The 288,358-nt window shown below is 38.3% G+C and overlaps 1 protein-coding gene and 1 pseudogene across 18 annotated transcripts; one reads left to right on the top strand and one right to left on the bottom strand.

The window, feature by feature from the left end:
* Window positions 1-52,745: 52,745 nt before the first annotated feature.
* On the bottom strand, window positions 52,746-171,236 carry C6H1orf87 (chromosome 6 C1orf87 homolog). 18 transcript variants are annotated; one of them, XM_084964892.1, is made up of 12 exons: window positions 171,057-171,236; window positions 134,181-134,371; window positions 115,669-115,888; window positions 103,904-104,044; window positions 103,082-103,345; window positions 101,279-101,394; window positions 97,161-97,326; window positions 89,990-90,087; window positions 76,837-76,901; window positions 68,228-68,307; window positions 64,263-64,470; window positions 52,746-54,656 (listed from the first exon to the last, which is right to left on the bottom strand). In XM_084964892.1, the coding sequence occupies exons 2-12, from the start codon at window positions 134,285-134,287 to the stop codon at window positions 54,496-54,498; spliced, it is 1,626 nt and encodes a 541-aa protein (XP_084821018.1). In that variant the 5' UTR covers window positions 134,288-134,371; window positions 171,057-171,236; the 3' UTR covers window positions 52,746-54,495. The 18 variants fall into 18 exon arrangements, with proteins under 18 accessions (XP_084821018.1, XP_084821011.1, XP_084821012.1 ...); XM_084964885.1 differs by having other exon boundaries at window positions 134,181-134,310; XM_084964886.1 differs by lacking the exon at window positions 171,057-171,236 and adding an exon at window positions 135,329-135,417 and having other exon boundaries at window positions 97,161-97,350; window positions 134,181-134,310.
* A 34,148-nt stretch (window positions 171,237-205,384) lies between these two features.
* On the top strand, window positions 205,385-207,664 carry LOC110261405 (bridging integrator 3 pseudogene; annotated as a pseudogene).
* The last annotated feature ends 80,694 nt before the right edge of the window (window positions 207,665-288,358 follow it).

The following is a 288,358-nucleotide window of genomic DNA, read 5'->3' as shown; positions in this document are numbered from 1 at the left end:
TCTCTTACAGCTGAGAAAAGAATTTCAATCCTCTTATTTCCCATGTGCGATTATATTACTGGAACATTTTATATTTATTATTTCATGTAATCCTTCTAACAGATTTGAGATGTAGGAGCTATTGTCCCAATTTGTCAGATGAGGACACTGAAGTTTATGTATATAAATTACTTGGTTCAAGTTCAAAATGCCAATGAGTATAGCAAAGCAAAGATTCAAAGCCACCTCTGCTCAAGAGCAAAATTAATGCTTTTTTCTGGAGCCATAAACCAGGAGTGCTTTTCTTTTCTCCATGTCATCTATAAACACCCCTGCTTAGTTTCTAAAGCCTCAAAAATTCATACTAGCCTCCTTTGTCCTCAGCCTAATTTATCTGATTGAATTTCCTATTATTTTTAAAGATACATTTGGATTCTAACCAGGCCTGACACACACATTTTTCTATGTATATGCCATGTTTATTTCACCTTTGGACTTGTTTTCCCTAGACCACCTGCTAGAGTGCCCTGTCTGGTCCTTCTAATTAACACAGTCATCTTCTAAGGCCCAATTTGAGTCCTACCTCCTCCACAACTTTCTGTGTATATATTTTTGTTGGTTGCACCTGCAGCATGTGGAAGTTTCCAGGCCAGGGACTGAACCACAGCAGTGACCTGAGCTGCTGCAGTGACAATGCTGGATCCTTAACCTGCTGTATCACAAGGAAACTCCTTATTTGTTTGTTTGTTTGTTTTTGCCTGTGTCCGCGACATGCAGAAATTCCTGGGCCAGAGGTCAAATCTGAGCTATAGCAGTGACCCAACCCAAGGCAGTGACAACTGCCAGATCCTTAACCTACTGAGCCACCAAGGAACTCCAACTTTCTGTATTATTGTACCATGCTCTGTCCTACTGTTTACTATTCCCCCAACCCCAATATCTGTGTCTGGAATATATACTGAAATTCTGCCCCAACATCAAATGTCAGGTTAAAGACCAACTATTCCAGGACATGGGATCAAATCTTTCCTGGTGGCATGATCTCTAGAACCAATTCTTAAAGGCATCGTCAGCTGACCAGTTAGGTATCAAGCAGATCAAATACAAGCTTTGGGAACAAATGTTCAGTTATCGATCACATGATGAAGTAAAAAAATTACCACAATTGATTTCTACTCAAAGTGACTTAGATCACTTACTGATTTTTGAAAAGCAACATGAAGTACCAATTACTAATTTGGGCACTGAATATGCTTCTTTAGCAATGACTTCAAAGATATGTGACTCAAACAGGATTTAAATTTCCTTTGTCTGATAGAACGTTCCAGAGTTGTGCAATTGGGCCAGAACTGATAGGTAGCTCTACTTCCAAGAGCAATACCAAGAGAAGTTTCCAGGTTCCTTCTATCTCATTATTCACCATCTCCTATGATATAGCCTTTATCTCAAAAGTCACACCAGGTTCAACAGAACTACAGAAACATTCTAGTCTGGGAATATGGTATAAAAGGTTTTTAAACTGTTTTTTGAAGTATGTTATACACATATAAAGGAGGAGGTTATTGAAAGGAGGTTAAGAGGGCAAGTGACTATTTTTGTTTTTTAAAAAGTTATGTGGTGGAAATTATTCTTGTCACTTCCTCTTATATCCCATTAGCAGGATCCTAGTATCATGGCCCCAACTAATTTGCAAGAGAAGCTGGTAAATGGAGTCTCTAGTTGGCAGCCATGTGTCCATCTAAAAATGAATATTGTAGGAGAACAGTTAGCATTAGTGACAGGTTAGGTGCCAAGTTCATTGGGAACCACTGTAAAACATATCTATGCTACAGATCAGAGTTGGAATTAAGTAGCTGGCCTTCAGTCAAAGCTGCATGATTACGTCTGCTCCACATTGCTTAGTCCCAGGAATCAGTGGTAGCAAAAGGTATTTGTCTTGCCCCATATCTTCCACCTGTTGCACCTGAATCATAAAGACTGACTGCAATGCCTTGTGTCTGAAGGTGTCACCCTTTGATATGCACCTGTTTCTGCTCCCAGAGCTTTCATCTCTCTGCCAGTCTCATAGCAACATTCCTTCCCCTTGACTCTACTTGTGCTCCTTTTTTTTCCCAGAAAACTCTGTTTGCTTTATTTAACAAGTGTTACCCTCATGTACCTGTTTGGGATTAAAAGCCGTGGTCCTTTTAATTTCTTAATCTGATACTCCAAGAAACACAAAATGTACTAGTATGGGGTGGGGTGTAGCCTATTTTCAGGAGGGTAAATGGTGAGAGGATTACTTTGGCAGTAACTGCCCTCTATTATTTTGTTTCTCCTCTGCATTTTTATCCTTCTGGGCAAGGGCTTGAAAAGGTAACTCATGGGTCCTTAACACTGCTCACTGAATCATCCTTGGGCTCTAAATCTAAGGACCCTATCCCCTCATGCTTTAAAAGCCAGTGAGTACTGTGTCTAACTGAATCTACTCAGGAAGTCATAAAGGGAACAGCAAAGCTTTGTAGTTTTCTTGCACTGAGGCACAGGAGTGATGTAGAGAAGTATCTGAAGTTCATCCTAGCTGGCTGTTACAGTGGAGGGTCCTTCAACAGATTTTGTATCCCTCCCATGTGGCAGGCATATGTTAGCAAAGGAGATACAATGGTAAGCAAAACTGTATCAGTCTATCATCTTATGGAGCTCACAGTCTAGATGTTGTGCCCAAAGGAATTTGAGTTCCCAGATCTGTGATTAGTCTTTATATATTTCGGATATTTCCTCCTTATATACTGCAGTGTATATGTCACTGTTAACTCACACCCTGAGATAGTCCCTGCTGTCTGGCAGCTTCTCATTGTTGGAAGTCCAGTCTGGATTGGCCATTTTGCTCACCAGTCACAATGTTGCTGTAATGTTGCTCTTTCTAGTGTCCTTCCTTTCTGGCAGGATTTTATTTTCAAGATGCTATAGAAATATATCTGTGTATCACCAAAATATTCCACTTTGTTTTAAAGCTAGTTAGGGTGAGGTGATCAGCCATGAACTGAAAAACACCCTTAAAACTCTTTCCTTTGCTTATCTTCAGTCTTTTTTTTTTTTTTTTTTTTTTTTCTTTTTGCCATTTCTAGGGCTGCTTCTGCGGCATACGGAGATTCCCAGGCTAGGGGTCAAATCGGAACCGCAGCCACCGGCCTACGCCAGAGCCACAGCAACGCAGGATCCGAGCCGCGTCTACAACCCACACCACAGCTCACGGCAACGCTGGATCGTTAACCCACTGAGCAAGGGCAGGGACCGAACCCGCAACCTCATGGTTCCTAGTTGGATTCGTTAACCGCTGCACCACGACGGGAACTCCTATCTTCAGACTTTAAAAAATAACTTTATGAAGTATAATTGATATACAGTAAATGACACATGTGTAGTATAGAATTTGATAAATTTGCAAGCAGAATTAAAAATACTTTCAATAAAATATAAGTGAAAATATATCAACCTGTATGTGATGCAGGAAAACAGTGCTTAATGGGAAATTTATAGCATTGAATTTATATTAGAAAAGAAATAAGATCTAAAAGATCTAAGTTTCTACCTTAGGAAACTAGAAAAAATAAGGGCAATAAAAATTTATGACAGGGGTTCCCCTTATGGCTCATTGGGAAAGAATCTGACTAGTATTCATGAGGATGCAGGTTTGATCCCTGGCCTCACTCAGTGGGCTAAGGATCCAGCATTGCTGTGAGCTGTGGTGTAGGTCAAAGACGTGGCTCGGATCTGGCATTGCTGTGGCTGTGGTGTATGCTGGCAGCTGTAGCTCTGATTTGACCCTTGCCTAGGAACCGCCATATGATACAGGTAAAAAGCAAAACAAACAAACAAAAATCCACAAAAAATCCCACAAAAACTTAAGACAAATAGAAGATAATAAAATAGAATGAAAGCAATAATCAATGAAATTGAAAATAGAAAAAAAAATAAAGAAAATCAACAAAATGGAAAGCTGATTATTTGAAAAGATTGTTAAATTAATAGACCTTTTGCCAGGCTAATAAAAAATGTATAATACACAAATAACTAATATAATAAACAAACAATGAGGCATCACTACTGATTTCATGAACATTAAGAGGATAATAAAAGTATTTTATGAACAACTCTATGCCCACAAATTAGACAACTTAGATGAGATGGACCACATCTGCCAAAACTCACAAAAGAAAAAATAGGTAATACAAGTATACTTATATCTATTAAAGACATTGAATCCATAATTAATAACAGAAAGTGCCAGGCCCATATGGTTTCACTGGTGAATTCTATCAAGTATTTAAAGAAAATATCATACCAAGTCTCTATAATCCTTTCCACTAAATAGAAGCTGAGGGAAGCCTCTCTACTTAGTCTATGAGGCCAGCATTACCCTAATGCCAAAACCAGATGGAGACATTGCAATCAAGGGAAACCACAACAATATCTCCCATGGATTGTGGTGCAGAAATCTTCAACCAAGTAATTAGCAAATCAAATGAAACAATGTATAAAAACTGCCAAATCCAGGATCAAGTGGATTTTATCCCAGCTATGCAAGACTGGTACATGACCAGTTAATGTAATCTCTTACATTAACAGGTTAAAGAAGAAAAATCATACGATTATATAAAATAGATGCAGAAAAAGTATTACTTGACAAATTCTAACTGTATTAGTTGGAGTTCTCCTGAGAGACAGAATCAGTACAATGCACATATGCATTATAAAGAATTGACTTACATACTCATGATGAGTATGGAGGCTGACAAGTCCTGAGAATTGCAGTCAGTAGCATGGAGATCCAGGAAAGCCAATGGTGTAGTTCTGGTCTGAGGGTCAGAAAGACATGATGCTTTAGTTCCAGTCCAAAGATAGAAAAAACTGATACACCAAATCAAGGCAGTCAGGCAGGGGGAAAGCCCTCCTATTTGGAGGCAGATCAGCTTTTCTTGTCCTCAAGCCATAAACTGATTGGACGAGGCCCACCTGTGTTAGGGAGGGCACTCTGCTTTACTCAGCCTATCAGTTTAAATATTAAACTCATACAGAAATAATCTCAGAGAGACACCCAGGATAGTGTTTGACCAAATATCTGGATATCTCATAACCCAGGAATTGACATATAAAATTAACAATCACACCAGCACTTATTCATGACAAAACCTATCACTAAATGGGGAATAGAAGGGAATTGTCTTAATTTGGTAAAGGACATCTACAAAAAACCCTATAGCTAACATTACACTTAGTAATGAGACAATAGATGTTTTTCTAATAAGATCAGAAATAAGGCAAGAATGTTTTCTCTCACCAGTGCTATTCAACCTTATTTTAGAAGTCCCTGCTAATGCAGTTAAGATGAAAAGCAGATTGGAAAACAATATTATCAAGATGTCAGTTCTATCAAGTTATACTAGCCCAATGAAAAGTTCCAGAAAGTTATTTTCTAGGTATTAGCAAACTAATTCCAAAGTTTATATGAAAAGCAAAAGACCAAGGATAGCAAATACAAATCTTAAGAAGAACAAAGTCAGAGGATTGATATTACCTGACTTCATCACTTTAAAGCTACAGTAATCAAGAGAGTGGTTGGAGTTTCAGTTGTGGCTCAGTGGACCCCATGTCATCTCTGTGGGGATGCGATTTTGATTCCTGGCCTCAGTGGGTCAAGGATCCTGTGTTGCAGCATAGGTTGCAGATGTGGTTCAGATCCCATATTGATATGGCTGTGGCATAGGCCCCCAGTTGCAGCTCTGATTTGACTCCTGTTCTGTTAACTCTCATATGCCATAGGTGCGGCTATAAAAAGAGAAAAAACAAACAAACAAAAAAACAGACAGTGGTGTGTTGCCTAAAGAATAGACAAGTGGATCAATGGAGTGGACAGGGAGATCAGAAAATAGACTCACACAAATAGAATGAACTAATCTGGCAAGGGAGCAAAGGAAATTCAATGGAGAAAGGGTAGTCTTTTAACAAATGGTGCTGAAAAAACTGAATTTCCATATGCAAAAAATGAATCTAGGAGCTGACCTTATACCTTTTAGAAAAGTTACCTCAACACCATAGATCTAAAAGTAAAATAAAAAACTATGGGACTTTCAGAGTTCCCGTTGTGGCGCAGTGGTTAACGAATCCGACAAGGAACCATGAGGTTTCGGGTTCGATCCCTGCCCTTGCTCAGTGGGTTGATGATCCGGTGTTGCCGTGAGCTGTGGTGTAGGTTGCAGATGTGGCTCGGATCCCACGTTGCTGTGGCTCTGGTGTAGGCCAGAGGCTACAGCTCCGATTTGACCCCTAGCCTGGGAAACTCCATATGCCGCAGGAACGGCCCAAGAAATAGCAGAAAGACAAAACAAAACAAAACAAAAAAACTATAGGACTTTCAGAAAATAAGATGGGAGAAAATCTAGGTGACTTTGGATTTGGCAATGAGGTTTTAGATATAGCAGCAAAAGCATACTCCATGAAAGAATAAATTAAGATGCATTTCATTAAAAATTTTTACCATATGCAAAACAGATAAACAACTAGAGTTTATGGTATCAAATGGGAAAATATATTCAGTATTTTTTTTGTCTTTTTAGGGTCGCACTTGCAGCATATGGAGGTTCCCAGGCTAAGGGTAGAATCAGATCTGTAGCCATTGGCCTATGTCACAACCACAGCAATGTCAGATCCCAGCCATGTCTGTGACCTACACCACAGCTCGCAGTAACGCCGGATCCTTAACCTACTGAGTGAGGCTAGGGATTGAACCCGTGTCCTCGGGGATGCTAGTGAGATTTGTTTCCACTGAGCCATGATGGGAACTCCTCAATATTTTATAATAAACCATAATGGAAAAGAATGGTGAAAGTAATAGTTGTGGTTTTATATATATATAACCAAATCATTTTGCTATACATCTGAAACTAACATAATGTAAATCAACTATACCTCAATTAAAAAAAATTAAAGCTGCTCTATGATAACATTTTTAAGAGAATGGAAAAACAAGCTACAGACTTGGAGAAAATATTTGCAAAAAAAATTAATAAAATGCTTGATTCCAAAATACACAAGAATTCATAAAACTCAACAATACAACCCAGAGTTCCTGCCATGGTGCAGTGGAAAAGAATCCGACTAGGACCCAAGAGGTTGTGGGTTCAATACCTGGCCTCACTCAGTCAGTTAAGAATCTGGTGGCTGACATGAGCTTTGGTGTAGGTAGCAGGCGCAGCTGGGATCCTGTATTGCTGTGGCTGTGGCATAGGCTGGCAGCTGTAGCTCTGATTTGACCCCTGGCCTGGGAATCTCCATATGCCACAGGTGCAGCCCTAAGAAAGAAAAAAAAATACAACCCAATTACAAAATGGACAAACAAATCTGAACAGAAACCTCACCAAATAAAGATACTCAGATGGCAAATAAGCATATAGAAAGATCTTGAACATTATATGTCATTAGGGAATTGCATGTTTAAACAACAAGTTACCACTACAAAACTTTCTCAAAGGCTAAAAGTGAAATAAGCCAGACAGATAAGGACAAATATTGTATGTTCTCAATTCCATGTGGAATTTGAAAAATAAAATAAGTGAATGTAACAAAAACAGAAACAGATTCACAAATACGGAAAGAAAAGAAGTGGTTAGTAGCAGGGAGTGAGACGAGGCAAGGGATAAAATAGGGGTAGAAGATTAAGAAGCACAAATTAGTACATGTAGAATAAATAAGCTACAAGTATATATTGCACAGCACAGGGAATAGAGCCAATATTTTATAATAACTTTAAATGGTGTTTATAAAAGTTTGAATCACTATGTTGTGCCCCTGAAACTAATATATTATAAATCAACTGTATTAAAAAAACAAAATTCTAAATGCATGGAAAGTCAAATACTATATTTCAGCTAATTCCAAAAAGTGTCCTGAGCCCTTCATTTTATGAGATGCTTCATTTTAAAAAATTCCATGTCAGGAGTTCCCTTGTGGTGCAGCAGGTTAAGGATTCAGCATTTTCAATGCAGCAGCTTGGGTCCCTGCTTTGGCACAGGTTTGATCCCTGGCCATGGAATTTCCACATGCTGCAGGTGTGGACAGAAAAAAATTTAAAAAAAAATTCCTGTCAATTGGCTTTGATACTCATTACATATATATTTCACTCTTGGAGATTCACAATAAGCATTAGCATATTGAAGTCTCTGTGAAGTTCTGCTATTATTTTTAAAGGACTTTATTTAAGCCTGCATTTCCCATAAAATCATTTTGGTAGTGGAATATCTAGAATATTTCAGGAAGTACAACTTCACCCCATATGTATTCTCCATTACAACGTTTGAGTACAGGAACTTGAGGTAAAAGGAAATTTAGTAGTTTATTGTTTTACCAGGGGCTAAGAGGGGAGAGTTATGATAACAAATTGAGACTTGGTCAAGAAAATAGCATAAATGTGATTGAAGACAATAAAGATGATGCTTGCTTAAAAAAAAAAAAAGCTACTCCCTCTTTCCCCCCAAAAATCCCCAAACCTAACCATACAAACTGCTGGCAAGGATGTGAAGCAACTCTCATTCACTGCTGGTGGGAAAGAAAAAATGATACAGCTCTTTTGGAAGACAGTCTAGCAGTTTCTTACAAAGATAGAGTGCATAAGTTCCCACTGTGGCTCAACAATCCAACTAATATCCATGAGGACTGGAGTTCCATCCCTGGACTTGCTGAGTGAGTTAAGAATCTGCGTTGTCGTGAGCTGTGGTGTAGATTACAGATGCGGCTTTGATCTGGTGTGTCTGTGGCTGTGGCATAGGCCCCTAGCCTGGGAACTTCCATATGCTGCACCTGTGGCCCTAAAAATCAAAAAACAAACAAACAAAGAAAAAAAAACACCAAGCTGCAATCCAGCAATAACACTCCTAGGTATTTATCCAAATGAGTTAGAAACTTATATAGACACAAAAGTCTCTGTTCATAATTGCCCAAACTGATGGCAACCAAAATGTCCTTCAAAAGGTGAATGGATAAACAAATTGTGATCCATGGACACAATGGGATATTATTCGGTTATTAAAAAAAGAAAATCCACTGTCATGCCACAAAGAGACACAGAGGAAACTTAATGCTTAGTGAAAGAAGCCTACATACTGCATGATTCCAACTAAATGATATTATGGAAAAGGCAAAACTATAGAGAGAGTTGAAAACGCAATCATTACCAGGATTTGGGGGCAGACTGATGAAAGAGTGGAATGAGCAGATGAATCACAGGGGAGTTTCAGGACAAATTAGTCTGTATAATATTGTAACGGTGGATACATAACATTATGTGTTTGTCAAAACCTATAGAAGTGGACAGTATGGAGTAAACCCTAGTGTAAACTTTGGACTTCTGTTCATAGAATGTTTTGATATTGGTTCATCAATTATAACCAATGTACCACACATATACCACACTAAGGCAAGATGTTAAGATGTTAATAGTAAGAGAAAATGAATGAGGCAGGGAGGGGATATATGGGAATACTCTGTGGTATCTGTTTAATTTTCTGTAAGCTTAAAGAAAGAAAATAAAGTCTATAAAATTTCAATTTATGATACTTCATGTTGTATCACTGCAAAATTTCCTAAATGTGATAATTTATTAAGATTGTGTAGAAACAGCCTCCTTTTTAGGATATGCGTGCCAGAATGTTTAGGAGTTAGATATTATGAGGCTTGTAATTAACTCTCAAAGTTTCAGGTAAACAAAAGTCAAAGCTAGGTAGTTGGTGGGGATGTGCCTTGTGAGGGTGTGGGTGGGGAGAGAAAAATGGAGCAAGTGTGTTAAAATGTGACTATAACTAGTGAATCTAGGGGACGATTCTAAACAGTTACTGTGAATAATTCTGTAAGATTTGAAATGTGAGGCAAAAAAAGAAAAAAAAAGGAAACAATGTAAACAGAGGAGAATTAGGTGATAGGTTAACAATTTACATTCTATCCTGGGTTTTGCTTTTAATAGCTAGAGGACTTTCTGGAAATCATTTAGCCTTTCTGAACTTCACTTCTTTTAGCATTAAAATGGAGACCAACAATTTATCTTCCTTAAAATTGTAGGGCAATTCCAGGGAGATAATGAGTGTCAAACTGATTTGTGAAGTGTTTTTATTGTTATTATCTTATCACTATTATTATTATTTTTTGTTGTTTTTCTCTTGTTTTTTATGACTGCTTTATTTGGGTTTTAGTCTCTGTTCAGGGAACTGAGCTATGAGAGTCTCTAGATACACCATTTTTGTGTTTCCATAACTTACACAACAAGTAGGCTGATGAGGGCTAGGGAGGTGTTAGGATTAAGAATGTAGTGTTAGGTGGGATATGAATAGGACAATGTATTTGACAGTTTAAATAAGGTCACTATATACTGTTACATATCTTTGTCAAAGATCAATTGACCATAAGATGTTATCACTATTATATTTAAATGGCCTCACCCGTGGCATGTGGAAGTTCCCAGCCAGGGATCTAATCTGAACCACAGGTGTAACCTATGCCACAGAGGCAGCAACGCCGGACCCTTAACCTGCTGCACCACAGAGAGAGGTCCCTGTTGTTTCATTCTCTAAGAAGTTTCTCTCTCTTTGTCATTTACTCCCTGTGTCACTTAACTGACATTCTCTACACACTAAAATTACTTTATTTGAAGCAATTTTAACTTAATAACTTTCATAAATTGAAATGACGCTATGATCCAGAACAACTTTATTAACTCCTTCCGAAAGACATACACATGCACATACGTTACACATACACACGCAATGGTATTATTGATTTGATATACCTGTAAGCTCTTACCTATCTTTGGGTTTTTTTTTTTTTGAAGTTCTTTTGCTTTGTACATATCAAATAAATATACAAAAAAAGTAGTGAGTGTGGTAGGAATGCTAGTAAGTTAAAGGTATTATTTCAGTGGCTATTATAGAGAATAAAAATTGAAAGTGATAAGAAAGTTTTATGTATTACACATAAATAGAATGGAATATTTGATTTTTAAGAATAAAGATAACATTGTGGAAGCAGAAAAAAAAGCAACTCTATGTAACTGAAAAAGACATGTGATGCAGGATTAACTGGAGACTAAGGACGCTTAGAAACAGGACAGGATTCAGGACTGGATTAAAGACATCCTCAGGTCTACTGGCTGCAGAAACCATTCCACTGTCTTATCTGGTACTGCCACTGAAAAGAAGGAACTCTACCTCCTTTCCTACTGACCTTTCAGTGCTCCCAAGTTTGAGGAGAGAGAGTTCCTGCTGGCCTGGCTTAGGTCACGGGCTTGCTCCTCTGCTGGGAAATTCAGCTGCATCGATTGACCATCTCATCAGGATGTCACACAGAGGGGAAGATGTAATTTCCCAAAAGAAAATCAGAATGCCATTAACATGTAAGTGACAAAGGATGCTAAATGGTGAAAAAGTACACACACACACACAGACATATATGATCATATATACATATACATACATTACCATATATGTAGTATATGGAAAATGTATATATATGCAGAATTATACACATATATCTATACAATATTACTATACACACATTCATACAACCTATGACAAATGTTTACAGGTGACACAAATCAACAAGAGATGGGGAAGAGGGGTTAATAGACAAACAAGGAATCAGGTGGATATGGTTAGAGCATCAGCATCAATGTTTAATACCAGTTTTACCCTGATGTTCATCCAGAAAAGGTTAGAGCATTGAAAGTTTGTCAAAAGAAAATGTAAAATGAAGGCAAAATTTGAAAATTTCATGAGCAGATATCACTGAAGTCACGTAAACACTAAATCTAACTTATTTCATAAATATAAGTGACATTTAATTTAGACTGCTTTTTGTAAATGCCTCTGATAAGTATAAAAGAAATTTGTCATCTTCCTAAAATGCTATAAGATAGTCATCTTTATCAATCCCTTGCCATCTGGAAACTTCCATTATATTAACCAAACATTGGAAAGGTTGAACAGCTTCTTAATTTTCACCTTGTATGCCATCCTGCAGAGTCATGCCTCTAAGCTTCCTAACAGTTTTGGGTTCGAAAGTTCCCAGTCTGTGAATTGTTTTTGTGTGTATAATTAACTCTTACTAAATTTGACTTTACTGACCTGGTTTCGGTTTTTCTCTTTTGGAACTTTTTAAAAATTTGTATTTATTAGCTGTGCCCACAGCATATGGAAGTTTCTCAGGCCAGAGACTGAATCTGAGCCACAGCTGCAATCTGTCCTGCAGCTATGTCAATGTCAAATCCTTTTACCCTCTGCACCAGGCAGGGGCCAAACCTGCACCTCTACAGCGGCCAAAGCTGCTGCGGTCAAATTCTTGACCCCGTGCCAAGGCGGGAACTCCTTTTCCTGGATTCTTGACAAGGTTAAGTCTGAAGAAATGGCTCCTGATGAAACTTGTTACAAACTGCAGGCATTGACCAGGTACTAAATCGCTTTTGACTCTCCCCTGATATGGAAGTGTTGAGGTAAGAAGTGTGTGCCCTGCATCAGATGGGATTTTATTCATTAATTGTTCAATGGCTATTTATTGAGTACTTACTGTGGGCCAGGCACCATTCTAGGGACTGGAAATATGTGGGGAAGAAGACAGAGAAGGTCTCAGCTCGTGTGGAATTTATGTTCTGGTTGGCGGCAGCTGATACTAAACCAATACAAATAATAATAATCAGGTGGTCCTAAGTACTGCTCAGGAAAATAAAATGGAATGATGTGAAGGAAAGTGATGTGTTTCCTAAGGTCTGGCAGTCTGGGAAGGTCTCCCTGAGCAGAGAAGAGTTAACTTATATCTAAATGCTAAGAAGAAGCAAAAATATGTTAGTACAGATGAGGGGAGAGGGCGGAATCATGCAGAAGGATAAACGGTTACCCTATGTGGGAAGAATCTTGGTATATTCATGTGGGCAGCCCAGGGGGATGGGAATGTTCCAAAGGAAGGAAGTCAGAGATCATGTTGGGCAAGGAGCTTGCCAGCCAGGGTAAGGAGTTTGGATTCTCTTTTAATTTTGATTAGAAGCCACTATAGTTTTTTAGTTAAGGAGTGAAATGATCTGGGTTTTTTTTTTTTTCTTTTTTTCTGTTAATGACCCTGCTTTTCTTGAAGATGATGATTTTCCTCTGTTAGAGCAGAAGAAGGGAGACCAGTTAGGGAATCACTGTAATAAACAGGCTGGTGGATAATGGCTGAGAACAGCAATAGCAGAGATGGAGAGAAGCACGTGGGATTCAGGATGTGTTTTGAAAGTAGAGCTGATTAAGTGAGCTTGTTACCGGAATCCGGGTTCTTGTTCACAGAGCTGAAGAATGAACTTTGTGAACACACACAGGCAGCAAGCAAGGAAAAAGTCTTTATTACAGGAAAGCAAATAGCTCCCAGCACAGGCACTCGGAGGGGGAGGAAGAGTTCGCCTTTCTATTCTTCAATGGACGTTTTTATCTCTTAAAGACAGGGGTTCCAACGTGGAGCCCAGACATCAGTTCGTCTTTCCATTGGCCTTGCCCAGTTTACCTTTATCAGGCCTTGTCCAATAGGGACTTTAGAGTTAGGGTAGGCTCCATAAGCTTTGTGCGCCTTCCTTTTATTCTTCTTTTCCCTAGACTTAGAGTCACCACTCCTACATTGTTTTGGTAACAGTCAAATGTATATAGGTCAGGGGTTAATTCCCACCTTGATGTAAAGCAAATGTGCTTTCAGTGGTTAATCTTCCAACAAGCAAGGCTTATTTGTCTTGGTTAGTTTTTACAAATCTTAAACCATGGACATTAATCAGGGAATAGATTGAAGCCCATGTTCCTATTCTAACTGAGTTATTCTTCTGCCTCAAGCTTGTTGGTGGAAAGAAAGGAATCAAAAATAATGACAGCAATAGCCTTTGAAATTTTACTTAGCCTACATGGCCACACACTGAAATCTGGACTGTTGTGAACCTCATTTTACAAACGAAGAGATGGAGGCATGGAAAAGTAAAGTATGTAATTTTTTCTTTTTTTGCTTTTTAGGGCCACACCTGTGACATATGGATGTTCCCAGGCTAGGGGTCAAATCAAAGCTATAGCTACAGGCCTACACCACAGCCACAGCAATGCCAGGTCCGAGCCATGTCTGTGACCTACACCATAGCTCATAGCCAAGCTGGATTCTTAATCAACTGAGTGAGGCCAGGGATCGAACCCACAATCTCATGGTTCCTAGTCAGAATCGTTTCCACTGAGCCACAACAGAAACTCCTAAAGTATCTAACTTTTAACAATTAAGCAAAACTAGGTTAATGTTTTGATTGTAGGAAGAGTTGCTATTTGTGTGAAATGGATAATGCTTATGACTTGAATCTAGTCAGAACCCAGATTGGGACTTGAACCCACGGTTTTTAAATTAGGATCACTCACCTGGTGTCTGGACTTACTGATGTTCAAGTTCTTTGTGTCTCAGCACAGAAGGAATTCAGCAAGAGACAAAGTGATAAAGCAAGAAATAGCTTTCTTAAGATAAGACCCTTGTGAGAGATGCAAGTGGGCAAGCAAGGAGACTCTGCCCTGAGGATTAGGTGGGCTACATTTTTATAATCCAAGGGAAGTGGGGAGTAGGAAAAGATGTCAGGCTTGCATCATTAGCTCCTCCTTTGTATCTGGTAAGAGAGTATTTGACCCAATGAGAGCAAACGAAAACTGTCATGGTGCTTATTCAAATCAGCAGAAGGGCAGTAACATATACTTAAAATACCTTGAATCATCTCAGGTTTCTGTATAATGAGGTTCTCCTACTTTGGAATGTCATCTTTCCCTTACACTCCTGCCCTTGGTCCTAAGGGTCATCGTCTTGCTGAACTTGAATGCAGGCCTCATTTTATCTTCCACTTAATGACTTGAGGCATATCTTGTTCTTTTATTTGTGGTTTTATAGTTAAGCAAGCCTGCTTCTTTCAATGGCTTTCTTGAGTGATTGATTATAAGCTTACTGTGATCTTCCAAATTTCCCTAGGTTTCTCTCTCTATTGGGACTTCTGCAACTACCAGTGTAACTATCCTACTCCATCCCTATCAGTTGAGATGAACAGGTTCAGGTAAGAAAATAAAGAATCTCTTTTGGCCGTGTTGAATTTGATGTTTTTATTAGATATTCAAGTGGACAGTTGAATGTTTAGGTCTGGGGTTCTGGGACATATTTTTAAATCGTGGGATTGGATGAGATCATCTAGGAAAAATATGTCCCCAGGAATAAAGAGGGATGCCAACAGTTAGAAATCGAATGAAAAAGGAGCCATCAAGAGTCCAGAAATAAATGAAGACCAGCCAAAAAAGAAACACAGAGAGAGCCTTTCCTAATTGCTAGCATGAAGGAGAGTCTGAAAGTGCACATGGTGGTTAGCACATGTTTTACAGGCAGAGACTGGTCATGAGGAAACAGGGATGGGAGAGGAGGAATGTAGGGCAATGTAGAAGTTAGCAAATCGTTCTCAGATGACCCATGGATAGACACGCCTGGGGAAGTACATTCAGAAGTTGACATTTACCAAAGAAACACAACATTAGCACATTTTGCAAAGGTGTAGTGGAATGATCTCAAGCCGTGCAAAATATAGGAGGGGAAGCAGGGGAACCTGGCATCATCAAGGACCTTCGAGAAAGATTTTTAAGGAGGAAATAATCAGTGTGTTGACTTTGTGGAGCTAAAGTAAGATAAGAACAGAGCAGTGACCCTGGGCGTTGTCCATGTGGAATCCCTGGTGATCTCAGAGTATCCCAGGTGAGTGGTGAGAGGAAGGTGGACGGTGCTTTGCTGGGGAACAGGGCTGAAGATACGGCACAGTGTTAAGAATGGAGCTGCTCTGTGCTGCTCATAGAGAGGTATCTGTATTCCTAGTCATCCCTTTAATGCACAAATGGTTGTTTGCTGTTGATGTGATCCTCAACATTGTCATCTTCACTTATAAAAGGTCTCAACCATCATTTAATGTATGTATCTACTGATGCAGTTTAAAAAAAATGACTGTGTATAATACCTGTGCAATGAACAGTGTTGTTGTTTCTAGCCACTTAATACCATGAACAATGCTTCAGGGAAGGTGTTTGTAGTTGTGCTTTTAAAATTCTTGGGTGAGAAGTTCCCATCATGGCTCAGCAGGAACGAATTTGACTAGCATCCATGAGGACATAGGTTTGATCCTTGGCCTGGCAGAGTGGGTTAAGGATTCGGCATTGCCCTGAGCTGTGGTATAGGTAGGTCGCAGACAAGGCTGGGATCTGGCATTGCTGTGGCTGTGGTGTAAGCCAGAGGCTGCAGCTTCCATTCGACTCCTAGCCTGGGAACCTCCATGTGCCTTGGGTGCGGCCCTAAAAAGATAAAAAAAAAAATTTCTTGGGTGAGTTTAGGATACATTCATAAAAGTAGAACAATTGGGTCAAAGGTGTGTTTGTTTAAATACTGATAAACATGATAGATTTTCTGTGGTCTTCTATGTACCAGGGTGTCTGTTTCCTCACATCCTTGCCAACTTAAAGCTAATAGTTATTCGACCATTGACTACATGAAAAACAATTGCTTCGATTTACATTTTATTACTTGTTATTTTTAAGCTCAAAAGTGATGTTGAGCTTAAAAATTTCTGCACATTTCTGTAAAAGCCATTTGTACTTATTTAAAAATTTTTTTATTCAATTAATTTACCACATCTGTAGTTGTATAATGATCATCACAGTCCAATTTCACAGGATTTCCATCCCACAACCCTGCACTTATTTTTATCTGAACATGACTTTTACCTAGCTTCTTTTCTATTAGTCAATCCTTTTCTTACCAATTTGTATTTACTCTACCATATTAAGAGAACTAGACTTATCTGTGATTTATGTTGTTGATGGAGTCTTCATATTTTTCCTGGTCTTATGTCTTTAATTAGAGTATCTCTACCAAATAGAAATAATTATATTTTAATGTAGTCAGAATCAGCAATCTCTTTTTAAATTGAGCTTCACAGCTTTGTGTCATGCTTAGAAGTCATCCCAATTGAAATAACATAATTTACCCACATCTTGGGAATTCTTTTATGGTTTAATATTGACTTTAACATTTTTGATCCATCTGACAAATTTTGCTGTGAGAAGGAAGATCTAACTTCATTTATTGCCCCCATGGCTAATTTGCTAATTAATTCTTTGTCTTCCTACTGCTTTGAAATGCTATCTTTTTTTTTTTTTTTTTTTTTTTTAGTAAGTAAAAATCCTCTTTCTTCTCCCACCCCCATACTATCTATACTGGGACCCTCCAATTGGGTCTATTGATCTTTCTATATATTCATGCTTTGTTTTGTTTTGTTTTGTTTTGTTTTGTTTTCTTGCCACAGGTGTGGCATATGGAAGTTCCCAGGCTAGGGGCTGAATCAGAGCTGCAGCCGACAGCCTATGCCACAGCCACAGCAATGTCAGATCAGAGCACTGTCTGTGACCTATGCCACAGCTCGAGGCAATGCCAGATCCACAGATAGTAGTCAGGTTCCTTATTGCTGAACCATGACGGGAACTCGTATTCATGTGTTTTCTTCAATCAGTGTTTTTTTTTTGTTTGTTTGTTTGTTTTGTTTTGTTTTGTTTTGCTTTTTTTAAGGCCACACCCCTGGCATATGGAGGTTCCCACGTTAGGAGTCTAATCAGAGCTACAGCTGCCAGCCTGCACCCGAGTCATAGCAACGTGGGATCTGAGCTGCATTTTCAATCTACACCACAGCTCTGGGCAACACCAGATCCTTAACCCACTGAGCAAGGCCAGGGATGAAAACTGCAACCTCATGGTTCCTTGTCGGATTTGTTTTTGCTGCAATCAGTTTTTAGTCTTAGTCATCCTACGCCACAACTTTGCTTTGTTCCCTATTTTTCCGGCCATCCTTTTCGTTTTGACTTTCATGATAAACTTGGAAATCAGCTGGTCTAGCCAATTCCAAGGGAAATGCTCTTGGTGAGGATTGTTAGCAACCCCACACCTCGCACAGTCTTCCGGATCTCAGAAGTAAGAAGGCCGTCCTTCCAGGTTCTCAAGCAAAGAACTTTTGAATCCTACTCCTTTCCTCTGTTTCTTACACTTCAAATGTAAATCCACAAGTTCAGGTGTCCATTTTCAAAATACACCTGACATTCAACTCTCTCTCACTTTCTCCACTGCTGACATCCTTTCACAAATATCTTCACCTCGCATCTGGATTATTGCAAAAGCCTAATCTTCCTGCTTCTGTGATTGCTTTTTGAACATTCATGCACATTTAAGCATCCACATTCATGTCAGGGAATTTCCTTGAAAAACAAGTCTGATCCAGTCATTCAACTACTCAAAAAGCTGTCCAATAGCTTAGGTCCTCGTGAAGCCCCAGCATGCCCTGCCCTCTGGCTTTTGTTATCTCTCTGACCTTATCTGTTATTCTCCAGACCTGACTTTCTGGCCCACATGTTGCCAACCTGCCAGGAACATTCCTGACTCAGAGCCTCCCTGCTCTCTTCTCTGCTGGCAAAGCTCTTCCCCAAGATGTCTACATGGCTCCCTCCCTCGCCTCTTTCTGACCTTTGCTCAGAAATTGTAATCTCGAGAATTTTTCTGACCCCTATGTAAAACTGCAACTCCTCCCCCTGTTTTATTTTTCTTCATAGCACAAATACCCACTTAGCATACTTTGTGATTTTTGTTTATTCTTTCTCCCTCTGCTCCTCACTGGAATGTAAGCTCCATGAGCAGAGTTTATAAAAATCTGTTTTGTTCACAGTGACATCACCAATGACTAGCACACAAATAGATGCTCAATAAATATTTATTGGCTATGTAAACAGATTAAAAAAAAAAAGGAAAGAAGAAGAAAATTTACATACTAAGAAGTACAAGAAAAATAAACCATTAAAAGAGACATTGAAAGAGACCTTAAGGTTAAATGGGTCAAATATTCAAAAAGATAATAAAGATATTAGAGGTTATAAGGATAAAAATGCGTTATTTTACACATAACAAAGTAACTTACATTAGCATCAACAGAATATATAGTTACACACACACACACATTTTAATGGCTGCACCAGTGCCATTTGGAAGTTCCCAGGCCAGGGGTCAAATCTGAGTTGCAGCTGAGCCCTATGCCACGCCACAGTAACATCTGATCTGAGCTGCATCTGCAAACTATGCCACAGCTTGTGGCAACACCGGATCCTTAACCCACTGAGTGAGACCAGGGCTTAAACCTGCATCCTCATGGAGACAGTCTTGGGTCCTTCACCTGCTGAGCCACAGTGGGAACTCCAGAATTTTTATATGTGAAAGTTTAATCCTTGAAATTGTAGTGATAACTCTTAATGCATGCCGTACTTGTTAAGTACTGGTAACATTTAATATCTTTTTAAGGACTAATTTAATCTGAGGAAGGTGAGATGGGAAAATCGAGGCACAGAGAAAGAGGATCTTGCCTGACATTATTCATCTGTTAAATGATGTGACGAACACAGGACTCAGGCCCAGGTGATCTGTGCTCCTAACCACTATTGTTTTTCTTTTTAAAAAAACTTTTCTAGATACTTTAATTTCCCAGTGGTATTTTTTTCCCTGGTTATGACCCTCTTCTGGACTTATTTTTCTTATCTGCAAAATGGAGGGTATGAGGTTAGGTCACATGGTGTGCCGAATTTTATAAAGTAGAGTGTTTGGTAAATTTGTCAAGGGCCGCCTTGCCAGGAACGCCACCCAAGCAGTTTGAAAATTAAAAGGAACAGATTAGAATTTGACCTGGGAAATTCCAAGGACTATTTAGAGGCAACCTAAAAACATTTATTTCCGATAAGTGCATTCTCCCAAAGGCAACACAGACTGTGCTTATCTGGAAAGCTCAGGTGAAATCTGAAGTTCTGAGCTGCTCCACGGATGTGATGGGTTGAGACCGCCCCCATGTGGTCATAAAGTGAAGTTGTAGAAGCAAACCCCCTCTCTTCCTTTCTGGGAGAACTCTCCTATATCCTTGTTTCTTTAACTATTTTGTCACTTGATGTAAGACCACCGATGAGACTCTAGACGTACCAGTATTTTTCATAGTTTGAAATGATCACAGGATAAAATTCCTTTGGGAACATGGTATTCCTAGCCCTTTGTAATCTGGGGCCAGTTAACCTCTTCATCCTTGGTTCCATCTAAGGATGTCTCTCTAGTTCCTGCACATGACAGGCATTCTTCTACCTCTGGGTTTCTGCATACACAATCCTATGGCCTGACATGCTTTTTGCCTCCATTTCTACCATAAGAAACCCCGATAACTTTTGAAAACCCAACTAAAAAATTCTGTGTGACTCTTGTATCCTCGCCACCAAAAGCCTAATCTATTTTGGGAGGAGTGAGGTGCTTCTTCTGACTTTGCATCCCCCAGACCCTAGGACCGTGCAACACACTAACAACATGGTACCCCTTGCTTTCAAATATTCTTAATTGCATTTTCTCTCAGGAGTTTTAAACGCTAAAAAAACAACTAGTTCAGGCACCATATTTCTCACCTTGACTGTTGAAACAGCCTCTTAAATAGTTTCCCTGCCTGCTTCCATTCTTCTTCTCTTAGAGTCATTCTCCAAACAGCTGCCAGAAGAAATGTCCAAAAATAGACAATAATAGACCAGTGTTTTACATAAAACCCTCTGATGGTTTTCCTTTACTTGCTGGAATGGCCTTTAAATATCTTGATTATGCATATTTATTAGTAAACTACATCCCAGAATACATCCACAATATAGATTTATTTAGGTGTTCATAAATCCCATATATGTACTACTATAGTCATAAATCATGTATGTTATAGGACAAAAATAAAAATTTAAGGATTAAAAACATCAGTGATATTTATTTTTGTCAGTATAAAAATCTTATTGTACTAATATCACGTTTTATGGTGAAAGCTGTATCACTGGTTGTACTTGTACCTTTTTTGTACCTTTTTTTTTTCTTTTTTGGCTACCCTGCAGCATATGGAGTACCTAGGCATCCGAGCCACAGTTGTGACCTACACAGGTGGAGGTGCAGTGATGCTGGATCCTTAACCCAGTGTGCCAGGGAGCAAACCTGTGTCCTAGCACTCCAGAGATGCCACTAATCCTGTTTACAGCACAGCAGGAACTCCACGTAGTTGATTGTTTTTGAAGTTCTTCCTTTAACACTGTGTTACTAAATTTCAGTTTACTTGGTGCTTTATTTAATTGGTTGTTGTAGCAATAATAATAGAAGTTCAGACTTTTTTTCAGCATCTCAATGGAGAGTCTTGTGCAGCTTTTGGTGCAAATGCAAATCTATTTGGAAAATACTGACTTAACAGGATCTGGACTTCAAACTGGCATTTGGGAATCTTTTAAAACCTGGCCCAAGCTATACTTCCAGCCTGGCTCTAAGCATTGTCTCCTGTACCCTGACATACCTGATTTCAGACAAATTGGACTACTTTTGAGTCCAAGCCTGCACCATACACTTTCACTTTTCTGTGCTTTTGCATATGCATAAAATGTACTTAACTTCCTTCGTCTGATGGGAATTTCTAATCATCTTCGAAAAGTATGCACATAAAAGCCATTTGACTTTGAGATTTCCCAAATTCCAGCCATAACCCCTGGACTCAGTTTGCTTCCTCATTTGGTGCTTGGATAACATCTTTACATTCTTCTCAACTCTAATTCTTTTTAGCGTATTATAGGTTTTTGATTTATTGTCCCAGTTCTCTACAAGACTGAAGGGAAGACTCTCTTCATCTCTGACAACATTCCCAGATCATGGGAGGAGTTCAAAAAACGTTTGTGGAGAGGTAAGTGGATGCCAGTAACTACTAGTAAGTCTGCACATGTGTCCCCCAAAATTCGGTCATAAACTCTAGTCACCCCAAGTCACTAGATGGTAGGTTCTAATCTCTGTAAGGGGATACCTTGATCTCCTGTGGCTAGAAGCCTTTTTTATTACTTTTCCCTTGCAGGAGACTTCTTGCCAGGGACTTTTCATAATGGTTCTTTTCATTATTCCCCAGATTATCTAGGATTGCTTCTCTTGTGTATTCTACAGCTCAGTGGAGAAATAGGGGATTATCTCATGGACATTCTTGGATATGCAGGGGCTTTTTGTTTGTTTGTTTGTTTGTTTTTGCCCTTGTGCTCTATCATCTGATATGACCAGATTTTGAGGAATAGGAAGGAAATATGGTCCAATTCAAGAAACTGAACAAGAGAGTCAAGACTTTCTAACAATAAATGACTTGCTCCTTGGGCAGCATGTTCTGTTGTCAACTTGACATCACTAGCACTCCATCTAAGGATTGGTTGCCTTCCAATGGGGTTTCAAGTTGGAGCTGACCACTGAGCATCATTGGAAGGGAGGGAAGAGCAGGAGTCAGCTGTTGCCATAAGCAAAGACAAGTATGTATTCTCATAGGCTTTCCTACAAGCTCTTGAGAGCTTTTGCTTTGCTGCTATAGTCTGAGAGACACAGTTGGTGGGAACTTTTCAGAGATCTTCAACTTCCTGGCCAGCTCTTTGGAACCACCCATTTCAGTTCCTCAGGCTGCATCTTTAGTGTTGGCTCCCCTGACATTTGCTCCCCAAGCTTTTCCAATGACATCCTCAGCTCCTATTTCCAACTCCTCATCCCTGGAATTCATTCTGGTTTGCTGACCAGACTGCGAGAGGTGTATGGATGAGTTAGATAGCTGGGCTGTTGGTGAGCTGTAGCAGGTATCGAAATCACCCCTAAATGGAGGGGTTGAGAACAACAGCCATTTCATTGTTCCCAATCCTATGGGTCAGGATGTTGGACTTTCAGAGCTCAGCAAGGATGTACATTTTGGTTCTGTGTGGTGCTGCCTGCAGGGGCTTGACTGGGACTGGGAGATCCATGGTTGTTTCATGTCTGAGGCTTCATGCTGGCTGTCTGCTGAGGCATCTTGATTTTCCACCCCATGGCTCTCTCTCCCTGTGACTCCCTGCCACTACTCAAGTCTGGCTTGAGTAAGCATGGAGAGGTTAAATAACTTGCCCAAGGTCACTCGATAGCTAAGTGGAAGGACCAAGATTTGACTCTGATCAGTTTGACTGCCATGTTCATGTTTTTTACCACCACACGACACTGCCTTATGGCTTTCTTTAAATTTATCCCTAAAGCTCTTTCTTTCCTTCCTTCCTTCCAGCCTTCCTTTTCTTTTCTTTTTCTTTGTCTTTTTAGGGCCACACCTGCTGCTGCAGCATAGAAATTCCCAGACTAGCAGACTGTGGATTGAATTGGAGCTGTAGCTGCCAGCTTACGGCCTACGCCACAGCCACAGTAACATGGGATCCAAGCTGCATCTATGACCTACAGCACATCTCAGGGCAATGCTGGATCCTTGGCCCATTGAGCGATGCCAGGGGTCAAACCTGCATCCTCATGGATACTAGTAGGGTTTGTTACTGCTGAGCCACCACAGGAACTCCCCTTAAAGCTTTTTTTAATTCCATGTTTGTATATCTAATTTCCTCATGGCTTTCAAGGCCCAGAAAAAATGCTACCTTTCCTGTTTTTCTAAGCTTGAAATAAAGTCTTCCAACTTAACCTTCTATACCATTTTTCTAAAGGTCCTTCACATTAAAATGAGAAAGCAAAAACAACAACAACAACAAAAGCTGTCTCTATTTCAGATAAATAAATCAGAAGGTTCTCTGAGTGCCTTAATATTTCAGTTAGTGGATAGGATTTTTATCTCTCACAAAAGCCTGCTAGAATCCTATAACTGGGCTTGGGTCTTATCTATCTCCCTATGTCTTGGGTCATATGGCGTAAGGACTAGCGCATGAACGTATACCGAAGAAACGAACATGTGAATGAACCTCACACTCTTTCTTTTTTTAGGGCGCACTGGAGGCTTAAGGAGGTTCTCAGGTTAGGGGTCAAATCTGAGCTACAGCTGCTGGCCTATGCCACAGCCACAGCAATGCCAGATCTGAGTCGTGTCTGTGAGCTACACCACAGCTCAGGGCAATACTGGATCCTTAGCCCACTGAGTGGGGACAGGGACTGAAGCTGCGCCCTTGTGGATACCAGTCAGATTAGTTTCCACTGAGCCGTGATGTGTACTCCTTTTTTTCTTTTCCCCCTCACCCTCTTTCTTAAAAACCATTCTGACCTTTCTGTGTACCAGGAAATGTATGGCCATTAAAAGTAAGCTCTCAGTTTTCTGGTGGCCTAGTGGTTAAGGATCAGGTATTGTCACTGCCATGGCTTGGGCCACTGCTCTGGCCCTGGTTCAGTCCTTGGCCTGGGAACTTCCACATGCTGTTGGAAAAGCCAAAAAAAAAAAAAAAAAAAAAAAAAAAACCAAACAAAACAAAAAAACAAAACAAAAAAAACAACCTCCCCCCCCAAAAAAAAACAGGAGTTCCCATTGTGGCTCAGCAGAAATGAATCTGACCAGCATCCATGAGGACGAAGGTTTGATTCCTGGCCTCACTCAGTGGATCTGGCATTGCTATGAGCTGTGGTGTAGGTCGCAGACATGGTCCAGATTCTGTGTTGATGTGGCTGTGGTGTAGGCTGGTGGCTGCAGCTCCAATTCAACCCCTAGTCTGGGAACCTCCATGTGACCCTAAAAAGACAAAAGACAAACAAACAAACAAACAAAAAACCCCTAAGGGCCTCAGTTCTCCTGGCTTCTTCTCTGACTCTGGTTCTTCCCATTCCATGTCCAGCTAACTTTTGGCCCTTGGCTTAGTGTCATGGCTTTGGCTCTGCTTTTAAATGTTTTGACATTCTTAGTTTGTCCTTTATTGACCCCTAAGAACAACATTAGATTGGCTCTTTCCATCCTTGCCATCCAGACCATGGCTTTCACTACTGCATGAATGTTTTCTTTGACACTGACTGATCACTCACTGAATGCGAAGTTCAAAAATATTATATAGATTGACCAGGTGCTCTTAACCAGGCCCACCCTGGTCCCTAACGAGACAGTGATTCAGACAGAATGAATGGCAGATGTCTTATAATGAAGGGCTGTGGGGCTGCTTTTGCTTTAGGAAGGAGCATGAGGCCAAGCTGCCTCCAAAGGGCTCTCCATGTGCCAATAAACTGAGAAGTCTCGTGTTAGGTGTGCTTAACAAAGCCAGAGAACCTGGTGTCAGAGGGACCAACTGGTTGCCAATTCGCTATGCATATGTCAATCTTCTTTTGTTAAACTTCCCTGGAGCTCCTTTGCTTATTTAACTTTCCCTAATAACCAGCAGATGGGCAATCATCAGCTGGTGCTTAGCAATGGCAGATCCAGGAGGAGGCATGAGACTTGTTAGGGGTGGGGGAATCCAGATGCCAACATGCAGAATGCCAGGTGAAGTTATCAGGCATTTTCTAATTGGCATTGGAGACTGTGAGGATAGCAGAGGGGGCTATGAGGAAGAACCCTTCCTGGGAGGGGGAGACTGCTCCTCAGAGATCCAGGCAGAACCAGAGAAGATGATGTCAATGGAAGCCAGGAGCAACTCCAAAACAGAGGCTAGTTTTTCTCTAAGTACTCATTAGGCAGCACCATGTATTATGCATACAGGTATGTAATTGATGTGCAGGGACTATAAACTGGGACCCACCATTTATTCACATATTCATTTACCCAACAAATATGTGTTGAGGTTGCAACTGTGCCTTAGACCCCATCCAGTGCACCCAGGCACAAGAGTTAGAGTAATGAGTATGATATGGTCTCTCTTGTGTCTGTCTTTGGTCTGCATGAAAATGATTAAGTGCATTCAGGCAGTACAATAAGCAAACAAATGGTCACTTTGCTTTAAAGGAAGAGATTCAGGTAGAGAGTACAGTGGTATAGAAAAGATATTCAGCATCCAGAAGAGACTCAAAATTTGTGTAGTCACAGGAGTGAGAGAAAGAAGCAAGACCAGAGAATTGGAGAAAACCTAGGCAAGTCCGGGGAGAGCCCTCCACTGGTTGGTCCTAGTTGCTCTCTCTCTGAGACTACAAATGATGAATAGGTCATATGTGAACAAATCAAACTATTTACCACAGTGGGTGGCTGTCCTCTGGGTCAGGGTCCAGCCACCTTCTCCACTTGAGGCTCCCTAAGCCCCCAGATCTGTCTTCATGGAGCTAATGGGCTGGTGATGGACGTGGGAAGCATTGGGTCATGCATTCAGCAAATGTTTATTGAGCATCTTCTTCATGCCAGGCACTCTTTGGAGATGTATTAGAATTAGAGGTATTAATTTGGCCTCATGGTTTCTAATATGCATGTATACATATAAATACATTATATAATGTGTAAATCTATGTGTTTTATCTTTCTGGGATATATAATAGTACCTATGTAAAGTAGTGTATGTATACATAGTTCATATATATATATAGTGTTTATGTGTGGATGTGTATGATACACTCATTATATAGAGATGGGGAGAAGCAAGGGCTCTTGCTTCTCCCCAAGGGCTCTTGCTTACCATAGAAGGTTAAGTGCCAACTGGAAGATAGAATGGAGTGCCAGAGCTGGGAAATCATCATTTGGCAACATCATCATCAGAAAGAATGGTTTAGGTACAAATCATCCCTGGTGCTGAATGTAAGGGGACATTTTAATGAGGAGCAGGATATTTTCAAGACTTTAAAGTGTTCCCCTACTGATTTCTTTGTGTATGTACTGTACTTATTCTTACACCTTTTCCGTAGGTTTGAAATTATTTCCAAATAGAGAGCAAAATATAACAGAAAAAATAAGAACCCCCCCCAATTCCCACAGAGTCATAGTGTGGGTCAGCAGTGGACATGGTCATGTTCAATATTATATTGAATAGTCCATGATTTTCTTTTCTGTGGAAATGTTCATTTGTGCCATATATTAGTTTCCAGATATAAGTGAGAAAAAAGAATATATACATGTATGTGTAACTGGGTAACCATGCTGTACAGTAGAAAAAAAATTGTATTGGGAAAATAACAATAAAAATAATTAAAAAAAGAAAAAATATTGTATTGAATATCCCATGTGAATTTGAAATTATTGTGTGCTCCTGAGTGCAATAACACAGGCATGTTTTTTCATCCATGTTACCTCTGAATTTCACACACGCATTTAATATTTTAGATAAAGCAGGGGGCTGTTTTTCTGAATTATTTGTTCCTAATTTTTGGCTGTATTTTTGTCTTTTTATCCAAACTAGTTTTAAAAGGTGACATAATTTGCAAGGAACAACATGCATTTCCTTGGCACTCGTGTGACACGTTGCACAGGCTTTCTAAATGCTAATTAATTCCAACTTCTTTTTACCTGCTGTTCAAAGGCTGGCCACTTGTCACCATCTCTGAATGACAGCTGTTTCATTCATCTCTTCCTCTTGGAAAGAAGAAAGTAAAGACAATAATTTTAAAAGGAATGTAGCAGTTCACAAGGCAATTGCAAATTCTCTGATCTTTCTCCATTGAGGGTAAGTTTCTCTGTCCTCCTCTTGGATCTGGTAGCCAGTGGAACCATAGACGAAGCTGAAGTCCCACTTGGTGACTTCTGAAGTCTGGTCACAAGAGGCTATACAGACATTTACCCTTTAGCCCTGAGCCACCTTAGTAAGAAGTCCTGCCATATTCAGGCCACCGAAGTGACCCACGTGGAGAGACCAGAGGATGAGGCCTGAAGACTACATGGGAAGAGATGGCTGACCCACCCACAGCTGCTCCAGAGCCCCATCATCCCCAACACTGACTCAAACTGCATGAGCCACCCCAAGCCTGAAGCCCTCAACCTGCGTGCTTCTGGAATCCTTGGCCCACAGAAACAGTGGGGGAAAATAAGATGATTGCTTTGATGTTAATGGGAGAGAAGGCGGAGGTATTAGCAGAGAGAGGAGAGCTGAACACCAGGGAAATGACAGCAAATGCAACTCATGCTGCAGAATCTTGGAAAGATCTAGAACCAAAAGGACAAGGTACCAAGAAAGGAGGATGTTACACACGAGGGCAGGAAGAATGTTGTATTCTTTCTATTTCTATACTGTAATAAAGTCTTTCTTTTATCCTTTGAAGCCAAGCGTTAACCCCTTTTTAATCCTGGCAAGATGCAGGATGTTTGCTCTGGAGTGAAACTGAACTAGAAAGTTTCCAAACTTAGCAACACCATGCATAACAGACCATGAAGGAGAGACCAGACACTGAAACATGGAGGATTTAGAAAAAGTCTATGGAGAAATCCTGAGTTCCTTTCTACTCTTGCACACAGATTTGGCAATCAGTTTTTAAATTCATCCTTCTAAACAAAACAATTCCATTGTGACAGGGATTCCACACACACACACATACACACACACACACTTTCCCAGATTATAGAACATTAGTCTCCAGACAAAAAGGCTTACTGAGTTTCCAACACAAAGGATGGAAAAGACCCATATGACTGTATGTTATCTTAAAATTTCAGAGCACCAGTAAAGAGGTGACCTTTCATAGGATGGGAACTAGGTACCATTCAAAGAATCAAATAAAATAATGGCATTGGTCTTCCAGATACTAGAGCAATACCACGAATATAGTCTTAGCACCTTCTCAGGTGTATTAGAGCAATGGCAGGGATCACAGATCTCTGTGTTCTGTGATGAGACAATGATACCTCCCTACTCTGAATAGTTCTCTTTACTACTAAGCACAGCCTAAAATGACAGTTCTATGAAGGAGGGTAAAATGGGAATTGTTTACCCAGTTTCTCCTAACAGACCTTTAGGACCACGTCCACTCTGTCCTTCTACTTGAACCCATCACCAGAGCCAACATTCTCAGATCTTCCCACATTACCTGGACCTGTATCTTATACCCTGCTGTATTTTCACTGATTTGAACATCTTTCACTTCTACTCAATGTGCCAGCTCTTCCACTGTGTTCTCTAGGATCCACAATTTATTATTCACAAAACCCGTCATATCCTTAACCTCTTATGTGAACGTTCCCTTAATTTTCTTGCTCTAACGGAAACCAGGCTCTCCCCTGGCAATATTGCCTCCCTATAGTCATTTGGTTGCATCCTATCAGCTGTTTCTTTTCCTCTTATGCCCTCTGTGTCATTGGAACAGAAGCTGGACTATTGTTCTGTGGTTCTTCATTGCTACTTGTTCTTTTCTTTCTGGAACCTCCCAGTTCTTTGATTCCCTAGACCACTCTCTAACCCACAGTGTTGCAATTACCCATTATCATGCTTCAGGTGGCTCATGTTCATTGAGGAGCTTGCCATTTAACTTACTCTCTTTGTTCCTATAACTGCTCTTTCCATCATTTTTGATGATTTCTGTATCCACAAAGATGATCCATTCTCCAACACTTTGATCACTTAATTCCTTAATAATTTCATTTTCTATTCACTTTAGCCACACTTTTCCATGCTTATGCCCAAGCCCATGCCATTATCTGTACATGATCAATTTCCCCCAGGTCTGTTTCCTTATTCTCTTATTTTTCCAGTCCCCTGATCTTTCCTTCAAAAAAAACTTTCGTATAGTTCCTTTGTACCTAGCTTGGATTTCATGACCTGTCATTATAATGATATACGTTCATTTTGTTCAACTGGCCCTGCTCCAAAGATGATTCCTTCTGTTCATGCACAGATCCCTCTCCCCTTCTCAAGGATTTCGTTCCTCCAATTAGGCCCCTTCTCTGCATCCCACAGCATATGGAGGTTCTCAGGCTAGGGATCTAATCAGAGCTACAGCTGCCAGCCTACACCACAGCCACAGCAACGCCAGATCCGAGCCGTGTCTGCAATCTACACCACAGATCATGGCAATGCCAAATCCTTAACCCACTGAGTGAGGCCAGGGTTTGAAATTGCATCCTCATGGTTCCTAGTCTGATTCATTTCCACCGTGCCACGACTGGAACTCCAAGAATGTTTAATGTTTTTATATCTCCTTCTTCTCCATGAGAATGTAAATTTCTCAAAGTCAGGGATATGCTTTTTTTTTTTTTTTTTTTTTTTTTTTTTTTTTTTTTTTTGCACATTTGAAAAAAAGTGTAGTTGGCGTTCCCATCGTGGCTCAGGGGTTAACAAACCGGACTAGGAACCATGAGGTTGCGGGTTTGATCCCTGGCCTTGCTCAGTGGGTTAAGGATCCGGCATTGCCATCAGCTGTGGTGTAGGTTGCAGATGCGGCTCGGATCCCGCGTTGCTGTGGCTCTGGTGTGGGCCGGTGGCTACAGCTCTGATTCGACCCCTAGCCTGGGAACCTCCATATGCCACAGGAGCGGCCCAAGAAATAGCAAAAAGACAAAAAGTGAAAAAAAATAAAAAAATAAAGTATAGTTGATTTATAAATTTGTGCCAATTTCTGCTGTACAGCAAAGTGACCAGCTATCTATCTATGTAATTTTTTGGTTATTAAGTCAGAGATATCTTAATTGGGATTTTTATGAAGGCAAATCCTGAGATAAGATTTGAGTACAAACAGATTATTTAGAAAGTGTGGATAACAATGGTAAGGGAGTAGACAATTGAAAAGGAAAGGAAAAACAGCCAATAAGGGATGCATTATTAAGCCAGTTATCACCATGGGTCCCTGGAGCTAATCCTCATGGAGAAACTCTAGAAAATGATATAAAACAGATGCTTCAGGATGACCCTACTGAAGAGAGCGCTTGGGTAATTACATAAATCAACTTTCCTAGGTCGTCATTTGAGGGATGTTACCGGAAGGTGTTAATTTCTTGGCACTTTGCAGATGCAGTACCAGCAGCAAGAAGTACTCTGGGGCAATCTGAGTGATCCAAAGCTCTGACTGTGGCTGACACATAGGAACCTCATCAGTCTTTCAACCACCACATACCCAGAGGCTAGACCATGCCTGCAAATTAATAGGAGCTCGATGAATAACCAGCCAAACTACCAATCAAGAAAAAAAGGTAGATCTGACCAAGGTGCTGAGATAATTCAAAGGAGGTAAGAATAGTTCTTTTAACAAATGATGCAGGTACAACTGGATAGCTGTATGCAGAAGGAAGAACTTTGGACCACTACCTCACCCCATACACAAAACTTAACTCGAAGTGGGTCATGTTCAGTCCTGAAGATATATAACTCTTGGAAGAAAACATGGGAGTAAATCTTCATGATCTTGGTTAGGTAATGATTTCTTAGAGACAATACCTGGAGCACAAGTAAAAGAAAAAAAAACAGATAAATCCAACTTCACTCAAACTAAAACCTGTGTTTTGAATGACAGCATCAAGGAATTGACAAGAAAATCTCTAGAATAGGGGAAAATATTTCTCTGTATACCTGATAAAGGATTCTTATTCATAAAGAACGCTTACAGTTCAATAACCAACAGATAATCCAATTAAAAATGAGTAAAGGATTTAAATAACTATTCCTCCAAAGAAGATAGAGGAATGGCTGTAAACACACGAAAGGAGGCTCACCCTCATTAGTCACTAGGAAAATATAGATTGAAACCACAGTGAGATATTACTTTACACCTACTAGGATGGCTGTAATAAAACAGACACCCAAATGAGGTATTGTTGAGGAAGTGGACAAAACGAAGTCGTTATACATTGCTGGTGGGGATGAAGAATGGTGCACCAATTTTGGGAAACAGTCTGGAAGTTCCTCAAAATCTTAAACATAAAATTATCTTTACTTTTTTTTTTTTTTTGTCTTTTTGCTATTTCTTTGGGCCACTCCCGCGGCATATGGAGGTTCCCAGGCTAGGGGTCGAATCGGAGCTATAGCCGCCAGCCTACGCCAGAGCCACAGCAACTGCGGGATCCGAGCCGCGTCTGCAACCTACACCACAGCTCACGGCAACGCCTGATCGTTAACCCACTGAGCAAGGGCAGGGACGGAACCCGCAACCTCATGGTTCCTAGTCGGGTTCATTAACCACTGCGCCACGATGGGAACTCCTACATTAAAATTATCATACAACCCAAAAGTTTCACTCCTAGGCATCTATACACATCCACAAGAAATGGAAATATTGGTCTGCACAAAAACTTGTGCGTGAATGTTACAGAGACATTATTCATCATAATCAAAAAGTGAAAACGAAGTGCTGATACAGCCTACAAAATGGATAAACCTCAAAAACATTTTGCTTTCTGAAGGAAGGCAGTTGAAAGACCACATGCTGTGTGATTGCTTTTGTATGGAATGTCCAGACTAGGTGGCATCTCAGTGGAATGATGGCAGTGAGCTGTGGTGAGCTGGATGTCACTGTGCTACTGTGATCATTGCAAGGTATTAAGATTTTATGTTAGTTGGGTGAGCTGTAAGATCGTGGATGACCTCCCATGCCTTTGGGGAGTGGTGGGCTTATTTTGGAGGAGTCCAGAAGCAAGATGGTGGCAGGTGGAAGTAATATTGATTAAGCTTGACCCTCAGCCAGATAGTAATGTCAGCTCGTCCCAGTCTTCTGAGGATGGTGCCTCAACCTTTCAGGAGAGCACTCTTTTCCTTCCTCATCTTTACCTGCCTCCAGAGCCTCACAGAGCATTTTACCTGTAATTCTTCATGGAGACACTTATGAAAAGCCTGCTGCATCCAGAGTGGCTTAAAAATATTTATTGTTTCATTTAATTGCATCGTCACAGCAATCCTATGATGTGGATTTTTTTTTTAATTCCTGCCATTCCCAGTTTACAGATGAGGAAACTGAGGCTCAGGTAGATCATGTACCCGGTAAATGGCAGAACTGAGAATCAAGCACAGGATTGTTTGATTCCCAAGGCCATGTTCTTCCTGTTTTATCACATTAAAAATATAGCTGGTGCATGAAGCACAAACATAACAGAACTGCTATGGTTGCTGGTGAGGACTAAGCAGGTTTTCTTAGGGAAAAATGCAGGTGGGGCTGATTAAAAAAAAGGCAGCTGGATTTATTTAGTAGAACCATCTATACAAAAGGGTGAGTGGCGATGAAAGCAGAGGAAGGCTTCTTCTGTTGTGACCATCTTTACATAGCAACTAAGTTGTCTGAATTTACTTTGGAGGAAAGAGGTAAATAGAATACATTTTCATCCATATTGTCAAAGATAACACCTCCTACTGAGTGTTTTACTTTCTGGGTGGCTGTTCGTGCATCAGGAAGTCGTGGCATTTATGTCTCAGAAGGTGTTAGTGGTGGGTGGTAGGGAGGAACAAGGTATTTAGATCAAGGAAATCTAAGCTCTTTAGGCATTGCTAGTCCCTAAATCAATCATTTTGCATTTACAATGTATATCCAAGCTTCCTCTTTTTTTCTCTCCCATTGAAATGTGACCTTGGCCTCTGTCTCTGAATCAGCCAGCCTTTGAGCAGATGTAGTTTTATGGCTTAGGCTGAAAACTCCAGATACAAAAGCTTACACAAGTTTTAAGAATGAGCTGAGATAACTGCTAAGGAAAGCTCTTGCTGGAGAAGCCACAAAGCCAGGAACAAATCTCCAGGCCATGTAATCACAAGGGGTTTATGCAAACCTCTTAAAGGAGGTTTATACAAATATACATCCAATTTCCTCTTTAGAAAGGGCTGTTCCTTTCCAATGAGTCGGTGTTTAACAGAGCTTGGCAAAGCGTGAGCCTGTCGGCTGGAAGAAGATGAGGTTTTAAAACTCGGCCTATTCTTTAAAGGAGAAAATAACCCATAAGTTGCATTAACATGGTCTACCAAGAGCAGTGGGCCTGGGGATTCTGTTATCAAGGCCTCCTCTGGGCTGGCATTTCCTCTCCAGCCTGCAGCAGCTCTTGCCTGCCTGCACCTGCCTTGTTATCTGCCTCCTGCAGCTGAGACTTGCCTTTGTGTGTGTGCTGTCTCCGAGTGTGTATCTGTGAGCAAGGCTCAGCTTTCTGCGCTTTAATTTTGAATGAGATGGAAAACATATTCAGCACAGTCTCCGTCTCCTGCATCTAAGTCCTGGGGCAAAGTTCATTTCATCTTCCGATGGCATGAGAAGAAATGGGCTGAATTATTGGGTGCAGATATGGTGGGATTATGGTGTAACATTTTTTTTTTCGCCACACCCTCGGCATATGGATGTTTCTGGGGCTGGGGATCAAATCCAAGCCACAGGGATCAAACCTGCACCACTGCAGAGACAATGCTGGATTCTTCACCTGTTGCACCATAGTGAGAACTCCACGTAACAAGCTATTTTTAAAGACTGATTTACTGGCCTTTTGGGGTGGTATAATAACTATTTTCATAGTATTTTTATAAGTCTGAAGTCTGAAGTGAGATTTAGATCAAAGATCCAACTTTTCAATGTAGGGGGAAAGACCAGCTCCTGGGTAGTCTCCCAGCCTGCGTAGGTCTGTGGGGCTCACATTCCTAGTAAGCTCTCGGTTCATAAAGCTTCTATGGTGAGAATAATTCTTCTCTGCTCTCCTGCAGGAGTGAAATGTGAGCTGGGATCTCCATCTGTAGGTCTGTAGTAAACAAAGTTAAAGGAAACAGACAAATCAGAAATGGCTTATTTGAAACCAATATGATATCTGCCCCTCCTTCCCCCTGAAAATATTTGTTTAAAAAAGATCTCCAAAGTAACTAAACAGGAGCTGGGATTGTTTGAGTGGAGTTGGATGAAAATATTTGGAATTTATTTCATAACACAGTTTCTTTATTCTTTCTCTTCTCCCTTATTATTCCTCTCTCTTTTCTGTCTTGCCACCCACACTTCACTCCTTTCACCTCTTGGTTCCAGATGCCCCCCACAGATAAGTGCCTGGACTCTCCTAGCAGAGGCTAGCTGGTGGGGCTCTAGGAAAGACTGGAGTCCCAGGGAGGAGATGTGGGGGAAGGGACACAGCCAGAACAGGGTGGCTGTTTGCTGGCTCTCCCTCCAGAGGTCTTTTCTACAGTCAGTCCAGGAGAGCCAGAGGATGCCCCAGTTCTGTCCATCAACCCTGACTGCATGGCCAAGAACAGTGTGTGTAGTTCTGGGGACAGTGACAACGTCAGTCAGAGGATGAAGCTGTGGGCAGTGGGGAAACCAGAGCACACAGACGACTAGAACAGAAGTTCTGCACCATTTTTGTAGTGGACTTCTGCCTCTCCCACCTGCTGCATCCAAGGTCGTAACTCAATGGTTCACACTATGTCCATAGAGCTTTTAAACCACTGGAAATTTTAATCAGAAAAGGCTGATATTCTATAACCTTCTGTATGGGGAATAAGACAGGTGTAACTTCTGAGTGTGATTCCTACCCGTGAGCAATAAAAAACTTTCATGCTTTTGTTCATTCTCGGCTTAATGAAGACTGACCTGTTACCATGAAGGAAGAAAATCTTGGTGTCAGTATTGTATCTATTGAGTACGTTAGATGCTCAACAAATATTGATAATAGTTCATGTTCCATGGGAATGTGTTCTATACTATTTAGCTCATTCTAAAAGCCTAGCAGTCCCAGGGCCCAGTCCCTTAGGAGTCTGCTAGATGGCTGAAATTGACCTGAGGCTGCCTCTATTAGAGCTCCTTGAATATTACCATGGAAGGGACCTCTGACACCACCTTTCCCAGAGGATGAGAAGTGATTTGCCCAAGGACCCCCAGTGAATTTTTGGTAGAGAAAGGAATGTTTGATTTACCAGGCAAACCCTCCTAGATAATATTTGCATAAAGCTGGAGAGTCGGACCAGAGGCAGTAAGCATGTCAGCAGTCCCGAGAGCCTGCTCAAGGAGCTATCTGACCTCGGGTTGCTCTCAATTATTCCCCATTCCTACCTCCAGAATATCCTTCTTTGTTTCTGTATATCCTACTGCTGTCACCTCCCTGACCCTATGGGGCAGAGGTGGGAGGGTCTCTCCACTTCAGATGCTTGAATCCAGGTATGGCTACATGTCCTTCTTATGTCCTTAGCCATGCTGAAAGAATACGGGGGGTGGGGGGTTTAGATTTTACTAAAGGTGGGGTGTGGGAGACACACTTGCCTCTTTCCTGAGAGCCTGCCATCATCAGAGGAATCAGGCTCACCTGCAGGGTAATCCCCCATCGCACAACAACCTGGTGCAATGTTCAAGTTAGAGACATCAACTTACAGCAGCTGTGGGGATGGGCTGGGTGAACATTTAAAAAAACCCCAGAGACCATCAGCTTTCACCTCTTCATGTGGATCTTCATCCTGAGCCTGTTAATTTCCTGCAGATTTCTCTCCCTCTACACAAGAGGGCGCTGCAGCCCACGCTACCGCGTTCTTGGCTTGGAGAAGAGGATCCAGGAAAAGGCAGAAAAGCCATCTGGGTGTGTTCCAAATGATGGCACTAGCTCTGCGGGCTGGAGGTTCAGGTACTGTGTGCGTATCCCTAGGTGAGAGGGAGGACATAAAGCCCACGCAGGCATCCAGAAGCAAGGCATTCTGGGCAGGCTCTGAGGGAGGCATTGGCTTGCTTGGAGGGTATCCTGCAGAAAGTGACTGTTGCAAACCAGGCTCTGGCCTTTCAGTCAGAGAAAAGAAGACTGGGGGAGGGGGTGATGGGAGCCGGTTTTACGTTCCTAAAAACTTTTGTTTGGAGGAGAGACTAGACTAATTTTATGTGACTCTAGTAGCAGAAATGGGACCTATGAATAATCTTTATCAAAAAAGAGACTTCAGCTCAACATATGAAGAATTTTTTACGTGGGGAAGGCAGCAAGAGTGTGGGCTGTGGAGGAAGCCCGAGTTCACTTTCTGACCAGCCGTGACTGGCTCTATGACTCATCACCTAACTTCCCTTAGCTTCAGTTCTTTTGTCTGTAAAATGGGGATAATGTCTACTGTACAGGATGGGTGTGGAGAGTGGATTAATTTTAATAAGTGCACAGCATAATGCCTTGCATTTTTTTGTTTGTTTTTTGAGGGCTCAAAAAGATCGTAGTAGCTAAGCTTGAAGGGTTATTCTGTAAAAGTCATTGCGCCATCTCCCATTCTTGTCTCTAAGCCCCCAAACGACCCTGTGAGGTTAGTGTTCCTTGTAGTTCGCACAAGAGGCAGGTGGGTTCAGAGAGGGTAAGAGATCTGCCCAAGGTCTCAGGCCACCGCAGAGCTGCAACACTGAAATCCTCAGTCAGATCTGTCTGCAGGGCAGGCTGCTGCCAGGACGCAGTGCTGCCTGCCTGTGTCAATGTGGGGTCTTCACCCAGAGGGCCCCCGGGTCTGGGAGCTGTTGGCGGGTTTATCTATCACACACAATGATGCAGGGGCACATATGTTGTTCTGGCAAAGGCAAGGCGCATTTTCCAATGTCGGTTGAAGCTGCGGATGAATAATACAGGGAGAGGGATCAACAGAAGGGGCAAGAAGAGGCCAGAGCCACATCAATTCCCCTGCCTCCGACAGGGGCAGCAGAAGGTGCAGCTGGCGGGGCCCCGAGTGGAGCCGCCAGCCCAATCATCCCGCCGCTGGGTTTTGCACAGCTTTCCTTCTCCATTCTTTCTCGTTTTTGACACTTGTGATTATTACCAATCCTGGTGGCGCTGACGCACGGGAGTGCAATGGTTACCATGGCATGCTTAATAGCGAGAGCAGATGTTTGGCAGGCGAACTCCATGCATTCTAAATACACAAGGCGAAGTCGGTGGAGGGCGTAATTGATTTGCTGACTGCGATGGGAAGCCAGCCCATGCCTGCACTGCGCTGGGCGGGGGCACCTTCCCACACACTCTCTTACACCACAACGGGGCTTCATCACGAGCCGACCTCTCGTGGGCCCCTCTGGCCTCATGTGTTGTCAATTCCCACCTGCTTGATCATCTTCTGCTCAACACCTGTAGCCTCCCAAACAAGCTCTGGTCTGTCAGTGTCTGAGCCTCACACAAGCTGCTGTCTCTGTCCAGAATCCCATCCCCTCTTGTGGGTAATGCCACCTGTCCCTCTGTTCCCAGCTTGGCCACCGCTTTCTAGCATGCCCTCCTGAAGGCATGAGTTGGCGGGGTCATCCTGTGCCTACCCTTTCATAGAACTTAACTGCTGTTCAATAATTGTTCAATTATTTATCTTCCCAATTGAAGCCAAGCTTTTTGACTGTGGGAGTCATGATGTTTATAGGAATAATTTTGGCTATAATTTATATAAAAATTACATGAAATAAAACTTCCATCCTTTACCATGTATTGCCTTTCTTGTACAAACACCTCACAATTGGTCATGACAGCAAGTGCCCATGTCTTTCCAAACAGGACTATTATTATCTGTATGTGAAATACATTTTCCTACCTCTGAGCTATGTTTGTAGCATTGCCTCCCTCTAGAAATCTTGTCTTTCCCTCATTCCCCTCTTCCCCTTCAAATCCCTTTCATCAGTTAAGAGAGCTGTCAACTGCCATGTGGTCTTCCCTGATATACGCTTTCTCAAGCATATGTGATCCCTTCTCAATCAGGGGACCCTTCCATATCACCCCACTTCCATTGCATGCTTAACCCCACAAAATAGTGTTTGCATTTCTTTCAGTAGGCTTGGCTTTCCAAGATGCAGCCAAGTTCAGGGGAGAGTCCAGATTTTGACCTCAGGCCGAAGTTCATGTTCTGAGTCTGCCACTTATTTTTTGTTAGCTTTGGGCATATTTAATAACTGCTCAGCTTCATTTCCCCCTTTATAGAAATGGATATAATCATACCCATTCCACTGGGGAACCATGTGGATTTGATGAGATACTGAAGAGAAAATACTTAGCCCAGGGTATGGAAACAGTATGGGCTCATTAAATAGTTGCTGTTATTAAGTCATTGCTTATACACTTGCCCAATGCCCTCTGAAGAGATTGTGCCCTCCTTGAGGTCAGGTGCCATGACACCTCTATGTGCCCTGCAGCATGGTTCAAACCCCGGATCCTGTCACATACATCTGGGTGAGTGGAGGAAACTTGCCCACTCCACTGAGTTCCACTTTCTTTGTCTGTAAACTGTGGTTACAAGACAATCAGGAGCATTCAATATTTGAATTCCTTTTAAACTTGCAAGCTCAAAACCAACTTGAGTCAATTTGAAAGGGCCAGGATGAGAGGAAAGACATGAAGCAAAGGCACATCCAATTTCTGCTTCACTTTGAAGATGCTGATGTGGGGCTAGTTTGTAGTCAGTCATTTCCCTGGTGACACACATGGTCTGCGTTCACCTTGCCCATGAGTTCTGAACCAGGTAAAGGAAGACGCAGAGCAGGAAAGTGTGTGCGTGTGTGTGTGTGTGTGTTGGGGAGGGGAATGGGGGATAGAGAAAGGGTTTTCCAGAGACAGAACCACGGAGAATTTGCCCCTGAGAAGAGACGCTTTGGCTTTGATAGATTTTCCAGTCATCACAACTAAGAGTAAAGAAACTACTAGTTTGCTGATTGTGACCAAGATCTTAAATTAGTAAAGGAGAGTAGGGAAAGCTTTTACCAGACGGATGGATGTAGAGCATTGACAAAAGTGAACATTTGTGAAGGTTACTGAGCTGAGCCCTGGCTGGGTGGTAGGATTGAGAGGTCCCTGTCCTTTCAGTTACACCACAAGTGTTCCTAGTCTTTCCCTCTTCTTAATAAAAATTGCGTGATTTTTGAAAACTCCGTTTCAAAAGAACTATAGCTGTGGCTCATTTCTCAAGTTATGAAGTGGATTTTTTATATCAGGTTTTCAGCAGTTGCAATTTCCACCTCTTTTGGAAACTTACAGGAAAACATAATCCTTCCCACCAACCTAAGGCTCCCTTGAGTCTAAGCTCTTGCACTGAAGCACAGGCATTTCCTACCATGGTGTGTAGAAAGTTTTGTAGCACTGGAGTTTGTTTTTGCTCCCTTACTTCAGCTGGCTGTGTGAGGGCTGTGAAGGAAGTCTCCAGGTTATAGCCTCTATACTTCAAAGACTTCTCTAGGCCCCCCTGCACTGGGTGACAGCCCCACACAGCGCACAGAACTGGAGAGCTGGATGCTAAATCTGGATTTGTCAGTAATTTGCAACACTGTGAATGTATTTTTTCCATTCTGGGCTTGAAGCTTCTCATCTGGAGAACATCAGGGTTGGATTCCATCATTTTCTCTGTCAGTTCAGGTGATCATACAGCTTTTCTTCTTAGTCTGTTGATATGGTGAATTGCATGGATCGGTTTTTGATTGTTCAACCTCGCATTCCCAGGATAAACCTCACTTGGTACTTACTTTTCATATATTGTTGGATTTGATGCGCCAGTAGTTTGTGAAGGATTTTTTCATCTGTGCTCATGAGGGAGATTGATCTGCAGATTCCTTTGCCTGGAATGTCTTTGGTTTTGGCATCAGGATATCCCAGATGAATTGGGTGATGTTTCCTCCTCTTTTATATTCTGAAAGAGTTTGTGTAGAATTGATATTATTACTTCCTTAAATTTTTTTTTCTTTGCTTTTTCAGGGCCACACCTGAAAGTTCCTGGGCTAGGAGTTGAATTGGAGCTATAGCTGCTGGCCTACGCCACAGCAACAGCAATGCAATACAGGATCCAAGCTGTGCCTGTGACCTACATCACAGCTCATGGCAACACCAGATCCTTAACCCACTGAGTGAGGCCAGGGATCAAACCAGCTAGGGTTAGGGTGAAGCCAGGGATCAAACCAGCATCCTCATGGATGCTATTTGGGTTTGTAACCTGCTGAGCCACAATGGGAACTCCCCTTCCCCAGATGTTTGGTAGAATTTTCCAGTAGACTCATCATTTTTAAGGTTTTTCATACTCTAGGCAGCTCCAGGATAACTGAGGGTCCTTCCTGGAGTGCTTGGGAGGGACGTACCACCTCAGTCCCATCAGAGGAATGGGGAAACCCCTTTATCCAAACCACATATGGATGGCTCTTCTTCCTTGGTCCCTTTGGTGGTATATGGCCAACTTGCAGGCCAGTGTTCCCATAATGATTTGGAGTCTCTGAGAGGCAGCATAGACAGTGGGAAAAGCTCAAATCCTTGGCTTTATTGCTGATTGGTCATGTGACTTCACACCCACATTTCTGAACCTCTCAGAGCCTTGGTTCCTGCATCTATAACTGGGCATGGTAAATTTTAGCTCACACATTGAGGATTGAAGGAGGTAATACTTACAATTATCTGGTGTGGTAGGATTTCAATGGACGCTAACCTCCTTCCTAGGAAATAGAAACACCCTGTCCTATTTTACTCAGGCTATGGGGCCCATCTGGGTCTAAAGCCTGTTTGCTCACCTCTGAATCTTGGATAGAGTCTTTCTGAAGGGAGTCAGAAATGCAAAGACAGAGTGCAATTTTTTTTTCCATCTGTTCAACAAGATGAATGAGTTTACCTTGAAAACAGTCACATTACAAAGTGATTGCTGGATGGGAACAATTTGTTATAATGCTCCAATTCCGCTGCTTCTTTCTCAGTGGGGAGAATGCCCTCTTCAGTTACTAAGGCTCCACAGCGTTGCTTCCTAATGGGAGCTGGAGAACAGGCAGCTATTCAAATTCTAACCAGAGCCTAGAAGGATAGTTCTTTTTGATTGAAAAAAAAAGTCATGAGTCAGCTGCTTAGGAAAATGCTTCGCTGATGATATTAGTACATAGAAGCAATTTCATCAGTCTGGGAAGCGCGGTTTCAAGATTGGCAGGGCAGAAAGGACAGAATATTAATGAAGCTGTCAGAGATGATAATGCTGTTTCAGTTCTGGGCAGCAGAGGGAGCTGTTGTCTCCTAATCCTGAAACAGAGACCTGAATCACCATGGAGTTTGGTAGAAACCTGCCACTTCTTTGTGACTGTTGTGGAGTTTCATGATTTACTGAAGACACTTGCATGTGGCTGGATCTTAGACTTCACTAGGAAGAACCAGAAGGGCAAAGGATGGCTAGTTACAATATTAGCTAAGAGTCTGCATAAAACTTGCTATAAGCCAGGCAATCTTCTAAGTGTATTAACTCATTAATTCTCACAACAGCAGTATGAGGTAGGTAACATATTAATATGCTCACTTTGGAGATGAGGAAACTGAGGCAAGGTGAGATTAAATGACTTTTCTGAGGTCACAGAGCAGATAATTATCTGCCCTCTTAAGTGTTAATAACAACTTGGATTTACACTTTTGCTGTCATTCAATCTTACAAATAGTTCTATGCAGTAAGTACATTTTATTACTATTTTATTTGTGGAGAATCAGAGAGAAAAAAAATGAATGAGAGAGTATGAACTTTGTAAAGTCTGGGTCTGAGTGTTCAAAAAATACTTTCACTGTTAATAGCATAGGCTTCATATAACTGACCAATAACACAGATTAGTGTGGGAGAGCAGGACTCTGTCCCATTTGACCCCAAGCCCAATGCTTTGTACTCCTGTTTCCTGTACACCTCCCTCCTGCGTACCAGGCTTTATCAAGATGAAGAGTCAAGAGATGCAGAAGCCTAGTCTCTGAGCTGCAGGTGCCCTGAGCTATACTGACCTCTTCCCTACTTGAGCTTCTCAGTCACTGGACCTGGAAGTATAGGGTGCAGTTTTAGCTCTCTTACTCAGTAGTCCGACAACATTGACCTTGACCTTGGATCTCTCTAATCTACTCTGGGAAAGTATGCTTTCAAGAGGCAAGACTGAAGGACAGGAGAAACAGAAATATGATTTTCACTACTAGATGAGGAAGGAAGAAGGCAGGTCCTGTCCCCTCTAAGGTTTAATTTCAGTAAATCAGATAGTTGGACCACACAATGGTAATTTTTAGGGTCAAATTTCTCTTTTAAGGCTGACATGCCATGAAATCACAAATTGGGTAAAGCCTCAACTCTGTTATTAGATTTTCATTTGATGACAGGGGACTTCAACCCAAAGGAATGGCTCTAATGCAAGATTCTCAACTTTGGCAGTGCTGACATTGTAGGTTGGATGATTTCTTGTTGCGGGCAGCTGTCTGTGAATTGTAGGATGTTTAGCAGCATCCCTGGCCTCTGGTCACTAGATGTCAGTAGCACCACAAACTCCTTGAGTTGTGACAACCAAGACAAAACCCCTGACAGTGGGAATACTCATACTGTGGTAGACCAGAAGGATAGCTACTTTAGGTTGTTACTGCTGCTATTGCTGATAATGATAATAAGCATCTTTAAAAACAAAACAAAACTGTATATTGGGCCCTGTCTATAGAGTCAGGTGTATTCTCATCTAATTTTCACAACTACCCTATCAGTTTGCTGTTAACCCCATTTTATAGAAGAGGAAACTGAGGCACAGAGAGATTAAATAAGCTGATCAAGGTAAGGTTATAAGCAGAAAGATGAGCCTGTATATGTTAATACTTACACTATCTGCTTTCCTCAAGATAGTCTAGAAAGCAAGACTCAATGTGCAGGTCACAGATTGATGTTGACCCATAACTTCTTTCTTATAGTCTATAATGAAGTAAATCCACTGTACCACTAAGCACACCATTTTGTTAAGCTAATATATATAATATATATATATTATATATATATTTGTAGCTGACTTTCTCAATGAATGAAGCATTGGATAGATTTATTTGTTTATTTGTTGGGGTTTTGAATATTTTTTACTACTCACCCTGTGAATGTAAACCAAGCTGTTTTCAGTTCCTAAGGCACTTCATAGTCTTGCTTCTAAACAACAGTGTTTGTTGTTCCTTCATCCTGGTTTATCCTCCCTGCCATCATTCTTCTGCTGGATTAATCTACCCATTCTTTCAGAACTCATTCCCATAGTCAGAAGTATCAGTCCTGGGAAGCCTCTCATGACTGTATTAGAGTTCATATGCTCTGTAACAAACTACTGCACACTTAGTAGCTTAAATGCAGAAGTCAACATACATGCATTGCTTAGCATTGCATAGATTTATACACTGATACAAACTCCTTGTTGCAGTCAAGCATTTTGTTGCAAGCAGGCACAGAAACGAAAATGTCATCTAATATTGCACAGAATTTTACCACTGACAAGTTGTACTCCCTTCTGTATTCTTACGTCCTCCTTATAGACATACCTTCCAGACCTGGTAAGGTTTCCCAAAGAAGCAACATAAGATAGACTGTCACTCTCCAGTTGAGGAGAACAAAGCATAGGCAGCTAAGTGATTTGTCCTTAAGATAAGCAGTTGGAGATCCAAAATATGAGTCCGAGTTTCCTAACTCAGGGTCTACTGTTATTTCTAAACAGTTTTATATTCTGATCATATCAATAAGTGGCTCTCTTCTATCCAGTACCATGCCATTGTAAGAACTTATTTAAAAACAGATTACCTTTATTTTATGGGTTGCTCTTCTGTTATGACGTGGTTATTGATGAAACAAAAATCACAATTCTTTGGCCAATGTACTTTCTATTCAAAAAGCACAGTGCTCTGAATCTCTGGTGTTATGGAGAAAGCCTGAGTTTTGGAATTGGTCCTAGCTTCCATAATTACAAATTACATGATTGTAAGCAAGCTTTTCAGCCCCTTTGATCCTCAGTTCCCTAATCTGTCAGATGGACATAATTCCATCTATCTGTTGGGTTGTTGCAATGGTCAAATTATATGTGTATGGTGTGTTCAGTGCCTAGAAGAATGTTAAGTGCATGGCAGAGCTGAGTCAGTGTGAGTTTTTTCTCCTTCCTCCTACCTAACATGTACTTTTTGATCCACTTCCAGATCTCTAAAACTGTCTCCTAACATAGTAATTAATGAGTGAAAACTAATCTTTATCATGAATGCACAGTCCATCTGGGAGAAAGCCATACCTTCTTAAATCAGGACTAATCAATGGGGCCTCAAGACCCAGCTCCATCCTACCATGAGCTTGTAGGAACAGATGGAAAATGGGCTGGGCAGATGGGAAAACTCCATTTTCCAACAGGAATTATTTATTTGTGAAGTTGGAAACACTTGGAATGAATATTTTGAATTAGGAGGATGAAATATTGTAAGATTCAAAACAGGGCCATGAAATTAACTAATGCACTGCAACTACCAGCATCACTGTGAGGCAGGGAGTAGGAATAATAATGGAGCTTTTAAAAGATGGTCCAAACACATAAATTATTTACTTGTGTGCGCATCAGTGTCAATGACTGCCTGAAGCTGTTCTGCTGATGGCATTATCCTTCACGCCCTTCCTAAGAAAGGCTTTTCTCATTGCAAAGTCCTTTGTCTTTGCGATCAGGTTATAATAGAACATGACTGTTATAAAATACATAGCTGCTGTTTTATGAGACCTGTATAGTGTTAGACACTGTATGTGGTGTTTTCCAAACCTGATATCCATCCCTTAGGATGGTCCTGCAAAGTGGGTACTTTAAAGACTAATTTATAGATGAAGAACCTGAAATTCAATGAAGTTAAGTGATGTACCCAAGTCACACAATAGTGTGGAAGAGTTTTCCTGTTTCTCTTCTTGAGTGTCAAGAGCTTTCCCCCAAATGGCTCCCAACCAATCACAACATTCACCTGATCTCATCACAGCCCTTTGTCTTCATATTGATTCTTAGCTGGGCATCAAGAGCCTTCAAGATCTGATCTTACTTTTACCTGGAGCATCATGCTTCAGGTGTATGTAACCCTAGTTCCCAGGATAGAGGGGGTTCACATCTCAGAGGCTTTGCTCATTTTGCTTGGCCTGCTAGGAAAACTCAGCCCTGCCACCCACATACCCTACTCATGTCCCTGTTTTGGCAGTTGCTTCACCTCTGCCAGGACTCAGCTTAGTCTTAGATATTCTAGGAGAATTTCCCTGATAAACGCGACCCTCCGGTCACCAGGCTGAGCTGACTGCTCCTCTGCTGTGGCCAAGTACTCCAGGCTTTCACCTTACATGGTGCTGATAGTCTTCTCAGCAGCTCTGGCATCTGCCTTCACTGACAGGTGACGAGTCCTGCCTTACTCATCTCAGTCTTCCTGGTACCCAGCACAGCTCTAAGTATGGTGTAGGTGGGATATTTTTTGAACTGATGAGTTTAAAAAAAATGCGTGTACAGATGGATAAAAATGACAAATGCTCCCTGCTGAAGCACCCATGTAGTATGCCTGTTATTTGTAATGTCCTCAGATCAACACATGACTAAGTTTTCCATATAAGAGTAAATCACTAATGCCTCACCAAGATCCCAGAGAGGACTTAAGGAAATCATAGTGTCACCTTCTCTAAGAAGGAAGGATTGAGCTGGGAGACAGGTATATAGGCCTGGACATGCATTTTCTGACCTGCCAAATGCCTTGGAGAAAAGATATCAACAGACCAATTTCTGGCAATTGGAATTTAGGAAGTCCAAGTTAGTCAGTGGTATTTGGACATAGGCATTACCTGGTATGTCCAGAAATATCTTGGGAAATCCATTCATACTGTTTACTAAGGCCTTATCACAGTGGGTGCTCAGCAAATACTTGTTAAGTGAAAGGAGAGAACTCTGGTGTATGTCCACTCTTCTTTTTCCTCACCAGACACAAGCAATGCAGGGCAATTGGAAATCCTAGAAGGAAGCAACACCCAGGCAACTGGCCCCCATAGGCAACACAGAATGGGGATACACACAGGGCTTGGAGCTGGAAAAGTCTGTGTTTATATCGTGACACTATGACTCTCTTCATAAGCCTCAGAGACTCAGTTCTTTATATGCAAAGTGGAAATGATCCCCTTCTTTGAAGGCTGTCATGGGTATTAGGAGAGTTCCTAGTACCTGGCCTACAGCATATGTTCATTACTGAGTTTCCTTCTCCTTATCTTGGGTTCAGGAAACCCTGACATGAGGCAGCAGGAAACAAATCCCAAGCAGCACCAGGTGAGGATACTCAGGTCCATGTACCCTGCCAGGCTGGTTCTTGGAATGGGGTAGACTACCTGCTGGAAGGTGGATAATAAGCCAGGATAGAGGAGAGCTGGAAGGTGTGGTAAGAAATGGCCACTAAGAATTGTGCTTAGGCAAGGTGGGTCATCACCTCTGTCTTCAACTCCTCCTGAAATTTTAGTGAAGCCACAGAATTTCTTTGAGTCTCAGTATCCTCATCTGAAAAATTCTGACCATTCTTCTTGCATTCCACTGCACCCCTGGCCGGTCTTTGTGTTTTGTCCTGAGGATAGAGGGCACACAAGTACCCTAGACAATGCCTCGGTCATTACAGTGGACCTGATCAGAGCCATTCCTTCCAGGTGGTGGGGGAATAATGAACCTCAAATGCTCCTCCCAGAGACTGGTATAGATTGGATCTCTTAGGCTGTGGAAGCCGCCACTGCTCACAGGACTTTGTTCTAGGTTTGCCTGAGAAATAGCAAGGGTCCAATTAGACAAGGTCCTCTGGACCTCAAGTCACCTGAGGAAGATATTGATGTGATTAAGAATGTGATGATGGTTAGAAAGAAAAGAAACGAATCCAGTTTAGGGGTAGAGGTAACTTTGTTCTCTTATCGAAATATAGTTGATTTACATTACTGTGTTAGTTTCAGGTATACAGCAAAGTGATTCAGATATATATATATATCTGAATATGTATCTGAATGTACATATGAGTATATACATATATTTCAGATTATTTTCCAATATAGGTTAAGATAGTGAATATAGTTCTCTGTGCTATACAGTAAATCCTTGTTGCTTATCTATTTTTTGTATAGTAGTTTGTATCTGTTAATCTCATACTCCTAATTTATCCCTCTTTGTAACACTTTCCTCTTTGATAACCATAAGTTTGTTCTCTATGTCTGTGTCTGTTTCTGTTTTGTGCATAAATTCTTTTGTATTACTTTTTAGATTTCACATATAAGTGATATAATATTTGTCTTTGTCTGACTTCACTTAGTAAGATATTCTCCAGGTCCATCCAAGTTGCTACAATTGGCCATACTTCATCTTTTTTATGGCTTAGTAATATTCCATTGCATATATGTACCACATCTTCTTAAACACATAGTCTGTTGATGAGCACTGGGCTAGTTTCCATGTCTTGGCTCTTTTAAATAGTGCTACAATAACACTGGGGTGGATCTATCTCTTTAGAGTGTTCATTTTTTTGGGATATAATCCCAGGAGTAGTATTGCTGGGTCACACGGCAACTCTATTTTTTTGTTTTTAAAGGACATCCCATACTGTTTTCTATAGTGGCTGCACTAATTTAAGTTCCTACCAATAGTGTAGGAGGGTTCCCTTTTCTCCACACCCTTTCCTGAATTTGTTATTTGTAGACATTTTGATGATGGCCGTTCTGAGCAGTGTGAGGTGGTACCTCATTGTGGTTTTGATTAAGAAGTAGAATGGGAGCTCCTGTTGTGGCTTAGTGGATTAAGAACCTGACTAATATCCATGAGGATGTGGGTTCAATTCCTGGCCTCGCTCAGTGGGTTAAGGATTTGGCATTGTCACAAGCTGTGGTGTAGGTTGTGGTTGTGGCTTAGATCTGGTGTTGCTGTGGTTGTGGCTGTGGCCAGCATCTGCAGCTCTGATTGAACCCCTAGCCTGGGAACTTCCATATGCCACAGGTGCATACCTAAAAAGGAAAAAAATAAGTAGAATTTTTTTTTTTTTTGGCCACCCCAACAGCATGCACAAGTTCCCAGTCCAGGTAGTAAACCTACCGAAACTGCCCCACAGCAGTGACAAGGCCAGAACCTTAACCTGCTGAGCCACCAGAGAACTATAGGAAGCAGAATGGTTTTAATCATGAAGAACATAGTGGAAAGATAAAGAGATAGTGGAGAAGGCCCAGCTACTTAAAATATCTGACTGAGAAGGAACACATAAGACTTCACTTCACATTCCACTGGTGCAAACTAGTTTCAAAGTGGTGTCTCAGCATAAGGGGTGCTGGGAAATGAAACCTCTGTTGGGCAGCCACTTTTTTTAAGCTTCAACTCCCCATTATGGAAGAGAGAATAAAATTTTTGGTGGATGGCTAGCTAGCTCTGCCATAGCGTCTGAAAGTAAGACTCCACGACTGAGCTGGAGAGATAAAACTCAAAGCCTCTGAATATACAACTTTATACTGCAGAGTTCCAAGGGCTATTGGTGGAACTGTATCCCTTTTCCTCTTACTTTCAAAGGGGTATTGGTGAGCTTAACCAAGTTTTGCCATGATAACAATTCTAGATTCTTAGTAGTTTAATTTTTGTTCATGCTCCAAGGCTGACTTTTGTTTACGTGTATGTCCATAATACTGATGTCCACTCTGTCCCACCTTGCCTTTGCTCCCAGTCCCAGGCTGCTCTCAGAGAGCTTGCTATTTTGTTGTAGAAGAAAAACAGAACATACAAGAACCGTGCAATGTCTTTTAAAGCTACTGTTAGTGACATCTTTCTTCTACCCACCTGTTTCGATCAAAGTAAGTGATTGGGATCAACAGGATGGGTTGATAATTCTCCCCCCGGGAAGGGAGTCACAAGTCACAGGTCAAGCCTGACATCTAGCAGGGATTCCATTTCCCAGCACCTCTTGCACTGAGGCATGATTTTGTGGCAGGTTCTCACCAGTGGAATGAGTTGGGAAACTATCGTCCTCTAGGCAGAGGATACAAGTCTATAACAATAGATATTTTGAAAAATAATATACTAAAAAATTCCTCCAGGGGACCCAGACTCCCTACCCTTTGGAGATAGGGCACTTCAAGATCCTGTGGATTTGTCCAAAGGTTTCAGAGGAGAGTCACACCTTCAGATGTTGGCAGTCACTCAGTGTCAAATAAGGGATATAGATTTCTAGTCTTGTGAATGTAAGTGGTAAATTCTTGCTCACTTGGGCTGCTCTCAGTAACCCTGGAGTTCTGTGTTCAATTCCCTCTGGAAGACAGCACACATGATGAGGAAAGGATCTCAAATTCTGGCTTGTGGAGGTAAAGGAAGAATCTATACGACCTGGTGTGTGTGTGTGTCTGTGTATCTGTGTGTATTGGGGAAGAGAGGATGGTGAGATGGTGAATCCAGAAAAACTGTCAAGTGGGAAAGAGATTATATGTAGCTTGCGTATGCCCTTCCCTTTTCTGGAAAGATTATTTCCCTTCACTCACCTGGAAAAATCCCACTCAACATCCCAGGGCGAGCACAAGTGTCTTCTCTTCCAGGAAGTTCACTGATTTACTCAAGTGGAACATGCACTCCCCCTGTTGGCCCTCTTTAGTCCCAGGAGAAATCTAAGGAAGTGCTTGTCACACACATACAGTTATTTGCTTGTTATTTTAGGTTGAATTGTGTCCCCACATAAAAGACATGTTGGAGCCCTAACTCCCAGTACCTCAGAATATGACATTCTTTGGAACTAGAGATTTTATAGAGGAAATTAAGTTAAAATGAGGTCATTATGGTGGGATCTAATTTAATATGACACAACCTTGTAAAAAGGGGGAATCTGAACATGGAGACAAACCAGCTTACTAGGAGAACTAAGTGTGGCAATGAAGGCAGAGATCTGAGTGATGCATCTGTAAGCTGAGAGACACCAAAGATTGCCAACAAATCACGGCACTAGGGAAGAGGCATGACTTACTGTGCCCTCATAGTTCAAGGAACCAATCCTGCAGACACCTTCATTTTGGACTTCTGGCCTCTGGACCTGTGAGGTGATACATTACCGTTGCTGAAGCTACCCCATTGGTTGTACTTGGATACAGCTGTTCTAGCAAGGTAATACACTGGCTGACATCTATTCCCTAATTTCCTCATTTTTCCCTGAGCCCCTCTGCAACTTGAGTCAGTTCTGGAGGAAAGAAACAGAGAATTCTTTCTTCCTCTTTCACTTCCCCCTTCCCAACTCCTTCGATTCCTCCTCCCTCCTTATTTTCCTTCTTCCTCCTCTCTTCCTCCTTTTTTTCTTCCTTCTCTCCCTCTTAATCCTTAATGCCTAGAAGTCTAGACACAGCACTGGTGCAGTTGTTGCAATAATGATTGATCAAACTTTGCATCTTTTGGCCCTAAGGGAGGGTCAAAAAAAAAAAGCTTAAAAGATTAACCAATTTTAGAAGAACAAACTGGAACTTTCTAGAGAGGAAAAGATAAGAAGTAGTGAAATCCACATCCATGAAGATATTCAAACATAAGAAGGCTGAAGAAACTGCCTAGGGCTGGTTCTATGAGAATGTTGAGAACTAGCTTTGCTGTTTGGAATCTCCCAGGGATCGGCCTATTGATCAATATTTCGGAATGTTGGTGAGATAGAGCCTCATGGAACTGTCAACACTTGTGTGGGAGAGCAGGATATGTGTTTGGAGCAAAGGCTTGGTTCAAGGCGCCAATTGCTCTCCACCAGATAAGTCTTTGTCAGAGCTCAGCCTGCTTGTGAATTTGTCTGGAATTCATCCCCAGCAGCACCATCTGTCCATGCTTGTCCCACCATCTGACCATTTACCCTCCATCAGCCCCCCTCCCCAGGGCATCCCACCACCAGTAAGAGCCCACCCATTGTCCCACCTGGATAAACTGAGTCTGAGGAGAGACCAGGAGGTATAGAGAAGGACGAAGAGGGCAAACTTCCAAGGCGCTGGCATTCAGGGCCAAGATCTCGCCCACCACGCTTCATACAGAACCTGGGGAGAGAGCATGTGGCTGAGCCAGAGCCATATTGTGCCCCAGGCAGGCTGATGGCTCCACAAATAATATTGACGCCTTTTGTTTGGAAACTCTTTGTGGAGGCTTCCCATGTCCCAACAAGCCACGCTAAATGCTGGGCCTCCCCCAAGCCACTTTGCCTTTTGCACAGTGCCGTGGCCAACTGTGCAGGCAGATGAGGGGCCCTGAATGCTAATGAGGGAAACGGCTGGCATTCTGGAGGCACCACTCTGGGAACCCCGCCTTTGTTGCTAAGGAGCATTGGAACCAGACCCGAGAGGCTCTTACAGGAGGGAGGAGAGAGGAGAAGGGGAGCATTTGTTTTCAGAGCCACACAGCTCTACAGCCGGCTCCAAAGCTGGCCAATTTCTGATCCCAATTAGAATATCAAACCCCGTTATTGTTTCTCTTAATGATCTTGGGAAATTCCTCTGAAGAGTCAGGGAGCACTTAGCAAACTCTGTGGATGGTGTGATCTGCACAGTTGTGCTTCTGCTTGTGAGAGTCCTGAAAACACCCTTTATTCCTGGCCCCAGAAGCTGGTGATGAGTTGGGGGGGATTAGAAGAGGGCAAGATGCTGCTGGGTTTTCCAAATGCTCACATGGGGCTCTATTCTGCAGACATTTTCCAGGTGCCCATTCTGTCATGAATTTGGGCTCTGTGCTGGGGACAAAGACAAGAAACCCCTTGGCCCTGGCTTGGTGTGTCCACTAATTTGCCAGGGAGCCAGACCACACACACTAAAGGGACTTCCGTAAGTTATTTGTTCTAACTGTGACCTGCAAGGCACTACTGGACTGGAATTTGTACACTGAGTTCTGGTCCCAACTCAGGCCTTAGGCAAGTCCATTTACCATCAGGATCCTCAGTGTCTCATCTGTACAATGGGCATAGTAATACCAATCTGGTTTGGTTACAGTGAGAAGTAAGGGCAGGCGAGAGAATGAAGAAAAATGTGGAAGATGCTGTCTCTGCTTTTCAGGACCACACCATCAGTGGGCCAACTATTGACTTATAAAGTGTCTGTATCTGGAAAACCACTGCCTCCTTATGGAGCATGTCTGTGTGGCAGGTACAGTGTCAGGCGAACGGCACGCATTATCCCCTCCAATATGAATGACTCTACGGGGAGGTAGAGGATTGCTCAGGGTCACACATCTGGGAAAGAGTCTGCCCGGATGGTGAGACCCAGCCTCTGTTGTACCCAGTATTCTTTCCATCCTTAGAGGCCTAGATTTTCAGATAGTTGGGGCAGACACAGTTGACACCAAGTCCTTTCGAGGCGTCCTGGAGGTTAATCAGTCTGCTATACACAAACACCCATTAAAAAAGATTCTGCTAGAAAACCAGATTCCGTCTACCCAGTGTTTATTTGAGGTTCACAACAACGCAGTCAGAGGGAGCATATGAAATACCACTGACCTGGGAAAAAAGAAAGGTATCATATTTTCCATAAGTAAACCCTGGAGAAGTCCTATAGAGGCTATAAACATAGTCTGAAGCACAATGATCTCACGGCATTCTGCTGCTTGTGTCCAGTGGTTTGCCTCATTTAACCTCTGCTGTCACAGGGTCACCTAGATTTCTAAGCTGTTCTCTGTGATTAAAGTGGAGTTTTTATTTTTTTTAAATGCTTACTCAGAGTAAAGCTAATGAGTATTTATGTTAGCAAGTGCAAGTCATGCAAATACACCTCCTCATACAAACATACACCACACACATCCTGGGGTGAAGCTGTGGAGAACTCCAGACAGTAGATGATTCAAGAGCAATTGGCATTTGGCTCTAGAAGGCAGATATATCTCAAACTTTGTGCTGTAGTGGTAGACTTACCTCCCTAGGTCATTTCACACAGACCATTGTTCAAATTTCCTAAAGCTCTGTAGCTACTGCATACAAGCAACTGTCCAAATGGCATGGTTTCCAGTGTTTATAACACTCCCTTGAAAAGTACAATTACTCCTGTTTCACACATGAAGGAACTGAAGAAGCTCAGGGAGATCAAACATTTGCCAAAGCTGTCACCTACCAAGTGCCAGAGCTAGGATCTGGCTGGTTTTCTGCTGTGTTGAAGGATGGATGGTGGTGGTTAGTGGGGTGACTGTGGATCCAGATCTGGCCATGGTTACCCCACTTATAGAAGCATTCCCTCAGCCAGGGCTGCAGGAGTATAGGGTATGTGAAACCTACAGGGTCCCATGTATTTGAGGACAGCTTTCATGCCTCATTCTATGTCAATGGATTCACCTCCAGTTATGTATGTTGGTGGGTGGGTACTGAGGCTGTGTGCAGGAGCTCTATGAGATGTTGGACACAAAGGATGGGGCAAGGGAAAATCAGTGCCCTTCAGGGCCTTATGATTGAGTCCAGTAACTGACTTGATGTTCCTGCCAGAGGAAGCAAAGAAGATGTTACTTATTTCCAGAATCCTTTGTCCCAGGCATCTCTCTTGAAAACTTGTATCAAATATTCTGGGAAAATATCCCTGAAGACAGAATAACATTATCTAGTTTTGTATTGGAGAAAATATTGGACTTGTTCAGAAAATCTTAGTTAAAATTCTGCTTCTACTGATTAGTATTAAGATAATATATTTCTAATACTTTTCTTTTTCTTATAATATGGAAATCCTTCCTAGAATGGTGGCTAGAGGAAGGGCAGACTTACTTATCCAAAGAAGATATATTTAGATCTACTATGTGACAGGCATTTTTGGGAGTTGACAACATCTAGCTTCTTTTGAACAGTATGGAATTGCAGGGCTTGCAAAACCACGGTGTGATAAGAAATATAGAGAAAAATCATGGAATATTCATCATCAGCTTTAAAAGAATAGAAGGATGTTTTAAGAAACTGGGTTCTTGCCACCTCAGAACAGAAAAACCTGGTTTTCTCAGATCACTTTGAGCTGCTTATGAGCGAGCATCATAGCCAGAAACCAAGTCCAAGTTCAAAATGTCTACAATAGCTGCATCAGCCTCAGCTCTGACAGTGCCTCCACCACTGCACTCAGGCGGGGGTGGGGGGGTGGGGTGGGAAACACGTGTCTGGGTAAAAAGCGAGATAAAGGGAACATCTGTTCTCACAATATGGGCTTGTTATCATAGTTCCTTTAAGTACTGAAGCGCTGGCTCCAGAAGCATATTTTCTCCCGCACGGAATCTCCGCAAGGCTTGGTCGATTTTTCGAGGGCTCAGGGACAGGTTGTAAATGAGATTGTAGTTGTGAATAAGGCGTCTGGCCCGTTCCTTCTCCACGACTCCTGTCATTGAGTTGGGTGTGTGGGAGTTTTTAAAAGAGAGAAAACAAAAAATGAGGAAAATGCGTTAGCTAGAATGATTTCTGAGCAAAAACTAAAAGCTAGTATCTTGAAACATTAGACTTCTTAAAAACCAAGTGACACCCTAAAAAGATATTTACAGTCTTGGCTATGCATCACAGATGTCAGGAGAAATTTGAGGGTGATGTGGGAGAGAGGGGATTGGGGTCCAATAAAATCCATGGTAGATTGTAAAGTGATGTTAGCTTGTTCTTTGTAACTGTGAAATTTTAAAAGGCCAAATTTTGAAAATGGTGGGGTGCCTACTGAAAACAATTCCTAACTGCCCTGATTTATGTTTAGCTTTTTGAAGTATTCATATCTGTTCCTAAACATTCAGGATTGAAACAGCTCAATTTTTATACATTTCTGGAAAGGTATTTACTGTGATTACACAGCAAGCTGGAGGGCGTCAGTAAATACAGGTAACTTCTTGTGCCTTAGAGTCTAAATATGTGTAGTAGGGGTGGTGGTGCTTACCATCACAGGGTATATTTTCTGGTACCCATGTACCAATGCCAATGTGCTTTCTATCCTAAGGGTGAGTAAATTTTGATAGTTGCAGAGAGGAGTTTAAGTGTAAAACATGACATTGGCAAAAATCAATAACTTGTTCATAAGCCCCTAATTGTGAGTTTATAGATGTCAGATACTGTGCTTGGGAATATAGAGGATTTTGAGAAGTGGTCTGTGACCTAGGAAGATCCTCAAGATGATAAGAGATGCAGAAAATTAACTAGGGTTGAAGCAACAACAACAACATTAATTACTGATATTCATCTATAACATTTACCATGATTCAGGCAATCCTCCAAATATTTTACCAATATTAACTCATTTAATTCTCAAAACCACCCATTTTATGGAGGGAGAAGCTTAGGGAAAGATATGGGAAATCTTGGCCAAAGTTGTTCTCATCCATGCATTTAACCACCACACTGCATTTTAGAATGAGGGGGAAGAGATTGTTTTAAGTAGGGCTCAGATTGTTTCCTAAATATTTTCCTTTAATTGTGAAGATCTCTGCTACAGGTATCAACTCAAGCTTTTAAATATCTCTAATGGGGTGAAAGCTACATCTCTTTCATGCTGCTCTGTTACTCGCTTGTACTTGTGCAGCCGGCAATAATGATTGTGAAATTTTTTCTCAAAGAATCCAGACGGAGTGTTCCCCTGGTAACTTTGTAGAAAGCCAAGACCAGTCAGAGTTGGGCTCTAATGGATACCTGTCATCTCTGTTTAAGCTCTGTTTATGGGTAAATGGGCAAGGATGGCTGAGAGTGATGATCCCTTTTGAACTATTCTCTAATGAGCGTTCTAAACAGCAGACTACGGACAGCTGGAGTCCTAATGTGATTTATTCTATTCAGTTCTACTTGGTTCTGTGCTGTCCTGCCCCACCCCACCCTATCCAATCTACCGTTTTTTTTATTGCCCATTCTACTCAGATATGTTTATTGCCTATTCCTCCTTTTAGAATGTTGGTCCATTCCTCTGCAGAAATATCTTTCTTTGGGCTGGTCAGTCGTATCTTTGCAGTTTTCTGGATTGGCTGACTGCTCCTGACCTGGTCTAGGTTGGATCCCTCCAGACACTGCCTCATACTCTACCTCTAGAAATATAAGTCACAGACTCTGGAGTAAACATCCGTTTGAGGAAGGTGCTTAATCTTTTTGAGCCTCAGTTTCCTTGGCTCTAAAATGGGGATAATTGTATGAAAATTAATAAAATGGTAACTACTTAGCACAGTGCCCAGAACTACTGAGCACTCATTAATGAAGGTATTATTAAAGGATAGTGATGATAGGAGTTCCCGTCGTGGTGCAGTGGTTAACGAATCCAACTAGGAACCCTGAGGTTGCAGGTTCGATCCCTGGCCTTGCTCAGTGGGTTAAGGATCCGGCATTGCTGTGAGCTGTAGTGTAGGTTGCAGACGCGGCTCAGATCTGGTGTTGCTGTGGCTCTGGTGTAGGCCACCGGCAACAGCTCCAATTGGACCCTTAGCCTGGGAACCTACATATGCCATGGGCGTGGCCCTCAAAAACACAAAAGACAAAAAGAAAAGGATAGTGGTGATAGTTATATTATCAACACTATACATTATTTAATATATATAAGAATATATTTTAATTAGAAGAATTATTAAAAATACATATAATACAGATTATATTTTAGGCAAAAATTAGAAGTAATGTTAAAAAATACATCTAAGAATCACTGTTGGTAGATGTGGGGCCTTTTTCTATCTTCTAAGCTTATCACTAGTAGAAGATTCCCAGTGTCAGATGAAAATCCATTGACTGAAATTTGTTTCTGTATAATTTGCAGTCAATAGGAGATGTCCAGGACAGCTGCATAAAATAACCCTTACAATTCATCTTAGAGTTGGAAAGCCTGTCCTTATCCCACCAGAAACAAAATGAAAGAAATAAGAAGCACTTCTTTGCATCCGCTTCATTTTATAGTTTACAAAGAACTTTTAAATCTCATTGGATCCTTTCTCAAATCTGGGAAGTATGTTTTATTATTATCAGTCCTTTTTTTAGATGAGGAAACAGGTTTAAAGAATACAAGTGACTGACTTTCAGGGCCCAGCATTTGGTGAGGTCTGGACTTGAGTCTAAGTCATCTGGGTTGAAAACACATAAAGAAACAAACCAGCAAAGCAACACGCAAAATCTCATGCTCTTTCTGGTATGTCATGGGAGTTTGGTTTAGTGGGAAGCCCAATAGACCTGGGTTAGACTTATACCTCAACTTTCTACTGGCTGATATTTTATCGCTTTGAGTTTGGCTTGCTTCTCTGTAAATAAGGACATTAATCCCTTAGCCTGTGGTTGATGTGAGGAGTAAGTGATGCAGTGTATGTTAAGTCTGGTCCCATGCAGAAAATGTCCTTGAAGGTTTTCATTGCCTCCTTGAACTTGAAAGTATTTTCTATCTAGTCTTTGGTCCACTGGGAAAATTCCTAATCTACTAGTCACTCAAACATTGATCCCAACCACCCATCTTTCTTTGGAAAACATGACCAGTTATTCATAGTCATTCCTTACTCTTTCTCCTCAAGGATATTTTCTTGACAACCCCCATTAAATAATAAGAACAGAATAGGTTCCCAGAAACACTAATTTGATGATGGATGTTCTTCCTTCAGCCTGGATGAGGAACACCCTGGCCTACATATTTCTTTGCACATAATAAAGAGCACTGATTCATCAACAGGCAGAGTAGGGATCATCCGCTCAGTGTCTAGAGGGCTGTGGTGGTCTGCTAACAACTGTGGCTAATAAACCAACAAGATGACCTCAGTTAATCCTCTTTCCTCATTAAAGATAGTTACAGATGTTTCCAGATCTGACTGACATATTCCTTGGCTTTTGAGGAACTGATGAATTTCATAGAAACAGAGAAAACAGGCATAAACAGTGAAAAGACCATGAGAAAGGCATTTCAAATCTGCTGGAATCTGCCCCAAAGTCAACAAAACTCCATTTTCTTCCAGAACAGTTGAGAAGTCTGAGAAAAGTCCCAGTCTTAGGAAAGTCTCTTAGCAACTAAGTTTATGGTCCATCATTCATCATCAAAACTCAGCATTTGTTTCTTTAGAAACTTCTTTTCTATTTGAGTTTTCGTTTTGTTTTATTTGTAATCCCATCACCACTATAATAGTCTTGATATGTATACCTAGACCTATCTATTATTTCAGTAACCTTTTGATCTCTCTCCCCCACCCCAGTATCTTCCCTAAATTGTCCACTTCACCTTTCACTTCTCTGATTGAGACTTTGGTGAACACTGGATAAGAGACTTAAGCCTCATCCTAGCCCTCAGGATTCATGGCAGGGTCTCAACCTCACTATCTAATCCAACATGACCTCCAGTCCTGTCTTGCTCACTCTCTCCCCCATCATACTCGTTCCTACCATCTAGTCTTTGCAGAAGATGGTTTTGAACTCAGAATGCCCTACTCAGCTTGCAAAGTCTACCTCTCCTTCAGGTTCAGCTCAAGTTCTCTCTTCCAGGAAGCCCTCTCTGAGTACCCAGCCCACATTAGACAATGAGCTTCTTTTCATCATTTCTCTCTTTCCTTGGGATTCTTTAACTCAGTCGGTGTCTTTAATTATAATACTTTACTATATTCTGTCTTTAAATATTTTTTGTTTATTTTAGTAGGATTAAACTATTGGCAGTATCTGTGTCTTACCTAAAGGTTCCTTGAGGCCAGAGTCTGTGTCTCATCCTCTCTGGTTTCCCTCCTGGTGCAGCCTCCAGCACAGGGCTGGGCTCATTACAGATGTTTAATAAATAGTTTCTCATTCAGTTAGGTGAATTTTTCATCTACAATTTTAATTTTCCCCTCTTTGATACTGTTATTAGAAGTCCTCGGGTATCATGTAGTATTTATACTATACCTGGTCTAGAATTAATTGGCATTGGAAATTCAAAGCAAAATGAAACAAAAACACACAGAGAATAAAAAGGCATTGGTGGTGTTATATGATTACTTCTAGAAAGTACTAATATGTATACTAACTTTTTTGTACTGGAATGTAATTGATATGTAATATTGCATAAGTTTAAGCAATACAATGTGATGCTTCGATACATGTGTATGTTATGAAATGTTAACTACAATAAGGTTAGTTAACATATCCTTTTACTTCCCATAACTGCCCTTTTGTTGTTGTTGTTGTTTTTGTTATGGCGAGAACATAAAAGTTCTACTCTCATGGAAACTTTCAAATACACAATACAATATTGTTAATGAAAGTCACCACACTGTACATTAAATCCTTGGAACTTGCTAATCTTATAAATGAAAGTTTGTACCCTTTGAGCAACATTTACCCATTTCTCCTGGCAACCACCATTTCTATGTGTGCCATGTTTTTAGACTCCAAATATAATATTAATTTTTCATGAATTGTGGTATGTAACTACAACAATTTCTTTTTTTAAATTTTTTCAAATTTCCCCAATACATTATTTTTTTTTCTACTGTACAGCATGGTGACCCAGTTACACATACATTTATATATTCTTTTTTTCTTACATTATCATGCTCCATCATAAGTGATTAAACATAGTTCCCAGTGCTACACAGCAGGATCTCATTGCTAATCCACTCCAAAGGCAATAGTTTGTATCTATTAACCCCAAGATTCCAATTCACCCCACTCCCTCCCCCTCCCCCTTGGCAACCACAAGTCTGTTCTCCAAATCCATGATTTTCTTTTCTGTGGAAATGTTCATTTGTGCCATACATTAGATTCCAGATAAAAGTGATATCATATGGTATTTGTCTTTCTCTTTCTGACTACTTCATTCAGTATGAGAGTCTCTAGTTCTATCTATGTTGCTGCAAATGGCATGATTTTATTCTTTTTTATGGCTGAGTTGTATTCCATTATATATATATATATATATACCACTAAAATTAATCCAATCATTTGTCAATGGACATTTGGGTTGTTTCCATGTCTTGGCTATTGTAAATAGTGCTGCAAGGAACATGTGGGTGCCTGTGTCATTTTCAGTGTAAGTTTCAATGCCCAAGAGTGGGATTGCTGGGTCATATGGTAGTTCTACATTTAGTTTTTTAAGGTACCTCCATACTGTTCTCCATAGTGGTTGTACCAGCTTACATTCCCACCAACAGTGCAGGAGGGTTCCCTTTTCTCCACACCCTCTCCAGCATTTGTTATTTGTGGACTTATTAATGATGGTCATTCTGACTGGTGTGAGGTGGTATCTTGTGGTAGTTTTGATTTGCATTTCCCTGATAATCAGGGATGTTGAGCATTTTTTCATGTGCCTGTTGGCCATCTGTATATCTTCCTTGGAGAAATGTCTATTCAGGTCTTTTGCCATTTTTCCATTGGGTTGTTGGCTTTTTTGCTGTTGAGTTGTATAAGTTGTTTGTAAATTTTAGAGATTAAGCCCTTGTCAGTTGGATCATTTGAAACTATTTTCTCCCATTCTGTAAGTTGTCTTTTTGTTTTCTTTTTGGTTTCCTTTGCTGTGCAAAAGCTTGTCAGTTTGATTAGGTCCCACTGGTTTATTTTTGCTTTTTCTATTGCTTTTGGAGACTGACCTGAGAAAATATTTGTAAGGCTAATGTCAGAGAATGTTTTGCCTATGTTCTCTTCCAGGAGTTTGATGGTGTCTTGTCTTACATTTAAGTCTTTAAGCCATTTTGAGTTTATTTTCATGTATGATGTGAGGGTGTGTTCTAGTTTCATTGATTTGCATGCTGTTGTCCAGGTTTCCCAGCAATACTTCCTGAAAAGATTGTTTTTTTCCCACTTTATGTTTTTGCCTCCTTTGTCAAAGATTAATTAACCATAGGTGTCTGTGTTTATTTCTGGGTTCTCTCTTCTGTTCCATTGGTCTGTCTGTTTTAGTACCAATACCACACTGTTTTGATGACTGTGGCTTTGTAATAGTGCCTGAAGTCTGGGAGAGTTATGCCTCCTGCTTGGTTTTTGTTCCTCAGAATTGCTTTGGAAATTCTTGATCTTGTTCCACATAAATTTTTGGATTGTTTGTTCTAGTTCTGTGAAAAATGTCATGGGTAATTTGAGAGGGATTGCATTGAGTCTGTAGATTGATTTGGGCAGAATGGCCATTTTTATGATAATAATTTTTCCCACCCAGGAGCATGGAATATCTTTCTGTTTCTTTGAATCCTCTTTAATTTCCTTGATTAATGTTTCATAGTTTTCAGCATATAAGTCTTTTATCTCCTTGGTCAGGTGTATTCCGAGGTATTTGATTTTTTGGGGTGCAATTTTAAATGATATTATATTTTTGTATTCCTTTTCTAATATTTCATTGTTAGTATACAGAAATACAAATGATTTCTGAATGTTAATCTTATATCCTGCTACTTTGCTGAATTTGTTGATCAGTTTGAATAATTTTTGTGTTGAGTCCTTAGGGTTTTCTATGTATAGTATCAGGTAATCTGTATACAGTGACAGTTTTACCTCTTCTCTTCCTATTTGGATGTCTTTTATTTCTTTTGATTGTCTGATTGCTAGTGGGTAGGACTTCCAGTACTATGTTGAATAACAGTGGTGAGAGTGGACATCCTTGTCTTGACCAGATTTTACTGGGAATACTTTTAGCTTTTCTCCATTGAGTATTATATTTTCTGTGGGTTTGTCATAAATGGCTTTCATTATGTTAAGGTATGTTCCTTCTATTCCCACTTTGGTAAGAGTTTTTCTCATGAATGGATGATGGACTTTGTCAAATGCTTTTTCTGCATCCATTGAGATGATCATGTGGTTTTTGACTTTTTTTATGTTAATGTGGTGTATGATGTTGATTGATGTACCTATGTTGAACCATCCTTGTGAACCAAGAGCTGGTTCTTTGAAAAGGTAAACAAAATTGACAAACCTCTGGCTAGACTGACCAAGAAGAGGAGAGAAAAAACTCAAATAAACAAAGTAAGAAATGAAAACGGAGAAGTCACAATGGATACTACAGAAATACAAAGACCATGAGAGAATACCATGAACAATTGTGTGCTAACAAATTTGACAACCTAGAGGAAATGGACAATTTTCTAGAGACTTACATTCTGCCAAAACTGAATCAAGAAGAAATAGATCAACTGAACAGACTGATCACTTGAAATGAAATTGAATATGTCATAAAAACACTTCCTACAAATGAAAGTCCAGGACCAGATGGCTTCACAGGCGAATTCTACTAAACATACAAAGAGGAACTTATACCTATCCTCCTTAAACTTTTTCAAAAGGTTGAAGAAAAAGGAACACTCCTGAAGACATTCTATGATGCCACTATCACCCTAATTCCCAAACCAGACAAAGATACCACCAAAAAAGAAAACTATAGGCCAATATCTTTGATGAGTATAGATGCAAAAATTCTCAACAAAATTTTAGCCAACTGAACCCAACAACATATAAAAAAGATCATACACCACGACCAGGTGGGATTCATCCCAGGTGCACAAGGATGGTCCAATATACACAAATCAATCAACATCATAATACAGCAATTTCAATGCATGTGTTTTTGTATCTGCTCCCTCTATTCCATACCACAGGTATCTCACTGAGTTCTGGATTCCATTTTCTGTCATTTAGATATTGCAATATTAAGGATGTGGCATTGCAGTGAGCTGAGGCAAAGGTTGCAGACATGGCTCGGATCCCGTGTTGCTATGGCTATGGTGTAGGAGAGTGGCTACAGCTCCAATTAGACCCCTAGCCTGGGAACCTCCATATGCCCCGGGTGCAACCCTAGAAAAGACAAAAAAAAAAAAAAAAGATATTGCAATAGCACTCTTTATCCTTGCTCTGTTTTCAATTTCTCCTTCATTCTGCACATAGTCATCAAAGACCTTTCTGAACTACAACTTCACCAAACCACTCCCTGCTTAGAAATGTAAAGTGCTACTCACTATCTTTCAATAAATCCCAATTTATGGGTCTGTCCTTTAAGACCTTCCTAGATCTGATCCTATCCTATATTTTCACCTTATAATTTAATATTCTTCTTAATAGCGCTTATATTCTATTCAAGCCAAATTCCTTATGTTGAGCTTCATACATAATACTTGGTTAACTTGCAGCTTGGCCAGAAAAAGCCCTCTATTTCATTACTTTGTATACAAAGTGTACTTTATGTTTAATGACCAATTTCACACTAACATAACCTCCCTTGATCACCTCACTAGAAAGGTCTTCTTTTTTCTCTGAATGCCCACATAGCATCCCTTAATGGCATTTATCACCTTCTATTTTGGATTTAGTTATTTATGTACTTTCATTCATTTATTTGCTCTCTCAAAAAAAAAGGCTGAACAGAATCGTGCAAGGTGCCCAGGATAAAAAGGGAATATAGTCTGCTGGTAGAAAGTTATAAGTCTCAAATAGAAAAAATACATTATATCAAACATGATAATGGGCCTTAAAGAACTCTGAGAGGCCAGATAAAAGATTGGCCTAAATCTGTCTGGGGAAATTGTGGGTATGTCAGAGGAATGGACCTTTTGTTCCAACATAAGAGACGTTTAGGCATTAATTAGTGAGGTGGACAAAGCAGTAAGCTGGCGGGAGTAGGATAGGTAGAGGAGAGGCAGACAGTTTAGGTGGAGGGTATAGGGTTAGAAAAGGCACAGACACAGGAGAAAGCAAGGGATGTTTGAGGAAGGCAAGTTATTCCTTAGACAGAATAAGATATGCTGAGGGAATTACAGCTGAAGAGAGACTAGTCAGGTGGACAGGGACCAGCTTTTGCCTTGCTGAAGAGTTTAGAGTTCAGTCTGTTAGCAGGCATGCTAAAGATTTTGATCAGGGAAAAGACTGGACTGTGGGTTAGACTCAGAGAAACTGTAAGCAACTGATGAGGATTCATGTCTGATTCATCCTTGTGTTTCCTGATTGTTCTCAGCACAGCACCAGGAACACAGCTTATATACAAATTGTATTTGTTAAGGAGTAAGAGAAAGAGAGGTTTCAGACTAAAACACAAATGGGTGTATGAGCAATAAGTGGCACACTTCACCTGTATTACTCAGATCACACAGGTAGAGGGCATTTTCTAGCCTCCTGAACCTGTCGCTCCATATCTCACATTCTCCAGATGCATTTTTCATCACTGGACTCACAAAAGGCTGTGAGACTGGCCTGATCTTCACAGCGCTCAGGAGATCTTTGGGAGCTGATGTCTCAGCAGAAGGGTTTTCTGGCTGCAAATCCTCTTCTGGAGTTTTCTACCAAAACAACACAAACATCTCACTGGCAACACATCCACCACCCAGAGTTCCCCCAGGCTCTTGCCAATGATGAAGTTGCACAGCTAGCAAGATTTATTGCAGGTCTGGCTTCATAAAGCTGGAGGATGAGTTTAAAGTTCTCAGTGCCATAGGACCGTATCTGCTAGGTCTTACTGGATATAGACTATGTTATTATTTTTCTTTAGGAGAAGCGTGAAATCATGACTTTTATTCAGTTTGCATTTCTGATTTACACAAAACAAAGGTTTTTGTAAGTGCTTTAAACTTCTCATAATGTTGTACTCTGTTTTATACTAAAGGCATCTACAGGAAATGCTTATAATTTCTTGGTGGGAAAATCTAAATCATGAATGTGAGATTCTTGGCAAAAATGATTGAAACAAAAGTGATATTATCTTGGGCTTGTGGGCCCATTGTAGTGAATCATAAAGCACCTCTAACTAGAGCTCCGTCTGGGTTTTTTTTTTTTTTTTTTTTTTTTTTTTGTCTTTTTGGGACTACACCTGCAGCATATGGAGGTTCCCAGGCTAGGGGTCTAATCTGAGCTGTAGCTGCCAGCCTACGCCACAGCCACAGCAACGCGGGATCCAAGCCACGTCTGCGACCTACACCACAGCTCACGGCAACGATGGATCCTTAACCCACTGAGTGAGGCCAAGAATCAATCCTGCATCCTCATGGACGCCAGTCAGATTCATTTCCACTGAGCCACGACAGAAACGCCTGTTGTATTCATTTTAGCAAAGGAAGCTGAGAGCCGGAGTGTGGACGTGATTTACTAAGATCATGTAGTGAGTGGTAGACACAAACCAAAACAAGGATGTAGAGGTTAATGTCTAGCACATCTTTGTACCCTGACCCTATGTTAGGTACAAAATAGAGACCTTTTAGAATAAATAGACAAATGAATCTCAGCAGAGTCGTGTCAGACCTTCTGTCACCTGCTATGTAGAGATAGCAGGCATCCCAGTCCTCTTGTCTAGCAATTGCCTGTCCCGTTGATCCATATGACTGTAGAGAGAACCACCACATATCTAAGTACATAGGGTAGGACTGGGCATCTAGTGCAAACTGGCCAATAAACACATGGTTCAATGAATTTGGAACCATCTGTGAGAGTTAAAGACAGACATAGAAAAATGAAGATTACTTTGGGTGAGAGGTAAACAGAGGGAAAACAAGAACAAGAGAGAGAGAGAGAGCCAGAGTGAGAGAATAAAGCTGACACAGAGAGGAGAGAAGACATAAGAAACTAGGATGATGATGCTCCAGGAAATCTCTGATTTTAGTTTCTTGTTATATTTATATCCTTGGATAGAAAATAGGTTGAATATGTACCTCTGTCCTTGTAATAAATTGTAGAGTTGGTTATGTTCATTGTGATCCAAATATTCTTAACTAATTTGTCATAGAATTAGGCCTCCCATTTTGTATACCATCTGTGCTTTCCCCAACTTTCAAATACCTGGAATTTCTTCAGTTTTGTAACTTATCTCAACATTCTCAATATATAAGTTGTAGAAAGCCCATTGCTCTAAAGAAAAGTAACTTCGATAAGAGGCCAAGTTTTGAGTTTAACAAACATGGATTCAGCTGCTGCTGGGGAATGTGAAGAATTGTCTTGTTTGAAATAATAAAATGCAATATGAAACTGTACTCATATAGATGACCAATAATCAGTACATTTTAAGAGATTAATATATAAGTATTATACTTTGATAAAATCAATTTTGGAAAAGCTGAAGTTTTTTTTTTTTTGCCTTTTTCTAGGGCCACACCCATGGCATATGGAGATTCCCAGGCTAGGGGTCTAATTGGAGCTGTAGCCGCCAGCCTATGCCAGAACCACAGCAACGCGGGACCTGAGCCATGTCTGCGACCTATACCACAGCTCACGGCAACACCAGATCCTTAACCCACTGAGCAAGGGCAGGAATCAAACCCGCAACCTCATGGTTCCTAGTTGGATTCGTTAACCACTGAGCCACGATGGGAATTCCCCCTGAGGGTTTTTATAAAGTAAATAGAATAGTGATATTTATACTTTTTAGAACTTGGTAACACTGTAGAAATCCAATGAAAGATTTAGACAATCTACTCAGGTAAACGCATATTTGCATACAGTTTGGTGGATGATTTTAGAGAGTTCAAAGAGATCCTTGGAGCATAGAGAACTGTCTTTATATAGATATATTCCTTCAGGTAGTTCAACAGTCTCTTTGACCACTGAAGACAAGGAATGGGGGAATTTGTATGGGCCTGAATTAGGCTCAATCTAGTAAGTTAAGTAAGTAGTTAACTAGCTAACACACCCGATACTGTTTTTGTTCCACTGTGTCAGGATGAAGTCCAAATTCCTTGCTTAGCCATAAAACCATTAAAGTTTTTATTCTTGCATCTCTTCGTTCAATGTATACATAATTTTCTCCATTCACATAAAACCAGAAAACATTTCTTCTACGCCTTTATGCCTTATACATGAAGTTTCCTCTGTTATAAAAGCCTTTCTTGCCACCTATGCCTTGATGTGTTGGTCTTATAATAATCCTTCAAAACCCAACTCCTATTTCACTTCTTGTGGGAAGACTTTCCTGACAGTCCCAGGCTGGACAAGGTGCAATTATCTGTAAATCCTTTATCTATCACAGTGCTTGTTGCAGGATATTTTAATTGTCTGTTTGAGTATCTCTCCCCTTTCCCAGAGATCTGGAGATAGGGCCTGTGAGATAGTCATTTATGTATTTTTAATGTCTGGTCAGTGAATCTCACATAGTTGTTTTTCAAGATATGTTTACTGAATGAATAAGTGAATGAATGAATGATTTTCTCCGGGGCATGAGGAAAGTTGCTTTACCAAACATCTGCTTCAATTTCCCCTTCTAAAAAGTGGGTTGATGAATGCTGTTTATACAGGAACATGAGAAGACTCAATGATTGCAGAGATGCAGTAAAATCCTCAAATAAGAGGTAAAATAAAAGAGCAAAGTATTTTTTTTTAATAATCTTATTCACAACAGACTTAACACTCAAGGAGAAAAGCATTTGCTGTTGTTTCTTGCATGGCAAGAGGCTTGCCAAAATGGATACTATTTTCTAAAATATTTCAAAGTGTGAAGTGCATGAGGAGGCTTCCCGTCATTTTAAGATGAATTATGTTCTAATCCAGGCATTTAAAAAACAACAACAACAACAGGAAAACTCAGGCTGTTTTTCAATTCTATCTGCATCTTCTCCTGGCTGAGTGCTGGGAATATTAAAACGGATTTTAACTTTCTTGCAGATTTTCTTTTTTTAAATCAAAGAGCCCATTACATTTTAAAATGTGATGTCTGGGGAAAAGGTCACCCTCAGTTTCTGGAAGCTGGACTTAAGATGTTGAAATAGGCTACACAACCACTTTTTATTTTGATGGGAGTTGGTGGACTGGTCATAGGCTTGGGAAGGACACCCATACACATGCTACAAGTACAACTTTTGGGGGCCCATGGCAAGCCCATCCCTGAGAGGTGATGAGAGGTTTCTGCATGCGTACCAGCTAGGACAGGAACGAACAACACTCTTGTTCTTCTGGCTTTCCTCTCTACTAGAGGAAGGTCTTAAAGTCAAAGATAGTCTGATATCAAGACATTGGGTGGAAAGCAAAATTTCAAAAGAGAGGGCCTCCCACATCAGCGAGGAGAAGGCAAAGGAGTGGTGAAGCCCTGGCTTGAGCTCTCTATACCCAGCTGCTTACCATATGTTCAGTTTTTCCTTGAGATACCTCAGGAACTTCAGGTTGCGCTGGAGCAGGAGAGGTTTCCTTTCCTTTCTTTCCTGGACAAAAAAGAAACAAATTTTATTTGATGTCTTCATTTTAACATATACACCCAGGCAAAGAAAATATTGAGGCTCTACTATATGTATTAGGTGATGGGAATATATATGGTAGATAAGAAAAATACAGTTTCTCCCCTGATGAAGCTCACAAAGGGGAGGTAAATGCTAAATAATCACTCAAGATTATTATTGAATTATAAATGGCCATAAACACAACCAAGGAAAATGTGAAAATACTTAACCTTCCTTTGGTCTAGGAGTAGGAGTGGTGGAGGATCAGAGAAGCCTTCTTGGAGGAAGTGATACTTAAACTGGGGATCTGAAGGATGAATAGGAGTTTCCAGGTGAAGGTGATGGTGGGCATGTGAATGAAGCTGAGAGTTCTAGAAAAGCAGAGACATCAGCTTGTAGAACTGCCCTGAATTGGGAGGCTTTTATAGCTTGGGGAGTGGGAAGGGGCCTCTTCCTGGTCTCCTGCCTCTTTGAGAAGCAGGAATTTCTGCCCTATTTCCACTCAGATTTGACCTTGAAAGATTAGGTAAAACCTTTGTCTTCCCCCTTACTTACTCTTTTCAATGGTCAGAGGTACTGTATTGGAAGAGGTTTGAATGGCATCCCTAACCCATAGGATTCTGCTGCCCACCTACTACTTGCTCAGGCTGTTGCCTTCATGAGTACACGAAATTTCTTTAGGGTGCAGGGAAAACACCATGATGACCTCCAGCTTAAATCTTCTAAGGCTTAATGTGTGCAGCATTCATTTATCACTTAGCACCAGCCATCATACTTGGTGACGTATTCATTTACTATACAGATCTGTATGATGACTACAAAACACAGATTTCTGGTAGCTTCAGCTTCAATATTTAGTGCATAATTCAAATGTGCCATATATATATATATATATATATATATATATATATATGGCAAATATAATTGTTTCTGAGTTGGTTGTTACTATTTTCAATAAAATGATTCCATCAATGAATTTTAAACAATAGATAGAGGGCGACAGTGTAACACAGTAGAGACTCTGAAGCCAGATGCTTAGGGTTTGAGTCTTGGTTCCTTTCTCTATTAGCTGCATAACCTAGGGCAAGGAATTTGTCCCTTTTGTGTCTCAGTTCCCACTTCTATAAAATGGGGATATAGGTTATTGTGAGGATTAAATGGACTAGAAAATGTAAAGCAAATACTTGGAGAATAGCAAGTATTCGTGTTAACTAATAGTGTTATCTATGTAAGACTGTTTATATAAATAAGTACACATATTGGGTTAAAAGGCCTTTTGTTAGACTTTTAACTTTGCACCTACAACTCATTATAAATCTCCTACAGTAGCTTAATGAAGAAGGCAATGTGGTGTCATAATGTTCTCTGAAGCCCCAGCTCCCAGCATTAGAATAAGCTCTCCATGCATGTTTATTGACAGAATGGATGATCATGCACCCTAATGTGGAGTTTGGAAAATAAAATCATTTAATATATAGTTCTGTGTCTCCAGTTCCTTTTCAGGCTCTATGAAAGGAAGGATTTCTTTCTTTATCCTCGTATACTTAACCCAGATACTATACTGTGTAAAACTTAACGGATGCGCAATGAAGATCATGATGACAGCCAATTAAAGCAACTCCTTCAAGGCAGATCTGATTAATCCACTAAAAATTTGTCGTGGGAACCCATCATCACCTAGTGGCATTTCTCCTGCTTATTTCACCTGGTATTTGAAAGAAAAAGTGTTTTCTACAGCTGAAAAAAAGATTCAAATGACTGAATCATAAAGTTTGAGAGTTAAAGGAATTCTAGAAGCAGTATAAAGCTAAGTGCAGAAGAAGAACTTTGGTGTCAGATCTGAAAGCTACAGTCTGGATGTGTCCCTTTACCAGCTGCAGGTTTTCAGATCCTGATTTTTTTCAGTTGTGAAAGGAAGTGATACTAGCTTTTTGCAATAATATTGTGGAGGTTAAAAGAAATTACCTACATGAAGTGCTTAACACAGGGAAGATGCCCAATATGAGGTATTAGTATTTGTTATTGTGCTATTATTGTGTGATCTTAAGCAAATCTAGTTTTCTCCAGAAAAGAGGACTTAAATTAATTATGATGTGCTAGGCATTTGTGTGGGCACTGTTTACATGCATTATCCCTCTTAGTATGAAATCCAGAACCCAGAGTTTGTCCTGGTACAGTTTCTCTACTGTCTGCACTTCTAAAAGTTCCATTAAGAGAAAATGCATACTAGTCTCCCTGGTCTCTTTTAAGCTCCCCTTTCTCCCTCCTAAAGCTTATAAGCATATTAAAAAAGGTAATGGGGGAGTTCCCGTCGTGGCGCAGTGGTTAATGAATCTGACTAGGAACCATGAGGTTGGGGGTTCGATCCCTGCTCTTGCTCAGTGGGTTAAGGATCTGGCATTGCCATGAGCTGTGGTGTAGGTTGCAGACGCGACTCAGATGCTGTGTTGCTGTGGCTCTGGCATAGGCTGGCAGCTACAGCTCTGATTAGAACCCTAGCCTGGGAATCTCCATATGCCGTGGGAGCGGCCCAAGAAATGGCAAAAAGACAAAAAAATAAAAATAAAAAAAATAAAAAAGGTAATTGCTTGCACATGTGAAAACTGAGAAACCCAAGGCAGAGCTGATTTTTTTTTTTCTTTCTAGCACAGCAGGAAGAATAAATAATAACCATCTGTCTAGTCTGCCAGTTGAAGATTTGTACTGGAGGAAATAGGCCAACTGGCTTCTGGAGATTTCCAGGTGTTGGAAGGGCCAGGTTTTACAGGGCTTCCAGTGGGTTCTGAGAGTTACACAGCCAGTTCCACCACCTCTCCCTTACCCCAACTAATGACCTGAAATCAATGGTCTTCAGCAATGGCTGCCAAAGTGCTCCCACCTGGGGAGCTTTAAAAATTACCAATGCCTGGGTGTCACAGCAGACCAATTACATCAGAATCTCTAAGGGTGAGAACTCAGTATGGGACTTCTAAAAATTCCCAGGTAATCCTAAAGTAAAGCTATGGTAGATAACAACTGATTAAAAAAAGAATTAAATGATGTTATTCGCAACATGGATAAACTTGGGGATTATCATACAAAGCAAAGTAAATCGGAGAGAGACAAATACGTTATGATATCACTTACATGTGGAATCTAACAAAATGATACAAATAAACTTATTTACAAAACAAAAACAGACTCACAGACATAGAAAACAAATTATAGTTAACAAAGTGGAAAGCAGGGGATAAACTGGCAATTTAGGATTAACAAGCACATACCATATATATATATATATATATATATATATATATATATACACACACACACACATACTATATTATATATATATAAGCATATTATAAAAGGTAATGGTTTGTACCTTTATATATATATAAAGGCAAAGGCCCCAAGGGAGGGAAGGAGTGTTTGGTGCATTAAAACTATAGTTGAAAAAAATAAACAACTAGGACTTACTATATAGCACAGGGAACTATTTAATATCTTGTAATGATGTGTAATGGAAAAGAATCTGAAAAACAATGTATATATATGTATGTATATATATATGTATAACTGAACCACTTTGATGTACACCTGAAACAGTGAATCAACTATACCTTTAATGAAAGAAAGAAAAGGAAAGAAAGAGAATCTGGCCTCATTGGATTTACCAGATGATGCTTTTGTGAGAAGAAAACACGTATATGTCAAATATCTACATATTTCATATATTTCCCACAATGTTCTTACTTAATCTGAAGAATAAACCTGTGAGGTAGAAATCATCTCCTTTTGACAGGTGAGGAGACTGAAGAAATGCAAGTTTTAGTTACCTGCTTGAGACAACAAGGTAGGGTTAGTTTGGGATTCTAACCCATTCACTCACTCAACAAACATTTGTTAAGTGCCAACTATGATATGACAGTGAACAAGGCAAAAGTTTCTCATGGATATACATTCCAGTGGTGACGGCAAACAAATAGATATGTAAATAATGTCAAGTGGTGATGAGTGCTAGAAACACAGCTAAAGCCAATTATGGGGTAGAAAGCAATGGCAGTTGTGACTTTAGATAGAGAATTCACAAAAGGCCTCTCTGAAATGACATTTAAATAGATCCTTGAGTAGAGAGAAGCAAGGGAGAAAGCCAGGCAAATGTCTGGGGAAAGAGCATTCCAGGAATAACTATCACAAGGGCAAAGGCCCCAAGGGAGGGAGGGAGTGTTTGGTGCATTAAAACTGTCATTGAAAAGAGCCTCGCTGACACAAGATGAAAAGGGAAGAGAAGTGGGTTAAGTATTCTCAGAACTCAAGGGCCTGATGGGCCATCTATGTGATCCTTCATTATCCCCCTCTAGTGATAGCAACTATATTTTGCCCTGTGGGGGCCACCCCTTCTCCATCCCAGTGCTATGGTTTGGTGGGAATGATCCCCCGTTCTAAGTCTAAGCTTGGTTTGTGATTAGTTGAAGACTATTATGATGTCCCAATCACAGTTTTGGGTCGAAGATGGACATGAAAATTATTTTGAGTCTCTGAGATGAGAGGAGATAATTGCTAGTTTCTTAGCAAGTAAATTTCCCTCCTTGTGGGCAGGACCTCTCGAAAGGGAGGGCTTTAGCGAAGATATGATGAACATAGCTGCCAGAGCTATTTTGCTATTATAGAAGGAGTGCCCAGAGCAGTTAGGACACCAGTATTTAGAGCCAGAAGGTGATGCCAACACCAGGTAAAGCAAGCAGAGAGCCAGGTAAAGAGAGTAGATCCTTGATCTGACACTTGAATGGCTCTTGCTGCTGCCAGACTTTTCAGTTACATAAACTAAATCTCTTTATTGTCTAAATGAATTCAGTTGGCTTTTCTGTCCATTCAATATAAGTAGTTCTAACTAGTAATCACCATGGATCCCCCCCGCTCAATAAAAGGGAGGTTAAACTCTTAGCCATTTTTCTGTGCTATCTTGAGTGATGAGTGGTCAAAAATGTTTGAGGGTATCAATTAACTTCTGAGGCTACCATAATTCCCTCCTAATTTCCCCCCATCAGCAGTCATGCTATAGCCTTGTTCCTTGCATCTTGTTTTCCTCTTTCCTTTCCCTCACTCACAGGCTCCAATGTGAGGAGATTCAAAGTTGGGACCATATTTCTCTGCTTTTTATTTTTGGCCACCCCATGGTGTATTGAGTTCCTGGGCCAGGGATCAGATCAAGCTGCATTTGGGACATATGCTGCTGCTGCGGCAATGCTGGATTCTTTAATCCACTATGCTGGGTCCTGGTGCTGCATAAAAGCCTCTGATCCTGTTGTGCCATTGTGAGAACTCCCAGACTTTATTTTTTTTTTTAATATTACTTTAGACCTTAGAACATGCCATATTTGAAGGGGTCTAAGCTCTTTTATATTTGTCTTTGTCTTCATGGGAATTTATATCATTTCTTGGATCTGTGGCTTAAGATATTTTATCACTTTTGGAAAATTTTCAGGCATAATTTCTTCAAATAATCACTTCAGCTCTATTCTCTCTTTCCTATCCTTATATGACTTCATTACATGTATGTTGGATACTGTCGCAATTTCCCATGTCTCTTATACACTTTCTTGTATATTCCATTGTATTTTCTCATTCTTGCTTCAATCTAGATATTTTCTACTAAATAATATTTCAGTTTGCTAAACCTCTCTTTAGCTATGCTTGATATTCTATTAAACCTATCTATTTTTTAATTTAATTTTTGTATTTTTTAGTTCTAGATATCCCATTTGATTGTTTTTATAGATTCAAATTATTTGCTGAAAATTCTCCATCTTATCCATTTTCTCAAACATATTATAGTTATTGGAAAATTCATATCTGTTTTGTGTCATTACCGATCATTTTTAATTAAATGATAATAAATATAATTATATGGATAATTGCATGGATAATTCTAGAGATTTTATAACTTCTTCCACAAAGAGGTTTTTCCTTCCTTCTGTCTTGTTCAATTTGAATTCCAAATAATAGCCTCAAAACATATTATTTTGTATTTTATCTAGTCTTCTAGTTGATTTTTCCAAGCGGTCCATTCTAGTCCTTAGTCTAAGTTACAGATATTAAGTATTTGTGTGACAATCATATTTACATTAAAAACAAGTTCAGAAGTTCCCATCATGGCTCAGTGGTTAACGAATCCAACTAGAAACCATGAGGTTGTGGGTTCAATCCCTGGCCTTGCTCAGTGCGTTAAGGATCCGGCATTGTGGTGAGCTGTGGTGTAGGTTGCAGATGTGGCTTGGATCCCGCGTAGCTGTGGCTCTGGTGTAGGCCGGTGGCTACAGCTCCGATTCGACCCCTAGCCTGGAACCTCCATATACCGCGGGAGCAGCCCAAGAAATGGCAAAATACAAAAAAAAAAAAAAACCAAGTTCACAGGATTTTTGAGATTCCAAATGTGATGAAGTTTATAATATGAGCCAGTATATATAAAAATTAGTAATTTTAATCAGATTATCATAGAATCTTTGAATGAAAATGGGAATGAGAAAATTCACAGTTCTATGCATCCCAAATGAGTTTCTGTCTTTAGTTTCTTATAACATCCATTTTTCCCTTTTATGACACCGGTGGGGCTAGAGAACAAGTAAGTAAAACAGCCCATTTGGTGCCTTAGAGCATTTAGTAATCATAGGTCTAGCAATATAGAAATGGGAAGAGACCAAGACATTAAGTTTCTCAGTAAGCATCAGGCTATCACAATTTGGCAACAATAGCACCACACTCCTGTTACTCTGTAGAGTATAATGTTGCCTAAAATTTTTTGTTTGTCAGACTCATAATCGCCCCATGAGATCCTAGGTCCTGCTAATAGCATGCCTTTCTCTGTGTTCCTTTATCCCTAAGGACAATAGCTGCTTCCCACAGTTACTAATCTCTGGGTTAGCTCATGGTAATGGGTTGAATTGTGTCCATCAACACAGGTACCACTGAAAACTACTGATGTGATGCTGTTTGGAAACAATGTATTTTTATATTTAATCAAGTTAGGATGATGTTGTTCTGGACTTGGGTGGGCCCTGCATTGAATGAATAGTAGTGTCTTTGTACAGAAAAGGCAAAGGGGATTTAGACATAGAGATATGGTTGCAGTTATGCAACCATAAGTCAAGGAAAGTCTGAGGCCTCCAGAAGCTGTAAGAGTCAAGGAAAGAGTCTTTCCTAGAGCCTTAAGAAGGGAGCATGGCCCTCCCGACACCGTGATTTCAGAATTCTAGTTCCAGAAACATGAGAGAAAGAAATTTTTACTACTTTAAGCCACCCAGTTTGTGGCACTTTGATAAGGCAAATGTCCTAGGGAAATAAACACAATCAGCATTCTCTTTTTGATCTTTCAGTCTTCTGATTCTGATGTAACCAATCCCTTGATCCTCTGCTATAAATTCTCTGTTTGAAGTACGTGGTGAAGTTTCTGTGTCTCTGCTGAAATGAAAACTGATATACTACTCCTCCCCTCAGACTCTCAGTATCTTGTATTTTGATCCAAAGGGTAATGAGTAAGTGGTTGATGGACATAGTAAATAAAGAAATTGCAACAACAGATGAATATCAATGCATATTTTTTCACCTGTCATATTTAATACTTGCTAATTGCTAAATATTGCGTGGAATTCATCGTTATCATTTCACTTAATAATAATGTTTTGGAAATGTTTCTGTGTCAGACCAGCCATATTATTTTACATCAGCGTAGTTTTATCAACTGGATATCCTGTAATTTAATTAAATAATCCCAGAAGGATATTTTCATTGTTTCCATTTTTTAAAACATGTACAAAAATTGCTAAACATATATACAAATATAAATAAATATAAACACATGTATGAATATACATAAATATATATAAATCTTAGAGAGCTTTTGAATGTGATATTAGAAAGATAAGTCCCTGAAGTTCCCATTGTGGCTCTGTGGTAATGAACCTAGCTAGTATCCATGAGGACATGGGTTCAATCCCTGGCCCTGCTCAGTGGGTTAAGGATCTGGCATTGCTATGAGTTGTGGTGCATGTCACAGATGCCACCTGGATCTGGCATTCCTGTGACTATGGTATAGGCCAGCAGCTGCAGCTCTGATTCCACCCTTAGCCCTGCGAAATTCCATATGCTGTGGGTATACACCCCACCAAAAAAATAGAAAGAAATAAAGATAAGTACCCAGCTGCAGGATTCCTAGATTTAAGGGACTGTGCCACTAAAATTCTAATAAATGATATCAACTTTTATAAGTGTGCTGCTTTCATCTTAAAAGGCTTTCACTAGAGAATGCTTCACAGTATAAAACAGCTTGGAGAATTATGCCTTTTATGATCCAAATGACATGAAGAATAGCCATTAAGGCAACTTCACTCTATTTTTTCTTCATTGATGAGACATTTACATTTATGGGAGCAATGAGGTAAAACCCAACAAGCAAACCAGTGGGGTTAAGCAGAAGAGTTAACAATAGCTCTGGGAAATGACAGGTCTCTAGAAGAACAAAATAACCAAACTTACCTGTAGGTAAATCAGGTGACAACTCAGAGGAAGCTCTGCTCAACAACTTAACAAAATTCTGCCATCTGTACAAGAGAAGAAAAAATATTGGTGATCAATGTAAGAATTTTGGGAGAATGTGCAATGAAACTTAAAGTTTATATAGATAGTGATATTAAAGTTTTTTGATGCCTGCATTATTTAGGGTACAATGAAGGAAACAGAAACTACTTTAGGTATCTCTAATAGAGATGGCTTTAATGTGGGAAATTAGGTGCACTCAAAATTACTGCAGGGACTAGTAGAATGGAGATTGGTGTCTGCTGCTGGGCTAAGGGTTAACCTCAGTAGATGTAGTCCAGAGTCCAGGGAACTGAAGGAAATTCTGGCTGATGTCTCAGTTGCCCCTGACCATGAGTTTAGTGACTAGGTGGTATGAAGTACATTCTGGTCATTGGAAAAACTGCTGCCTGCCAAGGTCTGGAGTTGCTACTACTGCAGGAAAATTACAATAAATGCTTAAAATGTCCCTGCCCCTCTCTCCACTCTTCCCGCCTTTCAAGTCTCGTGCAATTACATCTCAATGATGGAACTTAAATCAATTCCAGAACCTCAGTGTCAAGGGAGGTTTGGAAATGTTTTAAGCTTTCCCAAGTATGGGAAGTATTACAACACAGGGAAGAACATAGAAGGGGATAGATATGGGTGCTGAGGGCAAATAAACAATCTTTAATGAAGTCCCCAAGCAGAAGCAGAAATTGCCTTGAACAATGTGTAGGCATGTGACAATCAGGGAGTCATTTAAAGCTTACAGGTACTTTTGGAATGCCTTTGGTAGTGAAAACCAGTTATATTTGACTGACTAGCATCCACACTCTATTTACACATAAACATATTTCTCTGGAGGGTATCAGGCTATAACCAATGTCCCATACCCTTCCCTAGCCAATGTTGTGACCCACCTTGTCTAATTAATCTTCTATCACTTTCCCCATCCACCTTTCCCTCCCTTCTTCACTTTCTCCCACTCTCTGTCTCTGTCTGTGTGTCTCTGATTAATTTTTGTTTCTGGTGCTTCCTGAAGTTTCATTTACCCCTAATTTTGTGTGTGACTACATATCTTTTCAAAACATTTTCTTTGCTGATATTATCAAAAGACAGTTTCTGTTGCTAGTAACCAAACTGCAACTGATAAGAATTTCCATCACCTATTTGCCCATCAGAAGTCAAGCAAATATAAAGAGCCAACTGTCAGAATGTCCTGGGTTTTCTAGGAGACTTTTAATGTCATGTGATTTTATTCTCTTCAAATGACTCATTAATATGTAACTAGTTTGTTTTGCTTATACCTCATAAAGCTTTTTTTTCTATAAATGGCATCAGAAATCAGAAAATTTCTTTGATTAGTATAGAAATATGACCTCCAGAGCTTCATGTCACTTTGGGTACAAGAATAGATAAGGGGACAAGAATAAGACAGGTATGCAGAACATCAGGCTACATAAGCTGATGACTCTATCAGCTGCTGAAGGGCTAGACAAGGAAAAGAAAGTTGGAGAAGTAGTACTTTCAAGGAATATTAGCAAACATACAAAGATCCAATCTAAGCAGAGATATGGAAATGAACTGCAGAAGTATCTTTTCTATACTTCCTGCAATTCCCTCCTCTTAGAAGGGCTAGGCTAATGGCTGCAGGATCTTCTGACCTGTTGAATAACACAACAGAAGCAAAACCTAGACTGATATTTCCAAATTGCATAACGTTTATTTTTCAGAGCTGTTAGGAGTTAGCAAATCTGTGGCAAGGGCTCTGGACAAAATGGTACAAGAAACTCTCCTGTCCCTTCTTGAATATTTACTGATAGTAGGGGAGAGGAATTGCAGGCAATTTTTCTAAGTATTGAACTTGGACACTGCCTGATTTAAATGGTGTAGAGGACTTATGTGACCGGTGAAATCCTTAAGATCATCTAATAAAATATATTCCATACTCTCCATTACTCTGGGAGCTTCTAAGAGACATTGTCAACTTCAACGTGATGATGGGTTCTTGTTGCCATGGCAAGCACTATAATGTTTGTTTTTAATCAGAGAAGCAAGTGCCAAACTTCTCATGTTAAGCCAGAGAGGTCAGGAAAGAAGGAATCTAAATTCTAGATTCAGACAGATATGAGTTTAAATTCTATCTTTGTCCAAATTTAAGTTAAAATGGGCTTTAGTGAGCCATTCTGAGTACTTAGTGTGCATTCTCTAATTTAATTGAGACAACCACCCTGTGAGACATGTAAGGACTTTCCCAAGGACAAGCTGATCAATGGGGCAGCCAGGATTTAAACCCTGTCTGTCTAACTTCAAATCTTGCGCTTTAACCACTGTACTCTATGGCTTTACACTTGAATGTAATATAACTTGGTTTCAGTTATATTTTTCCCCCTTTGGAATTCCATGAACATGACTCCAATGCATTCTGATATTTATTATTGATATTTATTATTATTTATAATTTTTTGTTGTTTATTTGCTTTGGTTTAGTTTTATTTCATTTTGACCTGCATACTTATCTAATTTTTGCTCTGTAGCACAGAAGCTTTGTCACGGTAGACATGGATACTTTTTTTTTATTCTTAATTTAGCTTAGATCATAGTGAATTCTTTTCAGTCTGTATACAGAAGCTTTTTCCTCTTTTCCTATCTCTACAAATTTCTTCAGTTGTGACTTTTGGTTTTACTTCTTGTCCAGTTCTTCTAGTTCCTTGTTCAATAATATCAAGGCCTCTTAGGTTCAATCTGTATTTTTCTATCTCTATTATCCTTTTTCATTTTTCTTTTTTGCTTTTTTCCTCTAGGTTTTGTAAAACCTCTCAAGTTTGACATTCTGCACTAGATTTCCTCTAGTGTTAATTTTGTTGTTTATTGATTTATGGCTATCTTTTTTTGGTAAATGATATTTTTTTAAAACACAACCAGAACAGTTTATTCTCTGTTATTTTTGGCTTCATGATACAATGACATAATTTAATAGTTGCAACAGGCTATAGATCCACAAAGCCCAATATATTTACTATCTGACCCTTCATAGGAAAGGTTTGGTGACCTAAATGTTTAATGCAAATGTCTTTAAATTTTTTTATTAAAGTATAGGTGATTTACAATGTTGTGCCAAGTTCTGCTGTATGGAAAAGTACCTCATATATATATATGTATAATTTTATATATATATATATATATATATACATATATATATACATATATATATATATACATATAATTTTTTTCCTTTTTTTATAATTTTTTTATTTTCCCACTGTACAGCAAGGGGGTCAGGTTATCCTTACATGTACACATTACAATTACATTTTTTCCCCAACCATTTGTTCTGTTGCAACATGAGTATCTAGACAAAGTTCTCAATGCTATTCAGCAGGATCTCCTTGTAGATCTATTCTAAGTTGTGTTTGATAAACCCAAGCTCCCGATCCCTCCCACTCCCTCCCCCTCCCATCAGGCAGCCACAAGTCTCTTCTCCAAGTCCATGATTTTCTTTTCTGAGGAGATGTTCATTTGTGCTGGATATTAGATTCCAGTTATAAGTGATATCATATGGTATTTGTCTTTTTCTGGCTTATTTCACTCAGTATGAGATTCTCTAGTTCCATCCATGTTGCTGCAAATGGCATTATGTCATTCTTTTTTATGGCTGAGTGGTATTCCATTGTGTATATATACCACATCTTCCGAATCCAATCATCTGTCGATGGACATTTGGATTGTTTCCATGTCCTGGCTATTGTGAATAGTGCTGCAATGAACATGCGGGTGCACGTGTCTCTTTTAAGTAGAGTTTTGTCTGGATAGATGCCCAAGAGTTGGATTGCAGGGTCATATGGAAGTTCTATGTATAGATTTCTAAGGTATCTCCATAGTGTTCTCCATAGTGGCTGTACCAGTTTACATTCCCACCAACAGTAGAGGAGGGTTCGCTTTTCTCCACAGCCCCTCCAGCAGTTGTTATTTGTGGATTTATTAATGATGGCCATTCTGACTGGTGTGAGGTGGTATCTCATGGTAGTTTTGATTTGCATTTCTCTTATAATCAGCGATGTTGAACATTTTTTCATGGGTTTGTTGGCCATCTGTATATCTTCTTTGGAGAAATGTCTGTTCAGGTCTTTTGCCCATTTTTCCATTGATTGATTGGCTTTTTTGCTGTTGGGTTGTATAAGTTGTTTATATATTCTAGAGATTAAGCCCTTGTCGGTTGCATCATTTGAAACTATTTTCTCCCATCTGTAAGTTGTCTTTTTGTTTTCTTTTTGGTTTCCTTTGCTGTGCAAAAGCTTTTCAGTTTGATTAGGTCCCATGGGTTTATATTTTTTATATTCTTTTCCATCATGGTCTATCCCAGGAGACTGGATATAGTTCCCTGTGCTGTATAGTAGGATTTTGTTGTTTATCCACTCTAAATCTCTAAATTTAATAGTTTGCATCTACTAACCCCAACTCTTAGGCCATCCCTCTCCCTTCCCCCACCCCCTTGGCAACCACAATTCTGTTCTCTATGTCCATGAATCTATTTCTGTTTTGTGGATAGGTTCATTGTACCATATTTTAATTCCACATGTAAGTGATATTGTAATATGTTAATACCATTAAATATCCAGCAATATTCAGATTGCCTTGTCTTATAATTTTTAATTGAGATACAATTGATATATAACATATTAGTTTCAGGTGTACAACATAATGATTCTATATATGTATATACTGCAAAATGACAGCAACAAGTCTAGTTAACATCCATCATCAAATGGTTACCTCTTCATTCTGCTGTAGAAGTTTCAGTTTCCTTGCAACTATCCATGTTTCACCAAGTTCCCTTTAATTTCATGTTCACTTTAGTGATGTTTACATTTCATTTTAATAGCCTTTTAATCTCATTACACTTGCTACTTTCCAATCCGTTTCAGCAATGATATACCTCTTTACATCCTATAGAGAACACCAATGGCTTTCTAAATGTTTTCTAGAGCAAATCATTTTCAAAAGTTTGTTTTTATTTAGAGTCCCTGGGATCATGATTACCTCTCTCTGTTCTGCAGTATTTTTAATTTTTTTATTTTTAAATTATTATTATTATTTTTTCTTTTTAGGGCCACACTCATGGCATACGGAAGTTTCCAGGCTATGGGTCAAATTAGAGCTATAGCTGCTGGCCTACGCCATAGCCACAGCAACACGGGATCTGAGCCATGTCTGCGACCTACACAACAGCTCATGGCAACATCAGATCCTTAACCTACTAATTGAGGTCAGGCATTGAACCTGCAACCTCATGGATCCTAGGTGGGTTTGTTAATGACTGAGTCACAAAAGTCATTCCTGTGTTCTGCAGTATTTTTTTAAAATTAGGCCTCATATGTTAGGGTTTTCTCTTTATTCCATGTCAAATGAGGAGCAATTCATATTCAGATGAGTTGCAAAGGTTTCCCTTGGCCCTACTTACTGCTCATTCAGCTCTCAGTTAAGGGGTGAGTGACAACTCTCAATGGTTGATGCTCCTCAGCCTTTTGCCTGGTGCTCCTCAGTTGGGTGCACCTCAGAGGTGGGATCTTTTCACCACACCTGTTGGATATTAGACACTAAATTGGTGTCATATGTCATAATGGGTGCACTCGTTGACCTGAAACAGACTGCAAGAAATTTCTCTAACAAAGATGCATTTATTCAAGATCAGTCGAGAATTATAATCTGAGGCCTGCAACCACAGTGAGCTGTGTTTATGTCCCCTTCACAGCAAGGGGAAAAGAACACTTTGTAGAAAGGAAAAGGGAATTGGGAGGGCTACAGAAAACACAGTGTCATTGGCTTCTCATTGCCTGAGTCCTTGCTGGGGTGGGGGGTTGTGGGAAAGGAGTCTTTCTTCTTCCTGTTGGGCTCTAATATTCATTGCGGGGCATGAGAGCTCCCCCTATGATATCCCATTTCTATTTAATTGAGGTTTCGGTAGATTCAATTTTTACATATTCCTCAACATGTACAACTACCAGAGATCTCCTCTTTCTGCCCCAACCTACATGACTTTACATTTGTAGGAATTATATTTCACCAGATGCAAACACCACAGCCAGTTTTAGCCATTAGGGCCCTCCTCACCCCAACTTACTTCTCTGTCACTCCTAGGAGTTGTGCTCTCTGCATAGGCACAGAAAAAATGCTAAGAAGAGAGGCGGGTAGAAAGAAGACTATGGAGGAGACTGTTGGCCTACAGGGGATATATAGTTTGCTCAGGCTGCTATAACAAAAGACACCACAAACTGGGTGACTTAAACAACAGAAATTTTATTTTCTCACATTTCTGGAGACTAGAAGTTCAAGATCAAGGTTTCAGTAGGTTTGGCTTCTTCTGAGGCTTCTCCTTGGTTTGCCTGTGGCTGTGTTCTCACATGGTTTTTCTCTGTGTGAGCCTCTCCTTGGTGTCTCTTGCTGTGTTCATATTTCCTCTTTTTATAAGAACACCAGTAAGACTGTATTAGGGCTCACTCTAATGGCCTCAGTTTAACCATTTATTTCAAGACCTTATCTTCAAACCATTTATTTCAAGGGCTGGGGGTTAGGGATTCAACATATTAATTTAGGGGAGGATATAATTAAGTCTGTAATAGGAACAAATATTTAAAGAATCCAAATTTTTGGGACAGTTTACTTAAGGACTCTGAACTTCATTTTACTCATCTATGAAGTGGGTGTAAAAAAAGGTTAACTCATTGGGCAACTGGGAGTATGAAATAAACTGTGCACAGCATTTAGCCCTATACCTGCTCTTATTAGGTGCACATGCATCAGTCCTTTTGACCTTGACTCAGGAAGTTATTTTGGTTGTTTTTTATCTCAGCTTCTGAAAAGCTCATCCAGCTGCACCATCTTTCTTTGCTTTCACCTACTTAACCAGGTAGCCTGTATTGTATTCTTCTCGCCTTTCAGGTAATGGTGAGAAGCACAGCCCTTCCATGATACATAGCTGATAAGCTCTCAAATCTAGACAAAAGGATTCTTTTTTTTACATTTTATAGGTGGAGAAATGAGTGATTTGTCCAAATTCTCAAAGCTAGTGCTTTTCAGTGTTGGGATTTTCATCCAGGCCTATGTGATCCAGGAGCTCATTCTGCGTTTCTTGCATGGATGGGGGCTAAAGGGGTATTGGAGGTACTAAACCTGCAAGCCCTGCAACTTAAAAGTCTCCTCACTTTTGTATGCATATCCTACACTTCTCCTGGGTCCTAGGGCAGAGAGATACTTAGCCCCTCAAATCCAGAACTGTGTTCAGCACCAAGCCCAAGGGTAGAGCTTGCTATGGAATACAGGTAGTTTGCCTAAAGCCCATGTGCCTAGCCACTATCCTATAAGCCTTTAAGTTTCACAAGGCTTGTAGGAGAGTTGGTATAGTATACTAAAAGCCAAGACCCCAAGCTAGAGAGCCTGCATGGGACTTAGCCTTATTGATGAATTCATTTATTGGTAATGTACTGGTTTTAACCTCTCTGTGCCTAAGCGTCCTCATTTGAAAAATAATGGTTCCGATCTCATGGGGTATGTGCAAGGATTAAAAGAGTTAATATTTATAAAGCACTTAACATTGCCTAGAATATAGTAAGCACTATATAAATGTTGGCTATTAGTAATTATAGTTACTTTATTAGGAATATTATTATAAGAATTCTTACCCTATATGAGTTACGAGCTCTCAAAGAGAAGATTGGAATTAACTCTTACAAGCCAGATCTGGTTTCTAAGACCCAACTAATGGGCAGATCCATACCCCATTTTTAATAGCTCACTGCTTAACATTGTTCCTATTCCCATTAAAAAGTAATTGCTGAATCAAACACCTCATGTTTCCTTTATCTCCTAAAATCCTCTGGTTGTTCCTGGGATTATCAAGCCAGTCTTTTTCAACCTAATTGCACTCCCAATAATGGGCCAGATGTGTATGATAAATTCTACTTGGGGCTGTGTCAAATGCACCGCTTTATTTACCAAGCTTCCATAGCAGCTTCATTATTTATCCCCTCCCCCGACACAGTTTGGCTTGTGTGCCTATGTTTTAAACTGGGTTTGAAGCATTTAATTTTGCCAATACAATTTTAGAGTATTAGTTTGCCTCCTGTTCTCTCTCTGCCCTCCTTAATTACCATTTATTGCAAAGTCACACAGAAACATTAAATGCTAATTCTGACTTACATGTTCCTGGCCAAGAACTAGGATAATAATTTCCATCCAACACAACCTGAACTCATTTTACATAAGGGTGATTCAGAGTAGAGATTTGAAATTGTAATCAAGTCTTTCTCAGAATCGCCTTACCCTGGCATTCATTCACTAATGTTTCTGTTAATTGGTAGGCGAATGGCAAAAAACAAAATCTTGATGTTAAAACAAATGTGTGTGTGCGTGCGCGTGCGCGCACGCACACACACACACACACACACACACAATTTTGCAGCAGCATTCTTGAAATTGCTCCTCTCATCAGCTCTTGCAACGTGACAGTTTAAGAAAAGAACACAACTCATTTTATTTGGTTATATGGGGCTAATCCCACGTCACCATAATCCCTCCTGATGTTTTATTGATTCTAAAGGACATTTAATCAGGAAGCAGCTTAGCACTAGAATCTTGCTAATTAGCAAGCAGCCACATTCCAAATGGGTTCCCAATTGAACAACAGATTAATGGACAATATGTACTAAAATAATGATTCGTGCATTCAGCTTCTAAAATGTGTCTAAATTGCATATTTAATCTCTTAAGAACATAGGTTTGCATACAAAGCCCTTAACAGAATGGATTTAATTCAACAGAAGAAGCTTTAGCCAATGACTATTTAAGGATGAAACAGGTTTATCACTTATAAATGCAATTCTTCATCAGTCTCAAGGTTTTGATGTCCTTGAACATTCAAAGGTCAAAAATAGGTGAATAAAAAAATCAGTATGCTTCTCTGATATACACATTAAAGAGTGGAAAATTGAGACTATGGATGTAATTGTAACTAGCCTAACCTCATTCGTTCCCCATACACTCTTATTCTCATATCTCTGACTCCTGGAATCTTGGTTCTGGACCCCAACTTGTAATCAAGTAAACTCAGTATAGTGTGAACTCTGATACTTGCACTTTCTCCTTTTACACTGGTGCCTTTTAGGACTCTCAATTTTAGCTTATTGATTTTCTACTCTGTTTTTAGCCCACTTTTTTGCTTTTTTTTTAACCACCTCCGTCATCTTCACCCAACCACCTCCAAGATTTTAGAGAAGGAAAACTCTCATGTCCAAAACTGGTCTAGTGGCAATTCATTGGCTAGGCTCAGTCTCTTATCATCATTTATTTATCACTTGATGTTCCCCATAATGTTTATACTTTGTTTTTCTGTGTTGCTTTTATCACTCTGTATTGCTTTTCTGTATTGCTTTTATTTCTGTATTGCTTTTATCACTGTTTTTCTGTATTGCTTTTATCACTTTATTTATAATTTCTCTTTAACATTAGAATACAAGCTTCATGAGGAAAGCTTGTATTCATATCCATATTCCCAAGGACTAGTGATTGGTATACAGTAGGCACTCAATAAATATTTGTTAAATTAATGAATGGATTAATCAGATATTTACTGTGTACCTACCATGTGCCAAGTATTGGCGTACAAGTTGTTGTAATATAATGTGTCATGATCCTTGCTAGCATGGAGATCATTATCTAGATGTTAAATTAACAAATTGCATAAATAAATACATAATTAGAAATAGTGATAAGTGGTAGGAAAGAAAATTACTGAATGCTAAGAGAGAATATAGCACAAAGAACATGCTTTTGATGAGATAGTTAGGGAAGGCCTTCTTCATTTTGACCATAAGCTAGGGATTAGGCATAATTCTCATATATTTGCATCCTTCAGAGGATTTTGAGACTTTATTCTTTTAGTTTAGATCAATTCCATAAATATTTATCAAATACCTACTATATGGCAAGCCCTTCTCTAGACACTTGGGATATATCAATAAATAAAACAAATATTCTGCCTGTACTATAGCAATATAGTCTATAGTTTATTAGAGATTGACCAATAACAACAATAAACATCATATATCATCAAATTGTCTAATACATTAAAAGCTTACAAGTGTATAGAAGAAAACAAAAGGAAAGCAGGTGAAGGGGAAGAAAAGGTGGGGGCACTACAATTTAAATAGTGTTTGGTGTAGGGCTCATAGGCAAGGTGATATTTGGACAAAAATTTAAAGAAGGTGAAGGAGTTAGCATGAAGATAAATGGGAAAAGAACATTCTAGGTTGAGGACTCCCCCAGGAGATAGGTGCTAAGATGGATGTCTGCGTGGTATGTCTGAGGAAGGCAGGAGAACAGTGTGACTGGAACAGAATGAACAAAGGAAGCTGTAGATGGAGCCAGAGAAGTGATGGAAGGCAGGTCAGATAGAAATATAGAACCTTTTTAAGGGCTTTGATTTTTTTTCCTTCAAGTGAAACAAGGTGTACCTGCAGTGTCATGAGCAGAACAATGACAACTTTTTTTAAGTTTTAATAGGTCATTGAAGCTGCTGTATTAAGAATCAACTAGGGACAAGGAGAAACAGAATTCAGTTATGAGGCCATTATAGTAATCCGGATAAAAGATAATGGTAGCTTGGGTGGGGTGTAGGTAAGTAAAGATAGAGGTAATGAAAGGGACCAAATTCTGGACATATTCTCAAAATAGAATTGATTTACTAATGGATTACCAATGGATTGGATATGAAATGTGAGGAAAAGAAAAAAGACAAAGATTACTGGTATGTTGTATTTGCATTTTAATTCAGTTCAAAATATTGTCCGATTCTCCATTGTGATTTCTTCTTTGACCATTCGTTATTTATAAGTGTATTGTTTAGTTTCATATTGTTTGGAGATTTCCAGGGTTTTACTTTGTTTTTGATTTATAATTTAATTCTTTTGTGGCCAGAAAATTATTTTATATGATTTATCATCGTAAACTTACTAATATTTATTTTGTAGCTCAGAATAGGGTTTATCTTTTAAATATTTAATGTACACTTAAAAGGAATCTGTATTGTGTGCCACTTACCTCAAGTTAACTGATAATATAGTCCAAGCATTCTATGTTCTTACTGATTTTCTATCTACTTTTAAACAATCAATTACTGACAGAAAGATGTTGAATTCTCCAACTATAATTGTGAATTTTTTTTTTTTTTTGTCTTTTGTCTATTTAGGGCTGCACCCGCCACATATGGAGGTTCCAAGGCTAGGGGTCTAATAGGAGCTGTAGCCTCCAGCGTACATCACAGCCACAGCAACACCAGATCCAAGCTGCGTCTTCGACCTACATGACAGCTCACCACAATGCCGGATCCTTAACCCACTGAGTAAGGCCAGGGATCGAACCTGCAACCTCATGGTTCCTAGTTGGATTCATCAGCCACTGAGCCTAATTGTGAATTTGTCTATTTCTCCTTCCAATTTTATGTTTTTACTTCATTTAACTTGAAGGTACATTATTAAGCACATGGACATTTAGGTTTGTATGTCTTCTTGATGATTAAATTTCTGGCAGTATCTCTTGATTTAGAATCTAATGTGTCTAACTTTAATGCAATCACCCCAGCTTTATTTTCATTAGAGTTAGTTATGGTATATCACTCTCCATCCTCTTACTTTTAGTGTGTCTGTTTTTATAATTTAAAGGGATTCATTCCAGACTGCATTTAGTTGGATCTTGTTTAATTGGTGCATTTGAATCATTGATACTTACTGTAATTATTGATATGATTGGGTTTAAATCTATCATTTTCATTCATATTTATTTTCTATCTCTTCTGTTTCTTTTCCTCTCCCCACCCCCCATCTATTCTTAGTATTTAAATGTGATTATTCCACTTACTCTTCTCTAATACTTTTCATTTCTTTGTATATATTCAAAATGATTACTTTTGTTCTCCCTGAGGACTTCTTTTAATATTTCTTGTAGTGCTGCTCTGATGGTTATGGATTCTCTCATCCTTTGTATATGTGGAAAAAAATCTTAATTCCCGTTAGGTTTTTTAAAGATAGTTTTGCTGGATATAGAATTCCAGATTGATAGTTTCTTCCTTCAGTACTTTAAGTATATTGTTGCACTGTTTTATTACTCACATTGTTTATAATGATAAATCTGTTGTATTTTTTATCTTCATAATTTGTCATTTTATCTTGCACATTTAAGGTTTTTAATTTACTGTTAGTTTAAGCAACCTGATTATAATGAGCCTTGGTATGGCTTACTTCAAATTGCTTTTATTTGAAGTTCATTAAGCTTCTTAGGTCCATGACTTTATAATAGTTTTTTTCAAATTTGGAAAAATTACAGCCAGTATTTTTTTCAACACTCTTTTCTTTCTATTTGTCTTTTCCCCTTATGAGTGAGACTCTAGTTTCCAATGCATTAGGCACCACTATAACACAATGCTCTTCTGAGGACTCTAATCAATGCCACATGTGTTCCTTTCAGATTGGTGGAAATATGAACTATTCCCAACTCTGTGTGAGATTTAAAATATTTTCCACATTTTTCTTCTGTTCCCCCCCCCCGACCCCAGACTTAATTTACTCAAGTGCATACATTAACAAGTCTTTACATAATACTCAAGGGTAACTCTTTGGAAGTCTCCAGGAAGAACTCTTTGGGGAAATCTCTCCTCTCTACTACTTTGTACAGTGCATTTTTCACCTTCCTGAACTTCATACTTATTAGCTCAAGGAGGATCCTGAGACTAGTTTGGAATCCCTTTTCTTGTTCGGTAAACTGAGCTTACCTCAATTCCTTCTCTGTGCTGCCTGATGTCCGAAGTCTGAAAAGTACTGCTTTATATATATTTTTTTGCTGTTTAAGGTGGAATGGTAAATCTGATTCTTGAGAGTCTGCAATAGCTGGAAGTGGAAATTTACTGCTTTTGTTTTTCTATGGCCAAAAGCATATTTTGGTCTTAGTATAAGCAAACATTCTTTATTATGTCTTTAGGTGAAAAAATTGATTGCTTCACACATAAAACTTCTAGCCTAAAGACAGATCTCTGTGTTTGGTATACTAATAAAGGACCATGTGAATAAAAAATAAATTAACTTACTTTATTTCACCTTGGTAACCCAGATCTTGATGGTTAAGCAATGTCTCCAGAAGGCTCAAAGTCAAATATAATCCATGTTTCCCACAAATAGCCCTGACCTGCAAATAAGAAAATATTTGAAATTTTAATATAATGAAATTAAGAATTGAATTTCCCCCCCATAATTAGAACTTATATGATTTTGGCAAAGAATTAATAACCGGGAATACATTACACCATTAGGATACCATTCAGGGCAAGAATTTCCAACTAAATGGTCATCAACAGCAAATTCTTATTTGCTTGGCACAGAGGTATAATTCATTACTCAGAAGCCACTGAACTTTGGAATGCAGATCTTTCATTTCTGTCAGCCGTAGAATGGAGAGTCAAGGCCTAGAAATTATCACACTTATTATATATGTAAATTGCAAAGTACTTTTGTACATCTACCTTGATTTACCAAAGAAACTTGTTGCATTATAAGGTTATAAGTTTAGTAAGGTTATTATTACTATCTACATTTTATATATGAGGAACTCTAGACTTAGAGAGACTAAATGACTTTTTCAATGTCAATGTCACATAGTTAATAAATGATGGAACTTAATCTAGAAACCAAATGCTCAATTAATATTTGTTGGATGGGTGAATGAAGTGTTGCTGCAGTTTCCTGAGTACTTACTGTTTTCTGGGTCTGACAAACCAATTCAGTTCTCAAATTGGTGGGTGATACTTAGATTCAAACATGTCAGGGTTGTAGGGTTGTGATAGTATGTACGTTTAGTGTAATGTTTAATCATAGAGCCTTAAGAGTAAAACTAGATATGCTTGAACACTAGATATGCTGCTTGTGATTTGTTTGACCTCAGAAAGTTACCAAATCTTTTTATGCCCAATTACATTGTCTACGACAGTCCAAGACTTGTATTTTCTACTTTTCAGGAGAAATAAGCAGTAAGAATAGTGCCTGGATTTTAGTAGACACTTGCTTAATATTTGTTGAAATGAAGAAAAGAAGGAGAGAAAAGGAAGAAGAAGGGAGATAGAGGAAAGAGAGAAGAGAGGAGCAGAAAGGAAAAGAGGGAAGGGGAAGCCAGTGAACAAGAGGAGAGAGAGGAAGAGACGGAACAGAAGGAATGAAGGAGGAGGGAAAGAAGAGAGGAAGGGGCAAAGAAAGAAGAAAAGAAATGTCTAATTTAGTGTTTGGACGAATCATAGCTACTATTATTATGTTGAGAGGATGTTCACATAGTGACAATATTAAGGACACCATTTTGCTCTGATGCTTTGACATCTGGGCCCTGCTGACCCTGGATTGACCCTCCCAGGGCTAGCCAATTCCTACGGACAGTGGAAGACTGGTGTGAATGTGTGTCTTTTTCTGCAAACCAACTACTTCCTTTATTGAGGCTTTCACACTTGGGCCACTATTTCCCTGTCCTAACTATTCCAGGGCCAAGTACTAGGCAACTAGGAATGGCCTCTGTGACCATTGAAATTATTCAAACTAGCAAATCCTAAGCCTGCTTACCCTGCCTCACCCACTCCAAAGTAAAGGCTCTGCCCACATTTCCCCCTATCATCTCTGCCACCTGACCCACCTGGTGCTTCTCTATGTGGCTTCTGTGGTATGCTGGGCCCCTCCTCTTGGGAACTGTGAGCAACAAACTGTCTTTTCAGTGGTAACAACCTCCTGATCTGATGGTCTGACCATACTTGAATAATCATATAATTTAGATTTTAATACAGTGACAAAAAGCTAGTCTTCATCTGTCTTTATGGAAAGAAACAAACAATCAACTTAGGTTCAAAATTTGCACGTTACTTACTAGGTATAGAGGAGTATCTCAGGGAAGGAAAAAGATCAATTTGAAACGTGAAATAATGAATAACAACTTGCCAGAAGAATAAGAGGTTAGGGAGAATTCCAGGCAGAAGAAAAACGTGTAAATAATGATGAGAAAGAGCGTGGTGCTTTTTAGAAACTTCATGTGTTTTGACATTATTCATTTTATTATATAATTTTATGTCCTGTTCCAGGCTGGGCAGTAAATATCTATTCATTAGAGCTTCTCTGAAAGACGGTTGTTTTCTGAGGGCTGGAATTGTATTTCTTTAGTTTTCCTATCACTATTGCTGAGCACAGTGCTGAAAAATAATTATTGAATAAATGAATACATGGATGAATGAGGGATGAATGAATGAATGAGTTGAAGATATTGAAGAGTGGAATATGTTTGAGCAGAAATTGCAAAAAACGGAGAGAGGAGGGGGAAATTTGTCACATTATGCTGTTTTACTCTACAAATAAGAATTGACTTATCCTCAGGATTAGAACATATTAATGTATTTTTAAGCATCAATATTAAAAGGTTATTCTGAAAACAGTTTATTTACTTCTGGCAACACTGAGTTTTGCTCCAGGCTAAATGAACAGCACATTAGAAATAGTACATCAGGGTTCCTGGAAGCAGATTGATTGATAGTTCAGAACTGACTGCTGACAGTTGTAGAAGAGCAATAGAAACATCTACCAAAAAATCCTGGCAATTTAGTGTTATCCAGTATTATTTTTAAAATCCTTTAAAGCAATAACTTTAAATTCTTTGACTACTTTTAAAGTATTCATTCTTATGACCCTTGTTCAATAAGAAAACATTTGATTATGTGTAGTTTCTTCTGTTTAATAAGGACATTTAGAAAATCAAATGTAAATAAAATGTCTGTGTTGTTTAGAAAATGACATGTGAAAAAAAATATTCATTTCCTCAAACTGCTCCTTGAAAGAATGATGCACATATGCTCTCTCAACTTCCTTTCCATTTATGGTTCCATCTGCATTTTACCCCATCATGCTACTTAAATTGTGTTTCCCAGGTCACTAGTAACCTCTGGAGTTTCAAATTTAATGAATATATTTCAGTCCTGATTATAGATGATCTTTTTGCAGCATGTGACATGGCTGATTGTGCCATCCTTCTATAAATCTCTTCTCTTGGTTTTCTTGACAACTCCAATGTTTCTTTTATTTTTAGTTTCCTTTCTTGGTTTGTCTTCATCTATCTACATCTTAACAATGAGTGCCCTCTTCAACCTTCCATTTTTTCAATTATGTCTTTGAGTAATCCTAATTACCCCCAAGGCTTCCACTGCATATTGAAGACTCTTAAATCATTATTTCGCTGTAATCTCTCAACCTACAGCAACATGTTCAGAACTGAACTCATCATCCTTTCCTTTACCTCCCCAATCTACTCCTTTTCTATGTCATATCTCAGAGAATGGGACCACTATCTACAAAGTTGATGAAGCCAGAAACAGGAGTCATTTTTGATTCCTCTTATTTCAGGACCTGCGTCTGGTTAAGTCTCTAAGACCTACTTTTCTACTTCTTAGTAGTGCCATTCCTCCTATTACTGACCTGGTTTAAATCCTCCTAATTTCTTGCTTGAATTACTGGAACAGCCTTTTAAAGATTCTCTTGGTCTCTAATTTTCCATTTTATATTAGAGTGCTCTTCTCAAATTTCAAATTTGATCATATCATTCACTTGCTGAATACCTGCCGATGATTCCATTGGGGCATAAGGATAAAATTCACTCACATTCTTCAGGAAGATCCTTCAGAAACTGCTTCTTACTTTCCATTCTAATATTAACCTGAGAGGCATCCCCCACCATCCCCAGCCAGCACACATTTACTGTGTCCTGCCTATACATATGACTTGCAGTCCCTCAATTATCTTTATCCTCTCTCATTTCAGTGACGTTTCTCATTGCACCTTTTACTTAGAACACCTTTCCTGTCCCTTTCTCTGCCTCTGCCCCAATTCTTTGCCAAAGTCATATGTTCTCTAAGATTCAGTATTTTCATCAACCCCTCTGGATTTTTGGGTGAGGTTCTCTGTGTTCTAAACTGCCATCACTGCATTTGTCATATAGAGGTGTAAGATGTTTAAACTATTACCTCTTCCCTGAACTCCTAGAGAACTCTGGAAATGAACTCATAGTGTATTATCCTCAGTGCATTATCACACTTCCCAGAACACTGAATGATCAATAGGTGGAATGCAAGAATAAATATGCCATATTGATCATTGGAAGAAGGGAATGGTTCGAAGCTAGTAGAAATCATCTATAGTTTTATGGTAGAATGTAATGATATAGAAGCAACTAAATACAGAAAAAAGAAGCCAGGAAAACTGTAAAAGAATGTCTTACAGTTCTGGTCACTTGGTAAACTAGTGTCATAGTTGTAGTGTTGCCACAGGAATGCACTTCAGTTTCACAAGTTCAGTTTCCTTGGTAACGGGACTCCCTCTTGATGATAATGAGGAAGTTGCATAAAAATCAAGCAAAGAGGTAGAGCAACCTGTGTTCTAGCCAGCTTCTCCTGGTAGAAGGATCTGGGAATTGTTTGGGAGGAGGTTGTTATGCAGAGTGGAAAGAAGATGAGTTCAAGAGGTAAAGAATATAGACTATGTTTAAGTGTTAAACTGAGCCTGCATGCTTAGAAACTTCTTAGGTTCTACAGACTATTCAACCTCTGGTGGACTAGAATAAGGACCAGGGAAGTTAACAAAGAAATGTATGTGGATCCATGTTGCCTCAGGAGTGCTTTCTGAACCGTCATTGCATCACAGGCATGATAGAGGAAAAGAATGAGTGAGTCCATAGAATGAGGATGACAGATATGAGACATGTTTTTATACTGTTCTTTGAGAATGGTGACAATGCCATTGATTTGAGTGACAAGACACATAGATCACCCTTAAAAACTGCATTTTTGTATTAGAATAGCCACGGATGAGCTCTAAGCCCTCTGAAATGTTGGCTGTGAGAATGTGCTTTCTTCCTTCTCTGGGCACAAGCTACATAGACTTCATGATAAACTTAAGGAAGTCTGTGATTCTCTCCCCTGTACCCTGAATAGATTTAGAATTACAGATCAAAAAGAGAAACCTTTCCAACTAAGGTGGCCATTCTCAGTCTACTCTGAAGTTCTGTGTCTAGGAACAAGGACACTGGGGTACAATTGCTGCTGCCTGCCATGTCCAATGTCTGTTGAGCCTCAATTTGTCTCAGGTTCTGGGGAAACAGAATTCTATTTTTCATGCTTCCCAGAACTGTAATATACTTTGAGTGAGTTCCAGATGTCTTTAAGAGACACCAGATGGCTCATGAGAGGCAGACCAACTTCAAGAAAAATGTGCCCCATTTCTTTGGATATGAACTACAAATTTAAGCTTTTAGGGCCAGCTATGGAGGGGAAGACATTCAGGGCCTGCTGTGATAGCCAGTGAGCGATGTAGCCATCATGGGACCCTGGAAAACGTACTCCTTCTTTAGGCTACTTTGCATAATTTCACCACTTTTTTTTTTTAATAAAGAAGGGAAACAGTTACTGAGTGCATCATATATCAGACAGTGTAATAAATGCCTTCAAATACTTACCTTGCTTAATCCTCACAATAGACCCAAGAGGAAGATATTTGGAACCCAGTTTTTCCAGATGGAAAATCTGAGACTCAAAGAGTTTAAGCAAATTTATTTTGATTTTCAAGTCATTTATGTTCCATTCTATGAGTGTCATCTGAGAACATTCCAGCTTCACTGATGCTGTTATGTATTTTCAAATTACTAACAAAAAAATTGTTCCTTAAGTCAATTTCTGCTGATCTTTTGAGTAACATAATAAAAGCCATTTATGATGTATGGATTCTCTTTTAGTGTTCTCTCTCTCCTAGTGAAACATGCTTGCATATGTAATGCTCATGGATGGAATACACAAGCACACACGTACACACTGTCACGTGCCTTGACTAGTTGGTTAGTTGACTGTATGAATGAAAGCCCAGAGATAGCTCCTTCTGTCCTGCAATAAGAATCCACTTCCAGCATACTGTGTTCTTGCTTCTTTAGTAAAGGTCGCTTGTTCTTTTGAATTCTCTCTCAATTCTTTTTTTTTTCCTTTTCCTTGAGCTGCTCCCGCAGCATATGGAGATTCCCAGGCTAGGGGTCTAATCGGAGCTGTAGCCACCGGCCTATGCCAGAGCCACAGCAACGCGGGGTCCGAGCCGCGTCTGTGACCTAAACCACAGCTCATGGCAACGCTGGATCCTTAACCCACTGAGCAGGGCAGGGAATGGACCCACAACCTCATGGTTCCTAGTTGTATTCGTTAACCACTGGGCCACAACAGGAACTCCTCTCTCAATTCTTAACCTTTTTTTTTTTTTTTTTGTCTTTTTAGGGCTGCACCCACAGCATACAGAAGTTCCCAGTCTAGGGGTTGAATTGGAGCTGTATCTGCTGGTCTACACCACAGCCATAGGAATACCAGATCTGAGCCTTGTCTGCAACCTACACCACAGTCATGGCAACTCCAGATCCTTAACCCCCTAAGCGGAGGCCAGGGATCGAACCTGTGTCCTCATGAATGCTAGTCATATTCATTTCTGCTGAGCCATGACTGGAACTCCTGAGACTCAGTTTTTTTAAAAATGTATTAAATGGGCATTATAACTCTACTTATATTTTGTACTTATTTGTAAATGTTAAATGAGTTAATGTAAGTAGAGCATTTAGTGCAGTATTTGGCACTTAGGAAGAACTCAGTACAGCTTGGTGGTGAAAGTTGTTAGTGAAATTGCAGTAGTAGTGGTCATTATTATTTTGCTTATATTCAAGGTAACCTCGTAACTGGGGTTTGTTTGGCTAAAGACAATATGGTTCTGGATCTTTTTTCATGAAACATATCTGCACAGTTAATTAATGTGCCAGCATGCTAATCTCTGTCAGCAATTAATCACATCAGTGCCTAAATGTGGTGTCCCTAAGGCACAGGGTATCACATGATAACCTCACGGGAAGCTGGCAGAGGGTGTGAGAAATGAATACTTGGCTTTGGAGAAATATTTATTTTCCATTGTGAAATATTATTTTAAGCATTGTAGTAGTGTCTGTTGTTAGCATAAAACATAGCCTAATGTAAGTAATTCCTGGACCAATTCTGCATATTTCAAAATTCCTTTTCTCTTTTGTTTTTCTCCTCTTGGGCACAGAAAGCACACAATTGTGTAATGTAACCCACAGGCAGAACGCAGATCCCAACTGTGCCTTCTGACTATAGATCCAATACCCTGAGGTGGCCTTCTGAGGTGAACAAATCTGAACTCTAATTTGGTTACCTTGGGTGGGGGCAAGTAGCCGGAGAACGAGTGATCTTCTTTACGAAAACTCAGGTTGAGGTTCTCCATGTTGAGTTTGCCTTTGGCTGCCCTCAGTGTCATCTTCAAGATCTCCAGCAGGCTCTTGTTCACATCTGACTGGGAGCTGGAGTCCTGAGGGGCAGTACTGCTTGGAGAGGCAAGAGAAAGGCTGTGAAAAGATGACCCACTCGAAGTTGCTGGGTGTTTTCATACCATATCTCTCCCCTGTGATATACACTGTGGAACTAGAGAACCCATTAGGCAGCCTCATCAAGGGACTGCATGTGGAGAGGGCACAGATTACCTAAGATCTGTTCCACCCTTGTGAATGCCAGTCTCTTCCTCCAGAGGCACCAACTAATTCAACTAGAATACAGACTAACATTTGTAATCCACTAGCTCTTTTTTCCAGGTGAGAAAATTAGAAGTAACCATAATAGTTTACTTTACCTGCTTGATCTTACTTTTCTAAAGCCTAGGTAATTACTGATAGCAAATCAAATTCCAAATTGTCCATTGCCACAAGCAAAGCAAAGCAGATCTTGCTAGATCCCTATAACCAGAGAACCTCTATAGAGGGAACTCTTATTCTCTCTCTCTCTCTTTTTTTTTTCTTTCTTTTTTTTGTCTTTTTGCCTTTTTCTAGGGCCATACCCGTGGCATATGTCTGTTCCCTGGCTAGGGGTCTAATTGGATATACAACTGCTGGCCTATGCCAGAGCCGCAGCAACCCGTGATCCAAGCCATGTCTGTGACCTACACCACAGCTCATGGCAACACTGGATCTTTAACCCACTGAGTGAGTCCAGGGATTGAACCCGCAATCTCATGGTTCCTAGCCAGATTCGTTAACCACTGAGCCATGACGGGAACTCCATATAGAAGGAACTCTTGAACCCGAAGAACTTCCTGCATTATCCTTGACTCTGCTCTTTGTATCTAGATAACCTGGAAGAGGTCTGGAAATAATTATTTACTTACCATCTGGAATGCAAACGTATGTAATTATTGAGATGGTGTATGTAACATTATTGCTACTTTAACAATTGGTGAAAAACAACAGGGTGATAAAATGTGATAGTCATTTATTAAAACATTTTTTAGAAGTTCAGCACTAATATTTATTTCCATTAAACCCTACAAAGTAAGAGTGGGGTTGATATTTTTGACTGGGCTACAACTCAATAAAATATTGAATTTTGTCAATGTACCTCTGTTTCCCTGAGTCACCTTGCTGTTAACAATGGACATATTGGGAAATTATCCATAATGTCATAATACTGAAATCTATTTTTTCTATTATTTTATCTTTTTTTTACGTTTTTTTAAAAAAATGGTCATTTATTTTATGAAACTAGATTGAGATGTTTACTCGTTTAACACACAAATGTATGTGTCCTTCAAGATGCAAGCTGCAGTATCTTGTCCACAGTGAAGCTTTTCCTAGTTTCCACCATCTCAACTTAAGTGTCACTTCCCTAAAGAGCCATCCTCCAACCTCTACTCATGTAAATAGTGACATTCTGGTAAATCTTTAGTGACCAGCTCTTCAAGATAAAGCCCTAATTGGAAGCATTACTAATTTTCATGGTGCAAATGCTCCCTTCATGGCTGATTTCAAGATGCCAATATGATGTCCCTTCTTTGTTCTTTTCCTTAATGTTTCCTCCAAGGTACAATGGCTTCTGGTTCCTTAGGCTGTTGTTTCCTGCCTGACCTCCCTAGTAGACTGCTTTGTAAGACATGAGATGGGTCTGTTTTACCCTATTTCCTGTGGGTCTTATAGAGAATGGCCTTGGCAATCTAATGTATCTGTCCCAGATTTTAGTCAGAAAATTTCCTTCATCTTTCCTTTTCTTGCAATAGCAGTTCCTGTGGGTAGGAATTCATAAGGCTTTGGCCCCACTGAGTACTGAATGGGCAGGTGTAATATGGAACCTATTTATGGCAGCTTGTGGTGTTTCTTAGAAAAACCTACTGCAGGAATTTATTTCATCTGGTCCAACTTAGGTGATGAGAGCTGTTGCCACTTCTGCTGCCACTGGTGATGCTTGGGGCTTTTTAAACATCACAGAGCTGCCCCATGGAAGGCGTTACTTGACATTGAGGGCCTTTTTCTGAGCAGTACATTAATTAACAAAGAGACTAATTTGTATAGGCCGTCAGCCCTGCTCTTCCACATACTGTTTTGTTTGTACATAACAACAGAATAGCACTTTCTCTGATGAATTCATGATGATTTTTTTTTCTCTACATGAATTCAAAATGATTTTTTTTCTTTTCATGGCCGCACCTGTGGCATATGAAATTTTCCAGGCTAGGGGTCAAATCAGAGCTGTAGCTGAGGCCCATACCACAACCACAGCAACACTGGATCTGAGCTGAGGCTGTGACCTATACCACAGCTCGGGGCAATGCTGGATCCATAACTTACTGTACAAGGCCTGGGATCGAACCTGCATCCTTACAGAGACAACACCTGGTCCTTAACCTACTGAGCCACATGGGAACTCCCCAAGTGATTTCTTTATGCAGCTTTTTATACAGTAGATATCAAGATATCCCTCCAAGTGAAGGAATGAAAACTCTTTGGATAACTGGAGGTGCCAATTACATTCCACAGATATTTATTGAGCATCTTCCAGAAGTGTGCTAGAACTAAGCTGGACACTGAGTTGTCCAAGAAAGATACTATCCCTTGCTTCAAATGTCAAATAAGTAATTATGAGAACAATGACTGTTATAAAAGGAAAGGGCTATGGAGTCATAAAGAGAAGAGATGTAACCTAGTTCAGAGCTCAGGAAAGGTTTCCTGTTTAGGATTCATAAAACCCATATCTGCCAATAAGTGGCTATGTATTCTGATGCAACATCTACTACCTCTCAGGGCCCAAATCTCACTGTCTGTACTGTGTGGTATATGGTTTCTAATTATTAAATATTGCTAGGGCTTTCCAGCTCTCAGTAGGGCAATTGCTCTGAGTGATATCTGAGTGGTGTATCCACATGGCAGCATCATTTTCTTTGGACTGTGAGCCCTTCAGGGAAAGACTGGGCCTTACCAACCTCCAGATACACTGTGCTCAGCAAAGTGTGCCTGGCAAGCAGCTGGCATTCAATGAATGTGTGTTGAATGAAATATTGTGGTCAAAAAGGGCACACAGTAGAAAGGAATCAAGTCTAGCACTTGGCCCAGGGGCATTTTTGTAGGAAACCCTGCCTTTCTCCCTGGAGTGAAGCGATAGACTTCAATGCTATGGCTCTTAGCCACTATGTTACCTTATGTGTAACTGGAAAGAGTATCTTCTGGTAGGATAGTTTTAAAATAGTCATGAACATTTATAGAGCACTTACTATCTATCAGGCACTATTTTTAAGAACTTTGCATTTATTAACTCAGTTCTTCTTACAAATCTATGAAGTGAAGGGGGGAAATCTATTATTGTTACCATTTTACCCCTGGAGAATTGAGGCACAAAGAGGGTAAGTGACCAGCCCAAGGTTGCAGAGCCACTAATGGACAGAAATAGGAATTGAGCCCAGGCTTCTGTCAATGGAGGTTATGCTCCTAACCACTGTACTTTGTCACTTTTCTTGGAGGACACAGGGACTGTCATGCTTTACTGTATCTCATCTTTAATTCTACTTCTCACATCCTATTTTTACATTGAATCATTTCTTTCCTTTGAGATTACGTGAAAGAATTATTGACTTCTGTCTGTTATACCTTTTTCTGCTAGCGCCTGTAACCCAAGAGTTCACTGACTGAACATATTTCTGGAATAACACATTATAGACTGGAGCTCTGCCCCAGGACACAATCATTTCTTATTTCATAATGAGATTTTTCATTTTCACATGGTAACCTCATGAAAAAGACACATGCTTGATGTTAAGAAGCAGGTAATTGTTGCAGACAACTTTCTATGCTGGCCTGCATACGAGAGAGAGAGGAGAAAACTGTAATCAGAATCTAAGTATTGATGAAGAGCAAAATGATTATGCATTGAGTGAATCTTTTGAATGTATGACCTTCAAGATCCCTGGCAGCTTTTGAAGTCTACGAACACTATGCCTGCAGAAAGGGAGAAAAGTACCTTCGATGGCTACCACCCTGAATTTCCTTCATGTTGTTATCCTCAGCCCTTTTGTCTTGCTGTGGATCATCTGAAGTGGCGACTTTTAAAAACCAGAGTAGCTTTTCGTAATTCACCTGAAAATTAAATATCAAACAGAACATCCTCATTTAACTGACATGTAGCAGAAAGAAGACTTCTGCTGAGATAAAATGTATTTGGACAAGTTTTAACATGACAAGTTTTTAAAACAGATTTTAAGTATAGTGAAATAATTAATGGTGCGTTTTACCAACTATTCCTTTTATTTCTCTCTTTTGGACATATGGAAAAATTACATATCCTGGTTTTCTTGTGTCTGGGTAGGGCAATGACCAGATCTGGCCAGTGAGCAGTGAGAAGAATTGACATGTTCTGCTTCTGGGCTGAGGATTAAACTGCTGACATGACACCCTCCAGACATCTCTTTCTCCTCTCTGCCATCACGTTCAAAAAAGATTACAGGGTGAATAGTTCATCAGCCTGGGTTTGGAGCTAAGAGGATGACAGTACCGAGAGGAGCATGTGGCAGATCCATTACGGAAATGTAAATGAAAAATAAGTATTTGTTATTTTAAGGCCCTGAGCCTTTGGGGCTATTTGTTACAACAGCATTACCTATGCTCTAGCTTCTCTGTCACATACACATCTCATATATTTATTACATATAATATAAGCTTATATTTAATATCATCATCAGATAAAATCAGAGAATTTACAGACAAGACCTTATTTACCTAAGTGAAAAACCTAAGATGACATCCTGGGGACTCTGATGGGTAGACAACTCTAGGGCAATAGAGGGGTAGCAGTGGGGGAAGGAAGCTAGATAAGGTCCTGCTAGATACTAGGTCTCAAGCTAGGGAATTGGCTTGAGCTGAAGCTTCATAGAGGTTGTACTAGTAGGTTGACATTATATTGCTTAATATGTCTCACAAATATATAACTAATTCTACTTTTTACAGGTTAGGGATGGGCAGGAGAGAGAACTAACATTTATTTGAGTACCTACTAAATGCTAAGCATGAGGCCAGGTAATTTGCATTTACTATATTACAAAATCCGCAGGTTGACCTCAGGAGGTTAGTTTGTGCCCAGATCACATGCACCCTAATGATCTGCCCATTGCTATAACTTCTTCCTATTTTAGGATAGTTTCCTCTAACTCCCAGAATGTGGTTACACTTGGACTATGCTTTGTATTCACCCACAGTATGAGTTTGGGAAGTGGAGTGCTCAGAGAAAGAATCATAGCCTTGTCTTTTGGGAACGTTCTCTCTCTCCTGAGTCTGCCATTAATTCTCTGGGTGCCCTGAGCAAGTTCCTTAACCCCTCTGGGTTTCAGTTTTCTAATAAGTAAAACGATGGTGGTGAGTTATATTTCAGAGATACCTCCTACCTAACTCTCCAGGAACTGTCATGATACATCTTCATCAAGTTCTCCATTCTAATCTCAGAGCTCACAGACCAAGCAGCTTATAAATGGACCTAAGTGGGCCCATTATCTTGAATCTGTAACTATCCCAATGATGTTTGTCCCAATGAAAGCTGGTACAAGAAAGCTCTTTAAAGAGAAACTCAATGGGGCTAAGAGACCTAAGTCTATTTTCTAGTCTGGTCTTGTCTGACTAGAGATTTCCACGTATGCATCTAAGTATGCTTTGTATCTTAAGGGTCAATAGCAAAGGTTATTTTCAAGAAAAAAAATTATAATCCTATTACTCTGTGAGTACAAGTCAAGTTAACAAAAGAACCCCACAGTTAAAAATAGCAAGATGGTCATACCATTTCAGGAGAGCCCATCCCACAAAATCTCTGGCAAAGGATCTTGACTGTTGGCAACTGCAGAGGGACTTCAAACCTCAAGAAGAGGTGGGTCAGCTGAGACTGGAGGAGAAATCCTGAAGACACAGGATCCAGGATCTTTAGCTCTTCCTGAAGCTTGTCTAATAAGCCAGGACTCAAAGGGTGTGACTTGAGTTCTCTTCTTACCAGGGCAATAAGAAAAATGTCTTCTTTTATTGGTCCACTTGGCCTCTGGCCAATATCCTAAATGACAACAACAACAAATTAACAGGGCTCTAAAATAAAATGACTAAAGGCCAATGCAAGGGAGCAGAAGCCTAGGTGGGCTGGTGGGGTGGTCATCCACTTTCAGGCCTCACCCAGACCAGGAAAGAATGTGCATGGAATTAGGTATTCAGTCCAAGTGTATTCTTTAGTTTACAATATACCAGGACCTTTTCCTTCAGGAGAATAGAAGAAGAAACCATTTTGGAATACTGCTCTGTTAGAAGCCTCCTTAAGGTGTGTCATGTGTCTTTTAGGAAATAATTTTGATTATATGAGCATTTAGAAAAACAAATCTGAGAACCCCACAGGATGTGGGAGGAAGAAGAAGGAAGCAAGATGGGATGTTCAGTGGAGTCATTTGAGGTTTACCTGTGAAATCCCCACAGAGGCTCCCTGGAAAGCTGAGGGGCGTATGGAATCCATCAGCCCATGCTCAGATCATCTTATTATCTCTTCCACACCAAAATATACTGTCAACAGATAATACCCCTCCATCCACAATAGAAAACAGCTCAACAATCTTTGTATACACACCTTGGGTTGGTCAGAACTGTCCCTTGCCATCTGTTCTAAGGACCAGTCTCTAAGGTTTCTCCTGGGAAGGCCATGGATATAGGACAGGGACTGGTCTCCAGTCGGTACAGAGCTGCAGTAGATGTTTGCCTGATTGGGAATCTTGACGACACAAAGACAAATGGTAGCAAGGATCAGAAGTGGTAGGTGAAGAGAGAAAAAAGGGAAAATATGAGTGAGCAAATTAATTTTCTCTCTCTTTTTTCTGTTTTCTTTTTAGGGCCACACCTGCAGCATATGGAAGTTTCCAGGCTAGAGGTCGAATCAAGGCCAGCCTACATCACAGCCACAGCAACAGGATCCAAGCCGTGACTGTGACCTACCCCACAGTTCATGGTGGATCACCGACTCACTGAGAGAGGCCAAGGATGGAAACTGATCCTCATGGATACTAGTCAGATTTGTTTCTGCTACAAAACAATGGACACTCCCAGCAAATTAATTCTTAAAACACATTCCTAGTTCCAAATGACCTCAGCCCATGTGGTCATGAGTCATTGAGGCCCCAGAGAGTAAAAGCTTACTTCAACATTAATTTCAGCATTGCACAATTAACACAAGTTTGACAAATTAACAATTAGAAACATTTTCATTTGTGCAAAAAAGAGGTTATGTATGACAAAGGATAGACTACAAGGTGTTTATGAACAGATATAGAATTCTTCTTAGAGATAGGGCTATCCCTGGGCTGTTTAAATTGCAGATTCAAGAAGGACAGCAAAGACAATTGTGAGCTTTGTCAAGAATGAAAGGGCGCAGCATATTACGTCCCAAGAACAATGTTATTAAAGGGTACAGCAGAATAAATGATGGAAGATAGGTCAATGGTAAAATCCATTCTCTCAAGCCATGGTGTATTGAAGGAGACCATGTACTTTGGAACTCTTTGGGTCCACATATTTTTGCCTCCTGCAGAGTTCAGCTGTATGGTGGTCTCCAACATAAGAGCTGTGTATGATGCATGAATAAGGTTTTTTATTTTCCTCATTTTTTTTGGGGGGGGGGGCTCTGTGCCTGCAGCACATGGATGTTCCTGGGTCAGGGACTGAACTGGCACCACAGCTGTAATCAGAGCCACAGTAGTGACAGTGACAAGGCTGGATCCTTAACCTGCTGAGCTATGAGGGAACTCTGATTTTCTATATTTTATGATGGTTTGACATACTGGAGGCCTTGCTGGCTGGAGAAGACTGCCCCTGAAAGAGCTAACTAATTCCCAGAGATAGTAAACAGCATGCCTTCTAACACATCTTTTATATGGGAAGCAGCCAATCTTGGGTCCACATATCCAACTACCTCCTTTGTCTCACTCACACACCAAGCCAAAATTTCCCCGCCTGAAATCAATCCAGGTCCAGATACCAGCCCCCCTGCCCGAAGCCCACCAGAATTGCCCAAAGCCCAATTATAATCGGTTTGCCCTGTCCTGCATTGCCTTTCCCATGTAAAAGCTGTGGCCTGTGATTTCCCCTCACTTCTGCCTCCTAACTGATCTTGGGGCTTCCACATGTGTTCCCGCACGATGTAGCATGTCCCCCTTTTCCTGGGAAACATTAAGTTACCCACTCTTTCAAAGGAAGTTACCTCAAGATCTGTCACCTTGTCACACTTGATTAAAATAAAATCCTGGGTAAAAATTGAATCACCTGCTATTTTTTAATATCAGGTAATTGAAAGGAGACATTGCCAGAAGGACTCACTGAAAACTGAGCATCCGTACTCAGTTGATAGTTACATTGAATAAGCTATCAATATGGATACAACCCACAGATGTTTTAGAGTTGTGAGTCACTTAAAAAAAATCAAGAGGGCGAAGTTCCCTGGTGGCCTTGTGGTTAAGGATTCAGCATTGTCACTGCTGTGGCTCGGGTTTGATCCCTGACCCAGGAACTTCTACATGCTGTACACATAGCCAAATAAAAATAAAATAGATTCTTTAAAAAATCAAGAGGGTCTCTGAGTGGGCAGAGAGAGGAGAAGCAGCAGAGAAGTCCAGCATAGACATAACAAGACATTTATCAGGCATATACTTTGTACAAAGTACCAATGGATGCTTTGTTTATGTAATTTAATCCTTATGATAATGCTATAAGATAGACAGTACTAGCAAGCTTTTATATATGATAAGCTGAGGCTTATAGAAGTTAAGTAACTATATTCCTTCATTTAAGAAATACTTGTGGCTTGCCTAGGCTGAGCCAGGCACTGTGATAGGCCCCACAGGGAACAAAACAGAACTGGCTTCTGCCCTCACAGAGCTTGCAGATGGTTTATTAGTACAATAAATATTGCTCATTTGATTTTTATTTATTTTTATAAAAATTCATATTTTATTGAAATTTTAACTTGTACTTATAGAAAACTTTAAGCATAGGCACATGTAGTGAAAACAGTAATGAAAATCAATACACTCATCACCAAGCTTCAGTTATTAACTGACAATATCATTTTATTTATACCCACATCACCCCCTACCAGAGAAGAAGTGAACTCTAAAGAGTGCATTATTTCATTGACATTGTTTCAGCATGTATTTATAAAGCAGTGATTTTCAAAGTGTGGTCCTTGGGCCAGAAGCCTCAATATTACCTGGAAACTTGCTAAAAATGTGAATTCTCAAGACCCTCCACAGATCTATTGAATGAGAATATCTAGGGTTGGGGGTCCAGAAATCTGTGTTTTAATAAGCATTGCATTAATTCTAATGCACAATAAAGTTTGAGAACCACTGACCTAAGGATAAAGATTCTCTTTAAAACATAACTATAATAATTATGCTAAAATAGTCCTTATTAATAACAGTAAATCCTTAATATCATCAAATATTTAGTGAGTGTTCAAAATTCCCTAATTATCTGATAAATCATATTTTTAGTTGGTTAATTCAAATCATGAGCCAAATAATATCCACACATTTCAATTGGCTGACATCACTTATATCCTTTAAAATTTCTAGTTCTTCTTACCCTCCATCCTTTCTTTTTGCATTTTTTCCTTTAGAATTTATTTGTTGAAGAAGATGAGTTATCTGCCCTATAAAGTTTTCCATGGTCTGGATTTTGTTGCTTGTTCCCTATGCTTTTTAACAAATTGTCCCATATATATCTTATAAAATAGTAGTTATATCTAGAATCCTGATCATGATCAGGTTCAATTGTTTTAAGCAAGATTTTTTTTCATAGGATGTATATTTTCCCATGGAAGCACGGGCTGTCAGGTTATCTTACTTTTTGCAATATTCACAAGTACTGATACTTGCTGCTTTAGTCCATTTTTTCCATTAGGGTTTTAGAAAACAATGATATTCTTACTCTACTATTACTTCTCATTTATTAACAGTAATACTCTTCTAAAGAAAAACTTTCTCTGTATTCACTCTCCTGGGATAGACTATGGATAATGTAAGAGAAGGAATGTATCTATACATATGACTGGGTTACTTTGCTATACAGCAGAAATTGCCACAACATTGTAAATCAACCATATTTTAATAAAAAATAAATTTAGAAAAAATACATAGAAAACTAAAAAAAAAGCCCTGTCTCATCAATAATTATCTATGATATGGTTTGTATAGATACAGTTTGAGCAAATGTTCCCTTATCCCAAATTACAGAGGAAATCACTATTTTCTTGTACCCATCAATTATATATATCTGCAATATAAGTTGCAGATTTTTTTCCCTCAGTTTGTCAAGCTTTGCTGAAGGTAGTTCTGGCCACATATGTTTAGTTAAAATTGTAAAATTTTGTTCTTGCTGTATCTGCATTTTGAGCCACAGTTGAACAAATGCTCCCTTATCCAGATTGCAGAGGAAATCACCTATTTTCTTGTACTACTGTACAATTTTTTTAATATTAAATTTCTTCATTCCTTTCTACAGTTTTAAAGTTTTTATAATACTCCATGTACAGATGTAACTTGGTTTATTCAACCAGTCTCTTATTGATGGAAATTTAGATTATTTTGGTTTTTGACATAATAAATATCACTCCAATGAGTACCTTCTATATAAATTTTAAAATATTTTTCCAATGTACCTTTGGGATATATCTCTGAAAGGCAGATTGTCATGTCAAAAAATAAATGCATAAGTAGTTTTGCTAATTATTGCCTAATTTCCTTCGAAAGGGATTGTTCCATTTTAAATTTCCTCTACCTCTGAGTCACAGTGAGAAAATGTTCCCTTATCCCAGATTACAGAGGAAATCACCTATTTTCTTATACTATTGTACAGTTATTTTTTATATTAAATTCCTAATCCATTTGGAATATATCATGATATACATGTTATATGTATCATATATGAGGTATATATATATCCAATTTAAGACTTTCTCTGTGACTATTCAACAGTCCTAATATCACTTTTTTAAAAGTTCATGTTTTCTTTACTAATTCGTGATGTCATCTTTATCATGCACGAAATTGCAATATCCCATCAGGTCTATTTCTTCACTTTTCAACTCCCTTAGTCTTTCATCTATTCATGTGACAAAATAACACTATTGTATATAGAGAGTTTTTACTTCTTATATATGGTAATGCTGGCCACATACCCACCGCTCTTCTATTCAGGGTTCTACTGACTATTCTTGCTTGTTTATTATGAAAAATTAACTTTATAACCCAACGTGACTAGTTTCAAAACAAAACAAAAATCTGATATTATTTTTATTGGAATCACATTAAGTTTATAAATTATCTCAGGTAGAATTGATGTCTTGATTTTGCTAATATTTTTTTTTCCATTCTTAAAAACTGTTGTGAAATACACAACATAAAATTCATTATCTTAACCATTTTTGAGTGCACAAATTAGTGGTATTAAGTATACTCACATTGTTGTGCAACCATCACCACCATGCATCCACAGAAATCTTTTTTTTTTTTTTTAATTTTAATGGCTGCACCCTCAGTATATGGAAGTTCCTGGGCCAGGGACTGAATTCGAGCCACAGTTGTGACCTACATTACAGCTGTGGCAATGCTAGATCCTTTAACCCACTGTACCAGGTGGGGATTGAACCCCCAACTCCACAGCAACTTGAGCTGCTGCAGTCAGATTCTTAACCCACTGTGCTATTGCAGGAACTCCCACAGAATTCTTTTTTTTTTTTTTTTTTCTTTTTTCTTTTTAGGGTTGCACCTGTGGTGTATGGAAGTCCCAGACTAGGGATATAATCAGAGCTACAGCTGCTGGCCCGCACCACAGCCACAGCAAAATGGGTTCCAGGCCACATCCATAACCTACACCACAGCTCATGGCAATGCTGGATTCCCAACCCTCTGAATGAGGCCAGGGCTTGAACTCACATCCTCATAGATACTAGTCAGATTTGTTTCCACTGCACCATGATGAGAACTCCCCAGAACTCTTTTTTTTTTTCATATACATTGAAACCCCTGTATCTATTAAATAATAACTGCCTATTCCCTCCTCCCCTCAGACCCTGGTACCACCTTCCACTTTCTGTCCCTCTGATTTGACTACTCTAAGTATCTTGTATAAGTAGAACCATACAGTATTTGTCTTTTTGTGGAAAGCTTATTTCACTTAACACATATCAAGATTCATCCATGTTGTAGCATGTATCAGAATTTCCAACATTTTTAGGGCTGAATAATATTCCATTGCATGCATATAGCACATTTTGCTTATCCATTCATCTGTTGATAGACATTTAGGATTCTTCTCCAGTTTATCAGTTGTGAATAATGCTGCTATGAAAACAGATGTATAAATATCTCCTTGAGATCTTCTTTTCAACTCTTTGAGTGTTACCAGAAGTGGAATAGCTGGATCTCATGGTAATTTCTATTTTTAATTTTTTCAGAAACTACCATACAGTGGCTGTACCACATTACATTCCTACCAACACTTACAATGGTTTCAATTTCTCTACGTACTTGCTAACATTTGTTATTTTCTATTTTTTTTTTTAATAGTAGCTATCCTAATGGGTGTGAGGTGGTATCTCATTGCAGTTTTAATTTATATTTCCCTATTGTTTAGTGATGTTGAATATCTTTTCATATGCTTATTAGCCATTCATATTCCCTCTTTGGAGAAATGTCTATTCAAGTCCTTTGTCTATTTTGAATCAGGTCTTTTTGTTGTTGTTATTGTTGAGTTTTAGGAGTTCTCTATATTTTTATCAAATAAATGATTTGCACATAATTTCTCCCATTCCGTGGGTTGTCTTTGTACTCTCTTGATAGTATCTTTTGATGTACAACATTTAGAAAGTTTCATGAAATCGAATTTGTCTATTTTATTCTGGTGTCTGTGCCGTGGGGGTCAGATCCAAGAAATAATTTCCAGATCCAATGTGAAGGTTTTGCCATATTTTTCCAAGAGTTTTATACTTTTAGATCTTATATTTAATTCATAGCCTTGTTTTGAGTTAATTTTTGTTTATGGTTTTAAATAAAAGTCCAGCTGCATACTTTTATGTGTTGATATTCAGTTTTTCCAGTACCATTTGTTGAAAAAAATTGTCTTTTCCCCATTGACTCATCTTGGCATTCTTGTCAAAAAATCATTTCAGCATATACATAAAGGTTTATTTTTGGACTCCCTATTTTATTCCATTGGTCCATATGTCTGTCTCTATGCCATTACTATACTCTTGATTTCTGTATCTTTGCACTTTGCAGTTAGTTTTGAAATCAGAAAGTATAAGTCCTCCATCTTTGTTCTTTTTCGGGATTATTTTGGATATTCTAGGTCCCTTGAGATTCCATATGAATTTTAAGACAAGTTTTTATAATACTACCAAAAAAAAAAGTCATGGTGACTTTAGACAGAAATTGATGATATTAAGTTTTTATGTACAAGACCATAGTATGCCTTTCCATTGCTCAAATATACTCTTGTGTTTTTTAGGAATGTTTTACATTTTTTCTCACAAATGTTTGGACAGTATTTATTGTTAAGTTTATGCCTAGGCATTTGATTTATTTCTTTAGTTAGTTAATTTAATTAAGCGTCTTTTTTTTTTCTTTTTGTCTTTTTTGGGCCGCACCCATGGCATATGGAGGTTTCCAGGCAAGAGGTCTAATCAGAGCTGTAGCCACCGGCCTACACCACAGCCACAGCAATGCCAGATCTGAGCTACGTCTGCGACCTACACCACAGCTCACGGCAATGCTGGATCCTTAACCCACTGAGCCAGGCCAGGGATCTAACCCACAACCTCATCGTTCCTAGTTGGATTTGTTTCCACTGCGCCATGATGGGAACTCCTATTTGTTGTTTTCAATGATGTTTTCCATTTTATCTTCTAACTGGTATTTTTTGTTTATGTATATTTATATTCACACACATATACATATACACAGACATGTGTATTTCATATATATGCATGTTTTCCCTTTTTCTTTCTAATTATTATGCCTGTGATTAAGCCATCTTATTTAATTACTTTAGCTAATACCTCCAACACAGTATCAAAACCAGTGGAGATAACAGGTGTTTTTGATTTCTTTCAGCCTCTAATGTAAAAGTTTCTAGTGTTTTAGGAGTTCCCGTCGTGGCGCAGTGGTTAACGAATCCGACTAGGAACCATGAGGTTGCGGGTTCGGTCCCTGCCCTTGCTCAGTGGGTTAATGATCCGGCGTTGCCGTGAGCTGTGGTGTAGGTTGCAGACGCGGCTCGGATCCCACATTGCTGTGGCTCTGGTGTAGGCCAGTGGCTACAGCTCCGACTGGACCCCTAGCCTGGGAACCTCCATATGCCGCGGGAGCGGCTCAAGAAATAGCAAAAAGACAAAAAAAAAAAAAAAAAGGTTTCTAGTGTTTTTCCATTAAATGAGATGCTGGCTTTGGGTTAATACATAGAGAGAATTATTTTGGCAACAAAAATGAACAAGGCAAATTCTTATTCTCAGGGAACTTTCAGGCTCATGGAAGGAGACAGATAAGAGAACAAACTCTTTTTGATAGTACAGCAACATCTGCGGTAGAATTATGCACAGATTAACTTAGAAGTACCTTATAAAAGGCATTTACCTCAGTCTTGATGATCAGACAATGATGCTTCGTGGTAGAGCTGATATTTATATTGAGACCTTGTTGTAAAGCAGGAGTAAATTAAAAATGGAGTGAAGAGAATTTCACATAAAACTAACAGCATAGTCAAAAGACAGGGGATAAAAGGAAGCAGAGCTCTATTTCAGAACCAGAAATTCAGTTTCATGAAAAGTAGGGATGGGAGGTAAGTAGAGAGTGGGCAGAGCTGAATTGCTATGGTATGTCAAGGAGTTTGAATTTTATATAAGGGCTGTTGGGAATAAACAATGGTTTTAAGTGTTTTAGTAGGTCTTGAAGTTCCTCTTACAAGAGGTAGTGCATGTATATCATCTATACATATGTACACACATATATCCCTGCACCTCAGGTGTTGTGCTTTGCCATGTGACTTGCTTTGCCCATTGGCATATTAGTGGCTATAACATAAGTGAAGACTTAAAATGTACTTGTGGTTGAGTAACGTGACTACTCAAGTCTGTCCTCTTGAGATGTTTCAATTACCACGAGAAGATCTTGCCTTGAGAGGCCCATTACATCAGAACAATGAGAAAAACAGAGCAGACCTGAACCACATCTACACTCTGGAGCCAAACCTCAAAACATCCTACTGGAATAAGTAAAAGCTGTCTTAGCTCACATAGGTGATGTGAACATAAGTGATCTTGCTACGAACCAGAGTATTGGGGTTATTTGTTCACACAGCATCATTATTACCACAGCTGACCAATGAAGAGAAGGAAGCATAGAAAAATAAATCCTCTTGTAAGATAATTGAAATCTTCCTGCAGATGTGTAAAAGTGCTCTGACTAGGATGAGGGCAGAGGAAATGGAAGTAAGAGGACAATTTTGAGAGACATTAAAAAAGGTGGAATTTAAAGGGCTCAGTGATTAGTTGGATATCATAGTTAGGGAGAAAACGAAAGCATGCCTGGCTTTCTTGCTGGTACAACTGGGAGAGTAGTGGAATCTTTCTGGGAGACAGACTAGGGGTAGAAGAGCAGGATCAAAGGTTTTCCGTTGAACTTATTGAATTGGAGCTGCCAATGCACAGTCGAGTGGAAATGTCCTTGTCATCTGTCTATTCGTCTAAAAAATGAGGGTAACATGTGTCTCTACCTACCTCACAGGGCTTCTGTGGAGAACAAACAAGATATAACAGCAGAAGGGCTTTGAAAAGAACATACTACTAATCAAATGTGATAATTATTGAAATTAAAGCACTAACATTTTCATTTTCATGCTGCCAGATGCAAAAAGCTTACTTTAATTTTATTTTTGAAACTGTGCTACTGAGTTTGTTGCTAGTCACACATTCATTTTTATTTTCTGAGAGAAGGCAGAACTGATACTTCTGAGAAATAGCATAAACCACATCTACATTATTTTCAAAGACGACCACGGAAGAATTAAGAGACAAATTCTAGGGCTGGTGATGAGAAGAGCCAGGCTCTACCTGTGGGAATTTAAACCATGATTTAAGTTCTCTGGGCCTCTCATTCTTCATTTGTGAAATGAAAGTTTGTATTTGTTGATTTCTAAGATATCTTACTGTTCTCACATACATGAAACTATGGATTCTCTTAATATTTTCTGCTTTACTTATTCCTACTAACACTACTCTTCAATTTATTTGTAATTTAGAGCAGAGTTTCACACTTGGCTGTCCTCACTCACATTAGCTCAAGTCTTTATCAGCAACTTTTCTTTTAGAATAAATACAGCAGGTCCAGATTGCCTGTTATGAAGCAGGCAGGAAAGCTTATTTTCATGTATGGGTGAGGATAAGGATCTAGAAGGAGTTCTAATTGGTTTAATTCTTTCACTGTGGCAAGATTCCATTTACCACTTAGTCAAGGTGGTAATGAGGGTCTTTGAACCAGGCAACTGTGGCTGCCATCTGTCCAGCTAGCACCACACGCTCTGCAGAAAGAACCAATTAGTCAGGCTCCACACTTACCATGAGGTCTTGCTGTGTTTGGTGGCTGGGTGTTAGCCCCTCTGAGTCTCCCACAAGAAACCTCCTTGGATTCCGGGAGAGGAGGGGCAAATCATCTCCCTCTGGCATTACAGAACTAGCAAAGAATCCAGATCTTAGTCCAAGAAGAGCCTACCCAATGAATATTTTGCCTATTACAATGGCAAATGTAGAAACAGTTCCCCAAATGGGTAGCTTGATGTGATAGGGATAGAGTCAAGAAATAAACTTCCATTTATAAGAGAAAAGCTAGAATTATTTAAATTCTCATCAACAAGGGATTAGTTAAATGAGCCATGTTATATTCACATAAAAGAATGAATACCACTTGGGCATTAAGAACCTAGAATCTGGGCCTCAACTGTGGCTCTGCCACTTCTCAGCCTTAGGAACTGGGCAAGGCACTTGACCTCTTTGTTTCTTAGTTCCTTCATCTGTGATCTGAAGATAATTAAACTTCCAACCTCATTAGGTGCTTAGGAGTAGTAAGTTATGTAAAGAGCTTAGAATAGTACCTGGCACACAGTAAACGTTATCTAAGTGTTAGTTCTGAGCATGACTCCCATAGAGCTATTAAAGATGATGCTTAGGATGAATTTTTTTGCAGCCATGGGGACAATCCTTAATAAGAAGCAAGTAGACCAGGATAACAAAGACTATATACATAATGTTTCTTGTTATATATCTATGCATGGAAGAAAGAGAAAGAAATATACTGCTGTTTTTCTTTGAGTTTTAATTTCATCTTATTTTTATTCTCCTTCCATTTTCCAAAATTTCTATGTGTATGTAATATTTTACAATTAGAAGGAACAATGAAAAACTTGGGAAGAAAAGAAAAATCCCCAGACCTTGCAGAAAATGGTCTGAGGTCCATTGGTGGACTGCTAACCACTCAAAATTATAATCTTTGCAGAGTTCAGATGAGGAAAAGATCACAAGTCTATAGGCTTTTATTTGTTCGTGACTGAAAACTAGAGAGGATCTGAGTGATTTAGTAAGTGCTATTAAAACTATAAAATAAAAATAGTAACGTTAGAGTTTACTGCAGGCTCTAATTCAGTATTCTACTAAAATATCTGGCTGTCACTTAATACTTGGCAGTACTGCAGAACGCCTCTATGTAACCATTTAATTGCAATTTCAGCAATTTTTGGAAATGGTACTTTGTTATCAATGAATCATTAGTTTGTCTTGATTTGGATCTAGTTTTCAATTGTTGCTATTCTCGATTTTTAATTACAAATTACTAATCATTTAGATTCATCATTATCAAGTTATTTTGCTGTGGACTTGATTCTTACCCTAGTGCACTGATATATATTTCTATCAAGATAGTTTAGGGTTGATATTTTTTGATATGTAAACATGATTTCATTGGATTGTGAAAATAAATGGTCTCTTCCGGTAATGATAAAGCAGATGGACCCTCTCCCTCCAACACACACCAAATATGCATGTCTGATGACGTATTACTGCATAACTATCACTGAGTTAGTCACAGAGTAGGTTGACCAATTCAGTTGGTGGTCAGAAAAGATACAACATACAAAATGACCTCACAATTCATTTTCAGATTGAAAAAATGATTCTATCTGATACAAAATGTATTAATTACCATTAGTACAATTGTGTGTTGATGTGAATCTGTGTTTTCGACCTAACTGAATTTTCCTACCCGGTAACCAAGGAAAGCTCAAGTATTTGTCACTTACTTTGTTATCCAGAAGTCTGCAGCTGAGTTTCTGGTTGTCCTCTGGTTTCTGGTGGCTCTCTGGATGCTTGTTCTCTTCCACATCATCTGGGTCAAGATTGATTTGATGATAGGTGGGATTAGCAGGAACTGGGGGGTCTTTGCTTGTCTGCCTTACATTATCAGTCACTGATTTCTGGAGCACTATTTGAGTTTCTGCCTTCAAGTTCTCATCTTCTTTACTGTGAAGGAACAGTTTTGCACTTTGTTACTCACAGGAAAGACTCGCCCTGCACTAGCCTGGCATAAGAAAAGGAAGGTGGTAGTCTGATGGTGTGAACAGTGGTAATGCAGCATGGTGGAATGACTAAGTAAATGTTGATTATCTGTCTAGGGATCATTTACTATAGAAAGACATGTTAGTCTCTTCTAAGACTTCATCTTCCTCGTACTCATAAAGATGATCTAACCATCTGCTCCAAAACCCTTAGTATAAGAAATGGCAGATGAACCCTAAAGATTATCACATATCTTTCTTATTTGTAAGTCTAACAGGTGTTTTCTGTGTTTGCAACTAGGAAAGAAAGAAAGTCAAGGCAGTTTTCCAGCTTGAGTTATGCTCTGTGTCTCTCCTTAATTGTTTCACCATGAAGCTTCTTTTTCTCAGTAGTCCTTTGTTTAATATTCAATAGAAAAAGGGGGAAAAAAACTGAAGGAATGATTCAAAAAATTTAAGTAAAACCCCCAAATCTAAAAATTATTCAACTTTGTTTAATAAGTAAAGACTTATAAGTCAAAATAATTTTAAGGCATTGTTTTAAATATCAAAAACTTCTTTGGAAATATGAAACTCAAATGCTTGCGGTCACATAAATATATATAATTCTTATAGTGGGTGACCAGACTGAACATATTAAGAGTCAGGACACTGAGAAGTTCCCACTGTGGCACAGAGGGTTAATGATGTGATTTGTCTCTGTGGAGGCACTGGTTCGATCCTCAGCCCCAGCCCAGCAGAGTGGGTTAAGATCAGGTGTGGTGGCATCTGATCTTGGCCCCAGATCTTCCATATGCCTTCCATATGCTACGTGTTCAGCCACAAAGTAAAAAAAAAAAAGAAAAAAGAAAAAAAAAGATCCAGGACATTGAAATTTTTTTACCAAATAGTTTTCAAAAAATTCATATTAAGGAAAAAAATGCAGAAAAAGAAAAATTTTAAACAATAAGTGTTTAGTAACAGACATGTTGAGTATTCTATGTTCATATGATAGAATTTATGGAGCCATTAAAATAGTTATGAATAAATTTAATTATAAAAAAAATGTCTAATCATACAAATAAATGAAAAATACAATTATCTCAACCTTATAAATTCATGTATAAGTATATGTTTTATGTGTGAGGGTACATAATATATCTAGAAGGAAATACGTCAGAAGTAAACAGTATCTCGGGGTAATAGAAGTTAGGATATTATATTATATTCTATATTATATCTTATGCAACTATTATTCTAAATTTCCTTTAAGAGCAAATATTATTCCATTATCAGGAAAAATACATTTCAAAATATCTATGCCTTGCAACTGGAAGGTTGTATAAATTTAAGCTGTTTTTTTTTTTTTTTTTTTGTCTTCTTTTTTTTAAGGCCACACTCATGGCATATGGAAATTCCCAGGCCAGAAGTCAAATCAGAGCTACATCTGCTGGCCTATACCACAGCCACAGCAATGCCAGATCCAAGCTGCATCTGCCACCTACACCACAGCCTATGGCAATGCTGGATCCTTAACCCACTGAGCAAGACAAGGGATCAAACCTTTGTCCTCATCGATGCTAGTCAGATTCATTTCTGCTGAGCCACTACAGGAACTCCTTAGCTGTTGATACTGATGCAATGGAAACTACCTATTTTAAAGCATTTCATGTTATCTGGCATACAACAATAGCTCCAATACTTGTTGATCTGAATACGGCCAAACCATAGGCAAAAGTTTGATGTATACATATTTTTCATAGTAATCATCTGGGTCATGGCAGCATGAGAAGCAACGAAGGCTTAGGAAAGAACTCCGAGGAACACCTATATTTATAGGGGGAAGGGCCCTAAAAGGAGATTTAGAAGAAATTCTAAGGTAGAAGGGAAATCAGAAGAGTGCGGCCTTGGCAGCAAAGTGTAGAGAAGGTTTATAGAGAGAGAGGGCATAGTCAACAGTGTCAAGTGCTGCTGAGAAAGATGAGTTCTGAGAAGTTTCCGTTGAGTAAGCCATAAGGACGCCATCAGTAATCTAGGTAAGGGGGCTCCATGAGTTAGTGGAGGTGGATGCTAGACTCAAGTGTGTTAAGGGAAGCGCAGGGACAAGAAACTGAAGGTAGGAAGTATAATGACCTCTGTGAAGAATTTTGGCTGCAAGAGGGGAGAGAGCTGGGGTAGTCACTGGAGTGCAATGCTGGTTTCAGATAAGGTGTTGTTATTATCATATTTGAAGATAAGAGGGCCATTAGTGGATTTTGATGAAGAGCCAACTGACTAAAGAAAAGGAGAGGATGTTACTGATAACAAAAAGTAAACCCTGAAAAAGTGAGATAGGGTGTCACTGAGAGAACAGAGGTAGAAATGAAACCTCAGGGTAGACTAGTATGAAGACTGACAAGTATGTGGGCAAATTTTAACATATGATGACAGGAGATTGATCAAACTGCTGACAGCTGGAATTTTTCACATACAAGTTGAGACCTGTTGGGTCTCAAGAAGGGACATGCTGGGGTAGCAAGTTTGAATTAAAGGCATATGTTTTGAAATGGCCACTATGGAGAAGGGAAGATAGCTGATCAGAAAGAGAAGAAAGATTAGCTGGGCACAAATCAGTGGCCGGAGAATGCTGGTGATCACAGGTTTTGTGGCACCTGTTGGAGAAGGTGCATGCTTAGTAGTCCTCATGGAGATGCAAGGGAGGCAAACAGTGGGGCTTGCCTAGGGCTGGGGCTTTGAGAGACAGGTACAGTCAAATAGAGCAACCTGGAAATATTATAAGAAGAGTGTATATTTAACACATATTTCTTGCAATCAGAGAAGACATATACAGTCCCTGACCTCAGATAATTTAATTTAATTTGGCTGTCCAAAATTAGCATAACTAGTAAGGTTAACAAGTGGTATAAACTTACTTTTAAATCAGGATAATGGTTACCTTTGAGGGGAGGTATAAAATCCCGAAGGAAATACAAGCAGGGCTTCTAGGATTTGGGTACCATTCTGTTTCTTGATCTGGGTGTCTGTTGCATGGCTATATGACATTTATGAAAATTCTGTGAGTGGTATATTTATGATGCATGCACTTTTCTGTATTATGTAGGTATCTTATATTTTCATAAAGTACAAAAAGGCATAAAATTTATATAAATAATATGAAATATATCTAATTATTATATAAATAAATGTCAAGTGGATGTTACAAAGAATCAGTGCAATTTGAAGCTCATAATAAAGATAAGTAACTATGGTTTTCAGTAGTTTCAAAAGTAATAGCATTGTTGAACATTTAACTACATGACAGCCACATTATAGCCATTACAAACATTTGTTTATTTAGTATTTAGATCAGCTCTATAGGTAGGTGCTTATATTATTCTCATTTTAGGATGAAGAATTTAAGGTTCAGAGGGTTTATGTGATTTGTCCAATTCCACATGACTTTGCAAAGCTGGAGCCAGAATTTAAACCTAAGTCATCCTGATTGTACACCAGTTCCAAGTGCCAGTAGAGTCAGGAAAGGATGCCTGGAAGTTAGGGAGTATAAGAGGAGCAGAAATTAGAGAAGGAAGCAAGCAGGAAATATAGGATTTAAAGGGGAAAATGGTCATGGGCAGACAGTTAACGCTTCTGGATGAAGGCAATGGGGAGAAATCATCTTTACTTTAACCACTTTCAAAATCCTTTTGTGGGCAGTCTCAAGGCAGAATTGCCTGAGAAATGTAAAATGTGATTGTTTGTCTGTTAAAATAGCCACAGTAGACGTAAAATCAAAAATAACCTGTTAAATCTGTTCAAAGTAAAATCTATTTAAAACACACACACGAAACATTCATAGCACTTTAAAATTATCATGAAAAAGACTCCCCAGCTGAGAAATGGCATGTGTCCACTGTTAGCACAAAAAATTCATCAACACACTTTGGTTGTTATGCTGTTCACAAACCCACAGTTCTTTCTTTTGGGCTTGTGTGCTATCTACCTGCAGTATTGAAAATAGAAAATTGCCCTTTCGAAAGAAGGCAAAAAAAAAAAAGTCACCAATACTATTTTGGAAGTAAGACACAGCTAGCTTCCTCATATATATACTTCTAACCTCAGCTGTTGTGCTGAGCGATGTTGTAAAGAGTTTAGTGTCATCTGGGAACTACAGCAATTAGGGAGGATTACAGTATTGCTGGATGATAAATAAATGAGGAGAAAACTGTCCAATTGTTCCCTTTTCTTATACTGGGCTATTCCTGCAAACAAGCCCTTTAGTTCCACCCTCTAGTAGAGCTCAGCATCTCAGGATTAGAAAGAAACATTTCAAGGGCCTCTAGTAGCATCCTCCGCCTGAAGCAACATACAGATCCCACTATTGGCCCCTGCCTCCCATGCAGCTCCATCTCACCAGATCTCACATTTGATTTGGATTACACCCCTGCCGAGAACATCAAATCTCAAATGGAGGACCCAGGGGGCTCAGAAAAAGGTCACCAGATGCCATCTTAAAGGTCTGCCAGCCTTGGCAGCAACTCAGCAGTTTCCAACTGTGTACCATCTAACAGGCCACAAACCCTCTGGAGAAGATAGCCATGAGTGTGCCAACATAGTGAATGGGGATGTAATTTCAGGAAATGGAAGCATGTTCTTATTTGGAAGTAATAACAGATAATCAACACAACCAGATTTTTCCCTTTTAAAAAGACAACAAAATAAAAAATAAAATGGGGCGGGGGGGAGGGGAGCCGGTGAAAATCTCACAGAACTCCACGGGGAGGCTGAAACGTAAAACCTGTGCTAACATAGCAAATGTCATTGTGATGAATTGTGAGGGCTTTTTCCCTCTTTTTTAGGCCATGGAGTCATCCATATATTATTATCATAGATATTTAGTCCTCAGAAAGATTTTTAAAGTACATCACCTTCCAAGCCTATACCTGAGTCATTTCTTCATCATTGTAGAAGATGGTGCTTATTTCTGTCCGTCACTATGTATAAGTTCACACAAATTCATTTATGTCATGCTAATGATGCTAAAAAGTAGGTATTATGATCACCATTGTACAGATGAGGAAACGGATTGAGGTAGGAGGTAGATGGGCCCCTGGGCTGAGAACTGCTGGGACTTGTTAGGACGAGTAAACCGGGCCTTGTTTCTCTTTGACATATCAAGGAAAAAGTTAGTTGAAGGCACTGAGCTCTGCTGGAGTAGAGAGATAAGATTGTTAGAGCAACAGGAAAGAAGGGGGCAGAAGCTGGAGCAATGAGATTGCAAGCAGAGTTTGTTAACCAATAGAGTCATTGAGAGCTCTGAGCAGGTGAGGCTCGGGCTCCTCCAATGCATGGGAGTGCCCTTTTTTTTTTTCTTTTATAGAAGGGGTCATTCTGTTGAGCCATGCAGTCTGTGGCCTTGGGCCTATCTTTGTCTTTGGGAACTCATCCATTACACGGGCCTGTTTGATAAGGAGTCTGTGTCCTTTTAGGCCTGTTTCATTTTCCACATAAGTAGGATGACCATTCAGTCACTCCTGGGATCAAGGAGATCTCCTCAATAATACATGTGCAGTAAGACTCCTAGGGGTCAGGAAGGGAGGGGGCACCAGGCCATAACAAGTCCTGTTACCATCCTGGCATTCTTTGCTTTGGAGCCCATCTTTGTCAAAAGGTGTACACACATATTGGGGAGGGTCCTATGTCCATCAGGTGTGAGAATTAAAACAAGGCAACTGGCTAAAGGTAAACAAAGACCCAATAGAACTGTTCTATATAAGTGATTTAAATCACCTCTCTGGCACGCTCCTCACTCAGGGGTGTACTCCTCTTTAGGGTGTGTATTATTTTATTTCTGACTTAAATAAATCAACCACTTATCTGTGTGCTCTCCCACATGTTGTACTGACTCCAATAATAAACTTTATAGTTGTTTTCATAGTCCTTGTCTCCTTGAAACATTCTTGCTTTCCAATGGGGGGCAAAGATCAGGGCAATTCTTCTAATAGCCTCTAGCTAATCTAGTGGCTAGGACTCTTGGTTTTCATCAAGTTCAATTCCTGAGCAGAAAATTAAGATCTCACTCCAAGCCATCGCTTACCACTGTTTCTCTGAGATTAGGATATCCGAGAGGGTGGGTAAATTGCTCATTGATAAAATGATAATAGAGACCTAGGGCTCAGATCCGGGTCTGTGTGGTTTCAAAGCATACACCCCTTCTCTCACATTCCTCCTTCATTTCACACCCATAATACACAAACTGTCCATCTTCCAATATAGGCCTAAAGTTCCTCTCAGAACACCCGAGTTATTTCCAAAGTATCCCAGTTCTTTCTTCCTAGCATTAAGCCACATTCTGACATCAGTGAAAATAACCAAAGTGTATTTTTCATGGCATTTGCACTATATTACTTTATGGAATAAAAACAGTTTCTCAAATTAGGGCCACTTTGGCTGCAAAATTAGTAACCAATTCAATCAGCAATTGTTCTTTGATATGATTTACTCCCCCCCTCTTTTGTTGAAGCATATTTGACTTATAATGTTATATTAGTTTTAGGTGTATAGCATAGTTATTCATGATTTTTATAGATTTTCCTCCATATAAAGTCATTATTGGCTATACTCCCTGTGCTGTACATTTCAGACATGTTTTATACCTAGTAGTTTGTATCTCCTAGTGCCCTTTGCTGACCTGCCCCTCTCCCAACCCTTCTTCCTTCTGGCAACCACCAGGCTGTTCTCTGTATCTGTGAGTCAATTTCTGTTTTGCTACATTTGTTTATCTATTTTATTCTTTAGATTTCACATATAAGTGGATACACACAGTATTTGTTTTTCTCTGTCTGACATATTTCACCAAGCATAACACCATCCAGTTCCATCCATATTGTCATAAATGACAAAATTTCATTCTTTTTAAAAGGCTAATTAATACTCTATTGTATATATAACACTTATTTATTTATTTATTTATTTATCGTCTTTTTAGGGCTGCACCCAAGGCACATGGAGGTTCCCAGACTATGGGTCGAATTGGAGCTGCAGCTGCCAGCCTATGCCTCAGCCACAGCCACAGCCACATGGGATCTGAACTGCGTCTGCTACCTACACCATAGCTCACAGCAAAGCAGGATCCTTAACCCACTAGCAAGGTCAGGGATGGAAGCTGCGTCCTCCTGAATGTTAGTCAGATTTGCTTCTGCTGAGTCATGATGTGATCTCCTAGCCATTTATCTGTTAATGTACACTTACGTTGCTACTGTATCTTGGCTATTGTAATAGTGCTGCTGTGAACAGTGGGATGCGCACATCTTTTCGAATTAGTGTTTTCATTTTCTTCAGGTAAATTAAACCAGAGAAGATGATATCCCAACATACTTACTCTTTTGGAACTTAATTTTTCCATTTAAATGCAGTACTACGGCATTAGATTTACACCAAGGATATTTTCTTCTATTGTACTTGACTTTTAGCTATGATTTACTACTGTCTTAGTCAAGGTTGCAGTGAGTTTCTAATCTCCTCACTGTTTTCAGACTGTGTTGTCTTCAAAGATAAGTAGGGGAAGCAGATATTTAAACAAAATGTGATAACTGAAAAAATAGAGTATGTATCAAAGAGATATAGAATCTTAGAGGACTGTCATACCAAATCTGCTTAAGAGGAATGGCAATGACTCCATGAAGGTATTGATACTTAAAACAAAAGCTGAAAGAGAAATTAAGAGGTGAGAAAATATTCCAGATAGAACGAAGGGCTTGTTCTTGGAGAAAATGACAGTGATTGAGCCTTAGACCACCTGAAGTGATTCGTAATTGTGCAGGGTGCTAGATAGTAGGACAGAAAACCTGAATCACTCTATACTTCATTAATCAGAAGCAGGACAGAAAATTTCTTAAAGCAGGACAGAAAATTTATATTTTTAGCAAACATCTCACATGGTTCCTATGTACACAAGAGTTTGAGAAACACCAACATAGATACTGAGAAGGGAAGATCTTTTCCATAATTGTGTAAAGTGTGTATATGATTTTCAGGCAGCAGTTAAGGGTATACACCGTATGTCCAGCAGACCTGGTGCCCCAAGCATAACTTGTGGACTTTTGGTAAGTTAGTTCACATCTCTGGTTTTCAGTTTAATCTGAGATTAGAAAAATAATACTTAAGATAAAATACATAAAATATTTAGCACCGAACCTGATTTTCAGTCATCCCATACAAACGGTAATTTTATGTTAGTCCTAACTTAAAGATAACTCTTTAATCAATACCTTCCTCATCACCCAGGTACATAAGGAATGCTCTTTCCTTTGGATCCCCAAACTTTCTTTATTGATAGGTAAAACTAAAGTCCGAAAGGTCAAAATTTCATAGTTTACAGGAACTGAGGAAAACCTATTTTTAAATAGGTAAAAAGAACATAATCTATCCAGCCACCTTGTTATTTCCTAATAATAGTAAATAAAAGTTTTAGAAACGAAACGCTTAAAAAAAAAAGCGCAGGTTGATCAGTGTTTAAAATCTGTTCTGATAAAGCATAATTCTTTGGAATCACTTTCCTTAATTTTACAGAAACATTGTTGCATCACAATGTCCTCAGGTGAATTATACCTAGGGGCTGTGCACTGTGCTGTTTTTAAATCTTTGAGGCAACAATTTCAACTATGGGCTTGAAATGTAATGTCCTTTGTGCTTGTATTCACCTGTTTCTAAGCAAGATGATTGTGTAACTACCTGGCCTCTTCATCAATTATCTCCGTGCTTTAATGCACAATTCTGAGACAGATCTTCTATCCACACTCTGAGAGCATGCACCACACTCACTGACACCTTCTGTCGGATACATTCACATGGTCTATGGAAATGAGGAGCAGTATTTATTGCTACACGGTTTTGTTTAATTAGGTTGAGATCATGGTTGAGATAAAGAGATCATGGATTTAAAAGCGTACTATAGCAAAGGAGAGGGGGAAATGAATAAGCAGAACACAGGATTTTTAGGGCAATAATAATACTATGTCTGATACCGTAATGGTGAACACTTGTCATTATACATTTGTCCAAACCCATAGAATGGACAGGACCATGTGAACATTAAGGTAAACTATGAACTTTGGGTGATTTTGCTGTGTTGGTGTAAGTTCATCAGTTGTAACTGTGGTGGGGGATATTGATAATGGGGAAGACTATGCACTATTGGGGCAGAAGGTATATGGGAACTCTCTGTACCTTCCTTGCAATTTTGCTGTGAACCTAAAACTGACCTAAAAAATAAAGTCCTGAAAAAAAGTACTATATAAACATCTGTGCTTTCTCAAAATTATAAGCGGTTAAACTCAATGTGGCAAGTTATTATATTATCTACTTACAGAAATGCTCCATATACATACACAAGAACTTGTCTTTTGCTTTTAAACCAAACTAGGATCATAAATTTTGTGATCCTTAAATTTTTTTTTCCCAGTTGACAATATAATGTGGATACTTTACACATCAATATTTACATCTCTGCAAGAATGTTTAAAGTATCTAGATAATTGCTACATTGCAAAGATATACAATTGTTTATTTAACTTGTCCTATATTATTTGGGAATGTATACTGTTCTTCAATTTTCACTAATTTAAATTTTGCTTCTCCTCTGGATGTTTTCCTTTGCTCCTACCTCCTTGCCTTGTCCTCTGGTTGTAGACGATACCTCTGTGGACTGGTCAGCTGGTCAGGTCCCATGTCCTCTGATCTTGGCAGGTTTGTCCCTGGCAGGAGATGGCTCACTCTGCAAGAGTGACTCCAGCTACTTTTGTCTCTTGCAAAGGTCACTTCTTTTCTCAAGGTGGCCTGAACTACAGAATGCTCCTTCCTCAATAATATTCGTCTCTTTCCATCTCTGCAGACTCAGGGCTGATTACAGCCTAGCAGCTGCTAGCCCATGATTCCTGTACTACACCTAGCAATTCTCTTACTCTCATAACCAAACCCTCCTTGAATCATCCTAATTTGACGATTTCCTGGTTCCCTACTGGAGCCAGGCTTGTATATTCTTGGGTAAGTTTTTTGAAACCAAACCATTAAATCCACCTATAATTCTTTCCATAGAATTAATTCATAGATGGAAATTTTATGCCAAGGTAATGCACTTTTAATAAGTATGCTTAAAAACCAATAGCAAATGAATATTCTTTATTCTAAACCTTTGTCAACTCTGAGTAATTCCATTATAAAAACATTTCCTTTTTTTTTTTTTTTTTTTTTTGTCTTTTTGCCATTTCCAGGGCTGCTCCCGTGGCATATGGAAGTTCCCAGGCTAGGGGATGAATCAGAGCTGTAGCCGCCAGCCAATGCCAGAGCCACTGCAACGTGGGATCCGAGCCGCATCTGCAACCTACACCACAGCTCATGGCAACACCAGATCCTTAACCTACTCAGCAAGGCCAGGGATTGAACCTGCAACCTCATGGTTCCTAGTTGGATTTGTTAACCACTGAGCCATGATGGGAACGCCTATAAAAATATTTGTAATTTGATTGGTAAAAAATAATAGGAGCTTCTGCTGTGGCACAGTGAGTTAATGATCTGGCTTGTCTCTGCAGAGGTGCCAGTCCAGGTTTAATCCCTGGCCCAGAGTAGTGGCTTAAGAATCCATTGTTGCTGCAGCTGTGGTGTCTGTCGCAGCTCTAGTTTGGATTCAGTCCCTGTCCTGGGAACTTCCATATATCTAGGATCCAGCCATAAAAGAAAAAAAAATCTAATTGTTTAAATCTCTTTTATTACCACTCAGGTTGAATTCCCCATCCCACTTCCCCAACCATATACATATCTAGTGTTCACTTTTATTTCTTCTTTTGTGAATTGCCTATCTAGATCTTTTGCCATTTCTTTGAAACTGCACTGCTCATCTTTGTTTCTAATTCATAAATGCTCTTTATACATTAAGAGGATTATTTTTTTCCTGTCAAGTTTTTTTGTAAATAGTATTTTGCTTTTGCCTTTTACTATTTATTATATTTTTGGAAATGTAGAAGTTAAATAGTAAAGTAACAATCTTTACCTAATAGCCTCGATATTTAAGACCAATGGGAACCTATTTTTACAACGTTGATTTGACATTCATTCACATAATGCCATATTCTCTTACTTAAGTTTTGTGCCTATGTATTATGCTAAAGTCATATGCCAAAACAATATATCATGCTTGTTTATACTTCTCACAGTGCCTAAAATAATAACAATAATTTAAAACTTATTGTAGGAGATTAAAAAACACAGTGGAAAGGGCGTAGGAGAAGTCTGATTTTAACATATTCATTTTTTGAAATTGTGAAAATAAAGACAATAGCTTGTGCTCTGATATCATTCTGTTTTAAAGAGAGACTGAATTCATGGATAGTAAGGTAATAGGTAGATTATACAGCAGGAAATGCAATACATAATGATTAGTTATTCCTTAAAAAAAAGAAAAAGCAGGCATATGAATTTCTCAATCCCATAGTTTATCCAGGTTTTATATCAGGACTATAACTGACCATCACTACCATCTCCCGCCTGGGTTATTGTAATGACTCCCTAAAGGTCTCTCTCACTTTACTCATTCTTGTTATCATTTATCCTAACACATAGCAGCCAGAACCATCCTTTAGAAAGCATACATTCAATTGTGTCCTCCACTGCTCTCATTTTCCAGGGTCTTCTCATTCTGCTTAGAACAAATCCAAAGTTCCTACTATGGACCACATGGGCCAGAATCTGAGCCCCACTGTCTCTCCGACTTCATTTCCTACCCCTCTCCCCATCACCACTAGTTCCACTCACACTGGCTTCCTTGCTCCTCCTTAAACATACCAAAAGGTTTTCTAATGGCTATTCCCTCTGCCCAGAATGCTCTGCCTCATCTATTTACAGTTGATTCTCTGTGCAGAACTGTGGAGGCATGAGGATGGGAGTAAACACCTGTGGTGTCGCTCGGTACCCACTGGTTCTCACGGGAAGGAAATCAGCAGCTATAAGACTGCCCTGATCTCTGGGTGCTATGATCCTGGAAGGTGACTTTTTTACGACGCAGGCATAAGGCAGCCTTGTACCAAAAAAAAAAAAAAAATCTGCTTGGGCTCCAGGTGTTGAACTTAGGTGCTATTTGAAGTAGTTGCGGGGAAAGCCAAATGTCCAATATCTGGAGGCTGCGAGGTCTGTGGGAAGTTACAGCCTCTTCTTCTGGGTCAGAAGAAGGAAGAAGAAACTACTACTTTTATGGACGATTGGAATCTGGTGAGTCATGCTCATTGGGATAAAGTTGGGCTAGTCTTAGGCAGCACATTGTTAGCAATCCATGGTAAAGACTCATTAAATAATTCTAACTCATCTGTACAGTCTCAGTTAAATACCATTTGCTTAGAGAGTCACCTCTTGTGACTCAATATACCCTAATGACCCTCTTCTATTTTTCCTCATTTCACTATCCTCACTTGCATGGTCATTGTTTATCTAGTTTGTTGAGTGTCTCCCATCACTAGAACTTCAGGCACACTACTGTGTTCCTAAGGCTTGGCACTCAGCAGGTACTCAATTAATGTTTGTAGAAAAGGTGTTGATTCCATATATGCATTAATTTCTAAGAGGGTTAACATTAACACTTTACAAAACTTCAAGAAATGAAGAAAAACTAATGTATTAATATGAAGGGCTTTGAGGGATTTAAAAAATCACAGAGAATGGGCTCCAGAAGAGACATGTGGAAAAATACCAGAACTTTATACTTATTGGCTCTAAATATCAACGTACATTATACAAATATTTGCTACCCTTTCCCATAAAAACTCACAGCCAGCTTCCCCTGTGCTTAACGATTTTATACGAATAGAAATGTAACTACAGAATAAAGTGCTTTGGGTCATTGATTCTTGGCACTGGTAGGAACTATAGAGGCCAACTTTATTCACTGGAAGCATCTCTACTCACTGGAGTTTGTTGAAAGGGAACCAATTCCTTTTTTATTTAACAACTCTATTCCCAGATTCTATAAATGCTCCCCTAGGCCACCTGTCACACCCTGGACCTTCCATAATGCCGTACATTTGTGGCATGCAGGATGAAGCATAGTATTCCCAGTGACAGGTATGATGGGCCTCCCCATTCCTCTATCTGGATACCTTTGGCTCCTGCTGAGCTTAAAAGCAAGTGTACAGGGAAAACCCTCCGTTTTATCCTCCACTCCACTCTCTACTATTACCACACTTCTGGTCATCAAATATGTGTAGGTTTTTCCCACACCAAGCAACGCTTTGACACCAGCAGAGTGGGCTACATTTCAATTCAGTTCCAACACAATCTATCGGGAGTTAGCACAGACCCCATGGATATAGGGCTCAGTCACACAAGACTGCTCACTCCCTTCAGATGTCAGTCACAGGTCCAGGTTGTTACCTGTGTTTCTGATAGACTGGCTATAAATCAGGGTTCCTACGGTTTCCTCCTCAGCTTTAATGAATTTGCTAGAGTGCCTCATAGAACACAGGAAAACCATTTACTTTCTAGATTAATGGTTTACTATAAAAGGATACAATGCAGGGACAGCTGGATGGAAGAGATGCATAAGGCAAAGTATGTAGGACGGGCCATGAACTTCCACGCCGTCTGCAGGCACACTACCCTCCTGGCACATGGATGTCTCAGTAGCCCATACGCCTTCTGAACCCCATACTTTTGGAATCCAAGTGAAGCTTAATCATGTAGTTAAGATTAATCATTAATTCAGTCTCCAGATTCCCTTCCCTCTGAGGATGGAGTGAGGGTTGGGGCTGAGAATTCTAAGCTTTTATTCATTGTTTGGTTTTTGTAGTGACCAGCAACCATCCTGAAGCCATCCAGGAGCCCAATGATGGTATCCTCCTTAGAATAAAATTACCATCACTCAAGAATTTCCACAGGATTTAAGAGCTTTGTGTCAGAAACCAGGGAAAAAGACCAGATTGAAGAACAAAAGATGTTCCTGGTGTTCTTATAGCTTAGGAAGTTGCAAGGGATTTAGAAGTTCAATGCCAGGATCTGGGAGCAGAGACTAGTATGTATTCTATTACTTCAGAGTAAGTAAAACCTAAACTTTTATTCTCTCTCTATAACCACTTACATTTACCCTTATCTAAAGACAGACTTGGCATATATTTCTGTAGATTTCATCTTGTTGGTTTTAGTTCGTTTTCCTACCAACACTACCCAGCATTCATTCAACTACCTACCTGTTTACTGAAGTGATTTGTCTGTCATCCTTCAGTTGAGGATTAAAAAAATGTTGACTAAGAACAGGGTTACACAAATCCTCTCAATCCTCTCTACCTCCAACATTGTGTGTTTACAGCCATTGTTTAATCACTACCAGGTTGTTACGTCACTACCTTAATACTGATGAGTCCAGAATTCTCTGCCTTATTTCAAGATTATGAGAAAAATTTGCCTAATGACTCACTGAAGTTTACAAATACTGTGTGTTTATGATTCCCTTTCTTTGCACTGCAGTAAACTCATCAATGAAGGAAATGGGGCCAGTTCCGTACGATCTGTTTTTAGTGAACATGTACCGACCCTTACTGACCATCACCTTTGTGTTTTGTTCTCATATCTAGTATAGTTAATCCTTTGATACATAACTTTGCTAGGGATTGTCTACAAGCCTCAAGTTCTGTGATTTCATTACCAACTTTTATCTCCTTTGAGAAAATGAGAATATTTATCTCCTAGCATCTGGCATATCTTCTTCTGGATCAGCTATCAGATTACTCATCAGGGTTCCATAGTTACAGCTTCATGTTATTTTAGCAAAATGGGCCTTTAGGCTTATATTTAAAGCAACTAAGTGTTGTCTTTCTAGAGCTTTACTTTTCTTGGCATCTGTTGTACTGTAATTCATTTATTGGGCTTTCAATATGTACCAGACTTTGCACTCAGTGCTAAGGGTACAGTTGTGCACTAATAATCTCTAACGATGCTAAGGGAGCCCACAGGGAGTGGGAGGCAGGAAAATCTGGGGCTAGTGATGGTGGCACCTGATTATATTTTCATTTTAAAAAGATGGTGCCAGCCATACTTGAGAACTGGGCTTCTCGAACTGTAATGTTGCATAGGCCTCACCTGTGAATTGACAACAATGCAGATTCTGACTCAGTGTTTGCAGAGGGCCCTGAGATTCTGCATTTCTAACAAGCTCCCATGCGAGGTTGCTGGTGGTGGTCCATAGACCACACTCCGAGGAGAAAGGATTCCAAGAGTGAGTGAGAATAGAGGCAGGGAGCTGGGCTGGAGGGCTGTTGTAGGCATCAAGAAGGATAATGATAACGTTGCAAACTAAGGGACTCCTGTTTTACTCCTTAAACCCTTTATATTGACTTCCTTGGTGAAATATGCATTCTAAGTAGGCATTGATTATTTTCCTTTCATCTCCTGTCAATAACTATATAGACTAAACTGAGGAAGGAGAGGGAGTTCAATTCCAGTCTTAGTTCTTCACAAGAGGCCACACTTAGGTCCACTGATGCCTGTTGTCTCACCTCATCTGTGAAATGGGAGACTGGATATCCAGGGTTAATTTGTATCCCAGCCCCCAAATCCATATACTGACGTCCTAACCCCCGGTACCTCAGAAAGTGACTTATTTGGAAATAAGGTGACTGCAGATATAATTAGTTAAGATGAGGTCAGGTCATGCTAAAGTAGTAAGTAAGCCAACTGACTGATGTCCTTATGAAAAGAGGAAATTTGTACACAGACACACATACAGGGAGAAGCAAGGAGAGAGACCTGGAACAGAAGGGTGCTTCCTGGGCACCTCAGAGGAAACAGGGCACTGCTGGTACCTTGGTTTCAGTTGTCATCTCTGGAACTATGAGGCAGTATGTTTCTGTGGGTGTACACCACCCAGTTTATGGTAATTTCATACAGCAGATCTAGCAAACATACACTGATTTGTGCCTTGAAGGTCACTTCTATGTCTGACATATTATCCTTCTTTTCTAAACATCCTTTAAGAAATCTGAACTACATGTAGTGACACAAGAAGATTTCTGTTTTTCCATCCATTTTTAAATTTATAATATTTCTTTTTAATTCAGATTTCCCTTTTGAGATTTATTTCTTCCCTCTTTTTGGAATTTACTTATGTTTCCTAGGTAGGTTTTTTTTTTTTTTTACTAATGGGTTCACATTGATTCAATCCAAAGAAAACAACTTCTTGAGACCTTGGTTGAAGGGTGTATGTACATACAGCATGATGAAAATGAATTTTAGAGACAGAATTTGGAACATGCAAGGCATAAATAATTGTGGTGGGTCTGTCCTTATCTCAGGAAGATTTTTTTTTGAGAGTTGTTTATTTTTGAACTATACAAAAATATTTTAGTAAAGCTTATTAACTATCCTACGTCATTCCAGCAATAGTATTATCAAGTCCGTATAAAACAGAAACAAAATCTATCTTAATATAAAAAATAACAATTGTTTTATTGTCTGTGTCACAGAAGAAACAGAACTGTGTCTTTTATTTCCCAATTGACGTAGCTGATGTAATCTTATTTCCCGAATCTAAAGTTTAAAGAATAGAGAGAAATAAGTAAAGGCACCTTATAGACAAATGAAATTTTTCTCTATTTTAAAAGGACAAGGACCCTTCTCCTAATCCTCTACCCACATTAGAAATGTATTAGACCCTGATACCTCTGGAAAAAGGAAGTGGTTGGGTATGAAAAGGTTAAACAAACAATCTCAAAGAGAAATGGAATTAGTAGAACAGTAATGCTGTCTTTCAGGTAGCAGGAGAGTTGAGCAAAACATTTCAACCGATCTTATTTACTCTTCTGGACAATGACTAGGATTTGTCAAAATTAGCAGATCTTGAAACATCATTTATCACTTCACTTACTCATCTACAAAACAAAGACATCTTGGCATTGAACATAAAAGAAACAACAAGCATTTCACAGAAAAAGATTTGATTGTCTTATATCCATGGAAAGCTTTGCTTCAATAATAATAGCAGAACCATTTATTAAGCATGTCAAATATACTGCTAGGCACTGTGAAGATGTTTTACACACTTTTTTTTTCTCATTTAATCCTCACAACAACCCTGCTAGATGGATAGGTTTTATACCCACTTGATAGATGTAGGATCTGAGGCCAGAGCTGTAAATTCACTTTCTCAATGTTGGAAGGTTAGAAAGACACAAAGCCAGGAATCAAACACATCTCTCAGGTCCGTAGGGATCCCAAATGTATGACTCGTGCTGCAAAGCTCACTTCCTGTGCCATGGCAGACATTACTAATTGATTATTGTACTCAGTTTGGAGTCTCTCGGGGCTGATAATACTGATGCTAAAACCTATTTTCCCTTCTTAGTCCTATACTCCGTAACAGTAGTTCTAATGGCCTCATTTCAGAGATTCTGATTTAATAGGTCTTGGGTTGGACCCCATGTCTTTATTTTTAGGGATTCTCCAGGTGATTCTGATGAGAGCCAGGTTTGGAGTCCACTGCTTTCTGCACCTGTTCAATGAGGCTAGATCTTTCTGTTTGTCTATTTATTTGCTCTGTGGGTTTCTGAACTAGAGGAAAAAGCTAAGGAAATAATCTTGGGAAGTCAATAATTGACTGGTTGCTATTTATGGGATATCTACTAGATTAAAGCAGGTCTAGTACCTTCCTTTTCTTATGCAAACCACCAATACTCCGGAAGGAAGAACTGGTTATACTTTGTGGTGCCAAACATCTAGTGGATATCAGAGATTGATGAGTATCCTCTCTCAAATGTGACTGTGATGGGTTTGGAGGAAGAAAGCCCTCTAGGTTATGCTCTGAGAAGCCCCTACTTAGAGCAGTATGAAATACGAAGAAAAGTAAGTGAAACTCTTACAAGTTATGATTTCATTATTAATCCCACTCCTTTAATTTCTAACAAATTGACTAACAACCTTCCTCCTTCCCTTCCTCCCCTACCAAAATTACTACATGTGGTGGATTACAAACCTGATGAGGAGAAGCAGCAATACTCCATTAATATTTATAAATGTCTCAATACTTATATTTCCCATCCATTTGGAAAATTAGCCCAAGTAATTAAAGAGTATAGGGAATTACAAAGATGAAAAATTCAGGAAAACACTCTGCTTAGAAGTTATCAACAGTTATTTTATTCGGTTGTTGCATCTTAATGACTTAATTTTCCATGGATGGCATTTTTAAAATGTAAATTTCTAGATTAAAAAAAAACCCCAAACTTCATTATCATCCAAGCAAAACAGTATTTTTCAAACAGTAAACTTACATCTTTGGCCTCTCCACAAGGTATCGAAAGTGTTTACTTCCTACGATTTTCACCACCATCTCAGGCACTGCGTCTGATCCACGGGGAGTCCTCCAAACTGAAGACATGACTCTGGAAACCTCTTCAAACCCTTGGTGATGGAAAATAAGCAAAACTTTTCCTCTTGATTTCCACTAGACAACTGTAGCATCCTTGTCAATAACAATAACAACAACCACAATGAACCAACTACTTTCCCTATATTATTATCTCAATATTTCTTATAAAAGGATATGTAAGATACTCAATCACGATTATTATTTTCATCTTACAGTTAAGGCATAATGTAGCTAAATAACTTATCCAATACCACATAATAGTAATTAACAGAGTTAGGAATCCTACCCAAGAGGTCTGCAAAACTGCTCGACTGAGCCATTCAGGGACTCTGCCTTCCTATACTACACATCACCAGACAGGATTCTTGTGAAGGCAAAGAGGGAACCAGGGATTTCGAGGGATATGTGAACCTGTGTTCGATTTTGATGCTCAGTTTCCCCATTTATGAAACCAGAATAATTCCAGTTCTGCTCTCAGGCTTTAGGGAGAATGCAGTGAGATTATGCATCTGAAGGAGCATCATGCATAGAAAAGAGGGATTTTTCTTATTACCATTGATCTGTTTCTGTCATAATCCAGTGAATCTAAAATTGAAGTCCTGCACTAGATGGTTTTTAAACAGGACTGATGCCAAGGGAAATTTAGAAGTTCTGTAAACCTGGCTCTAGGCTAATCATTCCCTTTCAGAGCCTCTCTGAGATTGAAAGACTTTTAGAAATCATTCTAAACCAAATGCTTCCTTTACAAATTGGGAAACAGAGCTCAGAGATGGTATTATTTGACCAAGGTCACACAGCAAGTGAGAGCAGACTTGTTTTTAGTACTCCAGTCTAGTAACAAGACCAGGATTCTTCCGAAGACGCCAGTTTTTCTTAGTGCGTATTCCCCAGTAGGACCTACTCTACAAGGGTAGTCCCATCCCTTCAACTTCTTTGAAGCTCTCTGGAAACTCAAGGACCAGAATCTATGATTGTGGGGTCCCCTCTACCCAGCAACTTCGTGTCAGTCCTGAGTCCTTGCCCTAGAGAGAACATAGGGGCTGATCTTACCGCTCCTGCGACTCAGGGGTACGCGCGGTCAGCCCTTCTCCTCAAAAACCCGACCTGTGTGGACAGGGTGGGGAGGGGCATTGGGCCCAGGACTCTGAGCCAATCACCAGTCCCGCTCTGGGCGAAGGCTGCTCCCTACTCCAGGTTGCTAAGGACGCAGAGGGCCGTTGCTGGGCGGGGACCAAGTCTGCTACCTGCTGGAGGCTGGGGCCTCCACCCACGCCCAGGGTGCTGCTGCTGACAGGCAATTAGTCTGGAAGTTCTTTTCAAATCTGTACATTGGAATGTTCTCAAAGACTTAAGCATTCTTCCTGAAACCCATCTCTCTCCCCTGTGTGGTCACGCTTGTCCCGCTCTTTCCCTTAAGCTTCATTTCCCTTTATGAGGTGTACACACAGCTGGGAATTTTACAAATCCAGGCTCTCAATGTACAGCTTTGGCTAAGTCCCTTCTTCTCCCAGAGGTTCAGTGTCCACAAATGCAAAAGAGGGGAAAGTAATAATAGGGTCATAAATGTAAGTTGGTGATGCAATTAAATAAGAACATGTTAAAAAATAATTTGGAGTGGTATCCATATGCCAGCTCCCTCATTGAGCCTGATAACTATTACCTTATAAGTTAACAATTACCAATAAAATAATTTTATTTCTATTTTAAAAATTAAGAAAACAAGTCTTGAGGTGTTGACAAATTACTCAGGACTCCACAGAGACAATTGACAGGCAAGATTTTAATATAAACGTACATATTTAAAAATTTCAGGCATTTTTTTATTATGCTAAAAGTTTTCAGCAAATGTGGGTAAAAGTGCATTAAATGGACTCCACAGTGGTGATATTTCCATCAGCAGCAGCAGTCCAGGCATCCACAACTCCTGCTTCCCCACACCCTGACTCCTGCCCTCTAGCTATATTGTGTGTGGTGCTTCATTGTATCATCTACCCGCACAGGCTGCCAGAGGTGGATGATGCATTGGGATCTCCTCTAGGTCTCACTCTCTAGTGGGCAAGACTCATAAGTGTGTTCTATGATATATGAAGCACCAGGGGAGTACAGGAGAGGGGGCAGCTCCTGTCTCACTCCTCCAGTCCAGCCTTCAGATTGTCACCAGAGAAGTCCTCACAAGGCACAGCTCTGATAAGCCCCCTCCTCTAGTCCAAAGTCTCAAAGGCCACCATCAACCATGGAGGTCGTGCATAATTTCAAAGTCTTCTATGCCCCAACATCAAGCTAGATCTAACTTGCTATCCCGCTACTTTTCCCAGACTTGCTATACTCCATCCAATCTGGTCTACTCACTGGTCTGAATCTGCCTTTCATTTTTCTGCCTCTGTGCCTTTGTTCATTCTCTTCCCTCTGTGTACAATACCCTTCTGTTTCCTCATTGGATCAGCCTGTTCTCTGTTCTTTAAGTGTCGTCTCAAATGGTTAAATGTATGCATCGGGGACTCAGATAACTTGGGTTGAAATCTCAGCTCTTCTAGTTGAAGGAGATCTCAGGCAAGTCCCTTAACAACTTTATGCCTTTGTTTCAACTTCTATAAAATGAGGATGATGTTTTGTAAAGATTAATTGAGTTATATAAATAAGGCATTTAGAACAATGCCTGACACATAAGGAGCAATATAAATGCTGGCTCTCATCATTATTATAATGATCTGTCAAAAAGCCAAACCAGATCCCAGAAGCTGAAAATGATTTCTCCATTCTCTGTATAATTTGATTTCTTTTTTATAAAATATGTCTTTCTTTGCCTGAGGATATGACTGTTTGTTTGCATCTGTTATCATATCTTCCTGGGCTATGCTTGTGATACACTGAATAATGCCCCCCGGCCCCAATGTTCCCATTCTAATCTCTGGAACCTATTAACATTACCTTCTGTAGAAAAAGGGACTTTGCAGGTGTTAAAGATCTTAAGATGGGGAGATTATCCTGGATTATCCAAGTAGGCCCGAGTATAATAAATAATGTCCTCAAAAGAGAGAGGCAGTGGGAGGTTGGACTACAGGAGAGGAAGTAGGAGATATGACCATGAAGCAAGAGGGTGGAGTAATTAGAAGAATGGGTCATGAGCCAAAGAGTGCAGGTGGCCTCCAGAAGCTAGGAAAGGCAAGGGAAGGGATTCTCCTCTAGGGCCTCCAGGAGGAACCACATCTTGTTGATCCCTTGACCCTAGCCCAGCTACACTGCTTTTGAGAATCTGGTTTCCAATTTTTGTTGTCGTAAATCATCAAGTTTGTGATAATTTATTATAATAGCCATAAGAAATTAATGCAATACCATTGAAGGATTTACTTCTTTATAGAATTGATCACACTTCATGGCTTAAGGAGGCTAAATAGTTCTTATCAATTACCAGTACCCAGATATCAGAGAGAAAAAGAACTCTTCTATGTGCTCACAGTTCAGTAACCTGTGAGGATAAGTTGTTGAGGCTGTTGGTAGAGATCCATTATCAACACATACTACCCCCCCTTTTTTTTCAGTAGAAGAGGAGGAAGTCAGTTCAGAACTGAAAATAGAGCCAGTGTGTGAAAGGTGACAAGAAAAAAGAGTCTGAATCCAGGAGTGTCTAAAGTTAGATTCTAGAATTCCCAAACAGAGGAATGATGCATTTGCCTTTTACTTAAAATGTCTTGAGATGGGCTTCATTAATCTTTTTTTTTTTTTTTTTTTTTTTTTTTTGGTCTTTTTGCCTTTTCATGGGCCGCTCCCATGGCATATGGAGGTTCCCAGGCTAGGGGTCTAATTGGAGATGTAGCTGCCGCCCTACGCCACAGCCACAGCAAAGTGGGATCCGAGCTGTGTCTGCGACCTACACCACAGCTCATGGCAATGCCAGATCCCTAACCCACTGAGCAAGGCCAGAGATAGAACCCTCAACCTCGTGGTTCCTAGTCGGATTCATTAACCACTGAGCCACGATGGGAACTCCTGTATTTAGTTTTTTGAGGAAATACCATACTGTTTTCCACAGTGGTTGAACAAATTTATCTTCCTACCAACAGTGTAGGAGGGTTCCCTTTTCTCCACACCCTTTCCAGCATTTGTTATTTGTAGACTTAATAATGATGGCCATTCTGACTGATGTGTAGTGGTACCTCGTTGTAGTTTTGATGTGCATTTCTGTAATAATTATTGATGTTGAGCATTTTTCATGTGCCTCATGGCTGTCCACATGTCTTCTTTGGAGAAATGTCTATTTAGGTCTTCTGCCCATTTTTCAATTCAAAAAGATACATGTCTCATGGTTCCTAGTTGGATTTTTTCCCGCTGCACCATGATGGGAACTCCACTAATCTTTCTTTTTTTTAATAATTATCACTATTTTTTTCCATTATAGCTAGTTTACAGTGTTCTGTCAATTTTTTACCATATAGCAAGGTGGCCCAGTGACACATACATATGTACATTCTTTTTTTCTCACATTATCATGCTCCATCATAAGTGACTAGACATAGTTCCCACTGCTATACAGCAGGCTCTCATTGCTTATCCCCCAAAGGCAATAGTTTTCATCTATTAACCCCAAATTCCCAGTCCATCTTATCCTTCCCCCCTCCCCAACAACCACAAGTATGTTCTCCATGTCCATGATTTTCTTTTCTATGGAAAGGTTCATTTGTGCTGTGTGTTAGATCCAAAGAGTTCTGATTAATTCAGATACTCTTAAACTTCATGTTGCTAAGGCTTATATGTGGGGTTCAGTTAATAGATTGAATGGCATTTTAAGTTTCACTATAAATTCTGTGATAAAGCTTGAAGGAGTAAATTGCTCTTGATCAAATCAGATATTCTACTAAAGACTATCCTTTGACCTTATCTTGACTTAGAGGCTTTACAAATGCCAACTTGAAACAAAATGACATTGGAGGGAGGCTTTCCATAATGCAGCTCATCTATCAGTTTGGAAGTATTTAGATGAAATTTGATGTATTTTTTTCAGACCCCAGGGAGCCTTTGATTTGCCATTTCCTACCCAAGTGACCTTGGACATGCAATTTAACTCTTTTATCTTTAAGGTAGAGACAAAAATAATTACCCAGAAGATTGCTATCAGGATTACAGATAACATTCTTTTTGGTGTACTCAAGACATGTGGAAATTCCCAGGTCGGGATCGAATTAGCCCACTGTGCCATGAAGGAACTTCCTAGAGATAACATTCTTAGAACCCTAATAAGCACTGCTAGGCTTCCAATAAATTGTATTCTTGTATATAACAATAGGACCTTATATTTAGCGAATATCGCGTGCAAGACACTGTACTAAAAGCTTTTCATTCAATATCCCATTGACTATTCCCACAAATTGTGTGAAATAAGGGCTATTATTATTCCCCATTCTAGAGAAGAGGAACCTGAGATTTAGAGAAGATAAAAGAAATGTGCCTTCTCTATAGCACAGGGATCTCTACCCAATAATCTGTGATAATCTATATTGGAAAATAATCTGAAAAAGAATGGATATGTATATATGTATAACCAAATCACTTTGTTGTACAGCAGAAATGATCACAACATTGTAGATCAACTATACCTGAACTAAACTTAAAAAAAAAAAAGAATAAAAAAGGGAACATAGCTGGAAAGTGTCAGAGCTGCAATGCAAATCTAGATGCGTCTGACTCTAGAAGTAGCCTTTATAACCTCTACTCCTCCTTTGTGGATATTAGCCATTTTATTATTCTACTAAGTTAATATTTTTATTGGCATTGCTTTAAGGGTCTAGATCCCATAGAGAAAAGATTCTATGATAAAATTCTTAAGAAGGAATGGTCCCTTCTTATCTAGGATTTTCTACTTCACACTCTGCTTTATGAAATGACATAACCAGGAAACATCTCTCCAGTGGTTTATATTAAACAAGACAAAACAAAAAGCTATGCAATAAATGTCTCCACAAGATTAAATACCATGGTTAAAGCTGTCTTCCTAGAATTCAACAGCTTTAGATTACAAGTCACCAGAGAAAGATTCCAGAGAAACATCTCTATCCAATAGAGTCAGCTCTCTCTTCCCCCCACCTCCCCAAAAAGATGAATAGCTGTAATAAGGGGACCAAAGAATGCCCCCCCCAAACATCATAATTTCACATTTACCATCAAATAGACTAAAGAAGAGGAAAAGAATTGTCTCCAATGTTTTATTTTTGCCCACATAATTCAAAAGAATGAGTTTATAAATAGGAAGCCATAAAGCACCACTTTTGAACAGTTTAATCATAGATCTTTAAAACCGAGGCATTTTGCATTAAAGTCCCTGTCTAAAAAGAGAAGGGACAAATACTGATGTAGACTGTGTTGCAAAAAATATGAGGCAATATCTTTTTTCTTTTTTCTTTTCTTTTTTTTTTTTGGCCAAAGAAACATACAGGACTCAAGCCAATGATCCTTATGACTAATGGGGGACTTCAGGTGAAAAGATGAGCAAGGGCAAGCTGATTTTAGAACAGAATGAAAATATGCCCAAGTTTCTTTCCTCTTTCAAATGCTCTCATGGCTCTGGAAAAATAAGGTCATGTAGCATACGGATTAGATGGGTTGACTTTGGCCCCTATATGAGTTTACCAGGGTTGCCATAACAAGTACTACACAGTGGGTGGATTAAAAGCAGAAATTTATTGTTTCATAGTTCTAGAGGCTAGAGTCCCAGAAGATGTCAGCAGAGTTGGTGGCTTCTGAGGGTGGTGGGACAGAATATCTTCCATGCCTGCATCCTTGCTTCTGGAGGTTTTTTGATAATATTTGGCATTCCTCAGCTTATAATTTTTGCCTTCATGTTCACGTGACATTTCCCCCATGAGCACATTGGTGCCCGCTCTACTCAGGTCTTAACTAATTACCTCTGCAATTTTTTTTTTCCCACAACTGAGTTGCCAGACTAGGCATGGAACCAAGCCATAGCAGTGACTCTGGCCACAACAGTGATAATGTGGTTCCTTAACTGCTAGGCTACCAGGAAACTACTCATTCTATTTCCATACAAGGTCAGAGTCTCAGCAACTAGGGGTTAGGATTTCAACATGTGGAGTTGAGGGGCATAAAATTTGCTATGGACTGAATATTCATGCTCCCTCCCTAGCCTCCCATCCATATGTTGAATTCCTAATCCACAATGTGATGGTATTTGAGGTAGGGTTTTTGGGAGGTATTTAGGTTTAGATGAGGTCATGGGATTGGTGCCCTTAAAAGGAAAGAAGGGACCAGAGCTCTCTCCCTGCACCCTATGAAGTACAACAGGAAAGTGTTCCTTTGCAAACCAGGAAGAAGGCTCTTTCTGGTTTGAATTGGCTAGCTCCTTGATTTGGACTTCTGAGAATTCAGAACTTTGAGAAACAGATGGATATTGTTTAAGCCATTCACTCTATGGTATTTTGTTATAGCAACTTGAACTGACTAAGACACAGTTCAACCCAAAAGAAGCCCTAACTGCCTGGATCCCAAATCTGCCTCTGCAGTTAGTATGATGTTACTATTGGCAAGTTACTTTGCCTTTCTGTAACTTTATCTCTTCGTGGATAGTACCAGTGCTTACAACCAGGGAAGGTTAAAGGGAATTAACAAATGTTTAGAATAGTGTTATATGATAAGAGTTTGTTTTCATTTGTCTTCCTCCTTTGGGTGATACACATGTTGTTTATTATGGCCTCCTTGGTTTGGCTCTTGTTCACGTCTACAATCTCATCTCCCACTCTTTCTCCCACCCACCTCATTAACTGAAGCCTCACCAAGTTGCTTGCTGTTCCTTAAGAAATTTCCAGGGGGTTTTATCCCTCATGCCTTTGCAGAAGTTGTTTTTAATTTGAAATGTTTTCCTCGTGGCCCTGTTTCTAACTTTTACGATAAAATCAGATGTTACCAATTCTGTAGGCTATGTGTTCCCACTATCCTAAGGCAGATAGGTCTGCTCTCTTCAGTAAACTAGCAGTCTTAATGAAACCTGGGTTAAATCCCAATTCACCTACTTTCACTAATCAAGGTGATTTTTGGAATGGCATGTCCTCCAAGCAGCATGCAGCCTAGACAATCAGATGTTTGCCTGAGTTGTTTTCTAGGAACTTGGAATCAGTTGTGTCTAGTTTGAGCTGAGCCAGCTAAGACTGGATAGGACCACTGGCTCTTCAACTGGACATGCACAAGTGTCTGCTCTATGACCTTTTGAAATTGTAGAGGCCAGTAGCTAAGTTACACCTGCACAGAACAATATTTATTGCACCTTTTTCTCATCACCTTTCCCCACTCTCAATGCCTCAAACCACCCTGCTTCATTATTTGTTAACCCAGAAATACTCATAGCCCCTTGCTTTTGGGGAGGTAGATTTAATATTCCTTTTTCCATCTCCTTCCTTAGCTGCCTTTGAACAAACCCCTTTTCCTACAAACTTCAGAGTCCTGGTGTTTTGGGCTATTCATTCTGCAAAATGAACCAGGTTTGTAACATTAACAGCTATTGCTCTCAATTGTAATTACTGGTTTAATATCTTTTTCTCATGCTCGAATTGCTCCTGTTCATGGTAGATACTGTGTCTTACTTATGTGGCCAGTACAGTGCTGGCACATAGTATGTGATCATAAGTATATTTTAAATACATGAAAGAAAACAAACACACTGGATCATTTGTAATGGTATAATAGTATGAATTATCATAAGTAAACATAATTTAACAAAGGATAACATCTTCTATTTAAGATTTACTATATGCCAGTCACTTTATGTGTAAGTGTGGTATCTTACACATAAGGCACTTTATATGTAGCATCTCTTTTAATCTCAGTAATGATCCTAAAAGGGGTGTGATTTTTATTTTTTTTGTTTGTTTGTTTTACTGATGAGGAAACTGGGGTCAGTGCTGGATTAGACAGGACGTTTGGTGGCAAATAACAGAAATTTTACTAAAGCCAACTCTAGAAAAAGGGGGTATGTCTTCTGAAGCCCAGGTATAGAAATGAACTTGGGCCTCTGGAAGAGTCAGGGACATGGAGATTTTTTTTCATTAACCTTTGTCTTTGCTTCTCTCCATAGATCAGCTTCACTTATTCTTTTCTTTGCTATGTATTGGTATTTTCTGATTCCAACCATGGGAAAAAAATCACCCATCACAGTTCTTGAGCTTACATTATTTCCATTCAAGAGATTAGTAAGCCCAAAATTTCTTAGTTTCATCTATTAGGGAAAACAATACGGTTGGCTTAACTTGGGTTATGCCGGTATATCTGAACCAATGAATTGTTGCACTTGGGGAAAGGAGATAATAGCAGAATCATAAACAAAATTATTGGCAGAGTCCTAGCTGTGGAGAAGAGACAGTATCCAAAAAGTTACAAGGTACAGAAACCTGGTAAAGATTAGTCTGATATGATGTTGAATAACTTGCCCAAGGTTTTGTAGCAAATAAGTGGTAGAACAGTGATTCAAGTTGACATCTGCCTGACTCTAAAGTTTTGTAACTTCTCCTTGGGACATATATTTTCATCATCTAGAGTATAAAAAACAGAGGCCTGGAAAAATGAGGTTTTAATGAAAGGTCCTAGAGAATGACAACAGACTTTCTAAATACAGGAAGACCATTCTGGTCACCTCTGCCCTGGGTTGTTAGGGACCTTACCCTCTTTAAGTTTCAACATCTGCAAATCACAAAAATCTCAATGTTGAAAGGAATCTTACAAGTTGTCTTGTCTAACTGTCCCTCCACCCAGCCAGATGAAGCTTGGATATTCTTTGTAACATTTTTGCCCCATCATTCTGAAGGCCTCAAAGAGGCTACATGATAGAAAAAGTAAGAATATTGACTCCGAGATCAGAAGATTTGGTTTAGATATCAACTCTACCACTTACTGTTGCATGTCCTTGGATAATGAGTTTAGCATTTATGCGTTGGCATCCTAATCTGTAAAAGAAGGATCATAAAAATAACTACATTATCCTTTTTTTTTTCAAAGCAATATTTATTGTGCCCTTATCATATGCAGGCCCTCTTCTAAGTGTTTTCAATTTGCCAACACATTTATCATGATAATAATTATATAGAGTAGGGAGTTTTGTCTTCAGTTAAGGAAACTGAGGCAGAAGGAAGTTAAATACCTTGTCCTAGATCACACGATTACTTAGTGGTAGTACTGAGATTCAAACATATGCCATCTGGCTTCAGAACTTAGGCACATTCACCATGTTATACTACCTTCCTGCTGGTCTTGCTGAGAGCAAGTGATAAAAAATACACAAAGCACTTAGCACAGGTCCTGACATGCCCTACATACTCAATAAATACTTGTGGGGGAAGAGGGAGGCCTGCTGCTTTTCCTGGTACTGCTTCATGGCCTAGAAGAGGGGCCTTGTGTAGGTGCAGGGCTTTTCAATGGCTAATATCCTCACCTACTTCTAAAACTGCCTTATTAGCATAACACTTCCTGGATTTGTTTGTTTATTTGTTTTGGGAGGGTAAGAAAGTGGTTAAGAAAAGAAACACTTTTTAATATAGCCCCAAAATGGTCTACATTGATTTTATGATAAAACTTACTATATTTGTATCACTGATATCTATATGTATTACATGTTTATTGGACATAATTTTAAGATACCAGGTTGAGTTGTCAGCATACAATAATGAATGAGATTTGAATGTCCTTCTCAAGATTACCAATAGGAGTGGTAAAATATGCTTATACATAATACAAGACTAGAAAGGTTAATATTTTTCAAATGTCCACACTACACAAAACAATCTATAGATACAATACAATCCCTACCAAAATCCCAATGGCATTTTTTCACAGAAAAAGAACAAACAATTCTAAAATTTATATGGAACCAGAAAAACTCTGAATAGCCAAAGCAATCTTGAGAAAGAAGAACAAAGCTTAAAGCCTCATGTATCCTGGTTTCAAACTATATTACAAAGTTTACAGTAATCAAAAAAGTATGGTCTTGGCATAAGAAGAGACATGTCAATGCTTAGATCAATGGAATAGAATATGGAACCCAGAAATAAACTTGTGCATGGATGGTCAATTAATTTATAACAAAAGATCCAAGATATACAATGACAAAAACACAGAATCTTCAGTAAAGGGAAAATCTGGACAGCCATCTACAAAAGAATGAAACTGAACTATTATCTTACATCATTTACAAAAATCAACTCAAAATAGTTCAGACTTGAACATAAGACATGAAACCATAAAACTCCTAGAAATAAAACATAGCTGGTAGGCTTGATGTTGATCTTGGCAATGATTTTTAAAATTTTGACACCGAAAGTAAAGGGAATAACAACAATAAAAAGATAAAGTGGGACTACATTGAACTAAAAAGCTCTGCATAACAAAGGAAAACAACAAAAAAAATGAAAAGGGCATCCACTGAATGAGAGAAAATATTCATGAATCCTACATTTGATAAGAGTTTAATATCCAAAATGTATAAAGAATTCATACAACTCAGTAGCAAATAAAACAAATAATCCAATTAAAAATGGGCAGAGGATCTGAATAGACATTTGTCCAAAGATGACATACATGGCCAGGGATATGAAAAGATACTCCACACCACTGACTATCAAGGAAATGCAAATCAAAACCGCAATGAGACACAATAGCCAAGACATGGAAACAACCTAAAATGTCCATCAACAGATGAATGGATTTACAAGATGTGATATATATACACAATGGAATACTACTCAGCCATTAAAAAGAAAAATGCCATTTGCAGTAATATGGATGGAACTAGAGACTCTCATACTTAGTGAAGTAAGTCAGCAAGAGAAAGACATACCATATGATATCACTTATATCTGGAATCTAGTATATGGCACAAAGGAACTTTTCCACAGAAAAGAAACTCATGGACTTGGAGGACAGACTTGTGGTTGCCAGGGGGGAGGCAGAGAAAGTGGGATGGACTAGGAATCTGGGATTAGTAGATGCAAACTATTGCATTTAGAATGGATAGGCAATGAGATCCTGCTGTATAGCACAGGGAAATCTACTTATTCACTTGTGGTAGAGCATGATGGAAGATAATGTGAAAAAAAATATGTATATATATATGTGTGTGACTGAGACATTTTGATGTACAGTAGGAAATTCACAGAACACTGTAAACCAACTATAATGGAAAAAATAAAAATCATTAAAAAACACAATGAGGTATCACCTTACATATGTTAGAATTTGCCTTTTGCTACAACATGAGCGGAATTTGAGGGCATTATGTTAAGTAAAAATAGAGAAAGACAAGTACTATATAATCTCACTTATTTGCCGAATATAAGAATAAAAATTAAAAAATAGAAAGACCAAAACCCCGAACTCATAGATACAAAGAACAAAGAGATTGGTGGTTGCCAGGGATGGGAGATGGGTGGGGGTTGAAATGGATGAAATGCAGGGGAATAACATAAATAGAGATTGAAAATGGTCAAAAGGCACAAACTTTCAATTTTAAAATGTGTGAGTCATGAAGATATAATGTACAGAATGGTGACTTTAGTTAATAATACTGTATGGCATATTTGAAAGTCGCTAAGAGAGTAGATTTTTTTTTCCTTTTTTCCCATTTTTTAAATTATAGTTGACTTATAATGTTACACGAATTTCTGCAGTAAAGTGACCCAGTCATACATATATGTCCATTGCCTTTCTTATATTATCTTCCATCATGTTCTATCCCAATAGACTGCATATTGTTCCTTGTGCTATACAGTAGGACCTCATTGCTTATCCATTCAAATGTAAAGTTTGCATCTACTAACCCCAAACTCCCAGTCCATCCCACTTCCTCCCCCTTGGCAACTACAAGTCTGCTCTCCATGTCTGTGAGTCTGTTTCTGTTCTGCGGAAAGGTTCATTTGTGCTGCATATTAGACTTCAGATATGAGTGATATCATATAGTATTTGTCTTTTCTTTCTGACATACTTCGCTTAGTATGAGAACCTCTTGTTGGACCCATGTTGCTGCAAATGGCATTCTTTCGTTCTTTTTTTTTTTTTATTTTCCCACTGTACAGCAAGGGGGTCAGGTTATCCTTACATGTATACATTACAATTACATTTTTTCCCCTACCCTTTGTTCTGTTGCAACATGAGTATCTAGACATAGTTCTCAATGCTGTTCAGCAGGATCTCCTTGTAAATCTATTCTAAGTTGTGTCTGATAAGCCCAAGCTCCCGATCCCTCCCACTCCCTCCCCCTCCCATCAGGCAGCCACAAGTCTCTTCTCCAAGTCCATGATTGAACATCTCCTTTCCTTCTTTTTTATGGCTGAGTAGTATTCTATTATGTATATGTAACAACATCTTTTTAATTCATTCATCTGCTGATGGACATTTAGGTTCCTTCCATGTCTTGGCTATTGTGAATAGTGCCTCTGTGAATATATGGGTGCATGTATCTTTTTGGATTGTAGCTTTGTCCAGATATATGCCCAGGAGTGGGATTGCTGGATCATATAGTAGTTATATATTTAGTTTTCTGAGGTACCACCATACTGTTTTCCACAGTGGTTTTATCAATTTACATTCCCACTAATAGTAGGAAGGATTCCTTTTCTCTACACCCTCTCCAGCATTTGTTATTTGTAGACTTACTAACAATGGCCATTGTGGCTGGTGTGAGGTGGTACCTCATTATAGTTTTGATTTGCATTTTAAGAGAGTAGATTTTGAAAAGTTCTCATCACAAGAAGAAAAGTTGAAACTATGAGTGGTGATGGATATGAAGTAAATTGATTGGGGTAATTATTTCACTTTACATACATATTTGGAATTATTATGCTTTAAACCAGAAACCAATATAATATTATATGTAATATCATGATGCACAATATAGAGTTAGAAGGAACAACAAAAAATAAATATGTAAATCTGAAGGAAAAAAATTCAGAATAATGGGATTAGGGTGGATTTCATTGGAAGAGTTAGCATATGAGTTGGGCCTTTTAAAGACAGGTAGTAATTTGATACCTGTGAAGGGAAGAGAAAATGTGAAGCAAGGCAATAACAGAGGTAGAGATTTAAAAAAATAAAAGCGAGAGTTTGCAAAATATGGTCAAATAATTATTTCTAGTTTCACCTGGAGAATGGTAGAAAGTGATTTCAGAAGATAGGTTTGGACGACTTCATAGGAGACCTTGTGTGTGAGATTAAAATGCATATATAATTTTGGAGTAGGAGAGAAGGATGTGTATGCATGCTATTTCATGGTATGAATGAGACTACCTCACCCACTGTCATAGTCAATACTGTTCAAGTTGTGTCTCTTGTGTTGTAAGAGACAGCCCTTAAATCTCACTAGCTTAAGAAAACAAAAGTAAAACCTTTTTATTTATGCAAATTCTGCCATGGATTTGGGCAATTCTCCAGGACAGTTATCCACTGTGTGCTGGCTGGCTGAGCAATCTAGTCTCTGTGGACCCTCTGGCACCTCCATTTCAACACAGGATTCCATGATGACTGTTGCAAGAAGAAAGTTCATCAAGGTTACCCACCTGGAACTAAGTGACTCTGTTCTAGAAGACCACACACACACACACACACACACACACACACACACACACACACACACACACACACACACCTGCTCCTGCTTACAGCCCCTTAGCCAGGCCAGTAACATGGCTCTTCCTAATACAAACAAGAACCGCGTAGTGTGGTGTTTGTGTGCCTGGACACTGAGGAGACCGAGTGATGACTACCACACCCACACTTGCAGAAAATCACTGTGATTCAGAACAAGATTGTATTTACAAACAAAGTAGAGATATGTAAGAGTTCTAATATACTATTAACAGAAATTTCCCCATCTGTTGCATTTACCACTTTCAAATGAAGGAAATGTTGTTTACGGTTTATCCACCCACAGCACATAATGAAAGAAAGATATCCATTTATTTCCGTAATTTGCCTGTTATTATCTCTACAGCAGCATAAATTGGTGTATATTGCATGTGACATAAGCTCTGCCGACACACAGCTGACACCTCATTTGGCTTCAGCTGCAAGCTGCAGTCTAACCACTATAGACCACAGCTTCCAAAGGATGCCTCTTCATCAGAATGCGAGGAGAGAGAAAGCCACACTTGAGGAAGGAAGCAACCAATATAATGTGTATACACACAGTCACTTGTTTGTGATATTAACAGATTACACAGTCTTAAAATAGGTTCCTTTTATGTAGAATGGAGTGAACATAGTATGGCTTTGTCAAAAGAGCCTGGGCTTTGGAGTCAGAAAACAATCAGCTAGAATCCTAACTTTATGAACTAATTGCTCTGTGAATTTGAGCCTCAGTTTCTCATCTTTAAAATGGCATTGATAACAGAATTGTCAAAAAAATGTAGTAAGGATAACAGCTGAATTTAATTAAGAGCTGAGTATGTTTCAAACATTTTTACATGTGATATTCTGTCACATCCTATCATCTATGCCCTATCCATCTCTCTACCTTTTTTATAAGCATAGGTAAGGACATCAATTTGGCTCTTATGCAATGGGAGCTTGAGTCTAACGTGGAATTTAATATATCTGATGAAGTGAACTGGTGAGAAGGCCTCAGGTAATAGGTTTGCATGAGGGAATTTTCCAGAGGTGGACAGGAGTTGCTGGAGGAAAATAATAAAGAGGTTTCATGTGGGTATTTAGGAGTTACCCTGAAATAGGATGGACATTAGAGTGTTTGAGATTTAGGCATCCCACCCATGTACCCAAGTCTGAACATAACTAAACACAGATGTTAAAGGAGATGGTGTGGAGGCACAGAGACGGAAGCAGTATGTGTTTGGTAAGCAGGTGACAGGGTGTAACACAAAAGAGAAAGGATGGGTATTTCCCTCCACTTTGGTATGAATACCATGAAAATCAGAATGCCGCTCTGCTAGAGTCTCTTGAGAGGGCGGTACCATGTGTGCACTGGACCACAACATCCTTGGGAAGTAATCAACATCCTTCTAGTGGGCACCCTCATCCATGACTCTGACAGGGCTGCCCTATCCTCAAGTGGCTTCCTGGCTAGTTACCATATCCACAAAAAAAGAAAAAGAAAACCAACAAAAGTACAGTGTTGGTGAGAACGAATGGAATACCCACTGGGATCCTTTGACATTTATGAGACTTGGGTACATGGGTGGGATGCCTAAATCTCAAACACTATAATGTCCATCCTATTGCAGGCTAACTCCTCCTGTCTTTAACATCAGATCTATAGATTCTAACCCAAGGTCTGACAAGAAGGAACTCAGAAATTCTTTAGCGAAGAATAAATGAAGGAATGAAGAATTGTCCCCATCCTCAAGTGAATGATGTGTTGGCATTCTGGATGGACCTTTCTTCATTGTGCAGGATTGTCTAGAACATGGAAGTGAGATAGGCTGGGACCTGGGACATGGGACCCTTTACTGCAGTGGCTGAAATACTTGCATCTGGACAAACATCTCCTCAAACAACAAAACACAAAGAAACGGTAGGGGACTAAAAATAACTATGTACATGCACAGTCAGGGAAAATTATGGGCAAGAAGATACAAAAAAGTCTAGAAATCCAACAGCCTGGAGTTCCCTTAGTGGCTCAGTGGTTAACAAACCAGACTAGGATCTGTGAAGATGTGGGTTAGATCCCTGGCCTCACTCAGTGGCTTAAGAATATGATATTGCCATGAGCTGTGGTGTAGGTTGCAGATGCAGCTCGGATCTCGTGTTACAGTTGCTGTGGCATAGGCTGGCAGCTGTAGCTCCAATTCGACCCCTAGCTTGGGAACCTCCATGTGCAGCCCTAAGAAGCAAAAATAAATATGAAAATGAAAACGAAAATTCAACAGCCACTTCTGAAGAGCTGAGAAAAAAAGCAGCGTACTAAGCATGCCCCCTTCATGCAACACCACAAAAGGGGTGGGCAGAGCACCTAAGCTACCCCTCTGGCCAGACCCCTGAACCCACCCCTACCCAGCTCCATCTAAGGAACCAGCTTGTCCCCTTCCCCCCAGTGAGTAAACAGACAAGGGAACCTACTGTTTGTTGTCACTCCCCCCTGCTGCTGTGGGGGCTCCAATAAAGGCTTGCCTGGATTTTCCTGCCTGGCCTCTTATCAATTTCCATTGATTAAGAAGGCCAAGAGGCCAGAACAGTAACAGGACATCAAGCACTAGTTTCCAGAAGCACACTCTAATCATGGCGGCAACCAAAATATACACCACCCCCACTTCAAATACTTATTGTGGGGACGCTGCTCTGCCAAGTTGAAATTTGTCTATCTAGTGGGACTCAATGGTGCTATGTAGGCTTAGAATGATATTTGTGTGGGAAGCCGTAGAACTTCTGCAGGTTCGGACCTTTCTTTTTCTCTGTGTGCTCAGTACATTGTGAATGGGATTTTCTCTTGTGTGTTTTGCTTGGTGCCCCAGGAATCTCCTAGAAAAGAAGTTCCAGTTGACATCTCAGTGTGCTTATCCTGGGCCATGATTCTGCCAAATCCAGCCCATATCCTAAGAAACCAATACCGGCTCCTCAACACTGCTGCCTTCTTAACTTCTGTTGTCAGACGTCTAGAAGGTCTCTGTATTGCCTTCCAACTTGTAGAGATTTTTGGAAAGAGGAGTCAAAAGGGTGTGAAAATATCAGCTTTCACTGTGGTTTGGTAGATATTAAAGATCAGGAAGATGATGGAGTTCCCACTGTGGCGCAGTGGTTAATGAATCTGACTAGGAACCATGGGGTTGCGGGCTTGATCCTTGGCCTTGCTCAGTGGATTAAGGATCCGGCCTTGCTGTGAGCTGTGGTGTAGGTCACAGACGCGGCTCGGATCCCACGTTGCTGTGGCTGTGGCATAGGCCAGCAGTTGTAGATCCAATTAGACCCCTAGCCTGGGAATCTCCATATGCCTCGGGAGCGGCTCAAGAAAAGGCAAAAAGACAAAAAAAAAAAAAAAAAAGAAAGAAAAAAGAAAAAAAAATCAGGACGATGAGGGCTCTTTGATAAAAATAGATTTGGGACTTTTTCTACCTGGTAGGCCATAATTCGTACTAGAGCCATATAGACTTTGCCTGGAATATTGTGTTTATGTGTGTAAGGGGAGGGGTTATTTGGATGGGGAAGGTGAGATGAGTGAGCAAGGAGAGGAAAATACCTATCAGGGTTATTTGTATCTTAAACTTGAAAAAAATCTGCCTCCTAAAACTCCAGCAACAAAACTGCCAGTTCTTATATACACCACTAGGTGGCAGTAAAATAGAAATGTCTGCAAAAAAAGCAGAAATCCCATTAGAATTATAATAAGTTTTATAGACCAAGACAACTGCAGTTGTAAAACATTATGGTGTATCAATTGGCATATTTGCTGATCAAATCTTTACAAGGTTTGAAAAGGCTCATAAATACTGGGTTCCCTGGTTTGGCCTATTCATACTTCATGTTTCTGTTTAAGACATTTAGGAAACTGGAAATCCAGCAAATGGTTGAAATATCAAAGCAACATGCCACTGACAATTTGTTTTCCTGTGATTGAGGGAAAATATATATTCCTCGATTAGAAGCACTACCCACCCAAGCAGAATCTGATGCATTCCAAGATGAACTCATTTTTTTCATGCAAAGCACAGCTGAGGCTGGAGTGAAGCAACAGCTAAATCGTTTCGCTACTTGATTTTTATAAGTGAATTCCAATTCCCTCAGCATTTCCATAAGAGTCTTATTATGCAGGGATGTTTTCATTTTTTTTTAAATAAGTAGTAACTAGCTGATGATAAAATCAGGCTTTATGATAAATGCATAAAATCATAGGGTAAGGGGTGACATCAAAATACCATTTTTCATTAAAGTGTTGGTCTCATGTGGGTGGTTGAAAAGAAGAGTGAATTGGTTTATGACTGTGAACATTCGCTAACGGGGAAACTGAAGCCTCGGTGTTAAGGGACTTGCCCAAAGACATGTGACTATTATGTGATTTAACCAGACTGTGAAACTAGATTTCCCACAAGGCATTGGATGGGCTGTGAAACTGATTACCTTTTGGGACCAGTTCAAGCATTTTTGGATATCAAAGCAAGTTGATAAGCGAAGTTTCTGTTTTTGCTGATGTATACAGATGGTTTTAGAGAAAAGGGTGAAATTTCTTGAAAAGGTAGAACTGTCCGCCAGCAGAGTGGTGCAGCGGGAGTGTGCTAGGCCCAAAACCCAGAGGCCGATGGATCGAAAACATAGACCTTCATCCTAAGGTGACTGCCTGTTTTATAGTTTTAGATGAGGATCTTGTTTCTGGCCAATCATTTGCCATCAATTCTACCTTTGGGAGCATCTCTTGGCTTCCTCCTCAGATCTAATGCATACATGTCCCTTGCTCTATCTAGTATCCTCAGCTTCTGTTTCCACCTGGCTAAATTCTGCTGAGGATGAATTTGGGGGCCCTTTGATTTGTTCCCCAGATATCCTCCCTAGATACGCTCTCCAGAGGAACCGTTTTTTTGTCATCATTTCCTGAACTTTCACTAGATGCAAGGTGGAGACCACATCTGTTTCGCTAGTTGTTATATGCAAGGAAGGGTTTGGCACATAGGAGGTCCTTAAATAATTACTATGTGAGAGACTGGGGTGATCCTAACCCTGGATTTTATACAATGATACTTTTTCTGAAGCTGGAATATTTATTCGAGACTTTGAAATAATATAAAATGATCCATGTATACTGCATATTAAATGTATTCATAATCATTTGAAATAACAAAATTTTAATTTTATCCCAGTAATTATGTATACATATATTCATAGCAACTATGTGCCTATGTATATATCTATTTACCTATCAAATATATATAGGCTTACTTCTTTGTTTTGTTCTAGGGAAAGAAAAACTAATAATTATTGATCCCTGGTATGTGGCAGGCACTGTATTAAGTCTTTGTCTGTATTGATGCTATTTAATCTTCAAATATAAGCAATTTGAGAGATGAAATCAGAGCTCAGATAATTATATAGCTCACCATGCACTCAGAATGTAGGGAAGCTGCACTCACACCCAGACTTACCTCTCTTAAAAGTTCACAATATATCCACTCTCCAGGAGTGAATAGGGCTCAGAGAGCAGGTGTCCTGCTCTAATGCCAGACAGCTGGTCAGTGGCAGAGCGGACTGGTAGCATCTGGGACTCCCGACCTTTACCTAGATGAAAACTCTCCTGTTTGCATCAGACTTTCTACACTGAATAATGAGAAAAGAAGATAAGAACTCATTTTCATGCAGCTGGAGTTATCCAGCAGATTTCAAGATTTCATGAGACCCAGACTTTCCACTGATTCTGTTTACATTGAGACACGCATTCATTTGGCAACTGTCTGGGCCACATGTGAACAGCTGCTAACTTGTAGTGTTAGCTATTTCACAGATTCCTTGGTCCTCCTGACTCCAGCTTCTGCAGAAGTTCGGGACTGGGAAATAGAGATTTTGTCATTCATTTGTTTGTACATAAAAATCCATTTTCCAGCTCCCCTACTCCTTAGTGAGTCTCGTCCTAAGCCATCTTGTGGTGTATTTGTCAAGGAAATTAGCCATTTTCAATGTGGAGACAGTTATTCAAGTCAGAAAAAGCTAAGCACCAGAATTCATGAAAAAATATATTAGAAACTGTTCAAAAATGGGAATGACTGTATTTGCTCTATAACAAGCAGAGCATTTAAAAAAATCAATAATAATAACAACAACTAATGGTGATAATGCCTTCCCTGACTCATAGGGATATTTAAGGGTAAAATGATGTAATTGATGGGAAACACTTTGAAAAATAAAAGCACCATGCAGCACAAGGCCTTACGATTATTATACGATTGTCCATAAGCACTGCTAAAAGTGAGCCTTATCTCCCTCAGGGGCAGATGTCATCACTGATAAATCATTGGTATAATTCCCAGAGTGCAAAGAATGTCTGCAAGACTCCAGGCTCTTGTATTTGTTGTTGTGATCTCTCTGAGGGGGTGTTCAATGGATGTGTCCAAGGGCAAGTTAGAACCTCTCTGAGCCTCTGTTCCCATGTCTTTGAGATGGGGATTAATCTTATTAGTAATGGCTACCTTCTACAGAGCAATTTTTTTTTTGCTTCTTTTTTTTTAAAAAAAAAACTGTTTGTAGGGCCGCATTCGCGGCATATGGAGGTTCCCAGGCTAGGGGTCCTTTCGGAGCTGTAGCTGCCGGCCTACACCACAGTCACAGCACTGCTGGATTTGAGGCGCATCTGCGACCTACACCACAGCCCATGGCCATACCAGATCCTTAATCCACTGAGCGAGACCAGGGATTGAACCTGCAACCTCATGGTTCCTTGTCTGATTCGTTTCCACTGCACCACAATGGGGACTCCTGCAGAGCAATTCTACGCGCAAGGTTCAAAGCAGCTAGGGCTTGTTATTTCACTTAATTCTTAGAAAGGAAATGGCTTGTTTTATAGATGAGAAAAATGAAGCACAGAGCCATGAAATATGTAGGCCCAGATCATATAGCTAAAGTGTTGTGAAGTGTTTGTAGAAATCTGAGGATCTTCACTTAGTCACTGTGTATGGTAGGCTGTGTAGATCTGACACCCTAACGTGTTTTCTCTATCTCCTCTTCTTTGGAGACTCACCCCTCCCCCAGAACCTAGTCATGGTATTCCGATAGAACTGCAATCCCATGTGCCCTTCCATGTCACTGCAGGGTGAGAGTGTGCCCGTACCTAGCTGGTCAATTAATCCCCTCCCTCTAGTCCCATGAACTGATTCAGAGGATGGGTACAGGCTGAAAGCCTGGCCCACCAGGATCCTTAAGATTTATATACATAAAAGTAAAAAGAGAGAGACTGTCTCTCCTGTAGGATTGCCAGCCAGGATGAGGTCAGAAGACTCAAGAAGACTGTTTCCAATAGAAAAGAATGAAGCCAAAAGAGTAAAAAAGGCAAGGGACGGAAAGCATTCTGATTGCCCCCAGGCCCAACAGAGCTTGAGGTGGGACCCACCCCACCCTTTCCAGTCATTGGAGATGGTAAATTACATTTTTTTTAAGACAGTATTTTTTAGAGCAATTTTAGGTTCACAAGGTTGAGAGGAAGGTACAGAGATTTCCCATATCCTCCTGCCCCCCCTCCAACATGCTTAGCCTCCCCCATTACCTCCCCCCAACCAGAATGGTACATTTGTGACAATTGATGAACCTATGCTGATGGGTCATAATTGCCCAAAGTTCATAGGTCACATTACAGTTCAGTCTTGGTGTTGTACATTCTGTGGGTTTGGACAAACATACAACGACAAGTTTCCACCATTACAATGTCATACAGAATACTTTCACTGTCCTAAAAATCTTATGTGTTCTTGTCTATTTATCCCACCCCCTACCCCCATCCCTGGCAAGACTAGTTCACTCACTGTCTCCATAGATTTTCAGATGTCATATAGTTGGAATCATACGTTATGCAGCCTTTTCATATTGGCTTCTTTTATTTAGTAATATGCATTTTAATTTCCTCCATATCTTTTCATAGTTTGATAGCTCATTTCTTTTTATTTTTTATTTATTTATTTTTTTTTGCTTTTTAGGGCCACATCTGCAGCATATGGAAATTCCCAAGCTAGAGGTTGAATCAGAGCTGCAGCTGCTGGCCTACCCCCCAGCCATAACAGTGCAGGATCCGAGCCATGTCTGTGACCTACACCACAGCTCATGGCAATGCTGGATCCTTAACCCACTGATTGATTCCAGGGATCAAACCTGTGACCTCATGGATCCTAGTTAGGTTTGCTCCTTCTGAGCCACAATGGGAACTCCCTCTTTTTAAAGCTGAATAATAGTCCATTATCTGGATATATCACAGTTTACTAATCCATTCATCTACTGAAGGACCTCTTAGTTGCTTCCATGTTTTGGCAGTTATAAATAAAGCTCCTGTAAACATCTGTGTGCAGGTTTTTGTGTGGACAGATATTTTTAACACATACAATTTTAAAGAATTAGATTTTTGGCATTTGCAACCAAAAATTTTCTGAGTAATAGGTAACAAATTGTGTTTATATACATGTCTTCCTTGTTTTTCCTTTCTTTTTTTTTCTTTCTTTTTTTTTTTTTTTTTTTCTTTTTAGGGCTGTACCACAGTAAGGAAGTTCCCAGGCTAGGGGTTGAATCAGAGCTGCAGCTGCCGACCTATGCCACAGCCATAGCAACATGGGACTGAGCTGCATCTGTGACTTACACCACAGCTCACGGCAAAGCTGGATCCTTAACCCACCGAACGAGGCCAGGGATTGAACCTGCATCCTCATGGATCCTAGTCATGTTCATTAACCACTAAGCCATGAAAGGAACTCCTTTCTTGATTCTTCAGAATAGCCCTGTGTCTAGTATTCTTATGGATGACTTTTTCTAATAGAAATTTAAAAAGAACCAGAAAAGCTAATGATGTATTTCATCTTTACACTCAGTATTTGTGCCTAAAATACCTTGCTCTTTTCATATTATCCTGCTAGGAACAGAAGGTAGAACCAGAAATGCTAATAATCTTTGATTTTACTGTAAAACAAAGTCATCCATCATATTAGAACAATCTCTTATTTAGTCTGATTATCACAAAAAAGTTAACAAATACCTTTTCTAGTTTTTTTTAAATTATTATTTATTTGTCTTTTTTTTTTTTTTTTTTTGCTTTTTTCAGGGCCGCACCTGTGGCATATGGAAGTTCCCAGGCTAGGGGTGGAATGGGAGCTGCAACTGCCAGCCTATGCTGCAGCCACAGCAATGTGGTATCTGAGCCACATATGCAGCCTACACCACGGCTCACAGCAACACTGGATCCTTAACACACTGAGTGAGGCCAGGGATCGAACCTGCATCCTCATGGATACTAGTTGGGTTCATAACCTGCTACGCCACAACAGGAACTCCACAGCTTCTAGTTATTAAGTCATGTACATATAAATGCCCCACCTTATTTTAATAATATCTTGTACAGTGGAAAAATAAATAAATAAAAATAATAATATCTTGTTTTAAATATATTTCACATTTTCATGCCCTTTTGACAACAGAACTCTAATCATGATTGTACTTCCTACTTGATGATCTGGGTCACAATTTCCCCGTCATGACTGACAATATATCATGTTGCTGATGTAATTGTTTAACTTCCCAATTAGATGGTAAGGTCCCTGAAGATAGCATGCTGTCATCATCATCATCATCCCATTTCTTAGCCCAGTGCCTGGCTTCTACTGTTAACTAAAGGCCTGACTAAACGAGTGCATGTATAAGCAGATGCGATTAATTGTAAAATGAAGCTGAGTAATTGTAATTCAATTACAAATGTTTTAGAGGCCACTGAAATACACACGATTGGCCCTTCACATAGCCCCAGATCACTAAGATTTTTGTGTTTATGCTTTTTTGTTTTTCACATTCCTCTCTCTTTTTAAAGATGTTTTGCTATTCATGTGAGTCTACACTTATGTATGGGCATTTTATAGGTATATGTGGAAAGGAAAGCCCAGTCTCTAGCATCTGATAGGTCCTGGCTCTGTCCCTTCATATTTGTGTGACCTTGAACACACCCCTTAACATCTCTGACCTTCACTCTCTTCCAATGTAAAATAGGAGTCCAATAAGCTTCTCTAAAGATGTATGATGAGGATTAATTGCCATAAGACCATTTATTCACCCAGTAGGTCAACAACAAACAGGTTTTAATGAGATTTCCAAAAGAGAAGGACTCTGAATGCCAAAGTGTTAAAATGAGGCAAAGAAAAGTGCTGGCTGGATGAAAGAAATGCACAGGGTAATGATGATGTCACTCTGGGAATTTCCAGTGTGGTCTTGACACTGCAGGTGCCAGATCAGCCTGAGGCCAAGGTCAGGATGTGAATAAGGAGGACTTTCTGAACTATGGAAGGAACATATTTGCTTTCAGAAAAAGGGCTGTTTTCTCTGGTGATTGATGAAGTCAGTGTACATGAGACATTGTGTTTTAAAACTCCATTGCTTTCTCCTGCATGTGCAAACTGCAAACACTTCCAAGGACCCAACTCCATAAAGCTTTTTAGGGCATCAATTTGTTGCTGTGTCATCACTTTTCCTTTCCTGTATAATATCTTCTCTGTTCATCAAAGATAAAGGAAGATAAATATTAGGAAAATAGTTTGGGATGTGGGGAAACTTTAGAACTTGCTATTTACTTAGGCTTTGAAAACATATATCTAAATAGCTAACTATTGACTATTTTATTAGCAGGAGAGGGTGGCCATTGAGAATAAAGTCTAGAAGTCACATCGACAGGGATTCACATCCTTGCTTCTGTCTTTACTGATTTTGTGACTGCACAGGTTCCTAACCTCTCCAAGCCTCATTATACTCACCCATAAAATGGATGTAAAACACCTACCTGCTTGGCATGATTGAATAAAAGCCCAGAGCTTAGTACTTAGCAGTTAACCAACTGCTGCAGTTGCATGGATTCTTACATAATTTACATCAATGAATCTGAGAGCTAGCAGGATAGAAATGGAACATCCTTCTCCCAGCCTCTCTCCTTTCCTCACACCAATCTTTCAGTCTGTTGTATATTTCTTTTTTCTTCTCTGTCTTTACCAAATGCCTCTTGATCTCTTAGCATGTTCCTACAACTGATTCATAAAAACTTTATAAACTACTGAGGGACATCCACTTTGCTTTTACATATTTCTCATTTACAAAGTACATTAGTACACGTGTTTTATTTTATTTCAATACTTTTTATTTACCTATACTGTATCTTCAGAAAAATGCATGAATTATAAGTGATCAATTAAGTTTTACAAAGCACATGCATTTATGTAATTAGCACTGAGATATAAAGAGAGATCATTTCCTATACCCTGCTAATATCCCTTGTGCCTCTTCCTAAACAAAGCTAACTGATGATCTGACTTCCAACATTTTAGATTAGTTTTGCCTATTTTTGCATTCTAAAAAAATGGAATTATGTACTTTGCTGTATGATTCTCTCAATTAGTGTGTCAGATTCATCCATGTTGTTGCATGTAGCAATAGTTCTTTCTTGCTGCTGTACAATATTTTTAAAATTCATTCTGCTATTAATGGACATTTGATTTGTTATGATTTTTTGTGTTCGCCTTTTGATATACAGGTAAAACAGAAACATATTTCTGCTGGTTGTATACCTGAGAGCCAGATTTTTGGGTTGTAGTGTGTAAATCTTTAGCTGGATTAGGTACTGCTTAAAGGTTTCCCACAGTAGTTCAAACAATTTATTCCCTTACCAGTAGAGAATGAGTTCTGGTAGAGCCACATACTCACCAACAATTGACACTGTCAGAATTTTTATTTATACCCTTTTTGTTGGATGTGTAGTGGTATTAGTTTTATTTCAATTCACATTTCTCTAATGCATAATGAAGTTGAACACCTTTGCATATGCTTATTGGCTATTTGAATATCTTCTTTTGTGATAAGCCAATTCAGGTTTTCTGTCTTTTTCTTCTTGATTTACGGATATTTTTTAAAAAAATTCTGGATGTAGATTCTTTGCTGAGTGCATACGGCAAATATATTCTCCTAGTATGTGGTTGAATTATTCACTCTCTAAATGTTATCTTTGGGAATATACAATTTCTTAATTTCTTATAATCTATTTTATAATTTTTAATGTTGATTTTTACATCCCATTTAATAAACTTTTGCTTATTCTCAGTCCATAAAGATATTTTGTTTTTTTTTTTTCTGGAAGTTTTAATGTTCCACTTTTTATATTTATACCTACATTTCATTGGGAATTAATTTTTGTTTGCTGCTAGGAAGGGATCAAGGTTCACTTTTTCTATAATAATTTCCAATTGACCGAGTACCATTTATTGCAAAGTCCATTATTTCCTGACTGCACTGCAGGAAATTGTCTGTCTAAATCAAGTGACCATACATGTATAGGTTTATTTTTGAATATGCTCATCTTCTATTGATATATTTGTCCATGCTCCAGTACTACAATGTCTTAATACAGTACACTTTTACAAGTCTTGATGTTTGGTAGGTAAATCTCACAGTATTGCGTTTTTTGAAATCATCTTAGCTTTCTTAGCATTTGGATTTCCACATAAAATTTAGAATTGGCTGGTCATTTTTTATAGTAATAACTAGCCCTGCTACAAATGTCAAATGGCACAACATTGAACTAATAGTATGAGTTTTCCAATAAGTAAGCATATATTTTTTTTAATTTCTCTCACTAATGTCTCATAGTTGTGAGTGCAGAAGTCTTGTGCATCTTTTGTTAAGATTTTTTCAAAGTATTTCATGCCTTTGATGCTACTGTAAATGATATTATTTAAAAATATTTTCTATTTGTTATTATTTTAAAAGTTTAAAAATATCAACCTTGCTTTTTTACTTTTTTTTTCCCATTGGTATAAGCATAGGTTTTTTTTTTTTTTTTTTTTTTTTTTTTAATTTCTCCAATACATTGTTTTTTCTCTACCATACAGCATGGTGACACAATTACACATACATGTATACATTATTTTTTCTCACGTTATCATTCTCCATCACAAGTGACTAGACATAGTTCCCAGTGCTACACAACATAATCTGAACAAAATAATGCCATTTGCAGCAACATGGATGGAACTAGAGACTCTCATACTGAGTGAAGTAAGTCAGAAAGAGAAAGCCAAGTACCATATGATATCAGTTATATCTGCAATTTAATATATGGCACAAATGAACCTATCCACATAAAAGAAAATCATGGACTTGGAGAATAGACTTGTGGTTGCCAAGGGGGAGGGGGAGGGAGTGGGATGGATTGGGAGCTTGAGGCTAACAGATGCAGACTATTGCCTTTTTTCACTTATTAATTCAAATTATATATTCTCTCAGATTGTCTATTTCATACACTTATATCATCCATGAATAAGGACCTTTTAATTTCTTCCATACCAGTCTTTATGCTTTTATTTTTTTTATTCCCCTCATTGTGCCAGCCCAGTCCTCAGTACAATGTTGAATAGAAATGGTAATATCAAGCATTCTTATCACATTCTCAATTTCATGGAGAAAGCTTTCAATATTTCACTATTAAGTAAGATGTTTGATATAATTTCTTTTTTTCTTTTTTTTCTTTTTTGGCTGTGCCTACCGCATGCAGAATTTCCTGAGCCAGGGATCAAACCCGCACCACAGCAGTGATGATACCCAAGGCTTTGCAGTGACAACACCAGATCCTTAACCCACTGGACCACAAGAAAACTCCCTGATATAAGGTTTTAAAGGATACTATGTATCCAATTAAGAAAGTTCACTCTGGAGAGTTCCTGTTGTGGCATAGAGAATCCCAAGGCAACCACTTGTGGAAGCTTGAGTTCAATCCCTGGCCCGGCATAGTGGGTTAAAGGAGCTCTAGCTTGGATTCAATCCCTGGCCCAGGGAACTTTCATGTGCCCCAGGTATGGACATTAAAAAAAAAAAAAGTTTATTCCAAGTTTGCTAGGAATGTTTGGACTGAAGGGTATTGAATTGTATCAAATGCTTACATGTGTTCATATTATTACATTGTTTTATTTATTTATTTATTTATTTTGGACCTTTTGTCTTTTTAGGGCCACATCCAGTGCATATGGAGGTTCCCAAGCTAGGTGTCCAATCGGAGCTGTAGCTGCTGGCCTATGCCAGAGCCACAGCAACATGAGATCTGAGCCACATCTGCGACCTACACCACAGCTCATGGGAACGCTGGATCTTTAATCCACTGAGTGAGGCCAGGGATTGAATCTGCACCCTAATGGATGCTGGATGGGTTCACTAGATGGATTTGCTAACTGCTGAGCTGTGATGGGAACTCCACATTGTTTTATTCTTTATTTCATTTTTTTTTTCTTTTTAAGGCTGTACCTGTGGCTTATGGAATTTCCCAGGCTAAGTGTTGAATAGGAGCTGGAGCTGCTGGCCTACACCACAGCCACAGCAATGCAGGATCTCAGCTGAGTCTGTAACCTACACCTCAGCTCACAGCAATACCAGACCCTTACCCTGCTGAGCGAGGCCAGGGATTGAACCCGAATTCTCATGGATACTAGTCAGGTTGTTAACCCGCTGAGCCAAGGGGAACTCCCTTCTTCTTTATTCTGTTAATGTTCTGAATTACATGGATTGAACTTTGAGTGCTAAACCAACTGGGGATTTTTATTTCTGGAGTAAACTCTAGTTGGCTTTGGACACTATCATTTTTATAGTGCCAGATTGGACTTGATATTTTATTTATGATCTTTACATGTTCTTGAGAGAGGTTTTTCTGATATTTTCCTCTTTTTATCCTTGCCAGGTTGAATCAAAATTATGCCGATCTCATAAAGTTAGCTCTTTTCTATTATCTGGAAAAATTTGTGCAAGACTAATGATATTTCCTCCTTAAAAATATGGATGAATTAACTAGTTGAGGCTGTCTGAGCCTAGAGACTCCTACATTTAGTGGAGTTTTTTATTTGGAGATTTAATGGCTATAGATCATGTAAGTTTTCTATTTATTCTTATGTCAGTTTAGGCAAGTTTTCTTCTTTTAGAAATTTGGCAGTTTCACTTAACTTTTAAAATTTCTTGACATAAACTTCTTTATAATATCCTCTCCTTATCCTTTCTTCTTTTCAAAAATGTATTTTCAGGATGTGTTGTGATATGTTCTTTTTTATGCCCAGTTATCAAATATCACTCTCCACTTCCTACCCCTCCTTTTCCCTTCCCTCTCTCTTTCTCTCAGTCCTTGACCAATCTTGTTAGGTATTTATTCCTTTTGTTATTCTAATAGTCACTTTTGCTTTGTTTATTTCCTCCATTTTATTTTTTATTGCCTTTTTTATTTCCCTCCTACTTTTTTAGTTAATTACTTAAAACATTTGGGTTTGGGCCTTTTAAAATTTCTTTTCTAATGTATGCAGTTAAAGCTAAACATTTTTCTTCAGGCCTTTACTTCAGCAGCAGCCTGCAAGTTTTGACGTTTGTACAAAGTATTTTCTAAATTTCATTGTGATTTATTCTTTAATGCAAAGTTCATTTAGAGATATCTTGCATAATCTTTAGTTTTAGGGATTTTCTATTGACATTTTTGTGAGTTTTCTATCTATAAACCATTTTGTTTGGAGGGCATACTGTATATGACTAATTGTTGAGATTTGCTTTATAGTCTAGCATATGGTCAATTTTGATAAATGTTCTATATACACTTGAAAATAATATGTGTTCTGTTACTGTTGCTTTCTGCTACAGTGTTCTGCAGCTGTCAATTAGTTCCAGAATGTCGTTTGTGCTGTTTAGATCTTTTTTCTTACTGATATTTCTGTCAGTGTATAAGTTGGCTACTGAGAGAAGCATGCTAATATTTCTGATGATGATTATAAATTTATTTTCCCTTTTTCTAATATAGTTTATATTTTGTATACTGTGAAGCTATCCAATTGAGTTCATACTAATCAATAAATGCTTAATCACCCTTTTATCCTATAAAATATTTATTTTATTTCTAAAACTGTGTCTTGCCCATATTGTCTGATATTAGTATGGCTACCCTAGTTTTGTTTTTTTAATTAGTGTTTGCATTGTATATATTTTTTCATTAGTGAATGAAGGTCTGTTGCTCTGCTCATATCTCCTCAGCATCACTCTTCCAAGAAGTGCCAAAGCATCCAGCTGTATCCTTTGAAGGTGCCCTAGGTTCTCTGCCTGACATTTTTATCTAACTGACTCCTAAGGCAGGCACAAAGTAGTTTTCCAGGCAGCACCTTCTAAAGATAAAGTCTGGGAGTTTAGGAATAAATACTTCAGTTTTCTCATGCCTCAGTTGAGACAATTGTGATATATGTTTTATACCAACTTGCAGCAGTCCATAACAAAACTCAGTTATAGTTGCCCCAAGAATTAAACTGTTCATTAATGCATCCAGTATCCTTCCTTTCCCTGTCTTATTTTCTCACTCCCTTACATACGATGCTGGGCATCATATAACACTAAATTATTTGCATTCAAATTCTTGCGTTAGGGTCTCCTTCTATGGAAATCTACCCTAAGTTATCCTTTTACTTATAGTTCATTTATATCTTTATATTTAAACACAAGGAGCATATTGTTGTATTTTGTTTTATTTAGTCTGATAATTTTCTTAATTGAAATATTTAGTTCATTTATACTTAGTGTATATTCTGGTATATTGTATGTTCTGTTTTCTCTCATGTCTGTCTTCATTATTTCTCCTCTATTAACCTGTTGGATATGAACCTGTTGGTTCTTTTACCATACTTTTAGTGAGTATCCTAGATATTACAAGCACCTTTAACTAATTACAGTCTAATATAAATTAGATCTTTTACCACTTCCCAGATGTTGCTATGATTTAGAACATTTATACTCCATTTATTCGCTTCCTGGAGTTTTGTTGTTAATATCAAGCAAAGTAACACATGCATTTTAGAGTTCACAAGACATTATTACCATCGTTTGTATAGACAATTTTCATTTAGGCTTATATACTTAATGTACCTATCTCAGTTTCCCTTAATTCTCTCCTACATTTTCATTTTATTGTTTAGGGTTATTTTCCTATTATAGAAGAACTAACTACTTTTAGTGTGATTCGGTTGACAGCACATTTTCTCAGGGTTTTTTGTTTGCTTGTATGGAAATAGTTTTATTTACCCTTTGCTCTTTTCTTCCTTGTATAAGTGATGTCATTTGTATTGAGGAATAATTTATCTACATCCAAAAGCACAAAACTTCAATGTTCAGCTTGATGAATTTTTATGTGTGCTATCCAAATCAAGGTTTTGAAATACAGGGCCCTCCAGAAATTTTCCCCATCCTCTCCCACAGACAACAACCTTCCTATAGAAGTAATTGCAAATCTGTATTTTCCAATAAGTTAGTTTTGGCTATTCTTGAACTGCATATAAATGGTATCATACAAAATGTACTTTCGTTTCTAGCTTCTTTCACTCAATGTTAAATCTGTGGAATCATCCATCTTATGTGTAAAAGTTATTTTAATTGCTATGTAGTATCCTATCGACTATGTCGAAATTTATGTATCCATTCTATTGTTGCTGGGCCCTTAGCTTGTTTTTCATTTGGGGCTATCACTAATAAAACTGTGATGAACATCATTGTTTAGGTGTTTTTTTTTGTTTTGTTTTGTTTTTGTAGGACACAAATACTTTTTTATGTTGGTATATACCATTTTTCATTGGTTTGAGTTTGGGGAGGTAATGGTTATTTCCTTAAGTACTTTAAAAAGCATTTTTATAGTTTTATAGCTTCTGAAGTTTCTATGGAAAAGTCAGGTATTAAGTCTTACTATTTCTTCTTTGAAGGTAAATGAGTTTTTTCCTCTGGCTGCTTTTAAAATGATTTTGGTTTTGATTTTCAGTTGTCTAATTATGGTATGCCTAGGTATTATTTCCTTTTTATATATCCTGCCTTAATCTGTGGCTCACTGCCTTTTGTCAGTTTTTGATAATTTTCAGCTGTTCGCTTTCAAGTATTGCCTTTGACTTTTTCTCTTCCTCCTTTATATAGTTACAGCTATATACATTATAGACCTTTTTATCCTCTCTCTTATGTCTCTTATGATACTTCCTAAATTTCTGTCTTTTCTTGATCTCCTTATGTTAGCTTGAATGGTTGCTATTGACTTAACCCTAGTTCATTATTATGTTCATATCGAATTCTTAATTTATATTATTGTATTTTTTAGTTCCAGAGTTTTTATTGTTTTTTTTAATGTTTAAATTCTATGATTACATTCTTTATCTTGTCATCTATTTTTTAAAAAAGTTTTACTCACAGTCGTTTTAAAGTGTATATCTGATGGGTCCCAACCAGCTTACCTTCCATGCTTTTTCTACTGTTTTTCCTTTTAGTCATGCTTGTTGATATGTGCTGTATGTGTGATTGAAAGCCAGACATTATTTATGGGAATTTGTGGAAGCTCTTGGTGATGTCATTTTCCTCCAGAGTGAGTTCGCCATATGGTCAATGTGGTAAATAGAGGACAGATCACATGAATACAGTCTGAGATTGAGATGACTTGAAGCTGAGTTACAACTTTGATAAGGTGCCATTTGCATCTGATTCATCCCATATCTGAAGGGTAGCCCTCCACAGACATTATTTAGTTGGTACTTATATTGTAATAAGTATGATTCCCTTTGTGCTGCAAGTAAGACAAAAAATTAGCTTAAACAGGATAAATTTATCATCTTACATAACAAGAAGTCCAGAGATAGGATGGCTTTTTGGGTACTTATTGGTAAATGCATACTGGATATAGCTTGAGTTCTTTAAAATTCTCTTGTCTTTGTTTTAATGTTTGATATGACTGCTGCAGTTTCAGGTCTCATAGGCAGCCGACCTTATGCTGAGGCAGAAAAATGAAGTTGTCTTTATAGTTCTTTGTGTAAGAATGAATAATCCATTTCCTAGGGGCCTCCTTCCCCTAAAGTCTTCCCTTCATGTCTCTTCGGCAAGAATTTTGTCACATACCTATGCCCCAGTGAAATGACCATGTTTGGCTTAGATTAGTCAAGAGTAACCCTTTAGGCCTGGGAAGGGTCCTTTCTCTGAGCCCACAGCCAGGGGAAGTGTGAGTACCTCAACAAAACTGGGACCTGATTAACAAGAAAGAAGGAAATAATAGGTATCTGTCACATGGAGAGATAGCTATCTCTCATATAGCAATCCTATGAGAAAGTATATTATTATCTATCCAGTTTTAATTATGAAAATTCTGTGATTCACTGAATTTAAATACCCAGCACAAGGTCAATTACTTAGTGGCAGAGTCTCTGTTAAAATAAATATCTGATTCCAGATTTTGAGCTCTTTTTATTGCCCTGAGTCTACCGACAAAGATAGAAGTCTTCTTTTTTCATAACCTGCCCTATAAGATGTTCATATATACAAATTGTGGTGGATAATACCATTTTCTTCACCCTGCCTTTCCATATCTTAGCAGAAACATCACAAATGTTCAGTCAGGATGAGAATGCTCTGTAGAGAGCGTTAATCACCTCTAAATCAAAGATTGCCTTAAACTTTAATTCATATATTTATGTGGCCATTCCTCAATAAGTAATGGACATAAGCCACCTAGGGCCTAAGCATTATAAGGTGTTGCTATTCAAGCTGAAACCACAAGGGACCAATTAGATTTTTCACTTCCATTAGCAAATATGATTTGTGTCCACTCTCTGCTGCCATTCATAATTTTGAACTCCACTCTGCTTAAAATATTCCCTCTCAGCTTCAGCTGAATGATTTTCACAAGAATCTGTCTCTTTGAGAAGTACCCTTAGAGTGATGGATTAGTAGCCCTGACAACATTTCCTAGGTTGGGAACACATTAGCCACTTCCATTTCTCTCCTCCAGAGTGGTGGTGGGGAGCCGTGAAGCCCTGCCATCAGAAGAGCTGGAGACCAGACCTCTTCATGACAAAGCAGCTGGAACAACCACAATTGCAGCCCTTGAGAGCAACTCCTGCCACAAGGTCAGAGGAGCAGCATTTTATATTCCTTTGTAGAATAAACTGAATATTTTTATAAGAAACAAATCTTCCACCCATGATCCTGTTCCCATTAGTAGGTCAAGGCAAGAGCAAACCGGAGAGGCTTAATTTACTTAGGAGACGTTCAGTATAAATACTTTATTCCCTTGTGTGATGTTCTTGTTCTGTTTGCTTTAATACATGCAAACAATGATGACTTACTCTAAGTTTTGATATGCCCAAAGACCATCCCTCTAATAACAGGGTGCTCCTCTTTGTCTGGGTGTCAAGAAGATCCAGAAAGTCTACATCAACACAGCATGTATTTTCCCTCCACTAAACTACTATACAATCTGTAATTGCTAACCCCACAAGTTTGAAAGTTTACCTTAACATTTGTGGGAAGCAGATGGTTTTCATACACTGCCAACCTGTTGTTATTAAAGCATTTTCTAAGAATTGTTTCCCAGCCATAGTCACTAGCATAATTAACCTTTCTGTGGATTGCATAATCAAGAGAATGATCACCAATCTGCCTGGAAGCCAAATGCACCGCTCAAAATTTGCTGCAGAGCAAGCTCTGTGTACTTGTAAAACCACACACAGCAAGAGGAATAATCCACTTTCGGGATGTTTTCTGGTGGCCACCTTTCTTTCCTCTGTCTCCTCTTTCATTCTATGAAGCAGACTCTCATTCTGGTCCTTTGTTCCTATTTCTATCTGCAACTATCATTCTGACTGGGTGCTGAGATAGCTTTCTTAACAGAATAGTAACCATGCAAGAAGCATGGAGGATATAAGAGAAAATGACCTCAGATTTGAGACTTTAGGATCAGTACTTCAAAGCTCTTTGTTTCCCTACAGGCTTTATCCAGCCTTTTTCTTTTTCTTTAAAAAAAAAATTGTAGTTGATTTACAATGTTCTGTCAATTTCTGCTGTGCAGCAAGATGATCCAGATATATATACATATATATACATATATGTATACATATATTCTTTTTCTCATATTGTCTTCTATTATGTTCTGTCACAAGTGATTGGGGGAGTTCTGTGTGGCTCAGTGATAATGAATCCAACTGGTATCCATGAGGACGTGGGTTTGATCTGGTGAACTATGGTATAGGTCACAGATGTGGCTCAGATCTGACGTTGCTGTGGCTGTGGCTCCAATTTGACCCCTAGTCTGGGAACTTCCATATGCTGAGGGTGCAGCCCTAGAAAGACAAAAAAAAAAAAAAAAAGAAAAAAGAAAAGAAAATAGAAAGGAAAAGAAACTAAAAGAAGTGATTGGATATATTTCCCTGTGCTGTACAGCAGGACCTCATTGCTTATCTATTCTAAATGTAATAGTTCGCCTTTACTAACCCCCAATTCCCATTCCATTCTTCTCCCTCCCTCTCCCCCTCCCCCTTGGCAACCACAAGTTTGTTCTCTACGTCCCTGAGTTCCTTTCCGTTCCTGCCTCTGCCCCCACTTTCTCCACATTTCCAGTCTTTGCCTTCTGTTCTGCTGTGCCTTGCTGATTTCTTTCTTCTCTCTCTCATTTATGTTCCACTGTTTCTTCTGACTCTTTTTTAAGCTTTTTAAATTTTAAAACAATTATAGATTCATAGAAAGTAGCAAACAGACAAAATATAGAGATCCCACGTATAGCTTTCAATTATTTTTCCCTAATGATTACATCTCCCATAACTATAATACCACATTCAAACCAGGAAATTGACATTGGTACAATCGACAGGGCTTATTTCAACAGTTTTAGATGTACTTGTATCTCCATCTATGTGTGTGAGTGTGTGTTCTGAGTTTTAAAAAGGAAATATCTTCAGTCTTCTGCCTGACTTCAGAATGGCTCAGAGTCAGATTCAATAAATGTTCATTAAGGGTATGCATGAGACATTGTCAGATAATTTACACAAACTTGTTCAGTAGATCTTCACATTGACCTTTTGAGGAAGAAATTATATCATTCATTTTATCCATGAGGAATTCAAGCAAACTTCAAAGAAATACATTGATATCCCCAAGGTCATCTAAGTAATGACCCCATTCCAAGTTCAGGGCTCACCATGCTGCTTGCCTGGTCCTTCAGTCTCTGTGTAGACCATGGTCTTTGTTTTCATGCACTTTATTCGATGCACAGCCTGACCAGACCTCAGCTTTATAGGGGCCTCCTACTTTCCCACCTTATGAATACAAAACCATAGCCCGGACTCACCTCTGACCACTGTGCCCTTTGCTTTTCTGATTCTGGCATTTGACCATCCATGGACCCATGGTGGTACTTGTGATTGTGTCTTAAATGTTGGGAGCAGTTTATGATACTCTTCAGACACATGATTTGTTGATCTCCCCAGCATATTGAGGTAGGTGTAACTGATATTACTGTTCTGATTCTGTAGATGAGGTCATTGAGATTCTAGAATGCTAAAGTCAGGAAATCAAAAGTCAGAGGTGGAGTCAGAATAAGACTCAGGCTTTTGACTCTGGGTGAAAGCTTTCTGTACTATTTCCTGTTAGAGTGGGGGAGGATGTTTTCCCCTCTATAATGATAAACACAACTGACTGAGCACCTGCTCAGTGTCATGAACTATGCTAGCCTTCTTACATATATTGCCTCATTTTGTTCTATTTTGTTTGTAACTATTATTTATTATCCCCATTTTAAAGATGAGGACCCGGACTCAGAAAGCATAAGTGATATAACATCAGGTGCAGAATTCGCAGGTGGCAAAACTGGGGTTGGAACCTGATGCTCTCTGCCTCCTGGCCTGAACTGTAACCTATTCTTCTTGCTTTGAAGGAAACAAATAATTATCTCATTTTCCTCCCTACATGAAAGCCAAACAGAAAATTTCAAATGATGTGACATTGAGATAAAAATCAGAGATGAAAGGAGTTCCCACTGTGACACAGCGGAAACAAATCTGACCAGAATCCGTGAGGATCTGGGTTCAATCCCTGGCCTTACTCAGTGAGTTAAGGATCTGACATTGCTGTGAGCTGTGGTGTAGGTCACAGATGTGACTTGGATCCCTCATAGCTGTGGCTGTGGCTGTGGGCCAGCAGCTGTAGCTCCAATGGGACCCTTAGCCTGAGAACTTTAAGATGCCTCAGGTGCAACACCCCTCCCCCCAAAAAAAGCAAAAAAAATAGAGATTAAAATTATTTTGGGTAGCATATAAAAATGTTGAATTATTTACTAATAATTAAAAATTGGCAGATTTCACATAAAAATATAGATTTTTAGATTTTCATGATAGATTGACACGACTGGTGATGGATTCTAGGCCCAGCCCCAAGTCTGTGCCTTCTGAGTGGCCACTGATCCGTTATAGTTCCTTTCCCCTAACTTGCCATCCCTGCAGGTTTGTAAGTTGGTAATGGTTCCTCAGACACTGCATCAAGGGAATGGAACTTCAAGTCCAAGCTGGGTTTAAATCACAGTTGCAATATTACCTGTAAGTCTATGGCAGTCTTGAAACATCATCACAGGTACTTTGCCTTTCCTTTCCTGTAGAGTTGGAGTTTATGTTCCCTACTCTTGAATTTGTGTGAGTTTATGACTACTTTGGCCAATAGAATCTAGGAGAAGCAATTATGTTGACTTTCCAAGTTAGGTTATAAATGTCAGTCATGCAGTTTCTACCTTAGATGGAACTAACCTGAGACCATTATGCCGGAAGGCCATGTGTACGCATTCTGTTTAAAGTCCCCGTGATCTTGGTAATCATTCCACAGTGTATATGTATGTCAAATCATCACATTCTGTGCTTTATTATTATTATTTTTTTGGCTCCACTGGCATGTGAGAAGTTCCCAGGCCAGGGACTGAACCTATACCATAGCTATAACCAGAGCCATAGCAGTGACGACACCAGATCCTTAACCCACTGAATCATGAAGGATCCCCAGGTTGTACATTTTAAATTAAATTTAAACAATGGTATTTTTCAATAATATCTCAAAAAATTTTTAAACAAAGTCTGCCTACCAAGGTTCCAGGCATGAGTGAAGCCAACTTCAATCCTCCAAACCAGTCCCTCTGCTGGGTGAATACTACTGAGAGATTTCAATGCTGCATGGAAGAGAAGAATCATAGAGCTGATCCTTGCTTAAATACTTAATTTGCAGACTCAGGAGATAGAACAAAATGCTTATTATTGTAAGCTTTGGGTTAGTGAGGTTTTTTTTTTCCAGTAATAAATTAGACAAAGTATTTAAAGCTCTGTGCCTCAGTCTGATCATGTCTAAAATAGAGTTCAGAAAATATGTCTTATCCTTTTTAGATAGATAAAAATAGGAGCAAGTGAAAGAATGGATTTAGCAACATATTGTAAACTATCAGGTTCGATTCAAAATTCAAATAAGGTTTTTATGATGATTGTAAGAGACTGATGACTTTGTGACAATTTTTACTACCTGAAGAAGCCTCAGTTTCTTTATCTTTATAATAGATATATTAATATCTATCCCTGGCTGTGGCTAACCACTTAGCACAGTGCAAAGCACATAAGTAGTTTCTTTTCCCCTTATTTCTCTTTAGTTCCTTTTAATTATTGTTTTATCTTTGTAGGACCTTCCAAGTTTGACTATCCCTGGACTCACGTACCTGATCTTCAATCTCACCTTTTCTCCATCAAAATTGATCAATCAGAGTGAGCTTCATTTGCTCAAGATTCTTCTAAAAGGTATGGTGGGGGAGGGAAGAATGGCACACTCATTCTTTCAGAAGGGGCATAGTGCAATAAAATGAACACACATCTTGAAATCAAGAATTTGGTACCTGCAGGATTTCATGATGCCTCATATCTAGGCAACTTCAAATCAAGGCAATGTATTAGAACACGCTTTATAAAAAGAGAAGCAATGTATAGGTAAGGGAAGTGGAGCACTACTGTCTGTGGCTTCAAATCAAATTAACTCCTCTAGCTTAGAAGACTGACTGCTCCCCTGTTTGATTCAATGTATAGCTTTTGATGTGTATTCCAAAAGATCTGATTCCAGATGTTTCAGATTTTCTGGTTGTGATATAATTAGTTGGTATCTTTCTCTAAGGTGCTCAGCAATTTCTTTAGAGGCAGATAATTTGTTTCATTCCTTCTGCAAATAATTTGGAAAACTAACATTCAGTGATTATATCTGACATGCCCAAGGGCATGTCATTTTGCAATTTCTCTACTTTCTGTAGAATAAGAGGGAGAGACCATTAAATGATGTTAATGTTGTGATAAAGACAAACTGGATGGGGAACTTGTGCTTAGAAGGCATAGACCCTTTTTTTCAAGATTATGTTATTGATGGTCTGGGTCTCTTCCATTTACTTTCCCAGAGTCTGGGCTACACCAAGGATGTGAAAGTCATATAGAATGAGTAGCCCCTGTTGAGTGAGCCATGGAGTTCATCTCTGTGCAGTTAAACATTTGCTGGAGGATTCCCTATGTTACTGACCCTCCCAAGTCAGGCCCCACAGGGGTCCTCCTGTCTGGTGCCTCTCTCTCCAATAGAACAAGACCAAGTTCAGTTCAGAAGCAAAGGATGATCAAAGAATGGAGAGATGTGAGCTCATGCTCTGGAGCAGATGCTCTCCCAGAAAGGCTGGAGACAGGGCTGCTTTATAGGAATCTCTGGAGCAGAGAGGGGGCGGTGTTCTCACAGGGCAGGCAAAGCATCTATGCACATGGCCCACTACCACCATCTTGAATTGCAGTGCTGTGCACAGTGCTTCTGCACAAGTCCCTGAGGTGTTTCACATGAGGAACTCTGGTCTGAAGTGCCAAGTGCAAAGCTTCTGCATGGGGCACACTATGAGCTAGTAACACTAGATGAAGCACAAAGGGAAAGAAAGTTCAGACTTTATTACACAGATTTTATTTATTTATTTGGCCACATTTGTGGCATATGGAAGTTCCCAGCTACAGCTGAGTTGCAGCTGCAGCCTATGCCACTGCTGCTGCAATGCTGGATCATTTAACCCACTGCAATGGGGCTCCAAAACAACCTGAGTTGCTGCAGTCAGATTCTTAACCCACTGCACTACAGCAGGAACTCCCCCAGATTCTACTTTTATTTTCTAGGAATTATTAATGGGCTTTGCTGGTGACACCTAAAGTTAGTCTCAATGTGTGTGGATTCAGACCTATGTCATGAAGCACGAGTTACAAGTAGCACTTTGCTAGTAAAGTGTTTGTAGTGTATACTTTTTGCTTTCTCAGCTTGGAATGTTTTTCCCTGTGTCCAAATCCACATAAACCTATTTAACTTTTAAGACATACTTTTTGCTCTGGGAAAAAAACCTCATCTGAGTCATCTGATCAAAGTTATCCACTCCACTTGTTGTCAGCTCTACCCTTTGTAGTACTTTCATTGCAGGATCACATTTGTTTCTACATCAGTCTTTCTGACTAGACTTTGAGCTCTTTCTAGATAAATGCCACACCTGGCTTTTCTATGATGCCTCACTACCCAGCACTGGGGTTGATTTTAGGAAAATACTCAGTAAATAATTGGGTAGATAGTATCTACAAGGCTTTGGGGAAAAAATAAAATCAGAAAAGACTGAAAGGACTTTGTAGAAGAGGAAGGTAATGTATCCAATATTTACTAAATCCTTAGTATCTGTCACTTAATGCGGAATAATTTATGTGTTCCTTATAGCACACTTTAGAAAAAAATATTATTGCCCCCATTTAACAGAACAGGAATTGAAACTCAGAAAGTGAAATAAATATATCAATGTCACACAACTGAGAACTGGTGAATTCAGAATTTTATTTGAATCTGTGTGATTCCAACACCATAAGTCTTTTATACTATTCTTTTCTATTTCTCAGGCTAGAACTCATAGTTTGTGCTCTCAATGAACAGGATTTCTGGAAGTCTGATTTTTTTTTTACTCTTTTTTTTTCCATAAGATAATTTCAGCACCCCCGCTGCACCAAAGCCAACAAACAAACAAACAAACAAAAAACAACCCATCAGGCCTGTCTCTACCTAATGACTTCCTGACTTCCTGGCTATTTCTAAGATCCAGTGTTGTCAGACTGTGGAGTCTAAGAACTTGATTAGGCTTTGGTTCACAGTAGGTGAAGGGACTGTACTTAAATCAGTAATTTTCTAAAGCTTTACTGAGTTATATCTGATGTATAAAAACCCCACACATATTTAAAATGTAGATTTTGGTAAATAGCCATGAAAAAAAAAAAAAGATAATTTCCTCATATTTCTGGGTAGAACATCCAGCAAACTGTTAACCAGAAGTGGTCCGAAGTGGTCCCTTGATTTACTCCTCATCTTAGGGGAAAACATTCAGTCTTTTACTGTCAAGTAGGATGTTAGCTTATCGGTTTTTGCAGATGTGGTTCATTAGATGGTGGGTTGTTCCTTTCTATGCCTGTGTGCTGAGAGGATTTTTGTCTTTTTTTTTTCCTGGTTAAGATTGGTAGTTAGATGTCATCAGAGGATTTTTCTGAATCTATTTCAATGAATATATGTTTTTCTTGATCTTCTAATCTAATGGTAAATTACCCTCAAGATTCTTTACAACTTTTAGATACTATGTATCTATGATTATAGGTTATTTAAATACTTGAATCAATCTTATCAAAATTATAGTATAGTTTTGGACATCGTAAGTCTAAAGGTTAATAAGTATAAATATGTGTCTTAAGTAGCATGGCAAATTCATACTTATTAGACATGTATCTGGAGTTCTTTTCATCACATGGACTTTGCTATTTATTTATTGTTTTATTTTACATAAACCAAAACCATTCCTGGCTGTACAATTCTGTAGATTTTGATAGATATGCAGAGTCATGCAACGACTCCTAAAGTCATGACAGGTTCATCTCTGTTTCTATGTCAAAATTCCCCCATTAAGTTTCTTTCTAGGCAAGTCCAGCACCCACCTCTCAACCCTGAATACTATGATTTGTTCTCATTTTTTTTAGTTTCACCTTTTCCTGAATATTGTATGCCTGAATTCATATGGTAGTATACAGTCTTTGGGGAGGGGCTTCTTTTGTCTAGTACCATGCATTTGAGATTTGTTGATGATGTTTCGTGTATCAGTAACTTCAGAGCACATTTTCCTGCCAACTTCCTGAAAGAAAATGAAAATAAGCTGTCAGGAATGTGGTATATTTATCAAAAGAAAATGAATTACATACATAAGTGGTGAAGTGGGGAGGCTACTCTTTCCTTCAGTGTAGTATAAAAGTCACATTTTTCAATATATAAAAAACAAAACAAAGGAACACTGCTCTCTGAGCCAACAGGTGACGATATCCTATGAGCACACAAACAAGAGGAAACTGGTAGGAGGTCTAAGTCCCTGCCATTTTTTCCATCCATATTCTTTAGTCATTCTCTGTCTAGTTTGCATATTTAGTAGTAATCCACTCATCTTGCTTGACAGATTAGGCTGGATTAGATACCACTGTTGCATGTGCAGCCTATATGGTATTAAGAGTGAAATAGTTAAATAGAGATGGGGTAGATAGTGTCAGGTTTAGTGAATGGATTTTCAGTTTTTGTCCCAATAATGGGGTACATTTTTAAGTCAGTCCCCTTTTGGTCAGACCCTCTCACAGAATGTCTGGCAGTAAGACAAGGGAAGCATGAGGCCCAGGAGAAGAGTTTAAGCAATGACAGGAGAAATGATAGATACAGTGGATCTCACTTACTTAGCTACCTCACTCTAAAGGTTTGCTGTAACCCTTTTGGGAAGTTGAATGGGACATAGGTACCAGGTTCCCATTGCATAGTATGTACAATCCAATGCCCATGGTGCTTTTGTTAAATGCATTGCAAGCTGTATATCCTTAGTTCATGAAGTACATTCAGCTTCAGTGATTCTTTGGCTGTCTCTGTAAGGCCTTAACAAAAAAAGAGACTCTCTTGATGTTTCTGAAGACTGTCAGGGACATCTCAGAAGAAGCCCTCCAATCCTTGGGCAAGTCATATCTGACTCCGAACAAGGAAACTTTCAGGTCAGAGTAGCTGGTATTGGTGGGGAACAGTGAGCTCTGGGATGGGTTGGAAATCTGATATTGACACCTTGCAGGGCATCTTGGGAAGTAAAGTTCCCTCCCCTTAGATAGCAGGGAGCAAATTACTAAGCAAAAAAGCCCAAACTTACAACAAAAGCTGTCAGGCACTCATTCACAGTAAATGTCAGATTTCAGACACCAACTGCTAATGTGTTAGAAAACGCTGATTAGGGATTACGGAATCTGCCTATAAATTTTCTATTACCATTATTTAAGAAAGTCTGAAATGTGGTGATTTTAATTCCACCAACATTTTATGTTTTTCTTATAGGTTTCAAATCTGTGAATGTCAGCATTTACAAAATTTAGCTGAGAAATATATTTATAATAAATGCATTATAAAAGAAGGAACAGGTATTGAATAAATGTAAACATCAACTTTAAATCATATGTATGGCATTAATTTTGGAATTAGTTTGTATGATTTACATAAAAATTATATATCTCTATACTGGATAAGTTTCATGAGGGTAGAATTTTAATTCTGTTTTGTTAATTAATATACACTAAGCCCCCAGAATAGTTCCATGCATGCAATAAGCTCTCAAAAAACATTGTTGAAGTAGAGACCAGAAAGGAAAATAAAAATTTAAATTTGCAAACCAGAGGACTTATAGAGTTGCTATGATTTTACAAGAAATTTGACTCTAAAGTTCCTAGGAAATAAAATGAATATGAAACTATACTGGTTACATAGCTTATATTGCAAAAGTGGAAAAAGGATACAATCTATTTAGGAAAAATTAAGCTCTTCCAGAGCTAATCTTTCTAAGAACTTCCTAATATCGTCATAGGATCAGCAGTGAGTTTGGGGGGTTATTTTTCATAGCAATTGTCAGTGAAAGTTGAGAGCATAATATCAAACTTTAACATGCCAAAGATAATCATAAATGGGTGGTCAAAAATGAATAAACAGAAAATTCAATCAAATAGAGTTGGGAGACCAGAAGAGGGAGCTCTCGTGCTCTGTGATGATAGGCAGAGCCCAAAGTGACAAAAAAGAACTTCCTCTTCCTTCCTGGCAAGAGCTTCCAAGGAGAGCCTGTGGAGACTCAGCCAATGGAAAGCCATGGATTCTGTGTTTACAATAGGAACCCCCAAACTTTCTTTCCACCTCTGTAGATTTCTTCTTTCCATTTTTGCCAGGGACTTGCTCATGGCTCATGGTTGCAGACCTGGCAGTCTGCAATTTCAATAGAAATTTTACTTATAGTATATTCTTACAGGAAATGTCTTATACTAGAAAATATCCCTCCTAGACTAAGATGGGAGGAGTTGGAAGAGGACAGCAGGGAGTGACATGGAAAATTGTACAGGTGGGTAAAATCTGTGGCTGAAAGAATTTGACTTCTCAAATAGAGATTATCCCCCTTTTGTCTTTTTAGTCATTCCTGATCCATCTTGGTTTAATAATTTACTCATTCAGAATCATTTATTTTTTTAATCACTTTTTATGCTTCAGTTGCTGGGATAGATGCTGAGGATACAAGACAACTTCAAGGTAGTTTTGTTCTTAGGACATTCTGAATCTGGTGAAGGAGGAAAGCAAGTCAGTGGGTTATTATGAAGAATTGCTCTAAGGGTGGTCCCCATGGTGTGTGGGGGGGCAGAGGAGAGGCATCTAAATTAAGCTGGAGTCAAAGTCGGCTTTTCAGAAGATGAGACCATAGAGTTAATTATTAAAGATATATTTGAGTTCAGTGTATAAATAAAGGGGAGAAGTGATATGGAGGAGTAGCATGTATACTGGGAAAATTGCAATTACTGTCTAGGGTGGAGGGTAGTGCATAGAGTAAGACATGCTTCTGAGGATTAGGAGAGAGGACGGCAAAGGAGTAGGAAGAAAGGCAATGGAGAGACTTGTGGCTTAAGGAGAGAACATTGAACTTTATCCTGAAAACTACGGACAACCACAGTCATTGAAAAGAAAAGATCCTAGTGATTATAAGGCATTTTTAACTTAAAGGTGAGTGGTTTTAATTTTGGTCAAAGAAAGATTTTAATGCTGTTCTTTTGGTTATGAGAGTCAGTTAGTAACAAAGACTCAAGAGTTATGAGTTCAAGTTTCGAATCTGCAATAAATGTGTGACCTTAAGAAAGTCATGAAACCTTTCTGAGTTTCAATGCCTTCATTATACATAGAGTTAATAATGACTCCTTAAAATACAGATATGAGGTTGAAATGATGTGGAGCAGCCCCTGTTTTCCCTGGCTGCTTAAGTCAGCATTTGCTGATTCTGGAACTCATGTGCTCTGATATCCACATTGAGGTTGCTTTTCCAGATCTTTTTCAAAAGGTGGTGCCTCTATTGTGGTCCTCTCTCTATTTTTTCTTTTAGTATACAGTATTCTTGTGCCTTTTGGACTCAAGCTCCAGGCATATCCAAACTCATCCTTTGAGCTGGGGCAACTTGGGTCTGTAAAGAGTTCCCGAAAAGTCTCAGAGTAGCAGATCCTGGGAGTGACTGGAATTAGAGCAAGTGGCAAAAACAGAGGTTCTCATTGAAACTTCTAGATAAGAACATTTCAAAACTTAACACAGCCAGGGTCTGCCAGTGCACCAACAGATCAAGGCCTGAAACCATCTGGAACCTAACACTGCTCATTAATGATGAAAGTGATATGAGAATATGCGATGGGGTTGGAAGGAGGTGCTATGACTTTAATGCAGACACGGAAGTAGAAGCATATCTTCGAAATCAATTTTTCTTAAAATCAACCCATCCAAACTAAGTCATTATAAAGCTCACCAAGGATAACAGCTCTATCAATCAAACCTTTTGCCTTCACAGTTGAGTAAAATTTTTCTTCCCTTTATAATCAAAACGGAGAGGGCAGCTCAGTTTCTCAGTTAGAGGCAAAAGAATCTTTTCTTGACTCCTGCTCTTTATCTCCACTGAATAACTCACCCCATTTTAATGTTATGCTCTATTACTCATATTATTTTTTTGAAAATTATTCCCAGAGGAGGAAGAATATAATGAGAAGATATCAGGCTTTTTATTTGAAGAACTAATCAAATTTTAGGAAGGCATACCAGTGCACTGTAGGGTTTCTGGACAGGAAGTGAAAATGACCTGTTCCTCACTATAGTTATGCAAGTACTTGTTTAGCAGAGAATGAATTTTCTGGACTTTATAAGGAGGACTCATTTAAGGAAGTGGAGGGCCCTACTGTGTAGCAGCAGGAGGGATTCCAGGCGCATGTTAAGAATATTTCCTTTTGAAAAATCGAAATATTATCTTAATAGCTACAGTGTATTAATTCTTCAGTCTCTTTCCAGGAAGAAAAGAGGTTATTGTGGAAGAGGTCTGCCACAATAACAATTGTGGAAGAGGTAGGATGCCTTCCTCTCAGCCAAGATAGGTTGATTAAGGCTAATGGAGTGTACTTGGCTTATTATACTTCACAAAGCCCAGCGTACATAATACTATACTCATGAGACCACGTCAGATACAGCCACATGCTAGGATTTTATCCATAATGGTAAGAAAATCCAGTAAGGAAGTATGGATTTTCCTCTCTAATATTTCTCTGAGAATTTTTGTAGGTAAACTGAGTTTTCTGCAGGCATACACATCTTAAGGGCTTGAGGGAATCTAAGGCAGTATGTCATCTAGGGCTTTCTTACTATAACTGAAGAATAAGAGGTGTTTGATTTGTTGAAAGTCTCAGGGGTGGTTAGGGCCAGTGATAGATTATGAAACCAGGTTTTCTGAATTACAATGCCAGAATCTTCCACAAATTATATTCTTGAGGATTTCCTTAACTACTCTAGCTTTATTAAGAGTATACATTTGAGGGATAGTGTAGAAGAGGCATCTAATACCTGTTGAGCAGTTAATAAATATTTAGAGTGGTGAGTAAGGACTCAAATTTAATATTTCATTTATGATCCTGTGACAGTGTTATGATCATTCTACATATATTGAGACTGAGGCTCAGAGAAGTTGACTTGGACAAGGTACCAAATTTAGTTTATTAGAACTGGAATTACCTCCAAGGTCAATTAAGCCCCCGAATTGCCACAAACGAGTACTTAACACTTATGCAGTATGAATTTATGAAATCTTACATTCTGAGTTGGTATTGAAATGATAGGTAACCATCTAATTCCATCATCAATTTAAGGCAAGATTTTTCTTTACAGAATTCCTGACAGATATTCACCAGTTTTGACTTTTTCACCACCAGTCATGAAGAACTCACTCTCTCACAAGATATTTAGCCTTGTGATATACAGCATAAAATATTGCTTGTGCTTGACTTCTTAATTTATACTTATAATGAATATCTCCTAGATTACTGATGTCCTCAATAATTCACTTATTAATTAAAACATATTGAGTATCTATTACATGCCAGGCACTAAATTCTAAGAACACAATGATAAATAAAGCAAATATCATGTCCTATCCTCATGGATTTTGAATTGTTTAAGCAAGGCTTTGTGTGTAGTTCATATTTGAGGAACTGGAAGAAGAGAGCATTAATAAGAGAGCACATAGAATCTGCAAAAATAGATAACCCAAGCTCTAAAATGTGGCTTACTCAAACCTATAATAAAATGCTTGTGTAGAAGGCAGATGACATCCTTTGAGGATCACTTAGAAAATGAAATATGGGGAGAATTTTTCCTCTGAGAAAGCAATGAAAAAATTTGCTTAGAGCATCTAAATGGCTCCTCAGAGATCAGGCTGAGTTATGGTCAGTGACAGGAAGGAATCATTGGCAAACAGGGCTATATGTTTGGCCAGAGGCAAGTTGTGTTAGAGGCTAGACTGCCCATGGTAAAAATATTGACTCCAGACCATAGTGTGAACAGGGCCATGGTCTGTTCTTGAAGTAGCATCTGCTTAGTCTTGTTCTTATACAGATCATCAAGAAGATCCAATTCCATGATCATACATCTATGGCATTATAGGAAGCAGGCCTGGGGAAGGTTTGAACAGAGGATGCTGAGAAAATACCTTTCCTAGGGCAAGACTGACCAATCTCTAAGCACCTACTGCAACCTTTACATAGCTACCTCAGATAATTTTCACAATTCTCTGAAAGATGAATATCATCCCTCTGTTATTGATGAAGTAGACCAAGTCTATGGGAAAATAACTTGTAAGCAGAGGAGTTGGAATTCCCATTCATGTGCATCGACTCCTAATATGATGTATTTTCCATTATATCATGCTGTCCTCTTTACATTTATATGAAGGCAACTGGCAGATTCCTTGAAACTGTGATTTGAGGTTCAAGAAGAAGCAGGTTGAAACTAAAGGAAATTAAGTTTCAGGGCCCTTCATTTGCATGGGACCCATTCAAGGTCTTGAGGGGCCTTAGTAATAAGATTATATATTTTTTTATACTTTGCAACACTAATATATTTGCATATTCTTTTTCTCAAAGAGAGCCTTCAAAATTATGAGTCTTTTTCTCCATAAAACCTGTGCTAAAACCCTCCTTAAAGAACAGCCATTCATTTAACAAATATATCCAGAATGCCTAATAAAGCCAGGAACTGTGCTAAGTGCTGAGGATATAGCAATGAATAACTTGTAATAGAAATCCTGTCCTCACAGAACTGAAAGCCTAGAGGCCATGTGCATTGTTAGGGTCCTATCAGGAAGGGCATGCCACATATTAATTGATAATTTAAAGAAAATGTAATAAAGGGACCATTTACCAAGATGTGGTTGGGTGTAGGTAAACCGGAGAGCATAGTGCAGTGTCCTCTGGTTTGTAATAGAAAAGCACTGGCTTGACGGGCAAGCATGGAGAATAGTTACTAACTAGGGACAGAGCTGTGTGAAAAGAACTGCCCAACAGGGGATGAAACCTTTAGTTGATGGCCTCTAACCAATCATAATGGAAGGAAGCAGGCAATAAATAGCTCTTGTCCTCTGACTTCTTGCTGATATTACTCATTGATCAAACCCAGTTGAAAGTTAGAAGGCAGGTCAGCCCCTTAGTATATTCGCACAGATCAGTCTCCTGGATCAAGTAGTGCAGAAATGTGGAGAGCAGATCTGGAGGAGAAACAGATGATATCCAATACATCATGTATATTCAGCACCCTTAGACCCCTAGTGAGGATATGATCTGGGGAAAAGGGTTACATAAAGTAGAAAGCCAGTTTTCTAGGATTGATATTATTTTGGAAAATAATATACTACTACTAATAATCACAAGCAAAAATATTTATTGAAAGCATACTCAGTTGTAGATATAAAATAAGAATTTGAAAAATCTGATATAAATTCTTTCCTTTAGATGATATTCTAAAGAATTCTAGAAGTTGGTTCTTTGCCAACTTCAAAACATTTTCCATCACTGTAGGAAGAGTTAAACTTCCTGAGGGACCCTTTCATATCTCTCTGTTTTATATCTTAGGGTCCATAGAATAGAAAAGAAGAACCATTGGGTAACTGTATATAGGAAGAATTCACATTCAATCAGCCATAGAGAGGATAATAAAAGATTGAACATTTCTAATTACTGAATCAAAATGGATACTCTTTTGCAAATGACTTAGTAACCCCCAATTCACTTTCAGATTGGGCACTCATTAAAGGTCCATTGGACCTAGGAGGCAGAATGTGAAAGACACAAGGCATTGAATAGCTCCCATTTCCTTCTTAAAATATTCTTAAGCAGAAAGGCTATTCCCAAAGAGAACCAAAAGAGATTGACCTATTTATGAGAGTGAATTGATTTGTCCAACTGAGAGACATGTTTCAAACCATTCAGGCCACTGAGATTGGATATGCAAATGAGTTCTTTCAGAGTTTCTCAAAGTTACCCAAAGAAAACTTGGAAGAGTCTACAAATTTCAACAAAGTTAAGTTTCTTTCTCCAAATCCTTCACATCAAACCTACATTAACCACACTTAATATCCAGAAAGTCTAATCTTTGTTAGAGTAAATGAGGTGTCTAAAATATGTGGAAAATCTAGACCCCCAATTATGCTTTGAATTAAAGAACAATTAAGCTGTAAATTGTGCTTACAGATTATTCAATGAATGCCTTCATTTGACATATGAGAAAATTGTGACCTGGAAAAGAAAAATGACTTGTCTCAAGGTCACAGAATGAGTTAGTGTTAGAGTTGTGATCAGTAGCTTTTATGTTCAGTCTTTGGGCCTCTTGTCCTTATAGTTACATCATATTGGCCTTCGAGACATAGACAGAGAGACCAGTAGTCTGAGGATCTCTGAAGGTTACTCACTCAGTTCTTGGGAGAAAGAACATTTATCGCTTCTTTGATAACAGTGTGAAGCCAATTGGAGTGTTAAACCAATTGGAGAAAATGTGCAGGAGGAAGGAAATCTCCTAACATATTTCATCTGTCTACGCTAAGAAATAGAGAATTTAACCTGTACAGTCTTCTTTGACATCAGTAGGTTGTTAGCTTCATGGAATATGATCAGGATAGTCACTTTTGAAACTATCTGTAATACTGGAAAATTATCTTACCTCTAAGATGTGTTAAGAAGTTTAATCAGCATGTCATACTTCATAACACTAGATTAAATGAGACATGAATAGATGCAGTCTAGGCTTTGATAATTGCTGGACAACTTCATTCTTCAAGCATCATTCAGCCAACCCACACAATTGATGCTCTACTCCTTTTCTTAAGCAGGCAAGGAAAATTTGAGAGACTTCTGTGTTTAGACTTCCAGCTTTCCCAAGACTCCACTATGTGAATGTAGCTTTGGATAAAACAGCAGAATTCAGCGGTGTCCCCTTTTGAACTACCATCTTTCCATGTAACTGGATCTGGTTTCACTGAGTTTGTTTGACCTGTGATCCATTAATACTTCCCAAGAAGCTGTTATCTTCCGAGCATCGATTGCTACTTGAAGCACAAATATTATGGACTTTTTGTCTAATGTCCCCAGGGATTAGTAGCACTTACTTCCTTTCCATGATAGCTAATATCTTGTTATATCTTTGGTGTTTTTATTTACCAGATAGTCATTTTCTATTCCCATGGAGTTCTCCAAGAACTTCCCCAACCACTTATTCTTCCAACAATCTACATTCCCTATGTATTTTCAATTGATTGATGTTGACAAAATCAACTGATATTAAAAATGTTGAATCTTGAGGAACAGATTAAGTGCGACAAGCCTACTTCTGCCAGAATGGAGATTTGGTGACTTCCCTTTATCTTTCAGGTTTTTTTTTTTTTTCATTTTCCTCAAACATTAGTAACTTATGGAAATATTGTGGGATAGCTATTGTCTTATAGAATGACATTTCTACATTTTTGAGGGAGAAAAATAATGCCCTTCTTATGACACTTTGTTTTGAACCCATTTCAGTTATTTGTTCAATTCCAGTTCTGTTCATTACATAGAGAATCACCCGTGGATCCATGCTCTGGACCACTGGCCATAACGAATATTAACATTCAGGCTTATTTTTAATGACTATTAACCATGGATTGAAGCATATCACATAAGACAAAGGAAGGAAAAAATTTGCTTTCAGTGGAGAAATTTGGCCCATGATAATGAATCCAGTGTTACTTGTCAAATAAGGCTACAGTAAGGCAATCTAGAGTTTGTCTTTTTATACATTTAGTATAAAAATAAATATCCCCTGGAAATCTATGGACATCGACATGATACACCGTCACAAATCCTTTGAATGTACCCAAGTTACCCTAGATGACCATAAAAGTTCAACTATGTTCAACTTATGTATTAAACTCATAGCATTACAAAGGCTAATCTTTTAGCCATGAATTTATACAATTTTCTATATTTATATTCACTGCACTGAGGGAGAGCTATGAGAAAGATTGAGGAGGCCTACTCAAAAACAGGTTAATAAATTTAATTTGTACTTGACATAGAATCAAAACTTTAAATGGGGTGAGCCAAGAGCAATAAGAAATGACAGATGGAAAAGTGTATCAAGCCTTTTGGGGATGATTGATTAATTAACTTATTGTATTATCCAATAAATACTAATTAAATGCTTACCAAGTTTGACATACTGCAACCATTGATAACTAAAACACATGGTCCAGGCCGTTACAGAAAATACAATCCAGCAGTTTTTATATAGTGTTTGTAATAACAGTGTGAAAGTGCATATATATGAGGGAACTATATGTTGTTTTGACCATACTCTAAGTAAAAATAAAATAATCTTGGTATGAGCCCAAAGGTCCCTCAAGAGTGGGTACTCCCTAAGTTGTCTCCTTGCCTCTGTTTCATATCAAATACTTGACTTGTTTTAAAGATAAAAAAATACACCAACTATTTAAATGATGACTTTTATGTCATTGCTGTTTCATTATGGAAGAAGAAGAAATTTATTTTTAGGGTAGAATTATATAACTATATTGTAAATTTTATTTCTTGATTTTTGAAATAATCATGGATATCTAAACATATTTTCATGTGAGTCAGAAGAAAATTCTCAAGAATTCTCTATAAACATTTGGTCCTATTGGTTCTTTTCTACCCAGTCTTTTCCATACAATATTAATTATCTGCAATTCCTTGTATAAGGGTCAGCTTGAATGTCTATTTTATTTCATAAACTCTTACTATTATTTATGGCTTCCAAACATTTGGTCATTGCCAACATTAGGTATTTTTGCAGAGCCTTATGGCTCATATTTGTTATAGAAGCTGATCTAGTACAACGGAGCAAACCAAGAGCAATGACAAAGGAGAGATAGATAAGAGCTAGTCATATAATTCTACCTCATTTATCTTTGGCAGAGTTTCTCAGAGGTGAAAAATTTCTTTGTAAACCTTCCAAAGAAGTCCTGCAGGTCAGTCAAACATATCTAATGATAAACTGCTCTAAGCCTTTCTGGCTTATTGTGAAAAAGTGGCCAGTGTCCTAAAATGCATTGCATTTTGTCTCAAAGGATTGATTCTCCTTGTCTTTCCCACCTTCATTTCTCTATGCTTGTTTTTTTGTAAACAAAGTATCTCACGTCACTTCAATCCTTGCCTCAGATTCTGCCTTATAGAGTCTTTATAGAGAACTGTGATGAAAACATGGCCCAGGAAGATAAGGGTGACTGAATTACGAAAGGGACTGATAAGTCTTCTATGCCAAGGCATAGAAAAAGAGTAGAACCATGAGACCCAGGGGTGGTAACATCTGAGTCAACAAATCTGAGAGTCTTGAACCCCCAAATTCTCTTGGACATTTCTGGATAGTAAAAGCAGCATCTTCATCTTTTCCAGAGGAGAGTAAGCTCCTTTTCCCTGGAAACTATATAATTATTTCACCTAACCAGGTACCTTAGAAAGTCACTCTCTCAAGACACACCTGTACCACCCCTCATTACCTCTTGGCTAATAATCAAAGTTAGGTCTTAGCACAGCCCTGATAGAAAAACACAAGCCTAACTCTGAAAAAAAAATCCTTAAACTAAAGCAATCCCAGGATTTGTCTAACATGTATCAATTATAGAGGAGGCGGGGGGGGGTAGTTATTGGAACATACAGATCTCTGCCTCACACTTAATACAACTAGACAGCCTCCAGTACAGGATCCTATGCTAAGGATATTAACTATATTCTTTCCTCAGTATCGCATATCCCAGTGCTTGTACAATGAATAGATAGACCATGGCAGCAGATATGTAGATTATGCACCAGTCTCAACAACAGAAGCTCCTCCTCAGCAAGGCTAATCTAACATTGTCACTGCTAGGTGCAAATCTGCTAGCAGCAAACAACAAGGAACAATGCCTCAGGGAGACCAGGGAGTCACTGATAGCAGATCTCGTAATATCAAAATCCTTTCACAGTGGAGGAAGAAGTCATTTATGTTTTAGCGGAATTGACAAATACTCCAGATAGCAGTTTGTCCTCCCTTCCAATAGAGTGGTTTTCATCAGAGACTTCTGAAAACTTGCAACAAGTCTTATCCATTGGTTTTTTCATCCAACACGTTGCCTGATGAAGATATCCATTTTACAGCAAAGGAAGAGTGATAGTGGGTTCATGATTATGGGTTTATGGTCTTACTACATACCCTACCACCTAGAAAGAGCCAACCTGATAAAAATGGAATGGCCTGTAAATATTTAGTTAAGGCATGATGGAGGGTCAATGTTTGCAGAGTGGGATGCTGTTCTTCAAGATGTGGTATACACTTTGAACTGGTGTTATTTTTGTCCCATTTAAAATAGATGGCTCTGGGAAATAAGGGGTGAAAGTGAAAGTGTCCACCCCAACTCTCATGCCCTGTAATCCACATGTGGAATCTGTGCTTCCATTGCCTCAATCCTAGTCTCTTGCTACGGGATAAAATAGTGTTCTACTAAACCGGGTACCATCACTACTACCAAGTCACTTTGGACTCCTCATATGTCAGTAGACCAATAGGCTAAGAAGGGTATTACATACTGTCTGAGGTAATTTACCCTGCCTGTCCCTGTTAGAAGAAAGGGTGTGGGCATGTCTGGAATCCAAAGGAGCTACTGGGGTATCTCTTCATACTTCTGTGCCTGGTAATGACTATGGTCAACTACAGCAAACATACTTGAACAAGGACAGAGTACTTAGTTCTTACCTCTCAGGTATTAAATTCTGGGTCACCCATTAGGCAAATAACTCATATCAGCTAACATGCTAGACCAGGGTGAGAGGAATCTAAGATGGCACTGATAAAGTGGTTGAATAACAATTTTGCCTTCTAGACAAATTACAGCAGTAAGGCTGTAGCATTTTTTTTTTTTTTTTACAAACTCTCTCGCTTTAGTGCTTTACAAATTCAACTAGCCACCGTATTGAATATGAATTATTGGACTTTTGTACCTCTTCTCTCAGAGAAGAATACTTTCTCTTATTAAAAAAAGGATATGTATTATAGTCCTAGATCTCCTTAGGACAGGAGAGAACAAATGGATCTGAGTGGTGCAAGAGGTTGTCACTACCCAGATTAACTTTCCTTTGGAGCTCAATGTTTTTCTGGATGGATTTGCCAGTCCCTGTCTGAACTTTGTTAATCCATTACTGTGTTATATTGCTTTCACCAGATCCTTGTGAATCCATCCCAGATGCTTCCAGCTGGCTTGCACTACAACTAGCTATGAGTAGAGACAGACCCTATGTGTCTCTGGTTAGCTCACATTAATAATCGGTGCCCTAATTCAAGCCACTAACTCATAAATATATAACCTTAAGGAGGCTTAAAGATAAGACAGCACAACATGAATGATAACAGAACACTGATTTGGCTGGTGATACATCACTAGACATTTTATTAATCAATTACTACATACTGTATATTAAATTATATAAATATATACAATAAGGCATATATTCCTCACTCAACAAGTTATCAGTCTTGCAAGAGTGATAAGAAAAATAATGGCATTACAAGCTAAACAGATTCAAAGTCTCTAACAGAGTTGAGAACAAAGCAACTTTTTGGATTTCTTGGAGAGTTATTTAGAAAACCAGCAGCTGTAAATTTTCATTTCTTTGTTGGAGGTTTGAGAGATGACATGGAAATCCTAGGGTAGACAAAGTTCCTACTGGTTAAAGTGTTCCATTAGGACGTGCTGTTATACTTTGGAATGTTATAGGATCCTTCTGTTCTTTCAAGTAAGTCTACTTTCTGCATGCTCCCACAGGGACATTTATTGAAATCTGAGGCAGATGTGTTGTCTCATCAAGTTGTGTGCTGGGGTGAGCAGGAGAAAGCTGAGCCCAGCGGCTCTCTGTATAGCAATGGCCTTTCAGTTGAAGAGACCTTCATATACTTAGTTTTTAATCATAATTAGCATCAATCACTCACAGCCATTTCAGACCATTTCAGATTTAGTTGTGTGGACGCCAGCATGGAGCTTTAATTCTTGCAGCTTAGAGCTTACATGAAACTCAATAAAACAAAAATTCTAGGAGAAGTGTGGTACCAAGTGTATCTTTCAAGAAGATAAGAAAATTAACATTGGCTATTTCTTGACTTATTTGTCTATTTTCTAGTTATACTTATGAATGTATTTAAAAGTTTACTTTTATTTCTCTCCCAGCTCCTTTTTCATCATTATGTGTATTAGACAATTAATTATTATTGGTTCAGTACTCACAGGCTAGCCAAATCTTGGACCAAAAAAAAAAAAAAGAATCTCATGGAATTGGAGGAGACTGAAGTAATAAAATACAGAAATCTGCCCCTGGCTGTTTCAGGAGGTTGTGGATTATAGAAAAGCCACCAGGATAATGATGCCTGCTTTGAGGCCATGTGACTGCTGTTGAAACACTAGGTCTCATTTCAGGTTTGCAATATCTTGGTAGGCACAATTCTAAGAAGGAGCTTGATAATCCTTACCCCTGTATAAGAAATAGCCTCCCCTTTGAATGGGGGTAGAACCTGTGGATATGATGAGATGTCACTCACATGATTAGGTTATATGATTATATGGCAGGGGGAAGTTATCTAGGTAGATCTAATATAATCTCATGGACCATAAAAAAAGAGAGTTTTCCCTGTGGCTGGTATTGGAAGAACTCAGAGAGATTACACGTATAATAAAGAGTCCATGATTTGCTACCAGCTTAAGGGGGCCATGTGATGAGAAATATGGGTAGTTTCTAGAAACTGAGCACAGCTGGAGCTAGAGTTAGCAAGAAACAGGGATTTCAGTCCTACAACCAGAAATAATTGAATCCTACTCATAGCAGGGATGAGCTGAAAGAAGTCCCTGAGCTCCAGGTAAGAACACACCTGGCTGATATCTTAATTTTAGCCTGAGCAGAGAACCCAGCCATACAGTACCAGATATCCACTGTATGGAGCTGTGATATAATGAATGAGTATTGTGTTAAGCTACTAAATATGATGGATTTTCAGCAATAGGAAACTAATAGAAGATCCAAGGGTAGAAATAGTTTGATCTGAAGATTTACTGTCAAATAGTATAGGCTCATCCTGAGCATCGTTTCTTACATCTAGGTGATTTAGGGATTAACTACAGATGTTTATTTCTTTATCTGTAAAAGGGATAAAATAATACCCACCTGGCTCCTGGGTTCATTACTATAATTGATATATTTCTTATACCATGCCCAGCATACAATAAGTGTCATTTCACATTCCTCAATAACATGGACTGTGGCAGTACATTCAGAAGAGATAGAAAAAGTTCATATTAGATACTATTATTTGCAAGAATTGGAGCTATATACATCTTTGGAAGGGGAGTAGGATTGTGCTCAGGAAAATAACATTTAAGTACAGGTTAGGGAGGCACACACGCTCCCAATAGTTTGACCCATAATAGAACTCAATAGTTCTAGGTTTGCTGCTAAGACTCAGTAACTCAAAGCCAGGAGCCAAAAATTTATGGACTGGAAGTGGGGCCAACCTTTGTCCCTAGGAAAAAATGTCGCATTCACTTGTTTATTTATTCATTCACCAAATATTAATCAAGCACTTGTACATATGGTAACTGTGCAAGATACTGAATTATAGCAGTGAAAGAAACCAATGCAAATTTCCACCCTCCTAAAGTTACATTTTAGTGGGGAGATGCAAAAGAGAGACAAGATGGTTTGTCAGATGGTGATAAGCACTGAGGAGAACAACAACCCAAAAAAGGAGGATAAGAAGTGTAAGAAAAGAACCCCAGACCACAATTTTAAATATGGTGGTTAGCGTGTGTCTCAAAAAAGAGGGACCATGAAGCCAAGACGCAGGGAGTGAGCCAGATGAATATCTGGGGAAAGGACACTCTAAGAAGAGGAGGCTTGGCTTAACAAGCTCTCCAGGATCTGGCTACTCCTAAGCAAAACAGTAGCATCAACATAGCTCTCTTCAAAGTGCCTGGTCAACATTTACCAATCCAGTCAATAAGGTGTTTAAGCAACAATATTTGAATCCCAGAATTTAAATAGACCTCAGCAAGATGTCCAATAACATCTCAAAAGCCCATTTAGCTAAATATCTCCATTACCAGGTAATTTATTAAACCTTTCTTTGTGGTGGGCATTGTCATTAGTGCTTAGAAAAACTCCTTAGTGATTAAGTAGATAGGGTCTCCTATCCCTAAGGAGCTGACTTTCCTTAGGGAGTAGAGGAGACAGACATTAAACAAATTGAGTATCTATTACAAATTGTAATGAATGTGAGGAAAGAAGGAAATGAGAAAGAGCCTGCAATAGAGAATGGCAGAGTGAGGAGCTGCTTTATATAGGGTGGAAGAAGAGGGACTTGGGGAAGATAAAATTGAATCTGATTCAGCAGTGTAGGAGTGGAGCTTGCACCTGGGACAGGGACGTGGGGTGGGGGACACTTGGGGAAAAAGGGGAATTACTGCAACTTTCTTCAATACCTGACAAACAGATTTGAGTGGATCTAAAATAACATATAAGCAGCACTATTCAACAATAGCCAAAATGTAGAAACAATTCAAAAGTTCATCAGCTGATGAATGAACAAACAAAATGTGGACTATCCACACAATGAAATATTACTCAGCCATATAAAGGAATGAAGTACTTATTCATGCTACCATGAGGGTGAATGTTGAAAACATGATGCTAAGTGAAAGAAGATGCCAACTATGAAAAGTTACAGATTGCATGATTCTATTTATGCCAAAACTTCAGAATAGGCAAGTTTATAGAGACAGAGAGGAGATTCATGTGGCCAGGTGCTGGGGGAAGGGGAAATGGGAAGTGACTACTAACAGATATGGAGTTTCCATTTAGGGTAGAGAAAAAGTTTTGGAACTGGATAGTGGTGATGGTATCACAATATTCTGAATGTACTTAATGCAATTTAACTGTATACTTCAAAATGGATAAAACTATAAATCTCATGTTATGAGTATTTTACCTCAGTAAAAATATATTAAATTATATCAAAGGCAGATCTTTCTGTAATACTGTTTAACTTTCCGGTTTACCTGACTTTTTACACTTAAGTCACATGCTTGGGAGGCAGACTATGGACAAACAAGTGGGTGGAACACATTTTCTCTCTCTCCCAAACCATTTCCTCTCTCTTGTTGCTTTTGAATCCACAAATAAAGTCATGATTTCCCCTCTTCTCTCTTGAAAAACGTATACATAGAAAAACTGTACCACCTTAGAGTTGCACCATCGATGGCAAAAGCCAGAGGAAATATATAACAGCTGCTTATGTTTCGCATCTTCTGTGGGCACCCAGAAGCTTCTCCCAGGACTCCCTGGTTTTGTTCTTATTGAACTGAATTCTTTTTCAGAATGTGTGCTTCTAATTCATAATTTTAAGGTCTACATCATTCCTGGCCAGCACCATAAATATTTAATAAGTGTGGCTAAACTGTTCCTGGTTTCCTACTTTTATTTTCTAGCATGCACAAGAAAGCAGACTAGCAGATCAAATGCTCAGGTTGAATGATAGATGCTGTAGAGTTGAAGACCTAATGTCTTTTTCCAAGAAGCTACAACAGGGGTAGGCAAAAGCATTAACCCGTTAGAGAATGGACAGCAAGTTCTCATTGATTCATATGGTCTAGGGTGACAGCTTTACCTTTTTATGCACTAGCATGGGGCTATGGAGAGAGCATAGGATTTGGAGTCAGACAGATGTTTTCACTGTATGGAGCTGTGATATAATGGACAAATTATATTAGTTTATTCACTTAGCTAACTGTTGGACAATGGACAAACTAATTTTTTACTGAGCTAAAATTTTCTATTAAATGGGGATGGTTGTAAAAAATGTGTATCAAAAGCAACGAGCACAGCATATTAGCTCATAGAAGTCACTCAAGAAAAGGAATATTGATTACTATTATTTATTAATTATTAAAAAGTATTAATATTGGCCATAGCAATAACCAAAACTTCTTTTCAGGGAAGATAGTGAGCAAATATTTAAAATGGTGACTCACCAATGTAGAGCAGGCCCAACTCTAGCCAAACTCAATTTTCTAAATAAATATAGGCTTATTCCAATTGTCTTGTGTGAGTTTTGGCAAATTGTATCTTTCAAGTTACTGTTCCATTTCATTTTGGTTATCACATTTGTGAACACTTAATTGTCCATAGTATTATTTCCTTAACCTTTTAGTATCCATAGGATCTGTAGTAATGTCCCCTCTTTCAGGGTGGACTAGTCATTTACAGATTTGAGAAAATTAAGAGAGAAGGAATATTTGGAGGGAAGATCATCAAATCCCCAGTTTTGGACAAGTCAAATCTGAAATACCTTTAAAACATCTACATAGAGAAGCTGAGTAGGAGTTGAATAAACAAACTATAGTTGATTGTGTCCTATCCGCCTGTGAGTATAAAGGAAGAGTGAGGGATGAACTATATCAAATGATGCTGGCAGAGCAACTAAAATATAGATAAGATTTAACATTTCAAGTTAGCAATCTTGGAATTATGAGTGTTATTGACTAGAATGGTTTCAATGGAGTTCTAGCTCAGAAATGTGATTAGAATGGATTCAAGACAAAGTTGAGAGGAGAGGAATTAGAGACCGAGGAAGGTAAACATTTTAGAGGAGTGAATTTGTTTGAGACTTCTGAGAGACAGATTCCAAAATGAAATTAAATGTGTGAAGATTTTATTAGGAAACATACCTGTATTAAAGAAAATGGGGAGAGAACTTAAAAAGACTGGGATAGTCCTTTGACTGCTTGCAAGTCTGATTTTGCATGAAGGAGAAGGGGACTGAAGGTTAGCTGGGCACATCATAGACTGCAGTGTGGCATAAGGACATTTCCACAAGGCTGTCAAAGAGTCCTTGAGTCAAAGGTACCAGAGAAGTCTTATATGGTGAACTCAGTGTACCCATGTTAGTTTTCCTGCTGCACGTGGCCATTGACTAAGAGTAGCTTGTGGGAAACATGGCCTTGGTAAAAATGTAGAGGTAGATTTCGGAGCATAGCAATTGGGTTCTTTGTCAACTGCACTCTGTAGCTGGAGGTCATCAGAGGCATTCTCACAGCCATCATAAGGACTCTTCCTACAAAAAGAGAGGGAAAATTCTATGATATATGGAAGAAAATATGTTCTCTGGAGGAAAATTTACCTATGATGATGAAAATTGATGACATAGGACATAAAGTGGAGAAGTGCTGGAACTGTGTTCTTGTGCAGGTGACAGAAAATGGGACCTGGTATAAAAGTGGAAAGGTTGAGGTCTATAGGGGCCATGAGTAGTTTATGCATCAAAACAAAGGTAAAGAAGAAATAGGTGAATATATTTTCTGACCTGAGCTTATTAAAATTATCTTCTGATTGCCTCTTCGGAGGGAAATAGGAAGCAAGATCTAAGCTGAGAGGAAGTATGGGAGCAGGTGGAGTGGTTTGGGGAGAAAGAAGAAGGTGTGAATAGTTGCATAAGAGAGTAGAAGGATGAATGAAATAGCAGGATTAACAAGCTGTCTTGAGTTTACCAAGTTCTACTTGAGTTTAATGATCATGAATTTAAAATGAGACTAATCAGCAGGGTTTTGTTTTTTTGCTAGTCAGTTCTGCTGTAAGCATGCTGGATGGTAGAAGTATATTTAACTGGGCTTGTAATTAAAAGTAAAATTTAAAATTTCCAATTTTATATTGTATTTAATCATATTTTAAGGATAAATTTTCATGGCATTAGTTAGATTGAGATCAGAGAATACAGTCTGTAGAATAGTAATTCTTTAAAATTGGGTGAGATTGCTTTATGTCCTAGGACAGTTTTTCATAAAGGGTGTGCAAGTGTTTAAATAGGATGGGTATTTTCTGACATGATGCAAGACTGACATAGATAGACAGATGGATAGATATTAATTAGCTCAAGCTTGCTAGTTGTTCAAATTTTCTGGACTTTTACTGATTTTGTGCTTCAGTTTTCACAGATAATTGTGTTAACATTTCTAATAGGTCATAGGTTAATTCATTTCTACCTGGTTTATTTTCTTTTATGCTTTATATTATTTTGAGGTTAATCTTAAATCCATCTTGCTTTAGAATCATTAAAGTTACAAGAGAATTTAAATTTTTACTATTTTTTAGTAACCTTTTCTATTTTAAAAACATGCTTTTGATTTTCATATCAATTTTATTTCCTTTTGACATAACTGGTTTAAATTTATTTTGGCTAATATTTGCCTAAGAACTCATTCCTTCCCTTTCATTTCAAATGTTCAGTAATCTTATATCACTTATAAATAATAAGTATCAGTATTTTAAAGAATTTCAATCTGACAAATTTTGCTTTTACTTACTTTAATTCATTTGTATTTATTATATTTATTAATATATTTGCAATTTCAGCATTTTTTGTGCTTCTTATTCATTTTTAATTCTATGTACTTGCCTTCTTGTTTTGTGAGCAGACTTTTTTTTAAATTTCATACCGTTCTCCTCCTGCTAATTTTGAAGGGATATACTCTGTTTCTATTATCTTTTGTGGTCAACCTTGAGGTTTAAATATTTATGCTTAAGAAAGTTTGAATTATATTAGTGTCTTTACCCTGATCCTGAATGGTATTAGCATATTATTAAAATATAATTTAAATTTTTCTAATTCTAATGGTTTACTTCTTGGCTTACATGGTGTCTTTTATAGTAGTTTAGTTTCAACTGGTCTTATTTTAAATCCACAGATTGAAAATTGTTATTTATGCCTTATTGAGAAGATATTTGTTTCTTTTCCCCCACATGTTAACTATGTTATTTGCTCACTATTCCTTCTTTTATCTCTAATTCTTCTGGAAAGAGTGTCTTTTTTTATGGAATACATCTTTATAGAACTCCTTATTGAGGGCTTTGTGGTGGTAAATCTACTCAGTTTCATTTACCTGAAAATTATTTACCTTTGATCTTGAAAAATAGTTTCACTGGGCATACAACTATAATTTTCCACTTATTTTCTGTTAGCATTCAATATATATTTTATTCCCCCACTTTTTTTTTTTTTTTTACTTTTTGTGGTGATTTTTAAGAAGCTAAGTTTAAGTCTGATTTTTGTTCCCTTAAAGATAAGTTAGCTCTTCTCTTTATTTTCTTTTAAGACTAGCCTTTATCTTTGGTATTCTTTTATATTTGTATTCATTTGTCTACTGTTCTCAGATGGTAAAAAATTCTTAGTAATTATCTCTTCAAATATATTCTCTTTTCCAATTTTATTTTTTTTATTTTTTAATATTTTTAAATTATAATTGACTTACAATGTTCTATTAATTTCTGCTATACAGCGAAGTGACCCAATTATATGTATATATTCTTTTCTCATATTATCCTCCATCATGTTCCATCACAAGTGATTGGATATAGTTCCCTGTTCTATACAGGACCTCATTGCCATCCACTCCAAATGTAGTAGTTTGCTTCTACTAGGCCCAAACTCCCAGTTCATCCCACTCTCTCCACCTCCCCCTTGGCAACCACAAGTTCTGTTCTCCAGGTCTATGAGGTTTTTTTCTGTTCTGTAGATAGGTTCATTTGTGCTATATAATAGATTCCACATATAATTGATGTAATATGGCATTTGTCTTTCTCTTTCTGGCTTTCTTCACTTAGTGTGAGAGTCTCTAGTTCCATCTACATTGCTGAAAATTGTGTTCTTTTCTGTGTTCATATCTTCTTAATCCATTCATCTGTCGATGGACATTTAGGTTGTTTCCATGTCTTGGCTCTTGTGAATAGTGCTGCAGTGAACACAGGGGTGCGTGTATCTTTGTGAATGAAAGTTTTGTCTGGGTATATGTGCAAGAGTGGGACTGCTGGGTCATATGGTAGTTCTATATTTAGTTTTCTCAGGTACTTCCATACTGTTTTTCATGGAAGTTGCATCAATTTACATTCCCACCAACAGTGTAGGAGGTTCCTTTTTCTCCACTCCCTCTCCAGCATTTGTTATTTGTAGACTTATTAATGATAACCATTCTGACTGGTGTGAGGTGGTACCTCATTGTAGTTTTGATCTGCATTTCTCTAATAGTGATGCTGAGTGTTTTTTCATGTGCCTGTTGGCCACCCATATGTCTTTGGAGAAATGTCTATTTAGGTATTCTGGCCATTTTTTCAGTGGGGTTGTTTGTTTTTTGCCATTGAGTTGTATGAGTTGTTCGTATATTTTGGAGATTAAGACCTTCTTGGTTCCATCATTTGCAACTATTTTCTCTCATTATATATGTGTAGTTTTGTTTTTTGTGGTTTCTTTTGCTATGCAAAAGCTTGTAAGTTTGATGAGGTCACATTGGTTTATTTTTGTTTTTATTTCTATTGCCTTGGGAAACTGACCTAAGAAAGCATTCGAGGAGTTCCCATTGTGGCTCAGTGGAAACAAATCCGATTAGGAGACATTAGGTTGCGGGTTCAATCCATGGCCTTGCTCAGTGGGTTAAGGATCTGGCATTGCCGTGAGCTGTGGTATAGTTCACAGACACGGCTCAGATCTGACATTGTTGTGACTGTGTTTGTGGCTGGTGGCTACAGCTCTGATTTGACCCCTACCCTGGGAACCTCCGTAAGCTGTGGGTGTGGACCTAAAAAGCACACACACACACACACACACACAAAGGGAAAAACAAAACAAAACAATGTATGGTTGATGTCAGAGGATGTTTTGCCTATGTTCTCTACTAGGTGTCATGTCTTATGTTTAAATCTTTAGACCATTTTATTTTTGTGCTTGGTGTGAGGGTGTGTTCTAGTTTCATTGATATACAGGCTGCTGTCCAGTTTTCCCAGCACCACTTCATGAAGAGACAGTCTTTTTCCCATTTTATATTCTTGGCTCCTTTGTCGAAGATTAATTGACCATAGGTATCTGGGTTTATTTCTGGGTTCTTCATTCTGTTCCATAAGTCTGTATGTCTGTTTTTTGTACTGGTACTACACTATCTTGATTACTGTAGCTTAGTAATATTGTCTGAAGTCTGGAAGAGTTATGCCTCCTGCTTGTCCCCACTCCTCCACCTCAGGATTGCTTTGGCAATTCTGGGTCTTTTATGTTTCCATATAAATATTTGGATTTTTTTTTCTAGTTTTGTGAAGAAATGTCATAGGTAATTTGATAGGGATTGCATTAAATCTGTAGATTGCTTTGGGTAGTATGGCCATTTTAACAATATTAATTCTTCCAATCCAGGAGCATGGAATATCATTCCATTTCTTTGACTCCTCTTTCATTTCCTTGATTCATGTTTTACAGTTTCCAACATATAAATCTTTCCTTTCACCTCCTTGGTCAGGTTTATTCCTAGGTATTTAATTTTGGGGGGTATACTTTTGAAAGTTATCTTTTCCAATTTTAAATCATATTTTGGGAAGACTATAATTAGAAATATATTAGACTTCCCTATTTTATTCTCCAGTTTTCATAAACTCTTTGTGTGTGTGTGTGTGTGCTTTTTAGGGCCACACCATGGCATATGGAACTTCCTGGGCTAGGGGTTGAATTGGAGCTTCAGCTGCTGACCTATGCCTCAGCCATAGCAATGCGGGATCCAAGCTGCCTCTGCACTGTATATCACAGCTCACAGCAATGCTGGATCCTTAACCATCTGAGTGAGGCCAGGGATCAAACCACATCCTCATGGATACTAGTCAGGTTTATTATCACTGAGCCACAATGGGAACTCCAGGTTTCATAAATGTTTTTTTGTTATCTATATCTTAGTTTGTATTTAATTGTTAATTTCATTAGGTGTTTCTCCCATTCAGTCAATCTTTAGCTATCTTATCTGATAGCTAATATATTGTTTAAATTTTTAATTTGTTGTTACATATTCAATATTTAGAATTTCTTTTTGACTCTTTTTGGGTCTTCTCTTTCATTTAAAACAATTGTTTGATCTTTACTTGAAATTCCTCTTTCATTTCTTTAAACATATAGAAAATACATATGAATGTCTTCAGGAGTTGATTTTTGCTGTGGGTATTTTCTGTTGACCTCACTTATGGTGATTTTTCTTTGTGATTTGTGTGATTTATGCTAAGCGCAATTTGTCCATTTTTTATTGTGAAATTTTGTTGGCTAGAACTTTATATTTGGAACTACCAAGGGACTTGGATTAAGGGCCTATTTTTCAAGAGAGGAATTGTGTTGCTTATTTTAAATGCTAGAAAGTGTTCTTAACCCAGAACAGTTTTAAATTAAATTCTTAGGTTGTGGCTTTAGGACTGACGATACCATTGATTCAAGCAACAATTCACATGGGAGATATTTTTACCCCAAGTCTAAAAGAATTAAATTTCCATGTGGTGCAATTTCCTTTTCCCCACTTTTTAGTCTCATTTTTATTAGTAATATAGTGATTTAGGAATCTAAGCCATTCATAGTGTCTTTATTTCTACTTGCCACTTTGCACTGGTCATAGGTCTCATAATCTCATTCTGGACAGATAGTAGATTGTAACAAATATTTGCATCTATAAATATACAAAGGGCAGTTACTTTAAAGTGTTTGCTTATCTATCTAAATTCATGCCCCTACTTTCTATCTCATCATTAAGAATTTTTCTCGTGGTCTTGTAATCTCAGGTCTACATTTACAAATACCCTTTTCTTATTTTATTCATGTTTCTAGGTGTGTTGACAGGATTTTCAGTACACCATGTTTACAGAACAAAATCACAGATTTTGTTTCTTGAATCTACTTTTAAACATATGTATTTCCCTTGAAGATAATCATTTTCACCCAGAATTTCAAAACTTATTACAGTAGATTACACAAACATTAGTTGTAAGTAATTCCTCTGTAGCTTTAAAACATGTGTCTTAATTCATTCCTAATTTAATATGTTTTATTTTCTCTTACCTATTTTTCTTAGATAAACTAATGACTGATTTATTTATTTTTTCAGGGAAACTCCTCTTGCATTTATTCAGCAATTAAGCTATTTATTTTGGAAGTCTTACTTAGGTATATCATTAATACACTTCAATTACTTAAATTTTGTGAATTTTCCTCTTACTACATCTTGGGCAAAGTGAGTAGATTTTGATATTAGTGTTTTCATTTCATAATTTTTACAGGTATCTCTAAGTATTTTCTTTCTTTCTTTCTTTCTTTCTTTCTTTCTTTCTTTCTTTCTTTCTTTCTTTCTATCTTTCTTTCTTTCTTGTCTTTCTTTCTGTCTTTCTTTCTGTCTTTCTTTCTGTCTTTGGTCTTTTTAGGGCCACACCTGTGACATATGGAGGTTCCCAGGCTAGGAGTCTAATCAGAGCTGTTGCTGCCAACCTATGCCAAAGCCACAGCAACGCCAAATCCTTAACCCACTGAGCGAGGCCAGGGATGGAACCCACAACCTCATAGTTCCTAGTCGGATTCCTTTCTGCTGTGCCATGACAGGAACTCCTTTAAGTATTTTCTAGATATCTTCCTTTTTGGCATACAAATCGAGACCACATATGCATTTATAAATGAATTTTATATATCTCTGTTATTAATTTTTAGTATTGTTGCACTTCTGCCAGAATATGTAGCGCGTGATAGTTTTATTTTCTGAAATTCATGGAGAATTTAAAGATTTTCTAATGGTATGTGGTCATTATTAAAACTATTCTATGGGTCTTTGTAAAGAAAGTATATTTTATATTTATAAATGACCAGGTTTGATCCCCTCTCTCTTCCCTTTCTCTCTTTCTCTTTCTCTTTCTCTAGCTTTGCTTGTATCTACCTATTATTTCAAATTACTTATGTTATTGAATGCTCTATGCCTACAAATTTTTATCTAAATGCGGTTTTAGCTTACATTTTCATGAATTTTGCTTCATACACTTGGGTTCTATTCATTTCAATGCTTTAAAAATCATTACAGTTATAGTCTCATGTTATATTTTTAGTAAACTCCCTTGTTTAGAACATGAAATCAATTCTACCTTGATTTCAAGTCTCTCTGTTATGATAACAACAAAAACAATGTATTCTTAATTTTTTTGGTAGTCTAGCTTTTCTCCTGCCCTTCCTTTTCATCAGTTTTTTGAAGATGTTTTGTTTTAGACATGTCAGTTCTTATTTTGATTTAAGCTAACCATTTACATTGATTTTAATTATCAATTTTATTGTAATTACTAATTATTGTTTTAACAACACTATTATGGTCTTATGTATGACTTTTACATTTTCTGTTATTTTAAAAAAATATGACCTTCATTTTTCCTTCTTTTAAAAAAATCTTTAGTTATAGTTTGGGAATTTTGTCTTTGTTCTCATCTAGAGATTTGAAAGGGGTCCAGTTTGCTTTTAACTCTATTCTTAGTTATGTTTATAATTTTAAATAACTTGCTCACATTTATATTTAATAATATAGCTACTTTGGCAACTCTGCTATAAAAAATAAGGACAATAATTTTCAGTTTCATCAATTTCACTTTTTATCAATTTCTGGTCTTTTATACTATTTTTGTTTTTATTTGTATGACCCAGCAATTTTATGCCTTTCTGTTATAGTTTATTATCTTTGTATTTATTTATTTTTTAATATTTAATGACAATTTTACAATTATAATTTTCATTATTTATTTTTAATTTTAGGCTGCATGGGTTGGTATTCATTGCCAGTCTTTTCATATTGAACTTCTTTACTTTTGGCTGTTGAATTTTGATGTCTTTCTCCTTTGGATAAAATATATCTTTAAGTAGGTTTTTATGAAAAGGTATATGAATAATGTATCTCAGAAACTTTATTAATCAGAGTGTTAAATTTCTTTTGAATGTTATAAAAAATCCACAAAATTGCAGTGTCTTAAATAAGATGGAATTTTATCGCTTCTTTTCTGTAAATCATTAACTGTCATATAGTACAGCATAATGAAATAAACTAACATATTTTAAGGATTGCCTGCAGCCATACTTTGCACATAGTATCTCATTTAATCTTCACAAAAGTCCCTGGTGTGGAATTTAGCATTCCCCATTCTAGAGACAGAAAATTGCAACTCAAAAGGCAAAAGCATCTGGCTCAGTGCTAGTAAGTGACAGATAAAAGTCAGCTTTGCCTAATTCTCATGTTATCCTCACTCAGCATACTGCCTCTGAGGAATTGAGTGGCATAATAGAACTAAGGATAAAGTGCTATGCAGACAGGGCTGAGCAATTGGCATTTGGGAAGCATTTTCCAAAGAAACCTCAGACAGCGGGTGACACTGGAGACCAGCCTTGAATAATTAATACAAGTTTTCCAAGTGAGCAAGGAAGGAAAAAGCATTCTAGGCTAAGAAGACATGAGGGAAAGACATGTAAACTTTTGTTCCTTAAAGGAATTAATCAAATCTTTCTACTTCATTTCCAGACATGAACTAGGTGCTTAATAAGAGCTTACTGACTTAATATTATTTAGTCATTCTCTTTGATCTGTGTAACAGACATAGATAAGATAATCCTAGCTAATATGGAAGCAGCAATGTACCTAGCTGAAAGACTATGGTTCCCAGTGTCTTTTATAGTTTAAGGAGGTAAACAGAATTTATTGGGAGGACTCTGGGAAAGTCCCATAAGAGATGGATAGAGAACTGATCTGTCCTTTTGCCCTTTACTCTATGTCCTGATTCTGGCTTAGAACTGTGTGTTTATGGTCATGTGCTCAGTGGCTGTCTGAGGCCGTGGGTCAGCTCTAAGGATGGAAACCACATAGTAATGACAATACAATTGAAGGAAGCCTGTGTCTCTGATGACAGTATGAGGTCACCAAACCAATCCTGAGTGCCCATTTTGAGATATACTTTATGTAAAGAATAAATTTTTCCTGTTTATGCTACTGTATTTCTATTACCTGCTACTAACCGCCAAGCACAATTCTTAACTGATATATCCCAAATTCAGCATCCTTTCCAGGAAGGTAGGTGACTGGAGCACTTAAAAATAATTGTAGCTAGAAATTACTATTTGGAAAGTGCATAGAAATACTGAGAGAATTTCCCAGCTGGAGCCCATTCCCAAGGTGGATCTCAAAACAGTTTTATGCCAACCATATAGCCTGGAGGAATTCCAGAAGCCTTTCAGGAAGAGAAAGTGCCTGCCGTGGCTGCTGATTCTGCTATACTTTAGTGAAAACTGAAAGGCTGGAATGATGACCTTTCAAGAAGAACAAATGTTATTAAATAATGGTTTTTGTCCCACATCCTACAACAGTCAGGAGCAAAAGGATGGAAAGGGAATCCTATTCTTCTATTAATAACTCTTCAGTCAGTCTCATGCTGACAAAGCAGAAAGCAACTGTAAAATTAGCAATTTTGCCTGCAAATTAGCCCCTTGCAAAGCCATAAAAAGAGAAAAGGAATTAAGAAAAATTCTATTAATGTAGTCAAGGATGGAAAACCAAGAGTGATAAAGCATAAATACCCAGACACCTGATACTTTATTTTAAGGATGATATTACCCAGGTTTTAAATAGCTGCTTATTGCTGTGTATGAAGAAGGTGTTAATTTATAGCCCTTGGATCAGTGGCCTTTCTTAATGGCTCCTTGGAGCAAATCTATCAGAACTTGAAGAGCACAAGGTTTAGGTAGATGTTAATAAAAACCACCCCATCCACCCCATCTGAGAAATTACTATTCTACTTCAGAGTGGCAATGCAGTAAGTAGAAAGAGATTGAACTTCAGAGGCAGACAAAGTTAGGTTTGAAACTGGCTCTACTCTTTCACTAGCCTGAGGAAAGTCTTTTCATCATTTTGTGTGTCTATTTTATCTTCTATCAAAGCAAAGGGTGGTTGTGCTCCATTGTTTTAAGAGCATTAAATTAAGCATCATGCAAAGAATTTGGCCCCTAGTAGGTTTTAGCAAATGCTTGTCTCTTTCTTCTTTTCTTTCCCCATCAGAGGACCAGGGACATCAAACTTTCTCACAAACATATGCAAAGCAGTTAAATTTAGCTCTGGGAAATTCTCCCCATAAGAAGATCAGTCCCTACAGAGGAGATGAACACATTTTTATAATTTATGACTGGTCTCAGGCAACAGGCTCCCATTTGCAATTTTATGAAAATGATAAATCAATATCCAATACTGGTGGATAATCACAGGGAAGAAACTGAGATGCCTTTAACAATAAAAGGAACTCCATTTCCACAAGGAACTTACCCAAGAGGGAATATTTGAAATTGGTAAAGTTTGCTTTATTTGTAAATTTTGTACTTTTCATAGTCATAGACATCTAACACTTAAGTCCTGAGAGGAGAGAAGTTTGTGGCTCTGTTAAAAGGCTTGGATGAGTCTTAATCACTCATGCTTTCTTAGCTCAAGACAGTATTTTATATCTGGAACACACATTTTCACTCCTAGATCTGAAAAATGGCAAGGTATAGACAAAGCAATTAAAGCCACGATCCACATGGAGGGCAAACACTATTTGAAAGTGGATAAATCATTGAAAGAGACCAGAACAACACTTAAAAAACATCTAACTGATGGCTGTAGCTTATGAGACTGGAGAGATTTAGAAAAATCCAACTATGCTAGTAATACTCCCCAGAGTCACCTCCAAATATTGTAATGTAACCTCAGAATCATTCCTCTTCAACTTTTCCTATCTTAAGATCATGGAATCCAGGTTAGGTGGGACCCTAAAAAAATAATTTAGGCGTTCCCTTGTGATGCAGCGGGTTAAGGATCTGGTGTTGTCACCGCAGCAGCTTGGGTCTCTGCTGTGGTACAGGTTCAATCCCTGGACCAGGAACTTCACATGCTACAGGAGCAGCCAAAAATAATAATAGTTTAAATTCCTCATCAACATGACCACTGAGAAATCTTCCTATTTGTGTTTGAGTACCTTCAGCAACAGAGAGGAACAGTCTTCCAAGGTAAACTCCAGTGTGCTCAGAAATAGTTCATGCAGAGGGTCTGCATTAACTTCTGAGGGGTGCCATGACAGAATACCATAAACTGGGTGGCTTAAAGTGACTGAAGTTTATTGTATCACAGTTCTAAAAACCAGATGATCAAATCACTAGCAAGACCATGCTCCCTCTGAAACCTGTAGGGGAGAATTCTTCCTTGCTCCTAGCTTCTTACTTCTGCACCAATACAACCCCCTACAAACATTCTTTATATCTGTGATGTTCCATACATATATATATATGTCTGTATTGACTTTGTCCCTAGCATAACTTTCCACTCTAAGTAAAATAAGTCTCATTGAGAAAGCAAAGAGGACCACATTACAGCTGAGGACCCCAGCAGCAGGGTCACATTCAGGGTCATAAGCTGAATTCTTTCCAAGATTGGACAGCAGGGAGGGAGACTTTGAAAGGAACGATAAAAAACTTAAGCAGCTGAAAGAGCAGACCAAGAGCCTGCCAAAGGATGTGAAGAAGAGCACCAGCGCTGACCTGGTCTAGTCCAAGTCTGCCGTGAAGAGGTCCTTAGATTAACCCTCTGAACATGGTGATATCCCTAGACATGGCCATGAAATGGATGGATACCTTCAGCCAGGAAAAGGGGAACCAGATGCAAAAGACTGTAACTGAACCCTTAAAAAAGGTTGGCAGTGTTTTTCCATGCCTCAACTTTGTGGTAAGATGATGGTAGATCAGGCCCCCAAGTCAGGACTATGAGAGACTGCAGGCCAAGATAGAGAAGTACAAGGAAAAGGAGAGGACAGGCTGGTACTGCTCAAACTTCACCATGCCCGCAAAGAGCTTCAGTGTGTAAGGGGCAACTTTGAAGCCAAGAATAAGCAATTCCTGGATAAGATGCTATAGTTCTATGACAGGGTCTTTCTTATTGCCAAACTGTCCAAGCTTCCAGCCTTCAAAGGGCATGGGCTTTTATCAACTCACTTGAGGAAGGTCTTAGTCTCGCTTACATGGTTAGAACAGACTCTAGGAACAGGCAGTCATAGTCCTTTGGCATGAATTCAAAGGAGGTCCAGCTGCCTGAGGATGTTCAATGGAAGGTACATTTGGATTGGTGCAGCCTTGGGCCTTGGCAGACATCTAACTGGGAACCCAGGATTCTCTGCCAGAAACCTATTCTCTGCCCCAAACCAATTCTCTGCCCTGGGATATTGCCTCATGTGTTGAGTTGACTGAAGACAACAAAGGGGGGGTTTCATGTCAGAAAACCAGACCACACATTTTCAGCAATCAGCCCCAAACTGACAGCTTGCCATTTTTGCCCACACCCCTCCACTTAGGACCAAAAGGGGAAAGACAAGCATGCCCCCCTCACTAATTACATAGGATGCCCCTTTCTACACAGCCTTCCTCCAGCTTCCCCACCCAGATAACCTTCCATCAGGCTGGGCCTTCCCATTTTGCTACCATGGAGCTTTTCAACTCCTCCCCTTGCCTTTGATTTGGGTCTCTGCCAAACACAGGAGGTGGTAGTGGATGCCTCTCTTGCTGTCAGTAAATATTGTTTATTCTCATTTGGGTGGTCTTTGTTCACCTCCACAGAGGTGATTCATTTGAGGAACAAATAAAATACTCAGAATAATATGCCCCCCCAAAAAAAACCCATCTAAACAGATTTGTGTTATACTTTGCCTATTCATGGGAGAGCTCCATTTATGAAGTTTTATATACCAAAAAGCTTTGAATTTGACCAGGCTGTTCATTAATTCATCTCTGAAAAAGTAAGTGACATTTAGTTTTAACAACTATATTTTACAGCATTGAACATCTTTTGCATAAGGTAGCTTCTCAAGATGTTATTCTATGCACAAAAGCATTTAGTAGATAGAACAGAGCCCATCATCTCACCCAGATTCACAGATGAATTTGATTTGAGAGTTGTAGGCTAAATAACTGGTACTTAGTGAGAGAAGTACTCCTAACTTGAGTTTCGTACCTCAAATATGGACTTCTTACCCTGAGAGCTTGTCTTCTCAGCCATATGATAATAATTCATAATGCCAGTGAAGGGACATCAGAGATTGCCTCATGCGTAACTTGGCATTAGAGTGCCAGGTCTGTCTGTACTATTATTGTATCCAGGTAAATAAAGGCCCATTTTGAAACATGCTGATTTGAGATGCAAATCAGGGGTACAACATCTTCAGAAGTGAGTTTTGAGCAATCTGGTGTCCTGAAGGCTTACAAGCTTCAGCTGTTTGCCAGCCATCCTCAGCTATCCTTGCACTGCAGATAATGCATTGCCATTTCTGCCTCTACCATCACATGGCCCCTTTCTCCTGTGCCAATCTCCCCTCTTCTTACAAGGACACCAGTCACACTGCATTATTGCAGTCACCTTACTCAGTGTGACCTTATCTTAAGTAATTACATCTGCAATGACTATTTCCAAAGACATTCACATTCTGAGGTGTAGGGGTTAGGACTTTGAAGTTCAGCCAAATACTCTAGTAACCAAGTGACCTTAGCCAAGTTACTTAAGTCACAGTTCCATCTTCCAAATAATGGGGCTAAAATTTGAGAAAGGTAAATAAATTAATGGCTAGAGAGTGTATATCAAGATAATTAGCACAGAGTAGACACTAAAGAAATGCTATTTGTTCCTTCCCAATATCATAACTTTATTGTCTAATCAACTTATTTACTGGTATATTAATTCTTTCAGCAAAGATATATTGAGCACCTAATATATGCCAAACACTGAGGTATCTCTCATATAACAGAAAACGACTGGCATGATTCTTTTCCTCCTGGAGGTCACTGTCCAACTCTGTCCCAGATCTTAATTGAAACTTCATTTAGCAAAATGCCAAAGGATCCTCAAGCTAAGGTCCTAAGAATGCTCACTAGCCCACAGTCTGACTATCTAAGAACGATAAAGGGAAAGAGAACTAACATTTATTGAGTGTTTAGCATGTAGTAGATGCTATGCTAGGTGAGTTTTATAATATCTTATTGAATCCTAAAGTGATCTGGGGAAGTATGTTCAGTTAAATTAACTGGGCTCAGAGAAATGAAGAAAGCTGCCTATGAGTTATTAGCTAGTAATCACCAGAGCCTCTTTCTTAGGAGTCTATGTGCTGTTGGCCAGGCATTTACTCATCAAACTGAAAGCACAGGTTATAGAGATAGATGAGGATGAACAGTGACCCAGTCTTCTCTTGTGAAAACCCTTGAGTCTATGTGTTGGATGGCAGTTTATCCCAAAGCAAAGTTCCAGGCCACTTTTCTACCTAGTTATGACTCTTTTCTTTCTATAAATGTATGAGAGCAATTCAAGCAAATCTTAAATTGTGCCAAATTCTGCTTACTTTATGCTAAATGGGTTTTGAGAGGTCCACTGTCCTCTTTAACTATGGTCCCCTGAAATCAGAATGGTAAGGGATGCAGTCAGTGACCATGTGGGTAGACTCATTGTAAGATTTTGACTACCTTAATTCTGTATTCTAAGAAACCAGACACCTATACATTAGCTGAAAGCGATCCCTTGAGTTTTACAGTCATCCTATTGACTGCCAGAGTCTTCCCAAGGCCCCATATCACTATCCAAAGACTCATAAACACTAGTTCCAAGTAACAAGCTCTCCGTGTGGTTTGTCTTTTCGAAGAAATCCTAAGAGATTAGTGGCTTGGAAGACCACGGTAGCCACAGAGTTGATGACTATGTCTATGTTCTTTTCTTTCATTTTCTTGTCTGTGGATCATACATTCTCTTGGGCATCAGCAGGAATCCTGAAAGCCTTTCAAAATAATAAATTTCTTCTTGTTTTTTTTGGGGGAATAACCTACTTCAAAACTCTTATAGGTATCTTATCCTGAATTTGCTGATGTTTAATATTTAAGTTATACTAGATTACTAGATTCATTTGTCCACCTATGGTGGCGAATCAAAGTTTATTAATATTGAAAAGGATGTCTTTTTACTGTCATTGATGTCAATGCAGATCTCATTTCAGATCAAAGTGGCAGGAGCCCTTGCTCTCAACCAAGGGCAATTTTACCACCACCATCCTCCAACCCAGGGGATGTTTGGCTATGTCTGCTGATGTTTTTGGTTGTCATAACTGGTATGTATGTATATTTGGTAGAGGCAAAAGACGATGCTAAATATGCTACAATCACCAGATAGTCTCTCACAAGAAAGGCTATCTGGTCAACATTTCAATAGTACTAAGATTGAGAAACTCTAACCCAGAGAAGTATTTTTCTCCTGTGAACTTTAGGCATTACCTTGGGAAACTGTAGGAACCTGTGTTCCAGGCTCCTCTTAACTAATTATTAATTATTTTGACATGGTCAAACAGCTTAATGCTTTTGGACTTTGGCTTGATGGTATGTAAAATGAAGGAGGTATAGCTTTTGGAAAAGAAATTGGAACACGTTGAAACACTAATTATATTTTAAGGTCAAAGTAAAAAGGGGAAAATGTTTAGTATTCAAAGATTGTTTTGAAGAGTTATTTACAATAGCGAATATTACTAAACAGTTTGATTTGAAGAAATGATAGTTCACCTATTTTATAGACCAATATGAGGGTCTTAAAAAAACAGTCCTTAAATGTAGAAAATGCCTTTATTATATAATATTACATATAAAAAAGAGTAATGTGACTCAAATTTGTATGTAAAGTAGGCCAGAGATGAATTTGTTACTTTGTTTTCTGATCTGCCTTTGTCCCTATTTCTTACTGTTGTACTCACCACAGTGCCTAAGGCTCACTTCCTTATGTATGTGTCTTTTGACCAGAGTATATACTCCATGTGGCTGATGGTGGGGTTTAGTCACCTCTGTATCCCCAATTCTTGTACATAACCAAGTACATAGTCTCTCAGGAGACAGGTTAGTGCCACGTGCTTTGGTTTCCTCATCTGAAAAATGCAAGCAGCATTGTGCATACCTAGGATTTGTTGAGAGCAATAAATGAAACAATGCTTGGAAAAATCATAACACTCCATATCTAACACATAATAACATTCAATAACTTCAGTTACTATTATTACTCACATCCCAGCTCTGTCAGTAATAAGAGGTGTAACCTTGGGGAAGTAATTCAAATCTTGTCTCTTTCCTTTTTTTTTTTTTTTGATTTTCCTTCTTAAAATGAACATTTGTACCAGACTATCTACATTCTACTTCCCAGACTCTAGATTCTTATATCCTTTGATCCTAAGGATTAAAGGCTTCAGGAGCCACGTTGAAGGTCTAATCTTATGCGGAACTGAAAATGGCTCTACTGACGGTGGTCTAATGAGGCTTAGGGGCTGGGGACGGTATCAGGAGGGAAGGCAGTAGTGGTGGACAGGAGACAACTTAGTGTAGGGAGAAGAGCCCTGGATTAGGCATCAGAGAACTGGGCCCTAACTTGCCTGTTGTGTAACTGCACATTTCATTCCTCCATGGGAGCTTCCTCACCAGTAATATCAGAAGGGAAGAGCTAGCAAGTTCAAGGGCTCTCCCAGCTCCTGCCCTGGATGATCTTGTCCTATTCATGCCCAGCCAGGCATGCTACATTGCATTTACTCTTCTGTGTGGTGGCTGATCCCCTACCCACCATGTGGCTGGCCTCCTCCCTCAATCTTTCCATGAATCTAGGTTTTGAAGACAATTTGTGTTGTCTTCCCATTTAGACAAACCTCGGACTTATTAAACACTCTCGTTTGCTGTCTAGAAATCCCAGAATTATGCAAGATTTTTGTCTGAATGTCATAGGGTTCTTTTTGCAACAGAATGACCATAATGAGACTTGTGGGACTACCTGAAGTTTAGGGGAAAACCATCCAGTGCCGAAAAACCAAAAGGAATGGCAAAGTCCTTCATAGAAACCAGAGAGGCTGTAAGAATAACAGATCAGAAGCCCCCTCGAGACAGATTCATAATGATCCATAAGCCATTAAATCTTAGATTTACCCTGTCTTGCTCTAGAAAGGAAAATAGACAAATGAAAGCAAATTTAAACTCAGTGGTTGAATCAAATTTGTAACAACTATAATCTATCAAACAATGAAACTACCTTTCAAAGAAGGGATCCTCCATCTGGAGAGTGGAAAGTTTTAAAGCTGAAGAAGATTCCTGTTTCCAATGAGAGAAAAAAGTTAATAATCTCCAAATTCTTTTCAGCTATTAAATGGTGGTTCTGTCCATGAATGTGCTAATACTTGGCGAGAATTAATACTGTGGGGTGGCCATCATATCAGATTCCAGGAACTATGCTAGAAGCCTTTACTTTCTAGCATAAAAAGAGGGCCACAGTGACCCAAAAAAGAGGGCCTTAGTAATTCTATTTTGCAGATAAGAAAATTGTGGCTTTGAAAGTGAAACTACATGTTTTTCCCAAGCTTGTAAGAGGTGCAGTAAGGTTTGACTCTATAGCTGATGAATAATCTTCGAGAAGCCATAAATAAGTTGGTTCTCACTGCTTTGCTCCAGTTTGGGCTCCTGAACTCCCCTGAGTTCACCTATAATTGGAATCAATTAAAGGGCAGATTGTTAGCCACTTTGCACATAGAAGAGGAGAGGAGAAGGAACAAAGAACCCTACTCCTTGACAATGAGGGGGAAGGAGGATGCTATGGAGAGCGCTTGTCTGAGAGCTCCTGCTACTTGCAGCCCAGAGTTTCCCCCCTTACAAGCAGGATGCCCGGCCCTGTGCCAACCTGTCAGTAGAGAAACCGGCAAGGAGAGAACTCAATCAGAGGCTTTTAGGCACAAGAGCCTACCCACAGGTTACACGGTGAAAGGGGGAGCCTTGGGATGGAGAAGCAATGGTCAATCCTTGTGGTCATCAGGGAAAAAGAAGAGGACACTGATATGTACCACATATCTTAAGCACTGTGTTGTGCTCAGCACTTAAAAAATATACTTCCTTTTTTATTTTCTCTCAGCAGCCCTATTAAGTAGGTATTATTTTCTTCATTTTTCCAAATGAAGATGCTACGGCCAAAACACTTTAAGAAAATTGCCTTACATTATTCAGCATGCCTTGGATAGTTAAGCCAATTTTGTCTGAGTCCAAATTCCACATTTTCTAACAAATTATGGTTTTCCATATTCTATTCATTGGTTTTCACCATAACTGCATAGCTCTTGTACTTTTATTTAACTTTTTTTTTTTTTTTGGTAAATTAACTCCCCTCTTTCTTAAATTTTATTTAGATGAATTTTATTTAGATGAATGCATTTTAAAAGGAAGATGTATGATGCCAATATAAATGGAAAGCAATCCCACTTGCCATAATAGATAGTAATAATAAAAATGAATAAATGAAAACAAAATAGTATTACTAAATTCCCACTGTAGAGCCTCATGTCTAGACGGCTCTGTGCCTAAGGCATAACTTCTTTGTGAAAAGTGATTAGCAAAGTGTTAGAGAGCTAAAGCTACAGAGTACCAAAATGATGTCTTCCCTGTTGGTATCATTGGATGGGTTGAAAGATAATTTAAATTCTTGTCATGTGTTACAAGGATATTTAATGTTCTTTCTCTAGCCCACCCCACACCATCTCTAGTACCATCAGTATTCCACGTCTGTACTTTGGGAAGTTCATGATGATAGTGGCAATATTATAAGCTCCTTTTCTGATATTAAGCAAGTACTCAGTTTTTTTTCCCAGTAATGTATTATATGTTATAGAAAATATCTATCATTGAGTTGCCAATGGATCACAGAGTACTAAAAAAGATATAAAATATAGCATAGAGAATATGGTCAATGGTACTATAATAACTTTGTGCAAGTGCTCATTTTGAATACCTTCTCCTCAAGTCAAACCAAACAGGCCGGAGTATAGGAAGCAGAGAAGGATGCAGAAAATAAATAGCTCCTCCCAAATGGATTTTCCTACCTCCAGTCATTCATTCAATGTGTTATAATTAAAGATTGTGACAATTTTCTACTAAGAAAAATGAAACAGTTTCTTGTTGAAGATATAAGTAACAATCAATTCCTTAGCCTGGAATTTAAGCTCTTGTAAAATTCCCTTATGCCCCACCACCAACATTATACTCAGGCCAAATGAGTCAAAATGAACCACTCATCATTTCTCTTCCATATCCTTAAAATGTCCTATATCCATACTATTGCTAAGGTGTTGCCTGCTCAGTTCTCATGGCCTATTTACCTTTGTAATTGTGGTGGGCAGTGAGAGACAAGCCTGGAAAGATAAGAGAACTTCATTTTTAGTTTTTTTATTGTTGCATTGTAGGATAGAACCCCCAATGATATTAATTCACCCCTAACTGTTCGGTTCTTTCACCCAAATCTAATGGGAGAAAAAATTGTGCTAAATGGAATCAGCGTGTTCATTGAAAACAAAACAAAACAAAACAAAAACAAAGTGTAGGTAAAAGTTTTAGGAACAGAAAATGGACAAGGCTGAAGACAAATTATCCACAAGTTTGTGTTCAATAACATAAACATCAAAGAAACATTTACTGTTTGAAATCTCAGGACAGCTTTGGCTATAAGCTTCCAGAATGCTCATGAAATTTTGATGTTAACTAAAGAAATCATATGACTGTCACATTATAAGATTTGGAGCTGTCTTAGGAAAACAAAATGATGCATTTTGAAAAAGGAAAAAAAAAGTTGAATATTTTAGAGATTTCCAAATTCATACTATTATGTATATATTTTTCGCTTGTTCTGTTTAATTTACCTGAAAACATAATTGCAAAAGATTGTGAAAAGAATTAATAAACTTTGGAAGGATTAAAAAAAAAGAGTTAGAGAAGGAGAGTACGCAAAGTTCTGAAAGATTATTGGGGTTGGCGATAGGAAAGCTTTTTCTGGAATTGTTTCAGTTCCAGGTTGGGGATGTTGGTAGATTGAGGAGTGAGTGGGAGTTGAGTACTCGGAGAAGTAAGAACATGTTATCAACTGAGAGAAAAGATGAAAAATGAAGTGTTAGCTAGCAAGAAACACAGGAGGGCTTGGAACATATTTGCAGGTTTAGATTTGGCTCCTTTTTGTGGGAGGCAAACATTTAAAGAGAAAGAGGCTTAAGAGCTAATCTGAGAGACTGTGGGAGAGAACAGAATCAAGAAAAAATGTGAAGGGCTTGGCCTTGTACCCAAGGAAGGACACATCGGTGTAAAGTGATGACTTTCTGTAAATGGAATGGAATTAGCAGAATGAATTTGTAGCACACATTTACCACTAAGTAGCTGGAAAGACAGGAAAACTCTGAATTTTTGTCATCCAATATATAGCATTAGGAGAGTCAGCCTGCTAATCATGATGTGGAGTCACAGAACATTTGGGGTGGAAGGAAGTCCAGTCCCCTACCTTATATTCAGATCCACATCAGGCAGACAGTAGGCCTACTCTTCTTAACTGTAGTGACAGGAGATCAATGACAACATAAAAGAGATAATTCCATTTTTAGAAAGCCTTAAATATCAAGAAGTCCTCTTCTAAATAGAAGTAGTATCAACCTTCCCATCAGATGTTTCCAGTTCTTCTTTTAAAAATCCCCTAGGACTTGAATCCCTCTTCAAATATGTGTGGAGTGATGGATTTTTTTCTTAAATCGAAATAGTAGATAGACTATTCAACCATTTTTTCACTTGAAATTATTTCAATACCTTTCATTGTCTCAGGGATTCTTCTTCATCTTGTTTTTTTTTTTTTTTTTTTTTTTTTTAAGGCCGCACCTGCAGCATATGGAAGTTCCCAGGTTAGGGGCTGAATCAGAGCTGCAGCTGCCGGCCTACACCACAGCTCATGGCAACACTGGATCCTTAACACACTGAGCAATACCAGAGATCGAACCCACATTCTCATGGATCTAGTCATGTTTGTTAACCTCTTAGCCATGAAGGAAACTCCTGTGGGATTCTTTTTCAGATGTACTGACATCTGTTTAAATTGTGATGTCCTAATAAAAATATCACTCAAGCAATGGTTTGATCAGAGAAAAGTTTTGAAGAGTTCATTCTAGGCACTAGGTTTCATTAAGTCCAGCCAAATTGCTGATTGAGATTTATGGAGTACTTATTATAGGCAGGCAATTTCTTAAGAGTTTTAATGCATCATCTTATTTAATTTTTTCAATAGCCCTATGAGGTAGGGACTATTAATATTCCATTTTAGAAATTGACAATTGCAAGCCAAGATGGGCTAAGTAATTTTCCCAAAGCAACTCTACTAGCAAGTGGCTGAGTTGGGATTTGAACTCAGGTTTGTTTGACTTTATTATGGTATGACCTTCTCACATGTTGGGTTTTTTTTTTTTTTATTCATTTCCTTTCCATCCTGTACTCATACAGGTAGATTTCTTGTACAAAGCGCTGAGCAAAGACTATGGCGTACAGAGACTCTTGTTAAATATAGGTTGAATTCTGTGGTGTAGATATTGCTAGCACCCATTTTGAAGATTGGAAAACTGAGGGTCAGATAAATAACAAATATTTATTTAGAGCCTACTAAGTACCAGACAAGGCACTGTAGCCAACAATGTGACAAAAGTAAGCACAGAGTTGCGTATAAAAGAGTCCCATCTCTGAACTCAAAGGTCAATGCTATTTCCATAACATCACAGGTTTTTCTTCCTGCAAAATCCTCAGAGTTAATCTAGAGGAATTGAGTTTACCTTCTCTGGCAAAAACAGAAAACAAACAAAAAATCTCTTCAGAAAAGCAAAGATGTCCTTAGAGACAAAGAAGGGGCTCTGGCAAGTAAACAAAATAACATATATGTCAAGGAATAGAGGCTTTTTTACCCTTTCCCCACTAATCTAAACATTTTTTTTATTAGTGCTTCTCCCCCACCCCACCAGCAAATGTGGCGTTCTTTTAAATATGCCCTAAAAGTGTAAATCAGAGCAAAGACTGTATTTCACGCCAAGAGGCTTGTATATCCATCAGGTATTTATGGTGCCGCTGTTAGCCAACTCTTCCATCTGGGATGTCTTTAGTCATCTTTCATCTGGTACACCTATTAGAGGAACTCCAGAGCCATCCATAACAAAAGCGCTCATCTTTTAGAACTCCTTTGGCAGAAGGGAGAAATCCAAAGGTTTCCCATAAAGCCTGTATTTCTCATTGCGTTTAAAGTGGCTGTTTGATATGATAATTTCTTTGGGGGGAAACTTGGCGCTGCCTCCCAAGGATAATAGAGAACAATTGTTTTATTCTGTTGTGCTAACGAGGAACCGTCTATTAAAAGCACAAGGGTTTGTGTAATCTACAAATTATGGAGAGGAGAGATTGAACATCCTCTCTGTACCCTCTCCCAAAACTGAAAGCTTCAGCCAAAAAACAGAGAGAGCTTTTCATCCCTTCTAATTTGAGCTGTGAATACCTGCTATAACCTAAAATCATTTTTTTGTTTTTTTTGGTTTTTTTTAAAGAGAAAAGATTTAATAGATTCTTCCATTAAATATGTTCAAATATTCCTGGACCCAAGTTGTTTCTCATATACTTTCCAGTTTGACTTTGTTCAAGTAGAGGTGAAATCTAAAATCTAAACATGAGCGTTTTTTTTTTTTTTTTAAATAATCATTTTGAAAGAGATGAATGCATCACTGAGAAAAAAAAAAAAAAAAAGAAACAGCTTTAATTGTCACTTTGAACACCGCAAAGCTATCTCATTAATCCCTCAACAGAATGCCTCATTATTAAAATAATATGTGGGGGGGTTGTAGTCCAAAAAAGCCAGGAGACAAATTCACTGCTAAAAGGTTCCAGAATGTCTCAGAAAGAAATAAAACTACCAGAACTTTCATCCTATTCCAATCATAGACACTGTGTCCATGAGGAATCGTAATTCATCTTGACATGATAGCTCAAACGGTTCCAAACACAGGAACCCATACTGGAGACCACTCTGACTGCTCCCATCCTTGGCCTGGGTGCGGAGACACAGGCTTGCAAGTGTCTCCTATCAATTAGACAGTCAGAGCAGAGAGGGGCTGGCTAAATGCATGGGGGTGAGGAAGCTGCAGGGTTTTATGCCTTATTAATTGGACATCGCTATTTAAACTCTTGAATACTCCAAAAGGCTTTGGCATGTGCTCAGACCCATAAAATAAATGGACTCAAGAAGTGAAAAGGAATACTCTGCACTAGGCCATTTCCTGTTCCTCCCTAGAATCCTAAACTATATCTGGTACCAGAACTTCAAGCTCAAATCTCAGGTGAATACTCAACCAGCCTATAAATCCTGCTGCAACTATAATCAAGACTTTTCTTTTTCTCCTTTTGGCTATAGCCTTTTCAAGAAGTGTGGCATGAATGAATCCACCTTTATTTTTAATCAGCCAACAAGTATGCATTGGTCGAAAGAATTTACCCAGCAAAATAAAAATTCGCTTGTGTTTTTATGAGGCCGGTATTTTGTCAGGCAATAGTACCTCCTCGGCCTTTCATACCCATTTTTCAGAGTGACTCTTCCTAAAAAGGTTATCTCTGAATAAGCCTGGGAGAGGTTCTGCTTCTCAGAGAGAAGGTGGTGAGAAAGATCAGTATAGGTTCCTTTTTGTCCTTTCTTCTTTCTAAGGCAAGACAGTCCTCTGAGACTAGATGGCTTTATCCATGACAGTAAGCAGAGAGTCAGGCCACAAAATGGACACCTGCCATCAGCATCACCCCATCACCAGCCCTACTCACACCTGTGAGGACTGACAGGCAGAGCGCTTTTTATACTTGGTCTCCAAGGGGCAAGCCAAGGGAGATCTCCTTGAGGGTAAAGGGGAGAAACCAGGTTACAGATTGATGTCATGCTAAAGAGTGTAAAGAGGTAAAGTGACTAAAAGCCTGGGATAGGAACACTATGCCAGTACATTCAGTTCGGAGGTTCCTTCATAGAGGCTCACCTATGTGAGATTAAGGGAGGGGAAAAAGGGACATCCTTTGACAAGCCACCTGCTCAGTACCAGAGGGGTTCTTTAGGGCTTCACAGGCATATCATACTAAACCTCACAATAACACCTGGAGGGCTTTGAGGGAGATCTGACTGGCCCCTTCTATAGATGAGGAAACTGATCTTCAGAGATTAAGGTGCATGCCCAAGGTGCATGATATAAACTTTAAGGTCAAAAACTATGTCAACCTTACCCCCAATCATGGTAGTAACTGCCAAATGCTCTTTATACCACTTCATGGGGGCAGTTGTGCCCCCACACCCTCAGCACCCCCTGCCTTTCCTGGCAATCTGTTCCACCTATCTCCACACTGGGGTCGGCTTGGCGCCTAAGTATTTCACCTGGGTATTTGCTCACTCATCTGGGACATTGCTCACCAGTACTCAGTGTCCTCCAAATAAAACCTAATCTCGGTTCTAACATTTTTAGCACTTGTATTGGCACACCGACTGGAAGTTAAGCAGCCCAGACAAGAGGCAGAAAAATGTGCTCTGGGAGTTTCCACTGTGGCTCCGCAGGTTAAGAACCCAACTAGTATCCATGAGGATGCAGATTTGATCCCTGGCCTCGCTCAGTGGGATAAGGATCCAGTACTGCTGCAAGCTGTGGTGTAGGTTGCAGGTGAGGCTTGCATCTGGTGTTGCTGTGGCTGTGACATAGGCCAGCAGCTACAGCTCCGATTGGACCCCTAGCCTGGAAACTTCCATATACCACAGGTGCTGCCCTAAAAAAGGAAAAAAAAAAGTGCTCTAGTTTCCAAACTTTCTTTATAGTCTTTTAAAATTTAAGGTATAATTTAGTGTAAAAGCAGGGGCTTTGGCTTTACTCAAAACTGGGTTCAAATCCAGGTATCGCTTCTCATTAAGTGGGACACCTCAAGCAAGTTTGTGTGTCCTTTAGCCTCCGTATTCTCATCCACAAATTGGGGATAGGAGTGCCTTCCTTACAGACTTTATTGTTAGGATCCTGTGATAATGCACACAAGCACTAAGCATAGTGTGGAGGGTCTAGTGAGTACTTAATAAACAGAAGCTATTATTCTGGGTGGATGTTTGAAATCAAATGGCCTCCATATTTATTTTAGAGTTGATAAATGAAGCAAAGATCCAAGCGAAAGAATGAGGCAGTTCTATCAGAGAATACTGACCCACCTTCCCCTAGGATGCTGAAGTCCCTTCCTACCCCTTGGTGGAAATATTTCTTGCCCAGCAATTTTTCATGCCTTGCAAGTTCTAATCGATACAATTGATTTAATGATTAATTTATTGTGTTCCTCAGTAAAAGCCCTGCATCGACTTCTTAAAATGGAATCTTATTGCATTTTAGAACAACAAAGGTAATTGGCAGCAATCGTTTAAAGAGAAAGCACAAAGCCTTCTAAACACACATACAGGATCAAAACCAATAATGAAGAAAAAAAAAGTCTTGTGCTATTTTAAGAATGCAAATGTGGGGGGAATGAGTCAGAATATTACCATTTTCTGTTGTTGAGCCACAGAGAAATATCATCTGAACCAGTTTTCCTCATCTGTGTACTGAGGCTCTTCATGACATTTTCTTATTGCATTCTCTGTGAGGACATAGGAAGAGGTGGCTTGTTTGTTCGTTTTTTCCCCACTGTCCATATTAGGATTTGTTGTGTCCTCTTTGGCTTATGGTTTGTTCTTTATCTCATAGACTGTAACCAGTGAGGACTTTATCCTTTCATTAGCTTAGATTAGACCCAGAGGCAAATCCAAGTCTCATCCATACTCTCAAACTGCATTTTTTGTGATGCATGTTGTATAGGTTTCATTTCTAGACCTATATTTTTGTTTCTATCATTGTTTACTTTTTTTTTTTTTTGTTCTTTTTAGGGCTGCACCTGCAGCATATGGAAGTCCCCAGGCTAGGGGTCAAATTGGAGCTGCAGCTGCCAGCCTATACCACAGCCACAGCAATGCCAGATCCAAGCTGCATCTGCAACCTACACTACAGCTCACGGCAACACTGGATCCTTAACCCACTGAGCAAGGCCAGGGATTGGACCCACCTCCTCATGGATACTAGCTGGGTTTGTTACCGCTGAACCACAACAGGAACTCCTGCCATTGTTTACCTTTGCTTCGTTTGGCTCAGCAAATTATAAAATGGATTACCTAACTAAACATCAACACATCTTTTAAAGTTGCCTCTAAGTATATTTGGAACAAAGTTAGGGATATATAAAATGTTAAATAAAGAAATATAGTTATTGGGGGGGAGTCTAATTTCCTCTGTTCCCATGCCATAAATTAGCTTCACAATCAGTTGCTTGCAGGGGTATTTGCCTTCTGAGGAGAGCAAAATGGACTCTACTAGCAGCTCTCCCAACCCAGAGCTTGGATCTGTCCTCCTCAGCTCCCCCTTCCAGAGACTGGGAGTGAGCTGGTGGCCCTCCCACCAGATGCTGTGGGAGGGGATTCAGGGATGGAGGAGGGAAGGCTGACTTGGCCACTGGGTGTCAGTGTTGCTGCACTGGAGGGAGGCTTCTGGACCTTGTCTTTGGCAGCAAGAAATGCTTCCTGCTTTCTTCACATAACTCAGGTGAACCAGGATGAAATAGCATTCATTAGGGCTTTTTTTTTTTCCTGTTCCATAGAAAAAGGGATACGAGCTCACTTTGATATACACTTCCCAGCTGCTGCGAGTGTTAAGTTTAAGGCAGTAGAGAGATCGGTGATATTTTAAATCACTTTTCTTCACCAGAAAACTGTCTTGCTAGAATTGTCTACCCAGCACCACACCAACAGGGCCAGTTGAAACAGCCAAGTGCCTTGGCCAAATCCTGGGCTTTGCATCTGGGGTTCTACTTCTTCCACCCCATATCTTACTAGCTGTGTGACCACAAACAATTTTGAAACTTGCTGTGCCTCAGTTTCCTCATCTCCAAAATGCAAGTTATAACAGCTGCTTCAGAGGAATGTTGTGTGAATTAAATAGGGTTGGGCCTGCAGAGCAGAAACTCACAATAGGTGCTCAATAAATGAGAGCTAATTGTGGATAAAACTCTGAGCTAGAGAGAGCTGTGTGGTGACTCAGAGTAAATCTTGTGCATTTTTGCAGTGTCCACAGAGAGCAGGCAGAGGGTGTAGGTGTGTATGTGAGAGAGAGAGTAGGTGCAATCATTTGAGCATGTGTATGTGTATGTGAGAGAGAGAGAGAGATGGAGGAAGGAGAGAGAGGGATACAAGGAGGGAGGTAAGATGAGCTATATGTATAAAAAAAGGGAGGCTCTAAGGTGACATGCACAGAAACCACAGTGTCCCCAATATATCACAGGAGATAGTTGCTGAATCTGGATGCTAACATCTCCTTCCCTGACTGACAGTTCTATACCTTCCTTCTGGTAGCATTCAGCACTTCTGAGATGCTCACTCTTGATGACGACCATGATGTAGAATAAGGAGCAGCCTCTCCCCAAGACCAGGGCTGCCCATTCCTGGCTTATATATATCTCACCAATTTTCTGACGTCCTCAGGCTGGAGACAGCTCAAAGGAATGTTGCTGTGGAGTCAAGGGTAGGCAGGACTACTTGTCCAGCTTCTGGACTTCTCTATGTGTGACCTTGAGTGATGGTTTTACCCTTTCAGAGTTTCCCTTTTCATTGCTTGTGCAAATGGGGATAATCACATGATTCAATAAGATAGGATCAGAGAAAGCACTGATGACAAAGAACACAGAAGCCCTGGTCATTCTCTCCTGTCTGCTTAGACCAGTGCTAGGAGGACTGCTCCTTCTGATGCAAGATGTCGCCTCCCCAGACCTGTGAGATCTTTTTGAACCATCTTACTTCAGAGATAGGTAGATAAGAAAAGACACAAGTTCTGTTTAGAACACATTAAGTGGGAGGTATCTGTTAGGTGGAGATGTTTATTGAACAGTTGGCTATATAGATATATAGCTTTGGAAGAACTCTGAGTGGAGATTTGGATTTGAATTGATCAGATTGCGCTTAAGCAAATAACTTTCTTCCTGGTCTTCCCTGTCCCACTGCCCTCCTTTAACGCCAACATGTAACACAGGCATGGAGTCCTTATTTTCTTTCAAAAAGCCTTAGGCTAGGTGAAGATACTATTCTATTTCCAGTTGGCACATCCATTCTTCCTAGGAACAGTTACATTACTGCCCATGTATCTCTAAGTATGGAATCCACCAAGAACTATGGAATTCTGTTCCCATAAGCCATGGCTTCCTGCCTCACCAAGTTTAGAGGTTTGAGACTGAGTATTTTCTCAGTTGACCTAGGGTGTGATATAGTTGCAGAATCTAAGAGAAGGGGTAATAGATGATGTGTACCAATATTTTGTTTTTCAGAATTGGAAACTGAGGCCCAGAGAATCTAAGCATTTTCCCCATCACTGTAGAGCTCAGAGACACCATATCAGGCCTCCTTCTTGCTTATAAGGCAATGGGTTATTGTCCAGATGATAGTTCGAATACTTAAGAGACCAGGGATGAAAGTCCATCCTTTCTTACAAACCAGCTGTTCTAAGGCTGAAACTCTTCAATGGCTTTACACACATAGATCCCTTAATTACTCTGGGTCATTGTGACACAATTTTTCATGGGATTAAAAAAAAAAGTCCTGGCTTTTAAATATAGTGATGAACTAATAAATTCAGTTTCCCTAAAGGTAAGATGGATTAAAGCTGTGCTAGGCATCCTCTGTGCTCTTTGAGTCTTGGCCGATATTTTCCAGTGTGATTAAGGAACATGAGTCCCTTGGGATGCTTTGTTAGGGGAAAATAAAAAAAGCGAAAAACTTTGGAAAAGCTTAAAACACATCCTCTCATTTCTTTAAAGGTCCACAATGAAAATTATCATATTAAAAGCCCCAGTTCTAAAGAAATCTGCTCAACGTTTGTACTTAGTCAATTCCATATTTCCAAGTCATAACTGACTGTGGAACTTAAAACATCTATTAACATCCTATAGAAAAAATGTTTTATGAATTACCTTACTTTGAATTTCTGACATATACAACATTCTGGGTACTTTATTGGTTTTCACCTCTAATCTTTGTAACCAGCTTGTGGCATAAACATTGTTTATAATCTTTTTTAAAAAATTTTACTATAGCTGATTTACAATGTTCTGTCAATTTCTCCTGTATAGCAAAGTGACCCAGATATATATATACACACACACACATTCTCTTTTTTCACATTATCCTCCATCATGTTCCACCACAAGTGATCAGATATAGTTCCTTGGGCTATACAACAGAATCTCATTGGTTATCCATTCCAAATGCAATAGTTTGCATCTACTAACCCCAAACTCCCAGTCCATCCCACTCTGCTGCTCCCTCTTGGCAACCCCAAGTCTATTCTCCATGTCTAGGAGTTTGTTTCTTTTCTGTAGATATGTTCATTTGTGCCATATATTAGATTCCAGATATAAATGATGTAATTATAATCTTTCTATGATGAAAAAACTGGGGCTCAGAAAGGTAAAGGAATTTGCCCAGCTCACATAGTAAATATGTCCTGTTTTTCATTTATGTTGTCTGTAATTCTTCATTTATATATAAAACTTAGCTACGTGTTTTCAGTCAGTGTTTTCAATGCCTAGAATTGGTTTCTCACCATTCCTGCTTGGGATATTTTCTTTTTTTTTTTTTTTTTTTTTTCTTTTTTTTTTTTTTATTGAATTTCTTTCTTCATTTTCTATGCTCATTCTCTTTTGAACATTATTATGCAGATGTTGGATCTCCATACTAATCTTAATTTTTTTTTTTTTTTTTTTGTCTTTTGTTGTTGTTGTTGTTGTTGTTGCTATTTCTTGGGCCGCTCCCGCGGCATATGGAGGTTCCCAGGCTAGGGGTCGAATCAGAGCTGTAGCCACCGGCCTACGCCAGAGCCACAGCAACGTGGGATCCGAGCCGCGTCTGCAACCTACACCACAGCTCACGGCAACGCCGGATCGTTAACCCACTGAGCAAGGGCAGGGACCGAACCCGCAACCTCATGGTTCCTAGTCGGATTCATTAACCACTGCGCCACGACGGGAACTCCAGGGATATTTTCTTTACCCCTTAAGACAGAGGTCAGGAACTATCTCAGCTGGGCTAAGTGTTTCTCCCTTGAGCTCCTATCGTACTCTCTTTACCTCAATCTTAACACTGACCATTTTATTTGGAAAGTGTCTATTTATGTGCCTCCACTTCCCTATAGTTTGTAAGCTCTTTAAGAACAAGTGCTATGCCTTCACTCTTATTTGTATAACTGCTCCCAAGCTCAGGGCTTACTTTAAGGTCATATGCATTTATTATAACTCCTATGGTAGAGACTCAGTGTCTCTCTTTTGCACTGAACTGAACTGAGCTGAACTGAAGCCAGTTCTCTCTAACTCCAAAGCTCCAAACATTTCTCATTATACCACACTACCTCCCATTCCCGCTGTAAAAGTTCTATTACATTTTGGCCCAAATAAGCAATGGACCTATTTTTGCTCCCATTGGTAGTTGGAGAATTATAGGGAGAAAATTTGGGAGAACAAGAATCTTGAGTGAAATTTATATTACATCACAGGTCACATTAGCAATCTATATATAAATCCCTTAGTACAGGACCGAGAACAAAGAAAGCTCTAAGTATGCATCAGCTGTTGTTTAAACTATTGCGATTTCAGAGAATAATCTCAGTCATTGTCAATAATACTTTTATTTCATGGCTTCCAGTGTTTTTATTGATGAATATCTTGCTTGTGTAGATTCAATCTGGAAGTTAATATTCTGGTGTTCAGGGCAGATACAGGTAACTCATAAACTGTTAGTGGGAAATTCTGCACAGACAGGTGGGTTACAAACCTATGCTGGACGTTATAGCCTGCAGTGGGAGTGTCATTAGGACTCGGACATAGGAACTATGCCCAGAAGTCAAATTCAGTTTTCCTCTCTTCCTATCTTGTCTCCCATGACTAGCACCATCTACCCATCAGGAGAACAGAATTCTGAAGCTTAAGCTTGCCTATATATTTGGCAGATTTACAATCATAATTCTTTAAGAATAGGTTTTGTGGGGTTTTACTGCTTGTGTTTCCATGTGTCAATTTTCCTTCTGTCGAAGGCTTGGTGGCACACTCTTCTCTCCCTGCTTCCTCTGTCTCCATATTTGACACTAAGCCCTGAATGTTACTACTTAAATAGCTCCCAAGTTGATCTCTGGCTTATTCACAAACACACACTCTCTGAAAAATTGGAATAGGCTCTTACTTGTCTTCCCTGGTCTTGTTAAAATAAATCATGCCTGAAGTTCTCATTGTAGGTCGGGGTAACAAGCCCAGCTAATATCTAAGGGGGATGCAAGTTCAATCCCCGGCCTCACTTATTGGATTAAGGATCCGGCAGTGCCTTGAGCTATGATATATGTTGTAGACACAGCTTGGATCCAGTGTTTCTTTGGCTGTGGAGTAGTCCTCAGATGCATCTCTGATTCAGTTCCTAGCCAGGGGACTTCCATAGGCTGTAGGTGCAGCCCTAAAAAGCCAAGTCAATCAATCAATCAATCATGCCAGTACCATGCTTTAGGATCTCCCATGAAAAATTAGAACACCTCAACTTGACAGGCTACGTTCTCTCTAATCCATCCCAGGGACTTCTATAGCTATATCTCTTGTCACTTTTCCTCCTTCTCCCTGTCCAGGTGTCCAGGCACACATTGGATTTCTAACCATTCCCATCCTGTGTGTGCATACATTCCTGCTGTTGGGAATTCTCTTCTTCCCTATGGGACTGGCATTCCCTATTCATCTCTCAGCCATCCGCTCCTCTGTGAAGCCTCTCTTTCCCCTCAGGTGCTGTGCATACCTGTTTCTCTGTGCTTTCTCTGTACTTTGCTAGCCTTCTGTTACACTGACATGGAGTCTTCTCCTTTCTTTAGTCAGAAGGAGAGTTCTGGCCATGTAGGAAGGACCTTTTGTAGAAAGAACAAAGGTCCAAATGACTATGAACTGTATGACCGTCTCCTCCTCTGTGACTAGAATGTAAAATTTAGGCTGAGTAGAGCTTTTGCTAGAGAGTTCCCAAGACTGAGAGGGCCAAATGGGACCAGGTGAGTACCAGGAGAAGATGAAAAAGGGGAAACTAATTCTAGTCACTTGGGATTTATTTGAGCTCTGTCTTAGAGTTCACCCCTGGAATTTATTTTTGATTCACTTATTCCACATGGGATCAAGTCCAGCTCCCTAGAGTAGGCAGGAATTCAGATGAAAACCATGGCAAGGAATAACCAGGCTGCATGTGGTTGGCATCTTTTATCTTATATTTTCTGAGGAGCTTTAAGTGACAGAGCAGGCATTTGGGATCTGGGCTTCATCACAACCACATGTTATAATACCTAGCACATTGCAGGATATTTGTTTCTGGGCCTTTCTTCACTATTAGACTGTGAAATTTTGTGCTCACATTGGCCCATGTTCCAGTCCTGCGCTGGGCCTTATAGCTATCTCAGCAAAACAGAGCAGAGCTTGCCTGGTGGCTAACAATGTAGACTTTGGAGCTAGTCAGATTCAGTTCAAATCTCACTTGTACCACTTTGAGGGGTACCATTTTGTACCCCCCAATTTTTTTTGTGGGAGGCTGCACCTGTGTCATATGGAAGTTCCCAGGCAAGGGGTTGAATCAGAGCTACAGCTGCTGGCCTATGCCACAGCCACAGCAACATGGGATCCAAGCCACATCTGTGACCTACACCACAGCTCACGGCAATGCCAGATCCCTGAATCACTGAGGAGGCCAGGGGCTGAACCTGCATCCTCGTGGATACCAGTGGAATTCATTCCCACTGCGCCACAATGGGAGCTCCTCACTTGTACCTCTTAATGGGGTGTGACCTCAGGCAGGTTATACAAGCCTTCTGTGCCTCAGTTTCTTCTTGCATGTAATGAGGATGATTAACAGTTGCTGTCCTACATTGTTGTCAAGATGATCCAGTGAGCTAATGTGCATAAAAATATGTGACTGCCATGTAGCAGGCATAGATGAGATGCTAGTTATGCAAAACTTTTTTTCTCTAGGGCATGATATTTTATCAGCATGTAGTAGGCACTTAGTAATTGTAAGCTAATGGGAAAGCATTGGATGAAAATTTTTCAAGGTATTGTGCAAATTGGCTTGAGGCAGGGTAGCGTTCTACAAAGGGCATGGGTTAGGAGTCAGGATGATGAATTTGAACTATGGTTCTGCTATCTCCTACTTTCACTAACATAGGCAAGTCATTAATCGGTATCAGCCACAATAACATCTTATTTAAAATCCCGGGAGTTGGTGTTATTTTCACCTTCTATTTTATTTGTGGCTCTGCACAAGGTCCCGTGCCCTATTCTCCGGAAAAGAGCCACTTCCTCATGAACTGAAGTTTTGCGACAGGAAATGCTAAAGCGGGGAGAAGTGAGGGCCCTGAGAAGTCTCAAACAACCAGGAGCTCTGAGGACTCCTGAATTCTACCCTCCAAGTAGATGCATTTGTGTGATTATCACCCATGTTTTTGCTTTGGGCATTGGTTTTATTAAAATAGTATACAAGTCTTATGGATCTCACTTATTTCTATCATTTTAATATTTGGGACACCATTTATCAGAATAATTAATTTCAATAATTTTGATAAAAGGCCTTTAGTTTGGTGTAGTTTGAATTTGGAGAACTAAAAACATATATATATATATATATATTTTAATTTCAAATCTATCCACAAATTTTAATAATCTTGAGTGGAAGCTATTCTGGGATCTACGGTGATGAAGACATGAAGTAGCTAAGACTAATTGGTGCCTGGCAGTGGGAGGTGGGCAGTGGTTAGGTGTTAAATTTTATTGAGTGCTAATTTCATGCCAAGCCTTTTCATTATCTGTCATCCTAACAACCACCCATTAGGCCCATTTTATAGATTAGGAAACTGGCACAAATTCATAGACCTAAAGAGTAGAATTTCCTGAGTTTGAGACATGATTCATGTTCTTTGGGCTATACCACACTGCTTTTTGAAGTAGTAACAATGACTCCCAGACAAGGTCTGGCATCTAGGCACATAGGACAGGCCCAGTAAAAACTTCTAGCATGGGGGATGGGGCAATAGATGGATGCATGCATGTATGTGTGTATGCATATTCCCCAAAGTAGCAGCAAGGAAAAAATGTGTTAAAAGTCACCAGAAGTGTGAAGAGGTTTATGGAGTTTTAGGAAGGCAGAAAGTGTTTCAGCCTCTAGTTAAGTGTTAGATGACTGAGAGGAGGATGGTACCAAGTTCAACAAGTGCCAAATGAACCTACAGACATCTGTAAGAAAAGGAACAAGTGTTTCAGATGCCTCCCCTCCAGCCCCATTTGCTGAGTTGACAAGTTAATTACTCAGCTATCAGGAGATAACTTGGTAGCAGTAACACATGTAACTGTGTAATTATCAGGGGTTCCAGTAGTCGCTGTGTAATTATCAAGTAGTTTTCATGAAACAACATGTGTTTGCTTGTAAATATACAATTAAGCGGTGTTGCCACCGCTAACTATAAAACAAAACCAGCATCTGGCACTTAAGGTACCAGCTGTGGGTCCCAACAATTAAACTTTTCTTTAAACAGGATTAACTTTTCAAAAGGCACCAAATAGCAAAAACTCACAAAAGCACATCTGATACCACTGATCATTCCATTCCTTTTTTGCTTAAAATGACTTCACTATTTTCTTATCATACCTAAAAATTTTTTATCTACTCTTTAAGATTGATCTCAATGTCAGCTCTTTTCCTTATATTTTTCAGGTTCCTTTAAACAAGATGAAAATTCTGCTTCTCAAGATTCTCTGAACTTCTTGTGCCTTTTAAACATCTGACCTAGCTGGGAATTTGGGGCATATCCATCCATCATTCATGCCACAAATATTTATCAGGTCCCAATTAGGTGGCAGGCCCTGTACTGGGCAATGGGAATACAGTTGTTGTCAATATAGATATAGTCTCTGCCTCCACAAACTTTACAGTAAAGGAGGAAAGACATGTATACACAAATAATCATCTGTATGATAAATCTTGTGAAAGAAGAAGCAAAATCTAGTGCTGTGCGTGTTAATGTTCATTTAGTCTATTACTTGAAGGTGGTAGCCCCAAGTCCTTTTTCCCCATTTATTCAATAGTTATTTATTTAGCACATACCTTGTGCACTGTGTGCTAGAGATCTTATGATAAATAAGACAGGCATTATCCCTGCTCACACTCTAAACTCCCAAGTTATCTACCTTGGGACCTGGAGCATGTCAAGTACACAGTGTGTAGTTGTTCCTGCCAATGACATTAGCTAACAACCTTAGTTTAAAATTATTAGCATCCTTATCTTTATATTGTCCAAGGAGAATCTAATGCCATATACTGTATTATCATAGAACATATTTTTATATCATTACTGGTCATATAAGATATTGCCCCAGAAGCGAAAACTTAGATTTGTGATGTATGACTATATTTTCTTAAAATTTATCTACTTATTATAAAAATCTTTGACTAAAATTCAGAAAATCCACAAAAATACAAAATAATCACATAAAATGCTCTCATTCAGAGGACCTGAATTTTCTTCCTGATATTCTTAACTCATAATTCTTTCCAAAGATGAAAATTTTGTACCCTGCTTTTCTTCCACTTAGCATTTCCGTAAAACATTTCTCTCTATATTAAAAAGCATCTCAATTTCAGTTACTTGTTTATATTCCACTATAGATGCACTATAGTTCTTCAGGATTTCCTTAGTTCTTGCACATCATTCATTTATTCACCCTATATTTATATAATGACTAATTTTTTTCAGCACTATTCTGGGCACTGGAATTATAGTAAAAATTAAAACTGAGAAGGACCCAGAAGTTTACATTTTGAAAGATAGATAATAAATGAAAAAGTAACTATGTACTATGGTTGGTGATATGAGATAAGATAAGGGTAAGAAGTTCGAGAGATGGGAGAGATGCTATTTTCCTTTGAGTGCTCATTGAAGAGGGGATATCTGAGTAAGAGCTGGAGGAGATGGAGTTTACATGTGGGAATCTGGAGCAACAGAGGAAAAGCAAGAGCAAAGGCCCTGAGATGGGAGTGTGCTTAGCTTGTTCAAATAATAGCAAGGAGGAGAGTCAGCAAAGGGGAAGAACTGTAGGTGAAATCAGAGCAGTAAATAGTGATGGTGGTATATGGATCACCTGGGACTTTGTTGGCTGCTGAAATTCTTTGGGTCAAATAGGGAGCTAAAATGCCTACATTTTAACAGATTACCCTGGTTGTTATGTGGAGAATGGGTTCTAGGGCAGAACAAGAAACTCAGTTAGAAGGCTATTAGCAATGATGCAGAACTACTTTTTCTGGTCTTTGAATTAGAAATCAAAACCATATGGTACTGGCACAAAGACAGAAATATAGATCAGTGGAACAGGATAGAAAGCCCAGAATTAAACCCACGCAACTACAGCCAACTAATCTATGACAAAGGAGGCAAGAATATACAATGGAGAAAGGATAGCTTGTTCAATAAGTGGTGCTGGGAAAACTGGACAGCCACATGGAAAAGAATGAAATTAGAACACTCCCTAACACCATACACAAAAATAAACTCAAAATGGATTAAAGATCTAAATATAAGACCAGACACTATAAAACTCTTAGAGGAAAACATAGGCCAAACACTCTCCAACATAAATGACAGCAACATCTTCTCAGATCCACCTCTTAGAGTACTGACAGTAAAAACGAAAATAAACAAATGGGACCTAATCAAACTTAAAAGTTTCTGCACAGCAAAGGAAACCATAAACAAAACAAAAAGACAACCTACAGAATGGAAGAAAAATTTATAAACACCTTCTGCAGCTCCATACCAAAAAATCAAACAACCCCATCAAAAAATGGGCGGAAGATCTAAACAGACACCTCTCCAAAGAGGACATACAGATGGTCAAAAACACATGAAAAGATGTTCAACATCACTCATTATTAGAGAAGTGCAAATCAAAACCATGATGAGGTACCACCTTACACCAGCCACAATGGCCATCATGAAAAAGTGTACAAACAATAAGTGCTGGAGAGGGTGTGGAGAAAAAGGAACCCTATGACACTGTTGGTGGGATTGTAAATTGGTGCAATCACTGTGGAAAGCAGTATGAAGATTCCTCAGAAAACTAAACATAGAACTACCATTTGATCCAGCAATCCCACTCCTGGGCATCTATCCAGAGAAAACCATGACTCGCAAAGACACATGTACTCCAATATTCATTTCAGCACTATTTACAATAGGCAAGACATGGAAACAACCTAAATGTCCATTGACAGAGGAGTGGATCAAGAAGATGTGGTACATATACCCAATGGAGTATTACTCAGCCATTAAAAGGAATGAAATACTGGCATTTTTAGCGACATGGGTGGAGCTAGAAATTATCATGCTAAGTGAAGTCAGCCATACAATGAGACATCAACATCAAATGCTTTCACTGACATGTGGAATCTGAAAAAGGACAGACTGAACTTCTTTGCAGAACAGATGCTGACTCACAGACATTGAAAAACTTATGGTTTCCGGAGGAGACAGTTTGGGGGGTGGGGGGATGTGCTTGGGCTGTGGGAAGGAAATCCTGTGAAATTAGATTGTTATGATCATTATACAACTACAGATGTGATAAATTCATTTGAATAATTAAAAAAATAAAAAATAAAAGAAATTCCAGAGCTAAACTTGCTGAATTAAAAAAGAAATAGAAATAACTTTGAAAAAATTATTATAAATTTTTATAGGGTAAAAAATAGTATAATGAATTCATACTAAGCTTCAATCTGAAAAATACATGATTAATTTGAGTTCATCTATACTCTTATGTATTACTAACCCCCATACCTTGTTGGCATTTTTTAAAAACAAATTTCAGAATACGCTGTTATCTCTAAATAAGGGAAAACTTTCAAAGCTTAAAAAAAAGCAAAGAAATACCAAATGAAAATCTTATAGAATTTTTATAGACTAGAATTAAGGTTCTGGATATAAAATATTGGGCTTGGGAAAATTTTTGCATTACATGTACATGAAGCTAATGTATATGTAAAAGTCTATGTAAAAAAATCATAGAATTTTATTTTATTTCTTTTGCTTTTTGGGTTGTGCCCAAGGCATATTGAAGTTCCCAGGTAGAGGCTGAATCTGAGCTGGCCCATGTTGCAGCCACAGCAACACCAGCTCTAAGCTTCATCTGTGATCTGCACCACAGCTCATGGCAACGCCAGATCCTTAACCCACTGAGGGAAACCAGGGATCGAACCCACATCCTCATGGATATTAGCCGGGTTCATTACTGCTGAGCCACAATGGAAAATCCAAAAATTCATAGAAATTAATAAGAAAAATTACTAATACTGCAGCATATATTTGGGCAATGTATATAAAAATATTTTTAAAAGAGTAAGAAGGTGATAGTAAAAACTTTAATCATGTAAGAAATCAAATATGAACAAGATAAACCATAAGTTACTCCCCCCACCCCTACACCATAACACACTTCTCTTTTGCAAAATGAAGAGAGTAGGGTGGAGGTATAGGAAAAGTGCATTCAAGCACTGCTGTAGAGTAAGTAAATTGACTCTATGCCCAAGAGCTTTGAAATTATATTCCCTGTGCCCTAGTAATACCACTCCCTTTGATATCCATTTCAGTACTATTTAGAATGCAGAAAAATTAGAATCAACTTTGGTACCTAACAATGGGCTAGAGTTTTATTTATTTCACTCAATTAAAAACTTCTTTGAGACCTTTAGATATATAGTTGAATCACATATATGAACAGTAATTATATTCTATTATTGTCCTGGTTCTTCTTCTATCCTAGGTCTCTTTTCCTAGTCAGTCCCATCTCATTCATTGGACAGTACCTTCCTGGAGCAAGGTGGCTAACGTTGGTCTAGATATGTCAATTTGGAAATTAACCTATGGCTGTAGTTTCACTCCTTGTTTCCAAAATATTACCCAGTGAGCAGTAATCTCTTGTGAGAATTAAAGCAGATAGTCAGTAAGAAGGTAATTGGTCTCCTCCTGTGTGTACTTTTGAGCCCTGAGACATAGCATTCCAGTATTTACTATTTCACATGAATGAAACCATCATCCATCTGGTCCAGAAAGCCACAAGTATTGATGCTTCTTAGAGTTTCTCTCCCCCATACAATCCATAAGCAAATAAATTCTAGTGGATTTACCTCCTAAAATTTCTCCAACATGCTTACTTCTCTTTACCAATACCCAGCTCCACTCTGTCATCATTTCTTTTCTAGATCACCTTCTAACTAGGTCTGCCTACCCGCAAACATGCTTCTCTTCAATCCTCTTCATACTCCAGATGGAATAGGATTTAAATGCAAATCCACACGTGTTTCTCCCCTGCTCAAAACCATTCGGTGTCCTCCCACTGCTCTTGGATAAAAGTCATGGCCATAGTCAACCTATGACCTGCCTTCACGTGCCTCCAGCTCATCTCATGCCAATTGATAGTCTTGACTGGTTCTAACCATTCTGCATTTATTTCAGGCCTCATCCTGGAAAAGCTTTGGTCCACCATAGGAGATATGCATATACTGGTATAGTTGACCCTCATCTAGCATAAAGGACAATACTAATGCTTTCCCCTGTCTCCTAGAAGCCATTTCTATCAATTCGTTGCATCTTCTCCTGTGCAGCACCTTCAGCTCCTTTGTTAATGTTTGCCCTCTTGTTACTAGAGCCACTTTGCTGGCAGGAAGTACCAATGAGTTTAAATCTCCCTCCCCCAGGGGTTTGTAACGCTGAAAGTTTAAAAATTGGCAAACGGCTCTGAGGCAAGGCTCATAATCTAGAGCCTTCCTGCAAGGTCTGGCTGAAACTATTCTCTGCACATCTGTGCCTGAGATCACACTGTTGCTCAGCTTCCTCCCTTTCCCTCTCCTATTTCCCCATCCCTTACCCTTCTCTCTGGGCTAAATCTTTAGTGCAGGAACCTGTGTCTCAGCACTGCCTTTAGGGAATTCTTATCCTATCTAAGATACCTAGATAAGCATGTACTCATTCTTTAGATCTCAGGTCTAATGTCTTCTTCCCAGCATATCTCAATAAAAACTTGATAATGTGTTGGTGAGAATCTTTGGCCTTATGCCAAGACAAGGACAATGTGTGCTTGACTTATCATTGTGTCCCCAGTGCTTTGTATAGCAGCTCAAGAACAATCAAGAAATATTTATTAAATAAATGGATAAAAATTGACAGACTATAAGTAGGATTATCATAAGTATAATGGCAGATGAAAAATTGCAGTATTCAAGCCATTTTTACTCAGCAGTTGCTACATGGCAGCCACTGTAGTAAATATTTTGGTACAACCACTCTGGAAAACAGTATGGAGGTACCTCAGAAAACTAAATATAGAACTACCGTATAACTCAGCAATCCCACTCCTGGGCATACATCTGGACAAAACTTTCACTGGAAAAGCCACATGCATCCCTAAGCTCATTGAAGCACTACTCACAATTGGAGCTGTAGCTGCTGGCCTATGCCACAGCCATAACAATGCTAGATCCGAGCTGCATCTGTGACCTAAACCACAGCTCATGGCAATGCTGGATCCTTAACCCACAAAGCGAGGCCAGGGATCGTACCTACCACCTCATGGTTCCTAGTTGGATTCATTTCTGCTGCACTACAATGGGAACTCCAAAATTAGCATCTTAAGGTGGAAGATATTCTTCTCAAAACAAGACTAGCTTTGAATTTAGAAGTTTTTATTCCACTTTCTTCCTCTTCCCCAAAATTGCAACGAGTTCTTGCCTTATAATAATATTGATATTACAGAGTGAGTATTCCTTCTAAATTCCCGTATTCTAGGCAATTTTGGTCTTTAGATGAAGGGATTACTATACTAAGATCAAACTATACAGCTGAAGGTACTGAATAAATTCCGAGCCAGCTCTTGTTGAAACTTTTATTCTGAAAATCGTATATTATGCTAAGAAAAGGGGGCATTTGGCCAGCTGAATAATTAGCAATTGCTTTGATTTATGCTCTCTTTTGAATTTCTTGATATGACTTAGATTATGCTTTACAATATATATTTCAACCAAAGCACCAATAAAAGTTGTTGGGCACATACTGAATGTAGCACATTATTGTGTTAACCTAGGCACAAAAACAGAAAAACATCAAAACATTTCATAAACCACATACATGAATAAATCCTACCATACTCGTTTTTAGCCATCCTCTCACTAACTCAACTGACTTCAAACAAGGGAGCCTCAAGTGCATTTGGTATTTAATTTAGAATTGTTTTAGGTTTCTGAAATGTGCTGTAGTGTGATAGCTAAGTACCACTGAACTCTGTGGGCTCACATCTTACCTCTCCACTGTGTACTGTCTGACTTCAGAGGCAATTGCTTGATCCCTAATTTCCACTGGAAAATCATCTACCTTTTTTGCTCCCAAGTTTTTTCATCTAAAAGCTGATAATAATAACAGTTAACACCTCAAAGCCTTTTGGCTTTAAGTGAATTTAATATAGATATATAAATTGCTTAGAAGAATGCCTCTAATAATAAGTACTACATTAAAAATTTTAAATTAAAAATATATTTGCTCAGTTTTTCATTGGCATTTGTGTGACCATAGAAAAATTCCATAATGTCTTTAAGGTCTACTTTCCTTATTTGTAGTGTAGACCTACTGACAATGTCTCCCCGAAGTGTTTTATAAAGATTAAATGAGATAATCTAGCAGAATACTGCCTTGCCTACCACAAAGGATGTGGCCTTATGCATATCAAGAATTTAAAAGCATTTATTATATGAATGATTGAGGGGGTTCAGTGAAAGAACAATTCATTTCTATTGCACACCCATGTCATATTCATTGATTCATTTCACAAAAGTTATTGAAAATCTGCTAGGTGCCAGGTACTTTATTAGATCTTAGAGGATGCTGGGATGAACAACACAGTCTCTTATGGAAATTTAGAATCTGATGTGAGAGACAGATATTAATCAAATAAGCAAGCAATTCATTATAATTGTGACATGTGCTAAAAACCCTATAAAAGCAGGATGTGTGATTATCACATTTATTCAGTACATTTCTCTCACTTTACAGATAAAGAAAGATAGGGCCAGACAGTTGGTTCTGAATCAAGGTCAGAGTGTTAGTTTTTTTTATATAATGATTTTTATTTTTTTCCATTATAGCTGGTTTACAGTGTTTTGTCAATTTTCTACTGTACAGCATGGTGACCCAGTTACACATACATGTATACATTCTTTTTTCTTACATTATCAGGCTCCATCACAAGTGACTAGACATAGTTCCCAGTGCTACACAGCAGAATCTTATTGCTAATTCATTCCAAAGGCAATAGTCTGCATCTATTAATTTTTTTATCAGGATTTTTTTTAGAGAAGTGTAAGTTTTACAGAAAAATGAAGGGGAAGGTACAGACACTTTCCATATAGCCCCACACATGCACAGTCTCTCCTATTATCAACATTGCACATCAGAGTAGTACATTACGATTGTCACAGTTAGAATTGTGCATTGGCATATCATAATCACCTAACATCTATAGTTTATATTAAACTTCACTTTTGATATCATATAGTCTGTGGGTTTGGAAAAATGTATAAGGACATATATCCATCATTATGGAATCATGCAGAATACAATACCCTAAAGATCCTCTGTGCTCTACATATTCATCTCTCCCTGATCCCAAACCCCTGCAATTGCTGATCTTTTCACTGTCTTCATTGTTTTGCCCTTTCCAGAATGTCCTATAAGTGGAATTATACAGCATGTGGCCTTTTCAGATTGGCTTATTTCACTCAGTAATATGCATTTAGGTTTCTGTCATGTCTTTTCCTGGCTCAATTGCTCATTCCTTTTTAGCACTGAATAATATTTTATAGTTTGATGTACCAAGTTTATTTATCCATTCAGTGACTAAAGAACATCTTGGTGAGTGTTAATTTTTTACCTTGAACTCCATGTTGGATGAAATTGACCAATGGCTACTATGGTGCCTTACAAGGTAGGGTTAAATTCTATTTTTCAGATCAAACTGTGGTGCTTAGAAACAAGTAAAAGGATGGGGGGAAAAAACAATTCAAACAGAAATAATCATAGTTTCCAAGAGATAACTACCTTCCACATATCGAGCACTTTATATTCATGGTTTGATTCAATCCTCACAACCTGTGAATAAGTATGATTGTAAACTAAGGCTCAAAAGGACTCAGAGTTAGATTGCTTCAAGATCACATGACCAGAAAGTGTAGGAAGCACTATCCACTTGATAATAAAATTCGTGCTCTTCTAACACTCTTTCTACTTAGGAAAAGTTCAGACTCATATCTTAGCATTGAAGTGTGCAATCTTATAGACCAATGGATACTGTGAATACTTAATAATACTATTACATAAGTAATGCAATACTTATACATATTATTGCATTCTTCCCCTGAGTACATTACTTACTTTTTTTCTTTCATGTGAAACTTATGCCTGTCATGGTGGGAGAAAGAGAAAAAAAAAAGAATGTAGATTATTATATCATAGAGCATCATATAGAAGTTGAGAAGTGAATACAGAATGTTTTTGGTTTTCCAAAATTCCTTAATTTTTCCAGTATTTCCAAATAGTAGGTGATGAGACTATACTAGATGGAAATTTCCAATACAATCATTATTAATCAGCAAAATCCTTTTGAAAGGGCCATTTTCTTCTAATCTTTGGGGACTCTATTTCCAGAAGGATCCTCACTCATGTGGGTGACTATGTATCAAGGAGGGGGTTGTGTCCCTCTCACGAGTGGAAGTCTCTCAAGAAGATCCTAAGAGAATCTTTGCTCTGTAGAGAACCACAGCTCAACTGTGTAGAAGAAACATAGATAAGATATTCATTTATTGAGCCATGGACCAAGTGTTATGCTCAGACTTTACACATATAATACAATATACTTCATTTTGTCAATATCTCCTTGTGTCCTCCTTTTACAGGAGAGGAAACTGAAGCATAGATAAGTCAAACAAATAGTCACAAGCTGATGGAGAATCAAGCTGGCTGAGACTCAAACCTAGATCTGATTCACTCTAAATCCAACCTTTTTTTCATGGGAACACAGTCAAACAATATTAGTTAAAAAGGAGGCAAGAGGAAGGAAGACAAATATAAACCACTGGCAGAATTTTTTTTTTGGTCTGTTTTATTTTGCCTTACATTTCATGTTGATCAGCTATTCCACTAAAAAACACAAATTTAAAATGCTCCTAGCATGTTCGACTTTCTCAGTGACTTCATTGTCAAAAGGACACTGGGGAGGGAGGCAAGTGTGGAGTTTTCCAAGATCCTTTACTATGTGCAAACTGCCCTCTCCCACGTCTCTCTTGAAATATCATCACCCATTCAGTTGCATGCTATTACGGTAACAATAAAGCAGCTTTCTGCAATATACATGGACAATTCATCATTCTCTGCTAGGGCAGAGGACTTTAAGCATCCAAGGCTAAAAGAAAGAGGCATCATTATGGTAACTTTAAGCTCAAAGAACAAAATTCTTACATGAAGGTAATACTTACACACATATTATTCATAAATATTTAAAAAGATCATGCCAGCTTTAAATAGAAGAGGATAGTAGGATTTGATCTCCCTGTTAACCAGACTTATTTGAACATGGAAAAGAAGAAACAAAAGCAAACATCAAAGAAATACTCATGATAATTGTTTTAAATAATAATAGGCATTCTGATTCTGAGAGGACTACACATACACAAAGATTTAAGGTTGAAATCAAGTGATTTAAAGCTTCTATAATCATGTGCATGATTATTATCATATAATGAGGCACACAAGGTAAGTCATTTACAGTAAGAAAATAATGCCTATTATTTGTACTCTGTCACCTCCGGCATCCCTGGAATCAGCTGGAGAAAGAAGTAATCATAGGGAGATGAGCTAGGCAAGGGAGAGAAGGCAGTAGTTTCTTTCTTTCCTGTTGCTTTTTCTGCCACTGGGTGGATCATTGTTGCACTCACCTGTCTCCTGACAGAAGGGATCTGCTCCACCTCAGGCTGAATCTAGGACCCAGTGCATGCCCGGTATCATTTCCTAGGAAGAGTCATATAGATCCCCATATGACAGTGAGACAAAAGGGTTCTGTTCATTGCCTATGGAAGGCTCTTTCTGTTTCAGTGGGTAGGTGGTATAGCCTATTTTATTAGTTCTTAAATGTTAGCATGTGTTAGAACAACCTGAAGAGCTAGTTGAAACACTAACTAATAGTCCCCAGAATTTCTGATTTATTATGTCTGGGATGAAGCAAAAGACATTATGTTTTGAACAAGTTCCCACATGGTTCTGATACTGGTGGTCTTGGGACCACACTTTGGCAAGTACTGATGTAGAGGTTAAATAGAACCACAGGCTCTAGTGTTAGATAGACCCGAGTTCCTATCCCAACTTTTCTTTCTTTTATCATTATTATTATTATTTTTAATAGTTATTTCCTCAATACAATTTTTTTTCTACTGTACAGTATGGTGACCCAGTTACACATACATTTATATATTCTATTTTTGCACATTACCATACTCCATCATAAGTGACTAGACATCCTACACAGCAGGATCTCATTGCTAATCCATTCCAAAGGCAATAGTTTGTATTTATTAACACCAAGCTCCCCAACCACCCCATTCCCTCCTCCTCCCCCTTGGCAACCACAAGTCTATTCTCCAAGTCCATGATTTTCTTTTCTGTGGAAAGATTCATTTGTGCCTTATATTAGATTCCAGATATGTGTTATCATACTGTATTTGTCTTTCTCTTTCTGACTTACTTCTTATCCCAGCTTTTCCACTTGTATGACCCTGGAGATATTAGTTTACCTTTTTTTTTTTTTTTTTTTTTTTTTGGCTTGCAATGGGCTAAATACTGCAAATACTGTGCTGAGTGTTTTTATATGTAATCTCAGTAGGATCTCAGTAGGATCTCAAATCATCAGTGTGAAATAAATGTCATCCTCCCCTCTTTATGGACGAAACATGAACTCAAAGAGGAAGAGGGCTTTCCCACCACTTGTCATACAAGTAGTAAGTTGCATGATTATCACCAGGCCCAGTAAAAAATTCTTTAAAATGGTGTACATTTTCTTCCTCAAATTACTCTTAAATATTTTGCAGTATTTCCACTGGGTTAAGATTAAAGAAGAATGTCAACAAAAAGAAGGAAAGAACTTATTTTTTACCATAGACAGAAAGTTGAGTCTTCTTTTTTTTCTAGGAAGGGATGACGAAGCATCAGCATTAAGTGTCCTTTGGTTGCTCTGCTCACTGTGTGAGAAATAGTTCTGAAAAGAATACACATTTTATTAAATTGATTTTCTTACTTCCTTAGACATATGACTGGCCTCAAAGTTTTCCATCATTTTCTCACCATTTACAATATAGAACATAAAAATAAAAAATTTTATGGAACAATAAAAGTGCTCTAATACAGTAAAGGTGGTAAATCCTTCCAAGTGTCAGCATAGCGGGCAATTCCATGAGAGCCAAAATAATGGGCCTGCATGGGAAATGCAAGCCTAGTTATGGATAATATTGAAACATTTAAAAAATAGAAAACCTTTACTTATTTAGACTTATAGAAGAGACACAAAGTCCTGTCTGTGAGAGATTAATCAATACCCTGCACTGTATAGACCAAGACTCAATATTTCCACTTACATATGTCCCACATTGATGCATGACATTCAAAATTATCTCAGGTCACTTTGGTGGAGGAATTGATGAGGTATTTTGTGGCAGGCTGATTTAAATGTGTCTCTGCAAATATACTTGATACAAACTTACCTGTCACAGACAATGGCACTGTTTTAAGAGGGTTTTCAGATTCATCACAGTCTCCATGGTATTTTACCTTAATAATACATCTTTCAAAATAAGATGTTTAGCTAAGGCTGCTAATTCTTTGAAACTCTAATCATTTAAGCTGTCTAACCTTGTTCAGGGTAATTATTTCTATCCATTATCCATCATGCTAAGAAATGACAGCTCAGGGACAAGGAGACTTTTCAAGTAAATGCTTTAAGACAGTGTTTTAGTTTGCAGGCACTGGCCAATGTTAATTAAATTATATAAACAATGACTCATGGCATAGAGTATAGAGAAGCTTGCAAGTAAAATAAAGGCAGTGCAATAACTTTGAAACTATTTATTCTTTCCAAAAGAAAATAAAAGGGAGCCTTTATTCTCTTGACTTTATGTTTGTCTTTCTAAAATTCAGGTGTTGTCAAAATATATTGTGTCTGAAAGTCTCACTTTAGACTAGCAGGGAAATATTTCTAGATTCTACTTTAGGAATCTTGTCTATACTGAAGACATATTTTTCTAAAGGAAGAAAGTAAGCTTCTTTAAGAACCACAAAACCTTGGGTTAAGCCTCTAGCTGTCTGCAAATGGGGAAATAAATCCCAATGAATGAGAAGTGTAACTAATATTAGTATAATTGCCAATATATCTCTAATACACATCATTGCTGGGTATAACTGCTAATATCTCTAATACATATTGCTCTTTTCTGGCAAATTTTAGGAGGCTACCAGGTTTTTGAAATTTTGTCCTTAAAATGGATAATAATCTCAAAACCAGTGATATATATAAAAATGTGGAACTATTACCTACTACCTACCTCTTTACCCTGAGGAGGAAAATATCTGACAATCTACCCGCGTCCTTGTAAAATCCACAGCTTATCAACATTCTAAAAATTCAGAATCTTGAAGTGCTGAATTTACACCTAAAAAAAGAAAAAGAAAAAGAAAGAAGCTGCTGGGTCACCCTTTGTATTCCCCTTTTCCTTTTGCCATGCCTAGTAGAGTCATAGGAAAGATTAACACTTCAAAACATATCAGGGACCTTTACTATATGAACATATCCTGCTTATTTGGGGGATTTATGTAAAGTAACTTGCAAGCTCCGTGATGTCAGAGACTATAGGTTATTCACCTTTGAATGGCTCCCAGAACCTGATGGCCCCCAATGGGAATGATATATGTAGCAGTTGTTGCAGCTTGATCCTAAGTGGGACCACCATTGCATCCAAGCAATTCTGGAAGCAGTAAGGAGCATGCCTATAAGAGGGTATTGTTTGAAGACTCAGTGAACTTGGAAAGAACACATTCTAAAGGAAGAGAAAAATCAAAGTCACAAATTGGGTTAAAACTTAGTGTTGGAGTAGAAGAATAAGTGTAACTTCACGTCTCTCACATCATTCCCATCAATTCAAGGTGGAATCCCAGTCTTTTAGAACTCCAGTGCAACAATAACACATAAATAAACAAAGAACTGTAAGAGTGTGAACAGCAACTCCTGCAATGACAGGAAATAATATCAGTGACTACAGCAATAATGGAAAACAGAGCCTTTGATGAAAAATTCAGCACACTCAGCAGCAACCTTGGCACAGATCTCAATGGGCGCACAAAGCAGTGGTGGTCAGGGAGACATTTGCAGACAGTAACAGACTGCATGTTGGTGTGATTAGCATCAAACACAGGACTTGGGAAGTGTTCTTGATGACTCTTAAATATAGTGTTGTCCAGTTTACCAAGTAAAGGACACGCCATACTGAGTGCATTTCCTCACTCTTCCCTCATCAATATCTTTCTTGCCTTAAAGACAACAGTATCTGAAAGGTCAGCCATATCATTTTTCCCACTTATGACAGCATTATTAAATGAATATTAAATATTATGGGCTGGTATACCTGTATTTTAACTGGATATTTCTACAACTTCTTGGATATGCGGTTTTATAAAATTGAAAAAAAAAAACCCATTGTTTCAAATGATTTTTATGACCATTTCTTCTCATTTTCTTGAACTTCAATTAAATATACATTAGCATGCTTGATATTGTCCCTTTTGTAGCTTTGAAATATTTTTGAGGTTTTTTTGGGTGGGGTTCAGTTATAAAATATTCTATTGCTATGTCTCCAAATTTAAGTTTGCTGCTCTTTTGCAGTGTCTACTCTATTGTTTACATCATCAAGTTATTATAAAAATGTTTCAAATATTATATATTTTTATCTCTAGATATTTTTAAAATGTTATTGAAGTATAGTTGATTTACAATGTTGTGATAATTTCTGCTGTACAATAAAGTGATTCAGCTGTACATGCACACACATCCATTCTTTTTCAGATTCTTTTCCCATACAAATTATCACAGAATACTGGGCAGAGTTCCCTATGCTATACAGCAGGTCCCCATTGGCCAGTCATTCCACATACCTAGATATTATTTTTATATATTAAATTTTTCTCTTTATTATGTTCAAATTTTCTTTTAAAATCTCAGTCATTTTTATAGTAGCCATTACAATGTCCCTATCTATCATCTGCTAATTCTGCCAGTTCTTACATTTCTGAGTCTATTTATACTGATTGTTTTTGTCCTTGTTATGGGTCAAAATTTTTTGTGCTTCTTCACATGTACTATAACTTTTTATTAGACCCTATACTTGTGGTTATAACATTGTTGAGTATATAGATTTTGTTATCAACCTTTAAAGATGTTTAATTTGGTTTTAACATGTCATTAAATCCCTTGATTAATTCTTTTGAGTTTTATTTTTTATATTTTAAAAAGGTAACCAAAAGTATACTTTAATTTAGTTTAATTTGGACTTACAATACAGCCAGGATCCTTCTGAGGGCCCTTCTGGAGGCCCCACATCTTCAATAAAGTTTCTGCACTCTGATAGTTAAAACTTGAGTCTTCCAGCCCTGTGTGAGCTCTGGAAATTATTCAGCCACAGCCTTATAGTAACTGTTCTTTCCTTGATAGTTATTCTTTGTTTGGCCTCGTGCATTCTCACATTATTCATGTACTGCTCATGTTCAACCAGACTCAGGGAAATCCATGTATTTATTGAGCTTTTGCTCTTCATAATTCCTTCTTTTCTATTATTTTACCTTGAGAATTAGATATTCATCAGTTTCCCTAATTCTTACTTCTGTCTCCTTTCAGAGAGACCAGTGTTCTGCTTAGGCTCCCCCTTTCTGTAATGATATAGAAAATGCCTCCACATGGAAAATGTGGACAACTATAGGCCTTACCTTGTTTGTTCTCTTTTATCAAGGATCACTCTCCTGTGCTGCTCAGTATCAGAAATCAACACTTCATATAGTTTATCCAGTTTTCTAGTAGCGTGCTGCAAGAGTTTAAATATACTACTGGTTACTCCATTATAATTGGAAGCAAAGTTGGTGATGTAAGTTTTAATCTCTTACCTTGATGTAATTTTTTTTTCACTTGTACATTCTTCCAGAGAAAACAGATTTTAAACAAATAACACACATAGTTTATTCCATGTACTTTTGACAGTTCTCTTATGTATACCACACTTGCAAGTTTTGTGAACTTCAATAAGTTCTTAAACATATTCAAGACTCAGTTTCCTTAATTAAATGTGGGATTAATAGTACTAACCTCATGAAAATATAGGTAATCAGATATATAAAGCCTGGGCCTTAGAAGATTGATAAATGGTTCTCTCATACAATTAGCAGTCACAAAAATTTTATCTTAAAAAGAGGCAGAATTTTTTGGTTACTTATATTTGTTTCTAGTCAATTGAAAAATAATCCTTATCGCTTCTATAAATCAACCAACCAACTCGATGCAAGTTAAAAACAGTGATCTCATATTACTGTATTTTAATTATTCCCCTGTATCACTAAAGAATAAACTGGTGTTCCCTCTGTGCCAAAATTTAATTGACTACTAAGGTCAATAATAATTTTATATAGCACCTTTCAGAAACCACAAGGAATTAAAAACTACACATATAGGATCACTTAAATTTTTTTCTATCCTTGGCTCTTGGCCACCACTATATGGCTTAATCCCACACAGGATTCTAAAATGATATTCCAATTTCAAAGCCAAGATACACATGCCATTCTTTTTCTTCATCAGTAGGATAGAATACAAACCCCAATAAACCAGCCAAAAAACATTCTAAATGCCAAAACAAAGCTTTGTTGACTTCCAAAAAACTTGACTTCCTTACCTGTCAGGCTTACAAAAATAGAGCCCAATGAAGATGGAGATGTACCCCAGGGCCTGGGAATGTGGTACATCAGTGAAGAAGAGGTCAATTCAATTTACTGCATAAATAACTCAAGAATGTTTGGGATGGCTGGAATTTTATAGATCACCTAGTTCTGTGGCTTTCAAAACTGTGCTCTAAGCACAGAGCAGGTGGGAGTGGGGCAGTGGAAGAGGGGAGATTAAATTGGTAGGGCTCTAGGCAGTCTCCTTTTATCATGAAAAACAGCTCCAGTGTTTCATTCAGGATTTATTTCGGCCAAGTATCTCCAATATGACTTTGTTAAAAAAAATAGTGAAATTTTTGACCAGTTGTGATTTAGTCAAATAACTTCATTTTACAGGTGGAGTGACAACCAAAGAGTGACTTCATGCTAGTTTACACAGCTATGTAGTGGCATTGCTATGACAAGTATTCATCTTCTTGGTCTCCCAGGCTACTGTTTCTCACAAAGAAAAAAGGAGGTATCTAAAGGGCAGATTTTTACCTGTTCCTTATTTTGCCATTATGTTCCAGTTCATGTGCTGAGTTCTAGGGAGATAAATGTAAGGTGAATGTCAAATAGGGAAAAAGCATACCAGTACAACAATGATTACAATACAGAGTTGAGTGCATTTTGAAGGCAAAAGAGGGTGCTACCAGAATACAGAGGAGGGGCATATAAATCTGAAGATGAGAGGGTAGGTGATATCAAAGAAGCATCTTGGAGAATATTTAGATATAGGCAAAAAAAAAAAAGAGAGGATTTCCTTCCCAACAGAGGGAACAATATGTGTGAAAGCCCTGAAAAGTTTGTGTTCCAACCTAGAAATGTCAATACAAGCAAGGAATAGGAAGCCCAGGACCCTCTTTCTCCTGATGGGCACACCAACTGAACAATTCTACAAAGACCAATTCCTTTTGCGACGAACCCTGAAGGCAGCTGAAAGTCTCCTGCATCCTGGGTGAGCAGGAAACCAACCACATCAAAGCTCCAAAATTGAGATACTCCATCACCATAATCTCTCCCCAGTCAGTGCAGCATCACATGATTGGGAGAGAATGCCTAGATTCTCCCTGGGAAGGGAAGAAGAGGATTGGATCAGACGTCCAATGTTCTGAGGTTTTTTGGGGGGGTGCTGCTCAAGGGACCGGAATCTCTCTTGTCTGAATCTGAGTACTAATAGAAAAGGATCCCAAGCTGGAAATCTGAGAAAAAAGATGGTGGCTTGACTAGCATGTAAGCCCTTGCTATAGCCCCTCATCCCAGCTCAGCATGAGCAAGAGGTTGTAAAACCCTAGATCCCATCTTCTCCCTGGGGAAGGAAGTAGTTGGACCATGTATCTAGTGTTTCAGCTTTTCCAGGGACTGGTCAAGGAACTGGCTCTGTCTCAGAGTGCTGACAGAACCTGGTATGTGCTAGGTATCCAACCCAGCAGTTTGTACTAGCATGATAAGCATTCACTATTAGCCCCTCCCACTATCTCAGCACAGAGCAAGAGGGTTAAAAATCCCAGCACAGACTCTCCTTGGGGAGAGGAGGAGTTAGACTGTACACCCAATGTTCTTACATTTCAGGCAGCTGCCAGAAAAACTGACTTCTCTCTCCCTGGTCTCAGAGCACTGACTGCATCTGGCATACTCTAGATGACTGAGGACCACTGAGAACAAAGGTGAAGGTTTGAAGTAGTACCTAGTCACCTGCTAGAGTCTCTCTCCCCAGATCAGTGCAACATGTTCAAAAAGACTCCCTGTTCCTGGCTTATCCCTGGGAAGAGCAATAGAAGATTGAAACAATATGTCCAGTATTCAGATTTTTCAGGTTGCTTCCCAGTCTGAGCATGGAAAGACTCAGCATACTCCAGATGTCTGGAAGCAACTGAGAACAGAGAATTTGCTGGAGGAATGCTGCTTCTCCAAAAGACTCAGGGTACAGCAGACAGGCACCTGAGGGAGCAAGAAATTAAGGACACCTGAAAAAAAGAAAACTGGTAAATTTCTCTACTTGGTAATGTACACATATGACTTTAAAGAAGACACATACACAGGGAAGGTTTGAGAGGCCCCCAAAATCTCAGGCCAAGCTGATTGGTGAGGGTCTTCCATTGGATGAGCCCAGTCCATGAAGACTGAGCAAGGTGGCTGCTTTTTCCTAATGAACAGACAGCAACACAAAGCATAAAATAAATGAATGAATGAAAGAAACATGAAGAGAATAAAACTGGACCCTTACCTTATACCATATTTTCAGATCATATATCTGATGAGGAGTTAATATTTAAAATGTGTATCAAACCCCTACAACCCCATGGCAAGTAAAACAAATAACTTGATTAAAAATAGGCAAAGGACTTGAATAGACATTTTCCCAAAGAAGACAAACAAATCACCAACAGGTATATGAAAAGATACTCAGCATTGCAATTCATAAGAGAAATTCAAATCAAAACCACAATGAAATATCACCTCACTTCTATTAGAATGGCTGATAGTAAAAAAGGATAAGCTTTGGCAAGTATGTGGAGAAACTGGAACTTCTGTACACTGTTGATAAGAATGAAAAACACTGCAGTCATTACGGAAAACAATCCTGAAGTTTCTACATAAAATTAAGATAGAGCTACCATATTACCTAGCAGTTATACTCCTGGGTTTTAATGCAAAATATTTTAAAATCAGGATCTTGAAAAAATATTTATACATTTATATTCATTGCAGCATTATTCATACTAGCCAAGATGTGTATACAGCCTAAATGTCCATTGATGAGTAGATTAAAAAACTGTGGTATATGCACGTAGCAAAATATTATTCAACTTTAAAGAAGAAGGAAACTCTGCCTTATGTGATAGCCTGGGTACACCTTGAGGAGATTATGCCAAGAGGAATAAGCCAGTGACAGAAGGACAGATGTTGCTTGATTCCACTTATATGAGGTATCTGAAACAGTCAAACTCGAAGAAACAGAGTGGAACAGTGGTTGGCAGAGGCTGGGAATAGGAAAAAACAAAGTTTCTGTTCAAGGGATATAATTTCAGTTATGCAACATGGATAAATTCTATAGATCAGCTATACAACACTGTGCCTATAGTTAACAATACTGTTTTGTACACTTTATGAAGAGGGAGACCTCATGTCAAATGTCCTTACCCCCCAACCACAAACACACACTCACTCACTCACACAAAAATTGTGTTCCAGGTACGGTAAAAATATTAGGGTAGCAGAAAGCAGACTATAAGGGAGATTGCTGTATGAAAGATGAGAAGTAAACTGAGATTAAGACACTGAGACCTTGTATCTTTCAACCCAAATAAGCTGAGGAAGGAGGCACAATCACCACCATTGTACCACTGAATCCCTCTGGACTCCAGAGTGATGGCAGCCCTCACTTCCCTCACACGTTCTGATCACTTGCCTTGTAAGAGATATATCCTATTTCCAAGTCATTGCCCAATTACCCACAATACCGCCTCTGCTCTGCTGTCATTAAGGACATTTCGTCAGCTGTCATCTTATAAAAACCGATTAGTGAACTCCAGAAAAAGGTTTGAAAATGTGTGATTCAGATATTGGTTCCCATTAACTATTTCTCTGCCCAACCTGTAAAATAATTCAAGGAAAAGGAAAACAGTGAAGGCATTTGTATTTGGGGACCATTCATATCAACCGAGCATGGTTTAGATCTTCACCCATACCAGCCACAAAGGAAATATTCTGAATCAGAACCCTAATTTTACTTTGTCCTTGAGGTGCAAAACAATAGCAGCAGCAAAAACACAGGTGCTGAGGGAAAAATTATTAGTATACTAAGAAATAGAATCCTCTTATAAAGTGTGTATCATAGCAGTGATATTACTGCTCCCAGAGGAAAAACATGTACGTACATATCTACACACAGATGTTGTAGCACTGTATTGCCAAAGGCAAATCACAATGAGTTGAAAAGTCTTGTCTCTCATTTTTCCAGCTTTGCCATAATTCTGGAACCCCATGATATTCAGGGTGAAATGTGTTCTGGGTTACAGCTTTGCTTATTGCTAACAATGTGATGAGGTTATATAATCCTTTAAATTTCAATGTTCATATCTATAAAATGGAAATAACAGTTAATCCTTCCCCCCAGAAGTAAATTAAATCCAATTTATTTAATTTATATTATCTCCTTGTTCTATTTTGAGTTGCATTTAAATCTAGGTTATACATCAGAAAGGACAGGGTTAAGATTTGACTATGTTTGTTCTGGGACGTATAACTGAGAGCTGGTCAAAACTAATCTTTCTATAAGGCTGCTTCTTGAACCTGTACTCAAGCCCCTCTCTCTGGTGGTTGTGATGCTGATTTAACTGACACATTAAACCTGGCAGGTTGGACAAAGCAGCTGAAGGAATACTGTAACCATCAGTACCATTAAAGGTGGAGCTGTAATTTAAGTGAGAACCTTATGACACAGCCTGGCACCAGAGGCAAATGATGGATGTATTATAGAATCATAATCATTTGCCTAAAAATAAAGAATAATTATCTGTTCACTACCTTATAAACCTTAGGTAATTACAGATCTTGGAATTTTGAAAAATTTAAATAAACATCATTTAAAACTGGGGAAAAGTAATGAGAGCTATTTGTAGGGTTCCTGAAGTCCTTTCCAGCAGACCAGTCTAGCAAGACTGTCAAGATCATATCTCAAATCATGTTAATGTGAAAATTTATCACTCAAACATCATCTCTACATTAGCTAATTGAAGCAATTTAAATTAAGCAACAGGACCATTTAGGCTAGACATAGAGCTTGAGACTTGCAGGTGAAGTTCAAAATAATTCATCTAGCTCTGTGCTCCCTAAGATTAAAGAATTTTTGTATTGGAAGGGATACTGGGGAGTCAAATAGTTCAATCTCACTCACACACAGACCACCTCTATAATGTCCATCTCTGTGCATTGTCAGAACTCTTTTGTATAATCATGCAGACACAAAATTCACTAACATAAGAAATTTTGTCAGTTTGTTAGATTTTTCTGTTTTGTTTGGTAATCTCTTTCTTTTTCACTTCCACTTATTTTAGTTTGGCTCTGGATCACAAAATACCCATACCTGCTTCAATGCAAACACCTTTCAGCTGCCTGACACATTTCTCATGCTTCTCTTGGATCTTCTCTTTTCTAAGCTAAGTATCCATGTTTCCTTGGATGTGCTTCATGAGATAACATTCTTTTCTTAAAAAATTATCTTGCATAGTGGAACATATCTTTTGACATATGACCTCATCTATGCACAGTTTTTGTTTTATGTTCTGTGTTGTTTGTCTTTAGTTTTTATATTTACCTCTTGGATTGATTGTTCAAATTTCTGGACAAACAAAATCAGCTCTTGCCTAAATGAGGAATTATCTTGCAAATCCTAGATATATGTCCTTTCAAAACCAACCTAGAATTCTTCTGAGTTAACAATCTAATTGACACAAGACAAATAAATATCAGAAGAAATTAGGATAGTTGAGTATAACTGATTGTTGAATAGTGAACCAATTTAACATCTCTGAAATAAACTTCACTTGGTATGATATATAATTCTTTTGATAGGTTGCTGATTTCTATTTGCTAGTATTTCGTTAAGAATTTTGGTGACTATATTCATGAGGGATATTTTTTTGTCATTTTCTTTTTCTGTATTATCTTTGCCTGGTTTTGGTGTCAGGGAAATATGAGCTTTATAAAATGAATTGGGGAATGTCCTCGCCTCTTCTATTTTATGAAAGAGATTGTGTAAAATTAGAGTTGGCTCTTCTTTAAAGTTTTTATAGGTAACTCTAGTGAAACCATCTGCTCTTTACCTCACACTGTCTTTATGAATTAATTCAAAATAAATTATAGAGCTAAAGGTAAGTGTTAAACCTTCAATCCTTACAGAAGTAGACATAAAAGAATATCTTTATGACTTTGAGGCAGGCAAAAATTCCTTAGGTAGAACACTAAAAGTACAACTTATTCTCCATTGTGTGTGTTTCACAGCAATCATTAATCGCAGATTGAACCAATTCATTTTGGAATATTCAATTGATATATGACAGATTATTTTCCTGATGTACTTATATTGAAATAAATATCATAAATTCATGAGGTTTAGGTCTGACTTAAGGACATATCATTAGAAAAATCAGGGAAATAAAAATCCTAGTTAATTACTAACTTCAAAAAATTAATTTGCATGATATAGCACGTGTGACTTTAATATTCTGAGCCCATCTGTGTGCTGCAAACGGCATGACTTCTTTGTTATGGCTGAATAATATTCCCTTGTATATATGTACCACATCTTTATCCATTCCTCTGTTGATGAACATTTAGGTTGCCCCCATGCCTTGGCTATTGTAAACAGTGCTGAAATGAACATTGGGCTGCATGTATGTTTTCAAATTAGAGTTTTCTCTGGATATGTGTCCAGCAGTGGGATTGCTGGATCATATGGTAGTTCTATATTTAGTTTTTTAAGGAACCTCCATACTGTCCTCCGTAGCGGTTGTACCAATTTACCATTCCTACCAACAGGGTAGAAGTGTTTCCTTTTCTCCACACCCTCTCCAGCACTTATTTTTTGTAGACTTTTTTTTATAACTTTTTTTATTTTCCCACTGTACAGCAAGGGGGTCAGGTTATCCTTACATGTATACATTTTGATGATGGCTTTTTTGACCAGTGTGAGGTAATAACTCATTATACTTTTGACTTGCATTTCTGTAATAATTAGTGATGTTGAACATTTTTTTCATGTGCTTTGTGTCCATTTGTATGTCTTTTTTGGAGAAATATCTGTTTAGATCTTCTGCCCATTTTGTGATTGGGTTTTTTTTTTTATATAAAGCTCCATGATATGTGGAATCTAATAAAATGATACAAAAGAAGTTAATTAAAAAACAGAAACAAACTTACGGATTTCAAAATCAATCTTCTGGTTGCCATAGGTGAAACCATCGTGGGGAGGGAGGGATTGGGAAGATGGGAAAAACACATACACACTACTGTATAAAATAGATGATTAACAAGAACCTACTATATAACACAGGAAAATATACCCAATAGTCTGTAATGACCTAGATGGAAAAAAAGGATGGATATATTTACATGTATGACTTATTTACTTTGCTGTAATCTGAAACTAATACAGCATTGTATATCAATTATATTCCAATAAAATTAAATTAAAAATTAATATTCTGACTGGCCATGTATAGACAATGATTTTATGATCATATAAACAATGATTATTAACTTAAGCAAAATGGTCGATACCTATGAAACTTAAAATAGTGAAAACAGTAAAAATAGGGTTGATGGGGCTGGTGGTGAAAGAGTTGAAATGTAATCTTCAGTAGTATGAAGTCAATAAATGATGTCTGAAGTAAAAAAAAAAAAAAAGCAATATAGTCATGTTTTTAGAAGAAGCTAAGTGATTGGTAAATGAAACCGCTAAATGAGTCAAAAGTTAGGTGGGGAATTAATCTAGGGAGTAGATGGAAGACACATGTGGCTTGAGAGGGGGTATGCAAGAGCAAGGAGGAATGAGCATGGGATTTCTACGTTAGAAAAATCTGTCAGTAATATTTACCTTTAGATAGCAATGAACAGCTATCCTGCTTTGAAAAAAATAAAAATTGCACTGAACGGAAATGAAGTGGGGAAGGAGAAGCAGAGAGACTAGAAAAAACCCTGTAGTTAAGTACCTTCATGGTACAGACAATGAATGTAACCTTGCAGGATAACTGAACTATCTGAATGTTATGCAAACGTGTGTTTATTGCTTGGGATAAAAACTGCAGTGACAGCGTCTTATGGTTGTAAAAGAATCTCAAATAACTTAAGCATAAATAAAGATGAGTGTTAGATGATTTCATATTGATAACCAAGGTATCAGTCACTATTGATAACCAAGAAATTAGTGTGTAAAATGCTTATACAGAAACTAAAAATAATAGCTAATATTTACGTGGCACTTATTATAGGCCAGGTAATTTTCCTAAATACCTTTTTTAAAAAGTTAAATTTCCACCAAACCCTAAAAACTGTAACTATTATTATCACTATTTTACCATTTATGCGATGAAACTTGCCCACAGGCACAGTTATGAAGTAATAGATCCAAGATTCAATCCCAGGCAGGCTGACTTGGTATTCCACAAATAAAGTGTAACAAAGCAATATTTCTAATGTAATTTATATTTTGCATATTATAATACCTGTAATTAAATTAATACATGAAATGTTAAAAGGAAACATTTGATGATTTCATCTCTATTCTCTATCCTTCTATTAGAATTTTATTTATTCAAGTACGTTAAAAGCATTTTGCTTGGTGGAAGTTAGGAAATATTGGGAAAATCAGATGATTTTTATTCATCTTTGCTCTATTTTATGGCATCTTTGTTAACATGGGAAGCTTTGCCTGACCAACAACATAGGTCACATATTTACTATTATGTGTCTTCATAGCATCTCATACTTTTCCTTGTATGACAACTAACTATAATTCAAATTTTAAAATTACATTGTAAATGTCTGTCTATATTTTCTAAACTGTAAGCTTCACAATGGCAGGTATCTTATATTTTTCACCATTGACTTGTATCCATCACAGTGGGGATTACATGGCGCATACTGAACGTTTGCTAAATAAATGAAGAAATATCCATGATGTGAATGCAGTGACATTTTAGTCAGTTCTCTATGGAATTAGATTAAGTTCTTTTTTCTCTTTGCTGTTATAAACAATGCCCAAATGAGTATTCCTATACATATATCTTTTACATTTATCTGGTAATTTCCTTATGATCAATATCTTTATGTGAAATTCTTGGGTCAGAGAGTGTACATATTGCTAGACTGCCCTTTCTATTTATTATAAAATTGTACTGCCATCTATAACATATGCATTTGTTCAGCCAATATTAGCTATTTAAACTGACAAACCCACACCTTAGTGGCTTAACAAAAGGTAAGGTATATGAATAAGCCACTTATTCATATAAATTTCATTTAGTGGAGGATTTCATAGTGGGAGTCCATGTTGTCACTGAGACTCAGGTTGATGGAGTCTGCCAACCTTCATATATGGCTACTAAGTTCTCCTTAACCTTCTAAATCCAGCCAGAAGTTAGGAAGGGAAAGAGAGTAAATATATACTCTACATGTTAGGAGCGGGAGTGAGAAGGACAGGAGATGTTATAAACCTTGTCTTAGAGGTGGCATATATCACTTTTGCCATATGTCATTATTCAACATCTATGTGCAAACAAGAAACAATAGAAACTTATTTCCATTCCTGTAACCTTGAATATTGTTGGCTGAGAGCTTGAATTCTAGAATCAAATGTAAAATAGTACATTTAGACAAGCAGTGGATGATCCATAGACTTGACTGTGAACCTGATTCTGCAGAGGGCCAAGAGTCAATTCAAAGAACTCAGGTTAATCAACAGATTAAAGGGTAAGTCAAAATCAGGTCAATGGTGGTGATGGAAAAGGAAACAAAAACAAAAAAAAAGGAATGAGCTTAGAAGGGAAATGAGTTTGTTCCTGGTCTGTAACAACAAGTTGAGGGCTGATTTTCTTTGGTATTTACATTGGCTAAATAACACATTCCAATTTATGAATTTAATTACACACATATTGTATAAAATAATAGCATAATTTAAATATATTGCTTTTTCCATGCTTACATTTCATAAAATAATTTTATTAGAACTCTTTACATGCATATCTGACCTAAATGTTCTTATAATTACTAGAACCATTTTTTCTCTTTTCTTAAGTTTTCTTTAAGTAACCACATTTTTTTAGCACTCCAAGCATTCCTCTCCCCAAAATTTTTATATCAATTCTATTGGCTTAGAGGTTTTGCGTAGTATTTCTACTATTTTAATTATTCCCTCTAAACAGGTACATTTAAAATTCTGAAATTAATCTGTGTCTCTCCCTTCTCTATCAGTTGAGTTTATGTTTGGGTACATATAAGAGAAAAATCCAAAATAGCAGCATCTTAAATGACATGAGTTTATTTATCACATAAAATAATTTCAGAAATAGGCATTATAAAGGCTGATAGAATAGATTCATGGTCATTGGTTACTCAGAACATTTCTGTTTTTCTCTTCTGTCTTCCTAGGGTGTGATTGTCATTTTCAAGGTCAGTTTATTCAGTTTATTGTTAAATATGGCTGCTGGAATTAGAGTTATCATAACCACGTTCCATCAATAAGGAGAAAAGTGATTTTGCACTCTTTAAGAAATCTTCTTGAACATTTCAGACAATATTTACTTTTTATTGATAAGATATTAATTCGTAAACATATCTAGTCTCAAGAGGCAGCAGGGGCATATGAAACTTTAGGTAGTTACATTGCCAAACACTCTCACTCTCTGTGTGTGTGTGTGTGTGTGTGTGTGTGTGTACATATATATATATATATATATATATATATATATACATAATAAAAAGGAAAAAATGGATATGACATAAGCAACTGGTATAGTCTTTACATCCACATCCTAAAATAAGAAAATCATGATTATTTTCTACTCAAATCCTCCCCTCCCATTTTACGTATTACAATTGGTATTTTATTTTTCCCTTGCTTTTTTTTCCCATTTTTAAAAGTTGTATGAAGTATAGTTGATTTACAATGTTATAATAGTTTCTGCTGTAAAACAAAGTGATTCAGTTATATATATATACATATCCATTCTTCTTCAGATTCTCCTCCCATATAGGTTATCAAAGAATACTTAGTAGAGTTCCTAGTGCTACATTAGCAGGTCCCTGCTGATCATCTATTCCATATATGATATTGTGCATATACTAACCCCCAAACTTCAATCCATCCCTCCTCCCAAACCTGACACCTTTGTGAACCATAAGTTTATTTTTAAAGTCTGTGAGTCTGTTTCCTTTTTTTAAAAGAATAGTTTATTTATGATGTTTCCTCAATTTTTGTTGTACAGCAAAGTGACCCAAACACACAGTTCCCAGTGCTGTACAGTAGGTCCCAATTGCCCATCCATTCCAAATGTTGCCATTTTCATCCACCAACCTTAAAATCCCCGTCCATCCCACTCCCTCTCCCCTCCTCCTTTCAACCACAAGTCTGCTCTCCATGTCATTAACCTGTTTCTATTTTGTAGATAGGATCATCTATGCTATATTTTAGATTCCACATATAAGTGATATCATATGGTATTTGTCTTTCCCTTTCTGGCTGACTTCACTAAGTGTGAGAATCTCTGTTTCCATCATGTTGCTTGTTATCTTGTTCTTTTTTAAGGCTGAGTAGTATTCCATTGTGTATATGTATCACATTTTCTTAATCCATTCATATGTTGATGAACATTGAGGTTTGTTCAATGTCTTCGCTATTGTGAATAGTGCTGCAATGAACGTAGGGGTGCATGTATCTTTTTCAATGAAAGTTTTGTCCAGATATATGCCCAGGAATGAGATTACTGGGTCATATGATATTTCTATATTTAGTTTTCTGAGGTACCTCCATAGTGGTTGTACCAATATATATTCCCACCAACAGTGAAGGAAGGTACCCTCTTCACACCCTCACCAGCATTTGCTATTTGTAATTTTTTAATGATTGTCATTCTGACCAGTGTGAGGTGTTAGCTCATTGTAGTTTTGATTTGCATTTCTCTAATAATTAGTGATGTTGAGCATTCTTTCAGGTGAATGTTGGCCAGCCATATGCCTTCTTTGGAGAAATACCTATTTAGGTCTTCTGCCTATTTGTCTGTTGTGTTGTTTGTTTTTTGTTGTTTAGTTGTCTTGAGTTGTTTATATGTTTTGGAGATTAGGCCCTTGTCTGTTATATCAGTTGCAAAGATTTCTCTCCTATTCTATGGGTCTTTTCATTTTTTTGAATGGTTTCATTTTCTGTGCAAACTTTTTTTTTTTTTTTTTTTTTTTTTTGTCTTTTTGCCATTTCTTGGGCTGCTCCTGTGGCATATGGAGATTCCCAGGCTAGGGGTTGAATTGGAGCTGCAGCTGCTGGCCTATGCCAGAGCCACAGCAACTCAGGATCCGAGCCCATCTGCAACCTATACCATAGCTCATGGCGACAGATCTTTAACCCACTGAGCAAGGCCAGGGATCGAACCCGCAACCTCACAGTTCCTAGTTGGATTCGTTAACTACTGTGCCACGACGGGAACTCCTGTGCAAAAGCTTTTGAGTTTAATTAGGTCCCACTGGTTTATTTTTATTTTTGTTTTTATTGACCTTATTCTAGGAGGTGGATTAAACAAGATGTTGCTGTGATTTATGTCAAAGAGCATTCTGCCTATGTTTTCCTCTAAGAGTTTTATAGTATAGGGCCTTATATTTAGGTCTTTAATCTATGTTAAGTTTATTTTTGTGTGTGGTGTTATATAGTGTGTAACTTCATTTTTTTTACATTTTCTTTTCAGTTTTCCCTGCACCACTTGTTGAACATACTGTCTTTCTTCTACTGTATGTTCTTGCCTCTTTCATCATAGATTAGTTGACCATAGGATTTTGAGTTTATTTTTGGACTTTCTATCCTGTTCCATTGCTCTGTTTTGTAAATAAGTTCATTTGAATAATTTTTTTTAGATTCCATATTTAGGTAATATTATATGCTGTTTTTCTTTCTCTGTCTGGCTTACTTCGCTTAGTATGATAATCTCTAGGTCCATCCATGTTGATGCAATGGCATTATTTCATTTTTTATGGCTAACATTCCATTATATAAATGTACCACATCTTCTTTATCCATTTCTCTGTCAATGGATATTTAGGTTGCTTCCATGTCTTGACTATTGTAAACAGTGCTTCAATCAACATTGGAGTGCATTTATCTTTTCAAATTCTGGTTTTCTCCAGATATATACCCAGGAGTAGGATTGCAAGATAATATGGTAGTTCTATTTCTAGTTTATTGAGGAACTTCAATACTGATTTGCATGATGGTTGTACCAATTTATATTCCCACCAACATAATAAGAGGGTCCCCTTCTTGTCACACCCTCTCCAGCAATAATTGTTTGTAGACTTTTTGATGATGGCCATTCCGACCAGTGTGAGGCGTTACCTGTTATAGTTTATATTTTTGGCTGCACTTGCAGCATATGGAAATTCCAGGGATTGGAACTAGAGACCAGGTATTGAATACTAGCCACAGCTGTGGCAATGCCAGATCCTTAACCCTCTGTGCCACAGCAGGAGATCCTATTGTAGATTTGATTTGATTTCTTTAACAATTAGCAATGTTGAGCGATTTTTCATGTGTTGTTTAGCCACTCGTCTTCTTTGGAGAAATGTCTATTTAGGTCTTCTGCCCATTTTTTGATTGGGTTTTTTGTTTAATATAGAGCTGCATGTATTCTTTGTATATTTTGGAGATTAATCTCTTGTTGGTCACTTCCTTTGCAAAGATTCTCTCATTCTTTGGGTTGTCTTTTCATTTTGCATGTTATGACCTTTACTGTGCAAAATCTTGTAAGTTTGATTAGGTCACATTTTTAATTTTTGTTTTTATTTTCATTTCAATAGGAGGTGGATCCTAAAAGATATTGCTGTGGTTTGTGACAAAGAGTGTTTTGCTTATGTTTTCCCCTAAGAATTGTATAGTATCTGGCCTTAAGTTTAGGTTTTTAATCAATTTTGAGTTTATTTTTGTGTATGGGATTCTAATTTTATTCTTTTACAAGAAAGTAGCCCAGTTTTCCCAGTACCACTTATTTAAGAGACTCCTTTTCTCCACTGTATATTTTTGCCTGCTTTGTCATAGATTAACTGACCATGGGTACATGGTCTTTTTATTCTGTTCCATTGGTAAATATTTCTGTTTTTTGTGCCAGTGCCATGTTTTTTTGATGAATATAGCTTTACAGTATAGTCTGAAGTCAGAGAGCCTTATTCCTCCAGCTCACTTTTCCTTTCTGAGGATTTTTTTTTTTTTTTGGCTATTTTGGGTCTTTCACATGTCCATGAACATTTAACTTTTTTGTTTTAGATCTGTGAAAATGCTATTGGTAATTTGATATGGATCACATTGAATCTGTAGATCAGCTTGGGCAGTATGGTCATTTTGACAATATTGATTCTTCCAATATAAGAACACATTATTTCTTTATATCTGTTTGTGTTCTTTGATTTCTTTCATCAGTGTCTTATATTTTTCAGAGTACAGGTCTTTTGCATCCTTCAGTGTATTTATTTCCAGGTATTTTATCTTTTTGGATGTGATGGTAAATGGGATTTTTTCCCTAATTTCTCTTTCTGATCTTTTGTTGTTAGTGTATAGGGATGAAGTAGATTTTGGGCATATTATTTGTATCCTGCAACTTTACCAAATTCATTGATGAGCTCTAATAGTTTTCTGGTATCATCATTAGAATTTTCTATGTTAGTATCATGTCATCTGGAAACAGTGAGAGTGTTACTTCTTTTCCAATTTGGATTCCTTTTATTTCTTTTTCTTCTCTGATAGTCTAGCTAGGATTTCCAAAACTATGTTGAATAAAAGTGGAATCCTTGTTTCTCATCTTAGCAGAAATTCTTTTTTTATTATTATTTTATTTTATTTTGCTTTTTAGGGCTGCACCTGCAGCATATGGAGGTTCCCACTCTAGGGGTCTAATTGGAGCTACAGTTGCCAGCCTTCACAGCAATGCCATGTCCAAGCTGCATCTGCAACCCACACCACAGCTCACAACAATGCTGGATCCTTAGCCCATTGAACAAGGCCAGGGACCAAACCCGCAACCTCGTGGTTCCTAGTCAGATTCACTTCCACTGTGCCATGATGGGGACTCTTTGGCAGAAATTCTTTACACTTTTCATGGTTGATAATGAAGTTAGGTTTTTCATATATGACCTTTATTATGTTGAGATAGGTTCTGTCTATGTCCACTTTCTTGAGAGTTTTCCATAAATGTGTATCGAATTTTGTCCAAAGCTTTTTCTGCATCTATAGAGATTCTTAAATTTGTTAATCTGGTGTATCACACTGATAGATTTCCTGATATTAAAGAATCATTGCACCCCTAGGATAAATCCACTTGATCATGATGTGTGATCCTTTTAATATATTATTGGATTCAGTTTGTTAATATTTTGTTGTTATATCTATGTTCATCAGTGATATTGGCTTGTAATTTTCTTTTTTGTGTGGTATCTTTGTCTGGGGTCAGGGTTATGATGGCTTCATAGAATGAGCTTTGGAGTGTCTCTTCCTCTGCAATTGTTTGGAAGAGTTTTAGAAAGATAGGTGTTAACTCTTCTCTAAATGTTTGATAGACTTCACCAGTGCCATCTGGTCCTAGACTTTCATTTGTTGGAAATTTTTAAACCACAGTTTCAATTTCAGTATTTGTGATTTGTCTGTTCATGTTTTCTATCTCTTCATGGTTCAGTCTTGGAAGATTTTACCTTTCTAAGAATCTGTCCATTTCTTTTAGGTTTTCCATTTCATTGGCATATAGTTGCTTGTAGTAATATCTTATGAGCCTTTGTATTTCTTTGGTGTCACTTGTAAATTTCCTTTTCATTTCTATATTACTGATTTGAGCGCCCCCCCCCTTTTTTCTTTATGAATCTGGCTAAATGTTTACCAATTTTGATTCATCTTTTCAAAGACCAGCTTTTAGTTTCCTCAATCTTTATGTTGTTTTCTTTGTCTCTATTTATTTCCATCCTGAGCTTTATGATTTTTTTCCCTTCTAACTTTGGGTTTTATTTGTTCTTTTTCTCTAGTTGCTTTATGTGCAAGTTATGTTGTTTATTTGAGTTTTTTCTTGTTACTTGAAGATTATATTGCTATAAATGTCCCTTTTGGAACTTCTTTTGCTGCATCCCATAGGTTTTGCATCTGTGTGATTTCATTGTCATTTTTCTCTAGGTATTTTATTTTATTTCATTTTGGTTTTTAGGGCTGCATTCCAGGCATATGGAAGTTCCCAGGCTAGGGGTCAAATTGAAGCTGTAACTGCAGTCCTATAGCACAGCCACACCAATAGCAGATCTGATCTGCATCTGCGGCCTACACCACAGCTCATGCTAATGACAAATTCTTAATGTTGGAGCAAGTCCAGGGATAAAACCTGTGTCCTCATGGATACTAGTGGGGTTTGTTACTGCTCAGTCACAATTGGAAGTCCCTCTAGGTATTTTTGATTTCCTCTTTGATTTTGTCAATGATACATTGATTGTTTAATAACATTGTTTAGCCTACATGTGTTTGTGGGCTTTACATTTTTTCCCCTGTGAATTATTTCTAATCTTATAGCATTGTATTTGGAAAATATGTGTCGTATCAATTCAATCTTATTAAATTTAGTAAGGCTAGTTCTATGACCAGCATTTGATCTATACTGGAGAATTTTCTTTCAATTTGCACTTGAAAAGAAAGTGTACACTGCTGCTATTGAATGGAATGTTCTATTAATATCAATTAAGTCCATCTGGTCTAATGTGTCATTTAAGGCCTGTGTTTCCTTGCTGATTTTATGGGTGGATGATCTGTCCATTGATTAGCATGTTAATTAGGGTGTTAAATTTCCCTACTATTTTTGTGTTACTGTCAATTTCTCCCTTTATGGCTGTTAGCATTTCCCATATATATATTTAGGTGCTCCTGTGTTGGGTGCATATATATTTACAATTGTTATATCTTCTTCTTGAATTGATTCCTTGATCATGATGTAGTGTCCTTCTTTTTCTCTTTTACCCATCTTTATTTTAAAGTCTATTTTGTCTGATATGAATAATGTTACTCCAGCTTTCTTTTATTTCCATTTGTGTGGAATACTTTTGTCCATTTCCTTAATTTCAGTCTGTATGTTTCCCTAGATCTCAAGCAGTTCTCTTACAGACAGCATATATGCAGGTCTGATTTTTGTATCCATTTGGCCAGTTATATCTGTTGGTTGGAGCTTTTAATTTCTTTACATTTAGGGTAATTACTTATATGTATGTTCTTACTGCCAGTTTCTTAATTATGTTGGATTTCTCTTTGTAGGTCTTTTTCTTCCTTTCCTCTTGTTCTCTTCTCTTGTGATTTGATGACTATCTTTAATGTTATGTTTGAGGTGCTTTTACTTTTGCCTGTATATTTATTGTAGTTTTTTGTTTGTGGTTCCAATTACTTTTATAAATTAAAGGTATAATTGATGTACAACCTTTTGCCATTGAAGAGACTATCTTTTCCCCAATTTTATATTCTTGCCTACTTTGTTGAACATTAATTGACCATAGATGTCTGGGTTTATTTCTTTTCTCTCTATTCTGTTCTTTTAATCTGTATGTCTGTCTTTGTACCAAGACAAAACTTGGTACTTTAGCTTTGTCTTATTGTTTGAAGTCTGGGAGAGTTATGCCTTCTGCTTTATTTTTTTTCTTTAGGATGCTTTGGAAATTCTCAGTCTTTTATTGTTCCATATCAATTTTTGGATTATTTATTCTAGTTCTGTGAATAATGTTATGGGTAATTTGATAGGGAACACCTTAAATCTATAGATTGCTTTGGGTAGCATGGCCATTTAACAATATTAATTCTTCCAACCCAAGAAATCTTTCCATTTCTTTGAATCCTCTTTAATTTCATTTATTAATGTTTTATAGCTCTCAGTGTGTAAGTGTTTCACCTCCTTGGTCAGATTTATTCCTTTTATTGGTGTAATGTTAAAAAGTAGTTTTTTATATTCCTTTTCTAATATTTCATTGTTAGTATACAGAAATGCAACTGATTTCTGGATGTTAATCTTGTGATTGCTGAATTCATTTATCAGATTGAGTAGTTTTTGTGTGAAGTTATTAGGCTTACTCTATAAATAAGTTTACCTGTGCTTATATTTACTTCCTTATCCATCAGATGCAATTTATGATACTTTTCTTTTTTCATCGCATAGGTTTATTGTAAGAATCTGATGAGAGGTTTATGAAAAGTACAAAAGACTGTAAACTTATTTTCTTTTATAGATTGACTGACCTGCTATAATTGATTTGATCAACTATGTCCACCTGTGGAAATAGTCAAGTTCTTTAGAAAACCATTTCTTGTGTTGCTTTCCTTTCACTGACTATATAGCAAAGTCAGTCAAAGTTGTTAATTTATATATGTATAGGTGTATATCTAGAAAGACATATGATAAAATAGTAAGTAAATTATATATATAAAGAAGGATGAAAAGAATAGAGATTATTTAGCCCATAAAGATGATTTACCATGTATCTTTAAGCATAGACGAGTCTTGTTCCAAGAACACCCAGTATCTGAGCACTGATGTTTACAAAACCCAAACAAGGGGATAATCAATCACTCCACAAGAGGACTCCTCACCTCCCAAAGAGATTCTCTTTACACAGGGGATATCCCAAATAGAAATCAATTCATTTTATAAAATTTAATTTGCCTAAAACATTTCCAAAAAAGGAGGTCCATCTGCCTAAATAAATGCCTCTTACACTAAGGATGGTCACCATCTGTTTTCTAATACCCACAGGACAGCAAATTAGAAATCGAATTCTAAAATGTGAAATTTAAATTGACCTCGGGAAGAATTTCCTATCTTATTGTTAATCATAAGTCAGGCTAATGAAGGTAAGATATGGACTTTATTATGTCTTCAAAACCAAAATGACCTTCTCTGCTTTCTCCAGGAAACTGGCTTCAGAATTAGCCTATCTAAAGACTAAGGAGATGAAATGAACTTTAAGGGCCTGCAGGCTCTAGGAGGCCATGGCTTCTCAGACTGCAGATAGTATTCAGAGCTATTTGTGACAAACATCAGGAGAGAGTGTGCCATATGAAGAGATTCACGATTTGAGATGATATGTAGAAGATAGTGTAAATATAGAGGCAGCTGAAGGGCTGGAAGACATCACTTTAGCAATATGCTTTCTGAAACCCAGGACACCTGTTTTGTCAAATTGAGTAGCCGGGAGAGAATATACTTTCTTATAAAGATTTTTCTGGATATTTCCACTTCTCATCTTCCAGTTTAGCAAAACCTGGTAAGCACACAGAGGTACAGAGATTACACATCAGAAGAGAAAAGCTTATAAATGTTTAATGTCAGCAATTCAATTCAAATTTGACTTTATTCAGAAGTTTATTTGATGATTAGTTTACTATGATGAGATGATGAAATTAAGATCTTTGATCTTTCCCTCCTTAAAAACCTACTCTTATCATTGCCTATCACTTGTCCTATGCTGGTAAATATATAATAACACACTCTCTTAGGGAAAACAAACACACAAATTAAAAAGCCCTGATTTGTAGTGTTTGCCAATTTCCTTGATGTAAATTGCTCCACCATGGACAATTTCAAATTATCAACAGGATGGTGTAAACGCAGAGCTTTGTAGAGTGGCACATAATCAGTTATCCTGAATAGACTACAGCATATACTATATCTATTTTATGACATTTACCACATTCATCTTTGCCCTGTAGCCTCATACACACCATATCTTTCTGTTTCATTGTAAACATGAGTCTCTGGCTCTACTACTTAAGTGCTTTTATCTTTTTCTAATCCATCTTTTTCTCTACCACTCCTACCACAATATCTGGCATTTGTTGAGTGCTTGAATAGTGTCTATTGAGAGAATGACTGACTAAATCGATGAGCTTTTAAATTCCAAATTAAACTGAAGGATAATGATGAGTCAAATCTTATTTTATTAGCATTTTTCTGAATTCTGAAAGTTTTGCTATATGGCAGATACTGTATAGTATCTATATGGCAGATACTATATTGCAAATACCATCCTCTTTATTTTTTTTTTAATCTTTCTAGGGCTGCACCTGCAGCCTATGGAGGTTCACAGGCTAGGGGTCGAATCAGAGCTATAGCTGCTAACCTACACCACAGCTCACCAAAACGCTAGATCCTTAACCCACTGAGCAAGACCAGGGATCAAACCTGTGTCCTCCTGGATGCTACTCAGATTCGTTTCTACTGAGCTGTGACAGGAGGTCCCCATCTTCTTCTTTCTTGGTATACAAACCCCACTTTTGTGCCCATACTGGGTAGTAGTTTATCAAGAAATGTGGCATTCCCCAAACCAATATACAATATCTCCTGGTGTTCTTTAGGGAGATCAAGAGAATCAGACAAACTGATCTAGAACATTAACCCTATTGACCTGCTGAATTAGTAAAGCACAGGCTGTTTGCCCCCTTGACTTCTTGTTATATGCAATAATAAATCCATTATTGTTTAATCTACTTTTTATTAGATATTCCATTATGTACAATCTGAAAGCCTTCTAACAAATCCTTTGCCTTATAAATTCTAGACTCTTCTCTAATTTCCTCATGATATGCACATTCTCTCTTAGCTGGTTTCTACCTGTCTTTGGTTCTTATCCTCTTCATCATAGTCCAAGCCATGCAAGGTCCTCTAAATGTTCCATGGGGCTTCTTGTTTTTGTTCAAGCATTTTTTTCTTTTTGGAACATATTGCCTAATTCTCTTACCTTCAATCATCCAGTCTCTTAATTACACCATATCTGCTCAGGAAATCCTTGTTAGCACTTTAATAAACACGTTCTCAATCTACTTCGTCAAAAAAATTTCCTGTAATTTCTAATGGTCAATTATTCCACTAACATTGCCTCCTATTGTACCATATAGGTACTGAGATGTATTTAAGATATTGATTTTTGTCACTCTTGCTAATCTCTCTCTCTTGTCCCCTACTGTGTGAATTATGTTTTCTTTACTCTCTATCTAGTTTAGTTTGGTGCCTGCCACGTAGAGATGCTCTATAAATGCTGGTAATTTAAAATTAATTGACATTCATATACATATATAAATGTTATATATTACTGAATGTAAGATGCTGTTAATTGTAAGCTGAATCCCTAATTTATGGATGACTAAAAAAGAAAAGAATACATCCAATTGAACAATCAATTGCCATCAATTGCAAAATGCATAAGATTTCAGAGTCAATGATCTTTCAAAAAAAAGGGGAGTGTCTTGGAATCAACAAAAACCTTGCACTTGAAAAATGTCACAGAGGGAGAATAACAGTGTTTATTTTCGAAGTATGATGCAAATGTCTCTAGGTTTAAGGCATGAGACACTTCTCGCTTCTTTTCAATAAAGTTAACTTATTTTGTGCATTAGTTTGCTAGGGCTTCTGTAACACATGATCACATGCTGGGTGGCTTAAACACAGAATTGTATGTCTCATAATTCTGCAGGCTAGAAGTCCAAAATCAAGGTCTGTAAGGAAGGGATGTGCTCTAGGCCTCTCTCCTTGGCTTGTGAAAACGGACATCTTCTCTCTAATGTCTCGTATCATTTTCCCTCTCTGTATGTCTGTCTCCAAATTTCCCCCTTACATAAAGACATTAGTCTTATTGGATTAGGAACCACTTTAAATTATCTAGTTTTAACTCGATACCTATATAAAGACACTGTCTTCAAATAACATCACAGTCTGTGATACTGGGGGTTAGGACTCCAATTTATGAATTTTAGGGCAATACAATTCAACCCTTAACTGTTAAATGCTTTTATTTAAAAACACTTTTTCCTACTGTGTCAGATATGTTTTTTCATGGTAATATTTAAATGTATTAGATGATACTTAATGTTGTGAAAAGGGCCTACTGGCACATCTAGAAAAAAAAATAGTTGAAGACTAGCTTCCAGATTATGGATTCACTTGTTACTCATGAGGGAAAAGAATCATAGATTCACTGGAAGCTCACATGCCATGGCTTGGCTCTCAATTTTCTTTAGAATAACACACCAGGAAGAGAGACAACTGACATAATAGGGTCACTTTGCTGTAAGTCAGAAACTGGCACAACATTGTAAACTAACTATATTTTAATTAAAAAAATTAAAAAACAAAACTCATATACATAATAATTTTAAATAATTAGGTGCATATTCTGCTGAAGTTAGTATATATTAATATAAATTTTATCCAGGCAAAAATTTATAAAAATCTTTAAAAATTGCACATATTCTTTACTTAGAAATCATAATTCTTGGACTGAAGTTGATGAGAATGGAAATGTGCACACAAGTGCACATGCCAGAATATTTATTGTAGTGCTTTTTACAATCGCAAAATTACTACTAATAAAATAAAAAGAAATTAACTATAGTGTCTAAAACAGGGCGTTGGTTAAGTATAACATCGTATATCGATACAAGTGACCACTATGCAATCTTTAAAAATTATATTGTAAAAATATTTAGTATCATGTATTGCTATATATGTTAAAAACAGCTGAAAATATTTTATAAAATATACTTCCATTTTTCTTAAAAAATAAAAGTATTTTTGAAATGGTAATGAATTAAAACTTTCCACAGATCTATGAGATTAGGAATGATCATTTTTCTTGAATTTTTTGTTTTGCTTGAAGCATCTATTATTTTTTTTAATTTAACTGAAGTATAGATGTATATAATAAGTGACCATTTACAATGAGTAATTCTCTCTTTTTATAATCATCCTGTATCCCCCCCAAAATCACATTATTTTGGGGGAAGGGCTTTTGTTTTAAAAGTTGTTCCTATCTACTTTGGGAAGTATACATTTGAGTCCATTTTGTCTAGAACTTTCATGAAATGTGATATTATGGCAATAATGAAAATGCTGAAGAGAATGGAAACATGGAGTATGATAACCAACTTCAGAGAAATCTGTGGAGATACCACACCACTTAGAGGGAATCTCAGACCACTATCCTCTCTTATGAAAATGCATTTTTCCTCTAATTTCCATTTTCCATATTCAAAAGGGAACACATTTTTCCAAATTTTATAGCCTTTTGTTTCAAAGGATATGATGATGTTCTTCAAAATTCTAAAAATTCCAAATGCAATATAATTTAGTGTCATCACTTTTCTAATCTCCATGGCAGTGTAAAACCTAAAATGAAATAAATGCATAGATACTGCATTATAATGAAAATAATAATGATACTTCATATATGTTTGCATTTTATGAATTACAAACATGTTCACGTTTATTTTATTTTCTCCTCATCAAAAACCCTTATGACCATGGAGGGAAAAATCTAATTTAGCTTCAATTCACACCTAAGGAAAACAGTGCCCAGAAAGGTTAGATGATTTGCTCTAACCACAGAGTTGACAAGTAGGGCCAGCTGTATAATTAGTGGGCTCAGTGCAAAATGAAATATTGGATTCCCTGATTAAAAAAAATAAATAAACAGGAAGAGATTGTCATTAAGGTAAGACCTGAACAGTAAAACCTTTTGCTTTCCTCTGTAGTCTCTCAGTCTGTCCTAATGTTTGTAGTTAATACTATGCTCCTTCTAGCAGGGGGGACACTCAAGGTATGTGCACACCCTCACAGGTGTTTAGGGGCCTACCTTCTATGATCCCACCTATATCTTCGTTCCCCCTCCTGTCAGCTGGCTGTTATGTCCAATGTTCTAATTCACCATGTACATGAAACCCCCAAGGAGCTTCAAGTTTCATGCTAGAATGTGTTCAGTATAGCACCTGGATCTGGGATGGGTGAGAAGCTTGCCACTGAAGAATCACCTGGCAAACTCACTGTAGCACTGTCAGCCCAGGGAATGGATGGGCACAACCATGCCATGCCCATGATGCTGCAGGGAGCAGAACCAGAACTTTCTTCATCCATATCCAGATCTTAGTGGGGGAAGAAGGTGACACAGGATGAGTATAGGGAGGGAGAGGACAGACCAGGCCCATGGTGCCAAAAGGTTGGTAACACATGGCCAAGAACCCATCTTAGGGAGAGAGTTGGAGGTGGGGGCACATGTGATTTGGTGTTCTAAACCCAGGGCACATACCTCCTTGTCCCATCCGACTTCACTTAAAATATAAATTCAAAGATTAAGTACTAAGGATTTTAAGAACGTGAACGTAGAGCCCTAAACCCCAAGCACAGAGCCCTTTTGAGTGTGGAGCCCTGTGTGACTGCATTGGTTACATGTCCACAAAGAAGACTCTGCTGCAAGGGGCAGGGCAGGAAGTACAACTTGAGTCTTTCAAGTCATCATCAGTTCCAGCTAGACTGTTGAATCTTGCCATGGGCCAAGCACTCATTTAATCCTCACAACCAGTCTACTGTGGATGTACTATTTATCACACCCATTTTCCAAATAAGAAGACAACTAAATATAACACAACCTGTAAGTGGCTTAACATGAACTTGGAGAAGAGTCCCTATTCTTAGCCACTAGGATGTATTGCCCAAGATATATAAAATTACTTAACTCAGCTACTGAGCAGTTTTAATATTCAGCATCCTTATTTTGATTCGAGGAAAATCCATAAGGGTTTGCATCTTATTTCATTTAATGACATTTAAAGGACACCTTGAGAATACATATAAAGAGTTCCTTTCAAATCCTTGTTGCTGTCCACATGGGACTAGATAATTATTGAATTTTGTATTTTTGTTTCCTTCTCCCTTCTGTATCAGAAAGACTAAGCAGTGTCTCACCCCCAATTCCTTCAAGCCCTGTCCAGCAGAGTTTTGATTCCTAGAAAGCAGTCCTCAGGGCAGAATTAAGGAACCTTATTGTTACTATTATTTTTAATTAAGAATTGAGATCCTGAGCTTAAAAACTTAGTAGGTGCAGTGAAGAGGAAATTTGGAACTCCAAAATTCAAAGCTGCTGGAGGAGGGCATTTAGTTTTGGGAACAATGATCCAGGATTTTCACTCCTCTCTGGTGACACACTATAGATATGCAGAACCCTAGAGGGCAATGGGCACTAAACTTGGTACTCACCTTCAGCCATGGTTCTCTATGACCCACTTCAGGATGACAGTAAAGGACTGTGTAGTGTTGGATACTGAGCATTGTAGGTGACTAATGTGAACTGAAGATCGGGATATGTGTCCTAAATATTTGAGGTGGTGTTAGGCTTTTAGGGGACCACTTTGGGTAAGGAAGAAAGCCTTGAATTGAGACTAAGGTGGGATGTAAACTCAAAACTGATTAAATGAATGTGTAAATTTAAAGTGTGGTATAATTTATAGCCCAAATTCCTTAGTACACCATAGTTATAGGAGGAAACAAATTGCAGTATATGCAAACTCATATTGTCTTTTTGCTTCAAAACTAACTGGTATAACTGTAGCCCTGGGAGTATAAATCTCCAGGTAATAAATCCCACCTGGAAGATTTGAAGGATGCGTTCCCTTTCCCTTCAAAGTTTTCCATTCCTCTCTGTACTTCTTTATCCACAAGGAAAAGCAAACACAAAAATACATAATTATGCAAAAGCATGAGTAAAATGAGAGGAGAGGGACAGAGGAAATTTGTATTATGGTACACCTATTCTATACCAGCCACCTGAAGCACATTATCATATTTAATTCTCAAAAGGTATCTGCAATGCAGCTACTTGTTATCATACCCACAGATTAAAAACCTGAGGCTCAGAAAGATACTAGAGTTTGACGTAGGTTATTTATCTAGGATGTGGAAGTGATAAATTCCTTTCAGAGGCTGGTGGATTTCAAAGACTAAGTTCTATCTTCTGTTACTAAAGGAAAAACAAAACAAAAAAAAGCAAAAGAAGATAAATCTCTGTGTGTTAGTAACCGAAAGCCAGGGCAAGGCTTGTGTGAAGGGTTTAGTGGAATGTTGTTAGGGAGGAAAGCTGGAGTTTGTTGACTGACTTAGCGTTCTAGTCTCTTTCACCATTCCCCAAATGCCATCTCTGACTGATTCACCGTATGTACGACTAGTCCTCCATGTCTATTTTGCACAGATCCTTCAACAACTCTGTTAATATTTTCTTCCACTGAAAATGTGAATGCATGCACTTCTTACAGGTAATGTTAGCAAAAAAATAAGGTGAAATTCAGCTTCTCTCAGACATTTAATCTTGATCCAATTCAGCTTAGATGCAACCTAATCCAAGTGCCTAAAAGATGCCCTTACAGACACAGGGAAGCAATCTACTTTAAAACAACTTGACGGGTTTTATTGTGGGTTAAGAATCTGGCATTGTCACTTAGCAGCTTAGGTTGCTTAGATTTGGTCCCTGGCCTGAGAACTTCCCCATGCTGCAGGTCCGACCTAAAAAAAAAAAAAAAAAAAAAAAACCTTGAAAAATTGACAAAACCTACATACAGGATAGTAATAACCTTCTTCTTCAAGTCATTTAAATAATTCTTAAAGAGCAGACAGCTCTCAACTCAAAGGGCCTATCTATAAAATTGTAAGCTCTTCCCAAGTGACTAAGAAATGTGCATGTAAAAGAATTTTATGCAATTATGTTCAGGGAATATTAGACCTTAATTAATGTATTGGTGATTTCAATAATAAAATGCCTAATGTTGTCTAAGAACAAATGGAAAGCATTAAACCAATGGTTAGATTTATGGCTGAATAAATCAAGCACATTGTCAAATTCATCGGGGAAACTTCTCCACCTATATGTGTCCTTGGTTCTGTAGAGCTCCCTCCCAGAACACCAGAAATTCTGTCAGTGACACTCTGCACTCAAGAATTGTGACTATTGCAATACATTTAAATTATAGATGGGGTATTTTCTGGTGAGCCATGTGCCTGTAAAGTGACCTGAGGTACAGAATCCCTGGGTTTGCCTAATCTAGTCACTTGCTTTCATCCGTGCATATGCTTCAGGGGTATTAGACTGGAAATGGGGTGACTTTACAGAGGCTAGGGTGCTAGGTTTAGAGGAAGGAAGCAGCTGCATTGAAACATCTAAAAAACAAAGAGCCAAAAAAAAAAAAAAGATTTTTTTTTTATGAATACATTTAACGTGTTAAACAGATTCTGGCAATTTCCTGATGGTTCCCAAAGAAGCCTGAGCTGAGATTTTCACAGAGAGTGTTCCAGGCTCTGAATCCTGTACCTCGTGTATTGAATCACATCTGCTACATAGAGGAAGCAATGAATAATTAACTCGGCCTCCACATCACCGCCATAGATTACAGTCATCTTGACTGCTGGACAGCCTGCACAACATAAACCATTTACAAAACTCAGTCACTCTCTTTCCTTTTAAATTTGTCTTGCTATCACTTACCAATGTAAAGGGTAAATCTTTCTCTAGTTTTAATTAAAGCATTTAAAATAATTTACATTGAAATCATATGTGCTTGGGTCTGTCAGAATTGATGCTTTAATAACATGCCATCCCTTTCTCCATTGCCCTGAAATCTGTTAAAATTACCACTAATCTAATTGGGAACAAAGTTGTCAAATGCATGCAGCTCTGACAGTTTGTCTTTCTGCAAACTGCCGACAGATTGCAAGTTACGCATGTGTTGAGCAGATGGGTAAGTTAAAAGGAACACCAAAAAAAAAAAAAAAAAAGCAATTTATTAAATCACCTGGAACCAGCAGCTCCAGTCCAAAAATAGTGAGAATGAAATATAGCAGGAGCCGGGAGAGCTGGCACTAGAATATACCAGAAGGTACCGGTTACAAAACAAGATAAACATTTGGAGATGCCTCAGCTGTGTTACAGAATAATGAGGAGTTATTTAACCCGATATAGATTACCAGCCAAAATTAATTTAGGGTGCAGCTTTTTTGGAAAATGGCTTCCAAAGTGATTGCTTTAACCCTTTAATGCCTTCTCAGTATCATAGGAGGACAGGCGGATTTTTCTTCTCTTGTTCTCACAGGCATCAACACACATTCATGTACACATATGCACCCAAACCTTTACACACAAAACACTCTAGCATACATATATACACATACATCCAAACTCACACATATGGAAACATGCACATCTGGGTATGTGCATACACATGCACATGCATACATGTGATCTTATGTGTATGTGTACACACCTGTGAGATATATATGTACATATACATCAGACCCAAATCTATCTATCTACCTATCTATCTATACATCTATTTATTTGCTTGTTTTTTATCACCTGAAGCAAGGTTCTGAGCCATGCATGCATGTGTTACCCAGCCTATATCTTCTCTTACAGTAAATGTTTTCATGTGTTTCATGGGGAAACTATCCAGGCAGGATGTTAAGAAGAGCTGAGGTAAGCTTAGAGGAGGGTTTTTGTTTTTTTTTTTTTTTGCGTGGGGGAGGTGGAGGAAGTGGAGAGTGATGGCCTCTTTTCAGTGGGGTTCCAAACAGCTACTCTGTGTGATCAGAACTTTTGAGAGGCGTTCTTTGAAGACTTAGGGGCTTAGTGACCAAAAAATAAAGAGCACGTGTTTTAACAAATATTTGTCTCATTTAGGCAATCTGGGCCTGTATAAAACCATCAGTTCAGTTTTTAAAAGTCAATAAATCTAAAATAAATATATATTCTCTCTCTATAGGAGCTCTTGACAGATCTAGATGCCCCCAAAATTAACTCTTTCTGTTCCTTGAACAAACCAATGTAATTACTTTAAGGAGAGTTTCTTGCTAGAAATTCAGGTGATCCACCTGCATTAAAGAGACAAGAATTTAGAGTATGCACATATCCCCAGGAGCAGTGCATTGGAATTCAGTAATTAAATACTGCTTTCTGCTTGGCTTGCTCCCCTAATCACTTGGTATATTTGACTCCCTAAATTAATTTTCAGATTCTTTTTTCTTCCTCTCTATCTTCCTTCCTACTTTCCCTCCTTCTTTTCTTCCCCATTCCCTCTCTTTTTACTCTTCTTCCCTGTTTTCTTTTTTCTTTATTTCTTTCTTCCAATTTAATATATTACCTCATTTAATTTTGATGATTTTATAAGTTCTATTATTATGACCTTTTTGTTTTAACCAAGAAAGTAAGAATTAAGGAAATTGAATGTTCTATTCAACAATAAATCCACTAGAGCAAATAAGAGAGCCAAGACATCAAAGCAAAGATTTTCACTCTAGAATCTGTCCCCTAAATGATAATATTATGGGCAAGAAGTAGTTTTGTCTAGGTATTACTTACAGTATATGTGTGAATAAGTACATATCATCCTCACATATTAATGATAATAACTCTGTAAGAATTTCTCAAAAGTTAAGAGCCAGATGATATGTTTTGTTTAATATATTAGGTTGAACTTAGTATTCTGATAAATTAAGAAGTCTTGAATACCACCTCCGTGTGGTATTTCAGATCAAACAACTTAATGATATTTGCTCAGGAGTTCCGTTCTCAGTATGTCACGTTCTCACACACAACTTGGGAGTAAAAGAAATATTAAGGTCCCCAAGATAAGTATAGAAAATGCAGAAATAGTAACCACATATTTTTCAACAACACTGAGTATACTTTGAACAATGTGGTCTTAGCCGAGGAACTTCAGTAGTCCATGGAAAGGAAAGAAAAGTCACAAGCAGGAAAACAGCTCTTCTGAGACCCTTGAAGGAGAAAGATTATCCATTATCATGATGATCAACATTATCAACTAAGTGGACAATTTTTAAGAGAAGGTACAGTGGGTGGTAAGGAAGACAGTGGAAACTATTTATCAAGTCACATTAATGGTTTAAGTCTTCAATGCATGGATAGATACTATGCCTACACATTATTATCTACTAATGTTTTAACAACTAGATAAGATAAACAGAACAAAAGTGCTCATATAAATTGAAATGCAACAGGTAATTTTAAGACTTTACTATATTATCCATTAGGGTAATACTAGGTTAAAAGTCTATTTTAAGGCTGTCTTGTCACTCATGTGCCCACTCACACACAGAATTCTAGTACTTCTTAAGCAAGAGTGTACACCAGAATCACTAGGGTTGCATTTTTAAAAGACAGAAATCTGAAGTTCATGCTGCCAGAAGATTTTTTTTTTTTTTTTTTTTTTTTTTGGCTACACCTATAGCATGCAGAAGTTCCTGGGTCAGGGACTGAACCTAAGCCACAGCAGTGACAATGTTGATTCTGTAACCACTAGACTGCAAAGGATCTCCCAATACCAGAAGATTCTGATTCATTAGTCATGGGATAAGTACTAGCTTCTATTTACTGGAAAATCTCCCAAGGCGAATCTTATATCCACTCATCTACTACATAAGATGGGCTAGGTTACACTGCAGTAACAAAAACTCCTACCAAAATTTCAATGGTTTTACATTACAAAAGTGTATTTCTTGCTCATGTCACATGGAAAGTGTGGGTCAGCAGGAAAATTAATCATCCTGATCACTCAGAGATCCACATTGACTGAAAGTTCGTCTAGATAAGTCCTGCTATGACTAGAAGTGCAGTGGGAAGGGGATGGGACATACTATGCATGGGATCTTAGAGCTTCCGCCTGGAAATAAAACTTCTCACATTCCATGATCGAAGCAAGTCAAATGTCCACATTTAAATTCAAAGTAGTAGAAGTCTGTACTTCCACCATGTGCCAGAAAAGGGAGAGACCTGGAAATATTTGTGAATATGTTAATGGCTGCCCCAAATCTCCGGTTAAGAACAACTGATCAAATTCAACCTCTTTAGTTTAAAAGGAAGGAAAAATAACAGAGAAATTAAGTGAATTTCCAAAATCGTACAGCTAACTGATAGACCTTGAATTAACATAATGGTCTCCTTATTGCCATTATTTTCTTAAAATAGCCCAACTAATTTAAACTACTTCCCTTGCCATGCAGTCTTTTCTTTTTTCCTTCCTTTTGTCAGAAATTTTCAAAATTGAAAAAAATTTCTTCCCTTAATTTATAACTTAGGGTTTGTGATTTATTCGATGGCAGTTTTAAATAAGATGTTTTTAACCCCACTTAGAAACAGTCCACTTTCATGATTTATTACAACTTTCTTTCCCTGGTTAATTAAACTCATTTCTTAGGAAATGACTCATGGCTAATCACGCTAAGAATAAAATTAGTTATATCACCCTCTTTGTTATAAAATGAGTGTAAATAACCTTTAAGGCAATTTTTCTAAAATCAAAAAAGCATGTAATAGCCCCCAATTCAGCAACATTATGTAAAATAGCAGACTCAGGGAGTAGTAAATCCAGACACTGTCCTATTATTGCATGAAACAAGGCAGAAATTTTCATTCCTTTATTATTAAACCAAACTCTAGCAGTTGAATTTCTTTATGGAAATACTCTATTTTAAAGAGTTAAAATACCATTAAAAAATTCCTAGACTAAAACCTGTTGTATGGTTTCTTTGCCCATTGGAGAGATATAAAACCATTACATTTAAGTATCATAATAGCTAGCATATGCTATTTCTTAGAAATGACACCACCATCTGGATTAAGGTCCACTGATGATTTCATACAATACTCCAGCTTTCTTCGGGTAGAGAGAAGCCAAACTGTTCCAACTTTAACTACTCTGTTGTACTAATGAAAAATAATAAAAGGTTACACTTATGTTTGACCTACTTACTGGAGATCAGATACTGCTTTATTAATAAATTATATAATTATCATAGTAGCTGGGATGCAGAAGGCAAGCCAGATGCTTGTGTTAAGAAAGTGAATTGAGGGCCAAACACATATACCAATATTATCCATTTCTATCCAAGCAGATCCTGCATTTTCCTGGTTGGTAGAAGCATTGCTCTGCAGTGGAAAGCCCACCACCTTTTGTTCAGATCCTGACTGTCTTGTTTGCTAAATATGGGACCTTGAGCATCTTACTGAACCTCTCTGAGCCTCACTTCTCTCAACTATAAAATAGGAATAATTTTATTAGAAATAATTTTGTTTAGAAGTATAACGGTTATGACCGTAGGATCTCTGGCCAAGTACCTCTTTCACATACTAACAGATTAAGAAATTATCATCATCATCATCATCAACTTTTCCTCCATCTAGTCATCTTTATTTCCTTTCACGTGGGCACAGAGAAGTAAAAACAAGATATTACAAGCAAGGATGGGCTCAGAATATAAAAGGAGGAACCAAATTGAAAGACTGATAAGCAAAGACCTTATTACACACTATGTATCTATTCCTGGAACAGCTTTCTAATGTGGCAGGGTCACCAGACAATAGAAATATACTTCTGTGCACAAAACGATAGCACTATCACTTTGTTTTCAGATGAGCCATCTCATGGCTGGCTATCCTTAAAGGGCATTTGGTGAACTCTCAGTGATAAAACCAGTTTAATCCCTTTGGCTCACTGAAGTCATTAACTATATGAGTGAGTGAGGGTGGGGGGTTGAGATGGGGAGGGTAGAGAGTGGAGGAAGGGGACTTGCTCACCTGACTGCTTCCTCACTGGCCCCTTGCCTATTGTCATGCACACAGCAAACCTTCTGGGCCAATCCATCTGACTGGCTGTGCAGGGAATGGGGCAGCCTGGATAATTGATGGACTCAATCTGACCAGGCACAGGTGGCACAGAGAAGGCGTACAGCAGCTTCTCGGGTTTGCCAGTGCCATCTGTTGCCATAAGAACATCTGTCGTCAAGGTCACCCTGTCACCCTCTGTTAGTTACAGGTTTGGTGAGTAGGATAATGTCACCTAAGAAAAAGGGATATGTAGGTTGGGGGCTGGGAGGGAAGAGAAAGGGAGACCAAGATACACAAAGACAATAAAAAATCTTATGAAAGATTAATATTCATCGTAGGGAGAATTAGTGGGTCAGAGAAATGAAGGAAAGTACACAGGATTTTAAAAGAGAACCTCTTTGCAAAAGGTTTGCCAAAAGATTTCTGTCATTGTTCTCTCTGGCTAAAACATTAGCTCATTTTAAAGGGTAAGAGCATTTTAACCAAAGGCACGACACACATTTGTAAAAGAAATATGGTAAGTGATTACAGTAGGATTTAAAGACAAGCACTTTTCTCTCTGCTTGCGAACTCTAAAAACCAATTTTTGATATGCTCCTCTTGTATAAGTACATCTGATTAAGCATCTGTGAGTGCATGTGTGTGAGCACGTGTGTGCGCATTCACAGTGTGTTCAGGGAGGGAGCAGAGTGGAAGGGGGCGTTGCATTTATCAAAGTATTTAACTGGCGTTTGAGCTTTGCTCTGCTGCCAGAGAGAATGACCCATTTGTTAATAAAGAACAATTAAGTTAATAGACTCAAATGAGCTGATGGACGAAGTACTGTAATGAAGCAAATGCAATATTGGATTTTTAAGCAGCAAGCATTACATGGGGCTGGACTTCCAGCAGCAATGGTTCAGTTCTCCCTCCCTATGTTTGTTGCTGATGCTTTTTAAAGCAATTTCACCCAGTGGCAAAGAAACATCATTCCCATCTGTTTAGGAAGTGTGGCTTTACTTATTGGACCAATATTGCTGGCACTGTGCGCTTTCAGGGAATTAATGATTATCATTGAATGGTGTGATGAGAGGGGGAAGATAATCTGCTCAATTTTATGCAACACACTCACATCTGCCCCATCAAACCTAAAGGGCAGTCAATAGAAACAAAATGGCTTTTCAGCAAAAGGGAAGGTCAGGGAGGGAGTAGATGAAAGAGCAGATGAACACTCTTAGTTTTATCTGTAGCTTTTAGCCTGGTCACCAAACACCATACCAAAGATTAAAAGGGGGGTCTTGGAAAGAAGCAAAATGTTTATGGCCAACTGCAGTTCTAGCTTTGAATGTGTGGAGAGTGGGTCCAACTCGGTTTGTTCCCTGACTCAGTTGTTTCATGTTTTAATAGTAGAAACAGAATGACTCTTTGGTAGCCATTAAAGGTAGTTCTGCTCTACTCTGTCCTCTAGTTTGGACCAGCAGGATAATGTTGCTTTCTTCATTTCTTTCTGGTCCTCTTTTCTGAGTCTTATAAGGCAGGTAATATTAAGTATAAACCAACATTCCAGCAAAGGAGTAATAAACATTGATTTGATGGTATGGATTTCCAAATTATTTAGTGACATACACTTGCATCTGTACTCCAAATACAGCAAAGGGTTATTTCAATTATTTGGCTTCATGAGCTTCACAAAAATTAATTTTCCTTCTTAGGAAAATTAAGTTTTTTGGTGCCAAAGTTCTTTAATATTATCACAATAATTTCAAGGGGACTCTTTCCTCTCTAAGACACAGTTTAAAAACAACTGGACTTGGACTGCTAAAGAGCCATGTTATCCTAGTAAAGTCATTCAACTTCTTTTGGAAATTCTGACCCAAACTGTCCATCCAAATCCAGATTCTTTAAGTGCAGCTGATTTGCATATGCATCTTGCTTCTTCTAGTACATAAAAGCAAATCCCATTCCTAGCTTTCTCATTTGATCCCAGTATCCTAATTCTTTTCTTGCCAACTCTGCGCTCTAGTTCTGTACTCTAAGTTGGTCTTTGATCCCTCTAGGTCTGTTGGTCTTAGCATTTCTAAGACTTTATAATTTGTTAATGCGGGATATTGGGGGAACGAATGATTGTCGCGTTTGGGGGCATAGATTTCAGATCACTGAACAGTTAGTTAGCAGCTGAGTGAACTTAGGGAAGTTTCTTAACTTTCTCAAGCCTTGGATTGCTCATCTGTAAAATGGGATTTAAAATGGTAACTATCAGATAGAATTTCTAAGGATTAAATATTTGACATATTGTCTGACATCTAGCAAGTGACAAATAAATGGTAGGTCTTAATATTAACCATGTTTAGCTTATACTATTTTTCAAATTTAATGACATTATTTCTTATATATAAATATTCTAAACTTCTGACTTAACCCCATGTAGTTCCTTTCCCAGAGCAAGAATTGTTTCCCTAATACACTGGGGTTGATTTAGGTAAGCGTATCTTCTCATCTATAAGCCTAGACAGTGAGGAGGGGTGCTCTCCTTCAGTAGTTCTCAGCCTACTCTAAAATGTCCCAAGACCCCCACAGAAGGGATGTGAAGATGGTCATGCTTCATGGAGAAAGGGCAAGACTACAAAACATCAATTCTGTTCCCAACTGGAGTTGCCCTCCCACAACTCTTTGGCTTATGTATAGTAGACCAAGTGAAACACTGTTTTGTGGCTAAAAAATTTGATGGTTCCCAAGACCCCATTCAGCATTAATAGTCTGACATCTAGACCATGATTAAATATATTTCAATTAACCTATTAGAGGAAGCAAACATATTATAATAAAGAACATAACGTAATATTTCCTTGAAAATTCAAGTTCACTAAGAGCATGAATTCCTGTGAGGACAGGACTTTAGGCCATAGCAGACTCCTTTTTTTCCTATAGCAAATGACATCAGACTTTGTATATCTTTGGACGTTCATGTTTATCTGCTTTCCTTTCACCGTCTTCCTTGTGCCTTGATATTTGCTGTTTCTAGTGTGCTATCAAACAAGACACTAAATAATGCAACTTTTTAGTTGTATATGTAAACTTAGAGTAAAGAAGCTTTGAGGGAGGACATCAAGATTTATCCTTAGTAAAACACTTGCATGGGTTTTGTTAATTGGCTGCACAGCAGCTTTATTTAAGAGATTCATTTTCTCTATAGGGAGAGTGAGTTGATAAATATTTAATGCCAGCTGGGAATGGAGGAGCCCTGATTTGTAGAATTTGTTGATTTCTGTGAGGGACATTACCCCATCATAGCTGATTTCAAGCTGCCATTGTGGTGTTACTGAATATAGACTTTGTTGCATACAGAATGGGGAAGAAAAGGGCACAAACTGGCTCACACCAGCGCAAGGCTGTGTTGAGGAGACTGTCACCTAACGAACCTGCATACAGTTACCTACCATTCTGCCCTCAGTAGCATTCATCAGGATACACAGAATTGCTAAATGTGTGGGACCTCAGAAAGACAGTAGCATTCTTCTACAGAGATTTCGTCTATAGAGATTTGCTTCTTTTTTAAATTTAAAATTTATTGACGGCTTGCACGCACTAGATACTATGCCAAACATTTTATGAGAATTATCTTATTCAAATGTATAATAATCCTTTGAAACAGGAACTGGGATTAGCCATGTTTCAAAATTGAAGGAACCAAGTTTCAGGATGGTTGAGTAACTTACCCAAGCTCCCACAGCAAGTAAGGGTGGATTGAGAATTCACATCCAGACAATCTGGCTTAAAATCCCACATTTTAACTGTGAACCAACTTTGGAAACAACATAGCACCTTTGACTGTAGTCAATAAACACATGGAAAAAAAAAAAAAAAAAAAGGAGTTCCTCTCATGGCTCAGCGGTTAATGAACCTGACTAGTATCCATGAGGACACAGGTTTGATCCCTGGCCTCACTCCGTGGCTTAAGGATCCAGCATTGCCATGAGCTGTGGTATAGGTCATAGGTAGACATGGCTTGGATCCCACATTGCTGTGGCTGTGGCATAGGCCAACGGCTTTAGCTCGGATTCTACCTCTAGCCTGGGGACCTCCATGTGCCACAGGTGCAGTCCTAAAAAGACAAAAAAGTAAATAAATAAATAAACACGTAGATACCTAATTGATAATTGTCTAGCCATTACTAGATTCAGTTTCAGCATGGAACTTGTAATGATCTTATTAGTATGGGTTCATGAAAAAGGCCGTACGTAAATATTATTTTTTTGGGTAAATAAAAAAAGAGGCATAAATATTCAAAACTTTATAAATTGTTTGTTGATCCTTTCAACTGCCTCCTCCTTCTGTAGTCCCTCTTCACTTTTTAAATTGAACTTGCGATCTCAATTATTATGCATGTTACACAGCATACCCAGCCTAAGTCAGTGGATGGAAAAATGAAAATCAAAGGAAAAGAGAAAATTAAAGTTTGATCATTTGCATCCATGTTTGTTCATTCTAAAACACCATCATAGAATACTGGTCTGCAGATAATGCTGGTGACCCTCATACAGCTACATAATGTAAGCAGCCACAAATGCAATGTCACATTATAGAGGGCTTCTAATTTAATTGAGTTTAAAGTAGGCCAAAGTCGGTCATTTATACCTCTCTGCATAGATTATACTTAAAACTACTTCCCAGAAAATAAAAACAAAATACAGTATTCAGAAAGAGGGCCAGCCCTTTCTAAAGATGAAACTATTTCCCCCAGTGACTTATTTCAGTGTGACTCTACTGGAATAAGAAACTGATGGAACTAAAGGTTATTTATAAATCAGTGGGTAAGGATAAGTCTAAGCTGATAGTCAACAAATCAATTCCCTTTACAGGTGGCCCAACAAAATGGTTAGCTTTTGCTTGATGTCATTTTTATCACTTGCCGTGATTCTCAGTATTGTTTTTCTCAAAAACTGGGCTAGATTGGATCTTTTCCATATATACCACAGCCATTTTTAAATAAAATGAGGTGTGTGTGTGTGCATGTGTGTGTGTACGCATGTGTGTAGGTATCACATTTGCCAAAACAGTAGAACTCTAGCCTCAGAGGCACATGCCAGTTAGCAGGGTCAGGTGGTGAGGGAATACACTTTTTCCCTCTTATCCCACCTCCTCCCAGCCCCAATTAAAAGCAGGTAACCCTATAATCTGCTTCTGGAAGTCTCAAGCTAATTAGACTTTGACAAGAATGTAGGCAATGCTCAATTGCAGAAAATTAACATACACATTTTTCTACATGTACTTAGGAAGAGGGGAGAAATAAAGCCACATGCAAAATCTTTCCAAAAACAGCTAGAGCTCATTCGTATCCTCATACTTCATGTCACATTAACTCACCCAGCCTGACACCCAGGGCTACACCCTCCAGCTGACTGGCAAGGTTAGGCTTTAGCTTTTTAATAACCTTCTTATACATATAGACCTATATATCCAGGATCTATGAAGTACACAGATGATTATTTAGGATTAATGGATCATCCAAAGTGCCAGTTGGCACGTTTTGAGTAAAAAGTGTAACAAATGCAGCTGTTTACTAATAAATAAAGCCTCAGCTGTAAGAGAAATAAATTAGATGCATTTAATTGGTAGGCTGCAAACCTCCCCTCTTTATTATAATGCCGCTTCTTGTTATTTTATGATGTCAGGGTAGATGGCAGACTGACAGAGTGTTTATGAATCACAGTTTGCAGATGGCACTCTTGGTTCTCAGCAGCTATGAGCACAAGTAGCATGAGGCCTCAATAGTGGATTTTGCCAAAGACGACCCCCTGAGAATTAGCTGTCTCCATTTCTCTTGTGCCAATCTTTCCCTGGCAGAGTGCTACTTCACAAACCCACCTTCAATAAATTGTGGCTGCCTGGCAGGGAATTAAAGAGTGTTCACACCCAAGAACGCCCTCATCTCGAGGTGATCTCTTTGTCATTGCAGCGGGGGCCTGTGCAGTGATTCTCAGAGCAGGCTTCCTGCAGTTTCTTCCAGAAGATGACCACGGAGCCGGCAGGACCCGAACCCCTCCCTCTTCCCACAGACTTGGCTCTCCATGCCCACCCTCCCCCAGCTGACAGGAGTGATTTCCCATCTCTTGAGCACAGCATAAGGTCCTTGCACTTGGGATTGCTAGCTCCCCTAACTATTGACAGCTTTGTCATCACACAGCTGGGGATGGAGAGGGGGAGGGGTCATCCAGCCCCTGGAGCTGAGGCTTCCCAGCTTCTGTACTCTCTGCCTTCTCCCTGGTCACTAGTCAAGTCTATGGCTGGGGAATAGCACACAGGAGACATGCAGTCATAATTGTCAGCAGATTTGTATATTTTTGTCACCCAGTTAAACTCATAATGTCTTTTATTCTAATTTTTTTCATTAGAAAAATGGGAATAACCAAGTCCTTTTGGAGAGAACAGAGTTTAATTTGAATACATATTAACAGTAATGATAAGATTAGTGATGGTAGTAATACCATCAGAAGCAACCATTTATTGAGTACTCACTATGAGATAGGCTAAAATCAACTCTTAGCCCACAGACACAGAAAACAAACTTATGGTTACCAAAGGGGAAAGGTGGAGGGAGGGATAAATTAGGAATTTGGGACTAACATATATACACTACTATATATAAATTAGATAACAAACAAGGACCTATTGTATAGCCCAGGGGACTACACTCAATATTTTGTAATAACCTATAAGGGGAAAAAAATCTGAAAAAAAATACATATATTTGAATCACTTTGCTCTGCACCTGAAACTAATACAATGTTGTAAATCAATGACACTTTAATCAAAAAAAAAAAAATCACTGTCTTAGAAGGATCTTATGACAGTTTAAAAATATGAATACCATTCCCTTCTTAATTTTTTTTCCTACTTTGCGATGTCCATTCACAGGAGCACTGGCCGTGTTCCATGAGGCGCCCGAGAGAAATTCTGAGGTCGCTGCCATTCCCCTTCCTCTTTTCCACTGCATCTGGTAGGGACCTGATGGACAGGGCCTGAGCTCTCCACCTACCTTCAGGTGCTTGAACAAAAATGGCTTCTGGAGGTCAAGTTGGACTGGGTAGAGAAAGCACCTAAATAAAAATAAATTTTGTTCATTAGTTGGCTGCTTTCAAAAATGCTTTTGGAAACCTTAGGTGTGAAAAGATTTGAATTTAGATTTTTCACTTTAGATAAGGCCTCCCTCCTGTCACTCCTAAGCGATGTATTTAAAAGAAAGTGAAAGTCATCTATGTTATCTAAAATGTGAGTACATCCTCTAAAGATCAAGCACAAGGCAAGTACTTCTGCTCCCACCAATTTGACATTGTAGTGGATGGAGTTTCTAACTGGCTAAACAAGGCAATATACTAATATACACATGCATACAAAAATAGATAAAATTGGAGGCATCCAAATTGAGAAATAAGTTGTAAAAGTGTCTGTATTTACAAATGACATGACTTTTTATGTGGAAGATCTTAAGGACTCTATAAACAAATTGTGTTTTTATATGTTATCAATGACTCTTCTGAAAATGAAATTAAAAAACACTTACATTTATGATGGCATTACAAACAACAAAATACTTAGGCATGTATTTAGCAAAAGATCCATCAGGCTTATATGCTGCAAACTACAAAATGCTGTTGAAGAAAAATTAAACAAGCTCTAAATAAAGTGAGATTTGTTCATGGGTTGGCAGACTTAATATTGTTAAGATAGCATTTCTCCTCAGATTGATTTACAGATTCAGTTTAATGCCCGGCAAAATCCTTAAACTGCCTTTTTTTTTTCCCCAGAACTTGAAAACTGATTGTAAAATTTTGTGGAAATGCAAGGAACACAGGTGAAAGACATACTTTACAATTACAAAATTTTCTTTTAAGGTACAATAACTAAGACTATGTGGTACTGGAGGAAGACTAGAATACAGATCAAAAGAACAGAATTCAGAGTTTAAAACTATACCCTTATATTATGGTTAACTAATTTTTGATAAAGATGGCAAACCAATCCTATAATCTTTTTAGCAAACAGTGCTAAGACACTTAGATATAAATATGCAGAAAAATTTAATTTAGATGCTTACCTTATACCATATAAATATTAACTGAAAATTGATCATAGACCTAAATGTAAGAGCTGAAACTGTGAAACTTATAGAAATAAACATAAGAAAAAAAAAATGAGTAACTTGAGAGGGAGAGAGTTTTCCTGAGGGGGTGACATTGAACAGAAAGCTTATTGAAATGAAGGAAGAAACTATGCAAATATCAGGGGGAAGAGTATCCATACATCAGGCAGGTAAAAAAACAGTTGTAGATGCCCACAGGTGATAGTAAATTATGCATTTTTAAGGAGCAAGGAGACCAGTATGGTAGGTTTCATTGTGCCCAGAACCAAGCAAAGATCTCTTAAACAAGGCCTAAATAGCACAACCTATTAAGAAAAAATTGACACATTGGACTTAATCAAAATGAAAGGCTTCTTATCTTGGAAATATACCAGTGAGAAAAAGAAGTGTTAAGTTGCAAACTGCAAAAAAATATTTATAAGTCTTATATTTGTCAAAGACCTTGTATCTAAAATATAGAAAGGACACTTACAACTTAACAATCAAATGGCAAATAGCTCAATTAAAAAATGTGCAAAAAATTTAAACAGATTTATCACAAAAGAAGATGTATGTGTGGTCAATATGTACATGTAAGATGTTTGAGGTCATTAATTATAAGGGAAATATAAATTAAAGGCACAATAAGCTATGACTACACATCCACTAAAATGCTCACAACTAAAATGGATTACAAAACTAAGTTTTATAAAGGATTTAGAGCAACTGCAACTTTCATGGATTAGTAATGAGAGTATGAAATATTGTAGGTACTTTGGAAAAAGACGGCAGGTTTTTTAAATAAAGTTAAACATAAACTATCCCTACCCCAGTAATTCTAAAGCTAACTAGCTTCTAAAGATAAATAAAAATATTTTGCTCACAAAACACTTGTACACAAACGTTCATAGAAATTTTATTCATAAAAGCTCCAAACTTAAAACATTCCAATTATCTTCATCAGGCAAATTGAAAAAAATACTGTCTATTCATACACTAGAATATTACTTAATAATTAAAAGGAACTACTGATTCATGCAATAGCATGAATGAGTCTCAAAAAAATTTTTTTACTGAGCAGAAGAATTCAGAACACACAGTGTAATATTATTTATATGAAATTCTAGAATAAAAAAAATAATTTACAATGACAGAAAGCAGATATGTGGTTACCTAGGGCTTGAGGAATTGAGTACAAAGTATCTTGAAAATGCTTCTTGGGATAATGTAAATGTTCTGTATTTTTGGAGGACAAGTAGTTTAATGGGCGTTTTCATTTGTCAGTCTCATCAACATGTACATGAAAAGTGTTGTATTTTATAATATTTAAAGTATACATCAATAAAGTTGGTTTAAAAATAAAATTAAAAATAACCAACTTGAGGGAAGAAATCC

The sequence above is a fragment of the Sus scrofa genome, chromosome 6, assembly GCF_054392235.1.
Source record: "Sus scrofa isolate SSC_HxYL_T2T_F1_AM1 chromosome 6, Sscrofa_HxYL_maternal_Yorkshire_Landrace_v2.0, whole genome shotgun sequence".
In the NCBI taxonomy this organism is placed as follows: domain Eukaryota; kingdom Metazoa; phylum Chordata; class Mammalia; order Artiodactyla; family Suidae; genus Sus; species Sus scrofa.
Note: the sequence above shows the minus strand (reverse complement) of the source record. Positions and strands in the feature narration are given on the sequence as shown.

Coding starts and splice junctions, on each gene's coding strand:
- C6H1orf87 (XM_084964885.1), bottom strand. CDS start 171,198: ATGCTGGGGAGATCAACAAATCATGTGTCTGAAGAGTATCATAAACTG. Junction 103,346..103,903: donor ACAGTTCTGACCAACCCAAG/GTGTGTATACAA, acceptor GTTGTCATTTAG/GATATTGGCCAGAGGCCAAG. Junction 90,088..97,160: donor GCTACTTGCCCCCACCCAAG/GTAACCAAATTA, acceptor TCTTATTTGCAG/GTCAGGGCTATTTGTGGGAA.